Below are 274,488 nucleotides of genomic sequence, written 5' to 3' on the forward strand. Positions count from 1 at the left end.
TCCGCTCCTTCAAAGGGTGAAAGACTCTTCAGTGCAACCTCCAAGGGAAGGAGATGCCACTGGAAAGGAATCCTTTACTCTGAGATAAACGGAAGCGGGAAGAAGTCAAATCACGCAGGCTGGCAGGATTAAAAGGGGAGAGGGGAGAGAAAGAAATAGCAGAGTTAAAGGCCACCTTTGTGCTTTTTGGAGTGTTTCTCACACCCTGGCCATACTCTTCAAAATGTTCCCTTCAAGTCCACAAACAAAGCCACAAAAATCAAGAAGAAAGACTGCAGCAGAAGCTGGCTGATAGAGCACGAGAGTGGAAGTGACCCGCATGGGAAAGTGCTACCTTACTGCTCTCATGGCTCTGCTGTCTGCTCTCAGAGCGAGTTTCTGCTGCTGCTGCTTTGGAAAGACACAAAAACCAGAAGGAGAAAGCATCGTGTGTGTCCCCCCTCCCACCTCCTCCGCTCTGATGGGTCAGTACAGGTGGCAACTTCCCTGGGACACTATCCAATAAGCTTCAATAATACTGCGGTTGGAAGAGAGGAAAAGGGTCTGAAACACTCGGCCTGAAAGGGAAAGGGAGGCACAGATTTAGAAAAAGATGCTCGTTTTGTCTTTTTTTTTTTTTTCCATACAAAAATAGACCAAAGTCTCATCAGCGATTAAGAAAATTGGCTGCCTTGGTAGAAAGTTATAAAAGTCAAAGACAGGTCTTGATCTTCCCAGCCCTGGGATGTGGAGGTTAACGCAGGCACTGGCCCGCGCACGCTGGGGAGGCCACAGCAAGACACTTCTACCCGCTGCTTCCAGACACACAAGCGGAGAAGACGAAAAAGGGGCTATGATTTACACAGCAGGGATCCACCCTGCACAAGGCTATGGGGCAGAGCCCGGGGGCTGATCCCCTCCTCCTGACACAACCACCTCAAGAGAGCAACACACCGGAGATGACAAAAGCAGGAACAAACAACGAGAGCTCTGGGTACTTGGTGTATTTAACGTGGTGCCATGTGGAGCAGACAGCTTGCATATGAACAGTCGCAGGTGCCAGAGCAGGAGGTCACCTAGCAGCATTCCAGTTCCTCACCATTTGAAGGACAATTTACTGTAACCCAGTGGACCTGGGTAATTACACTTCATGCCAAACTTTAATCCATGAAAACTACTGATTCTTAACTTTTGGGAGCTTCGGTCACTTTAGGTCAGTTTTCCCTTAAGTGTCAAACGCTGGCTTCAAATAAGCAGAGGGTTTTTTTTTTATGTGTTTTCTGTTTTGTCATTTGTTACATTCCAACATTCAGAGAGGCTAAAACCCAACAGGCTCATGCCAGGCACTGGGTTTGCAACCCAGCTCCGACGTAGCCAGGGCAGCTTCAGCATCATCGCAAGTCATCCCCAACTTCTTCAACCAGGAGGAATTAACGCTCTGAAAGGAATCTAGTTGTACAAAAGGGAACGGATCATCCGGGTGACTTTTATTTTGCCCTCCCCAGTCCAGATCAGCGCCAGCTAAAACTGCTGCTGGTCATACTCTGCTATCAGTTTCTTAATATGAGCCAGTTTGTTGTGGAGGTATTCGCAGCGGTTCTTCTCTTGGCTGTAATTGGGGTTAGTCTGTAAAGAGAAATGAAAACGCGGTGATGGGTGGCAGTTCTTCCCAACTCAGTGACGCCCATGCTGACCCAAGGCCACCAGACCTCAGAGCATCAATAGCTGACCAAGGACTGAAGCTTTTCTAGCTGGCGGAGTAGATGCCTATTTAAAATGAACCCACTCTGGCCAAACAAGGCAAAGAACAAAATCCCTTCTCATGAGTACCCATCTCCAGGAGCCTCCTCAAAGGGCTCAGCCTGACCTGGGCACATTTCAGCTTCCAGGAGGTATCACCTGCCCAAGCTGTGCAAGCCTGGGAGCTTTACAACAAAGATGGACTTGCAACACACAGGGAACCTCTTCAAAATCCCTTGGGAAAACAGGGCTCTGTATCCATAGACCGTAAAGAAAACAAACCACCTCTGGTGTATGGATGCTTTAGATACAGATACAGAGATGGGAAGTATTCTGCATGCCATGGCTCACTGGGGGCTACGGACCCAAGTGCTTCCTCAGCTCATTCCCCATATAGCAGCAGATCCCAAGGCTTGGAGGACCCTGTTGAATGCTGTTATCACTCAGCCTGTGCATTCTGAAATACAGGCAGTTCTTTCACTTGATGGGATAAAGGCACTAATTTAACACATTCATTCTTGTGCTGGCACGCCACTAACAAGGCTGAATGCTTCCCAGGATCCCAGAGCAGTCCCAGCTCCCCCCAGACCCTTTCTGATCCAGGAAAAGACCACTTTTGGGACAGGCTCAAGCTGAACAAAGATCTGCTAGAATGGCTTCAGAACTGGGATTTGCACTTGGCAAGTGCCCATCTCTTTCAGTCACACCAGAGGCACCACCCAAAAGCCTGTTATTTTTTGTGGCTGTTTTTCCTTACCTTTTTAATTTTCCGATATTCCTGTAAAATTTGATCATGGATGGTCTAAAAAGGAAAAGAGAGCTGATTACATTCCAGAGGCCTGCACCCCACTGCAGTTGGTGCCATTTCCTGATGGCTCAAAGTCCATGTTTCCTTTAAATAATGACCCAAATCTACTCCCTCCCATGAGATCCAATACCTCGATGACTCCATAACTATACTGGTACTGACACCATGAGCACTGGAAGGATCAGGCCCCATTCCCCAGCCATGGGAACTACCTGCAACAGGCACCTGGACCGCAGAGTAACTGCCATTGCCTCCAAAACTCCAGACTCCTTTTTCCCCAAGACAGAAAGATAACTCAGTGAGGAGTCACTGAACTTCTCAGAGAGGGGGAAGGACGTTGGAGGGAGGAAAAGGGGTTTAGCACAATAGGTGCTCTGTAAAAATCTGTTTATTATACTCAGTGAGACTTAACTTTCTCAAGATAATGAATAGCTACAGCTCTTTCAAAATCAGCCTGACAAGTCAAATAATGCTCCATTATTAAGATCAAAGATTCCAGCGCAACAGATGACCCCGTGCTAACTCCCCTTCCAGCCCCGATATGCTACCATATGTGCAAGTATGAGTTTTCTGGCTGGGATACACTAATAGCTTCCAGCAGCTTTTGGCTAAAGACACCAATTGTCTCACTGAGGCCTTTCCTTGTCAACAAGTACCATGATGTGTGCTCCAGCCTGAAACCGAAAGAACACAGAGCTGTTTTAAGAACAGTCCTCAGAGCTGTCAGCTGTGTGCACGTTCTGCAGCCACCAACCCAGCCCCAAGAGCCCCATGTCCAGAGCGACTGCACCGAGTGGCAGCGTTGCCACTTGCAGAAGTGGCTTTTCATTGCTGTTTCTACCTTATATTCCTCAGTGCCCTGCAGGAGCTGCTTCAGCTTGGCATCCAGCTGCGTAAAGCGCCGTGTTATCCTCTCTATCCGGGCGTGCAAGTCTCTGTACTCGCTGTACTCTGCATTGAAATCGTTCTTGTAGCTCTGACGCTGCTCCGAGGAGGAAATGGCTGCGTATTTTCTGCAGGGAGAATAAGGGAGTTGTTGGCTTAGGAAAGCTGCTCTCACAGTGTGAACACTGCAATGCCCAGCCCAGGTTCAGTCCAGCAGGTGACTGCATTGGAAAACAAAATACAACCTCTTCAACTTGCATTACAGGAGTGAGAAGGTAACCATGAGGATTATTGCCTTGACTTCTGTGCAGAACAAGACAGTGTTTGCTCCCAAAATCTCTTATCTATACCAGATAAGTGTGGAATATGCAGGTACAGCAAAGCCTGCGAGCAGCTGAGGGTGTAGGAGGACATTCAGATAGCACTGCTACAGCTTTCCTAACTCCCGCTGTCCTGCAGAACATGGAGTTCTGCATCTGTGCCAGCCATTGGAACAGCAGGAATATGATGCTTCCACTGTTAAGAGTCTTTAAAGGAACACAAAAAGCATTCAGCTATCATTGCAAAATGCTCACAGGAAGATTACGTGGCAAGCACAGGACAAGCAGCCACGCTGAATGGACTGACTGTATCTCCTCTACCTTCTGAAGATACCCAACGTGAAGTGAACACAAGAGCTCTTGTTTAACAGATGCGCCTCTGAGGCCCTTTGAAAGTTCTTCAGCGCAACAAAAAGCCATTAAACCTGGAAGGCTGCAGAAGGCCCAGCAGCCAGTCCTCTCTGATGGTAAAACTCAGCTTTTTCTATGTGATGACTCCAATGTGCCACCTCCCTGCCTGCAGCACTGCCAGCTCAGTGCATGAACACCTACAAGCTAACTTGGTATCAAGCTGGGATTTAGGCTGAACATGCCCAGCTCTCTCAGCCTGGCTCCATCTCTGCGTCCTTCTTGTGCTGGGGGCCCCAGAGCTGACCGCAGCACTGCATGGAAGCACATGAACACACGTGCCTCCATGATCAAGACAGCAGCAACAGCTCTTATCATTTAAGAAGCTGACCCTCAGACTAGTCAGATGGTGCCAAAAGGTGAGACAACAGACCCTACAGGAGGCCATAAACCTCACGCTATTCCTTTGGAGGTGGACTGAGGAGCTGTAATATCCCTCTAAGGGAGGGATCTGCACATCTGTTGCAAGAAAATACCAAGAGCCGCCCACAGTCTTCTGAATGGCATTGGAAATGTCCCCTCCAAGTGGCTCTTTGACCAGCAAACAGTTGTGCAACCACCCAGGAACCCCATCTCTCCTCCAGTCAGCTCCAGTGACTGTGCCTGCAGAGCAGAGGGGATGGAGGCCTCCTCTACTTCCTTCTCCTCCATCTCTTCCCTGAGTGATGGCATTAAAACCCCAGGCTGAGAGGTACCCAAGGGAATATCAGCCACAGCTTCACCTCCTCACTGCCGGAGCTTTGCCTGTAACAGGGTTGGGTTTATGCAGGTTTCTGAGCTCCAGCACGAGTGTATTGTTTAATTAACCTCAAGGGGATCTGATTAAGAAGAGGTGAAATAACTCCCATCCCAACCCACAGGTTGTAACCTCGCCGTGAAGAGGATTTCACTGCTTTACGGAGATGATCTTGGCTCTGAACAGGGGAGGAATGAGCCAACCTCTCAAAATCCTGTCTCACTCTGTCTTCCAGAACATGAAAGCAGATCATTTCCTCCCAAAGTTCCCACCTGGAACATGGAGATGTTTAATCCTTCCAAACCCCTTCAAGGCACAGGATGTTTCTTGAAGTACTTTAACAACCAGTTTATGGGAAGATAACCCTGAGCTCCACGAGGAGGTAAAGACCAGATCTGAGATCAAGTGTAGTCTAAGGAGCTACCTGCAAAGCTGCCGTTACTCATTTTCTTTAAATGAGTAACCCCATAGATAGGTTCTCTTGATAGAACCTGAAAGTTCTATCAAGAAACAATGAAGTCGAACACAAATCCCCAGTATTGTGATTTTTAGCTTGAACCACGATCCCAAAGTGATGGAATGACTGATAAATATACTTACAATAAATAATCTGGCATTTCTGAAGTTGATGTTGGTACACTAGAATTATTGCATGTTCCATTTAAACCTGGTGGGGAAAAAAGAAGAAAACTTGTTTATAGACAGCGTTACACTTCAAAACTCTGCACAGGTCAACTTCCCATTCAGAACCTCAGCGGCAATACACAGTTTAGCACAAGCCAAGTGCCTAAACCCTGTGTGCACGGTGAGAGAAGTGACCCCATCACTGCTGAAGTGCACCACAGGTTTATGAGCAGAACAGAGCCGAGCAAGGTGCAGGGACTTCTCTCCTGATTCCACACTATGTAGATCCCTACGACTAACCTACAGGCTCAGGCTCCTACTCATAATGCTCCAGACTTCCATAGGGTACAACAGAGAGGTTCCTAAGGCAGGCAGCTTTTTCCCCACCTGCCCTGTAGGCAAATCCAAGCGCTCTCTGCTCTCTGAAGCTGAAGAAACATGAATCAAGCAAAGCTTAAGTGAATGGACCAAAGACGTCAGGAGGAACAGGATTCTGAACGTGAGCCTAAACTCAGCCCCATCCCTCAACACAATCCAGACACTGGATTATTAGCCTGGAGGAAGAAAGGAGTTGAATACAAGTTTGAAAAGTGCTATTTCTCACCAACTGTGTGTTAAAGTCCTAAGCAGCAAATCCATGAGTAGGCAAGCACAGTAAGAGTCAAGTGGAGAAGGCTGCAAAGGACTGAACTCAAGTGCTTTGCAGAGGGGTGTTTCTTCTTTCCAAGTCTGTTACTTAGAGTAAGCAGAGCCTTGACTGCTCCATCTCCCCAGATGCACAGGAAAGGGAGGTGTGAGCCCCATGCCTCATGCATCCCTGCACTCACCTACGCTCCCACTGTACAGTCATTACTCAGAGGAACTGTAGGGAGCATGAAGCACCCCAGGAATAAAGCCAGGCAAGTAAAAGCAACAGCCTGATTCTAGCTCTTTAAAAGCTGTTTTCCCCCTGAATTTCCATGGAAAGGCTTTCCTGAAGAGAGCGGAAGAATGGCAGAACACCCAGCATCATTCTAAACGCCCCAGCCTCAAATGCCTACTGCAGCCAACTCTGCTTTCGTCCTTACCTGACCATCAGTGTGAAAGATGCAGACGTGGGCAAGAAGAGCCAGAATGCGGAGAAGGAAGAGCCGGACCGCGAGGAAGGAAGAGCCGGACCGCGGGGAAGGGAGATCGTGGAGGAGAAGGGGACAATAAGGAGGTTTAAAAGGTTTATTTTGCCTGTGAGTGCCACCTACTGACTGCTGAAAGGAGCCTGAAGGTCCCTCCAGAGCCTCCTGAACAAACCTCCCAAGGGAAACTCCGCTTCCCTGCAGCCCCTGGACCAGGGGGGCTTGGAGAAGGCACCAGCCCTTGGCTGCAGAGCAAAGGAGCAGGGTTAGGCCCGTGTTATCGGCATGAAGTAAGGCGCAGAAGGAAGAGATCCCAGCCGAGACGCGAGCTGGCTGTGCGAGGTCCAAGCAGCCACTCACTGACCACATCCTGTTTATGCTCGCTCCCAAATCCAGCTCAGATTTGTTACCTCCCATCCATCAGGGTGCAGCAGGCACAAACCCCAACTTGCACTCATGAGCAAAGGGCTGTCAAGCAGAAAAGGTGGGAGAGGGTCAGCAACTTCCCAAAGGATTCAGGGTATTGTGGTGTAAAGGAACGCTGACAAAGATACCCATCTACAGGGGGAAGGTGTGTGTGTATTTCCACCACCACTCCAGACACGAGGTACATGGAGAAGAAGACACTAACCCTAATGTCCCACGAAGCTGTCTCCCTTCCCAGGAATTCGACAGATCAGTTTCCATGTCAAGATACTTGCCTCTGTGAGCCAAAACGGGCCCATTTCCATGCACCAAGCACAAAGAGGAACTTCAAAAGCAGTAACGGGGGAAAGGGAAACAAGATGGATGCAAAGACATTTAACATCAGATGGGGACTACAGGGAACTGCTCTGGGAGTCTATCAAAGCCCAGTGAAACAGCAGGAAACATGAAAGCAGCAGGCAAGGTGATGGACTGCATTGGCCAGTGTGCATTCTCTGCTCTAAGACTCTGCAGAAGTGACTTAGAGATAGGCTGGTTTGTGAGAAAACATTTTCATTGCATCTCAGTGGGCAGGAGATTCACTATTGTGGTAGTGCTCAAAGGGAGAGATCAGAGTAATAATGGGCTACAGCAAGGAAGTGCTTTTAGGCTGGAAGAGCTGGTTGTGTCCTGCTTTAACAACACCTATTCCAGCACTCAGCTGTCACTTCTGCTGTATCCAACATTCAACGCTTTCATGACTCACGTTTCATCACCGAGTTCAAAATCAATACAAGAATCATCACAGCACCAAAGGCAAGCCATAAGGAATCAGGCAACCAACACATCCCGATGCCTGCCTTTCATCCCAGATATTTGTACAGCTTTTAATTTAACCAGGGGAAACACGACACGCTCTGAGGCAGCTCCAAACAGCACGGAAGGTTAGACAGGAAAAACCTGATATCCCCTTTCGAGAGGAAGCACGTTTGTCAGGCTGCAGGTAGGGGCAGTGATGGTGTTTCACTCACACACTGCCAGCAGGCACACAACCTCTTCCCTCAAACAGATCCCGAGCACAGATCACACAGAGCTGATCCCACCCTTCTCTCGGCACAGGGAGTACAGGAGCACCCCTGGGAGCGCACGTACCTGTGACCTGCTCCTGGGGAACACTACCTAAGTCAGCGTTTTTAATTACTTCACAGTTCTGCTTCTCCTCTTTGCATTTCTCTTCGGTTTTCTTCTCCTTCCTCTCCTTCTCCTTATCTTTGTGCTTTTTGGATTTCTTCTTGGTTTTTACATACGAGCTGCAGTTGTGTTTGCTGGTCTGGGCACAGTCTGTTGGCAGGGGGTGAGTCAGTCTGTCAGCCGGCTCCGGGTTCTCACAGTCTCTGCCGTTGTGAGCCAGGTCATTGCTGACATCCGAAAGGGGATCGTGAGGCCTGGGCAGCTCCAGCACCGGGAGGCTGGAGCTGGAGCTCACGGCCTCCGGGAGCGCCGGCGGCAGCGCAGGGGCAGGCGCATCCTTCCCGTTGGAGGAGCTCAGCTTCCCGTTGAACGTGGGTTGAGTCCTGTGAGCTAAATGCGAGATCCTGGGCTTTTTGTTGGCCAGGGGGTCGATGAACTCCAGAGGCTGGGATCGTTTCTGGGGAAGAAAAAGGGAAAAGGAAATCATTCTGAGGTCCCGAGGCCAGGCTCTGGGCGCTGTCACCACTAGGTGGTAGTGCGCAACCAGAGAACCAAGGAGCATCCGCAGAGCAAGAGCTGTGCCATCAGGAACGCTGCCAGCGAGTGTCCCAGCTCGGAGCCTGGGCCTGCGGACAGGCTCCAGCACCACCAGGTCCTCCAGAAGCTGATGCATCCCAAGCCCCTTCCTGAAAAGCTACTCTGGAGCCCGTGGCTTGCTGGAAGAGCTTATAGACCGCCCCAATCACATCAGCAATTACTGATCTCCTGCACCAGTCACGCACAGGACGTGCAACCCAGCCTGTTCTAGCATCCGATTTCACATCCAGCCCTTTAGAAGTAACCCCTGTCCTTCACTCATCCTTCTGCTCATGGCACGACACTCAAAGCCTCTCCAAGTCCCTGCGCAGGAAGGATGTGCTCAGACCTCTGGAGCAGGGAGGGATTCACAAGTCCTTCATTTTATTCCCAACTGATCTTACCAGCTCCGTGCTCAGTTTTACCCAGGAATAGCACTTCTTCCTCTTCTCAAGGAAGAGGCACTGCCCAGAAGAGGGAAGAGCATCAACTGGTAAGTTCTCAGGATTTAAGGCAACAAAAGGGCATCTGCAGCAGTTTCAGAAGCCAACGTGACCCAAAGTACCCCCTTTTTAAAGCAGAAGCAGAGAGAGCAGCAGATCCCAACTGTCCCCATCTGCCCCACCTGGACATTCATAAGGCAGGGCTTGGAGAAGCTCCATGTGCCAATACCTTTGCTCACAGACTGCGGCTTGGCCTCGGGAAGCTGCGCTGTGGCAGAACCCATCCATCCATCAGCAGGAAGAGCTCAATGCAGAGCCAGAGCTACAGATACTGGGCTCAGGCCAGCCAGAGCCAGCCAAAAATTACCTTGGAGAGGCATCAGTGCAGTGGTGGGTGCCTGCAGGAACTCTGGGCAGAGCTTATTTAGTGCCCAGAGGAAAACAAGCGATAGCTTGGTTATTTCTTTTGGCTCTTGTATTGTTTTCTTGGTGTCTCAGGCAGGACTGCGAGGGGTTTGCAAATGGAAAGTTTGTCCCGTCACAGAGGTGCAGCTGGATCATGGAGTGGTTTGGGTTGGAAGGGACCCTGAAGCTCCTCCAGCTCCAACCCCTGCCATGGGCAGGGACCCCTTCCACTGGAGCAGCTTGCTCCAAGCCCCTGTGTCCAACCTGGCCTTGAGCACTGCCAGGGATGGGGCAGCCACAGCTTCTCTGGGCACCCTGTGCCAGCGCCTCAGCACCCTCACAGGGAAGAGCAACTGGATGGAACACGGCTGCTCTCGCAGGGAGCCACCAACCTGCTCCTTTCCCCCATTCCTGTTGCTCTTTGCTCCCCGGGGTCTCAGGCCACGCTCGGCAGCAGGAATCCTTCCCACCCGTCACAGTGATTACACAGAGGAGCTGCTCACGCTGCCACAGGGTTCAAGGGGCAGGGACAGCGCGTCCAACCGGCTCTGCAACATCCCCAGCTGCCTCCCCAGCACAACAGTGTCCATCTCCCAAAGGAGGGGCCAGCCCCCTGACTGCAGCTCTAAGAGCTGCCATCTCCTACTCTCCTGTCCCTAAATCCAGCAAACACCAGCTTCACCAACCTCACCCCTTTGGGTATGAGGTGGAACATGCATTGATACCTGCTCTGCTCCCTCACAACTACCAGCCCAATCTTTGCTTTGCCTCCCTTCCGTAGCTGAACTTTCCCAAAATGTTTCACATTCCCGACTACCAAATCCCAATCCTCTGCTGGGACTGCAGCCATCAGCAGACACCCCCTTCCCTGAACAGGAACTACAGCTATGGAGTATCACAGCTCTATGATGGGAATGCTTATAATAAGAAGCTGTGGTTTGCAGCCTGACACGAGCTGTGTTAAAAGCACTGCTGGAAACACTTCTCTTCCATGGGCCCCTGTTTCACTGGCCTCTGCTAGACACAAACCAAGCAATCACCTAAAGGCTCAACAGGGTCATCTCAGGAGACCACAACCTTGGTCCTTTGTGCCTTTCAAACCATGGCCAGCCAGAAGCAAGAGGCTTTTTCAACCTCTTTTTGTCAGAATCAGGTTAAGAGAAGCCCCAGACCAGCCTCTTCCCAGCACTGCTGCTTTCCAAGCTAACCCCAACGAAGGGGATCCTTCTTTATCCACAGCGAACATGGCCACAGCAGAGCAGGAGAAGATTTGGAATTAGGTACCTGGCAAACGAGTTGCACAGTTCTTGTTCTCAATAGACAGCGGCCTCCCTCTTGCTGCCAGAAAGCACATAATTTCTTTACCTGCTAATATTCTTTGCCACTAATCCTCAGCGCGTCTGTCCAGACAAGCAGGCATTACACATTCCATTGGCAGCAGGAGAATAAATACTCAACTTGTCTGGGCTGACCCACAGCAGAGAAGGGAAGCTGGCGTTTCACAATGCTAGCAAGCAATGCCTGTGCTAAGAGACAGCAAGAAGAGTGGGGCCAGGCCCTGCTTCACACCCAAGCAAACGCAGCTCCTTCGCAGTTCATCATCCCGGAAAAACCCTCAAAAGGCCCTTTTCCCAGCTCCGCGCACTGGCATCTGCACAAGTCAAGGAGCAGAGCAACGTGCCCCTGATCTGCCACAGCAATTAGGTTGCAAAAGGTCAAGGTTTTTAATAACTCAACCGTGTTTGGGAGCTGCTTATTACTGCTTCGTTCCAGTCAGTTATTAGTAATGAGGAAAACACAAGCTCCTTCTCCCAGGAAACTCCAAGAGGGATGTAGGCGCTGTGACAAAAACTCAGCCCTTAAAACTAAAGCTAGGACGCCCTGTGAGAGATCCTCCCCATAGGCTGAACCACATCCAGAGGAGAAACAGATGCTGAGGAAACCCAGAATTAGGCTCTAACTTAATAAACCAGAACTGAACCCCAACCACCTCTTGACCCAAGTGCCTCCAGCAGCAGGTGATTACAGGGTGCAGCTCAGCCTGGACCTAAGGCCAGCAGCCAGCCCCATAGAGAGCAGATGGGGCCGGTTGCTTGCTCTGTGCTAAGCAGCCCCAGCAACCCTTGCAGAGGGATGACCCACCTGAGGAGGAGAGCTGGAGTTCACGTTGTCCTTGGGGGGGCTCAGGGAAGGTGCTTCTCCTTGAAAACCGCTACTGTTCTGGGGCTGACAGAGTTTCCTGAAAAACACAATTCCAGGCTCTTCACATCCCCTGCCTGACAAAGCCAGCAGATGGTATTTGGAGTCTTCCTCCAGAGCAAAGAGCCTTTTTGTGGGCTCAGATCCTGACTGCTGGAAGATGCCATGAACACAGCTCATTCAGGCACTTATAGCTTCGATCTCGGGCAAAATCTAGGAAGGAGGAACCACTACAGGAAAATACCCATCAACACCGCAGGGAATTGCTTGTCTCCCTCTTGCCTTTCTCTGACTTTTGTAACTGGATGGAGGCAACACCTTGGGCTGTGTTGTGGCAGGGAGGGAAGAGGCAGGTTGAGCTATTGGACACACGAGGGGATTCCTTACCGAGGAATGGAACTTGGTTTCTGACAGTTTTACCTCTTTGCTCTTGAGCTGGTGATGGACTGTATCAGAACAAATGAACTACAGCCTTAGCAAAACAATCCACAGAGAGATTACTGAAACCGGGCACCAACCCCGGTTAAAACTGACTTCACAAGGCCATGGAGAAAGCAAGCACAGTGGAAAGGGACCAAAAGTCCTGCTCAGGTGTTGAGGAGGAAGTTCTTTCACTCATTAGCACCACTAAACCAAGCACTTGACAGGAACAGCAGCCCTCTTTTAGAAGCAAGCCCCTGTGGCTCCGGGAGAAGCAGGATTTTAACAGGAACACTGTTCTGGTATTGGTCCACTGGGATTTACATTTAGGGCTTCATAATAACACTCTTTAAGTTGCACCGTGCAAAACAGTGCTACTCTGGGCTGCATTTGCAATACTGACCAAACAACAGAAACCTCTCGTAGCAAAAAAGGTATAATGAGAGTCACTGTGACCATAGAGCCCCAGACCAGACGTGATTTCCTTGAGCTTGAACCTTCAGCCGTACTGCAGCAACGCTCCCATGGCTGCAGTGTCACCACTGCTCTGCCTTCGGTTGCTTGGTTTCATTTCATTTGGAACAGCCTCAACAGCTAGGGATCAACTCAAGGGAAGTCCTTGGAGAGTGCGAAAACAGGAAGGGAAGCAGTGATATCCCATGAACACCGCAATGAAAGTGGCTTTGGGGATGTCGTTTGACCAGACTGAGCAACCTTGTCACATCTCCCAGCACGTTAATGATGGGGGATTTAAAGAGAAGCGAATCAAGACGATTCCCTTCAATCCAGCAGCTCTGCTAACAGCCCAGAACCGCTTCACAACGACACTGAGAGGCTGGAGAGCAGACAGCACCAGCAGAAACTGAGCCAGTTTACCAAGAGCACCGTGAGATACGGGTTTAACATTGGCAGATGTGCTGATTGCTGCAGCCGTTGAACCAGCAAGCAGCAAGTGGACCTGAAAACCAAGAGGCCATTTAACAATTGGCTGGATCCAGGCAACCGCGGCCGCCTCCGCCAGCTACGTAAAGGCTGTGTCTGGGGCTTGTGCCCTTTTCTCTGTGTGTTTTTGATCCCGTCTTCAGCCCTACATGTTTTTTCCATTCTGGAGCCTCATTACCTGCACTGCCTGTGCGGGGCTTTGTTTGCACAGTTGAATACATCCTTTCCAAGGGCTATTTTTAGACCTGCGCATAACTGAATGCCACAATTCTAGAAAAGAAGCAGTAAACATCGCTTCTGACAGGGAGAAATTCGCTTTGGTGGAAGCCATAAGGACTGCATGGCACTTGGATGCTTCCTTTTCATTCTAATTCAACATCCAGGCCATGAAATGAGTCTGATTTCTCTTCAGCACACCAAAGCGCTTTAAGTGCAAGTTTCTGTTGGTTTAACAAAGTCTCATCTCCAAGACAATTGTGCTTTAAAATCATGGAAGCTGTTCAAACAGAGCATGCTCTACTTCAGCTTCACCAAAAGTCCAATCAAATGAGTCTCAAAACCAAGTCAAGTCTCTATCTGCATGACAAAATCTGTACCAAGTCAGTACAACCACACTACAAACCCAGAGAAGGAAACGGAACCACTCAGAGCAGTGTTCTCCTTTAGAAAGCTGGGAGATCTGCTCTTTCCCTGCTGCCTGCCAGCCAAAAGCTTCCAAGCTTGCAGGCTTCCCTTAAGGAAAAGTATCTGTAGAGGAAAAAAATCATCACTTAATACACAAATCTATCAACTCACTCTGGTAAAGGCTACTTTCACGAAGGAATGTGAGAACAGGCTTGGACAGAGAGGATTAGGCTGTATGGGCAGCAGGACACTCAGCATGTGTTTGGGGATGTTGTCTCTATAGAGCCACCCCTTGCTTTCTCATGCATCCCTTCCTTCAACCAAGTGTTGACTCCTGCCTGCTGACTGGGACACTAACAGCATGTGCAACACAAGAAACAGGCAGCAAACCAACCAACACTCCAGTAACACAACAGGAATGAAGCAGCAAAGTCTCCAAAGCAAATGGCTCAAGGAGCACAAGGCCATCCCTTGGAAAAGAGCAGCTGAGGATGGGGGACGTGGCTGCAACGTCTCTCTCCTTGCCTTAGCACCCGTGGCAGTCTGCACAGGAAGCCATGTACAAGAAGATGTGGAAAAAGGAATGGAGAGTTTCAATGGAGAGCTGAGCTGGACACATTTGCCTCAATTCATTTATCCCCAGGATTTTAAGGCACTCCTAACTTGAACTGTGATCTCTTTTGTTCCCCCATCCATGTTTTCCCCCTAGTTTTCAGTATCGTGATTGAAAGGCAACCTAGGATGAGCTGAAGAGTGCATTCACTCTGAGAGTCAAGTTAAGACAACTTCTGTAGCTGCCTGCATGACAAAGAGATTTCCCTGATGTTAAACCAAGTCAAACACTCGACTTACCATTGCTCTGACTTCAGTCACCCCGATTATAGCAACTGACCTGGCCCAGAACTTTCAAGCTCCAGATGCCATTACAGAGAAGATGGAATAATTACCGAACAAGTATCCTCTTCAGCAACTGCTGATCTCCTTCAGAGTAGCCAGGCCAGTCCTTCTGCACTTCCTTGTATACACAGTCTTTCAGTGTGAAAGTGCTGTCCTTGGCACTCAAATTTGCCACCTGAAACAAAAGGAAGGTGAAAAACGAAGCCTGTGAGGGTTTCATTTTCTCACTTGTTCTAACAAAGAGACCAAGGGTGCAGCAACGCTGCAGCAGCTCGCAGTGGCAGAGAACAAGGAGAGGTTTGATACTGCATTTGCTCATTATTTAGATGACTTTATCAAATTGTGCCTGGGAATTGCCCTTGTTTACTGGGAAACAAGCCCTACCTCCACAGATTATTCAGCTTGGATAGCCTGGAACAGTCCAACAGCAGTTTATGGAAATACCTGGAAACAACCCCTCCTGGGAACAGGCAGTCCACTTCTCAGCCCTGCCGATAACCCGGCTGCAGCGGTCCATTAGCTGATGCAGGAACTCTTGTGGCAACAGCTTAGTTAACAATTGCCAGAGATAATCTCTCCTGAGCAAGCAGCAAAACGGAGCCAGAAAGGGACTTTCTCAAGCAGCAGTGAAGCCAATGCCTTGTCAAAACAGTGCCCTGGGAGCCTGCAGATCCCACCGTGCAGTTCAGTGCACTGGGATCAGCTGCTGGGTTCCACAGAGGAGAACCTAGCTAAGGTACTGCAGGGCAAGAGCAAAACCTGGGATTACCAGCTTGGAAGGCAGGGTTTTACACTGCACCCAAACCCCGCGCTGCACCAGCAGCTTCCTGACACTGTCCAGTTCTGTCACTTGGAGTTTCCCTGCAAAGCCCTGCGTGGTGCCTGCATGGATTGGAAACACTGCTGGAAGCAGCAGAACGGTATTAGAATGGAAACTACTTGTTAAGAGTTATCCCACTTGGATCAGTCTTTCCACAGCTTGACTGAGAATTTAACTTCTTGCTGCTGGCTGCACGGCTGATAAATACAGCATCAGCACAAAGCAAAAGCCCCAGCGAAGCTTCCACAGTCTCAGGGAGCACTGCAGGTGCAGGGCACAGCCTTACATCGGTGTTTCTAAAGGGGTAGGGAGGTGCCAAATGCTGTGTCTGGAGCTGGGCTATCAACTGGGAAACCTGCATTCCAAGCTCCCTGCTTCAGCCGCCCCGCTTGACAACGTGAAACTGGAAGGTGCTGTGCAGCTGGGGAAGGATCAGTGCTCTCCTTCACTCGCCCCATCCAGGTGGTTGTGCTAAGGAATCTCTATTATCCGTGCAGCAGGAAGACAGAGAAAAACAAGGGAAGGAGTGAAAAGCCTTGAATTAACCAAAGATGCTATTAATTCTGCTTTTGCTTTAGGGAGGCTATGACCCAATATTCAAACTCCACCAACTGCAAAGCAGAAAGCTGCAGAACTCACACAGCAAAGGCCTCCTGATAAGCGAAAAATAGAAAGCACTTATCAGTTTACATGACAAACACTTTGTTTTTCCTTTCAGTTCTGTCAGCCTTCCAAAACCCCGAGCCAAAATCCAAGCAGCACTGGAGCTGTGTTTTAGATATCCCAAACATGCCCAAGAGACAGCAGCAAAGCCGGGATCTTTTGCAAAAGCTCCCTGGGAATCGCTCTGGTTCCTGCTGCTGCTGGGCAAGGCCCGGAGCTGGAAACTCCTCACATTTTCTCTGCACAGAGGCTGAGGGCTGCTACCTCCTTGTTTTGCTGCTGTGGGACTGTGCAAGCTCCACCCCAGGCTTCCCAAAAATAGAAACCTTGCAAAATGAGGCAAAAAGGCCAGCAGGAACACAGAGTCCTCTGAGAGATGCAGGAGCACAACGAAACCCACACCTCGACGTATTTAGACATGCAGCTTTAATGCAGCCTGTAATTTTTAGCTTATCTGTGCCTGCTGGCGGATGGGAGCCCTGGTAGCACTGAAAGGAGATTAAGTTTATGAGCACCACATTTACAGCCAGATCAGCACTGAGCCCAACAAGCTGGACTGCAGGCGCTGCCGAGCACGCTGCCATGTGCCAGAGCATCACTGAAGGGTCATTATCAGAAACAGCAGTTCCAGTCCCAAAGCTATTTATAGCATTCAAAAGGGTGCTCAGGAGAACGCCAGCGCTGCTGGGTGAACAACAGGGGAAGGTGCAAGTTGTGCCAGCCAGAACTCCATTTTCAACATGAGCTGCCCCGTGCCCTTGGGCACACTGCTTTCCTTTCAGACAGGAAAGGAGGTAAAAACCATCCAGCACAGAAGAGGGCAGCTGCAGCACTGAAATAAATCCCCACGATGTGCTTTGCACTGCAAGAGCATTAAAGGTATTTACTGCAATTCCTAAAATGGCACCTTCAACATGACTCAAAGTGTTAAGAACTGATTCAACTTGGAGACAGCTTTCACACTTGACATACAAATAATATGCTTTGCAAGAAGCTGCATGATCTTCACACCTAACCAGTTGCACTTCTAAGCAGGAAAGGCCTGAACAATCCAAAGAACATGTAAAGCTTTGTGGAGAGCGATGTGGTTTTTCCTTCCCAGAGGAAACACTATGTGATTGAGACAGAACTTGTTCCTTTATGTCCATGTTAATCAAAATATATAGACCCAAACAGCTTGCAGACCGTCTGTTAGGCCATTCTCACCATGACCAACCCCAAGCGCTCCTCTTAAGCAACTGATCTGGTGCACTGACATCATACAGCTTAGTTGCAGACACCTAAACCAAGGTGTACACATGAGTACTGTACACACAACTCATGTTAGCTTCTGCTGGTCACAGCCTGCAGAGGAACACCTGCCTGCAGCTCTGAGACACGCAGGTTACAGTCAGACTGACACAGAAGGTACCACTGTTCGGAGAAGACGTTTCCCTCTACCTAAACGGTTGCCTTCAGAGTACGAACCTGTTGCAGAAGGTTGTCCAGCAAATCCTTGTCCTGCTGAGAAAGTCCATCCTTCTGCAATCTGAGAATAAGTTCAGGTTTCTTATAAGGCTTTAGTGCCAGTAAGTGCACAACCCTATCTTTGAAGGGTCTCTGAGAAATGGCACTATTGCCTCTCTTTATTGCACTGGCAAGGTTGACTGGCGTTGGGCGCTTCCTGGAGGGAACAGCATCGGAAGCTCCTGGTGCAGGTTTACGCACCTGAACCTTTTTGCCTAAAATGAGATGAGAATAGTGAAGTGCAGCAGTCACCTTGCAAAGGCCAGTGGTCTGTCAACACGTATAGGGAGTTCGTTACACCACCTGCAGTGCCAGAAGATGACAACCAAGGACAAACACAACCAGCACACTCCATCCGCTCCGATACGCTGCCGCAACAAGCATCCCCTGAGTTTCATGGTTCACAACAAGCTTGTAACAAGTAAACAGCAGCACCAAGCTCTGCAAACCTGAGTATTACTGGCCACAAGCTTACATAAAGCTCTCTTTGTCTGCCAGCTTTTCATTTATCCCAAGTGCAAGTATCCCCATGCTTAATCGAACCATTTTTTCCCTCCCAATGAGATGAAAATTCTGCATTATTATGTAGACGAGTGGAAATCTGGAGTGGAAAGAGCAGAGCTGGTGATGGAGCAGGCTCCCTGCTGCTGAGCTCAGCACAAACGCCACTCCAGCAGATGTTTCTGCTTTTAGAACAATAGGAACTTTATGGGGCTGGGTCCACCTCCCTTCCCCCTGCCAAACACAGCCCCATGAATGGGGTCTAACACTGACACATTCAGCGTTAGCCTATTCATTAGTGTGCTGTCTGGTCTAATAGAATAACCCCTTCTACACTGTAGTAACAACTGCTTTGCCCTCTGATACATTCACATACACGTGAGAACATAAAGATGTCTCAAGAGTTCATCCCAAGCCCTCAGAGGCAGCTTCCTCAACTCTCTCCCAGATGTGGTTCTTGGTTTCTGCCAGCATCCTACAAGAATTCATTTTCCCCCATTCCTATTGAAAACCAGCTTAACCTAAAGCCCTTCACCCAAGTCCCACATCACTTGGGAAAACACAAATCAAAGGGGTTTACTATTCTGAACACAGAAACAGGTCTCAAAGCCAGGTTCCTGCTATCAAAGGTACAACAAGCAGATTAATGAAGAAAGTGTGTAAGTTCCAAGGTCTAAACCAGGGACACGCCATCAATAACCACTTTGGATCAAGCAAGTGACCTTCACTGGGGCAAACACCCAGCATTCACTGCTGGAATTTGGGAGGTTTAGGAGCACGGCAGCTCTCCACTGCTAGGAAGCAGTTTTCAACTGAGTCATCTGAAGATACTGGTGATTGTGTGCAGTGTTTGTTTTACTGAACTGCAGGTTGCACAACTGAGTCCCATTTCCTGCTCCCTGTTACGCACCACACTGATGCAAGTGAGCACGACCCACCGGCGGCGGGGCTGAGCTAGCACAGAGGGAGAACAACAACAGTTCACACGTTAAACATCCCTGAATTCAGAGATCAAGTGGACTTCACCGCCAGAACTGGGCCAAGATTCGTCAGCTTTGCTCTGGCCAGGTCCTGAACAGCAAAAACACACTGGGACATTTCCACTCAAGGAGAGAGCCAAAATGTGCAATGAGAGGAAAAGAGAAAACTCAGTTAAGCCAGAACGTGAAATCTTAACCTATTTATACATGTGCATATAGACAGATGTACACACATGCACCTAGTGTGTGTATGAGCACACACATCCCCTGCAGGCATATCAGCTACCTGCTTACATATATAGAGATATATGTAGATATATAGAGATATATATTCACCCGTGTTAGCTCCCATCTACACTGTTCTGTTATCTCCAGGTTTCAACGTTTCATATAAGTCCTTCCACACCTGAGCTGCCTGAAATGACCCCACCGAGGTCTCGGGTGCTGAGCTCCGTGTCCTGGCAGTGTGAGGGCCCAGCCTGCAGGGGAACCAGCCCCTGGGGCTGGCACTGGCACACCAGGTACGTGCGCTTCCCAGCACTGTCCTTGCCCAGGGCTCTTCCTTCTTGGAGCAGTGCTCGCCTCCTGGCTGGAACACTGACATCTGCTCTGTGCAGCATGCACTCCACTCCACTGCTTTGTACATGGCAGTGCCTCCATCTCAGAGCAGGAGATGGCTTAGCAAGAGTATTTCTACATCAGAAGTTCTGCTCTATCTCTCCGGGAAGCAATTTGCGTTGAGAATCTTCTCCCCCACGAGCCCAACAACTCCATCCACTTACAGTAATGTTCTCAGAGAGAAAGCTAAACAAAATCATCTTCTGGTCTACAGGAAATCGATGCATTTCCTTCCTGATTACTATCTGATTTCTCAGCTTTGAGCACTTGGCTGATAAAACAATGAGTCAGGGTCAGCTCTACATTTTGCAACTCACTGTTCTCATCACAGACGTGCTCTGAGAGACTGGCTACAGATCCCATGGGCCACAGGAGAAACAGCTGGCTCAGAACACACCACCCTGAAATTCTGCTTCCTGCTTAGTATTTATGCCCTAAGTATTTGAGAAGACTGAGGTTAAGCAGGGACCTGAGCTCAAGCTTAGGTCTGCGCAGGCTCCTTCTGGAACCCACCGATACTTGCTACAGTTTTATTCCCTCCCCATACATGCTCCTGTTGTTGTCACACGAAGATGGTTTGTTTAAGGCTGCAGTGAGCAGCACTGCTTTAATCTGTTTTTTAACACAAGGGCACTACATCTACATCCTTGATGTTGCATCCTACGGCTTCAAGTGCAGACACAGCCCCGATGTGAGACAACAGCAGCGTTGCAGCTGACTTTTCTAGGAGCACAGATGCTGCTGGTGGATCAGCAGCATGTTCTCAGCATCAGATAGGACAGATAAGAAACAACACCAGAGAACAACATGAATGCATGCAGGCAACCCTCAGAGGCCACACAAACACCACCACACACGCTCCAGGGTGAAGATGGAAGCCACGGAAGTCACAATCCAAGCAGAAGGGCACCCTAATAAATCACTTCCCATTAGGAGCTACTGAAGACTTCCATGGTCACGCAAAGGTCAGCATTTGACTTCAGAAGCTGGTGAGGACACCCCAAGCCCAGGTGCTGCTTACCTACGTATCTGCCCCCAGGTTTGATGACTATAGCGCTCCGGCTGCGAGTCTCCTCTTCTGCCTGTGCCATGCTTTGCCTTGCCTTCTGGTAGGAATCGTCAGTAGCACACACAGTGATTTTATCCTGTATGCTTCCAAGGCAATCCAAATGGATATTGCCATTGCTGTAAAAGAAAGGCAACGGAAAAGATACTCCCAACGCTGCAAATGGGAACATCTTTGCCGCTGGTCAATAACGGAGGTTGCGTTATCTAAGTACAGGAGAGGGCAGAAAGAAGCTGAGAAGTGAACAGACTCTTCTGTGAGTGCCTCCTTACCCAAAATACACAGAAACACATTAAAAAGACAGAACAGTTATTCAGTTTGGCTCAGGTCTGATGGGGAAAAGATTCTACAGGAAAGAAGGTAAACCCAAGGCTGGGTTTTCTCTTAATGTCCCACTCACCTAGATACATACTGCTGGATGCAGTCAAAGCTCCCCTGTGGGCTGTCCTTGCCAATATTGGAGAGATAGAATGTGAAGGTCCGCACTTCCGTAGGGCGATCTGGCCTCGGGATCGTGATGTGCTGTTTGGAAGGAGAGAAATACCGGTCACTTGGGCAGCCCACACCACCACACATCCAACTGTCCTGCTGTCACTGTGCTTTTAGCCATTTGGCAACACACTATGAGCGTGGGGACCGCTGCACCGAGCAAGAAGCTATAAGATTCAACTTTGCATAACCCTATGCCCATAAAAGATACGGTAAGGGGTAGACAGATGTAGAGAACAGCTAAAGAGATGCTCTGTCTGTACGAGAACAGAGACCCAAGCTGGCAGCTTGCTGCTTTTCAAAGTGGAGCCCACAATAACCTTGTTCTAAGAATCTGACCCAAATCTATCGATTCAGGCTCAAAACAGACTCGCTACCAGTGCTTATATTCGATTTCAAGCACTTGAGGCTTGCTCCTTTCGAATGAGTGATGCAGCACACACCAGGTCACCAGGTAACATGCTCGTTCTTTCGGAAGAGATTCGAATTCCATAACGAGAGCTCCTGGCTCCCAGCAGAGTGTGCCACTGCTGCTGCATTCAATCGGTCATCAAGCAGTAAGTGTGCTCCACAGACACTGCGCTGCTGCTCATTCCTCGTTCCAAAGGGAAGCAAACTGTTTCCCTCTGCACTCGAGAGAGCCAACAGCAACCTCAGCAGCCGAGCTATCACATCAATATTTGATAATGAAGATGGCTTCCAGAAAACGAGGCAGAAAGAACATCAGCTTCAACCTATTTTAGGCTCCGCTCTACCACACACATTTATATTTACCCAGATGGCCACATATATGCACAAAATACATACGCCTAGCAAACCAACCCGTGGCATCCCCGTATGACTGTGCTCCATAAAGGAAGACTACTGGTGCAGAAGGGCTTCTAGGTGGTTTCCTTATGCCCTCAGCTGCCTGCAGCAGCCTGAAAGCCGAGAGCATCCGTGCCACTTTGCTAAACCACAGGGATGCTTTCAGAAACGTCAAGAAGCGCTTGTGTGACCTGCGCTGAGCTGAGCCCTTTTCCACGTCCCCTCCCTGCAGACCAGCCTCAAACCAGACTTCCCATGGAGACAGGAGCAGAAATTATCCCCCACGCAGGCCCAAAATACTCGGAGCAGATTTGGTGGCGATCAGGGAAGGACTCGGAGCCCTGTTATCAACGCGGCCAAACGCGCGCCACAGCCTTGAGCCCTTAATCTGTCCCTGCACCCTCCGCCCCCACCCAGCCACAACAAGCAAGATGCTCTTGTGCCTCAGGGAACATGCAGCAGGGCAGAGGGATGTGAAGAGCAGATTGTGGGGGTTTCACAGCCAGCACCGTTCACCCAGTGGTTAACTGAGAAGGTGAATTCATCCTGCTTCGAGGGAGTTGTGATCACACCATGGGTTTGCCAAATAAAACCTGGAGGATGTAACCAAATCATGTATTCACATAAAGTAACTGCCCTCTAGCTCCTGATTTACTGCTCTGAAAAGCAGCTGCTCCCAGCGCCCCGACGTAGGCATTTCTGTGGAGTTTCTGCAGCTTCTTCAAGGGATGTAAAATAAGACAGAAGTGAGAGCGTCACAGAATGGTTTGGGTTGGAAGGGACCTTGAAGCTCATCCAGCTCCAACCCCTGCCACGGGCAGGGGCACCTTCCACTGGAGCAGCTTGCTCCAAGCCCCTGTGTCCAACCTGGCCTTGAGCACTGCCAGGGATGGGGCAGCCACAGCTTCTCTGGGCACCCTGTGCCAGCGCCTCAGCACCCTCACAGGGAAGAGCTTCTGCCTCAGAGCTCATCCCCAGCTCCCCTCCGTCAGCCACGTCAGTGTTAACGCTGCTCGCTGCAGTACTGGAAAGCCTCGTGTGTGCAAACTGGCCGTTATCTAGGAATTATTTTTAGCTGAAACAGAAGGTTTCTCAAGCCACCAAAGCAGCATGGTAACTGCTTTGAGGGAGCCCTAATTCTGGTGCTGAGTATTACACCAGTAACCATAGACACTTAAAAATAGCTCCGTACAGATGTGACTTCTGGTTTTCTTCTTTCAAGCAATATTCATCTGTGTACAGCTCATTCTGAATGGCAATTTCCCCTTCCTCTATCCATACCAGCACACGTTCACCCCAAGAAACAGGGGAAAACGTCAGATTTTCCAACCACGTCACGTTAAGGCGTTTTGTTCCCAACTCCTACTTAAGAGCTGCATGAACATACATGTATTTGGCACCTGAAGGGTTTTTTAGCCCCAGTTCAGTTCTTTCTCTTCTCTCTCCATCTCAGCTCCCCCCTCCCAATAAGCACCTGCAAATCTGACCCAACCCGAGCTCGAATTCAGCACGTGCTTTACTGAAACACGAGCACCTTCAGCCTTTCTTGCATGGCTACAAGCACCATCTACCACCACTGGTAACGCTTTGGTGCCCCAACTCTTACGCTCTCATTTGCATGCACGTTGAGATGAGCCAAATGCTCCAGACTGCATTCAACTGAACAGAACGATCCAAGAAAACCCAGCTCACGATGACAAACGAACAAGCAGGTGCTGCTCTTAAGGCCTATCCAGTGAGTCCCACTTGAGCAGCTCAAAGCAGAGCAACACTTTGCTAATTACAACCCCATTCCTACTGTTGACATGGTGATTGTTGCACAGATTATTGTGCTCAACAGAAGCCATCAATGAGACCAGCAATGCTGTGAAGAAATGATCCCAAGGCACAGCTCATTCACCATCCCCAGCTCAGAAACTCCTGCCAGCCTCCATCCAGACCAGGATCCATGCAGGAGACCAGGATCCAAGCAATGAAACAGCTTTGTTCTGGGGGTAGGGCCACCAACATGCTCCTCTGGCCAAGCTGCCAACTCCCTGACCTGCTGTTTTGCTCCCAAGCAATTCCCTTCCCTAGTTAATTGAGTATTAAGCCGTGTCTTCGAAGCTGAGAGCATCCTCGACGGCGTTCCTCAAACACTAGGAACAGGTAAAAAAAGACATGGACACAGTAATTTAAAGGCTTCTAGAGAATTAAATTAAGCAGGAGTTTGTTTTAAACTCTTATTTTATGTCCTGCCTCCCCTAATCATCAAGTACTTTAAGTTTTCCCTTCTTGCAAGGGGCGTATTTACACAGAATAGTCCCACTATTCAAATCTCCTATCACTGGCCACTGCTTGAAGTCACACGCTGCCATTTGTGCTACACACAAAACCTATCACTCCCCAGAATTAATGGGAAATATCCATAGCAATATTGCTTAGGAAGCAAAGCAGGAAGGCAACAAATTGGGGAATTAAGGCAGAGTGGAAGAAAGTGTATTCCAAAAACATGCAGCTAAACAAATGTCTTTTAATGTCATCATCTGCATCCGAGACCTTGCTAGATCCCTGACATTACCGTTCCGGTCCCATTGCTGGGGACTCACTGGAGAGCATGTAAAGCCCCAGTGCTAATTCCTCAAAGCAGGGCACAATCCTGACCGATGCGAGCACCACACTTCCACCCAGATGGTTTTGAGCTGCAGCTTCTTGTTATACCCAGTAAAAATAACACTAAAAGGACAAAGATCTCTTTCTGTCTGCCCCTGTTGAGCTGGAGCTCACTTTCCTCAAAGCTCTACCTTTGCCCTTTACTCAAAAGTGCAATTAATGAAAGAGCTGAGAATGAGGCAAGCAGAGGTCAGCTTGAGCTGCCAGCATCCTCCTTCACCCCTGATGCTCTGTAAATGGTACATGGGATGTAACCACGCTGCTTCCCCCTGGACTGGAACCACCAGTGACCAGAACACGCTTCTCTGCCAGTGAAGGGCTCAAATACAATTCAGTGCATTCAATAGTTTTGGATTTTGAGTTTGTTTTTTTTTTTTTGATAACGTAACTGCATCATTTCAAAATGTTTTTCATTCTTCTACTGAGGACCGGCATCATTTTAAACAGGGTTTCTTTGGGTTAACCTGAAACCCCTGGATCTGAGTGCTGGGTGAACCCCACTGCCCGGGGCACGCTGGGGCTGAGGCATGGCAGAGTTTTAAGCTGTTCTGATTCATTCTCCTACGTTTCCTTCCAGGAGGAAGATTAAGCAAGAGAAGAGGCATTTCTCAAACTGAAGCAGTCTGACAGGAAGAGTTGGATGCAGATCCTCACAAGGTGCTCTACAAAGGGAAAGGGAAGCATTTGCAGCCTTCGCAGCTCCTTCATTACATGCAGAGCTGTTTGCTCATCTAATAACAACAAATCACCCGGCCTTAAAGGTTTCCCTTGTCACTCGCTTCTCATTTTGCCCAAGTGCACTTGCAGATTTTAATCTCAGCTTTCCTGCTGAGCTCTCTGGGAAGTTTCATTGTCAACAAAGTAAAAGAAACCTGGAAATTGCTCCTTGCTTTATTTCCCAGGACAGGAAAGTTTGGATTTTTTTTCTTAACTTACGATAACAATCATGTCTTTCCTGCAAGGTTTTGTTAGAATGCAAAGTACTATTAGTGAGACCAATACCCCAAGGTAAAATATGGGCAAGGACAAATGTGCTAGACTTTAGTGCTTACTTAATTCAAGCCTTCTTGAAAGGTTTATTGCACCACTATAATAAATTCAGGAGTTATTTACAGCTGAGTTCAGATTCTTTAGAACAAAACAATCCCCTTCTTTACCCCAGACTGGTTTGGGTTGAAGGGAGCTTAAAGCTCATCCAGTTCCAACCACTGCCATGGGCAGGGACACCTTCCACTGGAGCAGCTCCAAGCCCCTGTGTCCAACCTGGCCTTGAGCACTGCCAGGGATGGGGCAGCCGCAGCTTCCCTGGGCACCCTGTGCCAGCGCCTCAGCACCCTCCCAGGGAAGAGCTTCCGCCCAAGAGCTCATCTCAGTCTCCCCTCGGGCAGGTTAAAGCCGTTCCCCTTGGCCTGTCCCTACAGGCCCTTGTCCAAAGCCCCTCTCCAGGTTTCTCATGCAGAGCACTAAAGGTAGACATGCACCTTTTGTAGCTACAAGGTGTATAAATGACACTTTAAAGTTCACTAAGGAGTTGCGTTACTTTACCAGTTAAATCTGTGTTGTCAGTGACTGGCATGACACTTTCAAGTATAAATAATCTTGGCACAGAAGTTAGAGAAGTAAAACTCCTCAATATACAATACTTGTGGTACTCACAGACATGGCACAGGTGGTTAGATGTATGTATTGCATAAAGCTTCACTCAGAGCAGCCTCCATGCACTGCTGACAGTAACTGGTACCCATGAAGTCTTGCACTAGGAGGCATGGCCTTTCCTCTGCACAATGCGGTCTCCATGGATTGCTGCACCCACCACAGTGCTGCCACCAGCAAACTCTCCTTGTTCTTACCCAACAGCATGGCCTTATAGAACCAGAATTCCACCAGCAGCAATGCAGGTGCTGCTGCTGTGATGGATGTAGCAAGGCGAGAAAACATCTTTGTATCTCCCCCTTTTAGAACGCAGAGCATCGCTCTGTGAACAAGGCCAGCACAGACACACAGAACACACACCTAACTTGGATTAATGGTGAAGAACTTTCCAAGGCAACCCACACATGAACTTACCCCTTGGCTTCCTTGAAACTGGATGACTGGTTTTGATGTCACAGCATCCTATAAAAACAAGTGGAAAAAAAAAAAGAAGACATTACCTTAGAGAAAGTTAAAGCTCCAACATCCACTGCCAAAACCCACTCACTGCAGTTGTCACCTGTGCTTTTTACTTGCCTGTTTTTAATGGAAAAAGCTTTGGGGAAGTATATCCCAAGCAAAAAACATGCCAAGAAATGCTGAAACAGTGATTTGGACCTAGAAAAAAGGATAAACCTGTAGCATCCCCAATGGTCCCTCCTGTCAGCTCTGAGATGACACCTAATGGGCAGCACCAAGGTCCCCCTGCCCCACCTTTCCGGCAGGGAGCAGCTCAGCTGTGTAAGCTACGAGTTAAACAGGGGATATTTGAGGGGAAATCTGTTCCAGCTGTAGGGCCCAGGAGCCTTTCAGCATGTTTTTTTCCAGCAGAAAGCTGGCAGCCCATTGGAAAAGCAAACTGCAGCTTCACTGCAAAATCCTGCTGCTCCCTTGCCCATTTCAACCCGCGGCCTCTCCCTGCATCCTCACAGACCCCTGCAAGCTCCAAACCCCCTTGAATCCACTAAGCTTTTACTTCTTGTATTCCAGGTGGATTGTGGCTGTGTTGGTTTTACTTCCTAAAGTCACACAAACCATTCCAAGGCACGTTAAGAGACACCCTCCTGCAGCACAAGGAAATGCTCCACAGGGGGGGAAAACTGTGCGTGGATCCCACTGGGAAGCCTCCCAAAGGGCCAGAAGAATTGATGAGTAGGTTGAAAAGTCATTGAGAAGTGACCCTGTTGCCACATCTACAGGAGAGGCTTTTCAATAGGGAAAAACACCAAGAAGGGCTGAGGAGACAAAGTCCATTGTGCTTTTCCTATCATATATCCTGACATGAGAAAGCATCACACCGCCTCCTGTGGGATTACAGAAACACATTTGGCAGCCCAAGAGTTAACGGCTTGCAAGCCCACTGAGTTTATCATCTCTCATAAAATCCCTTTCAAATGCTTTCAGCCCAGGAGTGAAGGATCTAAGCCACGACACGCTGACATGAACAAAGAAAGAAATACATTCCCTAGCAGGAAAACATCCGTGGAGCCCAGATGAGTAAGCTCATACCGAGACACGGGCTTCAGAGCCTTTTCAGAGCCCATCCAATGCGATTTAACAGCTCTGCCTCACCCCCTAAATAGTTACTAGATATTTATGGCAGTGAGTAAAGCAAGAATATGCTTGAAGCTGACAGCACCCGCTCTGTGTTGTACAGCGAGTTTTATAGACCCGAAACAACCTTTATAAAGAAACAATAAACAACATCTTGCTCTTCGTACAGAGATGCCTGGATTCCTGGAGTGCCACGACACCGCATACCACAGCATGCTGCTCATAGCCAGCGCTGCGCTCACGGTGTCAGCGTGTACTGCACAGCACGGCCAGCAATCCGCATGAACATCCCGGAGCAAACAGGCATTTGAAACATTGAAAGAATGGGGATTTGGAAGAGGAAAACTCCACGGGGATCTTGTCCAGCTCATTACAGATCCGGCAGGTTCTGCAGTTCCAGCTGGGAAATGACTTCAGCGCAATAAGAGGGTAACACGGAGCACAGCAAGTGGGGTAGCGAGGTGGTAACAGTGCACAAGTACTGCTACACACATCAGGACAGGCTTTAGCCACAGAACCCACCAATTCCCTGATCACAGACAGAACGGCTCGAAGGTAAATGTGCAACCTCCAATGTGAATTCAGTGGCAAACTTGAGCTTTATTTCCTTGAACCTCCAAAATATTCCTAGGCTCCTGAGCTACCAGTGCTTGGGGACTGCTGGGATTGGTGACCTGCTCCATAGGAACATCCCCACTCCTGCCACACTCTACAGAAGGGATCCCAGGGAAGAGCTGGATGCTGGAGAGTTGTTGCACTGTCTGAGCTTCCACTTTTAGGGAGAGAAAAGGAAAGCTCTTGGCTCCTCAGCAACACCACCTGTATCTGCACAAGCATCGCTTCCCTTCTGCTCATGCCCCACGCCTTGGCTACAAGTTGTTTGCGAATGCTGATGGAAGAGGAAACATGCAACACCCAAACCCAATTCAGGAGGTGATTTGCTGAACAAGGGCTCAGTGCACCTTTGGTAAATCAAGGCTGATGCTGAAACCTCACCTCCGTGTTCAACTAAGGCAGATCTGAGCAGCGGGGCCACCTGCACAGCCCCACCATCCTCCAGCTAACACATCCCAGCTCTGTTCCTCCACGAGACTCTCTGTATTGAAGAGCAGCTGCTGGGAGCAGCTGAGGATAAAGACAAACCGAACAGTTCAAGTGCTCTGAACGAGCTGCTGGCCATGGAGCAGGTACCAGATGTTCACCTCTGTGCTTAACACACTCATCCATCACAGTGACAGCGATGCTGGAGAGGTCCAAGCAGCACGGGACCGGAGACACGCCACTGCCATGCAGGAATAAGGAACTCCTCAATGCTGTGCATACCAGGAGCAAGCAAAGCCCCTCTGAACACACCTGAGACACACAGGTTATCCCTGCTGTGTGCTCACTACCACTTCCTGATGCAGGACTGAGGGGCTGGCAAATCACTGCCATGACTTTGCCACCTCCTGCAGTGGATCTGTAAGAAAAGAGCATCAAAGCTTCCTCCCACCTCACTGCAAGAGAACATGAACAGACCGGGGAGTCCTCCCTGCAGTACCACTGCCCCAAAGCTCCATAGGAGTAACTTCCAAAGGAACATCCAAGCCACAGATGTGGGGCTGCACGCGTGTGAGATCTACCTAAAAATCAATTGCCAGCTTCAGCATCTCCACCTGACCCTCAGAAGGGGCCTGAACAGATTCTGGTTATGTCCAGTGATAACCCAGCACACTTCTCCATAAAACTTCATTCATGTGCTCTCTGGAAGGAGCATTTCCCTGCTTCTGTGCCCAGTTCAATGCCTGCCCCAGCTCCTGCTGGATTCTTTGGGCACACAAGCCTTCACACAAAGCTCTGGGATGCCAACGGGAATCAAAGCCCACAGACCCAGCCCCAGACACCGTAACATTACTGCAGAAGTCATGAGATCAAACCAAAAAGCCACTCATCCCCAGAGCTCCCACAAACCCATTTGGCTTTTATTAGCATGGCGTTACGCTCATCAGCCTGGAGCTTCCCGTGCTAGAGGAGAGCTTGTAACCCTTGCTATGGGCTCCGAGAGGTGGTGGCAATGCCCAAACAGCTCCTCACGCTGAAATCCTCCACATCTGGCACATGGAAGCTTGAGTAAAGAGTAGGAGGAACATGAAAGCGTCGACAAAACACCCAAGAATTGAAAGGATTTTGTTAGTTTTACATTATTGGGTATGAGCAAAGCTGACCTGAGGTTTTAAAAACCTATAGTGGAAAAGCTGGATGGGATCCCCCTGCAGCGGAGCAGGAATGCCATTTGAAATCCTGAGGTCAAGTAAGCAGTTGGAAACCTCCCCATTTCTTCAGGGAAACACAGAGCATTCAGGAAAATGTTGTTTCGAGAAGCCCTGTTCTGCATTTACTGGAATTTATACTGGAGGCAGTGTCCTATGGAAAATATTTGCCTCTACATAGGCTTTGCCTGGGGTTTTGACTGGTGTATTTGCCTGTTTTCTTGACTGTTAAAGAGTCACAAACGTGGAGCAGAGCACATGAAAGCTTCCCCTTATTTCTGTGGGAACAAGGGAATGATTTCCAGAATGTAACATTTAAAATTAGCAGCAAGAATTCCAATAAATAGACACAGAAACCACCAAATCCTGCTGCCATTCCCCCCCACCCCCGGCACGAGCAGGGCACTTAGGACACTCACGTGCAATCCCAGCTGGGTAAAGCTGCTGCACCTCAGAAGGTACATACGAAACCGAGGACAAACAGAACTCATTTCAAATCCATACATCTCAGACTTGCCCAAACTCAGAGTTCCTCTTTAAGGCTTTGGTTATGACTGGTTCATGTTTCTGGTGCCCACGCAGCAGGGTCCAAATGTAGGCAAACTCCCTCCCCTGCTTCCCTCAGCTTCTCAGCACAACTGAGTAAAGGCTGACAAGGAAAGGGTTAGATCCCAGTCCGGGAGGATACTTGGTTTGAGCAGACCTGGCTACAGACCTGAACAGAGCTTCGGGGTTTCATTTCCCCTTACATGTTCATTTTAAATACACCACCTACACCCTGCAAAGCCCAACAGAGCAAACCCAAAGCAAGTATATCCAGTGCGTCGTTGTGACAGACTCGCAAGAGACACCTCTGAGTCCCAAAGTTCATTAGTAGCAAGATACATAAACCCCAGGGGAAAGAAATGCCTTTGAATATAGCCACAACTTCCAGGGCCTGCGTGTGAAGCTTCCTGGCAGTCACTAGCCAAAGCTGGCCCAGGAGAGAAGCACCGCGCATTAGGTAGAGCCAAAAGACTTCTCCCAAGACATTCCACTATGTCAGGGCTTGCATTTGTCTCCCACCAGAAACACAGCAGTAAGAAGCCTCCTGCACATTCTTTTTAGTGTCACATCTATTACTTATGGAATCAAACCACCGTCTCCCTGCAACACAACTTCCATCTGCAACTGAAGGCCTCTCAGCGAGCTCATTTGACGCTGAGGACACAGACTGAGATGGAGCGAGCCTGCTGGGACCCGACAATTACAGTTTTGCCATTCAAACACAACATTCTCGCGGAGCGAGCCTTGGAAAGGCCACGTAAATCCACAGCTACTGAAGCCAAAGATGAGTTTTTGACTCAAGAGAGGTGCCAGCAGCCACAGGCACAACGGGCAGGAAGGTTTGCTCCTCAGCTGACATCACCCCGGTTGCGACTACCATGAGCAAAGAACAAAACCCCCTCTTTCTGGACCCACCACTCTTGTACCCCATTTCCCCTCCTCAGCATCGAAAACAAGCATTTATGTGGTGCAGAAGCACAAATCATTCTTTAGAAGGTGCTTTTGATGAAGGTTTAGGAGCTGGAGACTTCCCAGTGACTCTGGGAACTGGCTTATCACTTTCCTAATACACATTAATGGCTGCAGATTGTCACTGCAGCATTAAAGCACCTACAACTCCCAGGCAGAACACAGAGCAAGCAGCAATAAAATGCTCAAGAGCTCTTAATGTCAGCCAGAAAGGCCAAGCTGTGCGCTTGAAAGTGTTTAATTGCTAAGCTGCAAAATACACATTGGCTTCCCTGGCGCTAACTGCATCACAGGAAGCGCCTACTCCAGCACAAATGCAGCTTCCTCAGTTCACCTTTCCAAGCTCAAAACGCAGCAATTCCTGATAAAACAGGAAAGAAGCACTACTAAAAACGTCAGCTAACCCCCCCCCCAAACGCTCCTGCCATTACTGAAAGTGTGGCTGAGTTACAGGAGTTCAGCATTCACAGGAAGCAGTGTGAGGGCAGCATCACAACACAGCGTCCGAGCATCAAAGACACTGTCCCACTTGAGACACCCGGGGAGGAAACAGAGAGTAAGACACACGAGTAAGAAATGAAACAACCCCCCCCAAAACACAATTGTAGAATAATCAGAACGCTTTGTGCCTGCGATGTAGAGCAGAACCTCGGCCCCAGCACGGCCAATAGCTTGTATCAGCAAAGCAGAAAGCAATTAAAGTCCCCTGTCATCAAGATGCCACCCCACAGGCCCGAGAGCTGAGCTGGCCATGGAGGCTGCTCTCTCATGCATGCCTGGATCTCCTGAGCTCAAATGAGCCTCCTGAGTAAAACCCAATGCATTTATCAACCGGTTTCTTCGCTGTAGGATTCAGTTGGAAACTTAAACTGCAAGAACCGAGCCCCAGGCAGCAACACAGGGCAAGGAGAAACCCTTCCTGCCCAGCCGTGTGGGACACAGGCCAGGGAGCTTTCTGTAAAGAACTAGGGGAAGGGAGAGAGAAACAGCACCTATGAGAGCAAACTGGCTCCCCAGTACTTAGGGGAGCAGAGGCTGACCTGAGGGCTGGGCACAAACCACCCAGCTCCTCAAACCCATCCTTCTCCTTCCCTTGTCCCAGGTGCGAAGCTCCCTGGTGGGCCTCACCTTCGAAACCCTCCACAGCACCGAACAATCCATGCAGAGCTCACCCCCATCGTGTCTGCCATCAAGGGCAGCTGAAGCTTTATGCTCCAGCCCAGTGAAATCTGCTGGTTTCATCTTGGTAACACCAAGTCCAACTTTCCAGCCGTGCTTCAAAGGACTCTTTGCTTCCCAGTGCAGAACTAAAGGATGGGGGTTTGCTGATCCTGGCTTTGCAAAAAGAAACCTTTACACCTCCACAACGCAGGTACCTCTGACACAAACCGCGCTGCTCACATCCCCCCAGCACCAGACCACCCGTCCCGTGAAGGTGGCTTTGGGGAGGGAGCTCCAACTCGCTGCATAGGCTGAAAACTCCCAGGACAAACCACACGCTGCGCCCATCATCAGGCCGAGGTGTTTGGCCAGCACAAGGCACAGTAGTTTTCCACTGGGAAGGGAAGCCACGCAGATGCCTTTTAGGCAAAACCTTTCAGGAAGAAAATTAAAAGGAGGCTCAATTCCTTGGAGGAATAATTAAGGTATTGTCACTTGGTACAGAGTCGCTGTAGAGCAAGAGACCTTGTTTAGCCATAGGAGAACGTGGCTAGAGCAGAGCAGCACCAATTCCTCCCCAGGAGCAGGAACCACCAAATGACTTCTTGCAATCCCTGTATTTCCATGGCAATACAAATACAGTAATGGAGTAACTCCCTCTCCCGAGCACCAAGATGGATACAGAATTGATCTGTAATAAGTATGAACACACACACACACACACACACGATCAGAAACGGCCACAAAAGATGTTGCAAGGATGCAGTGGTCTGTCCCCAGAGAAAATAGAACCTTTGCTTTTGCAGACAACAAACCTGGGACTTCACAGGACATGGAAGAGTTATATCTACCTGTCTGCAGAGAAGGGCTCGCCTGTTAGGGGACAGGTTACTGCAGAGAGAGACACTGCAAGAGAACAAGCTCTGGGGATGGATACAGCCGTAGTCTAGTTCATTTTAAGAGCCATACACTTCTAAACACAGAGTGGTTTGGGTTGGAAGGGAGCTTAAAGCTCATCCAGCCCCAACCTCTGCCACAGGCAGGGACCCCTTCCACTGGAGCAGCTTGCTCCAAGCCCCTGTGTCCAACCTGGCCTTGAGCACTGCCAGGGATGGGGCACTGAGGACTCTCTTTTCCAATGGCCTGCTGGTGACTGAATCCCATCTCTGCTACTTCCAGGACTCCCAGCTCAGGTCGATGTGATCGGTACCAGGTGGCTGCAGGTCTCCACCTGGGCAGAGCTGGAACCAGCACAAATCCACACCACAACGGGAGGTGATTTGTAGCCTGGGGTCAAAGGGAGCGTGTATTGTGAGTAACAGGAGAAGAGAAAGGGGGGTCTGTGGCATCATGGCCCCTGGCTCCCAATTAATCCACCACAGTTACACATCTTCAGCACTGATGCAGAAGCCTCATTTGGGAATCCAGGTTCGGAGCCTCTGAGCACGTTTCCCAACGGAACAGCACTCCTTTCTTATGCTGTGTTTTTCATCTCTGCTTTTCCAGGGAGCTGAGAGAGACCCACTCATTAAATCCAGCAAGAGAAGCAGTAACCAGAAAGTCTCAGCTCTTTGTGCCTGACACCAGACTGCAATGAGCGCTTAAAGGATGATTATGTGCAGTTTGATCCCATCAATTTCCCTATTACCAAGACAGGGCTACTCAGTGGGGTTTGTGTCAGGAAATAACTCCCATGACTTCCAAAGGCTTGGGAAGGAAAGGCTTTTTTTGGAGAAAAAAACCCCCTTCACATCCCCATGCAGCTTTCAGTATCCAGTACAAGTGTTCATAGTCTGGTCATCAATTAGGAAGCATTAGCAGCTCAGAAACCACTGTGCCCATTGTCAGTGCAGTAACACAGGAGGTTTCCTTCCCTCCTCAGCGTTTTGACACAATTCTCTCATCTCTCTGAAGTTTCATTTGGTGTTCCTGGAGTTCCCAAAAGGCTGTTCCAGACCCTCACTGAAACCCAGAGCCAGCAGCCCTCACACCTACTGAGTTCCACCAGTCAGCATTGCATGCCTGAAACAAAAGTGCCCACTCAGACACCCTTACCTTTATCTCAGGCTCTTGTCCTGCTCTCCCCAAGGCAGCGTTCACGTCCCTCTTCCCCACAGGCATGCCGGGAAGCAGCACAATTGCACACAAACAGCTATTTTTACCACCTTTTTCCTGAAGGGATTTTTGCTTCTGGAACTCAGACTAAAAGCAATGGAAGGTAAATCCGGGAAGGCATAAACCAAGCTGAAACCCCAGTTCCCAAAGCACTCGTACAAAGATAATGCTGTGCTGGCAAATTCGGGGCAACACATCGAAGCACAGAGCTTAGAAGTAAGTTCCTTTGTTTTGCTACTTACAAGGAATTGTCTGGAGGGGGAAGTTAAATGTTGGGTATCTTTTAGCAATGCTAAATCTTGTCCCAGAGACTGGAAGCTGAAGAGAGGGCAGGAAAAAGGAAGGTAAATATTGGGATTTCTAAAGTGCACATGGATCTGCTTGGAAGCCCTGTTTGCAACAAGAAACTCCTCCAGAGACAGGTCCTGTTCTTCCTCAGGACTGGAAATCCCAAAAAGTGGAATAATTCAATATTCTCTTAAGAAAAGGCTCCAGCATCTGCAGCATTTACATTACCAGCAACGGAGAGAGCCCCTGGCCTGGCAATCCCATCAAACATCCCTGCTGCAAGCCCCCGGGCAGTCACCTCCTGCATGCAGCACTGCTTGGTTCTGGGCAGAATTTACTGCAGCTCTTGGGAAACCGGGAAAGGGCGGAGGAAAAAAGCCCAAACCAAAACCCAACTGTCCGAAGGCAACGGAATCCTCCAAACCTCCCAAGTCTGGGAAGGGTGAACGGCAGCTCCGGTTCTCCCTAAAGGCCTTCCTCAAACAGTTTTAGGAGCCAAGAGTCCTGAAGGGGCTTTAGGTTTTCTCAGATGAATGCTTTAAAGGCCATTCCTCCAGCAGATCCCTTGAATGAAGGCTTCGGTGCTTCCTCTGAAAGAAGAGGGAACTTCCAACTACCCAGCACCTCGGTCCCGGACCCTTCCCACCCTCAATGGGCTCCCATTTGAGCCATGGGTACAGCTGTACAGACTGGCCTCAATAAGCTTCACTGAATTTAAGTCCCATTAATGCCAGAATGCCCAAGTTCTCCATTATTGCTCAGCAGCTCAAAGAAATGAAGAATCATAGAATAGAATCATAGAACAGTTTGGGTTGGAAAGGACCTCAAGATCATCCAGTTCCAACCCCCCTGCCATGGGCAGGGACACCTCACACTAAACCATACCACCCAAGGCTTCGTCCAACCTGGCCTTGAACACCACCAGGGATGGAGCACTCACAACCTCCCTGGGCAACCCATTCCAGTGCCTCACCACCCTAACAGGAAAGAACTTCCTCCTTATATCCAATCTAAACTTCCCCTGTTTCAGTTTGAACCCGTTACCCCTTGTCCTGTCACTACAGTCCCTGACAAAGAGTCCCTCCCCAGCATCCCTATAGGCCCCCTTCAGGTACTGGAAGCTGCTCTGAGGTCTCCACACAGCTTCTCCTCTCCAGGCTGAACAGCCCCAACTTCCTCAGCCTGTCTGAGAAGGCTTCTCTGAAGTTACACCAGCCGGGTTCACTGAGCACACTGCCTCAAACATCAAGCAACAGCCTTACCATGATGCTGAATGGGTACAGCCAGCCAGAACTCAGTCAGAGAGCATGTGTGCGATGGCTTCCAGCACCCACTTGCCTGTATTCACCACCCATCTGAGCGTTCCCAGGTCTTTGTTAAGCCATCTTTCCTTCACCCATCAGGTTAAGGAGGAGGGAGAAGTTGGTCAATCACAGCTAGAACTTGCCTGTGCCCAGGCTGACCGCAAATGCACACTGAGAGCTTGTGGGGAAAACCTCTCCCTTTGACATCTTGGGCATCATGTGTAACAAACAGACAGTTCACCTCTTCACACCCATCGAGGTAACGTTGCTTTTACAGCCAAGATCTTATTCCCAGCTCTACGTCAGGCTGCTCATGCAGAGCAAGAGGAGACATTTCATGTGTTCAATTCAAGCCAGCAAGAGCGGGTTACAACTTATAAAACAGGAATAGGGAACTATCAGAAGCTGACAGTTGTTTCTGACCTAGTTTTAACTGGAGAACAGTCAAAGAGCCGAAAAGACCGAGGCGAGGCTGAAGGTGCTGAAATTCCAGTACTGGAGCTTGAAGTGCTAGGGAACAGGATGAGAGGAGAAGCCCTCAGACACTCAAATGACTGACGGTTCAAGAGCTTCAGTCCAATGTCAAGTGACCCCTTGGGGAGGAGGGAGGCAAGGGTTTAAGCAAGACAGTGATGAAGTAACGGGCCTTGCAGGCCCTCCTCAGCATCACGCTGAATGATGGCTATGGGGCAGAGAGAGGCTGGGAGGGGGGGAACGACGTTGTGAAGCGCAGGAAGAAATCATTTCAAACGTGCATTTTGGAAGTATTTTAGTGGCTTTTCATCCAGGAACATGCACGTGCTGTCAAACAGCAGAGAATTCAAACCCCATTACAGGTGAGCAAGAAGAGCTCTAACTCTGCTGCTCCAACGTCCCTCCACACACTGGCTTTAAGCCTCACTAAGCAGCAGCATGTTGCTGGCCTGACATGTCACTTTTAAATGCCCTTTGTACCCAGAGCTGCGTTTCCAGGCTGTTAGGAACAAGGGGGGGAGCTGGTTTCCATGATGCCAAGACGGACGTTCTGCCTGTTTGCATTTTAGCTCCAAAACCCCACCTGTCAGTACAAGAAGCCATAAAGCCCCTGAGCAGCGCTGTGAAGGGCAGCTCTGACGGCATCAGCACTGTTGGCCATTCTGAGTGCGGCACTTATCAGCCAGGGTAAACAGGAGGGACTATCAGTTAATGAACAACACAACCCCGAGGCTGGACTGGAAAGAGCACTCTCCCCACTGCAATCTTGTCATGAAAATACAGCAGTTCTGACCCAGCGCATCTGCCTACCAAAGTCTAATTCATTTTAGGGCATATCAAGACACCAAGGCTGATTCACTTGCTTATGTGCTCATAAAATGGCTTAAAGGAGCTGAAGCATCACTGCGATCCTTATCTTCCACACAGCTTTACTACTTTCCTTGCAAGAGGAAAAAAGCCAAACCATATAGAGCAGCAATTTGGAGATGAGATTGAGGAACCCGTTCAACCATCTCGGAGCACGCACACTGCTGAGCGCAGGAAAACAAGCCCGGACCAGTTCTCTCCTTGTGCCCAACTCTATCCTATTGTCACTTGCAGGGAAGCGTAATTACTGGGCTATCACAGTTCTACTTAAGGCGATCTTCACATGTTCCTCAGGGAGCCAGAGCCAGCCCTGCTGGAGGAAGTGACCACAAAGCAAAGGCAGCAGAGCCTGGATCCTAAAGGAATCCCAGAGAAATCCGACCACCCCATCCCCCCCCACCAGACAGATCAGCCTCAAAAGCCAAAGCAAGATGCTCAGACACGGCTTCTTTTGGCCTTCAAGCAAAGGCTGGAGCTCCAGACCAGGACTCTGGGTACACAACCCAACAGGGACACCAATGAAGCTTCCTATCAATATCATGGGGGGTGAGTGATAAAGTCACCACAAACACCAGGGTTTTTCTATTCCCAAGGGAAGATGGGCAAAACAAATCCAGCTGAAGGCATGGAGCAAGACAAGCCCATTGCATTCTCTACCCTCACGTGTTCCATACCCTCTGCAGACATCTCTGCGACCGTTCCAGCCCCAGCAAATCCCACACATGAAAATCACAAACGTGCCAGTAAGAACAGCAAAGCCATGAAGAGATCCTGGCCCCAGCGCTGTGCAAAGGCTCCCCAGCCCCATGGATTCCATCCATGGGGACAGAGAATCTCTCTTGCCTGACAGGGTGAGTGGTGGCGTTAACCCAACTCCTACATGCAAAAGCAGTGGTGTGGCCACTGAGCCGGCTCTGAATTGTCTCACCAGAGGTTTTGGTCTAAATATAACAATCCTGCAAGTTCTCATTAGCTGAAAGGTTTTGCTTCCTTAACTGAGCCCATCTGAGGCTAGAATAAAAGTGTGCTGCTTCTGCCATCAGCAGCCATAAAATTTAGTCTTAATGACAAGTAAAAGGTCTTTATATGGAGTTAAATGGCCTTAATTGTAAGAGGGAGCTAAAACGCGCACATACGTTAGCTGCATCCCCAGAGCAGACTGCAGAGATCCAGCAGGAAGGTCATGGAAACACCTTGCACTGCAACACCAAACCTTCCACGTAAGGAATCTGGCTTTGCTTCATGTTAAGAAACCCGAAAAGAAAGTGTCCTAGCCTGTAACGCAGTGACCACCACCGTACCATTGTAATGCATTAAAGACAAAGTCCTTAACTGAATCACAAATGATTTCAGAATCAGGCCTCTCGAAAGCTGCTGGCCAGGGGTTTGAATCCCACCACGTTCCCCGTCAATGTGCGCATTTCAAACCCATCCAAGATCTATTTCTAACGATTAACCAAAAAGCCGTTCCTTAGCAGAGCTGTGCTTCAGGATTCTCCCTCAGCACGGGGCTGCTCCTCCACTCCAGCCTGGCAGAACTGGTTTATCACAATGCTCTTGCTCGGCTGCATCGCTGGCCTTTGGAAAACCACTCTTTCTTTCTGGAGTACAGACAAGGGTCGGCAGCCATCCCTTCTGCGTGCCAGACCATCTCCAAGGTGCACAGAACCCCAGAGCCACCCTCACCTCTTCGGTGGCGACAGGGAAGATGGGCCCCACTGAGGCACTTCAGGTCTTAAAGCAGGAAAAGCAAAGAGGAGAAGCACCAGCAGCTTCCCTACCTGAGCATGAAGAGCATAAGTCCACTGGTAACTAAAGGCTCTTTGAATTACTGACTAGAACAAAGAGGAGGAAGCAGAGCCACGGACAGGACCACCACACTCCCATCCAACCCAGCTGCCCTGCGTGCACCAAAAGCACCTCTGAACAGGAACCGGGCAGCAGAGCTCCTACGCGCTTCTTAGGAGACTATTTATGGGAGCAGAAGTTGTTAATTCTGTGAGGAGCAGCAGCAGAGGTCATGGTTGGGGCTTCAGCCCTGGAAGCACCCACAGGTGCCACCAGCATTTGCAGAAACCTATTTTAATGACGTAGGAAGGCTGGGTTCAGAGCAAAGGCCTGTTCAGCATCACACACACAGGGAGAGACCCTGCGAGAGAGGCTGCTCCACTCTCTGACCTGCTCCAACCTCTTCCCAGCTCCAGTCATTTTACAGCAGTTTCATTCTGAATCACAAGTTGACGCCTCGGTTCCGGGCCCGTGTTAAAGCCCCACGAGTCAGGGAGTTACTGAGTTGCTGGGACCTAATGAGGCCACACACCTCGGGCAGTGCCAGACGCGCAGGGAGCAGCTTCAAAGGCCCAGCAGAGCTCACGCTCTCCCTGTGAGCAAGGGCTGCTCCCTCCCCAGCCTGCTGCAGGGAAGGTGAGCCCAGCAGGAGCCGACCCACTCCCTTCCATGGCTCCCAAGGCACCATTTCCGCTTGCCCAAGCTCAGGCTGGGTGGAAAATCTGCTTCCTCACTCCTCCGCCCATGCCTGGCTCGGAACCCTGGATCCAAAAGGAATGGAAGAACTTACTCTCAGCTCCCTGCAGAGGTGAAGCCACGGCTCTAGCAACAGCATCACCTCCAGCACCAGGGAGGAACGGGAGCAGAGGGCTGATGCGCAGGCAGGGATGCACGGAGAAGTTGGAACTGCAGCTTTGGCTCTTTGCACACCAAGATCTCTTGCTATTCTGATGCACTTAAACCTTTTAAATTTCATGGCTTTGCAAGTTAATGATGAGTTGGAAGCATTATTTCCTTTCACCAATTTATCTGCAGTACACTTTGCTATAGAGCAGGAGCTTTGTTCCCAGCACCAAGAGTCTCGGCTCAGGTTTAGACACTATTTTCTGCACAAGCCAGTGCTTCCTCTGGCAGTTAATGCTACTGAAGCCTGTCCTACCTGCTGGTCACCGGAAGATTAACGTCATCTGGGTTCGTGTCATTATCAGCTTCCCTGAGCATCCCAGAGAAACTCAGACTTAGCAAACACAGCCCAAGCCTCCTGCTCACTGTAAATACAGCCACATCCACAGTGCCGAGGACCTGCGAGGGCAAGAAAGCTGCTGGCTGAAGTGAAGCGCAGCAGTTGCAGTCAATTAAATACCCAACAAATGCTCCTGCTTTGTGGATTATCAAGCTCTTTATTTCTAAAAGGTGTGCCTAGTCATTGCTGCTGGCCCTGACTGCCCATATCCAGACATCTTCCCAGCAGATGCTTCTCACTGCAAGAACCAGGGAGAGATTTATCTCCAGCCATCAGTGGTTTGTGTTTGCTTTCGTCTGCTCATCACCAAATGGCAGAACCCTGCTCATCCACACACAGATTCTCTCAGAAGAGAGCAAAATGGTGGCAAAGGAGCTTAAAAACCCTCCCAAATTCTTCCCTTGGTCCCTTCTTTTTCAGGGACTGGGAAAGACAGAAACAGCCTATTTGATTTTCTCATAGAAACCCGGAGCCAAAACCAACTGAAATCAGCGCTGGAGCTGGAAAGGTACAACAAAACTCACACAAACATCAAGTCTAGACACTGAAATGTGGAAATATGATTCAAATAACCACAACTGGCACATAATGTATCGATTGCAGCCCATCACGGAACAGGCCCTCAGTGGGTAAGAATAAAGAAAAAAGATTAAATTAGCGTCTTCCACCTCGGTTATAGAAAATATGGATCCTTTGGGCATAGTGATATGGATTCTTCCATCCTGATGGGCTTCTAAGTAACGCATTCGCTCTTGCTAAATAATGACAATTAGCACAAGCTCTCCTGACAGCACTGGTGCTGCAGGACAGAGCTGCCTGGGCCTCAGGTGCTGCTCTTATCAAAGCAAGGCCTATCAGCTCAACGACGCAGGTCACCGAATGGCCGAGCCAAGTAGTCAAGAGGATGTTTGTACTGATGAAATCTAAATACGACAAAGGTTTAGCAGCTCCCTGCCTTCAGGAAGCATCACTTGCTACACCCCACCACACATGGACGTGAACCTAAAGCAGAAAGTTTGTGTCTGCCATGAAAGCCCAGCAGCATGGTCTAGACTGGGCTCAAGCCTTTGCTCACAGTCCTACACACAGACTGCCCCTCGGGACACTGTCTCCAGCCTTCTCCCTGTGATTGTCCTGCTTTCCTGCCCAGGCCATGCCCAGAGCCGCCCAGGATGCTCGCAGGTTCTGCATGGAAGAAGGAAGAGGAACTGGTGGTGGAGGCTGGCCTGAAGAGACTGAGAATGGGGTAGAAGATCCTGGTTTTCCATGACAGCCCTGGGCTAAAGCAATCTCTCCTGCATAACCAAAGCCAAGCAAAGTCCTGCTGCACAGAGGGAGCGCAGAGGGTTAACCGCCATGAGGCTGTACCAGATCAGGGAAGCCTCAAGGCGGGTGGAGGTGGGCAGCTAAGTCAAGCCCTGCTCACAAGCAGTGACCTCTTTCTGAGTTGAGCAAATGCTTGTTTCTTTAAATTGAAGGGGCACAAGTCCAAGGTAAAGAAAGGAGAGACCCAGCGCTCAGAGAAGTGTTTTTTCTGGGCTGCCTTTTCACTGCAGCAAAGGACTGGAGTTTAGAAACCTGCTCTCCCAGCGCAGCAGTGAGAGACACCCTGGAAACAGCTGCTCAGGGGGTCAGCAGGCTCCTTGCTTTATAAATTATTGGGAATACCCCCCTAACAAAACAGCCCATAGCCCCCAGTCAAAAGGCAAGAGTGGGCTACCCCGGTGTGCAAAAGTTGCCTTATGTGCATGGGATGTTTCCAAGCAACACATGAGCTACTATAGAAAACTCTTATCAGCAAATTCAAGCTCCTTTCTTGGATAATGCATCTAGGTCAAGCTAAGGCATGTTGAACGCAGAACCTGGTTTTGGTGCTGTCTCCTCCGTATCCACCCTGTATAAAATATTAGCATCGTTTAGGTTATCAGGCTTTCCTTTATTATTAGCATGAAGCTCACTCCAGATAATGGCTCCTCCAGACACAGCATTAACCTTAATTATTCAGAGGTAACTTGATCTCAACCTTCCTGACATTACACTGCTGAGCTGAGGACCACTTTTCCCCCCTCAACTTCTCTCTTTCCCCCAAATCAAGCCAGTGTGTTAACAGGACTGTGCTCACAGATGAGGGTATCTGGTCCAGGATCCCAGACACACGGTGTCTCTTCAACATCTACCTAAACCCGTGCAGCCACTCCATCCATTCAAATGCATTCTCTTGTGCATTAGCAGCAAAACCACTAAGTCAGCCAAAACGTATTCTTCTCCCATGGATTAGCTGGCACAAATCAGCACGGGAGTGACGCATGCAGTCTGTCCCTTCCCGTTTTCAACATGCACAAACCCCAGGGATTTGGAGACACTGCACAAGTTCATGCTTACAAGTTGCAGGCAGAGCCGAGTTCCAGTCGTTTGAGATGTGTAAATTGCTGAGGAGATAACACCTTGGATTCCTAACCTCAAATGCTTTTTCAAACAGACCTTCCCCTCCCTCCCCGGTGATAAAGGCTCTTCTGCTGTCCCAACAGTCGGCACCATGCAAGGGAACTATTTCAACAGCCACCATCCCTCTGCCAAGCAGCGCGATGACAAAACCCAACTGAACAGGCCAGAGCACTTCAGACAGGCTCAGGAGAAAACCTGCTGCTGGAGGATCAGCCAGGGGCTCCTCGCTGGGAGCTGCTGCCTCATGGCGAGGAGGGACCAGGGCAGCACAGGCTGCCCAGGGAAGAGGTCACCGGGAGAGAGGCCGCTCGGAGGGGATGCGCCTGCACCCTGTGCTGGGTCGGATATGCTGCAGACAGCGGCAAACCCCAGCATTGTAACAGCTTGCCTTGCTCCCTTCGCTGCTGTTGCAGTGGAATAAGAAACCAACTCTAGAAGAGGCTGAAAAAGGAGGAGCAAGGGTTTAGTCTTGCTGGGAAGGAATACAATCACCGGGATCCAGCTGCTGGAGCCCCTGATAGGAGTGCCAGAACACTCCACTTGCCTATCTTTAACAAAACACCACAACCTCGCCTCAAAAAGAACCTGAAGGGTTAATGTGCAGCCTCGCTGCCCCAGCACTGCGCCAGAGCAGGAGTTCTTCACAGCCAAACTCAACTCCTCCAATTAATGCTGCCTACAATTTGCTGATAAGCTGCAGATCAGGTTTGAAGAACAGCACCGAGGATTCTGTCAGAAGCTTCCTATGTTCCCTTGGCACAGCACCCATTAGAACTACTTCTCCAGCCTGCTACCACCAGTATAAAAGAGCAGAATGGGTTTCTAATTTGCCACCGAATCCCATAGCAACTGTACGTCACTTCAGCTGGAAATTACAGACAATTCCTTCCCGTGCAATTTGAAAACTAGAGAGATGAATCTATAATTTGAGCAGATCCAAATGGTACAGGGCTGAGAGAAAAAGCTACCCTAAATAATTAAAAGGAAACTGCCACAGGCCAAAACATTCCTCATGCACGATGTTAAACCGTCCCTTTGTCCCCTTCCTTCACATGGGAGGTGCCACATTCAGGTCAACATTAAGACCATTTAGCAGGAGTTTAGCAGTTCAGTGTGTTCTGCATATCCTGTCCCATTTCTGCTGATGGGGAGGAGAAGTACGTGTACAAAGAGCTTCCTCTCCAGCAGCCTCCTCTGATTCATGCAGTCATGTCACCGACTCATGTTCCCGATGTCGTAATAGCTTCAATTTTGACGGACTACAGCATCAGTGAATTAATGGGACAGGAAAAAACAGGTTACAGGAAAGGAGGAATGATGCAAAAAGCTTGAAGATAATTCAATGAGTTTTGATTCGAAAGCCGGATTGTTCTTCTCCTCCTGACACCTGCAAGCAGCTTTCAATTCCCAAGTCAGCATGAATGTGCATTACCCTAAAGACCCTGCAATGACAGCAGGAGCCTTCATTTTGTGTTTTGTGCTTTAAACACAGCAAGATGAAGGCAACCTGCGTTAAAAGCCAAGTCTGAAAAAGTTCTTTCAATAATCGTGACTACCAGGGGCCACTTTAACCCCAGCCCTTGAGAAATCCCTTCCGACAGGGTTGGTTTGAGCACAGAGAGCATGGGGAAGATGACTTGTGAAGCCGCATCTATCAGAGCACGGTTCCAAAACGCAGTCGGGTAGCGGAGCACAGGGGCAATGTGCTTCGGTTATCTCAGCTTAGCCCCCAATAAATATTTGTGCATCTACCAAAGTTCACCAGCGAATCAACCCAGTGGCTTCAGTTCAAAACACCTTGCGGAGCAGGGGCAGAGGAGTAGAACGGGCACAGGAGGCCCTGTTCATCATGCACTGACCAAAGCAGGGATGCTACAACCCCCTTCACATCCTCTTAAAATCATGGGGCTGCCATGAAGCCAAGACTAGGGCTGCTGGGCTGAGCCTGGCCTCCATCAGCTCTTCTTAAGTCAACACATAAGCTCCAGGTACCATAGAGAGGTGTGCAACTGCAGGCACGCTGTTCTCACACGACACTCCCCATGCTCTCACTGCATTGCTCCTCATGCCATAGAGAGCTCAAATATACCTGTGGAAGTTGGGAAATTCCCGGCTAAGGGCTCCAGGAACAGCCCTAAAGCTGCTCACATGCCATCAGCACCTACAGTGTGAGCAGATGCACCTGCGGCCAAGTGACACCTGGGGCTGCCATGCAGCGCTCAAATGCTGGGGTAAGGTCTCTGCTTGGCCAGAGTGGGAAAAGCAAAGGATGAATGGCACGGATAGGGGATTTAGGTGAGGATGGAAACACCATCTCGTCATCAGGCATGGAAGACAGGGTCCAGGATAAAGAATGGAAGAGGAAAACAAGGCAGGGGCATGAGGAGATCCTTTGTACCTCACCACAGACGGCAGCAAAGCCGGAAGCCTCTTGCCCCCAAGGTGAAGCCATGCCCTGCTTTTTCTGGGGGGGTGGGAAGGCCTGTACACACCCCCAAAGGGAACGCAGAAAACTCCAAGCTAACATCAAATTACGTTCCTCGGAGACGCAGGAGCTGTTGTGGGCTAAAACATTGGCCTGGCTGCAGTTCACCAGGGGACTGACCTGGGACACGCTCTCCCCTGCTCAGCCCTCAGCTGCGGGGCTCAGCACTCGGTTTCACAACTGCGTGGAAGCAGTTTCAGGGGTAGCAAGTTTCACAAGGAGCAGAGCAGGCGACATCTTAAGGTGTCCTCCATGGAGCCAGTGAGCTACTGGAGAAAGAAATCCTCTCAAGGAGTCAGCAGCCCTGTGACCTGAACCTCTTCAGTGGCAGAACCATGATCTCTACGCTACAGGCAAGCAGCTTGCTGAAACACAGAGCTGGGCATCAGTATACAGACCCATGACTGTTTCCCCCACCAGGCCATGGACAATTCAGCCAGAGACTCAAGCAGGAGGGACTCAAGACAGCAAAGATCTGGCTGTCCAGAGGCCTGCTGCACACATGGCCCAGCTCCACACCAGGAACACGACTGCCCTGGCACCAGGGACACTCAAACCAAGTGGCAGCTCGCCCGGCCGGGTGATCACTTTTGGATTGTGTAATCCCCAGACATGATTCTGAGCCCAAGAACAAACTCAAGCAACCGAAGACATTACCCTCCTGTCCTGGCAAAGAGACAGAGCCTTGTCGCAGGAATCGCTGTGCTGCCCTGGTGCCTAAAACAGGTCAGACTGCACATGTTGGGCTGCAGGTAACACAAACAGCAGTATTGGATTCCAGGCCATTATACACATTACACAACCCTGCCGTCAGTTCTACCACACTGAAAACCAAAGCGAGCACAAGAAGCCTTAGCAAATTTTTTCCATTTACCTACTGCAGCCCAGAATTACCCCAGAGCCTGGACAAACACCCGCTCCCAAGGTGAGCTGGAAAGTCACTCCTTGGCATGGCGCGCTTCAGAGCGAGCAGAGACCTTCAACACGCTGCAGAAACTGTTTATAGAACAAATGCAGAATGAGCATATGTGTTTAATAGCCCACTAATTGTTGCGTTATTCACTGTACAAACAAGCGAGCTCCTCTGCCCTTATCCCTTCCTGCCCAGTTAATCACCAGTAGCCTTTGACTACTTCTCTTTTGGGTGGCGGTGAAGGAAGCAAAGTTCATTAGTGGCCGGTGGCCACCAAACAATCCCCACACCAGACTTCATTTAGCAAATAAACACCACTATTCATGTGTGACACAGACCGGGAATAACTTCCCAAAGTATGGAACGCAGCTGCCTGCAGTCTTCCTATTCTCCCTCCCTCCAAGGAAAACGCTTCCGAACGTACAGGAAAGCATTTACGATGCTAGGTTTTCCCTTTTTCAGAGGAGAAAAAAGCCAATAACCCCGTCTTCTCCATGACACCTCTTGCTGTTGATTTCTCCTAATGCTGATAAACACTCATTAAAACCCATGGGGATAAACCCTGGTCCAGTAATTCCCTTCGTCCTCACACCGAGATTGCCCAATTGGGGGATGTGATGTAACCACCAGCCGACATTAAAAATAGTGTTGTGACAACATATGGGTTATCCTACAGAAGCTGCAGGCAGGACACTCCTAATGGCAAACGGGTTCAGGTTCCAGCTCCCCGGCAAGGTGAGGGCCAGACGCGCTTCCTCGCAGGAGGAAAGAGGAATCCATGGGGAATGGCCACAGAAAGGGGAGTTTTATCCCCCCCCCAGCCAGCACCAGAGGCCGAGTGCTGCCATTATTCCCTATTTACACGGCTAAGACGCACTTGGGCCCATGGTGAGGAAAAGAGAACCCGGGGCTCTCAAATGCAGCCCCACGGAGGGCACTGGCCGATGGGGGGGGGGGGCACAACCGGGTGCTGCAGGGAGAGGGACCCCCCAAGGCCGGAGGCCAGCACCGGGGAACACGGCCCCGGGGTCAGATCGCATCCCCCCCACCCCGGAACCCACGTCACGGTCACCGAGGACACAGAACCCCCCCCGACGTGACCCCCCCCCTCAATCCACTTACCGGGGACTGAGGCAGCTGCCAGCCACCACCGGGGGGGACACCGAGAGCCCGGCCCCCACCCTGGGGGGGGGGGGGGTGTGGGGGGCACGGTGCGGTCCCTCCATCGGTTACCACGGGGGGACCACCGACACCTCCCGGTCCCCTCAGGCACTTACCGGAGGATCATGACGCCTCCTCGGTCACCTACCGGGGGGGGGGGCACAGAGGCCTCTCAAACACCAACGGGGGTGGGGGGAGGCCCCGGGGCCCCCCCCACGCACCCTCAATGGGATCGCCCCCAACCCCCCCGGTCCCTCACAGTGAAGCGGGGCCGGGAGCCCCTCACCAGGGAGGGCCTCACACTGAGCCCCCCCCCCCCATTTCCCCGGTCCCCCTCCGGGGTCCACCCCCCACAGCGACAGCCCCGGCCCCCCCCGCCTCGCCTCACCCCGCTCCCCAACGACGCCGGTGCCAACCCCAGCGGTGCCGCCCGTTGTAGGGCTCCGGCCGGGGCCTCGTGGCCGCCGCTCGCCGGCCGCGGGGCCGTGCCCGCCGCCCCCGTCCCGTACCTTGCAGGCCTGGTAGCTCTCGAAGGCGCGCAGGGCGCTCTCCGTGAGCTTGACGTGGAAGACGGAGACGCGGGTGCCGCGGCCGAGGCGGCCGCAGGACAGCCCGTACCCGCGCTCCGCCTGCAGCGCCGCCATCTTGGGACCGTCTCCCCCTCCGCGCCTGGGCCGCCGGGGCCTCCCGCCGAGGCCACGCCCCTCTCATGCATCATTCATGAGCCGCCGGCCCTGCTGCCACGCCCACCGGGGGAGCCTGTTGCTGGGGCGAGGAGGTGGGCAACGGGCGCTCCTATTGGCAGAGCTACGCCGGGCGTTGCACCGGATTGGGAGATGGGAAGAAGGGGCGGGGATATGCAAATTCATCCGCGGTGCATGGAGGGAAGGGTGGTCTCCGGTACCCCCGGCGCAGCCCCGGTCACAGCCTCCGGGGTCCGGGCGCAGGCAGGGCCCATAGGGCCCGGGTTTCCCCCCCCCCCCGCCCCGGTGCTCAGCGGGTCCCTCCAGAGCCGAGCACCGCCCCCGGGCACCGAGCATCCCGTGCCGCAGCGCCCGCTGCAGCCACACGTGTGTACGGGGAGAGCCAACAGGAGCATCCCTGTCCCTTGGCAAGGACGAGGCGCAGGCATGAAGGAGCTGTCCTTTATTTGGGAAGTTCACAGTCGGTCTGGGGTGGGAGGAAAGTGCTACAACCCCCGGGGCAGAGCTGAGCCCCAGGGCTGGAGAGAGCCGCAGGGAAAAGAGGGACCCCAAAGAGCTTGGACCCACATGAACCAGCCCCGGAGAGCATCCGGCGCTCCCCCTGCATCCCGCCCGCCGCAGTGTTCTTTGGCTTCCTTTGGACATTGCACGCTCTGGGGAAGTGCTGAGCAGGGGAGCGGGTGCCGGTGCAGGGCCGAGCCGCCGGCAGCACCCCAGGACATGGGGAATGTCACTGCATGTGCCCCACAGCGCATCCGCACCGCTTCCCTTCCTGCAGAGACCACCGTGCCCCTTCGTACCCATGTGCTTTCCTTCTACGTGCCTCCCCCTGCCCATCTCGCCGTGCCGGCAGCACCGTGGCACCCATGGGGGCTCATTTGTCTGGGGACAGCCACGGTTGTACCGGTGCGCAGGAGCTCCTGCTCCCTCCAACACCCTTGGGGCTGGGGGCTAACCCCCCATTGCCAGGCAGGGGCTCGGGGGGGCTGTGCCCTGCCTGCGGCTCCATCCCCACAGCTGCGCCACCGGGCGGGATACGGGGGGACGTCGGGAGGGGGGATTCGGCACCTCCGGCAGAGAAAGCATCGTATTCCTGCGAGTCCATGGGAAGGGGTCGGCGAGGCCCCGGCAGGGGAGAGGCAGATCCCGGTGCAGGTCCTGTGCTGCGGGGCCACCCCGTTGCCATCCTTAGTTCCTCGCTGCAATGACCACAGACAAGGCCACGCCGCCGAGCGCGATGGCGGTTGCACCGAAGAGCCACTTCCAGGGGATGGACTGAGGAGGAGACACGGGCGCTGTGAGGGGACGGCAGCGCTTCCACCCTGCACAGCCGCTGGGAGCAAGTGGGACCCCTCTGCTGGGATCACTGGGATCCGACTTTCATAGAGCGCAGGACCCCAGATCAGTGTCAGCACTGCAGTGACCCCCAGGGACCTTGGGGACACCCACATGTCCCCTGTGCCACCCCCCAGCCCTTACCCAGCGCAGTTTGTCTCTGCACTTCCCGGGGGCTCCGGCGGTGCTGGGATTCCCGAGCATCTTCCTGTACATCTCGGTCTCCACGTTCCTCTGGTCCACGTGCTTCTTCACCAGCTTCGAGAGCTCGGCGTGGATGGTCTGGGGAGGAGAGCGTGGAGCTGCGGGGATGGGGACCACAGGGCCACCACCAACGGGCCCCACCACCCCGCGGGCAGCTTTGTGGAACAGCTCAGAAGCAGCCAACGAGGGGGGGCTGATGGCCTGATCCTGCCCCACTGCCCTGCACTGACGGGCTGGGCATCCTGTGGGGCTGAGCATCCTGTGGGGCTGAGCGCCCTTGTGTCCTTTGGGCCACCTGAGCCATTCCCTGCCCAGCAGCAGGGAGCAAAGCCCAGGGTTGATGCCAGACACCGGGAAAAGGATTTTACCCTGTAATCGAGACAGGGAAGTGTCCGCCTTGGGGGCACAGACGTGCCCCAGTGCTCCCACTTCTCTGTCTGGAAGCAGGCTGGGAAAGTGGGCAGCAAGATTGCAGCAAGACCCGGAGCACGCCGGTACCTGCCGGGCTGTGCCGACAGCTGCGCCTGCAGGGAGGGCTGCAGGAGCAACCCCTGCGTCCCGCACAGCGCAGGACGTGCTGCGGAGCCAAGCGCGGCACCACCACCACCGGCCCTGCCCTGAGCCCACGGTGGCAGAACGGCCACCGCCGAGCCCAGCACCGCGGCCGTGCTGTGCCCTCTGCTGGGGACACCACGCTCCGGGCGGCTCCCGGTGCCCCACAAGGGCTCCAGCCCAGGCGGGCACCTCCCTGCTCCAAGGGGTCAGGAGAAGGGAGAAGGCTCAGGGGGGACCTGATGGCTCCCTACAAGTGCCTGACAGGAGGATGGAGCCAGGAGGGGCTGGGCTCTGCTCCCAAGGAACAAGGGATGGGACGAGAGGAACCGGCCTCAAGCTGCACCAGGGCAGGTTTAGATGGAGCTGAGGAACAATTCCTGCCCCAGAGGGTGCTCAGGCATTGGAACAGGCTGCCCAGGGCAGGGCTGCAGGCACCGGCCCTGCGAGTGCTCACGCGCCGTGGAGACGAGGCCCCAGTACCATGGGGCAGTGATGGGGAACGGCTGGACTGGATGAGCTTGAAGGTCATTTCCAGCCTGGTTGATGCTGTGATTCTAAGCTGTGCTGGTTCACAACAGCCGGGAGGTGCCGATGGCTCCAGAGAACCAGGCGGAGCCGGGCGGTTTTGGGGTGTTTTCACCCCGGTAGCCGTGGCCCTGACTCACCGGTGCGTGTTTAACGCTGACCGGCAGCCGAGAGGCCCCTCGTCTGCTGCGCCTGTGGTTCCAGTCACGTCACTACCGGGCAGCCGGATTTTTCCACCCCTCTCCAATTAAAACACTTTGTTGGGATGGGCTGGAGAGCGGCCGCCCTGGCCGCAACGTGCAGGGATGCACTGGGAATGCTGCTCCCAGTGCTGCCAGCTCCCTCGGCACCCTGCTCATCCGAACCCTGCTGGGAAGGCAAAGGGCTCGCGATCCTGCCCCATGGTGCTGTGAGACCGTGAGCTCTGTGCGTGCTGTGGGACCACCAAGACCCACTTTCACAGCGTCCCATCCCGCATCGGATCAACGACACAAACCACGATGTTCCGGGTCCAAAGAAGTGGATAAACCACCAGACACGGTTGGGGTCGGAGCCCATCGGAGCACCCAGGCTGGGGCCATTTCCTGGCGCTGGCTTTTCCTTTGTGCCAAGGATCCTGTCCTGCAGCTGATCATTAACCCACAGGAAATTCCTGACCCTGGCCGGGCGCTGGCGCGAGGTCCAGGCTGCTCCCACCACGCAGTGAATCACCCCGGGGCTGCTGAGCCAGTCTGCGGGGACTCGGCTCTGCTCCACCTCCCGCAGCCACAGCACGAGCCAATGGAACCACCCGGCAAAGCCGGAGCAGCCAGGACCATGCACACATGGATTCCTGGAGCAGGGATGGGCTGGCAGCGAGTCCTGCCAGCAGGGACCAAAGAGCAAAGAGGGAGCTCGCAATACAGAGATAAGGGAGCCACCAGCCCAGCCAAGCTCAGGCATTGCACCATGTGGTTCATCACCCCGTGGCTGGGGGCTATTTCCAGCTTCCTTTCTTGGAGAGAGCTGGGAACAGCTACGGGGGCTGCAGCTTTCCATGGGGACACCGAGGTTTGCAGGGACACGGACAAGAAGAGAGCATCCCAGCCATGCAGCTCAGCAGGATCACCAGCAGCACGCCACAGCAGCCTACCTTGTTTGAAGGCTCCAGCTTCAACGCCGCCTTCAAGATGGAAATGGCCTCTCTGAACTCTCCCTGCTGAGCCAGGACCTGGAAAGCAGGATACGGCTTGAGCAGGGCGGGTGACGTCTGTCCCTTGGTCCTGCTCCCCATCACGCCATGGAGAAAGGCTGGCCACACACCCGGCCTCACCTTGCCCTTGCGGAACAGAGCCTTGATGTTCCCTGGCTGGTGCTCCAGGACGAGGTTACAGGACTTGAGAGCTGCCTCGTAATGGTCCAATTTCAGCTGCGAAGCCGCCAGGTTGTTGAGGCATTTCACCTTCACGTCCAGCAGCTCAGCCTCCTCGCCTGGGCTGAAGTCCACTGCAAAGACCGCAGGGGCAGGTTACAGCGGGAAGGGAGCCAGGGCACCCTTTGCCGGAGCAGGCGGGTACCTTTCGAGCTGGAGCTGATGATCTTGAGGGCGATGTCGTAGGAGTTGACGGCCAGCACGTAGTCTGCCTGCTGGTAGAAGAAGTTGCCGCGCTCCCGCTTGCGGTTGGCCAGCTCCACCTTCTCCTTCCCACTGAGCAGCTCCAGGTCTGGGGCATCCCGAGCCTCCAGCAGCTCCACCTCCAGGGTGAGGGCTGCGTTGGGTGGGATGTCAGGGCTCCTGTGCAGAGGAGGACACAAACCCATGGTACCGCTGCCACCACTGCCAGTGCCACAGGGGCTGTGCCATGGAGATTTAGCACCACAGATCAGGAATCAGAGCTCCCTGGGACGGGGCATGATGCAAATTGCTCCCCCCGGGCAGGACCCGCTGCTGTCCCCTGCATGCGGCACACGAGCGGGGTCTCCCTGCCCACAGAACCTGTGCCGTGGTGGCCGGACTGGCACTGGGAGAGCAGGGAACAGCTTCCAGAGCCCTGCTTGGGGCCATCCTGCTCCACCAGGTGCCCTCCCCGCTCACCTGCCCTGAGCGCCATAGCAGTACTTTGCATCTGACTCGATCAAAGCCGTCTCTCCCATTTCCAGGAGCTGCACACACAGGTCCAGAGCCTGAAGGGAAAAACATCACGGGGAGGGGATGACAGCAAAGGCAAAAGGGCCGCTTCCAACCCACAAATGAGGATGCCCGGTCCCCAAACCCCCCCACCCCGTGCCCCCCACACACGGACGGAGCCCTGACCTGCACGACGTCGCAGTCGCCCAGTGTGAAGGTGAGGGCAGGGTTCTCCTCCACCACGCTGCCGTCCTCCAGCGCGGCCTTCAGGCGCACGGTCACGTCCTGGCCCTTGCGGGGCCGCGTGTGTCCCCCCCGGCCCGGCACCAGCGTCTTCTTCTTAAGCAGCCCGCTCCCTGCGACGGGAGAACCGGACCCGCGTCACCCGCGGCGGGGACGGGGGAGCCCGGCCCCCAGCGCCCTGCTCAGCCCCGGTCCGGTGCTCACCCAGCACATCCAGCCAGGCCGGGGGGGCCTCGGCCGCTTCCCTCCCGCCCCGCTCCTCGGCCGGCGGGGCCGGGGGCCGGGACACGTCCTCCAGCGGCGGCATCTCGCTCAGGTCCTCCTCCTCCTCCTCCTCCTCCTCTTCCAGCACCTCGAAGTCCTCCGCCGTGTCCAGCGCCGGTTCGGGGCCGTTGTCGCCGTTGCCGTTGTCGCCGTTGCCGTTGCCCGCCCGGCCCGGGGAACCGCTCCTCGGTTCCTGCCCGCTCGAAGCCATCGCCGCGGAGCAACCTGGAGCGGGGAAGAGCGGACGCGGCTCGGGCCTGCGCCTACCGGAACCGGGGGCGGGGGGAGAGGGGGGAAGAGTCCGGTAACCACGGGAAAAGGGGGGGAGGGGGTTTCCCCGCCGCCACGCGCCCCCCCGCGGGGACCCCACGTCACCGTCACGCGCCGGGACTCCCCCCGGCAACGGCCGCCGCCGCCGCGCGCCCACCTCGGCCCCGCGAACCCGCCGGCCCCGCCCCGCGGCTCCGATTGGTCCCGCCCCGCCCACCGCGCTGACGCCATTGGCTGGTGAGAACGTTCGTCAGCCAAGAGCTGGGCGGGGCTCGGCGCCTCCTTAAAGGGGCCGCTGCGGGGCGGTGCCGCGTGAGCGGGGCGGGGGGGGGGGTCCTGGCACCGGGGGGGGGGTGCGGGGGGCTCCCCGCGATGGCGCGGGGGGGAGGTCCCGGCCCCGTCCCTCCGCCACCCGCCACCACTTCCGGCTCTGCGCCGTGACGCAGGGGCACGCTGGCGCCGCGGGGTTGCGCTCGACGTGACCCGGTACCCGGAAGCGAGGTGCGGCCGCCGGTGCCGCCGCCGTTCCCGTCATGTGAAGCAGCGGGACCGGCTCCCCCAGGTGCGCGGACACCGGAGCGCTCGGGGCCCCCGGGACCCCGGGGCCGGGGGTGGACGGGGGGGCAGGCAGGGGACCCCGGTACCGGTGGTGGGTGCGCGTGGGGCGCTTCGAGACCGGGCACGGCGGTAGCGAAGGGGGGTAGGTCCGGTACCGGGGGCATGGCAGGGTGCAGGGGGCCCGGTTACCGGAGTCTCCGTTCGCTGGTGCTGAGCCGCCCCCTGCAGTCCCGCAGGAGCGATGGAGCCCACGGCCTCGCAGGTGTTCTGCGGGCGGGTGCTGGGCATGGTCAACGCCGAGGACGTCAACGCCATCATCCTGGCCCAGAAGAACATGTGAGTCCCGGGGGAAGCGGCACCGGCACCGGGAGCCTCCCGGGGTCCGTGCCGAGCTCCGTCCGCTTCCCCCGCGCAGGCTGGATCGGTTTGAGAAGACCAACGAGATGCTGCTCAACTTCAACAACCTCTCCAGCGTCCGCATGCAGCAGATGAGCGAGCGCTTCCTCCACCACACCAAGACGCTGGTGGAGATGAAGAAGGATCTGGACGGCATCTTCCGGAGGATCCGGTGGGCAGCGGGGACGGGAGCGGTGCTGCGGGTCTGGGTGGGCTGCGAGGGGTGGAAGGGAGAACGTGGAATGGTCTCGGAGGTAAAAACAGCGAGGGGCAAACGTGCGGCCCAGCTGCTGGAGCTTCGGGGTCCCTCAGCCCCGCTCCAGCCGGGATGCGCTGTGCTCCCTTGGGAGGGACCTGGCACTTGGAGCACCCCACGTGCTGGGATGGGGTGGTGGGGAGGGAGCCCCAGGAACCTCCAGGGCTCGGTTGTGATGTCTGTGAGCAGCTCCTCTGCAGCCTCACCTCACCCTCCTCTCCCCAGGACGCTGAAGGGGAAGCTGGCGAAGCAGTACCCAGAGGCCTTCAGCAGTGAGTGAATCCTCTCAGCGCGGGTTCCCCTTTGGTTTTCATCCCGTGCCGGAATCCCATTCCTTAAGGATGCATCGGGTGGTTTGTGGGGGTTGGGAGAAGCCGCCGAGACACCCACTTGTGCTAAAAGTCATCTTGATTGTAAGAAAGGCGTTTGGGACGCGTTCCAAATGGCCGCTAACTGATGCGGCATCACTTTATGTATCGGTTACATGGGCAGCCAACACCTTAGAACTGAGCCAATTGTCCTGCTGGGGCAGCAGAACCAGCGCCTGCGCCTTCCCTTGCAGACATCCACGAGTCTCCCATCCTGGAGGACGACGACGACTTTGACCCCATCCCGAAGAGCACCACGACCACCATCGCTACCTCGGAGCAGAGCACGGAGTCCTGCGACACCAGCCCCGACGTCATCTCCCCCACCACGAGCCAGGATTTTGAGGATTTATCCCAAGGCCAGTACGATTTACGGGCCGTGAACGGACAGAGTCTCACAGACGAGGACACAGCCGATGGCCTGGACTAGGCGGCGGGTCCCCGCGGAACTTTCTGCGCTGTGTTCATAGCCGGGGCTCTCTTCGTTGGCAAGAGGGACGCGAAGGCGGGTGCTGGACGGGGTCCCCGGCCCCGAGCCCTCCGCCGCGGTGTGGCCCCGCTCCTCGCGGGGCAGAGCAGTAAAACGTGGCTTCCAACCGCCTCTCGTCTCGTCTGTGCGCTCCGGAGCGCGCTGGGGGCGGGTGGGCTCCGTCGGGGGGGGGGGGGGGGAACCTCGGCCCCGGTGCTGCCGGGAGGCGCGGGGCGGGTCCCGGTGCCGTGGCACGCAGCGGCCGGCAGGGGGCGGTCGGCGCCACCGGGGCGCGGGGCGGGGCGGGGCGGGGCTGTGACGCGGCCCCGCGCGCATTCCGGTTCCGGTCGCCCCTTTTCTCAGCAGCGAGGCCGCGGGTGCGCGCGGGCGGCAACCGGGGAAGGAGGCCGGGAGCGGGGGGGGGCGGGGCCCGGTTGGCGGAGGGGGGGGGGGGGTGGGGTGTTAGGAGGGGGGGGTCCAGCTCGGGGGGGGGGGGGGGGGAGGGGCACCGGTGGTGACGCCGCGGGCGCTCCCCGCAGGAGCCGCCGGTGCCACGATGCAGATCTTCGTGAAGACGCTGACGGGTAAAACCATCACCCTGGAGGTGGAGCCCAACGACACCATCGAGAACGTGAAGGCCAAGATCCAGGACAAGGAAGGTACCGGAGGAACGGGCGGCGGGGGGGGGGGGGGGCAACCCCCGTGTGTTTTCCGGTCCGCCCCGATCTCACCCGCACCGCGTCTGCCCCGCAGGGATCCCCCCGGACCAGCAGCGCCTCATCTTCGCGGGGAAGCAGCTGGAGGACGGCCGGACCCTCGCTGACTACAACATCCAGAAAGGTGCCCCCGGGCCGCCCTTGGCTTCGGTGGGGGGGGGGGGGGTAACGTTTGGCTCCTCCGTGACCGCTCCGTTTCCTTCCAGAGTCCACCCTCCACCTCGTGCTGCGCCTGCGGGGGGGCATCATCGAGCCCTCCCTGCGCCAGCTCGCCCAGAAGTACAACTGCGACAAGATGATCTGCCGCAAGTACGGCCCCGTCTGTGTCTGTCTGTGTGCGTGTCCCCCACCCTGCGGCCCCCAGCGCCGCCGCGGGGGCTCTGCTCACCCGTTCTCCCCTCTCCGTAGGTGCTACGCCCGCCTGCACCCCCGCGCCGTCAACTGCCGCAAGAAGAAGTGCGGGCACACCAACAACCTGCGCCCCAAGAAGAAGGTCAAGTAGAGCGGGCGCCGCTCTGCCCGCGCCCTGCCAATAAAGAGCTCAGCCCCGCCGCGGCCCCGCCTGGTTTTTGCTCAAATCCGCGTGGTTTTTAATGGAAATAAACGGGGGATGCGGAGGGAGGGGGGGGGGGAGCTGGGGAGAGGCGCGGTACCGGTCGCTGCCTGCAGGGGGCGATGGAGCCGCGCTCCGCCCTCCGCCGGGCCTGCGCCGTGCGGCCGGGGCCGGGCCATGGTGAGCGGGGCCCGGGGCCGCAAGGCGCGTCCCGGGTGGGGGGGGGGATCCCGGGGCCGGTCCGCGGGCAGGGAAGGGCCGGGGGGGGGCGTTGGGATGCGCGGGGTACGGGCAGGGGCGGTGTGGTCGGGTTCCGGCGCCGGTTCGGTCCGTGCGCACGTGGCCGGGAGCAGCTCCCGGTGCCGGTACCGGACTGAGCTCAGGCGCTGCCGCCGGGGTCCCCTAAGGCCGACTCTGGGGGGGACGGGACGGGACGTGCTCGGTCAGCACCGGTGAGGCCGCGGGCACGTACCGGTGGCTCCGTCGTCCCCCGCCGCCACCATCCCCATCTCTCCGCAGACGGGCGAGCCCGTGCAGGCGCTGCTGCGGCGGCTGCGGGCGCTGCAGGGCGAGCGGGCCGAGGCGTACCGGCTGCTGGAGCAGTGAGTACCGCGGCGGGAGCCCCGGCACCCAACCGGAGCCCCCCGCTTCCGGCTTCGTGCAGAGGCCGCCGGGGCGGAGCTGCTGAGCCCCGGCTGCGGGGGATGCCGGTGTTGGGCGCCTGTATCCCATTGCAGCATCGGGGCACGGGGGGACCGACGGGACACGGGCTGGGCTGGGAAGGGGAGAGGATCCTATCACACACCGAAAGGGGCGGCCGGGTCTGTCCTGGGTGAGGGGTGGAGCTGCCTGGTCAGGGGGACCAAGGGCTGCCAAAGCTGGGCAGGAGAGACCTTAGAGCAGCTCCAGGGGCTGCAGGAAACCTGGAGAGGGGCTTGGGACAAGGGCCTGCAGGGACAGGCCAAGGGGAATGGCTTGAACCTGCCCGAGGGGAGACTGAGCTGAGCTCTTAGGCAGAAGCTCTTCCCTGTGAGGGTGCTGAGGCGCTGGCACAGGGTGCCCAGAGAAGCTGTGGCTGCCCCATCCCTGGCAGTGCTCAAGGCCAGGTTGGACACAGGGGCTTGGAGCAAGCTGCTCCAGTGGAAGGGGTCCCTGCCCGTGCTTGGAGCTGGATGAACTTCAAGGTCCCTTCCAACCCCAACCATTCCCTGATTCTATGACATGAAAACCCTCCTGGCGCTGCCTGGCGCAGGGAGCTCGGCGCCAGGATGTGGACCATGGGGTGTTGCCATCCTGCTGTGGGGTGGTGACGGTGCCTCCCCTCTCCCCGCGCAGGGGCCACCGCGCGTACCTGAGCAGTGCCCCGCACTATGACTTCCCGCGCTACCGGCAGCTGGTGCACGAGATCACGGTGGCCTTCAGCAGCATCTCCCGCGAGGTGCTGAGCATCGCCGGGCGCCTGCGGGACGAGCTCGCCCGCCCCGACCTGGCCCAGCACCTGGCCCGGCTGCAGGAGCGGGAGCAGGAGAAGCTGCAGCTGGTGAGTGAGGGGCCGGGGTGAGGGGGGGGCATTGATACCGGGGCTGCTTTGCGGGGGTCCCAGCTCCCGCTGTGTCCCCGTGCAGACAGCACAGCTCCAGCTGGCCCAGCAGCAGGCCCAGGACCAGCCGCACGTGGATGCCCATCAGCAGGAGGTGCAGGAGCTCAAGCACAAGTAGGTGGTGGCCCCGCTGCCGGCTTCCTTCTCCCCCCATTTCGGGATGGCAGCGTTCCCCATGGGGATAGGAGCCCCCTCCCCACATTTCCTCTCCCTCGGACCCAGGGGGGCCCAGATGGTGCCTTCAGCCGCGCTCGGGGCCGCAGCCCCGGGGAGGGTTTGGCGATGCTGCGCGGTCCCCTCGGCCTCCCCGGGCTGAGTGTTTCATAAACAGCGCGGGGAAAGCGAGGCGGCCCACATAATACGCTCCATATGGGCTTTATTTATAGTTTCCATCCGCTCTCGTAGGCTAATTAAAACCATTGAGGCAATCAGCGAAATTCTCCAGGACCTCAAGTACGATTCGGAAGAAGTCGAGTGATGGATGTCCCCGTGGGAACGGCTGGAGGGGCCGGGCGGTGGAACGGGGGCCCCGCGCGCCATTCCCGGCCCCCGGCGCAGCCACCCGGGCACCCACAGCACCCAGCGAGGTGGGCACCTTCCCCTCGGCCCCTTTTCGTGAGCACAGGCTGGAAGGGGTGAAGAACGCCCCCGTCTCTCCAGGAGGAGTGGGGTCCCCCTAAGTCCTGAGCATCCCTCAGCAGAGGGGTCCAGCGCGGGGCTGGTTCCGCTTCCCAGCTGCACCAGGGCTTTTTGCCCAAGGAAAACCACAACGTGCAGTGCCAAGGGGCTGCCTTGCTTTGATCCCCATGGAGATGGGCGCTGCCTTCACTGCCAGCTGGAGCCCCAGGGGCAGCAGCCCCCCAAAAGCACCTCCTGAATCAGCTGCACCCCCAGCCCCGGCACAGCTCCAGTGCCCCAGTAGCGCTCTTTCTATGGTCATCCGAAATAAACCTGCCCCATGGAGCTGGCCTGAGTTGTGTGGGCTAACGGGCCTCTCTGTGTCCCCCTGTGCCACCCCCTCCGGCTTGCCTTGGTCCCTGGGGATGGGGTGACAACGGACACGGGTCCCCTTTGGCTGCCGCTGCATCCCCATCCCTGCGCTGCTGCCGCTGACGCAGACCCTGGTGGGGTTTCAGAGGTTTATTGGCATTAAGCTTAAATCTGTTCCTAATTGACTGAAATGGAACCAAAATAAGGCTGGTTTGAATCAAAATTGGAGCAGGCACTGGGCAAACCCCAGCAGCCTCAACCCAGCCCACGTGGCTCCCCAGGGACGGACCCCCCCCATGCGCTCGCACGTGGGTCCCTGGGGAGAAAAGAGCCCAAATCACTTCCCAGGGCTGGGGGGGGAGCTGCACCGAGGGTGGGGGGCACCCAGGACGCCCCCCCTGCCCCTTTCATCCCAGAGGCTGCTCCGGCTGGCGGGTAAGGAGCAAAGCCTCCGTGCCCCCCCCGGCCGGGCAGGGCTGCGGGGTCCCCTCGCTGCGGGGTGCGGGGGGCACCGGACCCGCAGCACGTGAGGAGGGGCTGCCGGGGCTGGCCCAGCCCGGGCCCCCCCCTTGACCCCATCCCGGGGCCGCGCTTCGCCCCGGCCGCCTTCCTGCTCCGCGCCGGCGGGGCCGGGGGGGCCGCGGGTGGCCCCGGGCGGGCTCCGGGCGCCCCGTGTGGTCCTGCCGGCGCTCGGGCCCCCGCGGGCTACAGCTTACCGCCGGGAAGCACCTGCGGACACGAGCAGAGCCCCGCGTAGCCGCTGGGTCCGGGCCGCCCCCCCAGGACCCCCCCAACCCGTGCCCACCCAGGCCGGGGATAGAAGTGCGAAAGGCTCCTTACCTACCTGGTTGCGTGCTTTGTGCGATTTCTGCAGCCACACGCGCCACTGGTCGTAGAGCTTGATGCCGAGGTTGGAGCAGCCGTACGCGTGCTTCTTCACCCACCCGAAGAACTGCTTCAGCTCCCGCCGCAGCGTCGTGTTCTGCTCCCCTCCTTTGGGGTCGCAGCCCCCGGCCGCTCGCTCTGCGGGGACAAGGGGGGCGGTGGCACCGGGTAGCCCCCCCGTTGCCACCGCGCTGCGAGAGGTGCCCGTGAGAGGAAACCCAGGGGGGTTTTGGCTCCCAGCTGAGGAAACCGAACTCCAAATTGGCTCTTTTGCAAGAAATCCAGGTGCTGCGCGTGGAGCGGGGAAGGGACCCCCCTGTATGTCCCGTGTGTGCCAGGGATGGGGAGCACGGCGCTGCCGGCATCTCCTGCCCTGCAAAGGATGGCAGCGGCACTCACCGCTGCGCGGGGTGGAGGCGGCCGTGGGGTTGCTCCAGTCGCTCCAGATGCCGGCTTTCTTGGAGCCGTAGATGCCGAAGGGATTACAGCGAACCTGGACGAAGTAGACGGTGCCGGGGCGGAGGCCGGCCAAGCGGCACGAGGTCTGGTTGCCCACGTCATCCACCACCTAGAGAGGGAGGAGATGGCAGCGTGGTCCCGCATCCCGCACCGTGCCCCGCCACCGATGCCGAACCCACCTTCCACTCCGAGCTGTCCTCCACCCGGTACTGGATCTGGTACTTGGCTTGGAAGAGGAAATCCTTGAGTGCCGGCGGGGAGCTCCAGCGCACGCTGAGCTGGTCCTCCAGGTCGCCCACCCGGCTGACGTGCACGTCCGGCGGCGGGTCGGTGGTGACTGCGGGGACAGGGTTAAGGAGCCGCAGATGGGAGGAAGCAGCTTAACTCAATTAGGAGCAATTCTGCTCACACATCACCCATTTCCTGCTGCCCCCCCATCCCAGCGCATGAACCCGCTGCCACTTCCCACTGGTGAACACCACGACGTTGCCATCGCTCACCCACGTCGAGGATGTCCAACATGACGACGTCAGAGACGGCCACCCCCAGCCGGTTGGATGCCTCCACCCAGATCTCGTAGGGCGTGAAGAGGGCCAGGTCCTTGGGGATGTGGCAGGAGTAGGGCCCGGCAGTGTGGTACTCCTGGCACGTGTTGTCTCGGCCGTACCACCTGTGGGCAGGCGCTGGGTGCTGGTACCGGCACCGCTGGGTGCCGTGGTCCAGCTGAGGATGCTCACCCATCCCCGCAGCGCACGGATGCTCCCAGTTGGGACCGTGGCCATGCAGCACCATGGGCATGTGTCCTCACCCTCCTCCTTCCCGGCACACTGCTCACGGCAGCCAAAACCCAGGGAAACTCAGACTCACAACATCAACCACATTGGAAAAGACCTTTAAGATCAAGTCCAACCTCGACTGCCAAGTCCACCATAAACATCGCACCAGGCACCAGCACCCAAAGGCATCGGGCTCCCCATTCCCTACCAGCTTTTCAGTCCCACTATAACGAATAACAGGGATAGGGCGGGCAGCCCACCTGAGCTTGTACTTGAGGGTGTAGTTGGTGTGCAAGAAGGTCTCCCCTTCCGTCCCTGGTGCCCACTTGCAGGTGAGGTCCTTCATGTTTTTGGACCAGCAAGTGATGTTGACCGGTTTTTCTGGGGGTACTGGGAGAGAAAAAAGAAACCAGTAAGGAACAGAGGGGGATGAAAAGGTGCAGCAGTGAAATGCAGCTCGTGGTCCCCTCCGACCCCGGCCTGGGGGCTGCAGACGGGGTTGCCGGAGGGGTTCAGGCTCCTGCTCTGGAGCTGTTTTCTTGCAGCAGCCCAAAGCCCCGATCCAAGCCGTGTTCCCAGTTCTGCCTCTGTGTTCCTAGGACGTGGCATCGTCCTTAAAATAGCCCGAGATAAAAATCTTATGATTATTGATTCGGACAAGAGTAATTTTGCCGCGGCTTTGCCAAAACAGCCTCCCTGCGGCACGCGGGGCTGGGGCACCGGGCACAAACCACGGGGAGGTTAACGCAGAGCAACCGCAAGCAGGCATCGCAAGCGCACGGCGCGTTTTGGCAAAGCCCATGGGGTTAATCCCGGCGCGGATCCTTCCCAACCGGGAGCCGTGGCTCTCCCCCACTGCATCAGCGCAGCCCGGCCGGCTGTGGCACGGGGACGGGACCCGGTGCGTGCGCCCGCGCCGACGTACGTCCAACGTAAAGGCAGGAGCCGGCCAAGATGCCGCCGTCTCTGCTGTGACAAACCAGGTTGTCCCCCGACTGCTGCTTGGAGCCGTTGAGGCGGGCGAGGGCCACACTGAGCGTGGTGGGGCCGAGCGCGGCGTAGGAGGCGGCGGGCAGGCGCCGGCCGTTCAGCGTCCAGTACAGGTCCTCGGCTTTCAGGTGAAAGTCCGGGCTGACCGTGCACGTGGCGACCAGCGAGGAGCCGATCAGCAGCGTGGGGTCCTGGGGGGAAATCACTGCGGGGTCTGCAGCCAGAGACACAAAGGAGGGGGGGGCAGAAAGCGTCAGAGGGATGGAATAGTGTATCCATAGCGTCGACATGGAGTGGGGTGGGGTGGGATGCTCATCCAGGTCCAACCACCTTCCGCTAGAGCAGGTTGGTCCAAGCCCCTGTGTCCAGCCTGGCCCTGGACACTGCCAGGGATGGGGCATATGTACATTATATCCATTTAAATAATACATGGTGTATCTATATCTATTTAAATATATTTTATAGCTCTTTAAATATATGCTCTATTTTTAGCTATTTAAATGCATTTTGTAACTACTTAAATACGTTTTATAGCTACTTAAATACATTTTTTACCATTTAAATACAGTTTATATCTATTTTAGATCCATTTAAATACATTTAATATCAATTTAAATACTTTTATATACATTCTGTGTATTTGAATACATTTTGTATCTAAGTACTTTTTGTATCATTTATATCCATTTAAATATATTTTATGTCCATTTAAATATATTTTATATTCATTTGCACTTATTTTACATATATTTAAATATATTGATATCAATTCTCGTGTATTTTCTATTGATTTAAATATATTCTCTATCGATTTTATCTCCATTTAAGCACATTTTACATCTATATCTATCGAAATGCTTCTTTTCTATGCACTCAGGTTTGTATTTGTCCTGTCCCAGCCCCACACAGCAGGGGCCGGAGCTCAGCCGCGCTCTCGCCGCAAGCTCGAGGGCTCCTCGAAGGATCCAGGGGGATTCAGGCTGGGAAGCGCCTTTGGGAATGTGGAGCACGAGGCTGGGGGGGCCTCGGCCACGCCGGGGCTCCCGGGGCTGGGCTGTGGCCTTGCGAACGCTTCCTGACAAAAGGATTTCCAGAGCAGCTCTGGGGAGGGGTTGGGGCGTTTTGTTCCCCCTTTTCCAACGGCACCGACCGGCAGCTCCCCACAGAGCCCAGCACCGACCCGGCCGCAGCCGCGTGCACCGGGCTCTGCCAAACCCATCGCTTGCGCCTCAACGCATCCCTGTGCGCCAATGGGCCCCCCAAGGGGGGTCCATGCTGGGGACACCCCTGTGATGGCAAAGCCTCCCCCCCCCACTGCTGCTTTACTTTGCCACCCCTTTGCCACCAGGCTTCAAAGAGCAGGCCCCCCCCAAGCCCACCCCGGGATCTCCCGCGTCCATCAGCCTTATCGGCTCCATCCGCACGCGCCAGGCTAATATCCCAAATTACCTCCCGGAAAGTGCCGCGACCTCCTCTCCCCTCCGACCTCCGGGGCCCCGATCGGCTTTCAGCGCCCGCCCGGCTCCCACCTCGGCACAATTAATGCTCCAGATCCTCATTTCCCCGGGGATGCACCCGCGGGTCCTGCCGGCGCCCCGGGGATGCCGCTGCGGTGGGTGTGAAAGCATCTGGGACGCGGTGCTGATGGGAGCCCCGGGGTTACATCCGCGGGTGATGGCAAGAATCCACGGTGATGGCACGGATCCATCCCCCCCCGCTCCCAAAGCAAACCCTTCCCGGGGGGATTCAGCCCCTGGATCACCCCCTCTTCCAACGAGGCCTCCAAAACACGCAGCCCCAGCCCTGCCAGAGCCCACCCAGCACCAGCTCCTCCATTAGCCGAGAGCACCGAGCCGGGGCTGCTCCAGCTCTGCCGATTGCACACCCGGCGCTCGGGCCCTAATTCTCCTAAATCTTAATCTAAACAGCCCCAGAAACACACACGAGCGCCGTAAACCAGACACGTTTCCCGTCCTCCGTGCAGGACCCTGCGGAGAAGCCGATTTCATCCCAATTTCTCTATTTCCCCCCTTGATTTTCGTTCTCTCCTCCGAGCGGGAGCCTCCGGAGGAGCCAATTTTTGCCTTTTTCCCCCCTTTTCTTCCCCCCCCTTGCATTTTTCCCCCCAGCCACAGCCCCAACATGTGTTTTAAAAGGGAAAAGTGTGAAATTTTCCGAGCGGAGAGGAAAGGGCCGGAGAGACACAGGCGGGCTGTGGAATGTGCGAGTCGCAGGGAAAATACCTGCTCGGGGGTTTTATGGCTTTCCTATTGCACAAAAAAAAATGCTGATCAGGTGCTAAGTAATGCTATAAAGTAAAACCACATTTCCGAGGTGTCGGGAACGTTTATGCTCTTTCTTCCGAAGGGCCGGATTTCATTTGAGTTTGATACCGGGGTCTTAAGGAGTTGGGAGAGAAAAGGCAAAACCCCTCCGATAAGTGTCAGAGCTCACGCGGTTCAAAAGAGCTTTATGGAGGCGTGCAGGGGGTTAGGGGAAAAATAGGGATAATTGCCCCGAAGGACAAAAGGAAACGTGGGCAGCCCCGAATCCCGCGCGAAAAGCCAATTCGAACAAGTACATACATCCATCGAGAGCCCTTCGATAGCTCAAGCGAGGAGGCTCGCGGGCACTTGGGAACGCTTTATCCCTCTTTCCCACTCTCTTTCCCCCTTTCCCTTCTCCCGCTGCTGTTCGTGGTGCCCATCCCGCAGCTCGAGGAGGGGTTTAGAGAAAGCCCCGGCATTCCAGCGAGCGCGGCCGCGCCGAGCCGAGGGGAAGCGTTCGCTCTCTAAAAGGAGATTTGGCTTCGCCGGCCCCCAGCGCCGCACGTCGAGGGGCCGTGGGGTGAGGGCTCGTCCCGGCCGGCAGCACCGGACCCCGATGGGGGTGAAAACGGGGGTCCCGGGTGGCTGCGAGCGGCACCCCCACACCAGGGCGAGGTGAGAGGAGCGGGGTCAGCGCCAGCGGGGGTCCAGGCACAGCCCCACGTTGTCCCGGGTGGGATCAACCCCTGTGGCCACCAGGAAGGCACCGGGATGGGCACCGCTCCGCGCCAAAACCCGCCCGGATTTGGGAGCTGCCGATAATGGCTCCTAAAGGGATTTTTGGAGCCTTTTTCCTCCCTTCTCCCACACTTGTGCAATTCTTGCCCCAATTAACGCTCTTTGAGGCTTCCCCATGAGCGCCGTGCATGGCTCAGGGGCTGGGGGACCGGTGGCGGTGCGGCCGGAGCTGCCGAGCGGTGGCTTTCCTCGGCGGGACCCGTTTGTGCGTCGGAGCGAACATCCATCGCCTTGAGAAATTCCCATCATAGGGAGGAAGCCAAACTTCCTGCTGCGGGGAACGGGCTCTCGCCTCGCTCGGGCCGGAGGGGAAGCAAACGAGGCGACGGGTGGGACGGTGGCTAATTGGGGTTTAGGGCTCTACAGGGACGGGGGGGGGGGCCTCCCGGGGCTTTGTGCCCCCCACCATGGCAAGGGGGGGACCCCGATCCCCGCGGGGCTGAGGCTGCCCACAGGTGGCACCTCCTGGACCTGCCACTGCTGGGAGGGACCCCCAATGGGCACCAATGAGGAGCCCCCCAGGGGGGGTGGTTTTGGGGGGGGTGTTGGGGGATTCATTGTTCTCCATGGGGGAGGGAGCTCCCTATTGTTCTGGGAGGGGAAAAGGGGATTCATTGTTCTCTGGGCCGGGGGGGGCACGGCTCTCCCGAGGGAAAAGGGGGTCCCCGTTGTTCTCAGCAGCAGGGGGGGCTCAGAGGCTCTGGGGAGGAGAAAGGGGGATCACGGCTCCCGAGGGTGTGAGGAGGGGGCTCGCTATTGTTCTCCGGCCGGAGGAGGACGGGGGTTTCCATTGTCCTGGGTGGGGAATGGAGCCGCATTGTTCTCCGGGAGGGGGGGGCTGCAGGGCGAGGGGGGGGACAGGGAGAGACAGACCCTTCCCGGGGGCAGGGTCCCTCTTCTCCATGGGGACAGGGGTCCCGGCTGCTCCTGGAGGCCAGGGGGGTCCCCGCTGCTGCCAGGGATGGGGGGGGAGCAAGAAAGGCTCCTCTATTGTTCTCTGCGGGGAGGGGGGGGGGTCCCGGCTGGGCTGCGGGGCCGGGCAGAGCGGGGGGTCCCGGCTGCCTTCAGGGGGGTCCCGGGGGGGTCCCGGCTGCCGTCCATGGGGGGGGGTCCCCGTTATCGGCCACGGGAGGCGAAGCGCAGCCCCGAGGTGCGCCCGGCGATGCCCCCCCCCCCCCGCCCGCAGCTCCCGGGGCCCCTCCGCACCCCGCGGTCTGGAGGGGGGCACAGGGCACGGGCCGGCCCCGCGCTGACCGGGGGAGCCTCGGGGGGATCCGCTCCTCGCCCGCCCCGGCCCCGACGGGACCCCCCGGGACTCGCTCGCCCCGCTCCCACCTTGCGGGAGCCGCCCGGTGCTCCCGGTACTCACAGGCGAGCGGGTCTGCGCGGAGGAGGCGAGGGCAGAGCAGGAGCAGGACCGGGAGCAGCGGTAACGGCGGCATGGCCGGCTCCGGTGCCCGTCGGTGCCCGGGGCTGCGGAGCGCACCGGCGCGTCCGGGGAAGTCCCGAGCAAGTCTGAGCAACCCCCGGTTACCCAAGCCCCAACTGCCGCCCTGGCCCCGCCCCGCCCGGCCCGGGCCCGCCCCCGGGGGGGCAGAAAGGCACCGGCCCCGGGGCTCCGCCGGCCCGCTCCGGTACCGGCCCCGGTGCCCACCCCCGGCGCCCGCCCGGCGCTGCCCCGCGGTGCTGCCCCCCGGGTCCCGCTGCCCCGAGCCCCGCCGTAGGTGAGGAGGAGCCGCCCCGGGGCCGGTGACTCACACGTGGCCCCCACGGACCCTCCCGTGCCCCAGGGGTCGGGCCCCTGGGGCTTCTCCCATGGAAAGTGCGTTCAGGAGACCGGAGCCCTCCTGTTGCCTATTCAGGGGTGAAAACGGGAATTGCTTCCCGAAAATCCCAACGTTTTCCATGGAAGCATCACCTCTGGTGCCCCCCCCCCCCCCCCAGAAAAAAGCACCAAAAAATGGGCCAAACGCCCCACGTGGCTCCAGCACCAGGCTCGGGGCTGGCTTTGTCCCCGGGGGTCTCGCACAGCCCGGTGGTGGCTGTGCCGCTGGCACCACAGCGAAGGTGTCCCCTCGGGCACCGCTCCCCATCCCGAGGCCTCTCCCCGTCCCCCCGCCCGGGACTCGGTGGCAACCGGAGCTTTGCAGCCCCCCGGGTGAGTGGCAGAGCCCTGGGTCTTGGTGCTCTCAAGGCCACTTGTCCCCACGCATGGGCTGTCCTCAGCTGGGGGTCCCTGCGGTCCCCTGAGCTGGGGGGTGCGGGATGCGGTGCCCTGAGAGCCCCCCGTGCTGGGGGGCGCTGGGTCATGCTCCCCCCCAACACAGAGGGGACGTGCAGGGACGTGGTGGCCCTGACCCTGAGGTTGGCCCAGGGATGGGAACCCCGAGGCTGTGGGACCGCAGCCATGGCTGAGGTTTGTGGGGGGCTCTGGGGGCATCTCCGGTCCTTGGGGCCATTGTCCGGGGGCTTTCGCTGTCCCTTCGCTCCCTGCCCCAGCTCTGCACCCTGCACCCGTGGCTGCGAGAACAGGGACCTCGCTCCGTGCAGGGGGCAGAGAGCGGGGAACACGGGGGTCACCCAAATGGGTGGCACCACGGCTCAGCCCCTGCCCCATTGCGCCAGGGGGTGCTGAGCCCCGCAGCCATGCGGGGACACGGGGGTTGTTGGGACGGCAGGGATTAGGAAGCGGAGCACAAGGAGCGGGGGGGGGGCAGGCAGAACAATGCCTTTTCCCATCGTCCTGTTTTTTGGAAGCTTCTGAAGCGTTTCTGTTGAAATTTCCCAAAAACGTCAGGCTCCGGAGCCACCCAGCCTGAGAGGCGGCAGCGGCCGCAGCCCGGAGGCTGAATCACGGCAGCCCCGGGGGCCGAGGCCGCCCGCGGTCCCGACCCACCGCCCGCGGCCCCTCGGGAAGCCACCCCGGGCCGGGAGCCAGCCCTGGATGCTGCCCACCTGCGCTGCCTTCGCCGCTGCACCCGCCTGCCTGCTCCTGCCCCCAGCCGAGCCCCTCCGCTTCCACCCGGAGCCAAGGGTAAAGTGGGAAGCAGGGAAACATCGGGCAAAGGAGCAAACATCCAGCGAAGGAACATCGGGAGGTGGCTTGGGGCTGTGCTGGAGGCTCAGGGGGGAGATGGGCGGACAGCGGGGTTGGGAGGAGAGGGAAGCATCGGTCCCCGCTGGTGTCACCCGGGACACGGCTCGAGGGTGTCGCCCTCCCCGTCTCACAGCAGCATCAGGACCCGAAGCTGTGGGACGGGGACAGGACGGGGGGGACAGACCCAGCCCTGCCCTGCCCGAGGTCCCCAGACGCGGGGGTCGGGAGCCGGCCCCACGGCAGCGCCGGGAGCAGCCGGGGATGACGGAGCCGCGCTCCGGCTCTGAGTCAGCGCCCGGGGCAGCGGCAGATGCGGTCAGCGCTGCCCTTTGACAGTGACCTTTAACGGGCTGCTCCTGCTGCCCACCAGCCCGCAGGCACCGGCTGGGGCAGGATCCGGCCCCCACTGACCCTCAGGCCGTGCTGGCGGCGTCAGTGCGAGGGTCCCCTGGGGCTGCCGTGGTCCGGCTGCCCCCTCGGCGTGGCTCCGTTCCCAGGGCCTTTGCCCCGTCGCAGGGCAGGATCCGGCTGCGGGGCCAAGCTCCCAAACAGCCGTGAGCTCCCCGCAATGCCCAGCTGGGATCTGACCCTCCCCGGACAGATCCAGGCCCCCGGGGTGGCCCTGCTGACATCCCCAGACCTGGGCTGAGCATCCTCATTCTGGCTTCCCACCAGCCACCACCTCCCTGCCGGCCCTCCATCGAGTGTCACTGCGGCTGGGCCCAGCACATCTACCCTGAATTAATCCAATCACTTGATTTCCCAGGCAGAGCTCACTCCAGAAAGTCCTTGGACAGAGACAGCATCTGGCTCAAGGGCCAGGGCGTAAAAAACAAACAGCAAAACCCCCCCAAACCCCAGAAAAAGCAGGAGAAGAGGCGCAGCGGAGCTGCCTCTGACTGCCTGCATCCTTTTAAAGTGACCTGGGGGAAAAATAAAGAGGCTAGAAATGCAAAGAATCCAGCAGTCAGAGTTTGCTTTATATTCCTCTCAGTCACATTTCCACATCCATGGGTAATTTATAACCCGCTTAACCCCTTCCCTGCCACCCCCCATAGCACAACCCTTGCGCTCAAGAGCATCCTCGCTGCGGGCGGCCGCACCTTCCTGCCTCTGTTTGCTTTGGGAGGCACAGAAAGGCCCGGGACGGGGTTTGCTGATTTCTAGAAGGGGGCAAAAATGTGGCTGATGTCGAGGGGGTGCTTGAGCACGAGGGATGGGCTCTGCGGGGCCGGGACACGGCGGGACCGGGGTGGGGGAGCTTCATGGAAGGCTCCGGGAAGGAAAATGCGGGTCAGCAGCGATACCCGCGGAGGGACCGAGAGGGGAGGAGGCAGCGCAGCAAACGTTTGCCCAGGGAGGGTGACGGCTGGGGAAGGGCTCTGCCGGGCCAGGGCGAGAGGATGGAGCGGGGCCGGCGCCCGGCGCGGCGCGGGCAGGTGCGGCAGGAGCGGTGCGCAGCGGCGGCGCGGTGCTCGCCACGCTCCGTCCGCTGGGATCCGGTCCTGGCCGGGGGTCAGGGCTCCGGCTCTAACCCCCCCCCCCCCCGGCCAATGGAACCTCACCTGCGGCCGCGCCGTGCCGTGATTTACGGTGACAGCCCCCAATCTACCCCATTTACTTGGCCATTAGTCACCGGTGCCGGACACGAGGCCGAGGGGCTGGCCGGGCTCCAGGAGGGGAAGGGGGGAGCGGGGGGACCTGGCAGCCCCGCCAGCCCGGCCCGAGCACATTTTCTCCCGGCCCTGGTTTGATTAACAAGATGAATAAGCTGGCGGAGCGCAGCGGGGCGAGGAGAGGCCCCACTCCCTGCTCCCGGGGGGGGGGACACTGGGCTGTGCTCCCCCAGCCACCCCCGAGGGGATCCGGCCACCCGCACCCCTCTGCCCCTGCCCCGGGGTGCGGAGCCCCCCCTCAATCCTGAGCTGGGCCCGGGACACCCCCCCCTTCTCCACGCCGGGGTCCTGCCATGTGTTCCCCATTAGGGCTGGAGGTTAGCGAAGCCCCCAGCCCTCCTCCTCCTCCTCCCCCCGGGCCCGCTTTGGGGTGCTGCCATAAATAAGGCTCATGGGCAGGGCAGCGGTGAGCGGGGCCAAGCCTGCGCCTTTTATGTCTCGTAAACCCTGGGAAATCAAAGCTGTAAATCTGGGGTGTCAGGGAGGGCCCAGCGCCCCGGCTGGGGGGGCCCCGCGGGGCGAGGGTGAGGAGGGTGAGGGTGCGATGCACGAAGGCAACTCGGGGAGGCCCCCAGGGCCATGGAGGGTGGCAAGGCTGGGGGCAACGCTGCCTGGGGACAAGCCCCCTTGTGCCCTCCTGCGGTCCGCTCCCTGGGGGGCCTGCCCTGTGTGCCACCAGTGCCAACGCGACCCTGGTCCCCCCAGACCCCCTGTTCTCCCCAGTCCTTTCCCTCTGTGCTGCCGGTGTCTGTCCTGTTGCTCCCCCCATCTCTCTGCACCCCAGGCCTGCTGTGCCCCTCTGATCCCTGTGTGTCCCCTGCTTCCCTCGGCGTCCTTCACAGCCCCCGGTCCCGCTGCGCCTTCTGGTCCCCGGTTCTCCTGCACCCCGCAGCGCTCGAGCACTCCCCGCTCCACAGCTCCTCCTGCATCCCGGGGTCCCTCAGCATCGCCGGTGCCTGCGCGTCCCCCGGTGCCCCTGCACCCCCATCCTTCCGCCCCTCTCCAGCACCGACCGCCCGTCGCGGCCCAGGTGTCGGTGCCGGTGCCGGTACCGGCGGAGCTGCGCAGGCTGCGGCTGCTCCCCCGCCCCCGGCTCCCCCCGCCGCCCCCTCCCGGCGCACGGCGCGTCACGGCGGGGCCGGTGGCGGCGATGGGTGCGCTCCGCTCCGCGCCCGCCATGGCCGCCCGCAGCCCCCGGGCCCTGCTCGCCCTCGGCCTGGCCCTGGCCGCCGCCGCCGCCGCCACCGACCCGTTCTCGCCCCAGCTGGGAGACACCGCCGGGTGCCGCGGGCAGTGCGGCCGCAGCCTCCCGCGCAGGGCCGCCGCCGTGAGTCACCGGGCACGGGGGTACCGGGGGTGCCGCGAACAGCGGGGGGGAGCTGGGAGCAGCGGGGGGCACCGGGAGCATGGGGGGTACCGGAAGCATCAGCAGCATCGGGAGTACCAGGAGCAGCAGCGGCACCGGGGGCGCCCAGGGGTACCAGGAGCGTCAGGGGCACCAAGAAGGGGGGGACGGACCGGGAGCACCGGGGCACATGGGGGGAGCAGGAGCACCCACCCTGTACCGGCATCGCCACCGTCACACGGCCCCACAGCGGCCACCGCCACGGCAGCACCGTGGAGGCATCACGGGAGCCCCGGTTTTCAGCACAGCTTTGGGGGGGTCCGCGGTGGTTTCACACCCCCCCCCCAGCTTTGGGGTGCACCCCGGGCTCAGCCGTGCGGGGCCTGAGTGCCCTCAGAGGCTGCCCCGGGGTGGGGGCGTCACCCCGCGGGGACAGGCGCGGTGCTGGCAGGGGGTGGGCACGCTCCGGGCAGCGGCAGCGGGGGTCGGGATGGAGCCGAGCGCTCGCTGCTGGGCACGGAGCATCCCAGAAAGGCCCGGATCGGGGCTACCGGGGCCGTGACACGCCGGGGGCCGGGTGGTGGCACCCGCAGCCCCGGGCTGGATCTAGGCCAGTGCCTTGGCAGGAGCGCACCCGGCCCCATTCCCGGGGGGGGCTGAGTTGTTTTCCCCCATCTGGGCTGGAGCTGCCTCTTGTGCCAGCGCCGGCGCTGCCCACGCTCCCACAGCACGGACACCCCAAACGTGCACCCGTGGAGGTGCAGTGACCCCCCCATGTAACCCCCACTGTGTTCCCAGCACCACCTCAATGCAGCTCCCCCCCCCCCTCCCCAAGCCCATGCTGAGGCCCAGCCAGTGCCAAGCACCCCAACTGAGAAGGGGGGACCTGCCACATCCTCAGTGGGGCCGCAGACCTCACAGTGGGTGCAAACCGTGGGGTGAAGGCAGCTCTCCCCCTCACCCCCCCACCCCGGGTGCCATCCCCCCACGTTTGGGGTGCCAGGCCCCGCCGTGGTCCTGCGGGAGGGTGGCACTGCCTTATGCCCCCAAACTGGGTGTGTGGGGGCCGCGGGGGGGGGGGGGGGGGGTCCGGCGCAGCCACGGGGCTGAGCTTGGTGCCAGCTCCACGCTGTCCTCCTCCTCCTCGCTGCAGGATGCTGTTCTCAACGCCTGTTACCGGGGCTGCCGGCTGTTCTCCATCTGTCACTTCGTGGATGCGAGCGCCGAGCTGAACACAACCAGAGCCGAGTGTGAGGCAGGTGAGGAGCCGGTGCCTGTGCGGCCTCCGCGCCCCAACTCCCTCCTTTGGGGTCCCCCACATTCCGCTTCCCACTCTCCTGAGCATCCTGCCCTGCGCTGTGCCCCAGGGCCGCATCCAGGCCCTGCTGCAAACCAAGCCGGGGGCACATTTACACCCAGAGTGTGAACTGGGACGGGCTGGGGAGTGCTGGGGTGCTGGGCTCATCCTGATCCCCCCTCCTGCCTTGCAGCATGCACTGAGGCCTACAGCAGCGCAGAGGAGCAGTTTGGCTGTGTGACCGGGTGCCGCAAGCAGCTGCCCGAGGTGGAGAGCAGGAAGGAGAAGGTGAGGGCAGGGGAGATGGGGACCTCCCATTCACCCCCTTAACCCACCCATCCTGTCCCTGGTGCCACCAAGCCCTGTCCTTGCATCTGGCTTCTTCCCGAAAGGGTCTGAAGGCAGGAGGTGGCAGGGGCTGGATGTAAGAGTCCACATATGCAGCCCAACCATCGTCCAGCCATCCATTATCCATCCATTCATCCATCATCCATCTACCCATCCATCCATCATCCATCCATCCACCCAACCATCCATCCATCCTCCATCCATCTATCCATTCATCCATCTATTATCCATCCATCCATCCATCCATCATCCATCCATCCTCCATCCATCCATCCATCCATTATCCATCCATCCATTCATCCATCCATTCATCCATCCATTCATCCATCCATCCTCCCATCCACCCATCATCCATCCATCCACTCATCCATCCATCATCCATCATCCATCATCCATCCATCCATTCATCCATCCATCCATCCATCATCCATCTATCCACCCAACCATCCATTCATCCATCCACCCAACCATCCATCCATCATCCATGCATCCATCCATCCATGCATTCATCTATCCATCCATCCATCCATCATCCATGCATCCATCCATCCATGCATCCATCCATCCTCCCATCCACCATCCATCCATTCATCCATCATCTATCCATCCATCCATCCATCCATCCATCCATCCATTATCCATCATCCATCCATCCATCCATCCATCCATCTGCCCATCCACCCATCCATCATCCATCATCCATCCATCCATCCATCCATCCATCCATTATCCATCATCCATCCATCCATCCATCCATCCATCTGCCCATCCACCCATCCATCATCCATCCACCCATCCGTCCATCATCTATCCACCCATCCATCCATCCATCCACCCACACATCCATCATCCATCCATCCATCTGTCCATCATCCATCTATCCATCATCCATCCATCCATCCGTCCATCCATCTGCCCATCCACCCATCCATCATCCATCCACCTATCCGTCCATCATCCATCCATCCATCCATCATCCATCTATCCATTATCCATCCATCCATCCACCCATCCATCATCCATCCGTCCATCCATCCTCCATCCATCCATCCATCCATCCATCCATCCATCCATCCATCCATCCATCCATCCATCCTCCATCCATCCATTCATCCATCATCCATCCATCATTCATCATCCACCCATCCATCCGTCCATTATCCATCCACCCATCCATCCATCCACCATCCACCCATCCAAACATCTGAATTCCCAGGGGCAGAGGTTCTGACCGGTGACTGTGGCAGATCCCCAGTTTCGCTGTTACCCTTCGCAGCCGTTGGCAACACTTTTCCCTCCTACATTTCATCGATTCGGCTTTTGCCCTATTGATGGAATCAGTCCCTGGCCCAGGGAGGAGGCTTCGGCTTTGTGCCCGTGCAGATGAAGATCAATTTGTGCTGGAGAAAGCTGCAGCTCCTTTGAGAAACCCCTTTGCAGCCTGGTTTTGAGACCTTCCCAGTGTCTGACCCCATTTCCCAGCCCCTCCGAGGTTGGGATGAGCACTGAGGGGCCGCCAGCTGACGGAGAGGCCTGGGCCACCCCTTCACCCACCCCGAAGCATTTTTCCTCCGGGTTCCCATCCAAGCAGCAAAGCAGATTTAAGCATAATAATTAGATACAGAATCTGACCTATTTATTTCCTGTTTGCTGCCTTGACCGTGCAAGGGGCTGTCGGAAAATGTTCGGAGCCAGTGGCAGGGAGCAGCCAAGCGGATTCCAGCGGGGATGCTTTAAAAATAACAAACTGCCGCGACGGCCAAGAATCCAGGGCACCGAGAGGCTGCCAGGAGAGGAACGCCCGCGGCCGCTCCGCTGCTCCTGCCTCTTGTTTAAAGAGCTGGTGCATGCACAGGGCTGGGGGTGGCCGTGGGGACCACAGCCCCGGGGCCGGTGCCCCTCCTGGGGTTGGAGCGCACGTCCTGCACATCCCACATCGCCTGTGCTGAGCCCCAGCTCTAAGCAGCCAGGCCACATCATTGGGGCGGGTGTTGGCACTGTGGTGGGTGATGGTTGGCACCGTGGTGGGTGATGAGGGGATGGTGGGGACTCGATGCCCCTGCTCCTCTGCAGAGCCTGGAGCTGAAGGTGCCGGCGTTCTCCATGTTCGATTTGGTCTCCACCTTCTGCAACGACATCGTCAGCTCTGCCCAGAGCTTCATCTCCTCCACTTGGACCTTCTACCTGCAGGCAGACGATGGCAAAGTCGTGGTGTTCCAGGTGGGGGTGTCCCCGTGTTCCCTCTCTGATGGCTGTGAGAGGGGTGGGGACCCCCGTGCTCATGGCTTTCTCCCTCTTTCCCTGCTCTCCCACCAGTCCCAGCCTGAGATGGAATATCCAGTCCTTGCGGTGCCGGAGATCCAGCCAGCGCAGCCAGGACCAGGAGCTGTTCCCCATGTCCCTCAGCCCCACACAGGTTTGGGGGGGATTTCGAAGCTGGTTTGGGGGTCAGGATCTTCCAATCCCTTCTGTCTCTCATCCCATTTCTCCAGAGCTGAACAAATCACCCCCTTCCCAGGTCTGGTTACATTCCCATGCCCATGCAGTGGGGTGAGCCTGGACGTGGGACCCGCTCCAAGAAGCTGCTAGGATCCTCTGTGGGCAGAGGGTTCCCGGGGGGAGAGGGGACCACTGGCACCCCTGCATCACACCATGGGGAGCAGGGCAGGGTGCCCACGGTGGCTGCCGGGCTCAGCATCGCCTCTGCCCCGCCAGGCCCCCGGGTGAAGGGGGAGAAGCCCCCAGTGAAGGAGCCAAGGGGCAAAGCCAAGGGGCAGCACCCGGAGCAGCCGGCGCCGGAGCACGACTTCCTGGGCTGCATGTCCAAGTAAGTGCTGCGGGGCTGTGCGGGGCTGTGCTGCGACAGGGCCCCCCCCCGCCCCAATTCCCACCCTGAGCCCTGCCATAAACTGGTCTCTTCTCTTTGGCGGGGGGTGGTGGGGTGCTACAGGCGCTCGGGCCTTCCTCGCTGGATCCTGGCTGCCTGCCTCTTCCTCTCCATCATGGTGATGCTGTGGCTGAGCTGTGCCAGTCTGGTGACTGCCCCCGAGCAGCATGTCAAGACACAGGTATATGGGGCGAGGGGTGCTCAGCACAGCTGGGGGGACCCTATGGGGGTCCCCAACACCCCAGGTCTCCCATCATGGCTGGGTGAGCCTTGTGGGGCTGAGATGCGGCCATACAGAGTGTGTGGTCCCCAGCCATCGTGCCGGGCTCACTGGCACGTCCATGCTGTGTGGCACTTCTCCAACCAGCCCCATGGTGTCTCGGGGCTGCTCCGGGGCTGCACAATCCCCTCTTCCTCTCTTCCAGCCTCTGAGCATCAATGGGGACAAGGAGTACCTGGAGGACCTGGATGGCCCCAGCGCCTTCCCCCTGCCGCCTGTCATCGCCGTCGCCCTCTGCCCCGAACACGGTGGTGAGGACGCGGGGCCGCTGCCCCTCAAAGTCGACCTGGACAAGACCATCGTGTAGCGCTCCCACCCCTTCCCATCCCCTCTGTCATCATCCCCATGGCATCATCCCAGGTCCTGCTCCGCTGCCCCATGTCCCAGCTCCTGGAGGAGCATCTCTGGCTCTGGCACGGGGAGAACCTGGCTCGGTCCCACTCTCGTCCCCAGGGATGGCCGCTGGGAGCCAGGCGGTGGCTTTGCCTGCTCCATAGACGTGCTGTTTGCTGGGATCCTGGTTTCCAGCACTCGGGAGCCAAGAGCGGAGCTGCCAGAGCGGGGAGGCCGGGGGAGCCCGTTCTCGTGGCGGGGAGGTCCGACCCCTCCCGACCGGAGCCCCCCGGGCCCCGCGGCCCCCGGGCACGGGTCCAGCGCTGGGCAGGAGGGAGCCGGCTGCGGTGGGGGATGGAGAGCGTCTGCAGTGCTCTGGGCTTTGGCTCCGCACATCCCCGGCCTCCCACCTTGGGCTGAGCCTCCAAGGCGCCGTCTCCGAGCCCTGGGAGCTCCCTTCCGCCGGCCGGAGCCGATTGCCTCGGGGAGCCGAAACGTGGCGAATGGATTTGGCGTTGGCAGCCGGCGAGGGGAGCGGATCCCACTGCCTCCGTGCCCACGCGAGGACCCAGCCGGCCCCTTCCTGGCGCTGCGGAGGGGCCCTGCGGTGCCTCCTTCCCCTCCCTGCTCCGTGATGTCTTCGGGGCGCCGGGTCCCAGGGCCCATGGGTTGATGGTGGGACCGAGCAGGGGACCAGGCGGCGCTTCCCTGCCTCGCGCTGCTCGGGCAGGAGGTGGGAGCCGCTGGGATGCCTCTGCCTGGGCTCCCCATCCCTGCTTGGTGCAGAGCTGTAGCTGATGGCAGGACCTAGCAGCAGCCGGCCTCCAGGAACCCAGGCTCACAGCCCTGGAAGCAAAGGCCCATCCCTAGGGTCTCCCAGCCAAGTGTGAGCCAGGGCATCTCCCCACCATTCTCCATCACTTGACTTTGTGCGTCTCTTCACAGCTTGATCTGCACTGGCATGTGGTCCACTGGCCCCTGGCGCCCTGTGCCCGGCGGTGGCGGTCCCTGACATCCCCACATCACCTAACACATCTGTACAGATTAACTTATTGTGCCCCCCTCCCTGGGTTTTTAGGCTCTTCCCATGTGCTGGCTGCTCCCCGTGGTCTCGGGGGGCTGTGGTGTGGTGTGGCAGGGGGCTCTTGTACCCATCCCACCACTGCTGTGCTGCTCCGTGTCACTTATGCCCGTGCGACATATCTGGGTTTGGGGAGCGGGGCTGGGGGGTGAGGGGGGTCTCGTGTCTGTTTTGGGGTACACTTCTCGTTGTCACTTGGCTCAGTGTAAAGCTCATGGATTCTGCGGTGTTGTACGGGCCACGGCGGCTCTCCCCATCCCTGGGGTGCAACCACTTGGGGCCGTGGGCTTCCCAAAGGCAAACCCAGCCTCAGGCTGGGCAGCGTGGGCAGAGGGGGAATAAAAGGTTTGTACCAGACCTGGATGAGTTGGTGGCTTCACTGGTGCCCATCACCAGCAGGTTCGAGCCCTTGTGTGCGTCTGTTCCCAGCTTATGTCCCAAAGCTGAGCCAAGATGAAACCTCCGGCAAACTGGAGAGAAATCTCCTGCTTGGGCTGTTTTGCACGGACACGGAATTATGGACATGGAGCGATGGACATGGAGCGATGGACATGGAACGATGGGCATGGAACAATGGACACTGAGTGATGGACATGGAGCAACGATGTGGAGCAATGGACATGGAACAATGGACAGGGAGCAATGGATATGGAGCAACGGATGTGGTGCGATGAACATGGAATGATGGATATGGAGCGATGGCCATGGAGTGATGGCCATGGAGTGATGGCCATGGAGTGATGGACATGGAGCAATGGACGTGGAGCGATGGACATGGAGTGATGGACATGGAGTGATGGACATGAAGTGATGCTCCTCTGTGCTGCAGGGCTGGCAGGTCCCCTGCATCAAGAGAGCCAGCCTCAGGTGTATAAGGGGATGCTGTGCTCCGTGGGGAGCTGGTGTGGGGTGGGTGTGCTTGGTGAACACGGACCTCCGCTGCGAGGAGGAGGAGGAGGAGGATGCTGACCACAGTGGGGATGATGCTCTCAGGCACGCACAGAGAGAAGGGCTGGGGGACGAGGGCTTTTCCTTTTCCCATTGACATCACCCACCAGAGACATCCCAGCGCCCGTTCCCAGGAGGAAAACCACAGCCGGGGCCGTGCACACGTGGAGTTCGTGTGAGCCTGGCGAGGGCCGGGGCACGCTCCCCCGCGCTCCCACCTTTCCCCCGCACGTGGAGCGGGTTTGTCCTGGCGCGGCTCCCGCGTCCATGCCGCAGTGGAGCTCTCCCCATGCCAAGCACGACACAAAAGCTCACGCAAGGGCCTCCAGGCTCGTTTTTAGCACTTCAGTAGCTCAGCAGGGTCCCGTCCTCGAGCCAGCAGCAGCACGGGGGCCCCGAGGAGCTGGGGCTGGGAGCTGGCCTCGGCTGCTTGTTTAAGCTGGGATGCGGAGCCGGGAATGAGGAGGTGCTGCCCGACCCCCGCGGGGCTGCGGATGGATGCTGGGGTGCTTGTTACGAGTCACAGCCAAAGAAAGAGCTCCAAAGAGCTGCCAGAGCACGGCCCCTTCTATCCCTGCATCGGAATTTAGGCAATGCCGAGGGGATGCTGAGCTCTGTGTCTGGGATCAGCTCCCACAACGGAGGGGACAGGGAAGGGGTTTGCAGTTCGCTGCCTGCCCTGCCCATGTGGAGGATGCTCCGGTGCTGGAGGCAGCGTGTGCCATGGCCACGCTGCAGGGATGCTGGGGTGTGGGGGTTGCACAGGGTCCTCAGAGGTTGCAGGGTGCCTCAGGCTGCCAGGGGTGCCTCAGGGTGCCAGGGTGGGCAGAGGGGGGTCGGGGGCTGACAGGACAAGAGGGAAGGGCTGAGAGATGGGAGCCTAGTGCTGAGCAGCCTTTGGGGTAGGGACAAACTGGTGATGCAGGGGCAAGAGTCCCCGGGCCACAGCCAAGCCCGGGTGCCCCGGATGGCGTGTCAGGAGGTGTCTTTCTCCAGCACCTTCCACACGTAGCACAAGGTATGGGTGCTGAGCCCCATCGTGGGCTGGGTGAGGGTGCTGACAGCCCCAGACACCCTGCAGTGATGGAGCAGTGGTTGAGTGCAAGCAGGAGCAGACAGGGGTGAGACCCCCCCACAGGGCTCGCTCTGCATCCCCAGCCAGGGGCTGGTGGAAAACACAGGATGGGTGCAGACAGCTGGAGACCCGGCTCCGAGCACGTCCCCTCCTGGGGTGGGATCCATGGACGAGCTCCTCGCCTTTAAGCTGGAGTCAGATTCCTCGCTGCTGGCTCGGGGTGCAGGAACCATGCCTGGGAGCAGGTGAGGAGGGACCCCACTCTAACGAGAAGGAGACGCATGAAATCAGCTGGTTCCACTCCCCGCAGCAGGCAGCCGGGGTTTCCATCCAACGCCTTCTTCCTTCTCGCTCCCCCTTTCTCTCGCAGGAGAAGCAGGATTCATGGTGTGTGGCCTCATCAGTCATGGGCGAGCCAGCCCACGGCAGAATCGCACCCTCCAGCCCATGGCAACCATGAGCCCCCAGTGGGTCACATCCTTGCAGTGAGCACCCTTGTGCCCAGCCACAGCAACCACAGCTGGTTGGGGTTGGCAGCCCCCCCGGCCGCTCTCTCTGTGGCTGCTTTGGGCTGTTCTCACCTCCAGAACATGCCCCTTCCTTTCTACCCCCCAGCAAGTCTCCGCTGCTGGGCTCTGTCCTGGCTCCACCGTCCAGAGGAGCTGGGCCATGCAGTGAATACATTCCCACATGGATTTCCCTCTCCTCTTGCCATCTGCTCCCAGTGGTGTTGTTCACCCTATTTCTCATCACCTCACCCGTGCTGAGGAGGACTTGAGGAGCACTCACAGCTCCTTGTCACTGCTGGGTGTCCAGAGCCCTGTGCTGTGTCCCAGTGGGATGTCTCTGCTTGGAAAAAGCATGGGCCATGGGTGCTGCACAAGGCAGAAAGCCCAGGACTGGGGCAGCAGGGTGGGGAAGGGCTCTGAGAAGTCCCTGCCTTGCACATACGCATGTGCCAAACCCCAACTTCATGGCTTGTGACTGATTCTCCCAGTTCAGAGTGGACGCGGTGTTGGTTCATTTGGGTCTGCACCTATTGCTCCCCTTCCTGCTCACATCCCAGGGAGATGCTGCTGGACACAAAGCAGCCAGCGGGAGGTTCCTTATTCTTGCTTCATGTTGGAGGAATGAGGGTCTTTCATGAGAAAGCACAATCAGGGTGAAACAGCAGCTCTGGGCCGTGCCAGAGCAGAGCTTTTGAAGATGATGGAGAAAGAGCCAGGGCTCCTCTCTCAGCTGGGGAAGGATGTTTTCGAGCTGCTCCAGCTGCCTCTCGCTGCCCCTGGCCAGGATCCTGCTTGCACATGGCTGCAATCCGGCGCTGTCCTGACCGACACAGAGCTGTAAACTCAGCTTTAATTCCAGTGGTTGTCAGTCTCCATGCAGGGATGGAGTGAGGGTGAGGATGCAGGTGAGGATGGAGGAGAGGATGCAGGGGTTCAAAGAGAGCTCTGGCAGTGCCGCTGCCTTGCAGCATCTTCCTGACCCTGCGCATGGGAGCTGAGCCCTTGCCCTTATCAGTGTTCCTTCAAACCTTCCCTGGCACCACCCTGGAGCGGGCAGCAAGGCTCTCATGGCCTTCAAAGATGGAAACCTTGTGGAGCTGCCAAAACCAGGCAGCCAGGCTGGCAAGGGAGCCCCGAACTGCAGGCACCTGGGACAAACACACCCATGGGTGTCCTCTCCCCATCCTCCTGCCTATGACCCACCCCAAAGACTCGGAGCCATGGGTGATTCAACAGCAACAAACCCAAACGAAAAACAATCTCCTCGTGCTAATGGGATTGGTTCTGTCCCTACCACGCACATTCCAGCCCGGCTCGAGGGACCGCTCGGGGGGAAGAGGGGGAATAATGAAGCCAAATTATTCTGCGTCTCCAAATGTCAGAGTTCAGCGCGGTGCCGCTGGCGGGGCCTGGCGCAGCTGCTGTGCCGTGGCCATGCCGTGTGGAAGCCAAGCACCCTCTCGGCAGCCGGCGCGGACGCCTGCGCGCATCCAGCCCGCCGCCAAGTGACATGCATTTTCCATTCCCTGGGCTTCATTACTTCTTGGAACGCAGACCTCGCTCGCCGGGCCATGAGGGGCTTCGCTTCCCTCCGTGTTTATTTTCGCTGCCGTGTGTTCTTCTGCCAGGTGAGGAGCGCAGCCAAGCTGGTCAGGGGAAGCAGGGATGTATGGTTGCGGTTTGGCTGGGTGGATGGGAATCGGGCTCCCTCAAGTGCTGCGGTGGTGGTGCGGCGCAGCCCCTGCTCACCTCTCCAGGCGCCAGAGCTGTGCCGTTGCCTTCTTGGGGCCGACACATGTGGGTAACGCTGCAGCACGTGCGGAGGGGCTCCGCTGGACCTCGCCGTGGTGAGTGGATGGAGCACAGGGCTCATGGAGGAAGGTGCTCAGATGCTCCCGAGCAGCCCTCACGTTGCTCCTCCTGCTCGCCCTCAGTGCAGGGCGCAGGAATAGCCACGTTACCAGCGCAGGCGTGCGCACACGTGTGTGTTATCTGTCAGCATCACTGCTCCATGGGGAGGGAAACGCTGGCCAAAGAGCCAAGTTGTCTCCATCCCAGCAGGAAGGGGATGCTGCTCAGCCGGTATGTTGTGCCAGACCCTCTGCAGCAGGAGACTGGGGACCTGCAGGGCTGGTCTGCACCCCAGGATGGGTGGGAGACCTCATCCTCCTTGGGTACCACCACAGAGCTGGGGTCTCACGTTCCCTGAGGCTGGTGGTGGTGTCTCATGGAGTTGCCTGTGATGGTGGCAACTGGTAGAGATGGTGCTTGAGGGGAGAAGGAAAGGCTCCGACATTCACCAGCCTCCCAGAAGACACTAATGCCTCAGGGAGCTAAAACATTTCCAAAGCTGAACACAACCGTGGGGAGATGCAGGCAGGGGATCCTGATGGAGTAAAACAAAGGGGAGAAGGAGCAGCTCACACAAGGCCCCGGCTCAGCAGAGCACGCAGACGCACCCGGCCCGCATGCTCAACCCCTCCATGGGCTCACACACTGGCTGGGATTACACAGGGATTAGCAGGGAGCAGCCCAGCAGAAATGAGAGGGGATAACACCAGGCAGAAGCAGGGGCACCGAGAAAGCCCACAGCACCTCCAGAACGCGTGATGGGTGGGAGATGGGGCAGCGTTCCTCACTGATGCTGTGCAGGGAGCAAGAGGCAGGTCACTCCTCCCTAACAACAGCATATAATGAATGGAGAGGCTTTGTGCTGGGGGAAATCTAGCAAGAACTGGGGAAAAATCCCCTCGTCGGCTGTCCACCTCTTCCTCCTCACTCAAACCGCGTGGACCCACAGTGCTGTGAGGAATTCCTGCTCCTGAGGATGGATCGTGAAGGTTGGAGGAAAAGGCAGCGCTGCCAGCTCATGATTTTGTCATTAGTCTCACAGTGTTGGACGCAGATTTTAAAGCCCCAGCTGTGGGAGCCGCGGGATATGCGAGAGCTTAGCTTGCAGTGAAAGGTACATTGCTAGTTCTCGTGGTTTTCTTTTAGGGGGGAGAAGGTGAAAATATGACTCAAATACATCCTGATGGCTTAAAATGAAGACCAGAAAGAATGCAAATAGTTCGGAGTTTACTATTATTTTGGTTTTTTAACCCAGTAAATTAGATTGGATTGTAGGGGCAGCCCATAGCTCTCCACAGTAGGAATACCAGGACTGCCTCGATATGCTGTGTGTGGGATGAATGTATTAAAGTTGTGTGAGTTGCTCAGATGCTGTGCTAACACTGGTTGTAAAAATCACCTTAGATATAAGGCAGGCTTCTTGGGGAAGGGGCTAAGAGCACTCAACAAATAATGAACAGAAATAAAACCAAATATCAAATGGCTCATAAAATCAAATAATAATGGTAACTAAAAAGTTCCTGGATTTGCTGCCAGAGATAAAATCCCATCAGCGGTATGAAATAACAAGAAATACCCCCTTTTGGTTCTTTCCCCACATGACACAAGTCAGCACGCCTGGTCACCAGAGTAGTTATGGAATACATCTTCCTTCCAGCATCTTATAAATGCATTTTTCATGCTTTGAGAGACCTTCTGGGGTTCAATTTAACTGGGATCTGGGGAACATGTGAAAGGCATTTACAGCATGCAGCACAGCCTGGTTTTTCCTGCAGGGGAAGCAGAGGTGTAACGTTCACAGCTCCCATCACCGACCCACCTGGGATGGAGAGGTCGGCAGCGAGTGGGCAGCGGGGCCGGGGTAGCTGTCAGCAGGGCTGCTTTATGGCTGTGCACTTATTGAGCTGAAATGGATGCACTTAAAATATCTGTGTGGACCTAAAAATAATAAAGGGAAAGCATTTATTTTAAACCTTTTTAAGAGCGGGGTGTGCTGCGAGGCCAAAGCAGCCCCAGGAGAAAGCAGAAGGTATCAAATGAAGCAGAGCCAGTGTCTGAGGAAGCAGGATGAGCGCGAGGCGCTGGTAAAGGAGGAGCAGGAGCCTCCAAACACCAGTAAAAGGCACGGTGCAACCGGTGAGGTGCTGGGAGGACTGGGGTGGGAGCCGCGCCGGCAGCAGGAAGGGCACGGTGCTGAAACGCCGATGACTTACAGCATCAGGGCTCATCTGCTGCCTCTCCCGCGTGTCCTCCTGGTCTCCCCGCGCCTCGGCGTGCTGACATCTCCTCTTCTGTGTAGGTCAGGTCTAAAATAACAGGGCCCCGAGGTCCTGGCTGGGGTCTCCATGCGCTGCAGCAATACAAATAGCAAATTAATAAGTCCTTGCTTCCCTTTCTCCCAAAGGTTTTATGAGGCTTAATTAATGAATGTCTGTGAAACGCATTTGGAGCTGGGAATGAAATGTGCTGTGGAAATGCCAAATATTTTTAATGCTCCAGCAGATTTAGAAGGTTTAAATAAGAAAAATACACAGCTTTGCCTCTGAAACAGATTGCTCTCCTTGAAGCAGAGGGCTCCAGAACATGAAGTTTTCATCAGGCTGACTTGAAAGAGTATTTTCACGGCTTTCCAAGCGCGTTTATTCTCATGTACGAACTCCCCCTTCGCCTCATACAGATGTGGACACGGAGGCATGGGAAATCAAAGACATTTCGCCCCGGTCATTGGCAGAGCGATGAGCAATTTCCTGATTCCTGGATGCCCTCTGGACCATCCGCTCTCCAGATGCGTGCCAGCTTTCGGAATTACACGGGCCCCGCGACGCTTGGCCTCGTCTGCGCCAGGCGCTTTGGGAGCGCCGCTGATGCCGACCATGTGTGGGGACGTGGGGTGGCGAAGGCAGCTTTGGCACCGCGGCGGCACAGCCGGAGCGCTGGGCTCTGCCGTGACAGGACTGCACCCTCTGGAGGGTACTGCTGCTCCTGCACGGCGCACTCCCCGCAGTAAAACCCGGTGCGGAACGGGCCGGTTGGAGGTTCCGTGCCCGCAGCCCAGGGCTGGTTGCACACACCATGGTCCCTGCGGCAGGCTTCAAGGAGTCCCACACGAGGTCCCGAGGGAACGGGTGCGATACGGCCATGGGCCGGGCTGGATAACGCCAGCTGGGAGGCTCTGCCGTGGGGAGGCCCGTGGAAGGTCACGCAGCAGTGACACCCCAGAGCTCCTCAGCCATGGGGGGCCGGCAGGCACCCCCAAGTCCCATCAGCCGTGGGGAGGGGACCCCCTCAGCGGCCCCAAGGCCATCGGGTGGTGACAGACCCCCGGGACCCCGCAGTCGTGAGGGGGGTGACGGACCGCCGGGCCCCCCCAGCCATGGGGTGATGACAGAAACCCCCCGAGTCCCTTCAGCCGTGGTGAGGCGACAGCCACGGGAGCCCTCAGCTGAGGGATGGGGCCAGACCCCCAGACCCCCCCAGCCATGGGGCAGCAAAGACCCCTCTGGGCCCCCCCCAGGCAGGAGGGGTGCCGGACCCGCAGCCCCCGTGCCTGCGGGGCAGCGGCAGCCGCGGGGCGGTGACAGGCCGCGGTGGCGGCGGGGCGGCGCCAGGCCCGGCGGGCGCGGAGCGGAGCCGCTCATCCCCGGTGCCGGTGCCGGTGCCGGTGCCGGGCCCCGCCGCGGGCCCCTCTCGCCCCTGCGCCTTTAACGCGGCGGCTCCCGCCGCCTGCAGCCCGGGGCCCGGCGGCGGCGGCGCAGCGAACATGGCGGAGTCCGGCGGGGCCGAGTTCGCCGCGGAGCCGCCGAGCAGGTGAGCGCGGCCCGGGCGCGGCCTGTGCCGGGGGTCCGAGCGCCGGGCGGCGGCGGGGCGGGGCCGGGTGGGCCCGGGGCGGCCGCGGAGCTTCTCCGCCTTCCTCCGGCGCCCACAGGCGCCGCTGGGTTCGGTTGTGCGGCCTTCGTCGGAGCCGAGGCCGCTCGCCGGGGGTCGTGCGGGGCGGGGAGCCGGGGGGGGTGCCCTGGGGGCGGCTCGGCGGCTGAGGGCCTCTGAGGGAGGCATGGAACAACGGCAGGGGTTGGGCTGAAGGGACCCTAAAGCTCCTCCAGCCCCAAGCCCTGCCACGGGCAGGGACCCCTTCGGCTGGAGCAGCTCCAAGCCCCTGTGTCCAACCCGGCCTTGAGCACTGCCAGGGATGGGGCAGGCACAGGACTGTGACAGTGAATAACAGCGCGTCCCCTGGGGGAGGACATGAGGAGGAAGGCTGAGGTTTGAGGGGGTTACTGTGAGCTGCACAGACCCCACCTGCGCTGGGTTTGTACATTAACAGAAACACGGTGCTTTTGGTGGTTTGGACCCATTCTGTTACACGCCGGCCCCTCGCCATCAGTCCCCTCCCTGGGTGCCTGGGTTTGGTTCCTGGAGGGCCCTTTGGGTACCCGGGCGGGTACTGTAGGTGGTACCTGTTGGCAGCGCAGGTTCTGTTCCAGGGCTGTCCTCATGCAGGAGTTCCTGTGCCGGGCAGCGTTCAGTGGTGTTGTCTGCGCCGGGATGCTGTGCTATCAACCTGGCCCTGCACTTCAGAGCATCGTTTAGCCCCGGTTTAACTCTGTGTTTGCTCCTGGGTGTCACGCTGTGGAGAGAGAAGCTCTTACAATCATTGTTGAGCACCGGGGAAGCCTGTCTGAGTTCTCACCTTCTCCATGTGTATATATATATTTATATATACATTTTATTTCCTTTTTCCTAATGACCTCCTGTGTAAACTGTATGCTGTTGCCTGGGGCGTTTCATTTTATCTCTCTGCAGCTCCTTTCCTCCCTGCTCAGCACAGGAGCAGCAGCACAGGAACAACAGTACTCCTTTCACACGGGCGCAGGGCCGCTCGCTCCGGAGCTCCTCGGCGCTGGGTGTGTAGCACTGAGAAATGGAAGTAATTTGTTTGGGGGCTGTGATAAATCACCCGGCGTGGAGCTGCAGCAGCTCTGCTCCCCAAGCTGCAGCTCCATTGCCTTCCCTATCACTGCGTGTTTGTTTTCTTTGTTAGTTTTAAAGTAAAGCTCGCTGCAGTTTGGATGCTGCTGCTTGCTGGTTGTTAGCCTGTTGTAAAGGATGGATGTCTTGGGGACAAACCTGATGGTGGATGTTGGAGACGCTGTATCGGCTGCGTAGGGCAAGAGGGGAATTGCAAGGGTCAGCAGTGATTCCTTGTTAGGTGCTTCCACTTGTGGCTTTTTTGCACTTAGCGAGTGTTTGCTCTCTATGGCAAAAGGACAAAGTCCTCTCCTGCTGTTACACACATGCCATTTTCAGTGGTGCACTCAGACAGCACGGGCTGAATTTCCATCTTTGGAATTGCTACTGCGTGGCTGATGCTGGTTCCTGTGCGTGTGCTGCCTTCCAGAGCCGGGACAGCCTGCCGGGCATCCCGCGCTCTCCTGTGATAAGGAGTGCAAGAGGGTATGCTCCAAAGGCCCTTGACACACTGCTGGCATGAGATAAGGCCATTGCTGTGTGCTGGAAAGCAAACAGCCTAAATCTTCTCATTTGAAGTAAACTTGCCTTCCCTCCCGTCCCCCTTTTTTTCCTTTATGGACAGAACTTCCTGAGTTGCAAATGGGTTTCATGTTTTACTCCCAGCTCTCCATATCATGGAGAGGGAGAGTTTCAGGCTGCAGAATTCACTGTGTAGTACAGTGCTGCTCCTGGAGACAGGCTTTGAGATTGGTGAGTGGGTACAGAGGAAACGGGCAGGTCCATGGGTGTCCCCAGTGAGGAAAGCCCTCAGTGCTTTAGGCAAGGTGTGTGAGCTCTGCTGCGGTGCTGGTGAGGAGCGTTGTACAAAGCAGGGTGGCAGAGATCTAGGAAAACCATCTCAGGTGCTGGAGAGGATGATACCGTGCCGGCCTCTAAGCAGGAATTAATCGGGGTTGTCCAGACAAGCTGCTGAGGAGAGCTGCACGTCTCCAGTAATCCCTTGAAGATAGGCAGGAAGGCAGCCAGGGCGTGTAAACACATTTCAGAACCTCTCTAATGCTGTTACACACTGGTGTGTTGGGTGAAAGCAGTCCCAACTGTCAAACCCAGGATGAATGGTCGAGGGAGACCTGCAGGTCTGCCTTATCCAGAAGTACGTATGTCTGGGTTCGCAGCAAGGGAAAGTTGAGCTGAACTCCCTGACCTTATTCCTTCCAAAGCAAGCAGTGGGAGAGCAGCAATGTACAGGAGGATGGAGTAAAACCATTGGGGGAAGATAATGATAAGGGCTGTGAGTCTGCCTTGCTTTTGTGCTCCTGTGATCTTGCGTAGCTTCACTCTTCAATTAGAGTTCTTCTTTTCTTCCTTCTGAAACCGCTCGGAATTCAGTGTTGTGCAGTTTCTACGTTTCATCCTCTGCCACATGGCAATTTTAAACCAGATTTAGTTGTTGGAGCTGGTAGACGTGGTGTAGATGTTTACGCTGTAAAAATAACTTCTGAGCTGGAGGTTTCATTTAGACCAGAAGTAAATGGTGATTCTTTAAAGGCCTTACCTCCAAGTGTTGTGTAGTGTTCACTGCTTTGGAAGGAAGAGCCCTGCATCACGGAGTGATGGCTCAGGTGTCTTTTCCAGTTTCTCATTTATGTGGAAGAGAAGTGCTGAACTTGCACAGAAATCACTGCCCTTAAGGAAAGCTTTTGCTGCACTTCTGGGGGTCTTGGTTAATTCTGTTCAGGTGAGGTGACACAGAGCTGCTGCAGAACTGAACTGCCCAAGGAGCTGGGAACCATAACGATGCTGCAAGCCTGTTGGAAGGGAAGTGCAGAGGATTTAGGTAAGGGCTAAAACCAGCTGTGGTGGTGAGGTGGTTTCATCCTGGAGCTGAATTGGAGCTGGTGTTCTGATGCCAAGTGCTGGGCAGCTGCTTGCATCTGCTAGAAAACACAGTTCCTTTAGTCTGCAGTGATGGCATAGTGGTGTTGTCTTGTTTCTGCTGTTTCATCACTTCATGTTGTTTGTGCTTGACATCCCTCGCTGCTCCGAGGCACCAATCTGGAGGGTGGAGGTGCAGGGAGAGGAGAGGCGTGTGCAGTGCGCTGCACGCTGGAGTACCTACTCTGCATGTAACTACTCCTGTCGTTTTTATTGCGACACTGCCCAGGCGATGCAGGCTGGTGCCACAGACACAGGCTGGGACAAACGCTGCGCCGAACACCTCGTACTCTGACTGCGAAGTTGTTCCAAGGTGCGGAGCGAAGGGTATGGTGGTCTGGGACAAGGTCCCAGTGGGATTTGCTTGGTGGGGGGAACTCTGCTGTGCTAGAAGCTGCTGGCAGGGCAGGAATGGGCCATCCCAAGCGGGAACGTGTCACAGTGGCAAGGCAGATCCTGATGGATTTGTGGGTGAAAGTGGTGGTGGCTGTGCCATGGATCAGCTTTGTTTCTGAAGGTGAAAACGTGATCGTGGAGCGAGGTGGAGGGAAGCGCAGGGTGGTACCTGGAAGGCTAGCAGCGCTTGGGGCTGGCCCCAGTGTCACTTGGGGTGGCCTTGGTGGCTCTGCTGTGCTTCCCGGCACCACTAGGTGCCTCTCGGCCTTTGCTCAGCGGCTCTGCCACGGGTGCTGCTGCGGGAGCACCCGCGGAGCCACTGCTTCGGCTGGGAAATGATGGTTCTGCTTTTTACACACGCTGCTTCGGGCCAGCGCCACCGTAACTGCCCTCTTCCCAGAGCCGGGGTTGGCGGGTGGCACTGTAAGGTGGGAGACACGTGAAGCTGCTGAAGGCAGCGCTGCCAGAAGGAGTATCCCGTGTGTAAAGAGCTTGTACTGTGGATACACAGGGAAATTTTACGTGGTGTAAAATCCACCGGCCTTTCAGGAGTCCTTTGTGGCTGGGAGCAGCACCGGGCAGCTGAACTCACTGCTGTGATGCTCCCTGTGGCTGCCACAGTCATTTGTATGCTCAGAGTGATCTTTCTATCTGCTCAGTTTGTTCCTGCCACAGCGGCTTTAGGTTTAGGGCTGACAAGAACATAACCACAGTAAGTTTGAGGGGTGGGTAGCATCTTCCCCTTCACAGTCATTGTAAAGACTGAGGCTGTGGCAGGGCAGGGTGTTGTTAGTGATGGGTGATGTGTGTTGCCTGCTCCACTCTGCTGTTGGAGGAGGTTTGGGGCAGGACTGAGAGTGCACCAGGAAAACCCCTGTACAGGACAAGATCCTCTGTGGTAGCTCTGGGTGTGAATAGAGAGAAATGGCAGCTCCTGGTAAAGGATGTGCTCAGCCTGAAGCTTCGTGCCCCTCCAAAACCCTAATGCTGGTAGCAGTGTGCACATTGGGGCTCACAGAGCTTCTTCAGAGCTGCTGAATGAAAAGGACCAAACTGCTCTTCCCCTTGTCCTGGCACTGGCACCACGATGGCTCTGGCTCTCCAATAGGAACATTGTTAAGAATCCTAGAATCATAGGGTAGTTAGGGTTGGAAAGGATCTTAATCCTCTGCCATGCTTTTTCCCTTTCCCCCACCCCAATCTGCCCCAGGTACAGCATGTACTGACCAGTCCCACACGTGAAACTCCATGAGGTAGCACAGAGCTTAATGTGTGCAGATATTTCACCTTCCACGTTTTTGCTGCTCCAGTGCTCTGTTTGACAAGGCCAGCTTCTGACACACATCCAGCTTCATTAGCGCTTTTAGCAGAAACCAAATTCCTACCTCCTTTGGCTTGCAAACAACCTCCCATTGAAGGCTGGGAGCAGAATGTGTTTGTGTGTGTGTCTGCTGAGCCCTGTGTGAGTCCAGTTCAGAGAAAGGAAAACAGGGATTTGGAAATGTGTCTGGGACTTCTGTGGGGACCACAAAGTAATATTTAAAGAAAAACTCAATTGAAAAGCCTCTTGCTTCACCTTGCTCTCTTACCTTTGGTTACAGGGTTGCCTTGGTGCCAGCTTGGGAGAAGTAGGAGGCAGATAAGCAAATAGCGGGATTAGTAGGACCTGGTTCAGAAAGCACTTAAACCCGAAGCATTAAGGTACCTCCTGGCTTCTGTGAAATGTGGCTTTCATTGCTGGTTCACTAAGGCAAGGCTGAATCAGGCAGTGGAGGGTGTGGGAGCCCTGTGGTGCCCAGTCCCATCCCAGTCCATCTTCTGAGACTCCAGTTCCTTCTTTGTGAGAGGGAGAGACCTGTAATAGAGATACAAAGGATTGGTTTGTTGGGCATGTAACTCTCCTGCAGTTTTGAGACTCAAAGTGTTAAAGACAAAAGCGGAGACTTCTGAAACTTCACTATTCCGCTTCAGGCGTTTTACAGACCACTTTTTCCTCCACAAAGTGTTGCTCTTTCTAAAACTCAGACCCATTTATAATCTCTTTATTTGAGCACTCCAAATTGCTTTAGTCACTTTTAGGTAGAGATATTAGTCTCAGGCTTTTTACTTGTATTTATTGCCTTGGATGAAAGAGAGGGTGTCAAGAGAGGAAAATGAGAGGAGGCAGAGGAGAGAAAAAGGAGAAATTAAGGGAAGGAGGTGGAAAAGGGAACAAAGAACTCGATTACATCGTTTTGCTCACATGTCTTCCCTCAGGGTGATGATGTTTCTCTGGAAAACATCCCCTTCACTCCATGTGTTAATATTTAATTAGCTGCTCAGCATTAAGGGCTTATTGTTGGTGCTAATTTGGATGGGGAAGCGATGGTAGATGTTTCTGAGGGGGTGCTGGTGCCAGTCGTGCTGCTGGGCTGTAAGTAGGTTATGAGGGCAGGTATTTTAAGTCTCACTGCCTGGCAGCATCTGCTCTTCCTTGCACCCAGACTTCAAGGAAACCTCCTAAAGGGGTGCAAAGGCCACAGGACCGTGTCCGGAGCTCCTGGGAAGAGGTTGTGAAGCAGCAGATCTGCAGGAAAGAGCTTGGCCTTTTCCAACTCCCGTAATGTTCGTTAGTGTGAGGTGCTGGGAACTCATTTTCATCATTTGGGCATGTGATATAAAGCCTCAGGATCTGAAATATTATAGTAACCATGGCTACCAGTGACTTATCTGAGGGAGTTTGACTTTTGTTTTGATTTTAAGTGTCTTGATTGTAGTTTAAAAATCAGAATCTGAACGTGTTTTTTACTTAGGCATGAAACTAAAGGCACTAAATGATTTGCATTATTAAAATATCTATAATGCTACCGTTCAAAAGTTCTTAAAGAAGGCCCTTAATATTCATACCCTATGTGCTAAATAAAGTTACTCTTCAGCTTTATGTTAGTTCTGCAGCTCTCACCATAGGAAATCTCCTGCAGGCTAGAGCGCTCCGGAGGTGCCTTGCTGGCTGTTTTGCAATCCCAAATCCTTTGTTTCTCCCCAGAAAAGCTGTGGCTCTCCGTGCTCCGTGCATGTGAACACACACATGCTGCTGCTTTTCCTCCCTCCTCTTCTGCACCCCAGCCATGCCCCGTGGGGTCCTACCTTTAGAGCCTGTGTTTACTGCAGAGGCTGCTGCTGGAAGTTTGCCCTCTTGGAAACCCTGCCAGCCCCTGAGCCTCTCCTGTGTGAGAAATCACCAAGCACCACCTGTCTGGAGAGTGGGAACACGTGGCTGGATGCTGGCAGGGATGCTGAGCTGGGATGGAGAGCCAGCCCCGCTAGCACTGACCCATCCCTCCCTCCAAGGAGGACCACGTTATACCAGGAGGAAGAGGACAGGCAGTTGTCTAGCAAAGGATTCAATCACTGAAAGGTTCTCATCTGGCCTGGTGTAATTCTCTCCATTTGTGCTTGTGCAGTAGTTGCAAACATGCTGAAATAATGCAAACATGCTTGGTAAGCCTTTAATTCCAGCTTTGATGTTTTTAATCATCAGGACAGATTTGGTAAAAATGATTCATTAGCTTGAAACGCATCTGGGATGACACGTGATGTTGTGGGGGATCCAGGAGGCAGAGGCAGGGGACAGTTGTTCTTTGGGATGTTACTTTGTGCCTCATCTGAACTGATTCTTGTAGTATGGCCCTTCAACACCTCTCAGCCCATCAGCTTTAGAGGCCTCTTGGGCACTCAGCCCTGCCTTCAGGTGCCTCCTTTCTGCATCTGTTTCTGGTCAGAACTCAAGCAGCCCTGGCTCAGAACATGCCAGCTAAGGATGTGGTCAGCGTGCTCGGGGCAGGGATGAGCACATGCCCAAGCTGCTGCAACAGGTGAGCAGCAGAAGGAGAATTTACTGGCCTTGTTTGCCTCCCCTGCCTGCTGTCTGCCACTCCTTTAACCCTTGCTTTAACATTTGCACAAGCCTGCAGTGTGTGTATGGATTTGGGTTGGTTTTCCTCAAGCTGAGGTCACATACACCGTGCTGAATGAACTCTTACCCTGCAGTGACTGGAGAGGATTGAAAGCAATCTGGCTTCAGAGCAGCAGCTTGGAGACAAATCCCCAATCCCATTACTTGATTCCTGGTAGTCCCTTTTTGAAAATCAGGTAACAGTGATGCTACCAGTCTTTGAAGCTGCTACCCAAAACACATCACTCTTTGGAATCCATATGTCTGTTGAATTCCAGCTGCCCTCACCATTCGCATGATGGATGCAGTGAATATAAAGACACCTTTCACTGCTACAGTGATTTCTATGTGGAAAGTGGGATTTCTGTTCCTGTAAAGTCACCTTTATACCAACATGTTCATGTTAGAGGCCCTGATCATGTAAACATTTTCAGATCCCCTTCCCCTCTGAATCCTATGGGATGTGCAGTGGAAATGCAGCTTGATGTGAATGATTTTTATGCTTTACACTTTTCGAAGGGTAGATTTGCCTGGATGCAGGCAGACACACTGGACCCTGCTCCAAGCTGTTGTGCTCAGTCCCTGCCAAAGGATGCTCCAGCCACAGAAAACACCACACAGCTCCGTCGCGGGGGAGGGGCTCCTCTCAGTGCTGTCCTTTTGAGGACAAAGACTGATTCCCAAGGAAAATTCCAGAAGCTCTCCATCAGAAAGGGAAGGAGTGGAATAAACACTTTGCCACTGTTGTGCGATGGAAGGCTTTTATCTTGAAGGCATGTTCTGAACTGCTGAGGAGCCCATGCGACTCTTCCCAAAGTTTGTCTGCTGGAACAGATTGTTAAGCAACAAGTACACACCATATCCAGATCCCGACTGAGATAGGGACAGCCACACAAAGGCGCTTTCACATGTTCAAGGCTTCCCTTTGTGCTTTATTTCTGTTAAATCTCTGACATCCAACTGCTGCTGCTCTTCTTCCTCCCTTCCCAAAGGAGCAGGAAGCGAAGCCATGCAGCAGAGTGCATGTACCCTGTGGCACAGAGCCCATCCGGAGCCAAGCCTGCTTTTATCACAAGCCCCTTTATACCAACCACACTCCACACAGCGCTTGCTGCTGGTTTCTCACCTCTCCTTCTCCCACATTGTTTTTTGCAAAGTTTCCTCCTTGATTTCTCAAACTTTGTGTGGATTTTATTTGCCTTTTGTGTTTCTTCTAAAAATTCTTCTTGTTTTCCAGCCTGAAGACTGGACATTATTAATGCTTTGCTTCTTGGGCTTCCCCCCCCGGAGGATTCTGTAATCCTTGGATCCTTTTATTTTATACCTGTAAACAGACAAAGGAACTAGTGCAGGGAGTTTTTCTGGGGTAGCTATTCACAATTACCTATTGAAATGAATCACACATGCAAACATGTTTATTCCAGCACAGAAATATCCACCCGGCCACATTTAGTCCTCCATCTATTTTAAACTTACACTATGGTTCTTAACAATGCTTGTAAAACTTAATGGGAAAAAGCTAAACAGAGGACTACTTGTTCAGGTCAAGTTGTCTGAAGAGGAACCTGCGCTGGGAGGGTTGTGGGTCTGGTGGAAGCAATCCTGTATGGGTAAAGCTTTGCGTTGGGAACAGGAATATTTCAAATGGGTATGAAAAAAGTGCTGAAGAAGATTCCCATGAGAAAGATCCTGTGGGAGATGAAGTCTAATGCAGTTACGGTGAACTGAGGAGTCACCATCTCCAGGTGAGCTCCGGAGCTGCCTGTGTCCAGCATGCAGCAGAACGGGTTTGCTCAGTGAATGATGCTGTGCTCAGAGGCAAGATCTTTTCCATGCTCAGGCTCTGTGTTTCCTCCTCTCACTCCAGCGAATCAAAGCCATTGTTCCAGTGAGGAGAGTAAAATGAGTTTGACGTGATGAATATTCATGTGCTCGCTCCTTCCAATCCCTTTCCTCATTCGCCATGGAAGAGCTGGAGTGGATAGTCACTTCTTGGCTCGCGGAGTCATGGATAAAGGTCTTGTCAGCAACTGACTTTTTGCTAATCCTTTTCATTATAGGAAGGATGTTACAGCTGGGCTCCAGTTTCTGAACTAAGACTTGTTAGTATGCTTTGACTTGAAGGCAGGAGTTTCAGATCTGTGCTACAAGAAGCACAGTGTCTGGTACCAGGCATCCCAGTATGAATTTTGAGGCACGTCCTCAAGCCTGAGTTTTGAAACAGGCTGCAGAGATTCACTATCTGCATCCTGCAGCATCCCAGAGAGCTCTGGAGCTGCTCACACAAAGTGCCTGCCCTCTGGGTGCTCTGATGAACATCACAGATTTCCCCTAACCCGCCTCTTCTTAAAGCTTGCAGGAAATGACAATCCGATAAGTTGGGCAAGCGGCAAGTCCTGTCCATTGTTCCTTATTGTTTGAGGATTGTTTACATCCCCTTTTTTGTTATCCCATCTCCCTGACTCTTCTCTGACCTCGCCTACTTGTGTTGTCCATTGTGTGTGGCTTTTGTTGTTGTTTAGGTGGTGAACCTTTAGGGACAGTTGGTAGCACATGATGGGATCATACAGCCCCGAGCACGCCGGGACCCAGGCTCTGCGCTATTTTGTTTGGCTTTGTTTGTATATTCTACTGATAATAATAATAGTAATAATAATACTACCCTTTAAGTGCAGCACTCTCTCACTGTGGACTTGGGATCAAGTAATGCAGCTTTCCAGATTCGGAATGATCTGTTTGGGATTATTTATGTCATGCTTCCATAACATATTTCCTAAAATGCAGCAAGCAAATAGCAGGATGTATCCAAAACCATCAACCCCATTCTGAATACCGCTGCTTGTGTGTGTTTTCTTCCTCGGATCTTGAGCCTGAAAAGTAGTTCAGAGTTGGACCAAATTTGCCAATGAATTTAGGATTTCATGCTTCTGTGGGTGTGAATAGGCCCTGCTTGGTGGGATGCCTGTTTTGGGCAGGGCAGGTTGCCCCATTGTTCCCTTGCTTGGGAAATCTGCAGCATAACTGTTGTTATTTTCAGAGGAGCACAGAACATCCAACAGATCTCTTCCACTTGTGCGGAGATGCTGCTGACATTCACCTCCGAAGGCAGCCTTCTCACTGACAAGTGCATCTGAGGCCGAGTGGATCCAAGAATGATGCTCTGCCTTGGGGAACATGTGCAAGAGGCTTTGGGAAAACCAAGGAAATATTTACTCTGGGAGGGGACTGTTTACAATGCAGTTCAAACAGCTGACGTTATTTAGAGCAGCCAGTGCTATGTAATACTTTGCTTTTGCTCTTCTCATGAGGGTCCAGCATAAGGCCAGAACCCAGTAGGGCCAACAGGGCTGTCCTTGGACAGCACAGAGTATCCAACAGCTGCAGGCAGGAGAGGTGCTGAGAAGAATAAGCAACTGTGACTCAGTCTGGTGGTTGAAGTCAGGGCCAGGGTGGGCTCTGGGGTAGTTGTAGAGTGGGGACACCGATGTCGGTTGGAGGTTTTGGCCTCGCTGGCTGGTGTCTGGATGGTCTCTGAAGGCCACATATGCTGCAGCATGATGGGTTGTCACTGATGGGAAAGGGTAATGTAAAAATCTGGAAGTCTCTTTTGTGCTGGGAGAAGAGAATACAACTGAGGTACTGATGTCATGATGTTCTGTGTGGCTGTTGAGCTGGGAATTTGTGTTCAAACTGCTTCACGTTACAGAGCTTCCCCAGCATGCTTTGTAGGTATACCACATATTGTTTTAATTTAAAACCAGCCTGTCTCTCTTGTTCTGTTTTTAGCATGGCTGACAAGAACAGCACCCTGAAATGCACGTTCTCTGCTCCTGGCCACAGCACCACTCTACTGCAGGGACTGGCCTCACTCCGAGCTCAGGCTCAGCTGCTTGATGTCATCCTCACTATAAATAATGAAGTGTTTCAGGTTCATAAAGTTGTCTTGGCTGCCTGCAGTGACTATTTCAGGTGAGAATCTGACAGGAAAGCAGGCATTTCTACCTTTCCCATTGGTTTTCTGTTTCCCCATCCTCCCCCACCCTAACCCTTCCCACCACACCCCAAAATCACCCCCATGCACAACCTTTTGGGGGTCTGCTTTGCCCCACAGAGGTGGTGGGATTACCTGCAGGCACATGGAGCCAGTTCCTCTGCATGCAGAGGAGGTGTGTTCGGCTGCAGCTGCTGGGCCAAGATGCAAGTTCAAGCCCGGGTCCTGAACCCTCCTGGTAGGTGCTGCTGAAGAAAGGAGCGTTTGCCTTGGAGCTACCTGAGGTGATTTCCAAGAGGGCTCTGAAATGAGTCATCTCATTGAATGATGGTGCCTGCTGTAAATACTCTTCTGTTGTCTTTAAATACCACTGACCTGTCCACAGTGATTACTGTTCACAGGCTGAAGAGTGTGAAACGTTTTGGGTGTGCGTTCTCCAGAGCCCCAGGAGATAGAGGAGAGTTGTCCCATCCTGTGTGGGTAGAAAACTGAAGCACAGAGATGAGTGTTCTCAGCAATTAATGCAGAGTGAGACAATGGCAGAGCAGGAACTTTGGTCTTAAGCAAAAAATACGTATTCATCCATCTTGCATCTGTAAAGCTCTTTTGTAATGGTTCTTTGGCATGGAATGACTTCTCTGTTGAATTAAGGACCTTTCCTGGCAGCACCAGGAGCAGTGTCAAGCGAGGGGCATGCTGGAGGCAAAGGGTATTCGGGAAGGTTCAGCAGACTGCTTGACCTGAGGGTTGTTTGAGACTGCAGGTCATAGCAGGTACGGGTGGAGAAGGGCTGTTCAATGGGGTTTGCAGTCCCTCACCATGTAGGTTCCTTCCTGACCTGAGCAGAAAGTGTGTGCTGAGCAGGTAACCACAAGCAAGGGACTTCAGTGTCCCTTGGTGTATTTCATGCATCCCTTGGTCCGCTTCTTCAGCTGCTCTGATGATGTCTGTCTCCTGTACACACATATTTTCTAGGCTGTTCCCTTCTCTCTCCCTTTGGTAACATAAACCCTCTAAGCTTATCACTCTCCCTACTAGGCATGCAATTAACCATGGAGCTGATCTCCCACCAAATGCTAATAGCACTATTTGTATTCATAAATGCTGTATGCAGTGCCACTGCTAGTGTGTTTTCCCTGTCAAAATGTAATTGCTGAGTAGGTTTCTTGTTATAACTTCTGTGGTGCTAAGGAAGGTTGTCCTGGGGAACAATGGCAGAATAATCTAGCTTTTGAAAATACTCTAGTTCTATGCAGAGAGGGAGGGGAGGAAAAGAGTGAAATTGAGGCCTTTATATAATAATCAGCATTTTAGAACCGTAACGCTTCTTAAAGGAATTGCATTCCACTTTGTCTTCATCGTGGCAACAATAATGCTTCTCCTTCTGCATGCTCAGCTCTGTGTAGCTAATGCACGAGCACACATGTGTCTGCACACCCCTTGAGGCGAGGGATCAGGGCAGCGTGCTGTTCTGGGACATGGGATACACAGAGGGATTTAGCAGAACGCTCTCATCTGCTGTATGGACAAATAATTGTGAACAGGATTCCTGGTCACCCGGTTACGGAGAGCTGATTTCATATGCAGGTATTTCCTCATTTAGGTCATTTAGGATTTCTTGGGTTTATGCTGGACGGCGGCAGGTTTGGACAGGAAACTTGGAACTCCTGTCTTGTGACAGTGTTCCCAAGATATTCCTTTATTCCTGTATCGTTGCAGAAGGGCAGGGTCCGTTCAGCATTTTTTCTGCCTAACTTGCACCTTAGAGTCACCACAGCTTCCTAAAGCAGCAATAACGACACTGCCCTTCAGAATGGATTTACCTTTCTGATGGAAGAGAGTGGGTTATCCATGGAAAACCCAGTTCCAAATGTGCAGGCAGCTGCCAGCAATTCAGAAGGTCTTTGTGTGACAGCCTGCAGCCTTGCTGTGGTGTGTACACGATGGCAGTGGCTGCTGCAGCTCCCTGGAGCCGGTCTTCCAGCAGCCTGCTTTAACTTCGGCTTCCCCCAGAACTGCTCTGCTACTGCTTGTCCAATGCTACCCAGAGCACAACCATTGCCCCCGAGCTACCCATCTGTAACAAAACCTGCTGAAATTGAATGTCACTGTATTAAATCCCAATGTGCAGTTGTGTCCCCATCACGCCCGCAGGCCCCGGTGCTGGGAAACGCAGCACTGCTCCAGCAGCGTGGTTTATGAGATGTCTGCGTCAGGCCCTGGCGTGGTATGTGCTTCCTGTGGAATTTAGAAGCCTCCCAAGGAGGTGATCTCGGGCCTAATCTCTGCGTGGCCTGGTCAACTGATGTGCTTGCAGCTGTGCTCGAACAGAATCTTGTTTTTCTGCTTGTTTTCTAATTGCCTGCTAGCCCCCTGCCGTCGTGCTGCAACATGACAGAGGATTCTGAAGTGGCTGCTACTCCTATTTCCCTGTTTACTTAACGTGCTGGGGTTGAACCCTGGAGGGGAGGTTCTCTTGTGATTACCATTAGATGTGTTGCATCTGCAATAGCTGGATTTCATAGCCAGCCTAGGATAGAACAGGCTAAGTGATGGCAGTGCCGCAGGCAAGCTCAGAAGGGTCACTGACCTCCTAAACACAGGTTATTCCTTCTTTGTGCTCACACTTCCTGAACACTGGAACTCTTTAGGGTCTGGTTACCAACCTCTGCTGGTGCAGATCCCATGGTCTCCTTTGGTTGTTGAGTATCATGGATTCCTTGCTGTCCAGAATATTGCACTCCTTGCTCTGGTAGCTCTACCCACTTCTTGAAGCTTTGTCATGTGGTCCACTCTTAATTATGCTGCCACAGGATTGAAAACTGTAACTTTCTGATAGCTGAATATTACTTCTCAGTGCAGTGTTTATGCAAGCTTTATGTAAGAAACTGCATACTCTTAATTCCTCCTGCCTTTTAGCGATTTAGCCTTGATTTATTCCCCTCCCTCCCCATCCTCCCTGAGGGAATCAGTATGGTTTAAAAGAATAAAATACAATTCTGAAGTGATGCATCATTTTACCTGTATTTAAAAGGGGGTGAAATCTTTGTGTTCTTGACCCCCAGGGCAATGTTTGCAGGCGGGATGAGAGAAGCCAGCCAAGATGTGATTGAACTGAAAGGTCTATCTGCAAAAGGACTGAAGCACATTATAGACTTTGCGTACAGCGCCGAAGTGACTCTTGATCTTGACTGCATTCAGGATGTGCTGGGAGCTGCTGTCTTCCTCCAGATGGTGCCTGTCGTGGAGCTCTGCGAAGAATTCCTGAAGTCTGCCATGAGCGTAGAAACATGTCTCAATATTGGGCAGATGGCCACCACCTTCAGCCTCGCATCCTTGAAGGAATCAGTAGATGCATTCACTTTCAGGCATTTCCTCCAGATCTCTGAGGAAGAGGATTTCCTCCACCTGCCCCTGGAGCGCCTTGTTTTCTTCTTGCAGAGCAATAAGCTGAAAAGCTGCAGTGAAATAGATCTCTTCCGTGCCGCTGTCCGGTGGCTGCAGTATGACCCAACCCGCCGTGCCAACGCCAGCCAGGTCCTCTGCCACATCCGCTTCCCGCTGATGAAGTCCTCGGAGCTGGTAGACAGCGTCCAGACCTTGGACATCATGGTGGAAGATGTCTTGTGCCGGCAGTATCTGCTGGAGGCGTTCAACTACCAAATCCTGCCCTTCCGGCAGCATGAGATGCAGTCCCCTCGCACCACCATCCGCTCGGATGTCCTGTCCCTCATCACCTTCGGTGGCACTCCCTACACCGATAATGACCGCACTGTGAGCTGCAAGGTCTACTACCTGCCGGATGCCAGCGTGCGGCAGTTCAAGGAGCTGACGGAGATGGAGGTGGGCAGCAGCCACTCCTGTGTAGCCGTGCTCGACAACTTCGTCTACATTGTTGGAGGGCAACACCTGCAGTACCGCAGCGGGGAGGGAGCTGTGGACATCTGCTACCGCTACGATCCGCACCTGAACCAGTGGCTGCGCATCCAGGCCATGCAGGAGAGCAGGATCCAGTTCCAGCTCAACGTCCTGCACGGCATGGTGTACGCAACCGGTGGGAGGAACCGCTCGGGGAGCCTGGCCTCTGTGGAGAAGTACTGCCCCCAAAATAATGAGTGGACCTACGTGTGCTCCCTGAAACGCAGGACGTGGGGGCACGCGGGAGCCACGGTAGGAGGCAAGTTGTACATCTCAGGTGGGTATGGCATCTCGGTGGAAGACAAGAAAGCCCTGCACTGCTACGACCCCACCGTGGATCAGTGGGAATTTAAAACCCCGATGAATGAGCCCAGAGTTCTGCATGCCATGGTCAGTGCAAATAGCAGGATTTATGCTTTGGGAGGCCGCATGGACCATGTTGACCGTTGTTTTGATGTTTTGGCTGTGGAATATTATGTGCCTGAAACAGACCAATGGACCACGGTGAGCCCGATGCGCGCGGGGCAGTCGGAAGCAGGCTGTTGTTTACTAGAAAAAAAGATTTATATTGTAGGAGGGTACAACTGGCATCTGAACAATGTCACCAGCATTGTGCAGGTGTATAACACTGAAACTGATGAATGGGAAAGGGACCTACATTTCCCAGAGTCTTTTGCTGGGATAGCATGTGCTCCCGTTATCCTGCCGCAGGGAATGACCCAGAGATAACTCCGTGCGACGGCGTCAGCCCGTGAAATCGCCTTGTGTTGCATGTGATCAGATGCTGTGGTGTTCCTTTGTTGTTTGCAAATGGTATTGTGCATTTTGTGGGTGAGGGAAGGAGAAAAATAGCTTGTGTTCCCTCCTCCATAAAGTCCCTCCTCCTCTTCTGTAGTGTTCTGGCAAGCGTGTTCCATCAGAAGCACTTGTCAGCTAGTTAGACTTAACAGATGTTACAGCTGGAAAAAGCTTTTCTCTTCCTTTTTTTTTTTTTTCTGGTTGGATGGGGGGTGCATTTTGCCAACTTTTCATATTTGTAACAATATTCCACATTGCAAACCATGGCCAGCTCAGGGGGCACTGGGGACGGGGGGATGTTCAACAGAGTTCAGGTGTGATTTTTGTATTAATAGCTCCAAACATGGATGTTGCTTCTTTGTTTTTTTTAGCAAACAAACAAACCAAAAGCTGTAAACCACACTGACCTCCAGAAGCAATAACGGGACAGTGGGAGCTCCAGGAGCTCAGGTGCTTGGATCAGGAAAGCAGATTCTTGCTTTTCAAAGGTGACTTTTTGGGTTTCTTTCCCCTTTTCAAAGAGGAATACTTAGCCCTGCACACCTCTGGTCTCCGTTGGTTCTTCACTGGTTGGATCACACTGCAATTCCAGATCCCTTCCTCACCCCCTCCAGACAGCAACATGATCCTCTAGTCCAGAAGTTCTCCCTTACCTGGGGCATTCAGCGTTTGCCACACTAAAGCCATGTCAATAGCTGGATTATGTACAAATGAGCAGGATTCTTTTCCTTATGAGTGCCAAGAATTTGGCTGCCCTGGCAATAAGAGCTGCAGCTGCTCAGCTGGGCTGAGCCCAGGGAGCACCCAGAGGCTCTGGTTTGGGTCCTGCTGCCTTTGCCTTGCCACCAGTACGTATTCATCCAAACTCCTTTTGTACAGGAAAAGGGGTGGGTGCTACTTCTTCAGAAGCTTGAAGGTTTTCTCCCTTGACTTGTCAATAAGCTACTCGGCATCGTAATGTGATGGAAGTCAAAGTGGAATGGGGTTTGTTGTTGTTGTTGCCAGTGGGTATTTTAAATGAAGAGATTAATTTGAAGATGACTGTCATTTTTGTGACATCTGTGTTTGCTGCACAGAGTTCGGTTCCTTCCTGAACTTTCCTCCAAGCCATTTTTTCTAATTCATTTGACCAATTAATAAATGGAAGGTTTCTCCTTTTCGAGGTTTTCTGTTCCAAGGGCTGTGTTTGTACCCGGACAAGTCTGATTTCGATGTATGCAGCCTTCTTTTTAGACAAACTTGCATTCTGCTGTTGAATAAATACTGTGCTGTAACCCTTTAGAGACAATTATGTAACGTCTGTTTTGCTTGAGCAGGCCTGTGTAAAGCATGAGCTCCATACCTCAGATTCACACAAAGACATTTAATAATGAAATCAAAGCACCTTTGGCTATGGTGCGGGGAGGAGACATCCTCTCTCGGTTTAGAGTCTAAATTTAGGAGAAAACAATGCAGTTTCATCTGCTCCTATCTGTCTGCTGGTTTGCGATAATAAATCCATGGAAGGTGCTCGTTGTTGTGTGCTGGAGGCTGTGCTCCAGCTCTCAGGCAGTTAATTCACTCCATTCTCTGTTCGTTCGGTCTGGCGCAGAAGCGAGAAACGCTGTACAACAGCCTTGGCAGATCAAGCAAGTTTTGAAGGGATGACATGTAACTCGATACAAGCCTCAAAGTTACAAAATAATGCATTTTCCTTTGTTTTAATGCTTCCATGTGTTTATTAAAAGGGTATTTTCTTAAGGTAGTAACAAATGGGACGTTACGCGCTTTCCTGTTTGTCAAATATGATTAATCCTCTTCTGAGTGTGTCATTCCTTCATCATTGCCTTCCTGAAATCCTTGAGTATTCTTCTCTATTTCATTTAATTTTTCTTATCAGAAGGATTCCTGTGGCAGCTGTTGATGCTTTGGGGGTTCTCTCACAGAATGGGCAGCTCAAGTGCTCATGAGCCACATCAGAACCGGAGAACCCCGCAGTGACCGGAGGGGGCATCTCTTCACAAGGAAGCTGCTTCTGAGGTACGTGTGTGTGTGTGTCGGGGGGTAAAGAGGGGAAAAGGAAATGTCCTTGAGAACGACGAGGCAGTGTGTTTGGGCTCAATGTTAAGGTCAGCCTTGCAAAACAAAACCTAACCTTTGTATCATTCCTTTCGGAATGGTGGCTCTGGAGATGGGAGGATTCCCAAAGCTGTTCTGGAACTGTACTGAATAAACAGACCGTCACCTGCTGTGCAGCAAACCAGCCTGGAACGAGCATTCCCAGTCCCTGGCACTGCGGAGCAGGAGCTGGGAAAGGCTTCCAGATTCTTTCACCGTTGTGGCAGAGCACTGCCGCTCACCACCTCTCCCTGCTACTGGAATGTTCTTTTTATAGCAATATAAATAATTATTTTTCATAATGTTAGCTGGAAATATTCTAGCTGTTCTAAATTTAGCAGAGACTGACTAAAATACTCGTGGCAGTGTGTATCATCCCCATTGATAATAAAGTTTGTTTTGCCCTCTGAGGTACGTGGCTCTGGGCTGGTCTGTGCAGAACCTCTCTGTTAGCTGGAGAGTAACTGGGTTTGATTCTTTAGCTTTATGGCAAGAGGGGTTTCACATAAATACCTCCAGCTCCTTGGCTGGGTTGGAGAGAACCCTTCAGAGGATGCCCCACATGACAAGGGGACAGGGCTTCTCTCTTCAGAGTGAGCAAAGGCAGATAAATGTCTGATTGCACTCGGAGTCAGTCAGTAGTCTCAGGACAGCAATAAACGTTATTGGGGTAAACCTGATTTGGTACATTCTAAAATACCCTTGAACAGATGGGGAGCAGTAAAAGCCCAGCATCACTAGTTCTAGGTATGTGCAGAGTATGCATGTCCCATTAGGGACTCCTGTCATGGCCAGGATAATAGCTTCTGTCTTCTCTGATGTTTTATGGGCCTGAAATTGTACTTAAAACTATAAAGCAAGCAAGCACTGGAGCTTTTGGCAGGGTGCAGACTAGCCGGAGATTGGGAATGTCTGCATCCTATTAATGGTGTCATTGACCCTCTTCCAGAGGGTCTGTCGGCTCGGCAGTCCGACTGTCATTCCTCCCTATCCTTAGAACCGTGCTAATTCCCACAGACGTGTCCTCGCACTCGCACCGGGGTCTGGGAAGTTGAACAGCAGCAGAAAATCCCTTTGATTTACAGGGAATGCAGGCGCTGCCTCCAGCTCCTTGTGCCCTGGTGTTGCTGGAAAGTGACGCTGTGCAGGAGAAGTGCTCGGGACCTCTTGCAAGCCACATCAAACCTTGTCAGACGTTTCCACTTCCATGGCTGTGATAAGGTCTTTAGTTGCCGAAACTCCGCAAACTTTTGGGCCATTTATCATGCTGGGCTTATTGAAGCCAGACTGCTGTCAGAAGAAATAAAACATGTTCCCCAGTGCAATTCTAATTATGATTTTTAGCCAGTTGTGTAATGTGCAGAACTTTATTTACAATAAATCTTCCAGTTGCTCGCATAAATGAATGAGATTTCATCGCTTGTGACTCGAGCACCAGGAAAAGTGAATGTGGCTGAATAAATCCAGAGTTTGTCCTGGGTGTGTTGGCATGTCAGGTCAGCCCTGCCTTGTGCAGAGGGCTCAGCTATCTTGAGTTTCACCTGGGAGCATCTATATATCACACAGACATCTCTCCCTTGCAGTTAGTTTTTTACAGAGACAGCTTAGATTCTCCTCTGCATTTTAATGGTGAGTAGGCACAGGAGCATCCCACAGACTCCTGAACTTTTGTTTCTCTTTCCAAACTGAGCTCCAGTAACACAACTTTGGCACTTTTCAGTTGCATATTTCAACTTTAGGTAGAGTTTCACAGAGGAGTTTTAGAATTCATTTGTGGGGCAGGTACAATTTCATCTGCTCCAACACTGAATGTTCCATAAAGTGAACACAGAATGTGCTTTCTGCTTGGAAACAGCTGCTGGTTCAGCTGCACAACCTGAAATCAGCCTCTTGATTGTGAGACAAAGGGTAAAGCTGGAGCAGGGAGCAAGGGGCGGGGGGGCTGCAGGAGGGCAGCACCAGAGCAGTGTCTGCAGTTTGCAATGGAAAACAGAAAAGTTGCTCAAGGAAAAGCTTTATAAAGGAGGTTTTATAAAGGAAATCAAAGGTTCTGGGCTGGGTCCCGAGGGCGCTGCTGTTGCTGTTTCACACCCAGGCCCCTGTCACACAATTAGCTAGAAACTGGTTTATGGCTTCTGATAAAACAACCTCTTTCCTGGCTGTTTGTGCAGGCCCCCAGCCAGTCTGTGCCTGGCTCCGCTACTCGGGGGCTGCAGCCTTCCTCTGCAGCCACTGAAGCCACGCTGCGTTAACACTGCAGGACCCCGAGCAGGATTTACCTTTTTAGCTGAGGTGGATAGTTTGGATGTGTATCTTCCATTCATAGTGCTTTGAAAATGCACTACAAAGTGTGGTACATCTGCTTGCTGATGTTTGTAATCAGATGTGTCTCAAAGTTTGCTTTAACTACATCCTTCTCTCCCCCCAATGTGGCCTGGGGTTATGTATAAACATGTGATCCTCTTTCAGATGCAGTTTTACTCTTTGGTAGTATCAATACGTGCATTAAGTATTAGTGCCTTAAGGACAGTGGTTTACAACTGGATTTAGAAGGAATGTATGAATTTCCCCGAAGTTTGGAAGAGGAGAGCTTGCCCTGCAGTGCAGTTAGCATGTCTGGACTCAATTTTGCATATTTTGGGGTTCTCAGATGGTGAAAGCTTATGCCAAAAGAGTCTACTTGCTATTTCTTAGGAAAATTGGGGCACGTATCATGGAAGGGGGTCAGGTTTGGTCCTTGGATGTGGAGAGATTCTCTCCACATGCAAGCCCATGGGCTGAGCAGGCTGGGGCAGCCATCCCATACTGCTTCCAGCAGCCTTCCTCTGCTTTGTGTGGGGCTGCACAGAGGAGGAGGGAGGAGGGATCCTCTCCTTCCCACTCCTGTTGGTAGCATTAACCTAGAAATGTGTCCATGAACAACCAGTACAGCCCCCTCCATCCCAGGCCAGATGCTCAGCTGTTTTTCAGCTGGTTTGTTTGACTGTATGTTGGGTTTTCAGGTAACAATGACTGTACCTGCAACCCCTCCCCGAATTCTCCTTCACCCTTAGAGTTTTCTTATTACCTTTGGTATGAAAATTGAGCCTTTAACTTGCAAGTAGACAACTGTCCTAAGGCATGGAAATAGTAGAGGGTTGGTTTTGCACTGGGATGTGAAGAGGAGGAGTAGTCAGGTGGTTGACTCTGGGAAGCCTCCTAGGAAAACCACACAGAATTCTCCTTCACCCTTAGAGCCTTCTTTTTTTTTTTTTTAACTACTTTCAGCATGAAAATCTGCTGCTTTGTGTTTCTGGAATAGGAGGAGAGAACAGGACAAGGCCTGGGCGTTGTGCCATTTCACACCAGGTATTGTTGCCTTCCCTGTAGCTGTTTGTTATACATGAGCATTAAGGAAATGTCTACAAACCCGTCTGGATGGGGTTTGTATGGATGTAAATCTGTTCCTTGTGACCCTTCCAGCACATCTCTGAAGCTGAACCACGAGATCTTGAAAGAAAACTTTTTCCTCCTACTTTATGTATAGAATGTCACCAAATTCTCTGCAGTTGGATTCGACAGGCGGCTGTGGAAGGAAACATCCTGCTCTCAGCCGTGCTTCTCTGTCTGCTCTACAATTTGATTTGCAATGGTGTAATCTCTTAGTAGTAAAAACTCTTTCGCAGCTTCCTGCTTGTTTCACTGAAGCACACGATTCCTCCTGGTGCCTCCCTTTTAGTGCAGACTCTGAATGTACCCATGTAGAACACTTTGCCTGCCTTCCAAGTGCTATCTTTGGAAAGACATAAAGTGCCTACTGCCTCAGCAGCTCACCACATCACCTCAGGATCATGGGAATACTTCTTGCATTAGTGTGGCGTGAAGCCGAGCTCAATTCTGGGAAAAAAGATCAGTAACAGAATCCTCCGTGTGGCTGCCAAAGCATTTCAGAGCACCGAGAGATGTGACTTGTAGAAATGAGAGTGGTATCTTTGAGCAGTCAATGTTGGTTTGCTTGCTGTAAGTTTAGGTTTTACAGGGGATGGTAAAGAAGCTAAACTGGAAGGATGACAAAGGAATGTTGGTAACACAGAGCAGAACCAAGCCATGCATGTGGCTGCCACTTGGTTTGCTTGGACTGCTCATCAGATTCAATGAGTAGTGTAGAGAAAGTAATTCAGGTGTTTTTATCTGCCCTCTAGAAACACGGACAGCTTAAAGTAAAGAAATGGTCACAAATCCCAAGTGAAACAAGAGCAGTTTCTCCTACTGAAAGTACAATTCAGAGCTCAGTTCAGAAGCGTGTTGGAAGTAGGGACTCTGTGGGCTTCACACAGGATATTCTTCTCTGAGGATAATGGGAACGTCAACAGGAACAACAGTTTGAAGTGAGAGATCAAAACCTTTGTGTCTGTAGGCAAAAAGAAGTTGGCTTCTTTGTGGATGAGGGCACAGTCTCCTGCTGTCTGCTGCTGTGTAAATTGTTCAACCTCACACCTTCCTCTGAAGCCTCCAAGGGAGAATACGGAAGTAGCTGGATCTCATCTGCCAGAGCAATTCCGAAGGACATGGAGGATAACAAACAAGCACTGAGTAAACACCAGCTCCTCCCTGCAAGCCGCTTGCTCTGGGTGCAGGTTGCTCAGTAAGGAGTTGTTTGTAACAAAAGCAGATGTGAACACAACAGCCCGGTCCTCCAACGCCTCTTTGTTTGCTTCTGAGCAAAGCTCCGGTTCTCAGTTACAAGAAATTTCTTCATAACGTGTCTGGAAGGCTGGAGGAGACAGAACTGCTGTCTCAGGGGACCCCATCGCAGCTTTCTAGTGAGATCAAGTTGTTCTCACATGGCCCCATATGTGCTCAAGGTGAAGACGGCAAGAGACATAAATAATAGTTAAGGGTATGAGCTCATCATTCTGTCAGATGCATGGCATATCTCCTTCAGTGGAGGAAGGAGGAAACCTGGCACCCGCCTGAAATGTCTCCTTGCCAATGCCTTAATGCAGTCAAGATTTACATTGTCTGCTGGGTCATGCACTTAGCAGCCACTCAGATCCACCCACAGCCCAAAACGTGGAGCTGAGAGTGGGTGAGAAATTCCAGAAGCAACTCTGCGAACACAAATGTTGTATTGAAGAGAAGTTTGTTACGCAAACGGCTTTCAAATGGGAGAGCTTAAGAACAGGAGCGGGGCCAGGTTGCATGCTGGAATTCCATCTGATAACGCTGCACAGGCAAAACAATAAGAAAAGGGAGTCTTCTTAAGGGAGGAAGTCGTCACCCCCACCCCCACCCCCATGGCCATCTGCGTTCCTTTCCTGCAAACCGGGAGCCATCGGGAGATTTCACCCTTTTCAATCTCCAAGAGATCCAAGAGGGGAAAGTTTATCAAGTTTCATCTTAGGCACTTCACCATTTGGTGCTAGACAAGAGGCAGAGTGGCAGCTGGGTCTCTAGATGTTTGCTATTACCACCTATGGTATTCAGGATAACCCAACAAATTATTTATAATCATCTCACTTCTCGAGCAAACCCAATGTGGATAATGGGTATCTTAGTGCTAAATCTTTGAGATTTATATGCTCTTAGTGTGACATGCCAACTCTGCAGGTCATGCGCTGTTCATGTACACAGCTCGAGGGTATTTAACTGAATATGCATTCCAGTTGTTTATTCCCAGTGGAAAATGCAAGAAGTGGTTAGACTAACATCTGTCAGGAATGACAGAGGAAGGGCTGAGCCTGCCAGGGCCTGGATGAGCTTTCAGGCCCAGCTCTGCTTTGTGCGATGGTATCTCATACCACATTATAAACTTGGAAGTGCAAGTTGGCAACGAGAATTTAGGGTAGGACATGACTTTGTGGCTAATGCTAACCCTGACCGTTGAAGCGAGTCTCACCCATCCATCTCCAACAGCCTTGCAGTGGCAGATAATTATCATCTCTTATTTTACGGGGGCAGGAAATACTTCTAAATGCCTGGTAAACTGAGAGAACCAAGGCCCTGGAGTGATCAGTGATGGAATTGAGCATAGAGCATCATTTCTTTGCTCTCGCCATGACAGGGTTTGGTTACTGGAGTGAACACTGCTCAGGGCCAGAGCAATGCACCAAAACCCAGAGCGTCCACTTGATTGACTGGTGCTTTGTAAAAAGGAAAGTGTAAAAGGCACCGTGTGGGTGTTGGGAAACAGGATTTAGTACTGCCTAATGCGTGTGTCCTGCACATCACAGTGCTCTGCACCCACCTGATGTTAGCACAGCTGGAATCAATGGCTTAGCAGCCTAAGCCTGTGTTCCAACCTGGTGGTCCCCCTTGGAACTGCTGCTCCCCTCGCAGCAGGGATGTGCGTGCATCGGAACGTGGCTCCGGTTTGTTCTGGTAGCTTAGAACACAGCCGCAGGCTCAGCTTCTGCTTCGCTGGACAACACACCTGAGCAGCAGGGAAACAGGAGGGTGCCCAGCCCCTGAACCTTTCCCAGGAATCAGGACTTGATGTGGGATCTTGGTACCAGATTTCTGCTGTGCAGGTATGAGCTTTGCTTGTCTTGCAGGAGGAATGCCCCATCCCTGGCAGTGCTCGAGGCCAGGCTGGACACAGGGGCTTGGAGCAAGCTGCTACAGTGGAAGGGGTCTCTGCCTGTGGCAGGGGTTGGACCCCTTCCACTGGAGCAGCTTGCTCCAAGCCCCTGTGTCCAACCTGGCCTTGAGCACTGCCAGGGATGGGGCAGCCACAGCTTCTCTGGGCACCCTGTGCCAGCGCCTCAGCACCCTCACAGGGAAGAGCTTCTGCCTAAGAGCTCAGCTCAGTCTCCCCTCGGGCAGGTTCAAGCCATTCCCCTTGGCCTGTCCCTACAGGCCCTTGTCCCAAGCCCCTCTCCAGGTTTCCTGCAGCCCCTTCAGGCACTGGAGCTGCTCTCAGGTCTCCCCCTTAAGGAGCCTTCTCCAGCCCAGCTCTCCCAGGTTGTCCCCACGGCAGAGCGGCTCCAGCCCCGCCTCAAGGGGACACCAGAGCCCAGTGGGGGCGGCAGCGAGACCCGGCAGCCGCCATCGCCTCAGCGCTCCCGCCCGGTGCCGCGCATGCGCCCGCGCGCCCCCTCACCGCCCCCCCGCCTCCCTTACGCGCACGCGCGCTGCGGTCCCTCCCGGCGGGGCCGCGCGCGGCGCATGCGCGTCGCCCGCCTTCTTCCCCCCCCCTCCGGCGCGGGGAGGGGGATGCGGACGGGGGAAGATGGCGGCCTCGAACAACCCGCGGAAATTCAGCGAGAAGATCGCGCTGCACAACCAGAAGCAGGCGGAGGAGACGGCGGCCTTCGAGGAGGTCATGAAGGACCTCAGCCTGACCCGCGCGCACCGGGTGAGGACGGCGCCGCGCGCCGCCGCCCGCCCGCGCGCCCCCGCCGCGGCGGCTCCGGAGGGGTGGGGGGGAGGGGCGGCGCCCCCCGCGGCTCCCCTCAGCCCGGGGGCAGCGGCGGCGGGCGGGGCGGCGGGCAGCGCCCCCTGCCGGGGGCGGGCGGTGCCCTCGGTGCGGGCCCCCCCCCCCGGTCCCCCGTTACCCCCCCCCATCTGTTTCCCGGGTACCGGGCCCCGGCCCGGAGCATCCTCCGGAGAGCGGCACCTGCCGCCGGGCGGGCGCGGCGGGGCCGGGCCTGGCTGCACGGGGAGGGGGAGTCCCCCGTGCTCCCGGCGGAGGGGGCTCTGCCCCGTGGCAGGGTCGGGGCAGCTCCGTCATGGCTCCGCTGGAGCGGGCCCGGCTGGGCGGGGGCTCCTGCGGGGCGGGGGGGACAGCTCCGGCCTGGGGTGGGTCCGAGGAGGGTTCTGGTCCCTTCGCCGGGATCTAAGGGAGGTCGCGGTTCCTTCATCAGGCTCTGAGGGGGGGTCCCCCGTTCCTCAGGACAGGCTCTGAGGGGGGGGTCTCGGTTCCTTACCCGTATCTAAGAGGGGGTTTCCCGGTTCTTCACCCCAGGGCAGGCCCAGATTGGGGCGGGGGGGGTCCCATCCTTGCTCCTGCTTCCCTCCGGGCCCTGCAGAGCATCCCTGCATGTGCAGGCAGGTGAAGCCCTGGTTCCCTTGCTGTGGAGCACCCATGGGAGTGCAGAGCCTGGGTGGGAGCTGCTGGGCCCGGTGTCATTAATGTTGTTCCTCTTACACTCCAGTTGTCGTAGGTGCAAATTGCTGCACTTCCAAACCCTCCTTGGCTTGTGATGCCTCTGCAAAGCCCATCAGCAGAAATTACCTGCATAACAAATGTGCTTTCCAAACATCAGATGCCTCTTCTGGTGTAGACGTAGGGATGTCAGAGCTTTTCTGCATGGTTTTTGTCTCACTTGCTTGTGTCAACGTTTCGGGTTTTCTTTTAACTGTTTAAAGGAAAATTTCTGATCTTGTTTGTGCCTGAACCTTCGCAGGAATGGGAGAACAGGAGAACGTACCCTTGGATTTGCAGGAACGTGTTTCCTCTTATTCCTTCATGTCAGGATAGGGGGAATCCTTGTTTGGAATTGGTGCTGCTGCTGATCAGATGTCAAAGAAAGGCCACGGTGCTTCTGTCAGCTCCTGCTTGGGAAGGCGCGAGGTCAAAGCTTTGTTGGTGATGTCTTTTAGAGGATGCTGGTGGAGTTCTTGATGGAGTTAGTTGAGAGAAGAGCGAGGATGCTTTAGGGGTGTTTGCAGTCGATGGAGCCTTCTTGGTTCTTGCACCTCTGCCTGAGTAGCTCAGTACCCAAGATTTTATCTTCTGGTGGTTGGTCTTTGCAGCCACTCAAGAGCTGAGTGTTCTGGAGAGTCTGCAGTTGCAGGTTAACTCTTAGGTTTAGCATTCACCTTCCACAAGATAAGTCCGAATCCTGATTCAGTTCCTCCTGAATCTGAGGGTTCCTGACCCTGGTTTTGCAGGTGGAAACCCATCTTATTTTCAAGAACCTGGTACTGAGGAAAGGACCCAAGATGAATAAATTTTCTGAGGATTCTGGGTACTGAAGTGATGGAAACACTGACCAAATAGCTGAATAAAATGTCTTCTTTGTAGACTTTTTCTACTAAATTCCATGATTTCATCTGTGTTTAAAATGCAGCATAAAAGCAAAAAGGGGTTAAGCACAACTTTGCCGTTTGCTCTCATTTCATTTGGCAAAACACACTTTGCTGCTGTCACTGTGCAAATGCGTTACTCAGTTTGTGGAAGCAGCCCAGAATTTCGGTTGCCTTTTCATTATTAGTAATTGTCTTTTTTGCAATGTTTGCAGTGTTACCATCCTGGCTGCTTTAGTGTTTGGGGCTGGTCATAGCAGAGCAGGGAACTGCTGTTCCACACGTGCTGTTTCTGAGGTTCCTTTCTGGCTTGGTCATCTTCTGCCTATTCCTGCTGGTTGCTCCAGCTGAGATTTTGAAGTTAATGATGCCTGTTTCTTGCCCAGGACAAACTAGAGCATGATGTCGACTCCTCCTTTCTCTATTGCCCTCACCATTCACTTGAATAAAAGAGAATTCCTTTGAAAAATGAATCCCTTTGGTTTCAGGAGCATTCCCCTGTTCTTGGGAACAGCCAGGTCCTGGTTGGAGCTGGCACATTGCAGAACGCGTGTTGGGTTTGCTGGCAGACACAGACCTTGGGGAGAGTCGTGGCAGTGGGTGGGTGGCCGATAGAAGCTCTGGAGCTGCTTAATTGTCTTGTGAGTGGGACCTTCGTGTTTATAATCCAGAGATTTCTGCGAGTCCCATAGTAACAAAGTGGGTGAGAAGAGGGGGAGGCTTTTTTTTCCTGTGTGACATTGACTCCTTTATTCTGCTGCTGGTTCTGCTGCTTTTTTTATGTGAGACATGGAATTTCAGAACTGCACTGGTTTCTCAAGGAGGGGCTGTTTACCAGGGCCTGCCCTCCATTTCTGCTGAAACACAGCCCAGTGGTACTTGCTGTGTTGAATTCACTGTGCAAGGCTGTTGCTGCCCTTGCAAATTAGAATTAACCAGACATTAACATGCAGGTTACCACAGGTAGTGCTGAGCTGTTCGATGTATGGCTCTTCAGATGATGGAGAATGTAAGATTATTAAATAAAATTTGGGTGCATCTATGACGTGCGTTTTAAAGGTGGTTCTCATTCAGCTGAAGATACTCTCAGGATTCCACAATTGGGTTTTTTTTGTAATCTATGTTGTTAAAACCCCTTAGTTTTGAGGGATTCCAGCTGGAGCTGTGTTTGAGCTTGCAGTCTTACTTTAAGACCCCCCCTGAAACCCCCTAACTCCCCAAAAGCCCCACGTGGAGAGCTTGTGCTGGTGTGGATGTTACTGGTGTGAAAATGGGGGAGAAAAACCAGGTTAATGGTGATGTTGGGAAACATTCAACAAAATCCCAGCACCTCCAGACAGGCTTTTCCTGCAGGCAGAGTGGGTTTTGCATGCAGGCCACTTGCAGAAGGTGTCTTGGTGAGCTGCTGCTAACATCACATCTCCGCAGTCTCTAGTGATGACCTCAGGGACACAAACCCGATTCTCTGTGTCCCCAAGTATGCAATTCAGTGCTTTATCAGCCTGTGTGCTGGTGCTGTGACAGGGTTTACTTGTGCATTTGTAGGTGTTATCAGAAGCTGTGTGTGCCTGTGCTGCTTCTGCGAGTTGGTCAAAACCACACGGAGTAAAATGTTGGTGGCTTTATTTTAAACCTGAATATTTTGAACCCAAAGCTCCTGGTTTAGTTTAATTTCTTCAAGCAGGATGTATTGTAATGGTGTAGCTATCCATAGGTGGCCATTTGACTGAAGGGGAATGAAATAAATATCAAGTAAAAACCCCATAGTTTGTGTCTAAAACATGTCCACATGCACACACATCCCTGTAGCTGGATTGTACTTTCATATGAGACTGTCACTCATGTACTTGCTCCTACTGGCTGTGGAGGAGATCAGAATGTCTTTGTACATGGTTTGCTGTAGACAGTATGCAAACCAGCATGTAAAAGCTTAGTTAAAGCAGGAATGCTAATCTGTGGGTTTAGAACTGAGAAGCACTAATGATGATGGCGCAGTGTCGCAATGTTTCCTAATGTCTTCAGCATGTTTTTATTCAATAATTTGATAGAAAAGAAATTCCTAACTACATAATAGTATTTGGAATGTCTGAAAGATATTAAAGAAATGCATCACAATCAGGACTGAGCCCTCCAAGCACGGAGATGAATCCCTTCAGCTGCAAGTAGTTTAGTGCAAGGTAATGGTATCATGAGGTTCCCTCAAAACAGCAGTGTTGATTTTTCAAGCCCTAGACGGTGTTTTTCTTCTTTGTTACTTTCCCGGATCCAGGGTTTGGACCCTGAATTTGCACATTTACAAGAAAGAAGTGGCTTAGGCTTCCTCTGTGATCTCCCTCTCATTTCCCTGCTGGAGCAGGGCATGGAACCAAGTGTGTAGGGTTCTATGTGGCCAGATGTGCTCCCCACGTCGCAGCAGCTGTGTCACCAGCTGTGGGCATCCTCAGACACAGGCTGGGCGAGCGAATGCATGGGCCCTACTGACAGAATGCTGCAGTGTGGCGAGTTCTTTGAAAGAATCCTTGTAACTCGGGGGAGTGAGGTGCGGAGGTGAGGTCCCCGCAGGGGCACAAAGAGTCTCTGTTCTTGTGCAACCCTGCACTGCCCTGAGCTGCTCTGAGCTGTCCAAGGTAAACAGCAAGCGGCTCCTGATGTGCCCTGCTGGGGAGCTCGCGCTCCGGCCCAGTGGGAGCTTTCTCCTGGTGAACCCAGGCAGGGTTTGTTGTGCTTTTTTAAAGGAGACCGTGACTTTTAAAATGATTATTCCATCATTACGCTGCGTTAAGCTGCTTGCTTCAGCTCCCAAAGTCTCTTTTCTGTGCAGTGGCCAAGTCTGCCTGTGTTTATGCTGCAGCAAAGCTGGGGAGGATCTGTAGGCACGAGAAACTACGATTGTACAACCGCTGCGGGGTGAATGTATGGAACCAGTGTGTTGCATTTCAGTTTTCTTTGGCTTCAGTGGTGGAGAGCATTCGCAGTGATTTGCATTTATAGGAGCTACTCATTTAGTAAGAGAATAATAAGGTTACGTACAGTCAGCGCTTCCAACTCTTCGAGGGGGATGTGGGGGTTTCCCTGCAAAGCCATTCTTTGAATAGCTGAGCTTGGCCTGTAGTTAAGATCCTGGAAACTTGTAGGTCTGGATAGTGATTTTCTTGGTCTTGTATTTACAAATGGAAGTGTGTAATTTTGATGATAACTTTGGGTTAGAGTTGCAGATACAGGAGCTGCAGACCTTCAGTGGAAGTTACAGACATGGCAAAAGCATCAGTGAGCAGGAGTTCATGCTGTGTTAGTCTGAATTATGTGCTGGCAGCAGCAGCGGGGCAGAGGTGAGTGAGTGTTCTCTGCCTCAGTAAAGCATCAGGCCGCAGAATGCTGCAACAGGAGTTGTTCCTTTAAGCAGTTTTCAAGAATATGTTGTACTGAAAAATTATTTTAGTAGCAATGTGGCCAAGGCACAGACTTTCTTCAGCAACTGTTAAATGCAGCGGAAAAGAGCTGTTTGACACAGCGCAAAAAAAGGAGGGGGGGAAACCCCGAAGCCCTTAACGTGGTTGTGTAAGGGCTGGTGTTGAAAACCAGTTTTTAACTGTAGCTCTGTTTCTCAATCAGATGACTCCTTGAATTATTTTTTATCATGTAAACTGCATTTCAGTTTTTTATGCATCTTGGGTTACCTGTGCTGATGGGGGACCAACGTGCATTTTAATCTGCTGTTCATCAAACCTCTCCTTCTAGCACTAACCATTTGGTTTGGATTTTATAATCAATTTATGAGTGCTGGTGATTTTAGTTAAAATGCATTTGCTGAACCTTATCAAGATCAAGCTGGGGCAGCAGCATCAGGCCTGTTTAAGCTCGTGGAAGCTTTGACTCCTGTGGTTGCCCAGCACCATGTTGGTGTGAGTTCCAGCACAGTGGGTTGCATCAGGAGTTGACCAGGCGAAATCAAACTGGTGGGCTTGGGGTTTTTTGAGGCGAGCTTTAGCCCAGGCAGTTTCCTGCTCTGACTAGATGCATAAGTTGTTCTGTGAGAAATTATTGTTTCTAGACACTTCCATTGTAGTGGTAATAAAATCCTAATTTGGCAAAAAAGTAGACATCATCTCAGAGATGATCAATAGGGATTTAAACAGAATGTCTTAAAGGCTGAATATCTGTCTCTGATTTCTATTACCTCTCTCTAATTGCAAAGGAGTGTTTTCTTGGGCTGTGTTACAGCAGCTTTGTCACTCTCCCCGTCAGCATTGATCTGTCTCTAATGGTATGTTCCATGCTGGCATCAATACTTTTGTACCTAATGCAGGATCTGAAGCTCAGGTAGACTTCAGGGCACTCTTCAGCAAATGTCATACTGGATCTTAAAAAGACGAACAGAAAAAAAGGCTTTTCTTTTTTAAAATACTAATTCTGGTTGTGATGGCTGGAATTTTACCCCAGTGTTCTTGTAGATGTGTAGAGTAGCTGTTGCTGTGGCGTCGAGGGTATATGGTAGCTGACGGGGTTGGAGTAAGTGGGTGAAAAGAAGGAAACTGTCAAAATGTGGTAGATTTTTTTGTGAGCATAAGCTTTCAGCAGTGTTCATGTTGTGTCAGTGACCTCAGTGCTGCTTCCCTGTCTCCTTTTGGTCTGAATTACTGGCATTTTGGTAAAAAAGTGTGTTTTCAGAAGCTTTGGGGCTAACCAGACTTGGGAGTCTGTTAACTCATTGGCTATGGTTGGTGTATGTGATAGTGTGTAGAAGTTAGTATTGAGAATGTGGGTTGGATTTGTTGTAGCTGTTTTGTGTAGTGTGTTCAGTGCTGTGCAAGTGATGTTCAGGAGGAAGATCCCTGTCAGCATCTCCAGTGGCATTTTTGGAGCCAGCTGAGCGTTGCAAAGCGCGTGTTTGTCAACCAGGGATGTTTCGAATGAGCTCACTGGTACTTTATAAATTACAAAGTTGTAACAGAGTGTTGAGAAGAGTCTTGTTTTGCAGATTATTTCTTGGGAACTGAAAATGCTTCCCCTTGAAGCAGAACAAGCATTTGTAATAAACCAGCAACAGCACACACCCACAGAAAATGGGTCTTAAATAATAAAGTAGAGGAGAATGAACTGATGCATTCTGGCGTTCGGCTTCAGTAATGATTCTACAGCACTTCATGATCCTTGTCTAAGAGTTTGTGTGGTACAGGCAGGTTTGCCCAAGGTGGATTTTACTCTCCTGCCTGCTTGGTCTATCATTTTTCTTGACTACTGGGAAAAATATCCTCTGTGATATCTCTGTTGGGCTGCTCACTTGTGGTTTTTAGCATGTTTACTGATCACTGCGTAGTAGTAAGATGTGTAAATGGCAGACTGCAGTTCTGTTAGATGAGTTTTCAATTAATTTTGATACCCAGCAATTACTGTTTATGTTGGTATTACTTTCCTTGGACAACCAAGGTCTCAAAGAGAAGGGAATTTGAGCTGGTTTTCCAAAAGATAATTATTTTCAGGCACATGCTGATAGTTCTGAAGTCAGAAAGCATATCAGTTGTTTTTTGACCTTTCTGCGCACTAATGCCTCTTCAGACTTGTTGTAGAAGCAGCATCTGGTAGTGGTGTGAAGCTGTGCAGCAGATTTCTCTAGCTCCAGAGTCCTTAGGTGGTGTTTTGACATCCAAAAACTGGATTAAGGAAAAAAACCCTCAGTTTTGGAAGGAAAAGACAGTGATTGTTTCATACAGCGATTGTTTCATGCGCTGGCTTCTCACCTTTCTTCTCCTTACAAAGTCTTGATGTAGATCCTATTCATGGCATCTGTTCAGCAGCCACTAATTGTTGGAGTGGTGTAACTGGGTTCCTTCTTGTTCCTTCTGTACATGCAATGGGTGAGGATTGTTCTTGTTGCAGTCTTTTAATTACAATTCCACAAGCCCCTGTTCATCTCTGCCACCTCGGTGGCATTGCTCCACTAGTGAGGGAAGAGCAAGAGTACTATCGCCAATATTGCAGAGGTTTCCACCAGCCTGCTCGGATTCACGTCTTATTGACCTTCTCTTTGTAATTAGATTTGTCTCCTGTGCAGTAAAACAATCACCTTGTAGCAGCATTTTGCATTCGAAGAATTTGGACTCTAATGGCAGATACTTTTAATACCCAGAGAATTGTCTGATGCCTCATTTTAAGAGCTGCAAACATTTTCTTGAGCTGTAACAGGGGGGTTTAAGGATGAGCTGCAGCTGGAGGAATTGGAGGGAAGAACACGCTGCAAAGGCCACGGTGGTTCAGGGGGCTGCTGAAGTGGTATCTCGGTATCACAGACTGAAGGTCAGTGGAGTGATTTTCTCTGGTGTGAACCAACAGGAGCCTCAGCAGTGGGTAATTCACCTTTTCTTCTGTAGCACCAGGCTTTGAAGTGATGCTGCTGTGCTGGTGGGTGCTGTCAGGGCAGAGCTGGGCGCTGCTGCACCCCAAAGGGTGCAGACGTGCCCCGCTCTGCTCCTTATTTCCCAAACTTGTGGGGTTACATAACTGAATTTCCATTCTTTAGCTAAAAATACAAAAATGGAGCATAAAAGCTATTTTTATCCTACTTAATGAGGGCATCTCTGCTTTTATTTCATCTTTTCAGAGGCATTTCAATAGGAGGAATTGGGATGGTTGAGGAACTTTTTTTTGTAGAGTGGACGTAAAGATATGTTGGGCTGCTCAGAATGAGTATGTTCTTTAAAAGTGTACTGTTAGCTAATAATGATCATGACAATAAAGAGATTTTGAGAGTGTTGTGCTAGATTTAAACATAGCAAAAAGAATTCTTTGCCTTTTAGATAGCAAATAGTCAATGAGCTTCAAGTGCTCAGTCCTCTCTGGTGTGTTATATTGAATTATCAGCCACATCCAGGCCTTACTCTTTTTGGAAACCCTTCCAGGGCAGCAGGGTGGCATTTTCAGAGCTGACACGAGATCTGGTTTGTTTTTCAAAGCAGTGCAAATCAGGTTTGGTTCATATTGGAGCTTAGCTTGGCTCTCTGCCCAGTGATAGAGCACAACTCCGAAGAATAGTCACTATTTTAAGTCTGTAGTTGTGCTGTATCCTGTTTTTACTTGCTACTCAGTTGTGACTGTTAAGTTTTAAACACTAAACCTTTGTTCACCAGAAATAGCAAAGTGTTTTTAAGCACAAGTGACAGCCTGGGTATTAAATGGTATTACTTATTGTTATGACTTTATTTATTCAAGTTCTTCCACGTGTGTTCTTACTGATTCTTTGCCCACAAACCCCAAAACAGCAAATAGTTAATTTTTTGAGGAAAGTTAAATGCAGTTAATGCCTAAAGAAATTCTGCTGGTGCAAACCAGAAATCAAGAGTTAACAAATAATACCAATTGCAGAGTTAAATGCTGCTGCTTGCTTCCCTCTCCCTCCCTCTTTCACACAAGTTAAACTTTCTGGTTTGTTCTCTCTGGGTTCACAAGAAAAGGGTTTGTGATTTGAGTGCGGTGTGGACTTGGGGGGGGTTAGGAATAATAAGTGTACGTTGGGGGGTGAGAGCTCTTCACTTTCACATGAATTCTAGAGGACACCTGGGGGATTGGTCCGAGGCCGTGTGGAGTTTTTATAACCCTGTTTCCTCACGGTTTTATAGCTGAGGCAATCTGGGGAGTTGGTTGCAGCTCCTGAAGGAGAATCTAATGGTGCCTTGGAATTTGTAGATGACTCATAACAGGACAAAACAATCCAGTTAAGTGATTTGAGGTCTTAAATAATCTCAACAGGAAGGTGAAGAAAACATGAACTCATGAGTAATAATTGGCTCTCTTGGAGTGCTAAAAGTGCAGTGATCACTAGTGGGCAGGGATTCACATGATTCCCCTTGAAGCTTTGCTGATCAATATATAATATCTCAGCTCTTATGAATGAAATGTGTTTGCCTGGACTATAATGGTTTTAGCAAAGCTCTATTACAAGTTGGGAGTTTATTTGAAGTTGGTTTCTAGTAGTGACACTTTGCGCCTCAGCTCCATGGGCTCAGCTTTTTGGCTTTGCTTTTTCTCCTGTTCTCTGCCCTGGTCACCAAGGTGGGTTTTTGATGAGGAAGAACCCATCATAATGGCTGCACCTTGAAATAGGGGCAGTACTTTGCTTTGTGAACAAGCTAGCTGCAAAAATATGGTGGTTTTAGATAGTCCCAAAACTGAACTGCTAGGAATACCTTCCTCAGGTGGCTAGCATTGGCATAGAACTGCAGATCCTCATTTCCTTTTTCATTTTCAAAGCACATAATCATTCAGGACTGCCTTAAGTTTGAAGAGGTTTCTATGCAGCTTCAAGGGACCTGCGCCAGTGTTTGGTAGTGTGCACCCTTTGAGATCTCATGGTTGTACCAGTAAGCAACTGGGACTGCAGCACGTGTGTGATGCTGTCAGATAACCTTTAAGCTTAATGAGGTTTATAAAACCTCAAGTTAGCTATAGTGTTGTCCCCTTTCCTCTGACGAGCAGTTTTCATTACTCTGATGATGAGAACCCCTTCTTCTGATTGCCAGTTTGTTTCTTCATGGCGTCTGGAGAGAGCTCCTGTTTCATTTCAAGCTCTGGCTCCATGAAATGGTCGGGGAGGATTCTGCTTCCCTTTCCCTCCCTGCAGATCCTGGTACTCAGTTCCTGTGAGCAGAGACAGGCTGGTTCTGGTCCTTGAATGTACCACCTCCCGATTTGTTAGCAATTTCCGAAGTCTTTGAGAAAATTTGGGCATTTTAGTGCATGGGGAAACCCCTCAGACCTTGAGCTGTATATTGGGTAGGGGACTGTAGCTGTCCACTGGTCAAAGTCAAGTGCAGTGCTGGCCTTGTGTGTGCAGCTCTGCTTTGAGTCAAGAGTTGGTTGTGAAGTGTTTCAGTGTGGCAGAGACAAAGCTGTTGCTCTTCTGTGGCTGCTAAATTCCGACAGAGTCCAACAGATTCCTTCCCTAAGAGAAAAAAAAACCAGCAAAAATGCATTTTTTTCTTCTCTTTCCTGAAATCTCTGTTTTTAATGGCTATGTTTGGCCACGCTGCAGAGTCTGTGTCCTGACACATCCATGTGATAATGGAACAAATACTTGAAAGTGACTTAAATGACAGTTATGGTGATGGAAGAGTAAACAATGATGTAGCAGTTCTAAGAGCAGGGGTTCAAATCCAGTTCATACCATATGGCTGGAGTTTCTCGTGGTAATTCTCACTTAGTTTGTAGTAGACGCTTGGCTTCCTGTCCTGGCCTGGGAGGATGCTCCCTGCAGTACCTATTGTGCGAGGGTGCTGATAGCATGAGAAGGCCAAATGTGATTGGCAGAGGCAACAAGGGAAACTTCTGCTCTGCTTGTCCACGCTTCTCTGTTTCCAGCCAGTGCTAAAAACTTCACTTTTATGAAAATAAAAACATCCGAAAGTTAAAAAACCCCCCAACAACCCATTGCAAAACATTTTGTTACAGAGCTGCTGATGGAATGCTTGCAGTCCCAAGTGACCCAGACGGAGCAGCTGCTATCACTGCGGATTATACCTTTCCTCTAAACTTCAGACTTCATTTCCTTTAGCAGTCTTCCTGGAGGAACAGCTGTGCATTTGGATCCACTGCTGCTGTTGGATCAGTATTTGAAACTGCAGGAAATAAGTTACTTGAGAAATCTGTCTTGATGGAGTTTCTTCCTGATTGTGACAGCCCGAATGAGAGAAATGTAAGGGATTCTCTTCTCTTTTCCTTTGATAAATGAGTCTGTGCAGTCTGTCTCCATTAGGCAGGAAGAGTTGTGAAGCAGCTAACTAAGCTCCTTCTACTCCAGCATTACTCCCTGAGCTGTGTTTGCGTCGTCGTTGCCATGAGGGGTTGATCACACAGAAATAAAAGCGCAGTGTCACTTGCTTTGCAGAAGGCATGTTTGAATGTGTTCTGGTTTGGAGAGGAACACACGTTTGGAAAACAGGTTTGGGAGTTCCCTTTTCATATCTGCGGTGTAGATTAACTTTGAGGGGCCATAGAGTGCATCCCTCAGTGTAATTCCAGCTAGTTTCCAGCTCTGTGGTCAAGCCTTTTCCTAGAGAATCAGTGTCTTCTATCAAAGAAGCTATACCTTTTCCTTTATGTTAGGCAGAGTAGCTTTAGGTGCTCTGAAAGACATGGGTTGACATTGCCAGGTTTATATCGCTGTCTTACCAGGACATTCTTTGGGTTGAAGAAGAGGAATGTCTGTCACATGCACACTGCAGGTGCTCAGATGGGAGGGCAGGTGTTGATGTCATTGTAATTCATTGGAAAATGAAAGATAAAGGCTACAATTGCAAATAGACACCCATCTCTTCTTCAGGCACCTATTCAGAGAGTGCTGGCTCTTGGGAGGCTGTGGAATGTCTGGATTTAACCATGTGTCTGGATTTAACCATGTGTTGCTCTGGGCTTTGGGGTGCACCAGTCAAACTCTGGTTTGCTGGTAGGATAATGAAACCCCCGGGGAAGTGCTCCACACCTCGCTCTGTGAGGGATCTGAGCCCTTCAAAACCACTGGAATCTTTACAGTGTTGTGATGAAGCCTCATTTTATAGAAGGATCACTAAGATGCAAGCAGGAAAAAAGAAGTGAATGCTTTGAACGTCCAGTTTGTGGTTGTGGGGTGAGCAAGTTAAGAGAAACCAAGCTAACCTCCAGAGATGTTTTTCTGCAAGCTCAGCTGCTTCAACCAGAGTTCTTTCAGGTCATAAGAGGCCTGGTTCAAGGAGAGGGGCAAGGCTGTAGCTTGTCCCTGGGGAAGAGGAGGCAGGCAAAGCCTTGGGCCCATTCTGCATGGTGCGATCTGCTCAGTTGTGTTACAAAACTGCATCCTGCATTGCTCATGGAACTCTGCTAATAATTTTCTGTGTCTTCTCATTACTGATATTAATTTTAGGATCTTGGCTTTAATGAGTTTGTTTCTGGGTCTGGTGATGGAGAGAGGGACTGGCACCTGAATACCTGCTATAATTAACCAAATGGTGGCTCACATTTAGGTTTTCTTTTCCTTGGCGTACCAGGATTCTCTTCTTACTGATCTGTGAATCCTTTCTCATTTAGTGAGAGAAATCTAGACAGCTTTCATGGACGGTGGGTTTAGTAAATGAGCAGTTATTTTGATGTAGATGATGTTAGGAAGTGGCTGAGTAGCAACCTCAAGAGTTTTCAATTCAAACTCTAATCCACTGTTGGGTATTAACAGAAGAGGGTTCGTGTGAGGGGAAGGGAGGAGTCAAACTCTTTGGTGGTCAAAGCAGTTATTTAATGGCTGGGTAGTTTTTGGCAACTTGGACACAAATATAAAGAGCTCTTTACATGTAATAGTGGATGGTAATAAGGAGAGTTTTAGCTGGCAGCTCTGTTGCCGCTAAATCTAAATGCAATAACTGTGAATCATTAAACTGATGTTAACTTATCTTTCTTTTTAAGTCTCTATTTGCTTTACTTATCAACATGAGGATTGTGAATGGGAAGAAATCTCCCTTTGAAGAAAACACTTCCACAGGGATTCTGCTGAGTAACTGACTTGTCTCAGGGTTTGTTTGACGTGGTGTTTAATATCACACTGGAGAAACAAGCCAGATGAGTGGTTTGGGAGCATCCCAGCCTCCTGCTTGCTCAGGAAAGCAGCAGAGTGGATGCTTGACCTGGAAAGTTTCTCTCTCGCTGCCCTACCTGCGTAACTTAGGAAGTCCGGTTCTGAGGATAAAAGGGCACCTGGTCCCTACTGTCTGTCTTTGGCTTTACTGTAGAGGCCAAAAATAGTGATATCAGTGCCTTTTCAGAGACCTTGCTACCAGGAGTTGGGTGGTGAGTTCATTCTTAGCGGGAGATCAGAAAATAGCAGCGACGTGTTCCTGAGGGTGCCGGATGAATCCCACTCAGTTTAAGACCTCTGGACAGCTGTCTGTCCTTTCCTGTGGCGGGTCCTGCCTCTGGGTGCTTCAGGAGAAAGGCTTCCTGAGAAACTTCAGACGTGACCAACGGGAGGCTTTGAACTGATTTGAACCAACAGGATTTAACTAATGCAGCCTCTAAAACTTCCAGTTAATCCTTTAAACAGAATTTAATTTGCAATTAAGCTTTAATACTGCATTTTTCATTTTAATCTACACTTGTTTTTGTGCTGAGCGGCCTGAGCATGCAGGAGAGAGCTTTCTGAAGTGCAAAGCTACAATTCATAAGAAAGCTTGAGATGAAAACTGCAAGCGGCAGCAGAGCTCTTATCGTGAAATCTTACTTCCTGTATTCATCAGATCTCTCGGGGGTTTTTATCAAACGGACACTCCACCCTTTTATTACAGTTATGGGAATCAAATCCTTATGTATTAAAAAAGGGCACTTTGACAGAAAGGATTCTGGGGGCTGGGGGCTGAATTCCGGTGTCGGGTTTGCCTTTGGCAGTGAAGCGCTGTCCAGAAGTTTGTAATTGCCCTGGATTTTTTTGGGGAAGAATTTAGAGAAGTTGAAATGTTGGATTTTAATAAATGCTTCCTTTGATTCCCATCTGCATGCTCTGGACACTTAGGAAGTCTGTAGGAAAGCTGGATGTCCTTTTAGGGCCATGTTTCTCTCCTTTAGTATTACTGTTTTTAATTGTATAACTTGAATCTCTCCATACAAACACAACTTTATCCAGCAAACTTTAACCCAATCCAAACAGAACAGTTCAGGTAGTTCATACAAGTGCTTGTGTTAGATCTGATAGTGTTGATTCTCACCAGCTGTGTGCCCAGTTCCCTTCACCACAGTAAGGTGCTGTCGTGTTACTCCGCTGTGAGCTGAGGTTAGGATGTAATTGCTTGCAAAATTCCTGATTGCTACATGGGAAGGTGATGAGTCCCTTCCTGCTGCTGTGAAGATGCTGCTGCTGTTTGCAGATTGTTGCTCCTGCACTTTTGCAGAGATCTGTTGGTTTTAGTGTCACTCTAAATCTGGTGAACTGACGGTGTGTCAACCTTTCAATAGGGGAACGTTTCCAGCTCTTCCAGACAACTGCTTGTGCAGAACTATATGGCTTTTAATGCTTACATTGGACTTCAGCTTAAGATCGTCTTGTTTTTCTTTAAGTAGCAGAAGAGACGTGCTGGTGGAAGGGAAATTACCGATTCAGTTAGGATCTGTCATTTGGGAAACACGTCTTCTGAACAAGAATGCCAAGCAGGAACAAAATGGTTTAACAAGCGAAAGCTTTTCCTTTGCCAAAAACTTTCTCAGGAAAGACCTGGGATATTTAACAGTATTTTCAGCTGTCAAGGAGCTGTTATCTTGGCCACATAATACATAAGTGGAGAAGCTGTAATGTGGAGTCACTAAGTTCTCGTGGTTCAAGAAATTAACGTATCTGCTGAGCACTAAGTAATTCATTATCATACTGCACTATCTGAATTCGTATAGAAAGCGAGTTGCCACTAATTGAATGTAAGCCCAGGAGATGAAGCTGGAGTTGTCATGAGAGTTGTTAACGTTTGAAGAGTAATCTGAATTTTTCTATTAAGAAAAGGCTTCTTCCTTTTTATTTCTTCTAAAACAAAACCCCACAATCCCCCTCTTCAAACCCAACCCCAAGCCCCAGATTGTGCAATGTACTTCATGTACCTCACAAGGTACAGGAAGAAGCAGAAGTGTTCATTTTAGTCAACAACCAATGTCTCTTCTCATTTTCAGTGCTGCTTTTCTTTGTGCATAGGTCCCCTTAGTAAGCCTCGAGACTCCTGAGTTACCTTAAAGCATGACAGTGGAATTTGCAGGTTGTTTTTTGCTGATCCTCCGCATTGAAAAACATGAGCTGATTTTCCTTGGAGTGACGGTAATAACATCACAGTATTTCCAAATGCTTTCTGACCAGCTACAGAGGTGGAGATGTGAGGCGCTTCCAAGCTGGGCTGCTCTGCTTGCACTTGATCTTCACAGATTGCAAGTGGCAGTTGTTGATGGTCTCCAATAAACTGTGTAGTCTGGGGGCCACTCAGTGTTCAAAGGCTGAAGAGAGGAGCAAATACAGATCTGCATGCTGGTGTCATGATACATGAGAGCAATAACAAGCAATCAGTTTTGTTCTTTTTGGCACAGGTCTCCAGAAGTGTTTATCGAAGGTAATGTTCCTAAAATTGATGATAGAGCGAAGGCACTCAGTGAGCCCGGTTCTGAGAAGTGCTGTAGTTCTCAATCTCGTGTGTTTCCTCATTCCCATGGTTTAACTGCAGTGGAAAGACAAATGGTTGTGACCTCCCTTGTTACATTATGCTTCGAGGTAGGTATAGGCTGGGGAAGGCCAAAGCATTAAAAAACCGTAAAGCAACACCCCCTCCCGGGTGCCTTATAGTTGGTTCTTTAAAAGAACCCAACACCTGTTGAAATAGTTACTTCAAGGTTTGGCACAAATCCCAAGCAAGCCTTTTTTTAACAACAAAACCATATGTACAGGCCAGGCGAAAAGCACAGCTAGTTCTGATGTTGTGCTTTTGGGGATCTGCAGCTCGGAGTTCGAGGGGCTGTGACTCACGCAGTGACACCAGCAAGGAGCGTTTCCCTCGTCCCATCTATTGCTGGGTTGTGATTGCGTGTCAAAAGGTGGCACAAGCAAAGCGGGGGGGGCATTCCTGCTTTCCAGGTGGAATCTCTGAAGCGTTTCGTACAGCACACTGTGAATGGTTTCTGTCTTTGGGCTGAGGGGATTTATCTGCCCTTTTGTTAAGACAAAACCCCATGAGCCACTTTGTGAGTGGGCCCTTGCCCAAATAGCTGAGGCTCCTGAACGCGCCCCTTCCACTGAGAGGTGTCATCTCCAAGAGTTGTGTTGTGAGTTTTGGCTTAATTCAGTCCCTCAGCTGTGTGTATATTTGGAAATTGGTGGCTTCCAGGGGAGATTCTGTGAATTAACGGTATTTGAGTTGCTTTCCTAGGGATAGCTTTTAAAGAATACTCAGGGTGATCTTGTTTTCTCCTCCTCTCTTCAAGGACTGTCTTAATCCTAAGTGTTGGCATGATCTAGACAAACCAGTCCCTTTTCTCTGTGCTGTCTCGGTGCTATCAGTGTGCAGTGTGGTATCTTCACTGTCAGCACTGCTCAGCATCTCTGCCTGTGTAAGTGCTGGCTTATCAGAGGACTCATTGTCAACACGGAAAGCACCAGCTCTTCCTTCCCTTCGCTACAAACATCTTCACTCAACCTCAGGGCCTTTGTGGTAAAGCTGTAGAGGCAGGGCCACTCCTTTCCATCCTGCCATTTCCTTTGCTTGAAGAAAGTGTAAAGAAAAGAACCCCCAGCTATGTAAATAGACACCCATTTGGGGTATCCTGCTTTTTCTAGTGCTTTTCCCAACTTTGCTCTTCAAAATCCTGGCATTGTGAGGGAAAGGCTTCGCGTTGACTTGAATGAAACTAAAGCAGATTTGTTGATGTACACACAACAGTACCTTAGCAACCAACCTGCATCTAGTCCAAGATCTGAACATTTAGTCTTTAAACAATTCTTTGCTACCAATCTAGGAATGTTCTTGCATTTCAGAGTGCAAAAACAGCCAGTTGATATCTAGTGAGGAACAACATACATTATAAAATACGTACTCCTCCACAGTGGGAGGAGAGGGCCTTATGTAAGCTCGTTTCTTTGCTACTTTAAGTGTAGTCTCTTGAGTCCTTGGAAAAATGCATCCTTGGGAGCAGGGCTGTTGGGTTCAGATGGTTGCAAGTTCTGCTTTATCAGTGTAAACCAGGGCTTTGGTGCCAGTGTGGAGTTAAATCTAGATGTGATGAGTGAGAACAACAGACCTGAATGAGAAATGGGTTTAAATATTGATGCTACTAAACTAAAAAACAGAGAGAGGCCACTGATAATAGATGAATCAAAACCTGCAGCTCACTAAAGAGTTGTTGAGCAGTGCAGCCTTCCGAAAGAAGTGACAAGGAAAATAAGTTGACACTTGAGTAGAAACAGCAGCTCTCTCTTGCATACCTTGGACACCAGCAACGTGTACAACTATGGGATCGCTTACTGGAATATTCTAGTAGCGAGGTGCATTCAGCACTGAAGGGTGATCCCTGGCACTAACTGAACCTTTGCAGAGTGTCACGTTTAGTTTCCTGTACACCTGGTCAGTAAGGAATTCTTCACTGATTTTCTTCGATTGGTTGGGTTGTCTTTGAAATCCTGTGTCTCTGCCCTTCCTCCAGGGCTTTTCCTGGTGCAAGAAGCCAGAACTCTTACTTAATGGTGGAAAGCTACAACTTGCTGTAACATCTCCATCACCTGGATTGCTAGAAGGTTGAGCATTTCATTGAACAGTATCCCCAATACCCTAAATGAAGATGACTTTGATTTGTGTCTCACACACATCAGCGGCTGGTTCACTTTGATGTTAGAGCCACGATCAGACTGAGATGGGTTCTTACGCCCTGGCTTTCAGGAGGGCAGGTGACACAGAACCGTGTGGTTTCCCGTGGTGGTTATTTGTTGGAAATGAAATATGATTGCTGACTATGAAGTTGCTTTATCTCCCATCTCTTCACACTATCACACAAGACCTGAGGTGGCAGTTTGCCAGCTGGGCTTTGCAGAGGAGGTTGACGTTCACTCGCTGAAGCTGAGTTCATGCTGTTTATAGATGGTGTCCGTTCTCGGTGGTAACGGACATGCTGTCGAGTTGAGTCACTTAAACCAGCTGAAATATAAATGAGTTCCCCTTACATTTTCCTTCTCTTCTTTTAGTTACAGCTGCAGAAAACCCAATATTTGCAACTGGGACAGAGTCGTGGCCAGTACTATGGTGGGTCACTGCCAAATGTGAATCAGATTGGGAACAGTGCCATGGATCTCCCCTTCCAGGTGAGTTGCTTTCTTTGTGTAGGGTGTTTCTTTGTGTTGGTTAATGCTGTGTCTGGATCTATTTTTGCCTCACCTAGGAGATAGAAGCAAATAATGCCAGGTGATGTGGGAAACACAGTGGGGGTGCGGAAGAAGGTACCCCCCCAGGTGGGGTGCATGTTCCATGGAAGCGATGCATGGATTTTGGGAGAGGAGAACGGGAATGGGACACAGACTGGTATCAGAATAGTCCGTTTTCTTTGGGCTGGCTGAAAAGTAGAAGTAGGGAAGGAAGTACTGGCTTTACTTTCCCCTGCTGTTGTGACTCCAGAGGTAATGCACCACAGAGAGAAAGTCAGTGTTTCCTGTGAATGCTTTGCTGTTAGTAAGCATGTTTGGACAAAAGATAATGTACAGGGGTTAGGATTAGGTGATGGATGCTTTTGGGACTCCTGATTTCTATAGTCATTTGATTTCGGGTACTCGGAATAATTAAAGTTCCTGCATTAGTTCTCTTTTTTTGAGTAGTAACATTTACATTTTCCCTCATAAGGATGTGGCAGGAATAAAATGTTGCAGTTTGTGGGTTTCTGCTGAAGACTGTATTAATAAATACAGAGAAATAGATGACATCCTCTAGCTGCCTTTTGAAATCCATGTAGGCAGCTGAATTGGTGGAGGTTAAAAGCTGGAGTCTTGTGCAGGAGGAAAACCAAATGGCTATTTTAATCTGGTTGCCTTCAGGGAACACAGTGCTGGGTTTGTAATGTCACGGAGTCCTGGGTCTGACTCCGTGAGGGGCTGAGCTCTTCAAGGTTTTGTCTTTGGTTTCTTGGCAAGAAGGTTCATGGTTCCTGTTCTTTTCAAGCAACAGCATTTCAGTATTCCTGTGCTTGATGGCCGTTAATGGCAGTTATTCCATAGATTCCGTTAGCCCTGGAACTAACAGGGTGAATATTTAAAGATTTATGAAGTGACTGAAGGACAAGACAGAAACAACTTGTCCTTAAACTCCAGGGTTTGCACATCCCCCAGAAAATACCCAGAGGTGATCCTGTTACAGATAACAATGATGACAAGTGAAAACATGAACCCATGTATGTGAATCAGGGCCGAATCTGGCCAGGTTTTTCAGTTTCAAGCTGAAATAGGATGAAATTGCCCGCAGATACATGTTGGAGCAGGGGAAGCCTGTCTGGTTGCCTCTGGTGGAGTGTTAGTGTCTGAGAATGTTGGTTCTTTGCATTTGCAGCACAACGGAGCTGTGGCAGAAGCCTTTGGAGCAGTTCCTGTCTCTTTGGTAAACAAGCACTTAGGTTTGTGCAGATACGTATCTGGGACTGGAGTGCTTTTGCCCAGGCAGATACGTATTGGAGCACCCGTTACACTTTGCTATGCACAGTATTTATTTGATTCACCCTCCCAGCTCCAAAGGAGGCCTGGTCTGTCACATAAATACAGGTTTTGCCGTGCATCCCAGTTTGGAACATGCATAAGAAGCTCTGTACAGATTCCCTGGACTTGCTGTGGTCTGTCATGTGGTTACTTCTGGTGTATGGGGGATTCATTTGATGCAGACGGTGGTTTATTTGCACTGTCTTGGCCTGTGATTTAAGCAATCTCCAAGCATGTGCTCTTAGCCTGCATGCTGAGCTCCATTGGGAAAGGCAGAATGATGACCCAATGCTGCTTGTCACCAGGAGGCACTGAGATGTGAACTGGCAGCAGGTACCACTCCCCTCCTACCCCCTCAGCCACCTCACTCATTTTTACCTTGGAAGTAAATGTCTTGATAAATCTTAAAGGGACACTGTTGCTTTAGAGCTTTTTCCTTCCTGTCTGTCTTTTTCTCTTATTTTTCAGTGTTTTGTGGAGTTTTAGTTCTGATCTCAAATCCTTGAATGTCTCTTAGGGGCGCAACGCAGGTCAAATTCTTAATTTTCCGAATGAAGACTCTGAGCATCCAAATCCATGCTCAGATCTGCTCTGCTTTCAAAATCACAGCTTTTTACTCTGATGAAATACCAGGTGCCCTGTGGGGATGGGGATTGCAGTGAAGGTGTATTCCCTGGTCTCTGCTCCAGAGGAGGTTTCCTGGGATGGTCGCTGGAGGTGATTGCCATTGTCTCAAGTGTTTGTTCTTTTCTGATTTCCATAAACAAGTCAGGGATTCACTTGGGATCTTTGTTCCTGGGAAGCCAGAGAACAGCATCACCCCCAAATTCCTTGCTCTGGAAGTTGTTGCCCAGTGATGGGGCTTTGTCCATGTTTACTTGTGCCTGTGTTGCACTCACATTGAATTTTTGTTGTGGCTTTAATACAGAAATGGTACCAAAAAAGGCGAAAACTTAAGTGCTTGCATTCAGCTCTTTGTCTGTACACTCACATGCATTGGCTTTCTTTGAAATTCCAGGTGAGCTCTGCATTCTGTATGCTCCAGACTGGCTTCTCCCTTTTTAGCAACACTGTGGTTGAGACCACTGGCAGAGGAAATTGCTTTTCCTGTTGACCTTCCAAGCACGCATGTGTTTGCAGATTTTGCTGCCTTTTGGGGTAGAATTGATGCAACAACAGGACAAGGAAGAGTTTGAGACCTTTTGTTGTTGCTTTGGAGCTACAAATACACCCAGTTCTCTGTGGTGCCAGTTAGGTAGAACCAGATTGTTGTTCAGTGTTTGCAGCAGAGGTTAAACCAAGATGTTCTAATTTAAATGACTTAAAATTGAGGTGCTGTGACTTGAGGTTTCTAAGTCAGCAGACAAGGAAGTCAGACTTGCTAAGGAACTGGAGCAAAACACCATGATCTTAATGGCTGAGAGAACAGTAAAAAGTCACTGTGCTCCCTTCCTAGCCCCATGTTGACTTAAGCAATATTCTGCTGCATATAAAGTGTTGGCCCTGAAACGAGCAAATAAACACCGCGGCCTCTTTGCATCCGTTGGTATTAACCCAGGCTGTGTGTGCCTAGAGGGAGAGGAGACTAATATTTGCTGACTAGAGAAGAGTTTTAAATAGTAGAAGGACTTTAGAAAGTTCTTACAAACCAAACATTGAGAAAGAACTGTGAAACTTGTTAGAAATCCTCAGTGAAACAGCCCAAACCGGACACTTGGGAGAGAAGAAAAGCAGCAGAGACAAAAGCTTGACATGGGAGCCAGATGGTTCTGTGGCTTGGCAGACAGGACAGTGCATTTGCCACGTGCAGCACCTGAATGGAGGAGGAAAATTTGGATTTCCAAACAGATGGTGTTGAGGGACTCAGCAAAGCTGTTCACATTGGCAAGCACTGGAAGGCTGTGGAGCCTTTTTTCCCCAAGAGACCCATATATTGCTGTTGGAGTGGGACCATTTGGTACTTCCTTTCCTGCCCCACAGGTATTCACTGGGAAGGGCTTTTGAAAACACAGGAGTTTTTCAGTTTTGCCTGGGAATTCATCTTCCCTGTCCCTCCTCTGCCGTCCTCATGCTCTGCATTCACTTACTGACAAGTGAATGCTCTCCAGATAATGGTAGTGACAGGGCTCAAAGTGGAATCGACCCACCCAGGTGCAGCCTGAGCAAGATGAAAATCACTTACTGGATGCTCCAACTTTTTCTAGACAGAGGAGGAAGGAAACTGCTTTTCTTTTAATTCTATCAGTGTCCCCTTAAAATAATCACACTGAGAGGAGGGGTGAAAGGAGGCTCTGAGAGAACGTGGCGTGTTCTGGTGAACGTTAGGCTCACTGTGCATCTCCTTCCTGCATCTCCTGCCCTTGTAGTTGAAGCTCTGGTTGTCAGCATGTTCCTTCTGGATGCATGCTGCATGCTGCACCGAGGGAATGGACCCAGCAGTTGTCAGGAGGCTCCTGCCACGCTCACAGTGGTATTGCAGAGCTACAAAGGCTGGAGAGCAGCGCTGATGTATGCCAGGGCAGGTCTAGCATGGTCTGCCTCCACTTGTCTCTGATCTCTGTCTGGAAGAGATAGCCTTAGTAATTGCTTTCCATGGCTATTATGAAAGTGATAGTGAAGGAAACATGTACATGGTTACACTTGCCCGTATCTTTTTTGAGTTTCATTCCTTAGAATAACACAGCCTTGCATACAAATGACTGGGGGCTGGGCAGACTGCTCCTGCGTGTGGTTTTCTGCTTCTAATTTCATTTGTGTCTCTCAGACTCCTTTTCAGTCCTCGGGGCTGGACACAAGCAGAACAACTCGGCACCACGGGCTGGTGGACAGAGTGTATCGTGACAGAAACCGCCTCGGCTCCCCGCATCGCCGCCCGCTCTCCGTGGATAAACATGGAAGACAAATATCCTTTGGCTCAGGAGCTGGCAGGGACACCCGCCCTTTCCACAACATCACTTCCCAGTTCTTACGGTTCCCTTCTTCCTCCCTCCTCACCTGTCAGCAGAGTTGCTTCCCATCTCAGTTAATATCACCTGCTTTTGCTGAACTGTGACCTAGTCTATAAATACATACTACTCTGCGAAGTAAGCATTTACCTTTCTCAGTTTCCCCAGCTCTAAGTGGAGATACACCCAAAGCTGAGAGGGACTGAGATCCTTGGGGTGATGGTGACAGCCAACATGGCTTCACTAAGGGCAAATTGTGCCTGACAAATTTAGTGGCCTTCTACAACAGGGTTACAAGGTTTTGACAAGGGCCTGTAGGGACAGGACAAGGGGGAATGGCTTTAATCTGCCAGAAGAGAGACTGAGATGAGATCTTAGGCAGAAGTTCTTCCCTGTGAGGGTGCTGATGCGCTGGCACAGGTTGACCTGTGGCTCAGACATTGCAGCAATCCAGATAATGCTTTGAGGGTCCTTTTAAAGTCAGGTTGCTCCCCATAAGGAGACTGCTTGCCTTTCCCTTGGGAGCGCAGTGGTTCGGACAGGGTCATTTGAATTACTCCTTAGGAAAAGATCTCAAATAGGCTTCCTCCTTGAGTGAGCAAGTGCTGTTCTTCCCTTAACTGCTGGAGTCACGTGGACAGCTGTCCGTATGGCACTGTGTATCTGTCACCTCCCTCAGACACAAGCTGGAGAAGGTTGGTAGCACAATTGTCTGTGTTCTCTGATCCCACAACACTTTCACGTCCAACAGAAGCCTTGGTTGCTCCCCACAGCATTTTGCCATCTGAATTTGCCTTCCTGAATTTCAAATTTGTTTTTTTTTTTTCTTCTATTATGCCTAATGTTTTAGATGCCCTGCCTTTCAAATTAAAGTGTTTCAGCTAATGGCATCTTTGCAAGGCAAATCTTGCTGGGTGTTCTAGGGCATACCCCAAAACTGAGCTGTCAAAGACCTGGGTGTTTCTCCCTGTGCAGAAGCTGGGTTAGTCTGCCCTTGCAAGCATTTGAGTTTGAGTCATTTCCCCTCCCTGTGAAACAGGGATGTTTTCTTTTCAAAGACTGGTATAACCAAAGTATTTCTAAGCAGTTTTCAGCTTCAAAATTGCATTATTTGATCGTGCATTATCTTAACAAAGCTTATCAAATAATTCTGTAGTGACAGCCACCACTTTATCCTGTGGTGGATAATCTCCATCCCATTGTTGAAGCAATTGCTCTTCAAACCTGAATGAATTTGTTCTGTGAATTGATGGTTTCATGGGGAAATTGTGCTTGGTGTGTGCCATGTATAGAGTAAGGGTTTTTTAATGCAGAGTGTTCAGGTTTTCCTGAGTTGGTTACATTCATCTGAATTGAAGCTTCCTTTTCTCCAGAGACAATAAAAATACATTTTTCTGGCCTTCTTTCCAGGACAAATTCCGATTCTGCCTTGCACCAGAGCACTATGACTCCAGCTCAGCAAGAGTCCTTCACAGGAGGGTCACAGGACATACAGCAGAAGAGAGGTAAACAGAAGAAATAGCTGCAGTTTGCAGAGCATTGTACTTCAGATTGCATGCACATGTGTTGCTGTTCACCTGTTTCTGTCAAGACACACGTATGTGTTACGCCTTCTAGATTCAGATACACAAGAACTGGAGGAAAGAGCCACATTTACTCTTTTGGGTACTGAGATCCAGAAAGGATCATGCAAAGCTAAGGCAGAACATTTTCCTGAACCCTGTATTCTGTGACTCCCAAGACCTTACCCCGTGGGGATAAGTAATGTGAGCTGTGGGCCCCCGGTGGTGAGGCTGCTGTCGGCGGTACTAGAGGTTTGCAGTTTGGAGTAACTTCTTGACAAAATGTAGAGGTCACAGGCGTTTCGTCGTCAGGGGTAAATATCATGAAGTAGCAAGACTTCACCTGGTTGTTATTCTGGGATTGTGATCAGTGAATGCACCCTCAGAGGGAATGCTTGCAGCCAGTCCTCTGATTGCGGAGTTAGGAGTTGGAGCAGCGCAACCCTCTAGCAGTAACAATTCGGGTGCCCTCTGCTGGCCCTTGTTCCTGCTGTCAGCTCAAGAAGAACATGAAAAGCTCTCAAATCTGCCCAGAGAAATTTAATCCTTAAACAATCACCCAGAGCTGGGTGAACACCCAACACTCAGGTGCGTATGAGCTGTACTGCAGCTCTTCCGTGTGCTTCCAGCGCTGTAAAACTTTAAATAGTGATCACCTTAAGCAGTCTTGTGTAAATACAGATTTAGAGTCATCACTCTTAAAGGCTTCTGGTGATGCATCTTTCTGACTGGGCTTTCTTTTGCTGGTTGTGTGTCACCTTGCTATTAGCATGATGAAACAGTTGCTTGCTCTGAACAAACCCGTGTTCTGTGAATATGGAGAAGGAGCAGCTTTATAGCATTTCTCTATCCTAGGGAAGATGGTCCAGATTTTTCTCAATTGGAATTTGTCCTTTTGGCCACCCATAAAACATCAGGTGTACATCACTTGGCAAAATGCAAAAGACAGGAAAAACTAGGTCCCAAGATACACTCTTCCATTTAGAGACTAAACTGGAGGGCAACATTTTTGAAGTGTTACTTGCTTTGTTGTATTTTGAAGCCTGTGATGTCTCCTTACTGGTTAAATACAACTTTAGTCTCTTCTGGTGTTCATATTTTCAGTTCTGATCTCCCAACAGTGCCACTCTTTCACATTCAGTGCTAATAAGTTACTTCAGAGTTCTCAAACGGTTAAAACTTCCAACCTGAACATTTCTTACTGAGAAGCTTAATATGCTACAATCCCTGTTGGTCTTATTTTTTAGTTTTATTACTGACTGTCCCTGGAATGGAGGAGACCCCCTCTGAGGCAGACAAAACTCTCTCTAAGCAAGGATGGGACACTAAAAAGGTAGGACTCTCCCATGCCAAAGTGTACCCATTTTGTTTTCTAACCGTATTTAGTTCAATGAATGCTCTAAATATTGTCAACCAAAACAAAGTATTTACAGAAATTAGAGATTAAATGCTGTATTTAGAAATAAGTCACTAAACATTAGCTCAGAAAGGCACTTTTTGTGTGTGTGTGTGTGTGTGTGTGTGTGTGTGTGTGTGTGTGCATGTTTGATGATACCAGGAGAAGCTCTACATTTGAGCCTTGTTGGGCCAGTAAAGCAGAAAAGGTGACAAGTCTCTTCCAAGAGTATCACAGAGCTCTTGTGTAGAAATGTATTAAACTTCCTAATTAGTGTATGTCCTAAGCATTGATTTCCAGCAGGATCTTTGCCTTTAAACATGTCTTCCTTCTATTTTAGACTGGGTCATCGAGACCTAAATCATGTGAAGTTCCAGGAATCAAGTAAGTTTTGAGCAATTTCTTTTTTCTAAAGAGCATTGAAGTCTCTAAGGAAGGATGTTGTATATGGAATGTCCTCCTGGTTCTGAGCTTTCTGAAAAGCCCTTAGATGGTGTAAGCGCAATAGACGCAAGACAAGCCAGAACCTCTATGAGTGACCCCTTGGATCCTAAATCTCTGGCTATGCGCTACAATAGATAGTACAACAAATAGTACAATATACAGTTTGTATATGGCACCTTCCTTTTTCAAAACAGACTGTACAAGATTTGTCCAGGCTCACTTGTAATCATAGACCTGTTTTCTTTTTCTCTCTCCCTTATTTAGCATCTTTCCATCAGCTGACCAGGAAAACACTACAACACTGATTCCTGCTACGCATAACACAGGTGGCTCCCTGCCAGACCTGACAAACATCCATTTCCCTTCCCCTCTCCCAACACCGTTAGATCCTGAGGAATCCACATTCCCAGCCCTGAGTAGCTCCAATAGCACCGGAAATCTTGCTGCCAATCTGACTCACTTGGGCATCAGCACGGCCAGTCAGGGTAAGAGCGGAACTCTGGGGCACTTCTGCACATTGTCCGTAATCATAGAGTTGTGGATTGCTTTGGGCTGGAGAGGACCTGAAAGCTCATCCAGCTCCAACCCCTGCCATGGGCCGGGACCCCTTCCACTGGAGCAGCTTGCTCCAAGCCCCTGTGTCCAACCTGGCCTTGAGCACTGCCAGGGATGGGGCAGCCACAGCTTCTCTGGGCACCCTGTGCCAGCGCCTCAGCACCCTCCCAGGGAAGAGCTTCTGCCCAAGAGTTCATCTCAGTCTCCCCTCTGGCAGGTTCAAGCCATTCCCCTTGTCTTGTCCCTACATCCATTGTCCAAAGTCCCTCTCCAGGTTTCTTGTGGCCCCTTTAGGCACTGGGAGCTGCTCTAAGGTTAGTGCAAAAGCTGTATTTTGATTATGTGACTTACAAATTGTCTTTGATTTTTCTCATGTTCTTGGTGCCCAAGTCTGCTTTTTTGTTTGGGTTTTGTCCATTTTATGTGTAAGACTTGGAGGAGAGACTAGAACCCAAAGCAGCCTCTGGTGTAATTCACTGTCCTTAACCCCAGCAGCCTTCATCTTATGGCGGTATCTTGAGTAGACCTTTTGTTTTCATCCCCGTGTGAGGATTCTTTTAGAGAGAGAGCATTGCTGGCTTCAGTTGACTCCAGTTTCCTGTCTGAGCAATCAGGAGTAACGTGGAGCCTTCACAAGGTGTGCTAGTTTTTGTAAGCTTGACTGCTTAAGTTTGGAAAAGACCCTGAATATTCAAGCTGCATAATACAGGGGGGCTTTAGGAAGTAATGCCAAGTGCACCCCTTAACCTCTCACAGCTCTCAATGAGGAACCTCTGTGTTAAAACTGAAATCTGTCAAGTTCAGCCTGATCTCCTGATCATTTCAGGACTTCACATGCAAATAGCCGCCACTGGGGATTGTGATTTCTTAAAGGATTGCACTGGATCTTGAGGGCTGTGGATTGTTATTGTCAGTGGCAGTTGCATCATTCCTAGATTAGAAATGAGGCGTTGTATCCAAAAATACAAGTGGATTTCCTGTGTTAGGCAGGATTCCCTTACCCACTTATAAACCCTCTCATATGTTGGGAAGAGGAAATAATTCTCATCAGGTTCTGACTGAGCAGTTGTACTTGAGCATGAAGCAAGAGGATGGTTTAACCATTTGAGTACGGAGCCAGGCAGCAGCTCTAAGCATCACTTACCAAGTGTTCTGGACTCAAAAGAGACACTCGGGCAGAGCTATAGTGTGTGTAAAAAGAAACAAGCTACTTGCATGGAGTCAGGCCAGGCTGGGTTGCTGAATGTTTTGCCATGCCCATAATTAGCAGAGTTTGCCACATCTATCAAAGACATAACAAATGAAAAAGCTCCACTCATTGATGATTTTCCTGTGCCTCTTTGGAGACCATCCCATAGTTTAATCATTGGCATAGTCAGTGTTTGGGGCTTTTAAAACTGATTTTTTTCAAACCATCCTCACCTCTCTTATTTCCACCTCTTTAGCAGAGATCACAAAGGCTTTGGGACCTTCTGCAGGAGCTGGGTGCGTTGCCCAGACCTGCCCCAGGAGGAGTTGGGGAACCAAACTCCTGTGAGGTTACCCAGACCTTTGGGAACACGTTTGTGCCTTTGAGCTTGTCAGTTCACTCCCATGTTCCGTGAGGCCAGGTTGGGTTTGGAAACATGGCAGGGAGGCAGCCTGCCGGATCCGTGCCGCTCGAGCCAGTTTGCCTGCTTGGCAGCCCAGGCTTCCTGGCTCCCTGGCAGCCTGCCTGGCAGCCCAGAACATTTGCCAAGTGCCTGGGAGCTCACAGGCTCTTGCGAATTCCTGCTTCCTGGCAGCTCCAGAGGAGCAGCTCACTCGCTAGGTTGGCCTGAAATCCCTTTCCAGGGTGTCTCAGTTCCTTCAGGGTGAGGCAGAAAAGGGGGGAGGTTTCAAAACTTGCACGTTTTGGTCTGGAAGTTAAACATTACACCACTTGAGTTGTTGATCCCTACCTCCTGCCAGGTCGTGGCTCTTTGGGGTGTGAAGGATATTTCCTGCCTTCCTGTGCACTGAGGATGGAGTACTTCCTGTGTAACCAGTTTTTCTGCTGCTTTTTCCATTAAATAGGTGTTTGCTTTTAGAATCTCTCAAGTGCCCTCTGATTAGTCTTGTTATGTGATCTGTTACCTTCTTCCTGAAGCTGGAGCCCTTACAAATAGAGCAGAGGATGCTTTTCCTGGGATCAGTGCCTGCAGCCTGAGAGGCGTGGGAGAGCAATCCCGATGGATTCTGTAAACCACTGAAGCTGCTCTGTCTATGGCCATTTCAAGCCAGTGTCTGTGCATGAACCTGAACAACAGTGACTGGTTTGGGTCCAGGGTAAACCATGGGGATCTTCCTCTCATCCCGATGCTCTTCAGCCTGACAGAATCAATAGCAATGAGCTAATGTGTTCCAGCCCGACTGGCCGAGGCGCATCCAGCACTTTGCATTAAGCTGTTGTCTACTCAGGCCGTTCACTCCTCATCGGTTTGGGATTACCTCCACGCAGGTGTCAATAAACCATTGCTCTGTTCCTGTTCCTTCCTGGCAGGAATGTCACCGCCGGCTCCGGCCCCGCAGCACCGCCCGGCAGCTGTCAGCCCCCTCTCCCTGAGTGCCGATTCCCGGCGGCCGCAGTCGCAGCAGATGTCTCCTACACTGTCCCCTCTGTCACCCATTACTCAGGTAGGAACTTACTTGGAGAATTCCATGTTTCCAAGCACAGGTTGTGTTACTGTACCAAGGGGGAAGCTGGCTCTAAGGCTGGAACTTCCTGCCTCTTGTTCTGTTGTTTTCTTCTGTGTTCATTAATTCGGAACATTATAAAGGGGGAGGTTTGGAGAGGGGACAGATTTTACTTTTGCTTTCAAGAATTGTGGCAAAAAACATCTCTTGGGACACTTTAATGTGACTGTCCCAAAGTTAGTGGTGAGATTTTGAAAGACATTTCTCTAATTCATGAGTGAAGCTCAAATGGCTTTTGAAACTGATTTCCTGAGTGTGACTCTGTGACTGATGGGATTATCAGTTTCTGACCTGCACATTCAGATGGGCTTTGATCCTGGTTGAATTTGTTTATTGTGCACTGGAGGTGATCTGAAGGCTTTTGAAACATGTTCTGGACTGTTTCTGAACCTTTAGGTAACATTTTTTAAATGCAAGATGAGATTGATTTGGTGCATTTCTCTTAGAGTGAAAGTTGGTGCGCATGAAAGTGAAAGGGAATTATGTGTCAGCATGGATGACTTTGATTCTTCTTTTCAAGGCCGTGGCTATGGATGCGTTGTCTCTGGAGCAGCAGCTTCCCCCATATCCATTTTTTACCCAGACAACTTCCCAGCAACAGCAGCAGACGCAGGTGGCAAGTACCCTGCCTCAGAACACTCCTTTAATGCAGACCTCTGGCTTACAGCGAGGAGCACAGCTCCCTCCGCTCTCTGTCACGGTACCTTCTACCATCCCACAGTCACCTCCGGGTAGCCAGACCCAGCCATCCATGGGAATAGACATCAACTCGGTAAGCTTGGCTGCGTCCCAGAACACTTCATCCAACACAGCTTTCATGTGGAAAACCCAACAGTGTACAGCCTAGAGCCAGAGATCTGGCTGGGCAGGCCCTTCCATAACTGTCCTTTGTGGCAGACAATGAAGTAGACTTAGAATGGGTTTGGTTGAATCCACATTTTAACGTTTTACAGAAAGAAACTTGGGTTTAATGTGTGCTTAAGGTGGCCAGATGTTCATAAAATGGTGTCCATGTTTGATTAGACCAGATTAAATAGATCAGCATTGGTTTCATACCTTCCTGCTGCTGCCTTGATACATTCCATGGTGTTAAACGTAATGTGCCACCAGCACCTTGTAGGCTCCACAATGTGCAGTAGGCTGAAGGAGGTAGAGCTAAGAGTAAAGAAAGCTAAATGTTAACAAGCATTTTTCCAGAGTTGGGGAGAACCAGGTATTTTCTCTGTTTTCTATGTTTAGAACTTTAATTTTTAGGAATTTTAGAGCATACATTATTATCCAAAACTTGGATATGTGCCTGCCTTCAGATGCTCAGGAGAACTGGAGTGTGTACCTGGGGATTTACGGACACATTTCTTGCTTGTTTTAACCCGGTCTGTTACGGAATGTTCCATCTCAGCACCTGCAAATCCAAACTGCAGAGACCAGGGGAGCAAGGGAAGGGTTTCACAGTTTGTTCTCTGCTCATTCCACCCCACTAGGTAGGATCTCAGTGGTCTGACCTGTTGTGTCCTCCTGCCAGTGTCATAGTGACAGTAACTGGCTTGAGGATGAGTAGAAATCATTGGTTGTTGATCTAGCACTTGATCGGGATTTCATTTGTGGCTGAGTGCTGATAAGTGGTTCTTGAATGAAGCTACTTCCCTTTCAGGACTGAAAGGGGAAGAGGGAAGGACAAATCCAGCAGTGGAAAGGATACCAGCCTGCTCAGAATGTGCCCCAGTGCTTTGATTCTAATACTCACTTAGCTAGAGATGATTCTGATTTTCGTTCTTTGCTTTCTGTGTTGCTTTCCTCATCCTAAACTTCTCTATGGCCTTAACTTTTAAGGTGCTGTGCTTTTATTTCCAAACAACTGAAATAATTTGTAAATAAGCTGAAGTTTGAAGCTAGTTTATCCAGAAAGCCATTGGAGCTGTGCTATGGTCTCGCTGACAACTTCAGTGCAGTTTTTGTGGAGTGATATTGAAGTTCCTTTTGGTGTAGTTTGGTTACTCACTGCTTTAAGTGTGTGAGTAGCAACATGTAGCGGAAAGGGTTAGATGTATTTTCGTGCGCTTCACAGAATTGGTGTCAGGAAGCATCAGTAGCACAGTGTTCTCGTGGCTAAAGTACTCCTTTGCTTACAGCTACTGGATTGTAGGTTCTCCTTAATCATCTGGTAATTTCTGAAGGAGGTATGATGAGAAGAGCTGCACTTACTCTTTAATTACTGCAACTTCCTATTTAAATGCCATGAAGATGATTAATTTGTTCAAACCTGGGTTCTTTATGACCCCAAAAAAAAGGTAAATCCTTGCAAATGTGTTCTCAGAATGACAGGGAACAACATAAATGTCACTCATACAAAGCTGCAGAACAGAGTGTAGATTCTCAGACAATGTCTGCTCCGTGTCCTGGGGTAAAAGGCAGCTTTGAGGATTCCAGTCTGCATGGATGTAACTTTCATTTTGATGAGGGTCTTTGAGAGCAGGCAGAGGAATAGGAGAAGGGCTTCCCAAGATCTAAGCACAGGTCAGGGATGTGTGGTTATGGCAGATTGAACTGGAGAATAAATGGCAGGATATTTGAGTTACTCCCAGCTTTCAGGGCGTCTTTTCCTGAATTTCCTTAAATTGGCTGCCCAAATTGGGATTTTTTAAAAATTAAGGATAACTGAGGCCGGGGAGGAAATACTCCATCAGTTCTGCTCATGCAGCAGCACTCCCTGCTCCAGCCAGGCCCTGCCACGCTGATACCCTGCCTCTGCATCGCTCACAGTAATCCTGTCTTCACACATAGCCAAGAACTCCTCCAGAGGATGGTTTCTCCCAGCTTCCTCGAGCTCTATACACCAAAAGTTGTTAATTTTCCAAGCTTCCATCAATCCCATGGTCTTTAATTCTGTGTTGTTCTGTAGGCTTCACTCCAGCAGTACCGCAGTAATGCTGGATCCCCAGCCAACCAGTCTCCCACCTCTCCTGTCTCCAATCAAGGCTTCTCTCCTGGCAGCTCCCCTCAAGTAAGGGACTCTGTGCTTCCACAGGCCTTGCTTCTTGTGTTTGTTTGAGTTGAGTCTCTCCATTACTGACCCATAGTTGTCTCACTGTACCTGTGTGTGCCTCATGCATTACCAGTGTCTCATCTTGTTTGCAGTTTCATTCAGTTCAGAGTTTTTCAATAGCTGGTGAATTGCCTTTTGATTGATCAAAGCTACGATTTGAACACTTTAACTTGGTTCTTTCTCTGGGGTGCACCATGGACAGAGCCTCCAGGTAGAGCCCTTCAGTCAGCAGTACCAGGTAGAACTGGTGGACAAGGCAAGGGGGGAGAGAGAGGGAAATATAAGTGCTTCCTGCAGCAGGGAAACTCCTGTGGCTGAGTATCCCCTGTGTGGCCAAATGTGTTTCCATCAAGACCTTTTTTTTTTACGTGGGAACATACACTCACAAAGAAACCACTGGAGAAAATGCTTTTAAAATTAGCAGCTGTGTGTTGTGCCTTGCAAGGACTGGGTTCTGAACACGCTCTCTTGCATGCTGGCTGGTTTTTCCCCCTCTGAAAGTATATTCTTCTACATCCATGAGTCCTATATGCAAGTCGTAGCTTGGGGTGTCTGGAAGGGGAATTTTTACCTGCCAGCAGCAAGGCAGTTGAGCAAGTCTTCGGGGATGCCCCAGTGTGAGGAAGTGAGGGTATTTCAGCACAGAAATAAGCTTGTGCTGCTCCAGGAGCTCCATAAGGCTGCCCTTTTCCTAGATCCCACCTGTAGAAAGAAGGTGGAGGAAGTTCTGCCAGAGCATCACAACAGAGTCTGGAAATACGTTTTCTGTTCCATTATTTAACATTTAAGGCTGCAAGGAGGATCCTGTCCAAATAAGTGCTGCCCCTTCATGGTTCCAAAGCAGAAGCTTTGTCTCTCCTTGCCATTAGCCAGAGACAGGTCACTGGTAAGCTCAGCAGCAGAGCCAAGTGCCAGGACAGTCTGGATTTTCTTAACCCCTGCTGAATTGCTTCTTAACTTTTCTCTCTTCTGCTGCTTCTGTGAGTTCTGCTGTTCTGGGTGTGCCCCAGAGGAAACAAGCAAACTTGCTCCTCAAGGCTGTCCCATAGAGCAGAGCTGTTGCCCCTCCTGCTTCAGGTTCTCAGGCAGTGCCCCCACTGTTGATTTTTGTGTTGATTTTCTTCCCCCCTTGGCTTCTCAATAAAATGCTCTTGGTTTTGTTCACAGACTTGTTGCCACTGGTCAGGCCAGAGCGCAGCCAGCACTCCCCAGTGGAGCATGCAGTGACTCTAGTTCATCCTGTCAGCTCCTGCTTAGGAGCTGTTTCCAGCAGGGCATGGTAGCTCTTAGTGAAAGGAAGAGGGTTTATCAATACCACTTACTTTAGTATTGGCCTTTTCAAAACAACCACACAATCCTTCATGTTTGCTAAATTAAAAGTGATGCCTCCATCAATGACCCACGAGCTGCCTCTGGTGGTTGTTGCAAAAATGAAGCTTGGAGAGAAGCGATGGGGGAACTAAAAAACCAGTTCTGGAGAGCAGTTTGGGTTGGTTGAGGTGGTGGGGGCAGCCCCCAGACAGCAGGATCCATCAGCTGTAGGGTGATCTGTAGAGCAAAGGCAGAGTGGTTCCAGCCACAGAACATGCCTACTGAGGAGCAGCGTGGCCCTGGCTGACGAGAGTGGATTGAAGGAGTTGTGACCAGGTGGGCATCCCCCACTCGCTCCTCTGCCTGGATTAACTCTAGGTGAAACCATTCTGAGCCTGTCAGTAACATGAGTGACACGCTCTGAAAACAGCAACCTGTAGTTTGGTTTTCTTCTCCTCTCTGGTTCATTCACCACAAGTGAATTTCCCATTTCTCCACATCTCCAGATGGATTGGCTTGTATCCCCCATGTGTGTGTATTCTCCAGGGCCTCCCTGTTCAAACATGGATTGAAAAGCTCTGCTCGTAGCTCCCAGCTCTGTGTTTGCATGGCTTTCCATTGACAGTGCCTTGTTTATTGCTACGTTGCTCCTCTCTAACACCTAGCAGACTGTTCCAATTAGCTGGAATCTGCTTTGTTTAGTAGGATGGCTGCATACTGGATATTATGGTATGTATTTTTAGATTAATAGAGGGTTTGCGATTTGGGGTTTGTTTCTTTCCCTTGCAGTCACCACATCATTAACCCAAGAAGATGTACTGTTGACAAAACAGACCTCACCCAGCGTGTCTGGAGGAGCTGGTGGTAGCAAGATGTTTTTCACAGGGTTGTCGATAAATTATTCCGGGACTCCGAAGTGTTGAAGTAATGACATTTCCAGTTGATTTCCTCTGGGAGGTTTAGTGCTTGCAGATGTAATACCCGGTGTACTTCAGAGCTGGGGAGTGAACCAGAGCTTGAGTGTTTTGGTAGGAGTTGCTAACGTGGACTTGCACAAAGAGATTTTGGTCTCCTGTTTATTATTTTTTTGGACTTTTTAGTTTGGGAATGGTGCTCAGTGGAGTGCAGGGAGAAAGAAAACCCCTTGATCCTCTTTGCAGCTCCTGACCAGAATTGTATTTCTAGTGCTGGTTCAAACTGGCTTTGGTTCATGTCGAGTACATGACATCCCAAAGCACACACTGATTAGGAATTCGTTATAAAGCAAGACACAGCTCTGGAGCCACATCTGCCACGTGAGATAGGGCTGGTTTTCCCGTGACAGAGTTCAGCTTGGCTCATCCTCATCTTGAGGTTGCCCCAGGCTCTGACTCCATTTTCTTTGGAAGGCAGGAGCACATGTAGCAGATGTAGAGTTTGAACAGCTGGTCACAGCAAGGGAACTGTGGCTGCCCCATCTCTGGCAGTGTTCAAGGCCAGGCTGGACACAGGGGCTTGGAGAACCCTGCTCTAATGGAAGGTGTCCTTGCCCGTGGCAGGGGTTGGAGCTGGAGGAGCCTTGAGGTTCTTTCCAACACAAAGCACTCTGTGGTTCAGTGTGGTTCTTTGTTTTGTTAATGTAAGTAGTGCTTTGCGTTTTCTCTTATGAGGTCCAACGTGGCTCTTGCTTGTGAAGTTCGTAACTTCCTGGTAGCCCTGTCTCACACAAGGGATAGAGCAGCCACCACAGCTTTGAGGACCAGGCGGTAAACTGGAAGACTGGTCCCAGTTAGAATCATTTTCCATTTTTACCTGCTTCTAAGGAGGGCATGGAGGGGGCTGTAAAGCTGCAAAGACACCGTCGTTCTGTGCTCACAGCTGTGACAGATCACAAATGCACAGGAAAGGCAATCAAAAGCTTATTTTTGTCCATAAAACCCTATTCTTGGCTTTAACCAGTCATAAGGATGAGCTGGCTTCACGCAGTTAAACCATTTCTTACTGAGAAGCTGTCAATGAGCTCTGATGGAGACTTGGAAGCAGTTTGCTGCTGTTTCTGTCTTTGCCAATGGCTAACTAGGAACCGCAGCACCATGGAGGTCTCCAGGGCTCACGCTTCCCCTCTTCTGGTGGGTTGGTTTGCTTTGAAAGAAGGTTTTGTTGCTCCTTTCCTGAGTCACAACAAGGTTGTGAACAACTCGGGGGGGGGGGATTATTCCATCTTCTTCCTTGCATGCAATCTGCAAATCTGCTGCACTGAGACAAGCTGCCGATGGAGGAGGGAGGAGGTTTCAGGTGGGATGTTGGCTCAAATTTACATGTCCACTGTTGTGGGCATTGTCCAGTGGGGTTTTGGGTAGCTTTGGCTGTGTTCCGCTTTAACTGTGGTGGCTGGTCTGGCTGTTCTGATATTTCCTAGGCTTTTGCTTAATTTCCTAGGCTGCTTAGATTTTTAAGGAGAAAGTTTGGAGCCTTTCTCTTCCCATGTAGATAAAGCAGCTGGAAGATGCTGTGTAAGGGGCTGATTTTATTTTTTCAAGTTAGATACAAACTCTCCATGCAAATGGTCTTTTTTAGACACCACCTTTTATAGATGCTCTTTGTCAGTAAGCTCTAAGTAAGAAGGGCTCTCTTTGTGATTGGGGCCTACAAGGATGCTGGAGAGGGACCTTCGTCAGGGACTGTAGTGATAGGACAAGGGGTGGGTGGGTTCAAACTGAAACAGGGGAAGTTCAGGATAGATGTAAGAAGCTCTTCCCTGTGAGGGTGCTGAGGCGCTGGCACAGGGTGCCCAGAGAAGCTGTGGCTGCCCCATCCCTGGCAGTGTTCAAGGCCAGGTTGGACACAGGGGCTTGGAGCAAGCTGCTCTAGTGGAAGGGGTCCCTGCCTGTGGTGCTGGATGAGCTTTAAGGTCCCTTCCAACCCAGATCAGGCTGGGATTCTATGATGGAGAATAGCTGATAGATGGAATAACTGAGAGATGCTCATAGTGCTAGAGGGGACAGTCAAATTAGCAATGCTGAGGAATTCTTCCCAAGATCCCCGCCTTCCCTCTGCTGACAACATCCTTCACTGGGCTTTCTCCTTCACTCCTCTTACTGCAGCTGGAGTGCAGTGACTTTAAAGTGACCGGTCAGGTTTGGCACGTTGCCTCCTTGGTGAAGCTGTGAGCATGAGGCTGCTGAAGAGGCAGCGAGCTGGGGAGCAGCTTGGCTTCACACTGTGTTCCGACATGCACTTGAATTCTATGTGGGGTTTGTCTTGCACCCAAAAAGCCAGAAATTCCCACAAAAGCTGACGTTGGAGTGATGTTTTTAATTCCTCGTGTTGGCGCACTCGTCTGTTTCCATAAATCCAAAGTTTTCTGTGTTCTGTGTCCTCCGTGAGGAAGTTTGTTTGGTTTCCTTGACTGTATCTTTGTGCTTTACCAAGCGTGACACGGAAGGGTTTGCCTGTCAGAGGGCACCTCTGGCTGTTCCAGGGCTGCTGGGCAGTGGTGGTTACAACACAGGGTGCTGCTGACTGACTTGGAGCAGAACCGGTCGGACGGCTCGAGCCACGCCGTGGGGACGCCTGTTTGTGAGAGTTTTGCACCATAAAGACTCTGTTTTGTTTTCAGCATTCTTCCATTCTGGGGAGTGTATTTGGTGACTCCTATTATGATCAGCAGATGACAGCTAGGCAGGCTAATGCCCTATCCCACCAGGTGAGCAAATTCATCTCGGATTTTCAGCTATATTTCGGCCACTTTCAGCTTAAAATATAGATCAACTTCTGATTCTTTTCTGTGAGATCCCATTTTGGCCATAGAGTTTTACTTCGCTTCCTTTCAGTTTGCAATACTCAGGGATTTCTTTCCTTCTGTTGCGTTCTTTTCCTCCCCACACTCTTTCCTCCCCCTCGTCCCTCTTCACCATCATAGCAGATGTTTTTTAAGGGTTTTCTGCCGAGTTTATTGGATTAAAAATAATGAAAATAAACCTGAAAAAAAGCCATGTTTTTGGCCATAGTTGCATTTGGGAAGGATTCACTTGTAGGTGGTAACAATATTTACTCCTGAATTTGGCAAACAGCCCGTGCCTGGTGCCAAAACCGGGCACGTAGCCTAATGCCTTCAGTCATTTGGTTGACCAGTGCCTTGATTCATTCAACTCTGAAACCCACTAGCAGGAAGAAATAAGTTGGCCTCTGAGAGGCAGCACTTGATGGGCAGATACCTGAGTTAGAAGCATGAATTCTGGGGTTTTTCCTTTGTTTTCAAGCTACCTTTTCTTTTGTTCTTCTGATATCAAAAGCAACAGTTTTGGTTTTGCATCTACCCTCTCCTCATTCCCCTGCACTCTGAATTTGGCAGTAAACTACTCTGGAAAGTTCAGTGACAATAGACCATATTTTGATGAAGGAAACCTAAAGATGAATTTGTTTGCCTGCCTCTTTCAATGTTCCTTCCCTTTCTTGAGCTTTGTATGTTGCTTTGTTGTATTTCTTGCTGGTTACAAGTAATAATTCCCTTGTGCCTTGGTCTTCAGCTTGAACAGTTTAATATGATCGAAAACGCCATTAGTTCCAACAGCCTGTACAGCCCCTGCTCCACCCTCAACTACTCCCAAGCAGCTATGATGGGGCTCACCGGCAGCCACGGCAGCCTGCAGGACTCGCAGCAGCTCAATTACTCCAGCCATGGAAACATCCCCAACATCATTCTTACAGGCAAGGAAATCACAGCCTTACTGACATCCAAACCACGCAGTGCCGGTGCTTCTCTTCTTGCTTCAAGCCAAGAAAGCAAAAGGGTGTTGGTGCCTTCGAAGGTTATTTCACCTTGTGTTACCAGTCTGCCTATCCCCCGAGTGCCAGGTGGCTCATGTTTGATCCCTGCAGTCAGGGCTTGTTGTCCTACAGACATTCCCTGCCTCTGAATTTACTGGCTCCTCCACCACAGTGAGGGAGAAGCTGGGAAAGCCAAACTTCTCCCTGTGCTGCTCCGGCCGCGCGCCAGCGGAGGGTTTGTCAGTAGCACATATGGGAGCGGATCTGGTCACCGTTGGACGTTTGGAAACAGTTTCTGCACAGCCCACTGAGAAATCGGCACTGCAGCCCAGATTGCAGCCTCTTGCTGATTAGAATCGTGTCAATTAAGGTTGTTCCTCTTAAACCTCAGGGGGAGGAAAGAGACTCAAGTGACACCGTGTTGTGGCCCCCAGATATATGTACAGGGATTTGGCTTTGTGTTAAGTAGTTACAGGGGTTCTGAGCTGCTCTGACCAATCTGTACTTCGTCTGGCTGGCAGTGAGGAGAGCTGTTTCTGGTCTTAAATGCAGCCTTAAGTTTGATAAATTGCTCCAGAATTGCTGCAAGCTGCTTTATGACTCCTCTGCCTGGCCAGTGTGTATTTGCTAAGTCCTACTAACACCTTTCTCTTCCTCTTCCCTGCAGTGACAGGAGAATCCCCTCCCAGCTTATCAAAAGAACTGACCAGCTCGTTGGCAGGAGTGGGAGACGTCAGCTTTGACACGGATTCCCAGTTCCCTCTGGATGAACTCAAAATTGACCCTTTAACCTTGGATGGACTGCACATGCTGAACGACCCAGACATGGTCCTCACCGACCCCGCCACAGAGGACACGTTCAGGATGGACCGGCTGTGAAGCGCGGACACCAGGAGCGTGGGAATGACGCTTGTTCCTGGAGCCCAGCCGAACTGGAGAGGCCAGCGGGTCAGTCGTGTGGGAACAGGAGCTGCTGAGAGCAGCAGCTCTGTCCTGTACACCGTGTACAATGAGTAAAGCTTGTCGTTCTAAGCTTGCAGCGCTGCAGACCCCTACTCCCTGTCGCGCCGTATTTCACCCCTTACCCGCTCATTGCTGTGAATGAGTAAGGAGTTTCCATCAGCAGTTTCCTCTCCAGAGCCCCCCCCTCCTTTCCCCCACCGAAGCTCCAGCGTTATGTTGTCCATTTATCCTTTGCACTAGAAAAGGGGCAGTTGGGGGCAGGCGAGGAAGGCTCAGAGCCAAGGGTAAAGCGATTCCTTCTGACGTACCAAGCTGTTGGGAGGGGGAGAAGTGCCGCTGTGTGCCCCCTCCCTCTCCCCACACTGATCCTGTGCTGCCACCCTCTGCGAGGGGCCGGGGGAGCTGTGGGGGGGTTTGGCTCCGCTTTGTGCCACCCACTTGCTTGAGTGAAACGCTTCTCCCCTCGTGGCCAGGGCGCCCGCGGGTGCAGGTTGGTCCCTGGCTGTCACCCTCCTCCTCTCCTCATGCCCCGAGCAGGAACGAGCCCGGCAGCCCCACGGCCGTTTGCCACTCAGCAGGCAACTGTCAACACTATTTTCAAAGCTTTTTTTGTTTTTGATATATATGTAATATATATATTTATATATATGTATGCATATATAAGGAGCATTTCTGAGCACACACAAAAGTACTATAATTCATTACTTGATTAGCATGAAGGAAGGATCAGAACATTTTAAAGCAGCTAAAAGAATCTAGGAGACTAACTTGCAGAGCATGTTCCTAATGTTACTTTGTGAGAGATTCCTGGGCAACAGGAAGGGCATTTCTGTAGCGATGCCTGGCTCAAATCACGACTATTTCTTACGGTTTATTTTTTATTCTTATTCATTACTTATTCTGTTACCATTATTTATGATCTTTTTGTTTTGTTTTATTTAAGTATTTGGATATTAGGAAAGTAGCTAAACTACATACAGCCAACTGAAGCACTCTACAGCATCCTTGTACAGTCCATCTTTTTGTGTTTTTATTCCAGAAATATATTATATATATTATATATATAGGTATTTTTAACTAACTGGAATTTTAAACAGGTGTTGAGCAGAAGTAAGGGAGCCTACGGCAAGTCTGGATGTTTTCCTTTTGTATAGTCCAAACAGGGTGGCAGGAACCTCGCTATTCCTTCTCTCACCCTGGGGAAGAGCTGGCTTGCTCCGCAGTGCTGTGTCCTCAAGCAGGTGGAGAGTCTGTTGAGCTCATAACAGATTATTTCTATTAGTCCTTGTTCATCCTCTGGGCTGCAGCGTCATGACAGAGTAAAAACCCCAACCCCAACCCACCCCTGGATGCTGCAGCAGGGTGGGGGGGAGTGAATTGATGGCGAGTCCCAGGTCTTGTTCCCAATTGGAAAAACACCTTTAAAGACTCATGAGGGGTCCAATGGACTCAACGCTGATTGCCAGGGGCCTGTGAAAGCATTGGCTTGGTTACACTGTGACTTGTGCAGTGCCAGAATCTGTAGGCACAGGGCCCTCCTCTTGACAGAAGTGAGGGATTAGTGTCGCTTTGAGTCTAACAAAGTAAAGCTCACATGGCATCTCACACCCTGCCCATGAGGTGAGGGGATGCGTGCTAGAGCACGGCACTCCTGCACGGGAGGGGGCCAACACCCTCAGCAATTTGGGTTACACACACCCCAAAGAGAAGGGCCGGAGCAGTTTCCCTCTCCACACGAGCTGTGGGTTGTTACTTCCCCCCTGGCACAGGAGTTCCGTACCTGCTCGGGGTCTGGATTTCCTTTTTGGTCCAAAGCCGTGTCCGTTCTTTCTTGTAAGCAAGACCCATCCCCTCCCTGCAGCAATCCCACCCGTCCCCTTCCTCGCCAGCTGGGGTCTCCTCGCTGTTGGCAGTGAGCAGTGGTGAAGGTCTGCGGAGGAGCTGGGCTGCTCCTAATGAGTTGTATTGGGTTTCTGTGTGCTTCCAGAAAGGGGTGGGACGCTGTCCTGAGCGCCAGGCAAAGGCTCTGAGCAGAGGCGCTGTCAGGGTCTAACCTGGGTGCGGGTTTGCTCATGTCCGTGCCATCAGTTGACCATTTGCACTAAAAAAAGATGGTTTTATTTCCTCTCCAGCTCTTTCCTTACGTGTGTCTCTTCTGTTCCTTCCCACCCGACTGGAAGGTTTTCCTGCATCCCTGTTGGAAATGTTCGGGGTTGTTATGTCAGGATTTAAGCCCGGTAGTACATGTTAACTCCTGGTGTCTGCTTATTTCAGATTGCTAATGCTTTCTTAATTTAAGGAGGAGAAACAAAAAGGTAGCTTTGAACAGGAGGATCCCCTAAAAGACCGGGATAACTGGGGCACGGGTGGCTCGGAGTCCTCGGCTGTGGAACAGCCGAAAGTGCAGCGTGAGTTGGATCCGCTTCCCGCAGTTCCCGTCGCTCCTCGGCAGCGTTCCCGCGTCGCGCTCGCGTTCCAATGACTCTCCTGCATGGAACTTCTCGTTCGTGATCTGTTTGTGTTTTTATTTTGAAACCCAGAGTCACTTCAGAATGAAGCATCCGAGTAGGAGACGAGATTCCTCACTGGAGACTTTTACAGGGAGCTGTTGCTAAACGCTACCTTCTCATTGGTTTGTAAACTACGCGTGTACATAAGAGACCTTGTTTATTAGACTTGTAAGTAGACATTTAAAATGGCCTTAATTTAAAAACTAACACGTCTGGATGCAACTGTTGAAATTAGGGACCATCGGGTTGAGAGAAATCCAGGTTTTGTTCCTGCCGCGCGGGGCGAAGGGCGCTGGGAGCGGGACGGGCTGAGCCATGGGAAGTGTGCTCCATGCACCTCGGAGCAGGCACAGGCTGCTCCTAGGACCAACCCTTTGAGAACCGGCGCAGTTACTTCACCACCTCTTGGGTTTTGCCTCCCCAAAAGCCGGGTTCCAGACGGCGTTGGGGAGGAGCTGCACTTGGAGAGGAGATTTTTCTCTCCCTCTCCCATTCAAATGTCGATTTTTCAATGTGTGCACACACAAGGCTGGTTTGGAAGCAGACCCGGTCTATGAGGCTGTGGCACCTGGTGGCTCTGGAAGCGTGGAGCGGATCCAAGTGCTTTTGGAACAAGTAATCCGATTTGGAAAACTCAATAGCTCTGGGTCTGTTTTCATTGTGCAGGTGGAGCTGTGGGGAGCGGCTGCCCCTTCCCGTGCCGGGACAGAGGAAAGCAGAAACAGAAAGATCACTTAGCAAAAAAGAAATAGATATATATATAAAAAGGAGTAGTATTTATAACTTCTTGAGTTAAGTGATGTTGAAGCTGTCTGGTGTCTCAAAGGGTTACTGCCCAAACTTACCTGCTGAGTGAACCCTGCCCCCTCCCAACACGTGTTTTTATAGCTATAGATAGAAATATATATTACAAAGCTCCCAAGCTAGACTGTTGCATTTGCCAATACAATGGGGAAATAACAGGAATAAACCTTCAGTGCATCAAATACTGTGATTCCCAAGCGGAAAGCTGAGCTTGTGCTGCTTGCAGGGGGCTCTGCCCTTGCACATACGGTTGTGCCGCGCTTGGCGCCGGCTCGCTATGGCTCCTGCATGGCAGCGAGCGCCGGCCCTGCAGCCCCTGCACACAGAGGTGGGGGTTTCCTTTTCAAGAGGGGAAAGGCTTTCCAGAAAGAAGGAATTGTTCATTCTTTGTACATTTTCTGACCTGATTTTCAACTGAATTGGTTTTTGTTTCTTTAAATAAAATGAAGTGTGCCTGAGGCCCGGGGGTGCAGCCAGAACGGTGCTCGTGGGTGACCCTGCAGCTAGGGAAGGAGCTGCCCTCCGAGTTTGCCTAAAATCAGCATCCCAAAACTTAGAGAATCCTTTAAACTTCCCTCAAAACCAAGCTCTGGACTGTGCTTGTTGGTTATAAGCTTGGATTTCTGTAGAAACACCTCTCGAGGCCGGAGGTCCATCCTGGTATGAGCCCGACACTGCCCCTGGGAACCCCCTCTGTGCATGAAGGAAGCGGGATGCTCCCGTCCTGTCGGGATTTCGGGATTCCAACAGCGTTTATTCCTCTGCCAAGCGGCCCCCCCGTCACTGTGATGGCAATGTGAAAGCGCAGGTAGCGTTTGTTCTGTGTCCTTTGTAAAAAAAAAAAAACCCACAAAAGCCCTTTGAAAAAAAAAAGACAGAATCAATTTGTAGTTGTTCCTGTTCTTTGTATTTTTCGTTGCATCTTCTTTCTACGGCGCAGTGTAGGCATGGATTGCATGTCGGTTTTCTATGCGGGCACCATGACATTCTAACTGTGTATTATAAATCATTTTTACCTTTTTAAACAGAATCATTGTGTGGAATTTCTATACTGCAAACCAAAACACTACATTACGTACTCATTTGTGTTATTTATTTTACGGGGTGGGGGGCGGGGGGTGGTTTGACTGTGGTGTTATCTCGCCTTATGTGGGCTTGACCAATTTTATCAAAATAAAGGCCTAAAGGGGTAAAATAACGTTGGCTGTTTTCTTCAGTGGCTTGCCTGCCTTGTAGGAAGCATCAAGGGAAGCAGCTCCATAGCGCAGAGGATGTGTACAGCGAGGAAGGGCAGCTCTGTGGTGGAGCAGCTCCACGTAGCAAGGGGTGAGGAGCGATTGGAGGCTCAGGTGACTGAAGCGATGCTGGTAACTGCGTAGCAAGGCTGGAGACCTGCGTCTGAGCCTCCCCACCCCTCCCTCCGTGCCCTGAGTTCTGGAGACCACGGAGGGGTCGTCCCTTGGCCCAGCCCCGCAGGGCTCTTCTCACAGGATCCAAGCTCAAACTCTTCCATGGTTCTGTGGCGCTGACGTTGCCTGAGCTGGGCAGTGCTCGTGTTCGTAGGTGCCACTGCTCCGGAGCTGCGCCAGGCCTTCGGTTCTGTCTGAGCACAGGTAACGAGAGCAAAGACAGCAGAGCAAGAGCAGGGGCCTGCCCCCGTTCTCTTTGCAGATACCAGCGAGGCAGGGACGTGGCCCCAGCCTGGGGCTCCCGGTTGTCCCCAGTGGTTTGCATCCCTGGAGCAGCCACTGCTCCGTTTTGAAGGCGTTTTTGGGAGTGGGGGGGGTGAGGTGCTTTGGACATCAGCGTGCTCTGAGGGTCCAGCTGGAGGAGGTGACGCCGTTGTGGTGGCAGCTTTTTCCCTGCTCATTCTGACCCTGGCTGTCTCCTCCAAACCAGCTTTGACCTCTTGCTTCAAGGTTCTCTCGCCTTGCAACTGAATGGGAGGCCGGGGAATGCCTGAACAGCGTTTGGTTTGCTTTGTCTTGGTTCTTTTCACTTTGTGTATTGCCCTTACGTAGTGACAGGAGCATGGAGCACCCGCTGTGCGTCGAGTATCTGCTGTGCATTACCTGCCTGCTGGGGGCTCGCGGCGCTTGGTGTCGGTGTTTGCTGCGCACGAGGGTCTTGTTCTGTTGATTGTGCCCCAGTTCACTCCTTGGTCCAGCTTTAGGGCGATGCGGTTTGGGACAGAGCCCCCATGCAAGAGACACGTCCTTCGTTTCTTCAGCCTTTGCAGTGTTTCCCTGCGGTGGCCGCTGGTGTGCGCAGGCAGGAGCGATGATCTAATGGCAGTAGTTGTGGGAGCCCTGCGGGTCACGTTTTCCTGCCGTCCTCTCTCCAGGTTTTAGGAAGCTGGGATCCACAGGCACACGTTAACGTGGCTTGTTCTGCAGCGTGCCCGTGTTGGTGTTCAAGCTGTTGCTGGTTCCAGCCTCAGTTGCTTGGGCTCAAAAGCACAAGCAGGAAGCTGAGCCGCTGCTCTGCTCGATGGGGGCAGGAGTCACCCCGTTCCTGTCAGCCTGACAGCTCTGTGTGCAGGAGGGACGGCGTTTGGACCTGCAGTAAGGGTTCCTCCTCATGTAATAACGACGGCAGCTTTGGGGTTAGTCCGGGCCTGAGCTTGAGCTTTGCTTCACCTGCAGCAGGAACCCTGGGCTGCCTTTGGAGGCAGAAACCTCCCAGGGGGGACTCGATCCAGGTTAGCGCAGGGCACGTGCACGGATGCACCCCAGCTCTCATTGGAGTGGCACGTCCGTGGTCCCGCGGCTTTTGTCGGTCTGAAAGCCGCGGGGTTTTGGTGTGCGTTGGCTCAGGTCTTTGTTTCAGTGGCTGCCGGAGGGGTCAGGTGAAGCCGTGCTGGGACCAGCGGCGGTTGAACAGTTTCTGTCTCCATCCTGCTTCTGCTTGATGTTGTCTGAACCCCGGGAGCTTGGGGGGGCTCTGATCTCACCCTGATCTCACCTCCTGCCTTCCGTAGACTTTAGGGAATCCTTCAGTGAATCCATTGGGATAACCAGAGCCGAGGATGCAGCAGCCGCCCTCAGCCCTCCCCACTCTTGGAATTCTCATTGCTCCAGTGGAAGCTGGATTTGAGCCTCGTACGAACACTGCACAGGGGGAGGAGGAGGCAGAGCCGCTGTACTGGGTGCCTGCGCTGCAGAAGTCTTGGGGGTGGGAGGCCGTGGAGGCTGCCGTGGCTCTGATCCTGAACGGAGCCCGCTGCGATCCCGCTTCTTCACCGCGACCGGGTCACCGGGAGGGGAGCGGTGGCCGAGGTTCGGCCGGCGGAAGGGGTCTGCGCTTGCGAGGGCCGGGTGAGCCCTGCGCGCGCGGGGCAGGGCCTGGGCACGGCGATGGTCGGGGCTGGGTCCCTCCAAGAGCGGTGTCCGGGGAGGCAGCTCCGGGCAATGGCTCTGCCCCGGGGTGTTTGCAGCGCTGCGAGGGGGGGGCTCGGTCCAGCCGTTTGCTGCCGGTGGTGAAGGGTCCCTGTTGGTGCGTCCCCCCCGGGGCCGTGTTTCTGCGCTGGGAGCAGCGGCGCTTTCTGTGTTCCCGTCTGGAATTTTACAGGCTTAAACTTGCAGCGACGGAGTTGAGCCCGGGTGCGCAAAGGGCGATCTGAATGCCTCGGGGTCTGTGCCGTGTGTTGGGACGAGTGAGCGGTGCCCCAGTGGCCTCGCTTGTGAGCAGTGGCTCAAGCCCCCGGATTGAGCTTGGCTCAGTTTGGGGTTTCGAAGACGCGAAATGCAGGGAGGACAAACGGCGGAGCTTCTGGCCTGGCGCAGTTGGTGAATGTGAAAGTTAGACGGTAACGTTGTGGGGCGAGATCACGGGGGCACCGCTCTTGCTTGAGCCAACCCCCTGCATCCCCAGCATCCCCGAATATTCCTGGCATGAGCAGCGGCACAGGCGGAAGAGAACCGAGTGAACAGAGGTAGCGGCGGGTGTGGGGTCAGCAGCACCCAGCGCAGGGATGCGGACGTGGTGCTTCAGTGAGCTCTTAACTGGGGAGGAGACCCCGAGGTTTTGTTCTGGGGGGGGATTGGACCCTGTAGATGCTCCTGACGGTGCCGGAGCCCCGGTGTGAAGGATCCCCTGGCGCAGTGGGAATTAAACGTGTCCGTGCTCACAGAGGGCGAGTTTGAGGTTCCTGAAGCCCCGCGGAGCTGCTCTGGCCGCTCCTCTCCCAGCCTGGCAGCTAAAACCCAGCCTCGTGCGGTGCCTGGAGCTCGGCAGCACCGGTTGATGCGTTTCAGAGCAGGACAAATGCTGAGCGCTTCCTGTGCCCAGGAGCTGCGGGTTCCCTCACTGATAGATGCAATCCTGAGCTGCGGCCGTTGTCCCTGCGGCAGGAACGTTCTGTTTCTTGTGTTTTTCTCTGGGTGAAGTGGAAACTGGAGTTGGCTTTAAGTGTTTGCAACCCGAGACCTGATGTGAAAAAGCAGCTCGCCTCAATGTACATTCTTCTCCATCCTTTTTTTTTGTGTGAAGGCTTTCGTCTTTGTATCTTTGCATTATTTGTAAATGAAATGTAATAAAAGTTCAACTGGTTTTGTCTCTGGCTGCTCAGCTTTTTCTTAGCTTCCTTTGTGGGGTGGTTGCTCTGTGGCGGTCCTCAGGGTGGAAGTGGTGATGTCGCGGTGCTCGTGTTTCTAAGGGAAGGGTGGAATTGAGTGCTGGGGGTCCCCTGGCTTCGGCAGTGCTGAAACCCAGCTCTGTGTGAGGAAACTGCAGCCGCTTGGAAGGATGCAGGGGCTGTGACAAGTCTCGAGCTTGGAACTGTCACCAGGAGCATCCCAAGTGCCTGGGGTGGTGACGGTCTCAGCTTCACTGAGGTCTCGGCCCTGGGCTGCTGCGTAGCGTTAGGGCTGTGTGGGGTGAGGAGAGTGTGAGGTGCAGGAGGTTTGAGTGTGTGAGTGCTCAGCCTGGCCCGGGCCGCTTGTCCCAGACGTGGGCTTTACCTGGGTGTAGCGTTCACCGCAGGAGCGCCTGCCTTGGGCGGCTCATGGGGCTGAGCAGCGGTGCCATGACCAGGGCAGGACGTTACAAAGGCGGCTGGGTCAGAAGGACCCGGTCCCTCCACGTGGGCAGCGGCTGCATCGCTCTCGAGTGGAGTGAATCTGCTTCGGAGCCCGGTTTGTGCTTGTCTTTGGGAAGGTTCCTCTGCACTGAGGGACGGGGGTGCTGGAGAACCTGCGCTTTGCGTGAAGCGCAACTGGAGCGAGTGCGCGGGACGCTGCTGGGACCAGTGAGGGGTTGTTCATTCCTGCGCCTGGCTTGGAACCATCTCTGGCCAGATCCACTGGGGAATCAGCTTCTTACAAGCTCGTGCAATGCCCCTTCCGATCCGAGAGCCCTTTTGAGGAGATGGAAGGCGTGTTCACACCCTGCCTCTTTGGGAACGTGTAACGGGAGCAGCATGGCCACTGCACAGGATGGGTACTTCGGCCTTGCTCTAGAGTGGAACTTGTACCGAGCTTGCAGAACTGCGCTGCTGAGTGTCCCCCAGGAACTAGGAGCAAGTGTCAGTGTAACTAACGTGAACCCCTTACCTGATGTGCTTTTACTGGCTCTTGAGGCAGCCTGGAATGCTGCTGCTGCTTACCCAGGAGATGCTGGGGATGACCCTAGTGCAGGACTGAAGCCTTCCCTGGTCAGCAGCTCGGCAAACCCCGCGTCTGCTCCCCAGCTCAACCGAGCACCCATGGCACCAACGGCTGCAGCACTCCCTGGTCCCTGGCTGTCCGGCCGTGGGAGTCCCGGCCTGGTGCCGTAAGAGAGATCCCACCTAAAGCTTTCATTTAAAGCTAACCCCCCCCCACAAGGCCCAGGCAGGGCAGTCGGAGCAGAGGGAGGGTCTCGCAGCAGAGCATGGCCCCGTGCATGTGTGCTAACAAGTGATAACCCAGCTGCTGAGGGTCTCTTACACATCGGGGTTAGAACAGTTCCAGAGGAGGAAAAAGCAACACGCACGTGACAAAGAAGTCTAGTATTTATTATCCAACGTTCCAAGTATTTATTATCCAACATTCCAAGTATTTATGATCCAACATTCCAGAACAAAGACACTCTCCTTAAAGTGCTTTTTTTTCATGTTTTGTGAGCAACTTGTACACGGGCTGCTCCCTGTGTCCTTTTCAGACTAGGGCTGGGTTTGCTTGGGAAGGAAAGCAAACATTCACACTCGAGAGCCTTTGAGTAGGGAAAATATCCCTGGGAATCATCCACACGAGACTGACTCAATTCCAGCTACAGCAAGCAGCTTCTCAGCACATCCGCGGTGCGTAGAGAGCTCGTGTTTAGAGCAGCTCGGGCTCTGTTCACACTCGCTGTCTACACCGTGGCCGTGCCAGCAGGGTTTGGAGCGTGTAAGCCAGCTGCTGTGGTGGGAGAGCTGCTGGGTGATGCCGCAGTGGTACGTTACTTACAGTTCCTCATAGGGGCTACAGGAGCAATAGTGGGGCAGCTGAGCAGGGGCTGAAAGCAAGGCTGGCTGGACACATCGTGACATCAGGGCTTAGTCTTGCTGAACTCGGAACGTTTCATAGTCTTCTGGGATGGTGTCTGAGGAGGAGGAGATTGACGCAAATACAGATTAGAAGTAGAACCAAGAGTGAAAAATAGACTCAGGTGCTGTGGGCCCTCCCGCTGCAGGCTTCGGGAGGGGTTATCCCAGAGCAAACGAGTGTCCTGAAAGTAAAACGGCAGCAATCCCTGTATTTGCTCTTTGAAACTCACCGTTGCAGCGGTAACGCAGGTTGGACCAAATGATATTCTCCTGGGAGAAGCAGAAGACTCCCAGGCGGCCTCCTCGCATGGTTGTGTCAAGGACAACTCCAGTGTCTGCTACTACTTCAGGTCCTTCATAGAAACGAGCTCTAGGAGAGAACAAGCACGTGTAGGGCACGAACATGAGACTGAGGCACCCACACAGAGACTGTTCCTCAAGCAGAGGCTCTCTCCTCTTTCCCTCTGCACTGCACTGGAGATGCTGCTTCTGTGTGTTAAAGTGCTCCCCAGGCGTGCAGAGGCAGTTGTAAACCCCCACCTGATGTATCCGACCTGGGGCCGGTGCTGCAGGAACCAGCGGTAGGAGGTCTTGTCCTTCCAGCCGGAGTTGCGAGGGTCCTTCCAAAGCAGCTTGACCTGGTCTGTGGTGTCTCCCGTGTGCCACAGGGAATTGCGGAGGTACTCCCCTGGGCCTGTTTTAGACTTCACTGCCTGAGACCGAGAAGAGACTGGTAGGAGGTGGGGATAAAGGACTGACTGACTGGAGCTGCGTGTGTCCAAGCAGCACGGCTAAGAAAAAGGCCACAAACCCACCAGCAAATTGTCTCTCAGTGGCTGCTTTACCTTCAGTTGAATTCCAGGTTCTGCTACTGCGCGGAAGGGGTTTGCCTGCCAGTATGTCTGTTCCATCTGCTTCCACATGACCACATAAAAGCTGGAACTGTCCTGGTAGCCAAATATGAAACCAGCATAATCGTCATCTGTGGCAGTGTTGACATGGAATGTGCCCTCAAAATCCACTCCATTGAACGCCGTGTAACCTGGAATTGGTTAAAAAAACAAAGATTCTGTGTTCTAAAACTAAACGGAGATCCATTTGATTCCAGATCTGGATGGGAGAGGTGGATTTTCCTAAGCGGAAGCTTCTGCTACTGCAGGAAGTATCTCCCCCGGAGGTGGATGGAGCATTAGGTACTTGTAAAGCTGCACTAGGAGCAGGCAGTTACTGAGCGGTAACTTCCCTGCTCAGGACAAAAGGAAGAGCCTCACCTACGGCCAGGCCGGGATCACTGTTCATGGTCTGGACAATTTCCATGCCCTGAAAAAGAGGAATGTTGACTCATGAGAACAGTTTCAAATGTGCCAGCTTCACCCTGGTTCAGTGCTCAGAGGAAGGATACCCTGGGGGTGAGGCTCCAGGATTAGGATGTGAAGCCTGCAGAGTCTTATGAGCAAAACTGCACCCACTTTGGTACAGGCCTGCCCGTCCCCCCCCCCACCCCCCGCAGCCTGTTCTGGAGCAGTGCCTACCTGGTTGAGGACAATCCAGTTGGGGTCAATCTGTGCATCGCCCTCAGGGTCCAACACAACTGTCTGGAAAGCCCTGAAGTCCGTTAGGGTCACCTCTGCGTTCTCTGGGCACACGTCAATCCTGTCAATCACCATGTCTCTGTCAAAGTCATCTTCACAGAGGTTTCCCACACCATCACCTGAGAGCACGAGAGAAGGAAAGGAGTAACAAGCGTTCACTAATTCTCCTACCCTTACACCTGAGTTTTACTCCAATCGCTGTTGGATAGTGCAGTTTACGGTAGCCATGTGCAAGGTTAAGAGGTGTTCAGAGCACTGCTACACTTTAAGTCAGTTGCAAAGAAACCCCGAGGCTTCTCTTGCTTGCAGGGATGCTGTGAGCAGAAGACACCTCAAATTGTTGTCATGGCTGGAAGAGAACTTGTGCCAGATATGACCCCGATGTCAGGGGTTTGGGAGATCTGAAAATGACATAGGACTATCCCAGGTCAGTACTGAGAAGATCTTAATTCCTGGCTATCTCTAGAGACCAAACTGGTAGGCATTAGCCACCAGGAACTGAAGGGCCCAAGCAGAGCTTAGGTGCATCCATTTCCCCTTACCATCCGAGTCTTCTTGGCCAGGGTTAGGGACAAGCCGACAGTTGTCAGGGCCTGGAGGTTTCTCATCTGGAATCCCGTCATCATCATCATCATCATCACATTCATCTCCCAGCCCATCATTGTCTGTGTCCACCTGGGAGCTGTTGGGCACTGATGGGCAGTTATCCCGGGAGTCTTGGTGGCCATCCCCATCGCTGGTGGAGGAAATCACAGGTAAAGCTCATCCATTTTAAAAGCAGCAGGTAACACCTTTCTAGGAGCTGGGGTCCTCAATAAGAACAGCACAAGTTGGGGAGTTTTGCCTCTTAGCTACACTAACAACAGAGCAGAAATATCCCTGCTGGAGTGTCCGAACAGGTCTGGGGCTGGTAGGTAATGACGAGCAGGCCAGCACAGGCCATGCTTCCACTGACATATTCTTTTGAGGTGTGAAGAGAACTCCACCTCCCTTAACCTCTTTTTCTCAGGTAAGGCCAAGCCAGGCTGACAGGGAGTTGTCTTTTTCTCCCTCCATCCCCAAGGTTTCATGCAACCCCAGTATAATCTTTGCAGCAAGCTCTCACCTGTCCTGGTTGGTGTCGCAGACATCTCCCACCAGATCATGGTCGGTATCTTTCTAGTAAAATAAAGCAGTAATAAGTGACACTTTCCATAGATCAAGAGGTAATCAAGGCAATAAAGAGTCCAAAGAGAGGGGTCAGCTCAGTGCCATGGCTGTTCTGATTGAAAACACAGCTGACAACAGTGGGAGAGTTCCTGCTGCAGGATTTCCATGTGGCCCTGATGGATTCAAGCAGTGCTGTTTCTAACCCCAGATGAACAGGGTAGGAAGAGAGGAGGCCAGAGTGCAGCGGTTCCTCTCTGACTTCCCCTTCCCCACACCAGGACGTTTGACCTCGAGGGGCTGCACTTTTGTACTGTGGGATTTGCAAGTGATGCTTGGTGAGCTCCCAGGTTTGTGCACCTCAGGCAGGTGACGCCAGCACCGTCACAGGACTGCAGAATGGGGACTACCGCCTTACCTGGTCTGGGTTACTGACTGTGGGGCAGCTGTCACACATGTCTCCTACTCCATCGCCATCGGCATCTTTCTGATCAGGGTTAGGAACTCTTTTACAGTTGTCCATGGGGTTCTTGATCCCTGTAAAACAAGCAGAGTGGACCCATCAAGGCAAGAGGCCTGTTAGGCTCTATGCAGCAAGATCTCTTTTGGATGTAAGAGATGGCAAAAATTGAGGACAGCTGAAGTCGTGTAATAAGGCAACTGTTTTACACAATTTCAATTACATGCTCGCAGCTTTGGAGGTTGAAGAGATCAGCAGCAACTGATCTTAAAACACTGCAGGCTGCATCATGCTTGATGTCTGAGCATGCTGCTGCATGTGAACCTGAGAGGAAATGTCCCAAACTGTGCTCCTTAGAGGAAGCTAAAGAACTGAAGAATTTGGCTCCAAACCAGCATCACATCTGTACAGGAGTGAGGGGCCAAGAGGATGAAGTTGAAGCTGTCTGTGGTCCCCTAAACCATGTGGTCCCCTAAACCATGACAGAGGCTTTCCCTCTAAAGCACGTATCTGTGTAACTGGAAAATAAGTCAAGGTGAATCTTGGCCATTTGACCTGGAAGGTTTAGACAGGGCCTTTTCAAGGACAGGAACAATCTAATTGCAACCTGAATGACTTCACTTCCCGTTTCTCTGCATCTACCTACTACAGCAGCAAAGCATGCCAGCAGGATGCAGCCAGACCCAAATAGTGCTAGATGCAGAAATACTCTGTAAATAAGAATGTGTGCCTCAGGCCAGGGCAGTTGTGATTTCCGGCTTTTGAAAGCAGGCTTTGTGCAAATACAGCAGCATCAGTGCACACACTGCTTCTGAAGTCATTTAATGTTTTTTCACCCCAGAAGACAGCCCTGATACATACTGCCTTGAGCTGGTAGCTGCCAACAACCTGGCTATTCCCGCACGTCTTCCTACATCTAAATTACATCACCAAGTAGTGTCCTTGTCTGGCCTGAGATCTTCTTTCTTGCCTAAACCTTGCTTTGATTATGCACGGTAAGAGTGCTAATAAAAAGTTGTTAGCACCATCCTGATGAGAGATAGTCAAACCCTGTGAGAGCTGAACTGTGAAGGATGTTGGCTTGACTTGGCAGCTAAAAAACTGAGCTGTGCTTCGTCCTACCAGAAGTTAGTTCTGCTCCTGTAGATCTCAAGCCTCTGAAAGCTGGCACTTGCCCTGAGCCTCTCTAGCTGTGTGCTGTACCTCCCTGAGGATGCTCTCCTGCTGCTCTTACCATCTCCATCCATGTCATCGTCACACTCATCTCCCTTCCCATCACCATCAATGTCCTTCTGATCGTTGTTCTTCACTTGGCGACAGTTGTCACAGGCGTCACCGAAGTTGTCCTTGTCCATGTTGCGCTGGTCTGCGTTGCGCGTGTACACGCAGTTGTCCTGTGGGAGACAGGGATGGGCTGCAGGGGAATGTGTGGCTCTGAGCATGCTACTGAGGAGTCACACAGACACCTGGCCAAGCGAGAGAGAGAGAGAAGTGAAGCCAATTGCTATGCAAGACCTTTGGGTACATTTAGGTGCAGAGCCTAAGCATTAGAATTCAAACCTCAGCATTTAATATCCCATCTCCATCGGCATCATCATCACAAGCATCTCCAATTCCATCCCTGTCAGCATCCTCTTGGCCGGAGTTGGGGACAGTCATGCAGTTATCCTGCAAGGAAAGCAACACAGGGCTTGTTAGGAATCTGAGTTCTGAAGGATGAGCAGGGTCTCACATCAGAAGGGCCCAGTTCTGGTCAGGTATTCCTCTGGTGTCCTGCTATCAGCTACATGAGACAACTGCATTGTACCTTGCGGCACTTTTTGTCTGAGCAGCGTTGCTTCTCATCAGGGACTCCATCAATGTCTGTGTCCTTCCCGCACACGTAGCCGTTCCCTGCCCACCCCACGAGGCACTGGAAGACAGCACATGAACAAAATGAGGCTGGCAGTGAGTCCCCTGATGGCCATATGCCTCCGAAATGGAAGGCTTCACGTGAGAACCAGCAGGAAACATTGCAAACCAAGGTACACAGTGCTCTACGGAAAAATATTGTCTGGAATAAGCATTTATGCTGTAAACAGCATTTTACATAGCTCAGATACAAGCTCTCAGCTTGTTCTTGAGATTACAAAGACAGATGCAGCAGCATCTTGGCTCCTGCAGGTTGCTGCATGGTGCTTCTCCCTGCTCAGCTGTGTGTAATGCTCCATGACTGACAAATCTGTAGCACTTCAGGCAAAAACCAAAGCCCAGACACACAAGAGCGGACCTGAGGTGCCAGGACCTGTCCAGGTCTCCAGGGAGCACTGGAAGCGACACTGCAGCAGCTCAGGTGCTAAAGGAGAGCAGGTCGCTGCCGGGAAGGCTCTCCAGGAGAGGGCAGTGGCAGACCCAGCAGAGCAAGCACAGTGCAAGGGAAGGCGAAATGAGCAGGCGCTGCTCGCAGGGAGGTTTGAATCTCACCGCGCAGGAGAGGGACCCGTCGCGCTCCACGATGCATTCTGCTTTCTCGTGGCACGGGCTGATCTCTCCATTAGGGCAGCGTCTCACTGACTGGCTCTTGCAGCCACTCACTTGGTCCCCAACAAAGCCAGGTTTACAAGCCCCGCACTTGTAGGATCCCTGCAAGGAAGAGCAATAGGGAGTTAACAACCACATGAGTCCTGGCAAGCCTTTGCTTCCTCAGCAGCTGATTTCCACAGCTAACAGAGGCCCCAGAGCTTGGGGAAGAGACCCAAACGAGGCTTGCGGTAGTACTGACCCGTGTGTTGATGCAGATGGAGTTGGGGACACAGTTTCTGGCAGCGCCTGTCTCACATTCATTGATGTCAGTACAAACCTGCCCAGGAAGAACAAAATAGACATTCACTTCACTCCTGAGCAGACCCCCATCAGATTACAGAATTAGCGCATCACTAGATGCAGAAGCAAAGCCCCTGACACACTTCACTAGGACCCACAGCTCAAAATTTTCCTTCAAACTGGAGGCTGATCCCAGCAATATTCCTGACCCCAGGCAAGCTGCTCACCCTCTACAGCCACCAGAGATTTCAGCCTGGCAAAACAGCTTAGCTCTGAGCTGAGCTGGCAGAGTATCTCCTTACTGTAAAAGGATAGAAGCAGGTCAATGGAACAAGGTCAAAGGCTGCATCCTGTAACCAGCTAGAAGCTCTCTAAATAACACAAGCCACATGCCGTTCCTGCTTATAAACCATAAGGTTTTGTTGTTATTTTTACTTTAGCCTGTCTATGGCTGTTGGGGAAGCAGAGAGGGAGTAGCTGCATGAGCTCTTTGTGTCCTAGCATGAAGGATGCCCTGGGGTGGCTTCACAGCCCCAGAGGTGTCACAGACATAACATTATGTCCAGCATAGATTGAGCAGAAGTAAAGTATTAGAGTGGAGGTTGCTTCACTGCTGATGTGCCAGGACATCCTTGGCTAGTCTCTCCTCTCACTGCATCAGCCTTTCCACCAACACAATGCAGTCACCTTGCATGTCCCTCCCATTTCTTTGAAGGCTCCAAGACTTTTGAATGACAGTTACAGAGGGGAAAGAGTTAATGGCATCAGAGGGAGACAGAAACGTTTGTGGACCTTACCTGTTTGTTGGCTCTCGCATAGGCCAGTCCAACCCCTTCAACCATCTGCCCAGTGAAGCCAGGAGGGCAGGGATCACAGCGGAAGCCAGGGCTGGTGTTAATGCACTGGACCTTTGGGAAGCAGGGGTTTGCATTGCACTGCAAACAAGAGAGGTGGTGCAGAGCTGTGAGGCAGGCCCACAGCTCTCCCTCAGAGCCAGCTGTGAAGCCAGCTCTCAAAACAGGCCTTGCTGGCTGAGAGCCACCTATTGTACTTTTCTTTTTAAAGAATAAACCAAAAATGCATAGAAGTTCCTGGCTTTCCTTGCAAGTGGAAAATGCAGCTTCCCCAGCTCTGTTGTTCCCCCCAAGTTCCAGTAATGTGCAGACAAGTAAAACAAATCAACTTTCAGGACTAATTCTTCTTCGGTGACATCAATTGCCCAGGCAAAGGGCTGGCTTCACTTCACACTTTCCTTCCTGGCAGTCTCTGAATCCAGAGAACTGGATCATTCCTTACGCTGGTTTTGACAGACAAGAACAGTTGTTTGTTTACTAGCCTGGGAAGCAATTGTCTTCCAGAATTGCTATTAATGCTTCATTTTCTCCAACACTTTGTTATTTTCACTGAATTCTTGTGCTCTGTACTGGCAGACACATTAACAGAGTGGTTCCCACGGTTTTGTGACCGACAGATTGTCATCACTCTCATTGACCCTTTTCAGCAGGTTTTAAATCGAAACACTATAAAGGTGATATAGTTTTGCAAGACACTTGCAGTTGCTTGGTGGCCTAATCAGAGAGCGTAGGACTGGGATTTGGGAACCACACAGCTAAGGAATCTTATGTACACACAAAATTAACGGTTGAGTGAAGCTCTGCACAGACATGGAGGGAAAATTTGACGGAATGCCACACTTCCTAGAAAAAACAAACAGTATCTGCCCAGCAAGGGTTGATTTAAAGGCAGAACTACAGCATTAAAAGTAGTGTGGTAAGATTTATTGTAGAAAGGACTATTTGGGAAGTGTTTGATTCTATTCCACACATAATAAATCTTATCTCTAACAACTCATCAGCCATTAGCTCAAAAGATCGTAAGACCAAAAGGGACTGTTCTGGGCTTCCAAACTCACCCTCCTGTGTGGTACAAACCAAAAGATTTATTTTGTTGGAGCCTATGTATCTTTTAGAAAGAAATCCCTAGCTGGATATAAACCCACCATGGAACAGAGCTCAAGGGAGGGTGAGATACAGACTTCCTTCCCACGAACTGATGTTTCTGCTGAACTGCAGCTCCGAGGGGATTTGCAAGACTTTTCTTTATAAACCACAAACCAAACCTGCAACACTCCAAGCCAAGTGAGTCAGGTTTATACCCTCCAGCCTGTCCCATTTGGGGTTTTTACCTCATTGATGTCTGTGCAGTGGGTGCCATTGCCTGAATAACCCGGGGGACAGGGTCCGCAGCGGAAGCCGGTGCCGGTCTCGGTGCAGGCCACGCCAGGGAAGCAGGAGTTTGGAAGGCATCTGTTAAACTGTGTCACGGTGATGACAGGGCCTGTGGCCTCTGTGTGCATGCCTGGAGGACAAGAGGAATGTTAGAACAAAGCTGTCACCGCCAGGGACTAGCATCAGGTGGTCTCACTGTCTCAGAAGGGATCAGTGTGCTTCACACACAGGACATTTCCTCACATCCTTTCTGAGGTCGAGCAGTTGTAGCTGTTTTGTAAATGGAAACAACTGAAGCCAGAAGCAGCAGTTTGACAAATTCCTGAGTCAGAGCAGACAAAAAATAAATAAGAAACCCCAGAAGCCTTAGCTCCAGTCCAAATCTCTTGCTGCTGGTGTAATGCCCTTGCTCTAGGCTGCATCAAAAGGAGCATGACCAGCAGGTTAAAGGAGGTGATCCTGCCCCTCTACTCTGCTCTCGTGAGACCTCACTTGGAGTATTATATACAGTCCTGTGTCCTCAACATAAAAAGGACATGGAACTGTTGGAACAAGTCCAGAGGAGGCCATGAGGATGATCAGGGGACTGCAGCACCTCCCGTAGGAAGGTGGGCTGAGAAAGTTGGGGCTGTTCAGCCTGGAGAAGAGAAAGCTGCGTGGAGACCTCGGAGCAGCCTTCCAGTGTCTGAAGGGGGCCTATAAGGATGCTGGGGAGGGACTCTTCATTAGGGACTGTAGTGACAGGACAAGGGGTAATGGGTTAAAACTTAAACAGGGGAAGTTTAGATTGGATATAAGGAGGAAGTTCTTTACTGTGAGGGTGGTGAGGCACTGGAATGGGTTGCCCAAGGAAGTTGTGAATGCTCCATCCCTGGTGGTGTTCAAGGCCAGGTTGGACAGAGCCTCGGGTGCCATGGTTTAGTGTGAGGTGTCCCTGCCCATGGCAGGGGGTTGGAACTGGATGATCTTATGGTCCTTTCCAACCCTAACTATTCTATGATTCCATGATTCCACAGAGATCAGTCCTCTCCTTGGTTCCTTCATAACTACTCCTCACTGGTGCTATGGACTCAGGCACCTGCCTAAAGCAGAATCCACACAGGCTTAATTCTGAGAAGCACTGTGGAGGGCTGTCAGGCAAAGTCTCTGCTGTAGAAGCAGGCATGTTAAACAGGTCAGCTTGGTCTGTAGCAGGAAAATACTCGCATCAGGCTCAATAAGGCTTTGTGCCATAATGTTATGTATAACATGCTACCTGTTGTCTCCACAAGGCAAGAAACCTCCCTTCATTCTGGCAGATGGGAAATCAATCTGTTATTCAGCCATTCATCAGTTCTGGCCTGGAATACAGCAATATGGTCCATCTAAGCATGGCGTACTGTGCTTGATGGGTAGGAAATTCTACCCCATATAAATGCTCCTGCAGTCCTATTCTGAAGCACTGTGAGCAAATCCAGCCTGTGCCACACTGCTCACACCAGCTTCCCTTAAAGCTTGAGGCCAAATGCCAGGTTTTTGTTTCTGTCCTCATGACCTGCCCCACAGCACTAGGGAAGTTGCAGAATCAGTCTGTATGGGACACAGAACTCCACTGAAGGCCAGTTCAGGACTGTGAATAAGCTTTCCAGAATTGTCACAAGTCTCCCACAGCCACTACTCCAAGTCGTAGCGGGACACTTTTTGCTCCCACTTTCTCCAGCTTAAAAGCCTAACGTGAAAAACCTGAAACAAAACAGAACAAAAGCCAACACTCTACCACTGCCAGCAGCAAAATCTTCACTAAACCCAAGGCTTCCTCTCTTCATGTTTCTTTTTCTGAGCAATAATGAGAAGCACACGACTGATGGGAGTCACGTTGTTCAATGCATGATTAAAATAGGCTCAAATTTAACAGTAAGGAGTGCAGGAGAAGAACACATATAAAACAGACTAGCAAGTGCGGAAGGCAGAAATCAAGTAACAGAGAAAGTTCAGGACAGTTTTATGAGCAAATTATTAAAACAATTGCTGTGGATGAATGCAGTTCTGTACTGCAGGCCCCAGGAGCTTTGGCTAATCTCTATTCCAGCAGAAGGACAGTCTCTCCAAATGCAGACATGGTTACTGCTGCACCCTTTGAGTGTACTGGCAGGTAACAGCACCTCCAAGAACCACGCTTTCTGCAAGCTAGATATACTGGAAGTAAGTTCCAGTTTAGAAATAAAACCCTACAACATTTACTGGGGAGCAGAGGACAAGATTTATATGGGTAAAAACATGACCCTGTTTCCTGAACTCTGTGTAAACAATCTCTTTGCTTGGATGGTGGCAGCATTAGGATGGAAGGAATAGCAAAGCAGTACCTCTTGGGGGTGATGTTCTCTTCCACTTGCAGCTCAGGAGTAGCCAGCTGTATCCCACAGGATACCCAGTGTGCATTCCCAGGCAATTCGAACATGGGCCATGGGTTAGGTTATGAGGAGATGTGGTTGGGCAGCTTTCTGCACCAGCATGTAGCTACCCTGAGAAGTCCAGTGTGGTGTGTCACAAAGCCACCAATAAAGCTGATTTCAGAAACAGTGCACGTAAGCAAATGCTGGGGGGTTGCTGGAAGGATTCAGCTTTTTAAGGCTACTTCTGCTCAGGAAAGGGGTAAATAGCTTCAGCTGCCATGGAACATGAGAGCAGCATGGAACACTGGTCCATGTGTGTAGAATGTTGTGGGGGGAAAAAAGCATCACTAATACTGAGTGTTACCCTGTGACACTCAGGTAATTGTGAAACAAGCCATTTCCTTTGGGGACACAGTCACAGGTAGCTTTTTAGTACTTGTTTGCACACAAGGGTATGAAGGACTGATGAGATAGTTGAACATAGGACTCAGCTCACTAACTCACCACAGGCATCACACTCCATGACTGTATTCTTCAGGAATGTTATCTCCTTAATCTAGAAGAAAACAAGAACCATCACTTAGCCAAAGGGTGAGTTTTGCTCCCACACAAACTTGTAAACCCCACTGCCAAACCCAGGGTGTCTCTGAGACTGCACAGCTACTGACAAAGTAACTCTGGGTACCCAAAGTCTACGTTGCAGACTTTCTGGAACCTGAGGTGGCTTGTGCTCCCTGCTGCAAGTCACTCCCTGCTGCAGTGTTTCTCCAGGCTAACTCAGTAATACAATTCTATCACAGATGCAGGAGACACTTGACTTGAATACACACAAACAAGTGTCACAGAGAAAGAGAAATCTACTTTATTTGGGTCTTCTACTGTAAAAGATGCTGAACTAGAGTCCAAGAGAGGTCTGCTTGACCTGCAGCCCAGACTGTGTAAGGAAAGCTCAGAGGGAGGCTCCCATGAGCCATCTTTGCAGATATCTGAATAATCTCTGACATTGCTTTTGCCATTCTTTGTCCCTAATGCCCTTGCCCTGAGGATGTTTACAATCTGTTCATGAAAGCTCCTCCCTCCAGACTTCCTCACCTGGGTTAAGGAGAGGCAGAAGTAAGCATGTCAGTCCCAAGCCCATGTTTATAGATGCTCCAGCATCTCAGAGAGCAATCCCAGCAGATTTCTCTCCTGCAAAGCCTGACTGTCTGCAACTGATGCTCAGGACCAACCTTTCACACCCTGTGGACATCGTTTCACTCTGACAAAAGCCCATGTCTCTGCCAGCTCCCAGGTGTAAGAGCAAGTTTCATCCTACGCTAGATGCTCTCTTCCCTTCAACACAGCCTGGGGTCCTGTATGTTGAATAGTTAATGCACAGAGAGATCTAACCCAAATCAGAGAGAGATCTAACCCAGAACATCTCCCATTAGAAGAGGGTGACAGAGCAGAGTGGAGGATTCGGAGCACTACTAATGAGTATCAGTGGCTCCTTTGTGCCAAAAATACTTCAGCCTTTGACTCAGGAAGAGTAGATCTGACCTTTCACTGTCAGGCCTCTGCCATCCTTATTGCCAACACCCCAAAATGCTGAATCAAGGAAAAGTAAGCTATAGAAAATCCTTGCACAGATTAAGCAATGATGAACTGCCCCCTTGGCTCTCCAGTTGTATTCGCAAGTTTTGCTTATGAAGTTTTCTTGAAAGCACTGTTGAGAAAAGCCATGGATGAAAAAAAACCCAAGTAGGTGGCAGAGTGAGAGAAAGAACAAACAGAAAACCTGTATGGTGAGGCAGGGCTGAGCTGGAAGGGAACACTGGAAATCGTTGCTCGAGGCTGCCAGGAACCATGTCTGACCTGGTTCCTAGTAAACACTGGCTATTTATGCAGCAGCCTGAGATGTGAGGGGAGCTCGACGCAACAGATGGTTTTGCAGATCAGAGGCCGCCCAGTTTGCACTGGCACAGGGACCTGTCTGCCATTCCAGTCCTCTGGCAGGCAGAGGCTGCTGCCCTCAGCTCCCACAGTGGGGAAAGGGAGAATGGAACCTTTTTCCACGCTTAAAAGGGAGTTGACCAGGCAAACCACCATCTCCTAGCTAAAATGGGAAAAGATCTAAGCACCCAAGAAGTTCCAAAATCCCTAAGAAACTACCAGAGCCAGAAAAGCTTAGGATTAAAACAACAAGAGGAAAGAGTGAATACAGCGCTTGTTCAGACTCCATATGACTTCCCTTTCCAGGACCCTAATAGATGGCTGAAAGGTCTCTTCCATCTTCCAAGTTTGGACTCTCTAACTGATTTCATGAGCCCACAAAACCAAGGAAAAAGTGACTTGTTTTTCCAGTTAAATACATACCCACTGTGTGTGCATGGCTTTGGCGTTTTTTTTTTGAGTTCTTTCTGTTCTCAGCAGACAAGGTTCTAAGCAGCAGAATTTGGAATTCACATGAATCCACTTTATCTCAGAGTTACTGATCTGACTGTGAGACCACCTCTTGATTCTGGTTTGCAGTACAATAATTCTATTCCTCGTTTCACTTCAGACAAGAAGCAGCCCCCCCAGCTGCAGAAGTCAGCACATAAGGCAGAGGATTCAGAGATCTCTCTGAATATGAGGGATCGGGTCCTTTTCTCACCTACCTGCTGTTTCAGCAAGTCTCGAACTTCCATTAGCACACGGTTAGTTTCTCTCATCTCTTCCAGCATTTCTGGCCCAACTTCACCTCCTAAAAATACCAAAGTGGTTGCGAAAAACACAGAAGAGCCATTAGCAACCCAAATCAATGGTATTATTAACTTCAGCTTAAGATACAAGATATTATTAAGATATGAGGAGATACAGACTCCTCCATACCAGTCTCTGGCCGTTCCTAATTAGAAGCTTGTTGGAATTAACAGAGACCTGCACACAGGGTAGTTTGCTCTGGATGGGGCAGACAGTGATAATCAGCCATTCCTGGCAGGTAGGAAACAGCTACCCCTCAGCAAACAGCTTGGCCTGGCAGCCTGGCAGTTGTGGTAGCTGCTTATCTGGCACGGGCTCTGCAGTTCACACATAGAAAGGCTTTCCTGCCAAAAGCAGCAGATTAATAATTCAGTGCTGTGGAAGCTGCTATGAAGGGCACCACTGAAGTAAGGCTCTTTGCTGAGTCTATCCCAAACGTGCTGCCAAGCACTGAACGTGAAAAACCAGCACGTCAGCCCTTGCCTCTCCTGTTCTCAAGGGACAGACTTTTCCTTGCTAGAGACAGGCTCTTTTTGGGTAGCGGCAGTTTCAAATTGCTCAGTAGTGGGTTTGGGACATGGAGGATCCATCTGCTCATCCAACACTGCAAAATCCTGTTTAAGCTATGCTGAACAGGATACAAATAATTTTACAAGGTCATTTAGGGCAGATTAACATGACTTTTCTCTCCCATCTGCTAGATTCTACACTTGTCCTTTGAGACATGCTCAGTATCTGGTCCATACTCTTCGCTTAAGAGGAATGAATAGAAGCAGCTCATTGCTTCTAAAACTATGTCAGTTTTAAGAAAACTTGAACCATTTGAAACCAAGTGGACACAAAGCTCAACTCTGCTATTCCCTGTCTCTGACGAGAAATCACAACCTCATTTTGGCTTTTCTAGATGAACCAATCCTGTAACAGAAGTCACACCTTGCCTAAGCAAACCGTTAAGAAGAGACAAAGAGCATCATCTTCCACTGCACGTTCAGGGGAAAATCAGCTGGATTTGGGAGCTGCCTCCTTCAGCATGAGGAGTTTGCCAGTGCCACAGGCAGGGTGTGAGCCCGTGCTTAGCACAACTCTGGCATTCTCTGTGACAAACAAGGCTGGAAGCTTCACGGGTCTACCCCACAAAGAACCGAGGATTCTGTGAGTATTCGCAACCTCTCCAGTACATTTTGTTTTGGGAACTAAATTGAAAGTACCGCAAATGTGATGCTCTAAGACAGAAGGACTAAATTCAAGTCATGTTTCTGATTTTATTGAAAACAAGGAGCTTGCACATGATTTCTAACTCCAGAGGTTTTGAATAAGCTCTGCAGGAAGCCTGCAGGCAGCTGCCGTTATTCCTGGGCAGAATTTTCCATCCCTTGTATTAAGATGTAATTTTAAAGAAAAGTTTGGGTTTTTTTAATGTCCAAATTCACAATAATGATTCAACTGCCCAGGAGCAAATCCCAAAGGAAATCTAGGCACTTGCAGACATTCCCATTGCTATGCGTCCTTCTCCATGGACTCATCCTGTCTCCACAAGCACACATCTGTATCTCTGGTACACAGCCTGAGTCTGCCAGATCTCCCATATCCTCTTTGAGCTGAGCATCCCCCTATTGTAATGAACTACATTCCTGGAAGTCAGGGCTTCTCTGAGCTCTGCGTGCACAAGCAGAGAGGATATCTAAGGATCCTGCTATAGGACATTCTGTATGACCTGATTTTTAACTCAAATCACATGTAAAATGCAGATTTATAGAAAGTGCCTTTTTTAGGTCATTCCAAAACACACCAAAATTTCCAGCTGCCCTTGAATAAATGTTTTTCTTAAAAACCAACTTCCCTGCTCTGGAGGTGAACGGGGCAAAAATCAGAGACTGAACATTTACACAGTTCAGCTTCAAGTTTCATACAAAACCCCTAAACATTGTTTTCAGGCTTCAGTGGATGCAGTTGAATGTTACCTTCTTCCTCATTCCCTTCTGCAAAACATACTTTTCATGGGAGTCTAGAAAACATACGAGTCCAGAAAATACAGAAATCATGAAAATGACTTACCAGCCCTTCGCTGCTGACATGATGAAAAAGGGCAGGAGATGCATAGGAGGAAAACGAAGGCTAGAGCTGAGATCATCTCTGAATCTCCAGGCAGTGTGGATCTATGGGCTTCTCTTGCAAGGAATTTTAACCTGCAGGTTTGCCTCTGCTCCCCATTAGTGTCTGTGGTTTGCTATTTATGAAGTTGCATTCCTTCCTCTGAAGTTCTTATTCTGTGATGCTGGACGAGGGGTGGACGTCATTCCTGGCTGGCAGTGCACAGGGAATGTTACAGGAGTAAACAATATGAGAAACTCATCAGCCCAGGAGCTTGAGGGTTTTTTTTTTTCAGCCCAGCTTGCACCAAAATAGGTCAGAAAATTCCAGAATTAAATGGATTCTTTTTGGATCGGGGTTTTTTATTTCTTCTTCATGGACACAGGATAGACAGATGATTCATAGCTGCATCGCTCACAGACTTTCCTCCTAAAACTACTCTCAAGATCACAACAGCTATGAGACATCTGGACTTCACTATAGCTTCAGAAAAGGCTCTTTTAACTCCCAAAAAACAGTTTCACGACCCACACTTGGGATAGGACTATTGAGTCATCTTCCAACTCCAAAGAGGAGCTATCACATCCTATTTTGGAGAGGGACTGGGCAAATGTACTAGCCCTGGAAAGCTGATGTTCTTATTGCCCCCACCTAAAGGAAGGATGCAATGCAGAAGTGATGGTATGAAAGGAAGGTAGACTTTGCTGTTTCATGTCAGTAAGCAAGGAGCCTTAATCCAGCATTTTCCACCAGAGGACACAGAGCAGACTGAGAAATCCATCTACAGCAGCCACAGAAAATCTGCCCCCAAAAAATCTTAAAGCTACTACCTCAAGGAAATCACACGTTAAAACTGTGACCTGTAGAAAAGGTTGGTCTGAAAAGCAGTGAAATTCCTGATCACACATTCCCACTGCTTGACTGTGAGATCTGTCAGTACACTGATCACACAACACCCCTGGGGACACAGTCAGGAAAGCCCCAGGAAACAGTAGCTCAGTCTCTCAAGTGCTACAGCAGCAGGATCATGGCTATTTACATACAGATTTGTTTTCTCAGTTTGACCTCAGACCTCCCATGTTCAGGAAAAACTTGCCAACCCTGAAGCTGTGCACAGTTGATGAAGGTAACTGGGAGCAGCCCTGCAGGCACTGGGGGTGTGGATGGTCACTAAAGTAAGCAAATAAATGTTATTAGGTTTGTATTACAGGAATGCTGCGGCTGACACATTTTACATCTCTTGCACCAAGCCAGTTTATACTGAAAATAAAGCTGATTTGCATGTGTTGCCTTGATGGCACTGGTATGATTCGGCTTGTCTGGCACATGTGCCATCTCATGTCACACACAACAAGTGACTTTCTGCTGTCAACCCACAGGTAAATTGGCTTTGAGGGTTTGATACCGGTGGGGAGCTGAAGTGGCTCAGCGGGAACTCCAATCTATGGGGTTTTCCAGGTTTTAGCATTTCTGGGTGCTTCTGGACAAATTCAAACCATGGCAATTGATTATTAAAGATAAAATCTACTCATTTTCCCATGGATGTTCTGGGAATTATTTACAGGGTTTTTTTATAGCAGCAAGTGGGGAGTGAATGAAAATGCCCCATCACACATCCTACAGAGAAAGTCTCTCCCCTGAAATGCTGTTAGTCGCTATCTGTCCAGCTCATGTCTGAGGATGCTGCTGTCCAGAGGTGAGAGGCATCAGCCTCTGCAGGCTGCTCACTCCAGGACCCTGCTAGATGCCAAGCAGTGAAGCCTGTTAGGAGCTGTTATGGCAGTGGAGAGTTTTAAGGGAAAAACACATTATTTCAACAGAAGCCTGATGGGTCATTAATAGAGGCAGTTCTAGCCAACTATTCAGAAAAAAATCTGTTTTTTTTCGACTGGGGAGAAGTCATAAAACTCCAGAAAGAAAGAGATGTAACTCACATGGAATGAAGAGTGGACAAGGGTCACTTGTGAGATCATCTCGGAAGGAGCTGACGTCAGATTTGCTTTGTATGGAGAAATAAATGTGTATGTAGAACGATAAGACAATCAAAGTCCTGGTACTACAAAAACAAATGAAAAAGGAACTATTCAGTACAAGGCAAATAAAATAGGTATGAGCAGCAATGACATTTTCTGCTATCTATGCAAAATATTACCCAGTGATAGCAGGACATCAAACCAAACAAAGCCACATGGAAAAACCCTTTGAAGTAATTTCTGAGAGTGTGTGACACTGGCCTGTAAGGCAGTGTGACCCCAGCCAGCAAAGGATCCAGGAAGGGATCTAGCAAGTGATCCAGGAAGATCTCTTGAAGACTATCAGGAAAAGTCCTGCTTCCTCTGTACAGAGCTCCATGTTCTTCTGAACACTTTCAGCTGCTCAGAACATGCCCTTTTATAATACTAAACATGGTGATCATGTTACATGTAAAATTCACTGTATTTTCTAATATGTCTATCATTTGACATCCGGATTAACTTATCAAAACCATATTATAGAGATGTTAGATAATTTTCTTGAGTTTTACTATGGACTGAAGAAACTCAAATAATTGGCAATATAAGGAAGAAATCTTCCAAGCTCCTGGAGTCACTGCAAAGGACAAAAGAAACAGAATGACCCCCTCTCTTGTGAAAAGCACCTTGTGTGGACAAGCTGCAAGTCACCAAAGTATTTGGAATATTCAGGGCTACCAGCAGCGGACCTGGATCTCTTCACAGGGAAGAGAAAAAGAGAACTTGGACAATGTGGACATCCTGCAAGGACATTCCTACCTCTGTTATCCTCTGCAAGAGAGTCACTAATAATGAAGTTATTGGCAAGGCTGGAGACCATACCGACCTGGCTCACAAGGAGCACATGTTACTTGTAAGTAACTCTGTAGTTAGCTGGGGTGTTCCAGCCCAAACGGAAAACTGTGAGTATGTACTTAGAAGATGCGCTTAGTGAGTATGTACTTAGAAGAGTAAAGTCAGGCATGTTCCATGCTGAGGAATGACCTTCATTGCCCTCAGCAACAATTAGTGTAGAACAGCACAGTGACACAACAGTGCTTGATGTTGCTCACTTGTGCACAGCATATTAAATCTGCATTAAGCCAACTTTAAATATATGAACAAGTAAGCTGTCTGCATACTAAGGCAGTGATCAATACGTCTTGGCATTCTTCTAGAAACCCAAAGCCATTTCTCTTCAGTCTGCAACAGCTTCTGGGATCATTTCTATTCATTGACAGTAGCAAAATAACTACAAATAAATGTAATTTGTTTCTCCAGAGCTTCCTTGAGCTGAGCAAGACATGGTGTCTCCACAGGCTGAGGTCATTCCTACCTTTATTTTCCTTGGACTCATTTTATACCTTTCTGTATTCAGATCTGAGGGCTAGAAATCCTTGTAAATCACCACTTTGACACAGCTTAAACACGTAGTAGCAGATCAGAAAGTGTTTGGTAGTGGCTTGGTTATTTCTGGGTGCTGTTTCTGTTTAAAAAAAGACATTCAAAAGGAACTGATGTATTTGAATTTCTTATTATCTGATGGGGAAACAGCTTTCAGGTTTGTCTATAACTTCTTAAGCATTACTGATTAAAAAAGAAGTGAGCAGCCGACAGTGTTTGTTTGGGCATCAGTGTGGAAGCGCTTTAGAACTGCATGGTGCCAAGGTTAGTTACACCTTTTTTTCCTGACTGGAGTTGACATCACAAATGAAAGCACACAAACAAACAACAAAAAGAAAAGCTCATCCTAGTTTAAAGTTTAAATATTTTCCATCTCTGTGTTTTTAACTAATCTTTGCCAAGCAGAGGACAAAAGTCAGAAGGAAAAAGTTATTTTTCAGTCTTGTAAGGTCAAGTGCTAAAAATAAGTGAAAAACATCTACACCCTCCTCAATGGTATGCTGAGTAGTTTACAGTGTTTCTTATATATTTATGGTCATAAGAAACCAAATTATACAAAAGATGGTTTCAAGAAGCATCTCCTCCTTTTGCTCCCAATACGGAATCAATAGTACCAATGCACTCCTCACAAAGACATCTCTACCCTCTTCTAAAACACTTCCAGTGACAGAGACTCCACAATCACCCCAGGCAGCCTTCCAATGCTCTATATCCCCACTGTGAAAATGTTTCCAAGGATATTATTTAAGCCCATTGCTTCTTATCTTATTCCCCATGGACTCAAAGAGCAGATTAGTCCCTTCTTTGAACGAGCACTAGATATTTGAAAACTTGCATTTCAATTCCATACTTGTGCAAAAGAGCCTGGTTATGTCTGCAGCAATACGAAAGGTGGAGATGAAAAATGATCATAGTCATTGCACACTTGAAGTCTCAACTGAATCTTCATCAGTCAGTATTTTTGTTAACTGTCACCATGCATAAACTATCCATGACTCAGAAGATGCATTGCCTGTTGTGTGAACTGCTGGATTACAACTGGAGTTGGACCAACCCGACACATTTCACCCCGAGTAGATCAGTGAGAAGCCCAAATACATCAGCAGCATTATTTTGAATGCTATTGTCTAACATTTACAAACTCCAAAGATACACACGGTGAGGACAGGCACTGAAGTGTGAGGCCCAGCTTCAGCCTCCTCCTACCTTTCTATTATATGCTTCCAGATGAAACAAAAAACTACTTTTAAAAGTTTGCAAAACATGATTTTATGGCTTGATTATGTACAAATACTTATTCATCCGTTGCTAAAACACGACCTCAACAAACAGGATTCCTAAAGGATCTGCTTAGAGCTACTTGCAGTCCTGAAGCAGCGAAGTTTAGATACTAACTAAATAACATAAAGAACAGCACCAATGTTTTATGGAAGCAGGTTCATTATTTGGCATGGACACCAAGGGCAACGAAGATGTTACACACAAAACCCAGCAGCCCAAAACAGGTAAGAACACCCCTGTTCACTTCAGTCATTGCAAGATGGAATAATCCATTCCAGGTTGTGGTTTCTTACATGTTTGAAGAGTTACGGCTTGCTGCAGTCTGGTTTATGTCTCTAACTTTGAATTCCTCAGGAAAGCAAGAACTGGAGGGCGTGGAAGACCTTTTATCAGTGCTTCTAATGGCGTTTTCATTTAGTCAATGGCAAACTGCAGTGACAGAGAATGGAGCCGGCAAAACAAACGGAATGGCTCCATTGTGCATTATGCTAAATTGATTCTCAGTGTTCCCTGTCCTGCAGATGGCATTTAACTCATGTCAGCAAAGCCATTTATATGAGCTAAAAAAATGCCACACAACTCACTGTGGCAATAGGCAGAGTGACAACACTGGGCCATGGCCATGCTGTCACACCAAGAGGCACGTTGTAACAAGGACATCTCCTGGGAGGAAGCTGCTCTCTCCACCACAGCAAGTGGGGCCTTCCTGGAAAGAAGATGAGAGTCTCAGAAGGGTGAACTTTCCTGCTCACTCCTCTACCACTATTAGGAATGTGATGACTTTCATATTTACCACGTGTGAGAAGTTGGCTTTTGAGTGAACATCAGTTTTCACCCTGAACATTTTCTTAGAGCTTTGAACAGAGCAGAACACAAACACCATCATGTTAATATACAAAAATAGCTGCAAAATGGTTTCTCAAAAAAGGCCTGGAGCTGCCTTCCAGACTCTGGGGGAGGAATCCTACAGAAAGGCAGAGGAGCCGAGAACACATTCAAACTCTTCGTTTCATTCTGAGCTCCTAACCCTCAACCAAAAAGTAATGAGAACCAGTGCAAGCTGAGTAGGGCTTTTCCAACATTATTGCTGTTGAACAGCCAACACAACAAATTTAATAAGCAGGAGACATTTGTAACAAACACATCACAAGGAATTGCCACCTGATGCCTTTACTAACTCCTTCGGCTTTCTTCTTTCTTTCGTGTAATTTAGTGACTACTGGGGCAGGGGAAAAGAAAGGTGCAAGTCTGAAAATGTCTGTGTATCACCAGGACAGATTCTCTGCGCCTCTGGACCTGTCCTAGGGAGCTCTCAGTAAGAATCAGAAGCAGCTCCTCACCCACAAGGTTTTTGTTTCTTGGTCTTTCCAATGAGACTCCCAACAAGATAAACCACTTGGAGAAGCCATGAGAGAGCTGAATGGTCTCACTTGTCATTGCCACACTACTCCTGAGGAAGAAAGAATCCTCTCCACAGACGTGGAACTGAGTCATTCAGAAGCTCAGCAGCTTCCGCTCGGTCACACCGTGCAAGCAAATTGAACCTGGAAGCCCAAAGCGCCTGCCAGCACTGTAATAACTAAACCATCTTGCTTCTCTGAAGAAGGGGAACCTACCCTGACAGACACTGGCAGGGAAAAGCACATGCATATTCATCTAAACTAAGTGATACTACATATTGTCTGGGCAGCCTTACCACCACTGCAAGGATCTTCCTGGAAGTGCCATATCCTGCCCACGCTGGCTGAGAGAACAGCACACGATGTTGTGGGAACTCTTGAGGAGCACCAGCAAGAAAAGCTGGACTTTTACAAGAGAAGAAATTATCCAACAACTATAGTCCTGCAACAAAGTAAGTGCACAGTAAGAACATCACAGTTCAGCTTCACTACAGATGTGAAAGGAACAGCAAGAGATGAGGCCAGTTAACACGCTGGTGACAAAGCCACAATATAGGTCTAAGGTCTCTCCAGAGACAGGGCTACAAGATCACCCTGAACTGTCCTTCATTTCAAATACAGTCCAGAACTTCCCAGTGGCTTCCTCAGTTTTGACAAGCTGATTTGTATCTCTAGAAAGGTCGCAGCACTGTCAAATGTTCCACACTCCCAGGTCCCACATGGATAATCCCACCCCTTCCAAGATCCCTGAGACCTTGTGTCAACATGATCCTGTCTGAGGAGAACTAAGACACCTGGAACTAAAATGCTTTTTACATGAGGGCAGGAGGCCAAGCAAAGGGCCCACAACTGTATCAGACCTCAGCCAGTTTTGCTTTACCTCTCACATAAGCCTGCAAAGACAAACTGTGACAGATTGGAAGGCCAAGGGGCTGAAAAACAGTGGCACACTGGGATGAAGAAGGGCTCTCCCATCCTCCCATTCCTCCCCAGCAGCTCGCTGTAATGAGCCTTACAGATGGGGTGGTCAATGCTGCCAGAGCTTCTTCTCCCCACCGCCACCCTGCTCAGCACTGTTCCCCAGCATATGTTGTAATCACACCCCCAGAGGGTTGTTAAAACCCTACAGGAAACAGCTCACATTTTTTCCTTTACTATTCATGCCATTTTCTGTTCTGGGCAATAAAGAGTTCTAACACTGGATTAAGCAAATTTGCAACAATAGGCTTCTATTGCTCCAGCAGCCAGCAGGAGCTCAGACTTGTCGGGAGACCTGGGAATAATTAACTGAATTGTACTGGAAAAAAGGAGAAGACTGGAGGCTGTTTTGACCAACAGAGCTGCAAGCTGGTGTGATGGTTAAGCCATCATGTCTTGCTGGGAATTATTGTTGGGAGTATCATTAATGCTCAGAGTATGCAGGTTTTGTCAGTACAACTGCTTTGGCCGTGGTCTCCCTTTTTGGTTTTTGCTACTAAAAGACACCTCCCAGCGCCATAATGACAATAACACAGTTTTCCTGATTGCTCAGGATGCACTAAGTCACTTCCCAAGACTCTTCAGGACTGCAAACCTTACAAACTAACGTTTTTCTAAGCAGACTGATTTTTCTTTTCCCCTAAATGATGTATATAATTCATCTCTGTGGTCAAACCTTCTTATTGAGTAATCCAGGGGTCTTCAGCAAGAGTGTAAACAGGAATTGTGTCATTGCAGAAGGGACTGGAAGTGCTCAATGCTCTGAGATCACACATGTAGGTGGGCAGACAGTACTTTTTAATAGCCTAGGGACTCTCTTAGGGAGCATTGACTGGGTTTTGAGTGTGTACCAAGAGTTTTTAATTCAAAGGAAACATTTGGCATTGACCCCTTCGGAGGTAGAACACTGAACCCAGGGGAGCCTGGAGATGTGCTTGGATCCTGCTGGAGCTGTCTGCACCCGATTAGTTCAGTAGCTACACATAAATGCACACACTGTATATGAATAATACTATTTCTGTATCATATATACAAGCATTACATAGATGAGTGTTTGCTGGCCTCAAATTACTGCCTTCTAGCCACAAGTTGGCACATGGCATCAGTCTTCTGACAGACAGCTTCAGAAAAAAAAAAGATCATTTCCATCGTTCCTTTCAGCAAGGAAGATCCCAGGGAACCTGACAATCTCTTCATACCTAATACCACCAGAACATAGACACCTCTGGGACAGAGAGCACAGCCAAATACATAACAGAGTGCAGAACAGCAGGAAAAAAGGGAAACATTTGGCTTGGGACTCCAGAGAAAACCTTGCTTTGTGTAGAGCAAGCCAAGGAATGGTTAGCAGCCATTCACAGGAGACAGATCTGCTCTTGCTATGGTCACAGCCCAAAGATCCACAGAGAAAACATGAACCTCACAGTTTACTCTGCTCAGAAGTATGAAGCGGTAAGCTACCTTTCCCAACAAGCTGGATCAGTAGTTTTAATCACCATGTTCTGACAGACCACAAAGCTGCCCTTTCTGTGGCCATCTCAGGGGAACATGAAGCAATTTTCCATGCCAGATGTTATATTAAGCAAACCTGTTCAGGTCTCCTGGATCCATGCAGCAAAAAGCTGTAGCTTTTTAGTAAGTGTTGATTCAAGATTAATGATAGTTCTCCTGACACTTCCTCTCTCACCGACTGCAACAGGGGCTGGTTCTTTTCTTCCCATTTGCTCTTTTTCACACAACTGCTCCATAGCAATTACCCCTCCTGCTTACATTTAAAAAAGAAAACACACCAGAAACCAGAAGGAAGATCTCTGGTGTGATTTAACAGCTGGAAAGAAGCAAAACCAGCATCAAGCAATCAGGTCTTCTCAGGACACCAGTGATCAAAAGACCACTGTTGAGGTACTCTGTAGAAATGTACTTTGCAGTCAGCTGCTTGCAGGAGCCATAAAGCTTTTCAGTGGTAAAAATGAGAGTTAACTTGTAAGAAGAGGAAGAGGATAGATCACTCTGTATTAATCCCCCCTTCATATCTTCCCCAGCTATGGGGATGCTGAAAGCATTAGGTCAGAAGTCTGGCCATTGCTTTCTCCAAACTAAACTCTTCAAAATACCCAGTGAGAAAGAGAAAGGAGGAAAAGAAGTAAGTCACTATATGCAACACTCCTATGCCTCACACACTTTAGTTTTGGTTATGAGTACTTTAACACTTGCATACAAGGGACACGGAGGGGAAAGCCTTTAGGAATTACAATGAAAATTCTTCAAGTGTAGGTGCTTTCTTTAACTGCTGTGGAATCAGGATGACTGGGAGACTCACTGAGGGCACAAAGAACAGAGGGATATAGGAAGGACCAGCAGCCTGTCAAAGCTGTTCTCTAAAGTGGTCTTATTATCCACTTGTAAAAAGAGAATCTTGAATATGAAAAAAGAAAATGGGGTTATTATCACAGCAGAGCCTTAGTATGCCACAGAAATCCTTCTTCCTCTCATGATGGTGGCAGAGCAGAACATTGTCTCGATCTTGATTGCTTATACCCCACTTCAACCAATTAAGAACTTTGGTTAGATTTTAAGCAAACAAGAACGAATCCTCTTCTTGGAAACTGTCCTTTAAGCCTTCATTAATTGTTCTCAAAACCTTGACCACAAAAGGATGCCAGTTCCTCAGGCCTGTGCAGAGAACGGTAAACTCAGTACCTTGTAGACAGAGCCCATTGTAGCACAAGGCAGTGTATCCTTCACAGTGCTGTCCCCCTTCACTGCCTGCCTGAGGTGCTGCACAGGCTTTTCTGTCAGACAATTATGGCTGTCAGAGGAATGAAGAGACAAAGATGTTTGCAGGGCCCACGCTCTGGGGGTGGGAAGGACAGGTATCGTCCTCAGAAGCAGCAGCACTTTGTCTCTCTCAAAAAAGAGATCTCATCCAATATGAAGATGACTTGTCAAACAGAAATAACAGCACAGAGCCCGGCAGCTGAGCCCTCACTCACATCTGGTTAAGTAACAAGTGAAATACTCAGCTATTCTCCTGCAGAAGGATCTCCCCACTTGGGTGCAAAGCACACAGCTATGACTCAAAAACGTCACCCAAGCTTCCATAAACAATCCATAAACTTCCAAAAACGTTATCCATAGCTTCCACAATGCTAAAGAGAACTATGCTGCCTCATCCTGACTACCAGGAAGTTACAAAGCAGTGCAAGTCAAAAGAACCAATTCAAGAGGCCCATGAGCCTTAAGGTAAACAGTTGCATTTGTGAAACTGCTTGTTTCACCAGCCTCAAGGATTATGGAAGCAAAGGAGCCATGTGCTTTCCCTGCTGCTCACGCTGTCAGCCTGTCTCACCATACATCTCTTTTCACAGAACGTTTTCTTTCCCTAAGCCTCGAGACATTCTGGATTATTGGCTTCATCCAAAAATTGGGCTTCTTTATACAGCATTTAGAAACTCAGAGGAAAATTCGACATCATGCAGACTCTGAGCTGTTGGGTTTTTCACCTCTAGAGATGGAAACATGGCACGTACAGGCTGAGGAGCCGGGGGAAGCTCTCCAACAAGATCCAGTCTGGAGACTGGTCCAAACCTCTGGAGTTTTCAAGAGAATATCGGACCAGAAATCTCACAGGAATGAGCTGGCTCTGGAGAATTCTGGCAATTCCTTCTCCTGACCCCACCCAAAGCTGAAAAACAGTCACAAAAGCAAATCTTTTCCACACAGTTTTTCAGTATCTCGGTCTGTGTAAAGATTCAGTCAGTCCCTGCTTCATCTAAACAGCTCTTCCCATCCGAAGCTTGCAAGGACACGTATCAGCTGAACTGTGACAGTCACAGCATTACTTTGATTTTAAATCCACATGGAAACTTGAAGTTTGATCCTCTGTGTTTCTGCAATGCTTCCTTCACTAAAGGCCAATTACTCTTGGCTAGCACAGAGGCAGTTTCTTCCATTAACCTTTCCTCAAGCCAAAGCACTCTGGGTGTAAGCAACACTGAGCTCCTGAGACAATGACTGCCAGAGAAATACCTATCATGACAGTGGAATCCAAGAGCTCTCCCTGAGCAGCTGCCTTGTCTCTCCTTGACATCTTTTCAGTCTTTAAATGCTTCCTGCACAAGCCATTCCACCCTTCAACACTTCTTCCAGGAAAGCACACACAATTCCAGGAACCCCACGCCTCAGGTGAATAAATAGCAATGACAAAAGCAACTTTCTACTGGCAAGGCAGGAGCCAATGTTGAAACCTTGAGCCTCTATACACAGATGCAGTAAAGGCTTTCACGAAGGCCAATATTTCCCAAGGAAATCAAATATCAATGCATGGTTTGGACAGAAGATCTTCTGGAAAGAGTAATGAATGTGTCTAACCCTGTACACTCAGCAAAATCTGATCTCACAGCCTGAGATCATTTGCTGGCTTCAAGTCACATCTGGGAGTTACTCCTACCACAGTGGGAAGAGAAGTTGTTTCTAGGGATATCCAAGTTCCACTTCTAAATCTCCCTATAAACCAGGAACTTTTGCCATTTAGAACTGCAGGTGCCCCCACCCTTCTTTTCTGTTGTTTTGGGGTTTTTTCCCAGATGAGGTTTGTGGTGGCCTCTAGTGGGATATGGAACAAATAGTATAAAAGGGGAAAAAGGAGCATGGCACGTGCAGCCTCCCACCAAGCTGACCAGGCCTTTGGCTGTTCATCGCTGAATTCAGTGGGAGTTTGTTTTAAACTACCCATACCTGCCAGGAAAGGGCTGATCTCCATACCCTGAGCCACCAATCCAGACCACTTGCAGCACCAGGATGGGCCATCCTCTAAAGAAAAAACCTCCAACAGTACAGCTTTTAAATGCCATTTTTGATGTTTCCTGATGTTGATCAAGCCCCCAAAAAATAATCTCCCTTGTCTTGTTTCAGCCCTTCCGCTTCCTCAGTCAAGGAGGTGGATACAGGTTGTAACTGGATTTTTTTTTGAGCCCCAAGAGAAGAGCTCAGGATCAGGCTGGGATCATAGCAACCATTCCAAGCTGTTCCAGTGCTCCAGTTAGCACAAGATCTTCTGACTTCAAGACACATGGATTGACTGTGAGTGAATATAGTACTTATTACAGTTCTAATACCTTCCTCCCCTCCATTCCCTAGTAAGACCTCATGCTCACAAAAAACATTGGGTTATTTATCCTGTCACTCCTCAGGATTATTCTAATATGGCTTTTCCATCATGACCTTGCATGCTTTGGGCTTTTCACAGCTCTTTATTGCACTGTGCAATTCCGCCTGCTGTAGAAGTTCTTCTGCACCTTGGCCAGTGGCCCTGCGTTGCTCTTGATCCAAAGGAGTTCATTACCCAGTGTTCAATGTTGCTTTTTTGTTTAAATGACATCATTACTAAAGTGCTATTTTGAATTATTGCTCTCCAGACCTTCTTCACATCCTTTCGCAATCACCTCTTCCAGCAAAGTCACATACTAATCTGCTGCCAGGGTGGTGGTCTCATCTGTTAGTATCTTGTCTGAGACTGAAATGCCACTTACTTGCTTCTCATTAGAACTTTGCTCTGTCTTCACACTCGAGCTGAAAAAAAAAGGCCATAGGATCTAGTTTAACATTTCATTTTCTTAATAACATTTGCTAACAGCTACATAAAAAATGCCTGTGTTCTGAGTTTCCTCTAAATGACATAAGCCTCATGGATTTCTGGGCCAGAACTGAAATGCTGTTTGAAAACTTCTGTTTGATCATAAATCAAGCCTAATAATTTCCTTTTTAGTAAAACCAGCCCCAGTTCAGAGTTTCCAGCCTCCATGATGGGTCCATAGTGTTGCCATGAGTCTTGCTCAGGGGCCAGGAATTCACAGAGACTCCACTTTCATCACAGCACCTGTAGCAGCTTCTGCAACGTGACTCTCCAATGGCACCACTTGATAACTGCTGGTCTGCATGACTCCAGAGGGAACAGCCTGGAACGACTCCTTATCCCTCCATCTCTTCATAGCTCTTCCAGCACCCCTCCATTTATTTACTGGCTGTCACACTGGCTGCCTTCCCCAGTGGGAACTCTGCCTCCTCACACAGTGCAAGGAAAGCCAAAAGCAAAGGCTCGCTGGGCAGTTAATTTGGGAGTACTGCTGAAAGCCTGGTAGATAGGACCCAGAGAAGGTCCTGAGGCGTTACCATGTTGCCTTGGTAGCTGCTGCTACGAAGGGAGGTCAGTAGGTCCTAAATAATCCAGTCTGAGGAAGTCTCAGTAACCAGCACTACCAGGCTAGGGTGGGAGAATCACTCCACCTCTGCCCTGGCTTTGCAGCTGAGGAGCAGGCAATGAAACCATACAGTGACCGGGAAATCAATAACCCTTAGCAAAAGAACTCCATGAAGCACTCCTTAACAACAACTCGATAGTGGGAAACTTCATTTTATGCAAGCAGGGGCAAATCCACTGTATTTTAAGCCCACAGTGTTTAGGAAGTAGGTATAATCAACAGAAACCTCCACTCTCAGGAGTACACTGTCCAGATCTTTTCATATGCCATTTGATGAAACTCCACCAGTGGCGTGGGTACCTTTCCAAGGAACTCCTGACTTCTGGGAAGGCATTACAAAGCTGTTCTGTAACCATTGATGACCTGCACTCAGTACTGGCTTGGTTCCTCTTCAAATCCACAACATTCTGCAAAGAAAACATTCTTTCCACTTCAAGCAAGCTTCTCCATCCTGAAACCAGTCTGGTTCAGGCACCCAAGCTCTTCCTGCCCTGCACTCACCCCAGACATCAGAAATAGAGACTTTCTAAGGGAAGGGCTTCCATGACAGCAAAATAACTGCAACACCTAATACATCTGGTCTCCTTAATTCTAGACCTGGTTTTTCTTCAGGCAAGAAATAAAGGAGAAGCAACTGTTAATATTACTAACCTTACCTATAGCTGCCACTATGAAAGTGCTTACACTTACTGTTTTCTGAACCTTTGATATCTGCAATGAAAGGAGAAGGCCTCGCTGGCAAATGCTGTATTTCACATCAAAAGGACCTGAGATACCCATGAAAAAGCCAGAGGGAATAATTCTTGAGAGCTGGAGACCTGAAAATCAAATGGTTCGTGGTCCAGGACAAGGACCTTCATGGATGCAGGTGTTTAGCCCAACAGGAGTCTGAACCACTCCTTCAAGTCATGTAGCCACATTATATGGCTGAACACACATTCTTACATGTGTGTTTAGATACCCCCCAGCAAAACCCAAAGGGCAATACACCTTATTATGGGATGGCTTGTATTATTCCTTTTTTTAAACAAGTGCCAAACAGACCTCTCCCACAGCAGGAACAAAGAATTACTTGGAAGGATTCACTTTCTATGTAGAGTATGCAAGTATGTTATTCACTTAAAGAAAAAGCAAAGAAAAAGGCAGGGTGGGACTCCAAAAACACTGGTTTTCAAGCGATTTGCTCTCTTAAGATACTCTTTATGAAAACAACCTCCTATTTAACCCTGTGCGTGCCACCTTCCCCCAAGGTTAAAAACATGTATGTAAAGCAGGAATGCTTTGAGAAGAAAGCAAGCTTCTACCACATCAGAAGTTGTGTTGCTAAAACTTTAAAGTATTTATAAATTTAAATGAGCCTCCAGGGACAACCTGAAAGCTCACCACTCTCCTATTTTCCCCACTAAACCAAGGGGAGGAACTCCACTCCATGAGATCCAAACACACATCAAACCCTTTGTGAAGCACTGGATTTTACATTACACTGAAATAACCTCAGTGCTTCTCCATCTGCCCAGAAGAACTGCCAGAAATTAAAACAAAGGAACATGTACACTCTTTGTAGTCAATCAAGGGCTTCAATAGCTGGTTTTACACTCAGATACAATGACATCTGTTTTGAAGAAGCCCAGTTTAAAGAAACTTTGATGCCCCTTTAGAAACTGAGGATTTTTAACAAGTCTGCTCCTTACAGAACTCCTACCCAAAACAGATTTAATAGGTAACAGATACTCTTAAATATGTTCTTGAATGTATCCATCAATTCCAGCAATTTTATTTCTTGGAGTTTAGAAACCATGCCTTTTTGTTAGCACAGTTTGCTTTTAACTTCTGTGGCCAGTTAAAGAGATCACTTCACATAGCACTTTTGCAACCAGAAACCTTCAGAAAGCCAGAAGCTTTGTTCATAAAAAGACTTTTCCCCTAGATGAGTTCCTTGAATTGAGTCTGTGCTAACGTGGCATTGTTTAGGATGAACACACACTTCAGCTATTTTCAAGGAGTGGGTGTTAGAAAGGATTTTAATACATTTTGGAAGGAAGGATTTCAAATTTAATACTTAAATAAAGTAGTTTTAATTAGTATTTTAATATTAAATTACCTTTTCACAGTTTATTAGCCTTTTAGTATCCACTTAACTTAGACAGTGAAAGAAAACTGGTTTATAGCACAGAGTTTATAGGTAGTTTCATTTACTGGCTTTCATCTCTTATCAGTTTATGTCACTCATCACCATAATATCTAAGTACCTTCTTCATTCAGGATCACTGAAGAAATGTCAAGATCTTTTCCTCCTTTTCCTTCACTGTTTTAAGTTCCCAATCCATGCCTTGTTTCAGTAATACTTTTTATAGCCACAACTGAACCTGCAGGGAAGGCAGTTGAAACAGAAGTATTACACAATTTGAAGGATAAAAGCATTGAGATTCCCATGATAATGAGCAACAGCCCTTTGCTGTGAATTTTCTATACTACATTACTCACACTTCTGAAGTTAAAGCTGGGCTGCATTCACTGCCACGCACACACTTCTGCACCTTGGAGAAATCCTTACTTTTTTCTGATATGCCTTTTTTTTTGTGAAAATATTCTGTGTATTAAACTGGGCTTTCAAAAATGACCATTCAATCTAATAGCACTCACCAAGAGCTTCGAATGCAGTTCAAATACCCGGCACAGAAATGTGGTAAGACTGAAGTCCATAGTTATTTCAAAAGAAGGCATTTTTCCCATCTTACTCACAATAGCACTTCTCCCAGTATTATTGTTTGGATCCCAAACAGCAGCATGCCCAAGTAGCAATGCCTCTGTCTCACCAGGGCTGGAAACAAAGCTTTACTGACATTAGGGATTAATCAACTGCATATCCTTAAACACACATGCTGCATTACTTCCAATCTAGTGCATATCGAGACCATGTTTTTTAATTCCGCAAGGGCCCAATAAACCCTTCAATGTTTACTTAAGGGGATTTCATGGTGTTTTTGTTTCATGGAGGCATTTAGATGAGCTCTGATCTCACTACATCTGCATCATCAGCCATTCATTTGTGAAAACTAAACACACAAAACTAGCTCCATACCCCTCTCCTGCACATGCCTGCTGAATGCTGCAAGGTTTGTTGGTTCAGCCTTAGAGATGGAACCAGAATACAGCCAGCCCAACCTCTCTCTGTCCCAGCGCTACTACACATATTAAAATAGGAAAACGCTGAGGGAAGGTACAAAGTTCTGGGAAAAGCGCCATTACAACCATTAATGCTTATTATCACATTTTATAATGTCTATACAGCTTTTTAAGGATTCTATGGGATGAAGGAAGCTACAGACACGTTATGATCCCAGAAGATCTTCCTAAACAAAAGGAAAACACATGTTCCTGTGAACCTGCGTAAAGCCGCTCTGTTGGCATCCTTTCCCAGCTCTACATTAGCTTTCCCTCTATGTCCCTCTTGTGGTAACTGGGAAGAACTGTACCAGCTGCAGTGGAGTAATTCCTGCAACGGTTTCTGCTTTGTCGCTGTGGTTTTGGTGCATTAGTTTTTATTAAAAAAAAAAAAAAAAAAAGTCTTTTTTTTTTTTATATTGTCAGTGTAGAGGGGGAGAGTTTTCCTTTAAAGCAAAACCAAACAACAACAGGTATTTTTTGGTCTTCCATTGGCTAGTCCTCAGGTGAGGTACAATTGTATGGAATTTTCACTTTAAGATTTGTTTCAGGGAAGAGGTGAAAGGAAAACCAGAGAGAGACAGGAAATGAAGAATTTAAAAGCACCATGAACTAAGCTGACCCTCCAACAAAAGAAGAAATAGAGATGTGAAGTGACAGCAGATAAGAAAGTGACCTGCACAGTAACTGCATTGTTTTGTGCTATAGTAACACACTGCTAATCATAGCACTCCTAATCACAGCACTCCTAGACAAACACATCACCATAGAATGTGCGAGGAGTGGGTATTCCTTAAGCATTCTTGTCAAGAACATTTCATCTCTGTTTCATTCTCATTTTCTCCTAACCTGAATTCTTTTATCCCAGGATAAAAAATACATTTTCTTCCCCTTATCCAACACTGCCATTTGAAGTAGCAGCTTTGCAAAGACTCCTCACAGTGGGTGTGATTGGCTCGGAACCCCCCACGTCATGATGACACTTCCCAGCACTATCTCCATGGCTTGGAGTTTTCACAGACCAATCAGTTCATTCCCTTCTGTAAGAGCTTGTTTTCAGCCCTCTCCTGTGCAGTCCTGAGTGGAGGATGCTATCGAATCCCAGTGCAGTGTGCCTTGGAATTGAAATGAGTTTCAAGGATAGTTCTCTGGCAAAAGCAATTATTTTGAGTCAGGACTGGGTTATTTCTATCAACACCTAAACTGCTGTATGCACCAGTTTTACATTGACAACCCTCAAGAACCTTTATCATCACCTCTTCAAGATAATCACCTGAAACTTCTTAGTTCTCAAGCAAGCAGAAAGCATCATTTTTTAAAATGAAATTCACCCACATTTGTTCTCTTGGATAGCTTCTTACAACTAAGCCTGTCCTGCAAATCTAGCATCTAATTATGCATAAAAATGGTAAAGCAGCAACAGAATGTGTTCCAGTTTCCTGAAGTGTTACCTTTTTAAATTTCATATTGGCTGCACAGCAGTAGAGCCCAATGAGTCAGAGCAGAGTGTGATCTCTGCAGCAGCCCAGCCTGAAGAGAGAAAACCTTCACGAAACACGGCTTACACAAAAAATACTGTCATGGGGCTTTCTAATGTAGCCTGCATATGTGCCTCCATGTTTAGCCTCAAAAGCCCCAAAGTGGTCGACAGAACTTCCAGCATGCAGTGAACTACAATTAAGCAATAATATAATGAAATTCAAATGTACCCTCCTTTTGTATTGATATAAAGACTATTTGCAGTCTCCAGTTAAAACACAAAGGCCACAACTAATCGCTGTGTCTATCCCTCATCAAAGCAGATCAAAACCAACTGCAGGATTCCCACATGGACCCCCTCCTCCTGCTTTTGCCCACCTCATGTGGGGGGATCCCTTGCAGCCCTCCAGCTTCAGCACCTCAGACAGCAGCACCACCATGTCCCCAGCGCAGCCACGGGGCCTCAGGACCTCAAACTCCCCTCCTGACAGCAGAGTGAAGAACGGATCTGCAGTTCTCAGCAAATTTTCCAAGCAGCCTCTCTTTAAAAGCATTGGTATTTTCTGGATTATGCAGGGGACAGGGAAAGAAACCCAGCAGCACATCAAAACCTTGATCAGTTTCCAGGGCTTTTGAGGATTCTGTAGACCAGCCAAATGCTGCAAGCACGTTGTGTTTATTAATAAATAAGTGTTCATACCAAGCAGCCTACCTGGCTTTAGAACTGTCTTCTTCAATTCCGCTTTCATTCTCAAGTAGGATTTCATATTTTCTCAGTTATGCTCTTCTCTGAACTACAAAGCAGTTAATTTCCAGTTTGCTTAAAGCAAACCAGTTTAGTTCATCCATGGATGCTTTCCAGCCAAACTTTCGGAGGGTTTTAATTCAGCTGCTTTAGGAATCAAACTGCCTTGTAACACTGATGAACTTATGCATTGGTATACACCAAGTTATCATGATGTCACCATGTTACACTGGAGCTGATGTGACAGTCCTAACTCAACAAATTTCCATTGTGCTTTTGATTTTAGCGGCTTTTTGGATTAACCTACTTTAATCTGAAGCCTGAATTAGGATACATTTATGATAAACTACTGGTACAGCCTATTCTTCCTCGAGGCTTAAAGCTAAAGATTAATTCAGACAGTCTGTATGCAGAAGTGATGATTCCTGTGTTCTCTTTACTTGTTCTTTCCTCTCCTGTGTTTGGTGCACAGAATTCCTAAAACAAGGATGCTTTTCAATCTTCATCTAGATCTTTTCAGCCCAACAGCTGCAAATCTGGCACATGCTGTTTCAGATAGAGGCTTTATCCTACACCAAAGGCAAGAATAAAATTGTTACTTATAAAAGAAGACACATATTTGCATCTTATAGTTGAAGGCTTCAGTAGGGAAGAAGGACTGAATATTGAGCCTTTCATATCAGTGTTTTTCAAACACACACAAGTTATCTTTAAAGACATTTGCTTCGTGCTGATAAAAGGATGATGAAACGAGGGCACCCAAACCAAACACTTTGTGTATATCTGGACAGGGACATGTGCTGCTCACCTTCTCTGCCCTGACCTCAGAGGACTCCTGTGGCCAACTCCACTACCCTCACCTCACAGCGACTCAGCTTTCTGATTACCACACTGTTGTATCAGGTATTACAGATATAATAGGTATTGCAGCTAGAGCAGGTATTAGTATAACACTAGATCCTCCTTAATCACCACATCTGCCTCAAAACATTTCCAGCCCGTGGATAGCTCCCTTACCCAGAGTATGTCACTGTTAGCCCAGACACTTAAACACTGATTTCAAACAGGAACACGATGCAGGCACGCCACAAACCCAGCGGGCACAGGGGGATAAAGAGCCCCATGCTGTCTCCTGAGGTAACCACCACCATGCCTCCCCTCACACGGACCTGGTACCACCACAGGGCTCCCGCCAGCACCACAGCAGCGGCAGGCCCATCCACCACCACCACCACCATCACCATCACCATCACCACCATCATCACCACCATCACCATAGCCCTCCATGGCCCCACACGAGGCTCCCACCACCCCATCTCCTCCCCTCGCCCCCCACTACCACACGCTACCGCTACTCCTTGCAGCCGCCCCCTCGGGGCCGAGCCCCCCTCTCAGCCGCCTGTGCCCCCGCGGCCCACCCTCCCTCCCCTCCTCGAGCACCCATTGGCTGTCAGAGCCGTCCATCATAGGCAGGCCCCGCCCCCTTCCAGGGGTGAGGGGGGGGCTGAGTGGGTGGGCGCGGGACAGGATCCCCCCCCCTCCCGCCCGCGGCGCGAGCCCCTTCGCGCCTTTTCCGCCGGAGCTCCTCCCCTTTCGCCTGCCCTCCCCAGGTGTGTGCGTGTTACGTCACCCCCCCACGCGCACGGGGCGTGCTGGCGTCGCCGCCGTCGTCCTCCGTGCGCTCCGCGTCACCGCTCCTGGCCTGGCGCGCGGCGGCGGCAGCGGCCGGACCGTCCCGCTCGCAGCGCCTCGGGGCTCGCTCCTCCCCCGGCGCCCGCCCGCCCGCCGCTTCGGCCGCTTCTCTCCGCCGTTGGCTCCGGTCGCGAGGGGCCGCCCGAGCCGGGGCGAGGGGGGGGTTGGTGTGCGGCGGCGGCGGGCTCGTTGTTGGCCGGCTCTCGCGGCCTGGTGCGCGCAGCGGATCCTGCCGCTCGCGTAGCGCGGCGCCCGGGCTCCCTGAGGTGAGGCTCGGGCGAAGAGAGGGGGGGGGCGGGCGGGTGGGGAAGAGCCACTTCTCCTCACCGCCGCCGCCGCCGCCATGAGCGTGGAGGCGTATGGCCCCAGCTCGCAGACCCTCACCTTTCTGGACACCGAGGAGGCCGAGCTGCTCGGCGCCGACACGCAGGGATCCGAGTTCGAGTTCACCGACTTCACTCTCCCCAGCCAGACCCAGACCCCGCCCGGGCCCGGGCAGGCTGGGCCGGGACAGGGCCAAGGCCCCCCCGGAGCGGGGCAGGGACCGCCGGTTCCGATCGAAGCGCAGGTGAGCCCGGGACTGGGGGTGTGTCGCGGGGGGGGTGAGGGAGGGGGTCAGGGCGGCTCCGCCACCGGGCGTGTTGGGGGGGAGTCCGGAAGGGGAGGGCGGGCCCGGCCGTGGGGCCGGCGAGGGGAAGCCCTGGGCGGGTTGCGGGGTTGGGCGCTCTGCCCCCGGCCGTGCCGGACGGGGAAGTGGAAGCCGCGTGTGGCTGTGAGCTTGCCCCGCCGGAGGCTGGCGGCCCGCTGCCGGCACAGCGCGGCCGGGAACGGGCCTGGCCACGGGAGTGCGGGGACAGCGCCCTGAGGCAACCGGTTGTACGCTGGTAAAGCCGGCGGAGTCCGTGGCTGTGTCGTGACAGTTGTGCTGCTCTTCGATGTGATGTTGAAGTTAGAAACGCTTCGGGATGTTGCTTCCGATTCTTTTGCTCTGTAAAACAAGCACAGCGATAGGTAGCATTTGATTACCAAATGTTGGGTGCTGAGGAAATTCAGCTTTATTTCCTTTAGTTTCTTTATTTCTGTGACTAAAAGCAAAATGTGCTTTTTAGTATTACTGCTATTTTTATCGTGCTTTGCCACCTTTGCTGCTGCATGGTTGCTGGGCTGGTCTGTTTGGGTTTACTTGGGAGTGACAGTTGATACTGTCTTGAGGTTTAAATTCAGAGGTCTGGCTCCTCATAGCATAAAAAGAGGTGGGTTTTGTTTTTTTTTAATATACCCCGTTGGTATTTGCTACATACATGTATTTAACAATTCACAAAAGTAAAAGTTGTATATGCTGCACATGGAGACTATACCTGTCACTGCTGCATCGTGACTGTAGTAAAAACCAAAACCCTGAAGAATTCCTTCATGTTTTTTAAAAAGTTGAACTCTTTTCCGTTTAAAGACCATGGACTGTTTTAAGGTTTTTTGCATCTTTGTGTGGTCCTGTTATTAACAATTAAATGCACCTTATCCACATTTTAAAGGGTGAGTTGAAATGCTTTAGATAAGTTTTGAATCCTGAACCAAACACAGTTTGGGCAGGCTCGATTTCCCATTTCCTTGCACAAGCTGATGTATCAGGGTCTGTGAAAAATCCAGTTGTGGATAGAGAAGTGAGCAAATGGCAGAATCCAGCGTGTGCAGGTGCTGAGAGCCTGCAGGTGGTATTATCCCATCCTGGCTATGTTGGATTTATCCCAGGCTGAATTGAAGGACTCTCTTGTACTCAGCACACAGCCTGGGCGTAGCTGCTGTGCCGTGACTTGCTCCGAGTTAGCGTGTGCCTGAGACAGACTCAGTGATGGGGATCCCATGGACTGTTTAATTTCTGTTTACTCACAGCTTTTGCATTTGGCTTTGGTAGGCTTCATCCAGTTTGAGCACTGGGATATCAGGATTACTTAATAGCAGTAGTAAAACCTTGCCTGTGTACAGTTAGGCTACACATCAATTGATTAAAAAGGCAGTTTTAATTAAATCCTTTTTTTTTTTTTAAGCTTTAATGAGTTGTGATCATTCCAGATCTCACAATAGACAACATGTGGCCAGAAGAAGAAGAAAAACCACCCTAAAATAAGCCTCATAAGCTAGAAGACCAGACAAGAGGATTAATTTGTCCTTTTGCCTAAACATGTTTGAAAAAGCTTTGAAGTAAAAAGGGGGGAAAAAAGTAGCTGGAGAGTACATTCAGGTACTGGTGTGTTTGTACCCATCCAGCCTGGCAAGAAGGGGCTTATTTATTACATTTTTAAAGCTGAGTGTGTTTGTGATACTTCCACAAACTTTTGTGGTCAGCCTGATCCCCGTTTTGACTAGAAATGTAAGTTTTGGGGAGGGTTGGGAGAGAACTATTGCAAGCAGATCTCTGAAGTGAGAGAAGTGTAATATCCTCCTGAGCTGAAGCACAGCAAACCCCAGCTCCCTGGAGCTGTTCAGACTTGTACCTTGCAACGGTCTCAGGAGTGATAAGATCAGAAATTAAGTGTTTTTTAAAGATTCTGGGGGAAATCCTGCTGCCTTCAACAAATAATTTAAACTTGTTACAGGTTTTGGCAGGGGACGTGCTAAATGATAACTTCTAAGGCCTTAAAATTGATCACATTCATGTATTGTCACTGATTATAAGTAAAGCTGCTTGAGTAAATAATGTGTATTTAAAGCTGGTGAACATTGGAGGGATGTACTTTTACTCTGCTGTTTCATACTCTGGTATCATTTTAGTGTCCTAGAGTTTAAAAAGATGAGCAATTCAGAGCACCTGATTTCTTGAATAAAGTGATTAATTCAGACAGTCTGTAAGAGCTTCCATTCCCAATGTACATTTAACTAATAGTTTAAGAGGATGTTGTTACAATTGATTAGTGTCTGACTGACAAGAGTGAGCAGTCGGGAGCACAGAACCATGTCCACTGTGTTCTCTTCAGGAAACTTAATCTCCATTGTTTACATATGATTAAAATCAAACCTGAGAATTGATTTTTCTGAATATTTTAAGACCAATTCTGATTTCTGCCTAATGTTTTTCACTCTTCCAGGTAAACACTTAGGGATGATGCTCAGAAGTAGTCATATACTCAGTGGGTCAGTGCTGAGCAAGACGCATGGTGTTGATGTGTTAGTTAAGCTGTTGCAGCAGTGGTTGAAGGAGGCTGGGGCAGCTATTAGAGTTGTGGTCTAGACTACGGGGGCTGGATTTAACTTCCAGTTCTAACAAAGACTTTTTGTCTTGGCAAAATAACCTTCTCGCTGTTGCTCAGGTCCCATCTGGAAATACAACTTACTCCTCACTGTTTTGGAGGTGCTGTGGGAATGACTGTTCTGCATAGTAGCCACTTCCTTATTTTGAAAGGGAAAGCAAACAGTATAAGAGATTATAATAAGGTACAGTAAATAGTCTCTAGCTTTAATATAAAGAATCTACAAATAACAAATAGGTGGGTTATTTGTGCAAGTCCAGAAGTGTGTATTTTTTTTTCCTCAAGCATGAGAAGGAAATGACCTGAATTGGGACAGTGTGACAGGGTGCCCTGCTGTGACTGTGCCATGTCGAAGGGCATTGCAGTCCTGGAGCAGGAGTATTCTTCTAGCAAAATACCTACTTAACTGCAGTAAGTTTTCTTGTTCCAGCTTGAATGCACCACTTTAGAGCAGATGTAGCTGTGTTCACCTGGGGATGAGCTCCTGATGCAGGTGGGCTGTGTTAGTCAGAAGCACCAGGAGAAGCTGAGAGGGTTGTATTCTGTTACTACTGATTTAGGGCCTCGCTTACACATGGTTGAAGGAAGCCACTACATAGTCTGGTTTACTGTTCTGTTACTCAGTTCTCTGGGCCTTTACTGTTGTCCCTTGACCAGTATTTTAGAGGCCAAAAAGGGAGCAATGGAGGGAGCAGTACCTTGGTGATGGTTTCAGAGCACCTCGGTGTTCCTCACATTACTGTAGCTGTTGAACTTGCTGTGCTGGAAGTTTCAGTCGACACTTTTAAAATAAATAAGACACCCCCCTCAGCTTGTACAACAGTTGATGGTGCCAGATTGTTAATGACATGCATATAGGCTAACATCACAGTAGGTTCAGAAGAATAGTTACTCACTTCCTCATTGTCTGCCTGCCAAGGCTGAGTATTTCCACAGTCACAGGTGACATCATTCTGCCTAACTTAGGAAGGATTGGCGCTCCCTGAGGTGTAACTAACACAGTCACCTGGTGCAGAAGTACACAAATAACTTGCAGTTGTAGGTTTTTGAGTTTCTGCCTAAAAAACTTTGCAATTTTATTACTGCTCAGCAATCCATTTTTTTCTGAGCACCCAAAAAAAATTTGTTAAAGCTATCAGCTGCTGTGTATAATAATTATATATGTGTGTGTTATGGCCTGATAGAGGTACACCTGTGAATGCTTGGTGTTTGTGCCTCCAAGACGTTCAGATTAACTTAAGACTTTGGAATTCCACCTATTCCATGTTCAGTTAGTAAGTTATCTTCATACTTTGTAAAATGGCACTATCTGTTTAAAATGGATTTGTATCTTCAAACATCTGTGGAAGTGCTGTTACACAGCAAGCTGGTTGGGTTTGGGTTCATCATACTCATGGCTTATTACATGCTGCGGCAGTTCCTTTTTCCCTCTGCTGCTTTTGCACACTCTGAGCACACTCTGTGCTGATGGTTCCTCTTAGCTGATTCTTCCTATTAAAAGCCAGTACTTGGAGGTAATATCCATAGAAAGTCAAACCATTTAGATTGTGTTTTATAAATGCAACTCATTTCATTTGGAGATAATGAAACAAAGCTGCTGTCATTGAGTCCAGGTCTTACTGCTGAGGGCAAATGTGAAGTGGCTTCCACTTATTTTAATTTTAACTCTTGCAAGTGGCTGTTAAATTTTAATGTGCAGTACTGACACTGGCTGGCATGGAACCTGAATGAGGCTCTCAGAGAAGTATGCTTCTTTGGATTTGCTGCTGAGTTCTGGTTTTAAAATGCTACAGCAACTATTTTTATCAAATTTATTTTAATAAAGATTTAGCATTCTCCTTACTGGGGGCAGCTTTCTCATCTCTTGCAGAGAATTAACTTACAGATACCAGATAAATTGCATTAAATGTCTAAGTGCAAGAGAGTTATTAAATACTGTATCAGTAGACAAAGGCCTTGAGTGATTCTTATGCTCCCATTTATTAGATAGTTAAACTTTCAGAAATAAATCTCATCCTAACCCAGTACCTCTAAAAACATTGAGGAGGGGTTTAATACAGTAGAGAAACTACCTCAGAGCACTCCTCTTGAATGCTTTGTCAGCATTATGTTAACCATTGCAGGCATTCTGGTGGTCCTTTTTCCACTCAAAATTAACATGGATTGTGGGACACTTCCCTCTTCAGGTTTTAGTAAGAATCTAAGGATCAAGTGACTGAATGAACACATTTTTTTTTGGGAGGGAGGCCCAGGGGGCAATGGTATGCCCAGATCTACTCTGTGATATTCCCACTTCTTGATGCTCCTTTCTGGTGGTGAGCACTCTCTGCTCAGAATTGCCAAAGTGCAGTTATTTTTAACAGGAGAGGTGCTTGGTGTGTAAAACCTGCTGACACAGCACCAAATGGTGCAGAACTTCATGGTTCTGGCAGTGTATCCTCAGTGGAAAGAGCACCTGGTTTGTATGTGCTGCATTAGCTCCTCGATCTCTGAAGCATGGTGCCCTGAAACTGGAGCTGCATTACAGGGTTTGCACTTCTGCAGTTTAGGAAATTGTGTCATATATAAACCAAACTGATAGTTATGCAATTTTGTGAAATTAGGTGTATATGAGAACAAGCTTCTTGATTTCTTGCGCTCTGTTGTCCAAGTGTCATGAAGTTGTGCTTCTGATATCTTGGAGGTGGGAACAAAATTGATCAGTGGATAGACAACAGCAGAAATAGGTGAGGAATGTCCTATTCAATAAAGATCCTGGTTTCAGATGGATTTCTGGAATAAAATGCAGGATGAAAAAATCCCAACTTTTGATACTGCTGGAATTGTTTAAATGGAATTTGGTGTGTTGCGTAAGATGCAAAAATGTCAGTGCAGAAGAGCAATATCCTTTGTTAACTTTTTTTTACTTACCAGTTGGAGTTTAAATAGTCCTGTAAAATAGGAACTAGTGAAGCGGATACTGATGCTATAACTGGGATGTGTTTCAGCTCCTTTCAGCACTTTCCTTTTGAGATTTGCCAAATGAAACCCAAATTTTTGCTGTGAGGAGTGGGGATTATTGTCCTTGCCTTCATGTTGTGGACTGTATTTTGGTTGTATAACTTAAGCACTGACCTTGTATTTCAGGTAAATGGACCTGATGGCATTCTCCAGAATGGAGCTGTGGATGATAATGTGGCTAAAACCAGCCAGCTTCTGGCAGAGTTGAATTTTGAAGAAGATGAAGAAGATACTTATTACACAAAGGACCTTCCTGTGCACGCTTGCAGGTAAGACCTGAGGTTTGCCCCAGGCTTGTTATTTCCAGAAGGCAGCAGCACTTTGTGGCAGTGAAAGGTGTATGCTTAGAGGATTTTGGGTTTTGAGAGCAACTTCTTTGAGACAGCCATGTAGTGGTAGGAGAATGGTGCCCTCTGGTGAGCTCTTTTGGATACTTAGGGCTGCCTTGTCCAGCAGGTTTTGGGCTTCCCTTGAGGAATAAGTAGAAAGTTAAGCCAACCTAAGGATGGCAATGATGGGAAGTGTTGAAATACCTGTGACTCAGAACAGAAGTTTAGCTTGTGTCTGATGCTTTTAGCAACACTTGTGTTACCTAATTTTCCCTTCCCTGTGATTTTGGACAATGCCACACAGTTTAAATGTTGTGTTTGAGTTTTCCTATAAGCAAGTACTCAATCACTCCCTGTTTTTTCACTTGTAATTCCAGTTACTGTGGCATCCATGACCCTGCTTGTGTGGTTTACTGCAACACCAGCAAAAAGTGGTTCTGTAACGGGCGTGGAAATACATCTGGCAGGTAAATAACAATTACAGTCTTGCTTCCAGAGTGGGTTTGTTCTGAAGTGATGTGGTGGCTGTGACTTAGGTTTTAGTGATAATCAGAGTCTGGTGACTTCAGTTTGAACCTCCAGCTGCCTTTGTAGCTTGCTGCTGTTACCATCTTAGACCTCAGTCTCATCTGAATCACTTTTGTGAAGTGAGCTTGATACTGCTTCCCTCATCGTGTCTTCCTGTGAAGCACCTCTTGATCTGTGGAGCTTTGGGAGCCTTCTTTCAATTACCAGGACCATAAAAGAAAGTTTTACATGTTTCCTATTCTTTCATACTCTGTACCTTAAAGCATTCATGCACTGAGAAACCACTGAAACTGTGTTAGTATCTGTGCTTGTATCTTACAAATGTCTGCCACAGTATAAATTGATTTTTGTTTGTGTCTTTTAATAATTTAGCTGGTATATTAAGTTAGGAGTAAATATGATTTTCCTATTGAATGAGTACAAATATATGTCCTCTTTGATTTCAGCCACATTGTTAATCATCTTGTGAGAGCGAAGTGCAAGGAGGTGACTCTCCATAAGGATGGGCCTCTAGGAGAGACCGTCTTGGAATGTTACAACTGTGGATGTCGTAATGTGTTTCTCCTGGGCTTTATTCCAGCTAAGGCAGACTCTGTAGTGGTTTTGCTGTGCAGGTGAGAGAATGCCTTTGTTAGCATGTTTGTGGCAAGTTTGTTCCATAAGCTGTTTTCTAAATGGTGATGCTTGGTTTTATGTTGTACCAAAATATATTTTATGCTCTAATTTGACACCATTTTTTCCTTCAGATGGGTGGTATACAAGTAGATAATCACTTAAGGAGCATTCTGTTATGCTGGGCAATTGTCTTGGTTCCAGAGAAAAGTATTTACCTGAAGTGAAGCAGTCCTTAATGGAAGAAAGGTGGTTTTCCCCTTTTCTAAAACTGTGGTTTTTCAGACTTGGAAGAGTAACAGATCAGTTCAGGAAAAGACTCTGGAGCCCTACTGGAGCAGTGACTCTATTACACAATATGTTCTTTCTGTCAGCTCATAGAATCATTTGAAGACAACAGTAAATTGGAAATTGTTCTCTGATAGGTTCTATCAGAAATCATTATTTTATTTTTCTGTATTTTAATTAAATGCTGTCACCATGTATTTGACAATAGAAGGTGCATTTCTACGGAATGAGTTCTTCTATTTGTCTAAACAACAGATGGGAAGTATTCCCAAGTGTTTTCTGATATATTATGTATGTGCGTGATGTTAATGGACTGTAACACTTCCAAAGGTGAGTGTCTCATTTTATACTTTAGATGTTACAATTTTCAGTTCTAGAAACACTCAACACTGTTTAAAATCCTGAGCCTTCCCAGTGCTGAAACAGCAGAAAAAGGAACCAAAAGATGAATTGTCCCAGCAGGTTATAGGGTGGGATTGTTTTCTCCTTTTGACCGAGATATTTGAGTTGTTTCAGGAGCATGATAAACCTAGTAACAGACTTTTTCTTACACTTGTCTAATTTAACAATTTTTCCAATGTTTTGGTTGTGCAGGCAGCCATGTGCCAGCCAGAGCAGTTTAAAGGATATTAACTGGGACAGTTCACAGTGGCAGCCTCTTATCCAAGATCGTTGTTTCCTTTCATGGCTGGTGAAGATTCCATCTGAACAGGAGCAGCTGAGAGCCCGTCAGATTACAGCTCAGCAAATTAACAAACTGGAAGAACTTTGGAAGGTATGTGCTGCTTTTCAAATACTCATTATATTTTACCAAGTGCTAACTTTTTGTTTTTATGAAGGAAGGACAAGATTATTTTAGCAACTGTATAAGGCAGGGAACATGCTTAAATCACATGAGGTTTAAATGCTGCAGGTTTGACAAACAGTGCAACTGGGAATTGATGAAAGCATTCAGGAAACTCTTTATCAAAGTAGAAGAGTTTTGTCTTTGGGTTCTTCAGCTCTGTTCAAGTTGCACTGTCAGGCAGTCTGAAAAAAACAACTTTCCTTCCCCATATCAAGTCTTTCACTTGCTTTTGCTTTATGTGGTGACTAGCTGAGTAGGGAACTCTTCATTCATGCTTAGTATTCAGCTGTTGTTTTCTGAGAGGTTTTCCTGTATGTTCTTTAAAGCATAATAAAACTGACTGGATGTGAGTATGACATACAATGTCTGGGTGTAGTGTTAACACCATGACATGCTTATACCTTGATATAACTTCCTGTAGTAGTAGAACACAGTGTTATCAGTCATGTTGCACAGTGAATACTTGACACTTGTTTATACTTAAAACTTTGAAATAAACTGCTTGGGCCTCAAATTCTAGGAAAATCCATCTGCAACCCTTGAGGATTTGGAAAAGCCTGGTGTTGATGAAGAACCACAGCATGTCCTGCTTAGATATGAAGATGCTTATCAATACCAAAATATCTTTGGTCCTCTGGTCAAGCTTGAGGCAGACTATGACAAGAAACTCAAGGAGTCTCAGGTAATACACTTGAAATATGCCTATTTGAGGGGGCTTCTGACCAATTCTCTGGTGTCAAGTGTATGCTTGTTGTTAACAGCATAGAAATAGATGTGAAATTCAAGTGAAATAGATGTCTTTATTACAATACTATTACATCACAGTAACTATAGTAGTAATAGTAATGTCTGATAGCAGGGAGAGGAAAGGAGAAAATTCTCAAACTGAGGCTTTAAAAAAACAGCTTGAAACACTTGGAAATTTCTATATTTTGTGTTGAAAATTTCATCTTTCCAAGAGCCATATTTTATTGTAAAACTGCAACTTGGCCACCTTATGTTATCCTAACCTGCTGTTACCTTTGTCAGAGCTTCCAGTCACACCTGAACTGTGTGCAAGCACTTCATGAAGGTTTTAAAAGGTGGGGGGGGAGAGAATAATGCAGGTGCTGATTAGGACTTTGTTCTCATTAACTAAGTAGCTCCTGTTGAGCAGAGTTGTCTTCTGCAGATGGTGTGATCTCAGGCCATAGGAATAAATATCAATATTTGTCTCTGCTGTGACACTGGAAGAGCAAGTTTTCATTTCTCCACTGTTTTGAAGTAGAGGACAGTGAGGATTGTACGAGTTAGCAGCTTTTTAAGAACCTAATGAATGTCTTTTCTTTACTATTAGACCCAAGATAACATCACAGTCAGATGGGACCTGGGCTTGAACAAGAAAAGAATTGCCTATTTCACTTTGCCAAAGACTGATTCGGGTAATGACGCTTTGATTGTATGTTTTGTTTGGGTTGTTTTATGCCTGGTTGAATAATATTAGTGTTCAGAGAACTCTTCTGGTCCGGCCTGGGATATAAGATAGTATTGTGTTGGTTTTGATTTGGGAGGTGGTTGTTTGGTGAATATTTGAGAACATTTTTCCTTCCTTTGTAGATATGCGTCTTATGCAAGGAGATGAGATCTGTCTGAGGTATAAAGGAGACCTGGCCCCTTTGTGGAAAGGAATTGGTCATGTTATCAAAGTTCCTGATAGTATCCTTTACTTCATGAGCCTTCGGAAAGGCTTAGTGGAAGGTTGAATCCATTCTCTGAGAAATCAGTAAACGTGTCCAAAAGTAATTTTGAGCTAATTTTTAATTTGTCACGGGGGGGGTGTGCTAAAATAATACCAAAATTGGGAAAAATACAACAGAGAAGTTTGCTGCAGATTACTACTTAACGAGGTTCTACAGATTATGGTGATGAGATAGCCATTGAGCTGAGGAGCAGCGTGGGAGCGCCTGTGGAAGTCACTCATAACTTCCAAGTGGATTTTGTATGGAAGTCAACTTCATTTGACAGGTATTGAGAAAGGACTTCAGAACTGAGCACATAATGGGTGCAGTTGGTGTGTGTGTATTTTCCTTTACCTTCAGAGGGAATCCTTGAACAGGAAAAGTTGTATTGTTTGATGAGGCTAGGAGTCAGGAATCTGAGTGTGCCCAGTGTATCGAGTCTGTACATGTGATATCTAGCTTATAGAGCAACAGGTCTGACTTTCAGGAGAAACTGCTTTAACCTGAATGCCACCAAACTGTCAGTTTTTTCTCATTTTCGAAGGCATGCTTAAGATATGTTGCAAATACATCCAGGGTGGCGGGGGGGTGGAATTTACCTTGTGTTCAGTAATACCTGGGATGTAAAAAGAACTGTCTTCAGCTTCCTGAATACTGCTCCATCATGAAATGCTCTCTGATTTTAATTGGCATTCCTAGACTTTGAATTGCTTTAACTAGCTGAAATTTCAAGGCATTTGAGTTGGCTGTTGGGTCAGTAGACTCCAGAGATGTCTGTACTGCATTTTGTAAGATAGGAGCTGGTTTGTAATCCTGAGGTACACCAAATACAATTTTTCATCAAATCATAGACCTAAAATTACTGTCTGATGTTTTGCTACAGATTTTTCTGGTTATAATACTTTAGTATGAGGAGAAAACCTGTGTTCTCACAAGTCTTCATTTCTATCTCTAAATTCTGTTAGTAAGTCTTCCACATTGCTTTTTTCCCAAGGTATATTTTGCATCTGCTGTCTGATTAACCTTTGTGTAGGACATTTGTGGATAGTTGTAATTGAGGTCATACTGATTCTGGGGTGTTTTCTGTCCTTCCTTTATTTCAGAATGCAGAGTGCTTTAAAAACATTCGCTGTGGATGAGACCTCAGTGTCTGGGTACATCTATCACAAGCTATTAGGTCATGAGGTGGAAGATGTAATTATTAAATGCCAGTTGCCAAAGCGCTTTACAGCACAAGGACTTCCTGATCTCAACCATTCTCAGGTAACCTCATCTTTTTACTATACACAGAAGAGAAAGGATTTATGAATAGAGCTTGAACATCTTTGTAACTTCCTGTGCATTGAATACTGAATAGGTTTATGCTGTGAAGACTGTCCTGCAGCGTCCTCTGAGCCTTATTCAGGGTCCTCCTGGTACCGGAAAGACAGTGACATCAGCCACAATTGTCTATCATCTGGCTAGACAGGGCAACGGGTAAGAACTGTTCTCACTGAATCCTGTATGTATGAGGTTATTTTATTAATGATCAAAGAAATAGCTTAATTTTAAAATAAAAATAATTTGTATCACTGAACTAGAAAGGCTTTTTACAAGTATATTTTTTCTGGGAAGACTTGTGCTTATTTCAGAAAACATTCTTCCCCAGTGTATTTTTTGAAAACCTCTGTTGGAGCACAGTATTTTATTGCAAGTCTAATAGAAACAAATTTACAGCTCATTGAGACTTTTTGCTTCATATTTTCCCAAGGCCTGTGTTAGTCTGTGCTCCGAGTAACATCGCTGTGGATCAGTTGACTGAGAAGATCCATCAAACTGGACTGAAAGTGGTTCGTCTGTGTGCCAAAAGTCGTGAGGCAATTGACTCTCCTGTCTCCTTCTTGGCATTGCATAACCAGATCAGGAACATGGATAGGTAAGAAATGGTTGAAAGGAGCAGGGGAACAAAAAAAACCCAACTGAAGTGTTGTGATGGACACCACTGATGAACTGTGTCATGGTGACAACGTGTATCTGCTTGGTGATAACTTCTTTGCTCTATACTTGTGTCCTGTTTAGTTTTATGCATGAGTTCCACTGGAATCCTACGAAGTTGTTTATTAGGCCATAAAGCAAAATTCCTTTTTTGCAGCATGCCAGAACTTCAGAAACTGCAGCAGCTTAAAGATGAAACTGGAGAACTGTCATCTGCTGATGAGAAACGCTACCGGGCACTGAAACGAACAGCAGAGCGGGAGTTACTTATGGTAAGGTGCATTGGTTCTAGTAGCTTAAATAATTGCCTTCGTCCACTGGAGGCTTGGCTGCAATTTGGTGGTGGAGATGAGAGTACAGCTTAACTTTGGGAGATTGTTGGAACGATGTTGGATACTCCTCCATGTAGAAATACTGGCTGTTGATACCCTACTTGATTAATCTTAGTTGTATTTCTGTCTCAGAACGCAGATGTGATTTGTTGCACATGTGTGGGAGCTGGTGACCCAAGGCTTGCAAAGATGCAGTTCCGCTCCATTCTGATCGATGAAAGCACACAGGCCACTGAGCCAGAGTGCATGGTGCCAGTGGTGCTGGGAGCAAAGCAGGTAGGAGCTGTTGGACTTGATTAAAGAAAATCTCATTAAATTTTATGAATAGAGGAAGTAGCAGCAAGCAGCAACATTCACACTGTGGGCATACAAAAAAATAAAATCCTTTTGTGGAAGATGCTTCCATACTACAAGTAGAAGCATCTTTGTCTTAGTCCTCTTGGTTTTCCGTTTCCATGCATAATCTTTGCTTAGAACATGTTGGTACTATTGGAACAACCATAGAATTATAGAATAGTTAGGGTTGGAAAGGACCTTAAGATCATCCAGTTCCAACTCCTCTGCCATGGGCAGGGACACCCCACACTAAACCATGTTACCTGAGGCTCTGTCCAACCTGGCCTTGAACACCACCAGGGATGGCGCATTCACAACTTCCTTGGGCAACCCATTCCAGTGCTTCACCATCCTCACAGTAAAGAACTTCCTCCTTATATCAAATCTAAACATCCCCAGTTTAAGTTTTAACCCATTACCCCTTGCCCTGTCACTACAGTCCCTAATGAAGAGTCCCTCCCCAGCATCTCTATAGCCCCCCTTCAGATACTGGAAGGCTGCTCTGAGGTCTCCATGCAGCCTTCTCTTCTCCAGGCTGAACAGCCCCAGCTTTCTCAGCCTGTCTTCATACAGAAGGTGCTGCAGCCCCTGATCATCCTCATGGCCTCCTCTGGACTTGTTCCAACAGTTCGTGTCGTTTTTATGTCAAGGACACCAGAACTGTACACAGTGCTGCAAGCAAGGTCTCACAAGAGCAGAGGGGCAGGACCACCTCCTTTAACCTGCTGGTCATGCTCCTTTTGATGCAGCCCAGGATACAGTTGGTTTTGGGGCTGTGAGCGCACACTGAAGTCGGCTCATGTTCAGGTTCTCATCAAACGACACCTCCAAGTCCTTCTCTGCAGGGCTGCTCTGGATCTCTTCTCTGCCCAGCCTGTAGCTGTGCCTGGGATTGCTCCGACCCAGGTGCAGGACCTTGCACTTGGCATGGTTAAACTTCATAAGGTTGGCATCAAGCCCACCTCACAAGTGTGTCAAGGTCCCTCTGGATGATATCCCTTCCCTCCAGCGTGTCAACCGAACCACACAGCTTGGTGTCATCGACAAACTTGTTGGGGGCTCACTCAATCCCACTGTCCATGTCAGCAGCAAAGATGTTGAACAAGATCGGTCCCAGCACTGATCCCTGAGGGACATTGCTCGTTACTGGTCTCCAATTGGGCATTGAGCCATTGACCACAACTCTTGGCATGCAGCCATCCAGCCAGTTCTTTACCTACCCACTGAGTGGTCCATCTGTCAAATTGATGTCTCTCCAATTTAGAGACTAGGACATGTCATGCGGGACAATATCAGACGCTAGAGACTGAATAAGATTTTACTTGAAGATGACGAGCCGAAAAGCTAGTTGACACTAAAGATTTATAAATGTGAGATTAGCTCTGAAGCTTATTGCAAGTCAGACTAGTTAGTTCCTAATATATTTTATAGCAGGATATTGCTGTTGTTTCTAGGTACTGGGCAAGTTTCAGAAAATAGAAACTTACAGGTCTACCAACTTCCTTTTCCACAGCTTATTCTTGTGGGTGACCACTGCCAGCTTGGTCCTGTTGTGATGTGTAAGAAAGCTGCCAAGGCTGGGCTGTCTCAGAGCCTCTTTGAGAGGCTGGTGGTGCTGGGGATCCGGCCGATCCGCCTGCAGGTCCAGTACCGCATGCATCCTGCACTTAGTGCTTTCCCATCCAACATCTTCTATGAGGGTTCACTCCAGAATGGTGTCACTGCAGGTAAGTAAGAACAGTAGTCCTTCAAATTCCTTTCCGTTCCTTAAAGAATCCTTCCTTTCATCCTTCATCTAGATGAGTGTTTTAATACATTCATTTAACGAGACTTGCCACTGCACTTATTTGGAATCTTTAAGGTGCTTTGATATGAAAGTAACATATGTTCTTGCTAGTAAAACAGTGCTAAAAATTGTTTTACTTTCTTCGTGTTCTTCAGCGGACCGTGTGAAGAAAGGGTTCGATTTCCAGTGGCCACAGCCAGATAAACCAATGTTTTTCTATGTTACACAAGGACAGGAAGAAATTGCCAGCTCGGGCACCTCTTACTTAAACAGGTAAAGAAAATTCAGCACCGAGATATAAGCTTACTTAAAAATATATCATCCCAGTGCATCTCATATTGTAAGGGAGATTGTTAGCTGAATGTGTTACTAAACTTATCGCATCCCTTGGAGACGGTCACAAGTACTGAAATCAAGAGAAAGATCAGTATGTGGTTCCCACTGCAGACCAAATATCTAAGAATTTCTTTATCTAGAATTTCTGCAACAAAATTCATAGTATTCCTTATTTTCCATGACTTGGGGTGGCCTTGCCCTGAATAAAGGCATTAACAGCTAACTAAAGGCTTGTGATTTCCAAGAAGAGTTACTGTTTCTATGAAGATGGTATTCAAATGAGCCAGCCCACAGCTGTCAAATGTATCATGTGTTCGGTACACTGTTCAGTGCTGTTTATCCTTATGCTCTGCAGTAGTTCTTCTAAATGAATAAAATGTTATTAGCTATTAACAGCTGTTGATGAAGTTGTTGATGTGCTTTGTATAATCCAAGCTGCTAGCAAGGATGGTGCAGGCTGAGCTGCATCCTGCAGCTGGTTTGCCCTAAACTCTCTTCCCAGTAAATGAAGAGAAAAAGGCATTTCCAGTGGGAGCAGTTCAGATATTAAGTGGGTTGGAATTGTTCTGTGGAGGTGTGCTTTCTTTCACTGGCAGCATAAGGAGCATGGGACAATTAAGTGCCTAATGTGTGGAATGAATTTGGGCCAGCAAGTAAACTGTCTGCAGTTGCAGCAGGAAATGCTGATCAAGTTGCATTTTGAGGCCAGAATTCCAGTAGCTCCTGAAGCAGAGTCTTTAATTTTGGGGTGTGTAAGGGATGAGAATTTAATTATCTTTTGTCTATTCTGGTTTTTTTTGGTGGGGTTTTTTTGTTTGGTTTTTTTTCTGTACATCCCAACTTTTTTTTTTTTTTAAAGTGAGCTTAAAACACTTGCTCCTTTTGGTCACATGCATTTGCTCATGTGCCTGGAAGGAAAACCAGACCAAATAATGAAATATATCTGCTGGGTTATTTTTAATCTGTTTGATGAGCAGCATGTGCAAGACTGAATGCAGCCACCCAGATTGTGCACAAACACACACCACAGCAGTTGGCTGACATGGGGATTGGCCTTAAAAGCATTATATATATAAAACTTTGAAGATAAAGCAAGTGAAGTATCTGTGTTCACAGCAGACAGGGAACGTTTTTAATGATCTCACTCATGAAAGTACATGTGTACATTGAACTCTACTAAGAAGTTCCATCTTGGAATGGTGGCCAGGAAGTCTGGTTGTGTTGGTGAGAAGGTGGATTTATATGTTAAGGAGAAATTTGTGTCATTCTGAGGCTTTTTTTTTTTTTTTTTTTTTTTGAGATGGTCCTTTTGCCCATATTCCTCTGGCTGAGAACATCTGTGCGTGGCCTAAGTCAAGAGCTGATAGTGGTGAATGTTCCTGCAGAGCTGAAGCTGGATTAATCAGAGTGCTCAAGCAGCACAGAATGGTCTTTTTCTTGGAGCAGCTTTGCTGGCAAAGGCCAGCTCAGCATTTGTGTTCAAAGTTTTTCAGACCCATTAGCTTGCAAGAAGTTCAACCTAATGCCTTGATTCTCCTCAGATAAACAAATCTCTTTTTTTCCAGGACGGAAGCTGCCAATGTGGAGAAGATAACTACAAAGCTATTGAAAGCTGGTGCCAAACCAGATCAGATTGGCATTATAACACCTTACGAAGGGCAGCGATCCTATCTGGTGCAGTACATGCAGTTCAGTGGCTCCTTGCATACAAAACTCTACCAGGTACAGAGTGCTTGTGCACATGGGAACACTTGGATTCAGAGAAGCTAGAAAAGTCAGATATTGTGAAACTTCATAATATTTTCATTTGCAGTCTGGCTTCTTAGGCATCAGTCTGTTTATTCTTCAGCAATTTGGGGGGTTTAGTGATCGTGGTTGAAATAGACTGGGGGGAAAGTTTAGGAGGTATCAAATGCCAATAAATGTCAGGGGCGCAGTTGGCCACATAAAGGAGAGTGCGTTGTTACGGACTCTGAAAGGAATGCTCAGTGAGTCCATCCTCTGAGGACTCCTTGAGGCACAGAAAGGAGAGGTCATTAGTGCTTCAGCTGTGGAAAAGCTTCAGTCAGCTTGTGCCTTAAATAAAAGCATCATGCCAGGAGACATGAAGCACCATAAATTCTGATGGATGTACTATTTATTTGCTTGGGAACACATCCTCCCATCAGTGGAAATCGTCTACCAAACATTCAAATTTGTTGCTACAAACAAGGATGTTGTATGTTTAATATAGTCTGTTTTGCAATAGTGAGGACTTGGTCAGTGTTTTCATTGATGGAAAATTTGGTGGAAATACTTTTACTTCTGCCAGGAATGACCTGTCCCTCTGATTCCGGATTCTCAGAGGCTGAGAGCAGCAGTGCTAATTTGGACCTGTTCTACTACGAGGTTTTGGAATAGTCAGAAGTCTTTTTGGCAAAATAGCTAGTAAAGGGATGCTTTCCATAGTGGAAATGCCAGGTTTGGGGAAATGTGAGAACCATAAAGCAGTGAACATAAAAGTAATTTGTCCTAAACTGAGACTGTCTGTTCTCCTTTAGGGAAACTATTTCGTGAGCAGTGGAATTACCAAATCATTTGTCATTACAAAAATAACATTTTCATTAACTGATGGGGACTGCGTGGCCAAGGCAGGTTGTAATGCCTGTTGGTAGCAGAGCTGTTTTGTACTGTGCTTCTGTGATTTACATGTTTTCTTCTGTTTCAGGAAGTGGAAATTGCAAGTGTGGATGCCTTCCAGGGACGAGAAAAGGACTTTATTATCCTTTCTTGTGTGAGGGCCAATGAACACCAAGGGATAGGGTTTCTGAATGACCCCCGGCGTCTTAATGTAGCTCTTACAAGAGCAAGGTAAAGTAAAATTGGGCAAACTCTAATCTATTCTAGAGACCTACTTCAGTCTGCTAAAGCACTGGTACAGACCCACGAACAGATGGTCTGTGTTTTGTGGGTTGTGGGCCCTTTCCCCACCTGGTTTAAGGGAGCCTTGAGTGATTTCCACATTCCCTACAACTTCCAAAAGCAATTTCAACCTAATGAACATTTCCACTTGGCTTCAGTAGTTTGTAGAAGCTGCCATGTTGCTCCCCTTTGTACCCTTCATCTGCTGCTTTACCCTTTCCGGCAACCATTTCTTATCATTTTGCTTCTCTCAATCAGTTTGATTACTGAGAAAGGGTAGTTTGGAATCAACACTGTTGGTTGGCTTCCTTGGGTTCTGCAGGCTTTCCAGCCAATCCAGGGTGGTGGTTGGTTGTGCGCACTGGTGTGTTTGGCAAACCTGCGTAAGGAAGCTTGTGATACTGAGCAATTGGCTGCAGCAGTCTCCTTTCAGGTGTTTTGTCACGCTACAGAAATCATCTGCAGTAAACAAAACAATTGCATCAGGGTTTGTTATACCTACCATGGGCTGCTGTTGGGTGCCCTGATGTGCTGTGGAAGAGGTGGACTTTGAGGCTGTTCTGACATTTAGTCATTGCTTTAGTTTTAGGAAGATGGCTTTAGTTTTAGTCAAAGTTAATTTTACCTTCTCTGTCTGCTGTTGCTACAGGTATGGAGTAATTATTGTTGGGAACCCAAAAGCTCTGTCTAAACAACCACTCTGGAATCACCTGCTGAATTACTACAAGGAGCAGAAGGTGCTGGTGGAGGGACCACTGAACAACCTCCGGGAAAGCCTTATGCAGTTCAGCAAGCCCCGGAAGCTCGTCAACACCATCAACCCAGTAAGTCTCACATGGTTGTGGCATGAAATAATTGGGATTTGATTAATTATAAATGGATGGAATAAACAGTTATCCCCATAGCCTGACACCCCGTAACTTCCCGTTTTTGTTCCCTGGCTAATGCAGTGTGACACAAGTTGCTGCTTCAGCTGTTTGTAAGTTAAGTAGAAAATCCTTTTTGGTGCTTTTTTATAGCTATTTACTGCAAAATTTTATCAGGGGGTAAATTCTGAGGTGAATGAAGCATAAAAGAACTGGTTTGTGTAGAAACGGCAAGCTCATGAGGCATGTTTACTTACACCATTGTACTTAATCCTCAACCTACAAGTTTTATACTTAGTCCTTTAGCATAAGTAGATTTAGGGGAGGGGGCAGCTCAGCAGCCATCACAGGATGGTGGCAGGAATAGAGCAAGGGAAGAACTATCGTCAGAACCTGAAAATAGCCTGAAAATTCATCAAATGTTTCACAGTGTGAGATGGGCTGTAGAATCTTTTCTTTTTCTTGTCATGATGTAGTTGAAATGATAGTTGGATGCTTTCCACGTAGAACAATTACTTTACTCAGCACTTATAAAGTATGCGTGATCCATGGTGTTTTACTGGATTTTTTTACCCAAAATAGCTTATACTGAAGTTGCAGTGCAAAGGTTTCTGTGCAAAGGCTTTGTCTAACTCCTCTAATGCTTCCAGGGTGCCCGTTTCATGACTACTGCCATGTATGATGCACGAGAGGCTATTATTCCAGGATCTGTCTATGACCGGAGCAGTCAAGGTAAAGGAAGCTATCAAAATTAGTATCTTCATAGGTTTTAATTTTTCCTCCCAACAAGCCCATAGGGGCTGGTATTTGGCAAACTTCAAACTTCTAAATGGTTGAAGAGCCACTACAGAAAAATGAGGAATTTAAGAACTGAACATTATATGCCTGGATTTTGCTCTCTGTATATAGGAGCTCTGGTGTCTGCAGAGCAAATGAAAAATGAGGGGAAAGGGAGTGTGTGTGTGTATTTTGGGAGTCATAGAATCATAGAATAGTTAGGGTTGGAAAGGACCTTAAGATCATCTAGTTCCAACCCCCCTGCCATGGGCAGGGACACCTCCCACAGCCTTAGCTGGTGCTGTAAAAGAGTAACTGTGTAGAAATGAGCATGTTACATGAGTATCTGAAATTAAATGTGGAGTAAATGATGAATGGGGAGCACTGGTGGTCCCCGGCAGGGGTAGGTTTGTCCTTTCAAATTCTGCTCCCAAGTTCTCGATTCCTGTCAAAAGCAGGAATATGAATTGCTTTTGAAATGCCTGGCATCACTGTGGCTTTCCCTCCCCTCCCCAGGCCGCCCATCCAACATGTACTTCCAGACCCACGACCAGATCGGGATGATCAGTGCCGGCCCCAGCCACGTCACTGCCATGAACATTCCCATCCCCTTCAACCTGGTGATGCCACCGATGCCGCCGCCGGGGTACTTTGGCCAAGCAAACGGACCAGCCGCAGGTACGGGCTGAGAGGAGCTGGGACAAACCCCATGGGGTAGCTCTGAAGTCAGAGAATGGTTTTTGCTCCTCCTGTGAGAGGAGATGCACTTCTGTTAGTTGTATGGAGAACAAACACAGCAGCACTGCAGCCTCAGTGAGTGTCCCTTTGCTTTGTCTGTGCTGGTGGTTCCAGTACCTGAAGGGGCCTACAGGAAATCTGGAGAGAGACTTCTGACAAGGGCAAAAGTCAAGGGGGAATGGCTTTAACCTGCTAGGGGGGAGACTGAGATGAGCTCTTAGACAGAAGCTCTTCCCTGTGAGGGTGCTGAGGCGCTGGCACAGGGTGCTCAGAGAAGCTGTGAGTTGCCCCATCCCTGGCAGTGTTCAAGGCCAGGTTGGACACAGGGCCTTGGAGCAAGCTGCTGTAGTGGAAAGGGTCCCTGCCCATGACAGGGGTTGGAATTGGATGAGCTTTAAGGTCCTTCCCAATCTGAACCATTCCATTACTTCTCTGCACCACTACATTGAGTACGTACAAAATGTTGCCTCTTGTGAGCAATCAAGTCTTCAGAGAAACAGTTAATTCTCATGTTTGCGTGTCTAAGGCTTCTCACTGCTGGTTGGGATTAACGCTTTTCCAGGACGTGGGGCACCAAAAGGGAAGACTGGTCGTGGTGGGCGCCAGAAAAATCGTTTTGGGATTCCTGGAACTAGTCAGTCAAACCTTCCAAATAGTCAAGCGAGCCAAGATGTGGTTTCCCAGCCCTTCTCCCAGGGTCCACTGACGCAGGGGTATATCTCCATGAGTCAGCCATCACAGATGAGTCAGCCTGGGCTCTCCCAACCCGAATTATCACAGGTAAGTAGGATTTGATGGACACTGGGGTTTATGTTGATGATTCCTGTGCATGCGCATCCTTGTTTCCTAGCACTAAGGAAAATGGAAATTGAAACTATTTTCAAGAACTCATGCTCCTCCCTTTGGTGAACTTCACATACACTTGGGCATAAAGTGCAATGCTGCATGTCTAGACTTTAGCTCAAGCCTTAACTTTGCCCCACTTGCCTGTTCAGCCTCTGGCTATTGCAGAACCCTTTGTATTTATGGGAATTCTGCAGCAGAAAAAGAGTAGATTTAAAAAAATCCCAATGCAACCAAAAAAATCCCCCCCCCCAGCCCCAAAGCTCTGGGCCACTGGGTCCTCTGCTTGCTGAGGGAGCACTTGGGCTGGGTGAGGAGGTAGAGGTTTAACACATGCTTTCATTTTCAGGACAGTTACCTTGGTGATGAGTTTAAATCTCAGATTGACGTGGCGCTGTCACAGGACTCTACTTACCAGGGTGAACGTGCATATCAACATGGTGGAGTGACGGGACTGTCACAGTATTAGAGTGTAAGGCACCCGAGGATCATTCCTCTGCTTCTTCCTCCCTGTTAAAGTTCATTAACGCAGTGTTTGTCTTAGTGACGTCCCTAATGCAGCTTTTGCTTTTTTGCTTTCAGGTTGAGGAAGAAGAGCTAAGCTTGTGTGGAGCTTAGTTCATCAGCATTTTATTCTGGGTAATAAAAAAAATAAAATAAAATGGATACCTGTTTTCCACTGCTAAAACTGAAGCACCACTGTGTGAGAGCAACAGGAGAAAGAAACCAACCAACGGAGAGGAGAGAGAGAAAGGAGCGCGCGAGAGAGCCCACTGCTAAGCTCACTGAGACCAGGAGCCTGACCGGAGAGGAGAGAGCGCACTGAAGGACTGGCTGGCGCCTCACTGGGAAGCAACTCCCCTGAAATGAGTGGTCAGCCGAGTCCCTGCTCCCCCAGTCAACAAGCTCAAGAGAAGGGCCTTAAGCAGGTTTCACTTCATTCCATACTTCTCTTTGCGAGCAGGGCATTACTTTTCAGAGCAGATGGGGAGAGGAAAACCCTCATCTCAGAGTTGTTCTCGTTTTAAAGGGGTACTATTTTAGCAGTAACTGTTTACATTTTAGAAGCAGAGTATCTGAGAGAGAAAGAGAGAGAGTTCCTGACTCAGTGACAGCAAGCCAAGCAGAATCCAGCGGAACATGGCTGATGCTCAACTCTGAGATGCAGGTTTTGTTGTCCAACACTGGCTCTGAAATCCTTAGTGTCATCGTGTCGCCCACATTCTGAACGGGTCTTTCGTGACAAGGTGGTTTTAAAGAGATCCTTTCAAAGGAGCACTGAATTTTTAGAAGTTTGTCTCTGAATTCTTAGTGGTGGACCTGGGGAGATGCTTGTTCTGAGAAGCTTACAAAAAGTTTAAACCAAAACTAAATTAGAGCACCAACCTTGAGAACTTTTCAGTGTGATTTAAAGTTGCAGCAATCAGCCTCTTCTTCCTACATTGGATAGCAGTTAGAGTGACAGGAGCCTGCGCGCTCAAGCGGGAGGAGGGTTTCAAAGTTTTCTGTATGCTTCAATTGGCAACTGTCTGGACTCTACTCTGTGAAAAACAGCCTTTCTGTAAGATGATTTTTGCGCTTGAAAGGGGATGGGTTCCTGTGCCCTTCGGCCTGGAGGAAAAGATGCTAACGGGCCTGCTTGACTCGCTCCCTCAGACCTGGGGAAGAGGTAGTGGAACCTGGGGATTATATTGGTTTTGAAGTAAAGACTCTACAATGTTAATGAAGCAGGTTGGGAAAATGGACAAAGCGGGTGGCTGTTGGAAGGTGGCCTCTGAGAGCTGGGTGGCATTAGAGATACTGGGTCAGGCTTTTTGTGGGGCTTCTTTGGTGCGGAATGCAGGTCGCTGACAGGTTCAGGTGTGAGAACCAAACCCGGAGCCGTGGCCATGGCTGTGCCATCGACGCTGGCTTGAGGAGTAGCTGGAAGTCAGAACTGAAAACAGCACTTAAGAGAAGCCATCCAATTTCAGAGTTGTACCCATGTCTTAAACAAGTCCTATGGGAACACTGGGAGCATTTTAGTTCTGTCTAAACCTTTTTAAAAACAGGGCAGAAAATTGACAATAACCCCCAGCCCCATTTTTATCCAGTCCCCAAATGAGCCGAGCCTCTACCTCCCAATTGGCAACCAACAGTAGTGTGGGATTCACTAACCTGGGTGTTTTTAAAGTCTAAGTTAGCTTTATACTCAAAGGGCTCCGAGTGTTTCTAGTCTTTTTTTGGGGGGGGGGGGGGGGGCGGGGAGGGGGAACTCAGAATACCTCTCATCTGAATGTACTTAAATGACGTAAAAACCCACTTTTTGTAGCTGGGGGGAAGCCCTTTCATCACTGTCCTTTCTGTAGATCGTTGACCTGCTTTCATAACCTGTATTTGCTGTAGTTTTTCAGGAGTGTCTCTCCCCAGTGCAGACCTGGTGTAGCATCCCCACAACCCGTGAGTAGCGAGCACATAACCATGGAGCAGGTGTTCAGGGGGGGTTTTGTTCAGTCCTGCAGCGAGAACTGCAAAAGAAACTTTTCAGAAGTGAAACCCATTCTTTTCTCATCAAAAGCCTCCAGAGTTTAGACTCAACGTGAGCCCGGAGCCAGAGGCCACCTTCCTCCTGTGAGATGGACTCTTTTATTTATTAACATTGCCGAAGGGCTTTTTAATTTTCTTCCTCTGTAGGCTGCGTAGCTGCGTAGACGTTTCTGATAGGTTGAAGCTGTACCCTCTGTGCAATGCAATCCATTGAGTACCGTCCCCCTTCCTCTCCCCTCACCCCCTTTATTTCACTGACAGGAATGCTTGCCTCTGCTTTGTGCTGGTTTTTCCTTTGTAGCAGTTACTCTGAGTTTTATAAATCCAGACATCAGTGCTAGCACGGTGTTAACTCTTTTGATTTTGTCTCAGTTTGTTTTAAACCTGTTTGTCATCAATAAAAATATTAATAAACAGCTCTTGCATTCGAGGTGGCCCCTAACTCTCAATGATGAAATCATGCAACGTTCATTAAAACTTAGTCTGATTGTATAAACCTCAAGTTTATTACTCGTTTTTAACACAGACTAGTACAAAAGTGGGGATGTGCAGAGCAAACATGGGTAAGCAACAAACTGTGACCACTCCTGTTAAATGCCCTCCCACCTCCCCTCCTCTGGCTCAAGGGGGGCTCCTGTGAGCCCTAGGGTGGTCTATGACTGTGTGAGGTGCAGGGGCAGCCACAGGTGTTACCAAAGGCTGAGGCTGGTTCCAGAGGTGACCAGTCCCGCCTGGAACATCTCCCTCCTCCAGTGCACATGGGAATGGCTTTTACCCAGGCCTGGGAGCAGCTTCAGTGTCTGGGCTTCGCCCTGTGTGTGAGCTTAGTGCAGCTACTCCAGGCCATCTCCATGTCTGGTTACTGTAACCCACCTCCTTATGTCTCGGATGGAGATGGACAGTTGCCATCCATCAGGTTGTAGAACCAGGTAAGGAGATGGCATTATTATGTGTTAAGTAAGCTGAGGCCTTCAGGCAGTCTGCCGCAGCACAGGTACAATACTTACTAACAGGTTTTCTTAATCTTGCACATTCTAAAAGTGAAAGAAAGGGCTCCTGCTTCCCTTTGCCTTGGTCAAGTCCTACTCTAAGCCCTTAAACCATTTGAGTGCTTGAAATGGGCTTCAGCATCACTCTTGTTCAGCCACTGGAGTAAAGCAGAGTGGAGCTCTGGTCCTTTCTGCCACTCAGAAACAGTGGGGCATGAAAACATGGGTAAGCTACACAGCTACAGTCCTGGAGCTACTCCTGGTTTGGGCTTCTGCTCCTCATGCCAGGGTGGTGACAGAAACCCCCTCGCAGGGGACAGCACCCCCCTTCCTCAGCAGCCCCGACAGTGGTTAAACCTGTAGTGCCTCCCCGCGGGGAAGGGAATACTGCAGCAGAGCAGGGAGGCAACACACGAACAAACTAACCAGGAGCTGGGCTCTGGGCTCAGGTTCACATCTAAAGACAATGAATTCAAGTCTAACGTAGATTCTGCTTCTGTTCCCCCCAGGCACCAAATGAAAACTGGAACCACATATAAACTACAGTGGGGCCTGACAGAGCAGGGCTGCCCTGGGTTGATGCTTGGCTGCTCTCAGGCTCCAGCCCCCAGCACAGGGATGCACCCACCCCCCGGTCTCATCACTCTTCACACAACGTGAGGTAAACCCGGACTCGCAGCAGGCTGGGAGGGAGCAGTTCCCCCCCTACACCTCAGCTCTGCACCAGAGCATCACCTCCCACTGCTTCAACCCCATCCTCAGCCAAGCCTGGGGCTCCCATGGCCACCCCAGTTACCCCAGCAAGGGAACCTGGTGCTCCCCACTCCAGGCTCTGCCCTGCAGGAAGGGATTCAGTCACCTGGAGCTGCAGCTCCTGCAGTGACAACATTCCCTCTTCCTGCAGCAGGGCTGGAGCTGCTGCATCCCCTCCCCAGGGGCAGCACCAGCAGCAGTTCACTAAAAACAGTAATTTCTGTTTGCACAGATCTACAGTATTCGGCCAAAAAGCCGGAAAGCAGCAGCCCTGCGGCTGCGCACTCCTCGCTGGCACCAGCAGCAGCTCAGCCCAAGCACGAGCGGTCTGGGATTCCTGGCCTGATGCTGCCATCACCCGTGGAGAACAGGGTATGGAACCAGCACCAGAGCTGATCATAACCCCGCAGGAGGTGCGGTGGAGCTGCACCAGCTCCTACTAAATCACACCTCCAGCACCTACCCCTTAGTGCCAGACCCCCCCCAAACTGCGCATGGAGAAGGGCACCTCCAGTGGGAGGTTGCATCAACGGAAGGGCTGCACCAATGGGAAACTCCCTCAATACCAGCACAGGGGGGATTTAACACACTTGGATTTATTCCAACACCCATCCACAGCTCCAGCTGGGCCTGCAGCACACATGCCACTATCTGCAGCCGCATTCATCCACCACCATGTCCTCATAGTGCCTCAGCACCACGTTGTCACTGTTATCGTAGTAGAGGATGGAGATGGGGGAGAGCCTAACAGGGACACAGCAGGGCTGGGGGGTCCCCTCGGGGTCCAGTGAGTGCACCATGGTCTGCAGGATGGCGTGGTTGGTGCTGTTGAGCTCGGCGGTCAGCGGGAAGGGGCACTCGCCCAGGCAGTAGTTGGCCAGGTAGCCCTGGGGAGCAATGATCCAGTTCTCCCAGCCGACGTCACTGAAGCTGATGTAGAGCCGCCGGGGCTTGCAGAGGCTGCTGGGGGTGATGGGGGGGGACTGAGCACTCCTCCTCCTCCTGGAAGCTCTGCACTGCTGCTGGCTGAGGGTCACCACCAGGAGGGACGTGTCCAGGAAGGAGTTGATGCTGGTGCAGCCACCGCTCCCCAGGTCCGCGGCACCATCGCCACCGCTCCCCGCGATCTCCAGGATCAAGCCCAGGTTCCTGCTGTGCGTTCTCCAGTCCCTCGCCACCCCACTCAGGTCAAACACAAGGGACTTGTGGAGCTGCTCAAAGGAACGCTCCACCAGCAGCTTCTGGCCGTGCTCGGGGGCCGGTGTCCCCCGCAGAGGCAGCCAGGAGCTGCGGTAGAGCCTCAGGTCCAAGCCCTGCCGCTGGCTGGGGCTAGGGTAGGAGTTGTGGCTGAATTTGATCTCCAGCTGAGCCATGGTCAAGCGCTCACCCTCCTCCAGCACGGAGAGGTTAAAGTACAGGCGCTTCTGCAGGCACAGCAGCCCTGGGGGTTGCCCGTGGTGAATGAAGTGGCCTGACAAAGAAGGAGAAAGAGATGGGGGGGAGGTTCAACCCTGCTCCACTGAGCAGGAGCAGCTCCAGTTGGAGCTCTTGGCTGCACAGTGAGAAGAAGATGGGGCTGACAGGAGTGGGCAGCCAAACACGTTGGCTGGAGGTGATGAAGCTGCAGGAAGAGCTGGCAGCCCCATGGCACGGCCTTCAGAAAGGGCTGGAGGCACCAACGCCGGCCTGGGCTGCAGCACCAGGATGCTACAGAGCCATTCGAGCACCACTTCTGGATGCTACTTAACATCTTGGTGCACGTTGTTCCCAGTCTCTAACTTCCCCAGGCCGGGGGTGGGGGGGGGTGGTGGTGTTTGGGATGGAGGGGACAGGAGAGCAAACAGCAGCAAACTTTAGGAGCTGGGAACCTGCCTGGTTTAGCCAGCCCGAGCTTTTCACTGGAAAACTGGAAGCACAAGAGGAGAGACCCAGAGGACAACTGGGTAAAGGGGAAGAGCACAGAGGGGCCTCAGGAAGACAAACAGGAGGAGGGACTGAGCCAAATGGCCACAACCTGTCCCTGCCCCATGCTGGGTGCTGCTGCACCCACATCCCAGCGGATGGAGGAGCTGCGTCACCACCATGAGCCCCATGGGCCAGGTCAGCTGGGATGAAACCAGCACCACTGGGTGGTGGCTCCAGGACAGAGCCTCGCACAGTTCCACACCCTCATCCATGGACCATTTCTAGCTGTAAATCATCACCTGCAGCATCCAAAGGGCCCAGAGCTGAGACCTCAGTGCCTGGGCACTGCCCTGTCCTCCCCCAGCCTCTCCTCTGTGCACCCAAGAGACAGCCAAGGAAGGATGGAAGCCAAGACCTCAGCCCAGAGAAGAGCTTCCGAAAGACAGGACCCAAACCAGGGCGTTTCTGTACCTTGGTCAGCGAAGACACGGACGATGTTGCCGGGGACATTAAACTCCTCCACCCTGCAGGCAGCTCCCGGGTCGTTGCTGGTGGAAGGCAGCGTTTTCCTGCTCTGGAAGATCCGCCACAGCACCGGGGGCACAGGAGCGTGGGTTTTGGGGCTGGGTTTGGTGCTCAAACCCAGGGACTTTAACAGCAAACTTTCCTGCAGCCGTAACTGGGAGCCCAGCGCCGCGCCGAGGAGAGCCCAGGCCAGGCCGGCCCGAAAGCCGGGGAGAAGCCACATTGCTGCACTCCTTCCTGCAGACAAAGGGCAGCTGGGGCTGGGGACTTGAAGCCAGGCGGTGTCGAGGGCCCGATTGAAGCCTTTGATCCGGTGAGTGCTCAATTAGCACGAGGGATTCCCGGGATTGGGCAGAGGGTGGGAGCATCCCTCCAGGCTCCCGCAGATCTCTTAACCCTTTGAGGCTGCTCCTCCCGCAGAGCTCCTGCAATCTCCTTTATCTCCACACCAGCCGGGTCCAACAAAAGTCCTTGATGACGGGGAAGGGGCTGCTCTTCCCCACACATCCCACCCAGATCCAGACACGGAGCCGGTCTCCTGCTCCCGCACTGTTTTCTCAATCACAGCATCCAACTCTTCTCTCTTAAGGCCATCAACTTCCAGCACCCTTCAACTCTTCCTTCAGCTCCCTGCCCACAAGCACAGCCCCAGGGCGGCACAAGAAGCCATCAGCACCCACCATCAGCACCCATCCCCAGCCGGGTCCCTGCCCCTTTCTCCCGGTGCCAGCAGGGCTGCAGGCAGCAAGCCCGCTGTCACACATGGAGTTTCCAGCTGAACGCTGAAGCCGGTGCTATCAAGTCCCGTTTCTCCACACGGGAGATGAGGCATCACCTGGGACCTCGGTTCCCTTCGTTTCCTCCTTCCTGCAAATCCCACTTGAAAGCCAAGGAACAAAAGCAGAGACGGCGGCGGGTGAGGAGGGCCGGATCCCAGGGCCCGGGCCAGGCTCCATCAGCACAAGTCACCTTTTGCTCTCTTGTTTCCCAAGGAGCTCTCCCCAGGGCTCACAGGAGCCTGGAGCTGACTCAACGCAGCGCCCAAACACGGAACAAAACCACAAGGAACTGGGATTAACGTCCTGAATCCCCCCCCTCGTGCTGGGAGGGAGCTGCACATCCCAGCACAGACACAGGAGCAGCCCTGGCCCTGCAAGGGGAGAGCGATGGGGCTGCCCAGCACAGACACGGCCTCGGGACAAGGCTCCGGCCAGCCCTGCCTGGAAAACCAACGGGAGGAGCAGGAACTGTTTGTTCTTTACGGGAGCAAGCAGATACTGATGGGTGGGGGCCTGGAGACCCCTCAGCACGGGACCCTGCAGGACTGGGGCTGGCTTTTTTAGCAACTCTAAGGTCTACGTTGGCTTTATAAGCAAACTCAAGCTCCTGGCCCTCATCTGACAGGCCAGGAGGCTGCACTAACGCCCCAGGGCTGGGTTTCCAGGCAGACTGACTCATGGAAGCTGTGCTGCGCCTCCGGGCAGATGTGGGCAGCTCTGCATTAGCGACCCCTCCTGAGGAGGAAGGCTCAGAGGTGCCCCACATCACCCCTAGTCCCTGCTCAGCAGCTAGAGAAGAGCTGGCTCCAGGCTCCCCTGCCCTGGGATGGTGCTGCCCATGCGGGAGAGGACCTTTCCCTTCCCCAGCGCGATGCTGGGGCAGAGGAGCCTTCAGGGGCTGCTGAGGAAGGGCTGGTGGGAGGGGGCAACAGTAAAGACAGGGAATATCACAAAGGGACTGAGAACAGCCAAGGGATGGAGCGACAGAAGAAACACCAGGGGACCTAAAGCCAGCTCCAAATCCTACCTGGACCAGCAAAGCCACCAGCCTCAGCTGAACCAGCACGGGCTGGCTACAGAAAGCACACGGGCATCAGGAGAAGCCTGGGCACAGCCAAGCCCCAGGAGGGGCCTGATCCTGTCAGAGGTGCCTCTTCCCCGGCTCCGGGCAGGGGGTGAAGGGGTTGGCAGGGATGAAGCTCTCCTCGTGCTGGGATTGAGTCCTGGGTCAGCCCCAGCTCCGGCCGCGTGCCCCTCACAACCGCTTGTCCTTCACGAGTCCATTCTTGAGGTGCATCCTGCTGAGAGCAGAGGGGCCGTGAGCACCGACCTGATCCCCTCCCGCCACACAGCACTGCTGAGGTCAGTCCTGCCCCCCCCGCCTGCCACACATCACTGCTGAGCTCAGACCTGCCCCCCCTCCTGCCACACATCAGTGCTGAGGCCAGACCTGCCCCCCCCATCACTGCTGAGCTCAGACCTGCCCCCCCCATCAGTGCTGAGCTCAGACCTGCCCTGCCAGGCTCTGCCCACCACATGAAGCAGAGACGCTGCTCAGAGCCGGCAGCCTCAAGCACAGAGCCAGCCCTACACAGCGAGCAGGGGAAGGGCTGGGTGAGTATCCATGGGACAGAGAGACGGACAGACACCCCACAGGGCCTGGCATGGAGACGGAGCCCTTCCTGACACCTGCAGCACTGTTCCGTACTCTGTGTCAAGAGATCTTCTGTCTTCACGCTCAGCAATGAAACCCCTGACAGCAGCTCCAGGGTCCTGGGTCTCTGCCAGCATCCCCTCCCCAGCCCACAGCTGCTGTTCATGTGCCACCCCCTGCCACATACCCTTCTTTCAGAGCATTGGGCAGTTGGAGTCCAGCCTCCCTCTTCTTGGCCGCTGTGGGTTTCTTGCTGTCCTCCACATCGTACTCCCGCACGTCGTTCACCTCTTGCATCTGCCCCATCAGCACCTTGGCCACAAACAGGACGATGTACTGCGGGGGAGAGACACCGTCAGCCACGAACACCAAGGCTCAGAGCTCTTCCTCCCAGCCTGCTCACTCCCATTTGCTAAGTGGGACCTTGCTCTGCTCTCCTTGAGCCCAAGAAGGGCCAGGCAAGATCGCTCTGGGATGGCCAAAGCCATTGCTTTGCAGAAGCAGCGCTCCTGCAACTGCCCTTAACCTGTGTCATTCCCACAGGATGATGAACTCGGATGTACCCTGCTGTGCCCAGGGTTGTGCTGGATGCCATGAGACCTCCAAGTCCACCCCTTCTGCACACCCCCCCCCACCACCACCCAGGCTTCAGGGGGCACCGGAGCATTTACACCACATCAAGTTCCAGCCTAGCAGCGATAACTGCCGTTATCACCCCCTCCCCATGGATCACACTCGGAATTCCAGCACGGAGCAGCCCCCCAGGCACTGACCTGAGTTTCCCTCCTCCCCCCCCTGCAGTCCCCTGAGCTGCTCCCAAGACAGGCAGCGGGCGCCATGCAGGAGCAGCAGAGGAGGGAGAAGCCAGTGCAGGGGCTGCTGAGCTCCCCCCACTCACCAGAAACCAGTAGATGTTCATCAGAGTGAGGACAAGGAGCAGAGCATTGAAGAAGAAGTAGAAGGGGATATTAGGGACCAACTGGAGGCTGGAGTAGCAAGTGGCGTAGAGCACCTTGAGGGGGAACCAGTAGAGACGGAACCAGAACCTGCCAGGGCAGAGGGAGCAGGGTGGGTTCCACATCCCGCAGGGATCCCAAGAGAGGGGAGAGACCCAGCACAGCATCCCCAGCACAACCTCCTGCCCGCAGGCAGCCCTCACCCCTCCCCTTGCACCCACAGTCCCTGCTCTTGGCATCTGCCTTGGCTTTCCAGGTCTGGCTCCAGACAGGGCTCCACAGAGACCCTGTGGAAGGGCAGCTTCTGAAGGGAGAATACAGTTTCCGTGGGCAGAGAAGGTTTGGCATCAGAGGCTGGGTGGAGGCAGAGCTTTGCCAGGGTAAAGGCAGGTCCGAGCCGCAAATCATCTCAACTGGAGCGGGAAGGTTTTCTTAGCCCTGTGCATCCCCAGCGGATCACTGCAAACCTCTGCTGCTCTCCTTGCCTCAAACCTTGCTGCCACCCCTCAAAGAGGGAGGAGGGAGACAAAGGAGGAGACAACGTGCCGTTACCCCTCTCTGTTCTTCACCCTTTTTCCCCTCCCGCCTTGCCCCAGGAGGAAGAGCAAGGCTGGAACCCGGGACAGCCCCAAGCCCTGTGTCCTCCCTGCAGAAGTGTTTCTTACTGCTCACACCAAGCCAGGGGGAAAATGGCAACAGCTCCTGCTCCCCTGGGGTCATTTGTCACGCTGCAAGCCAGATTTCACAGGCACTTCGGTGGTGACAGACGGCAAAGTGACTACAGAAGGATTCCAAGCCCAGCATGGGGTCAGGCTCTGCAGGAACCTCATCCCAAGCATCCTTAGGGCTGGTTTCCATGCACGCAAACCCAGCCCTGTGCCCCGAGGCACCGGCGGGACTGTAAAAGCTGGGGAGGAGGGTGGGGAGCGGGATGAGCCAAACTCACCAGCTGATGGTGAAGGTGAGGCAGCCGATGTTGGAGAGGACATCGTTGAGGCGATGGTAGACACCCCCCCGGTGCTTGAAGTAGACATTGAGCTTGGTGAACTCCAGCTGGATATCATTGACGTCGTGCAGGAAGAGCACGAGGATGCCCACGTTGTGGTACCTGCAGGAAAAAAGAGGAGCAGGGAGATGCATGGGGCAATGGGTTCATGTTAGCACCCAGCACCCACAGTCCAGCGCACTGGGAGAAGATGGAGTCCCTGAACAACCTGGACAGCCGGACCTGGCAGGGCACAGCACAGCAATGTGCTGCACTGGGCAAGGGCTCCCAGGCGCTGCGGTGTGTGCAGGCAGCGGAAGGAGGGAGGGCAGAGCCGAACAAGAGCCCATGGGATGCAGGTGGGCACCGGCAGCCACAGCTTCTGCTGGCCCAGGGGCAGGGCCACAGCCAGGGCCTCACCTGAAGGCGTAGGAGCAGGCTATGAGGGTCAGCGCGACCACGTGGTGGAGAAGCATCACCACCGAGTCCTTGCGCCACGTGTCCATGTAGGCGGTGGCGTAGATGGAGTGCCCGTAGAAGCTGCACTGCATCAGGTAGGCGATGGCGATGTCCGTGGGCACGTCCATGCCCTTCTGCCAGCCTAGGGTGGGACAGAGGCACCCCAGTGAGCGCAGAGCCTCTGCCCACAGCAGAGACAGGCCCCAGGCAGCCCCAGCACTTCACTGCACTCAGGGCCCCTCTCGGGTCATCCCAGATGCAAAGGAGGCGAAGGCTGGAAGGGAACCCAGGAATCCTGGCTCCCAAACACTGCTTTGGCATCAGACCCACTCCCAGTCCTAGACCTAAGAGAGAAGCCCTGGAATTGTTCAAGGCCAGGTTGAAGGAGGCTTGTGGAAGGTGTCCCTGCCCGTGGCAGGGGGTTGGAACTGGGTGACCTCTGAGGTCTCTTCCAACCCAAAGCAGTCTGGGATTCAATGATTTACTTCTCTCCTGCTTTAGCTACTGGGTCCCCTTCCCCTGACACATCCCAGCCCCTGCCATAGCCACTAGGTGACTCTCTCTCTAACGAAATGAACAGGCAGAGCCTGCTGTGCCCTATGATACCCACAGCATCATAGGAAAGGCAATTTAGGGGTTTGCTCTTCTCTTTTGCTCACCCCAACTCCCATTCCCTTGGTCAACCCAGACATCCTATGAACCTGGACATCTTAATCCATCCCCACTTCTCCCAGGCTCTTACTGTACCATAAAAGACAGATGGTGGGTCATAGAAGAAGGGGTACTCAGTGAAGAAGAGCAGGTAGATGCCATACGACCAGGATATCGTGTAGAAAAGCAGCTTCCAGGCACTCTCTGGCATCTTGGCAGCATCTTTCGGCCGCAAGTTGCACCACTCCCCAAAGGGCTGCAAGGAGAGGACAGAAGCATCCTCACACAGGGCAAAGAGACAGGAACAAGGAGGTCAAAGAGGCTCTGGACAGAGGCTGAAGATCCTTCCACCCAGCCTCGGCTGGAAGCCCTGCAGGGAAGGCAGGAGCCGGGGTCCCAGGGCCCGGGCACAGCTCCGCGCCCTCGCTCCAGGAGCGGCGCTGGCCAGGGCCGGCTCCGCAGAACACGGGAACTCGGAACATCAAAATCCAGCCCAGGGAGACCCAGAGGAGGAACCCGGCGCTGCCCCGTGCGTCCGGGCCCCGCAGCGCTGCCCCCGGAGCAGAGCCCTTCAGCTGAGGAAGCAAAGACTTTGCAGAGCCCTCGCACACCACACGCTGCTCCCAGCACGGGCAGGCAGCGGGGCAGGGGGCAGCGGGGCAGGTGATGGGTGAGACCAGGCTGGGGCACCAGGCGCTCTGGGCTCACTCGTGTTCCCAAGCAGCTTTTTGTGCTGACCAGCACGGACAGAAGGGCCTGCAGGGACAGGCCAAGGGGAACGGCTTGAACCTGCCCGAGGGGAGACTGAGATGAGCTCTTAGGCAGAAGCTCTTCCCTGGGAGGGTGCTGAGGCGCTGGCACAGGGTGCCCAGAGAAGCTGTGGCTGCCCCATCCCTGGCAGTGCTCAAGGCCAGGTTGGACACAGGGGCTTGGAGCAAGCTGCTCCAGTGGAAGGGGTCCCTGCCTGTGGCAGGGGTTGGAGCTGGAGGAGCTTTCAGGTCCCTTCAACCCGACCCCCTCCGGGACTCCTGGACACGCTGGTGTCCCCCCGTGCTTGGCAGCTCCCCTCCCAGCCGTCAGGGCTGGAAACAGGAGGAAACCTTCCCAAACACGGGCACAGCGCGGGCCGGGAGGCCGCGCAGCTCCCGCTTGCTCTGCTCATCGGAACAAGAGCTCCTCAGCCCGTGCTCCAGGGCTGCAGCAGAGCGGGGCCGCCAGGCCAGGGGCAGCTTGGAAATGAGAGCAAAAGCAAAGCCCCAGCATTGAGGAGCCTCGGCTCCACAGGGGTGACCTGGAGCGGCTCCGTCCTGCACCTCAACCCGTGTGCCGGGGAGCGAGCGATGCTGGAGCCTGCCCTCAGCGCCGGGCCCCCCCGTGGCAGCTGAGCAGCACCAGGCACCGTTCCTGCTCCTCATCACACGCGTGTCAGAGCCGCGTCAGCCGCGGCCGCAGCCAGCTCGGGCTCCAGGGGGAACCAGCGCTGCCTGAAATGCAGATAACGCCCGAGAGAGAGACCAGATCCGCTCCAGATGACAACGAAACGCCTGCAAACCCTCTGTACCCTGCCCCAGGTCAGCACCTCCCGGCTCCTGGATGCTCAAAGGCTATATTAAGGCCCCAGCTGTCCCCAGGCAGCGGCTGCTCTGGCTTTTAGCCCCTCTCCACATCAGATTGTCAAAGGACTCCACTCCAAGCATTATCCCAGCCTCAGAGTGCTTTGTTCTGAGCTCTGAATTTCCCAGCACGGGTCAGCCCTGGAAGCAGCAGCCCCACAAAGCTCTGCCAAGTCGTCCCCTCCAGCCCTGGCCTCCCACATGCACCTCGCAGTCCCAGCATGGCCATCCTCCTTGAGACCAGGGGCACGCTGCTCCTTCCAACAGGAGCCACAGGAGGAAAAAGAGGAGGAAGCTTGAAGGGGGAATGAATAATGCAGAGCCAGAAAGCCCTGAGCCCAGAAAGCATGAATTATTTGTGTCTCCATATAGCAGAGCACAGGAGCAGCTCACGTATGGGGACAGCTCACCGTGCCACACAGCAAGCTGCAGAGCCCTTGCCCTCCTCAGCTGGGCTCAATTTAGGATGCTGAGCTCAGCCTCAAATCCCTGCTGCAGCTTTGCTGCCCATCACCAGCCAAGTCATGTCCCTGCTTCTCTGCACCTCAGCTCCTTACCTGCAAAGGGGGAAGAACATCACTTGTTCCCACCCTGGGTGGGCAGAGACAAGGATCATCACCCACGGGGCAGGCACATACCACCCGCATGAACAGCCCCACTGCAGGCATGGCAGCAGCTCCCAGGCTGGAGCAAAAGCAAAACCTAGGGAAGGGTGATCCTGCTCCAGCTTGTGATGGCTGATGCTCAAGAGATGCTTTAACCCTGATGGTTAATGACAAGCCCTGGAGAGACCCTCCTCTTCCTCCCTTCAACAGCCATGGGGCATCTGAGGCTGTTCCCTGAGCACTGTGGAAATGGGACTTAGCTCTAGAGCAGACACAGAGAAGGAACTGAAGAGAACCAGCATCACACAGGGGTTGGGGGCACAAAGTAATGTCCCTGGTGAGCCCCCACCAAAACCTGGACCACTCGCACAGGGAAGCACAAGCCAAGGAGAGGCCCAGACCAGCCCACGCCATGCAGGAGGTGGGAGATGTGCAAGGTGGGAGATGTCCTCCCATCACCCGGCTGCTGTTGCCACGGCAACGGAGCAGCGATGCCTGTTGCTAGGGGTGACGGGTGCTGCGGCAGGAGCAGCGGATCTGGCTCCGGCTGAAAGAGCCCAAGGCTCTTGGCAAGCAATGCGCAGGGCTTTGCTGGAAGGGCATCCCGCTCTTCCGCCCTCCTCCTCCTCCCTGTCACCCCCACGCAAACCTTCACAGGCAGCTTCTGATTCACCTGCACAATTGCCCACGCTGGGGGATGTGCCTGTTCCCCCACAGCATCACCACACAGGCAGAGGAGAGGAGCGAAGCAGTGGGTGAGAGCACACCGGGAGCAGTTTGGAGCTGCAAAGAGAAACCGAATGGAAGCTGTCGCTGCCCACAGCTCTGCTGAGTGTCAGAAAAAGAACAACTCCTTGCAGCAAACAGCAAACTCCTTTCCTCTCCCTTTTCACAGCCTCCAGCACGAGAGGAAAGCAGCCGGCGCCCTCACATCGACACCCAGCCACAGCAGCAGCGACCTGGCAGGGATGGGTTATGAACGGAGGCTGGGCACAGGGGCACTGGTACCCCCCAGCCTGCCCCCATCGCTGCTGCCACCCCCCCAGCCCAGGGACCAGCGCCCGGCCAAGTCCCAGCCGAGCTGCGTCTGGCTCCCGGGCACAACGCGTTCCCCAGAGGAACACAAAGGAATGGCTGGCACGGAGCACCCTCAGCCGGGAGCTGGCAGCTTGACATCGGCTTTTACTCAATGCAGATGATACTGATGAGCAAGCAGAGCTCCAATTCAAACCCTGGCAGCAGCCAACAGCTCCTGCCCCCTTCCAGGGCAGCGGCTCAGCTCCCCACAGCACGGCCTGGGGCTGCTCCAAGCTGCAATGGGGCTTTTCCACCCCAACGGGCTCTGTCCCCTCCGCACCCAGCCTGGACTGGCTGCCACCCCCCACCACAGCAGGGATGGGGCACAGGACCTATAGAAGGGAAGAGGCAAGAAAACATCAGTGCTCTGTAAAGGGGAAGACAATCCTTGCCTGCAGGAAACCCAGAGAGGGGCTTTGGGCAAGGGCCTGCAGGGACAGGCCAAGGGGAATGGCTTGAACCTGCCCGAGGGGGGACTGAGCTGAGCTCTTGGGCAGAAGCTCTTCCCTGTGAGGGTGCTGAGGCGCTGGCACAGGGTGCCCAGGGAAGCTGTGGCTGCCCCATCCCTGGCAGTGCTCAAGGCCAGGTTGGACACAGGGGCTTGGAGCAAGCTGCTCCAGTGGAAGGGGTCCCTGCCCGTGGCAGGGGCTTAGAACTGGAGGAGCTTTAAGGTCCCTTCCAACAAACCAGGCTGGGATTCCATGACAAATGAGTCTCCTGGAGTCTGCAGACCCAAGCCCACCATGAGAGGGGAATGCACTGAGCACCGCAGGGATTGCTCCAGCACCATGCACTGAGCCGCTCGATGCCTCAGCTTCCCTGCCTGCACAGTGGTGAAGGCACCAGGACGCTGCGTTAGATAACCATGAAGCAGGAGGAGCTGTGACAGTAGCAGCAGGGCAGCAGCTGCCATTCCTTGCTCAGCCCCTCTGCAAGCAGTGCGATTTGGCCCCCAGAGGGAAAAGCCGCAGCGCGGCTGAAGAACCTCCTCACGCCCCACTGCTGACACGGGGAACGCAGCCCCCGCTCCCAGCAGCTTCACCCCACGGGGTGAAGAAAGGACCCATTGTTGTGGCTTCCCCCCTTCGGTGTCCAGGGGTTGTGCTTCCAGCAGGCGGAGCACAGCGGGATGAGCCATGGCAGCAGCACCCAGGCTCCGTCGGGTCCTTTGCTCGGAGCAGAGCAGCGCTGGGCGGCCGGTGTGGGGGCAGTGATACTTCCCCCCTCAAGCCATGCATCCAGTGCTGGGGCTCGGAAGAACCAGTCTGGACAATCCCATCGGGTGGAGGAAAGTTGCATAAAGCTCTGACAGGGATAATGGGGACCGTGGCTTTCCAGCTTCCACGTCCTTCCGGGGCAGTGCTGTATCGCTCGCATGGAAACCCTGCTTTGCACAGCATAGTTTTCCATTTACACAACACTCTTCCTTGCAGAGGACGCTGCAATGTCCTACAGATCCTGACCCCACTAAGAGAGCAAGCTCGCTGGCGTGTGCCCCAAAATGGGGAACATTTACCCACCGCAGAGAAAAGGCAGAGAGCCGGTAAGGATGGAGGCGATGCCTGACCACCACCACCAGGTTCAGAGGTTGCTGTTTATGGAATCCCAGCCCGGTTTGGGTTGAAGGGACCTTAAAGCTCCTCCAGCTCCAACCCCTGCCACGGGCAGGGACCCCTTCCACTGGAGCAGCTTGCTCCAAGCCCCTGTGTCCAACCTGGCCTTGAGCACTGCCAGGGATGGGGCAGCCACAGCTTCTCTGGGCACCCTGTGCCAGCGCCTCAGCACCCTCCCAGGGAAGAGCTTCTGCCTAAGAGCTCCTCTCAGTCTCCCCTCGGGCAGGTTAAAGCCGTTCCCCTTGCCCAAAGCCCTCAAATAACATTTTATAGAGTGGATTTTTCTCACTTATGGATTCTGGGGACCTCAGCTTCAAGCACCAAAGATAACTCAGGGGAGTTTAGGGCTGCAAGTGTCTGCCCAGCCTTGCCACAGCTATTCCAGCTCACCGGTTCAAGTCCACTGCACCCCTCAGGACCTGCCTGCGAGGGCAGGCTGCGGCACGGCAAGCTGAGCTCCAGGCGCTCCACCAAGCCTTTCCCAAGCGGAGCTGCCTGCTCCCATTCCAGCGGCGCTTGGCTTGGGCACTGCCAGGCTCAGCTGCCTCCAGGGGGTTTCATTAACAGAGATGCTCAGGTTGCTGCTTTCTAATCAGGCTCCCCAGAGCCTGCAGCAGCAGTTTCCACACAGGGTCACACCAAGGACAGCGGTGCTCAGGGGCAACAGGCCAAAATCCATCTTTGCTCTAAGGATGGTAGGAAAACCACCTCTAACACGGGCCCCAGCTGCTGCAACCAGCCCACACTTCCAAATCCGAACCAAACCTTCCCTCAGGCACGACCCAACCGGGAGACCTCCTGTGACAAAGATGGTGCGGGTTCAGTGCTGCTGTGGTGCTAGAAGAGAGCAAGGAGCCTACCTCCCCTTCTGATCCCACTGATCAGAATGGGGCCACGCAGACAACACAGGAAGAGGAACGCGCCTTTAACGCACCCGTTCCTCAGCAGAGCGGTCATGGCCAAAGCTAAGTGAGGTGCAATTTAAGTGCAGAGCATCAAGGGCTTGTGGTGAGAGTCACTTCCTCCTCAGATGCAGGGAACGAGAGTCCCCGCGGTGAGGTTCATTATTTATAGCTGACGTGCAGGAAGGCAGCTCCACGCTCTGAGGGCACTTTGGTAACCGGGAGGGCTTCAGTTCTTGCAGGGAACATGAAGAGGTTCAAGGTGAGGACAGATGCTCTCCGAGCCTGCACTGGGAAGTGATGCCCTGTGCAGGGGAGAGGCTTCCTCCCGGGGTTAAACTGGTCTTTCTTCTCCCTGACTTTCCTCTGGAATGACCTCATTCTACTCCTGCCATACAGGGACCATAAATACAACACAACTGGGGCCTCCAACACAAGAGAGTTGTGAGTGAGTTCAAGGGCTGGAGCAGCTCTGCTCTGGAGCCAGGCTGAGAGAGCTGGGCTGGGGCAGCCTGGAGAAGAGAAGGCTCCTGAAGGGGAGACCTGAGAGCAGCTCCAGTGCCTAAAGGGGCTGCAGGAAACCTGGAGAGGGGCTTGGGACAAGGGCCTGTAGGGACAGGCCAAGGGGAATGGCTTGAACCTGCCCGAGGGGAGACTGAGCTGAGCTCTTAGGCAGAAGCTCTTCCCTGGGAGGGTGCTGAGGCGCTGGCACAGGGTGCCCAGGGAAGCTGTGGCTGCCCCATCCCTGGCAGTGCTCAAGGCCAGGTTGGACACAGGGGCTTGGAGCAAGCTGCTCCAGTGGAAGGGGTCCCCATGGCAGGGGTTGGAGCTGGAGGAGCTTTAAGGTCCCTTCCAACCCAAACCATTCCATGATGCAAATGATTTCCTAAACACTGCCAGAGTGTTTAGAAACAAGCCACGATCAGCACCTTTTCCCAGAGCAACTCCAGCAGAAACAACAGAGAAAAACTTGGGATATACACACATATATATATAGAGAGAGAGCCTCGTCCCTCCCTGCTGCTCCCTTGCCACCTATCTGCTGGCAGAAAACCCATGCTGTGGCAGTTCCCTCCGCAGCACATCCCTGCGACACACGCAGATGCTGATGAAGCCACAAGAAACCAGCTCAAATCCTCCCCCCTTCTGCAGTTACAAGTGACCCATTTCTCCGAGGGAACAACGGCTCAGCACTGGGACAAGCTGCCAAGTGTCCTCGGGGAGCACTGAGCGGGCTCCACACCACCAAGAGCTTCTCTTCCCCTTCTCTGACCACCACTCGCTCTGTAAAGGTGAGCCTGGCACAAGGAACTGGAGCACAAAGGAAATTACCTCCAGGGAAGCAGCTCGCTCGGGGACAGGGCCTGTCCCGTGGAGCCGCAGGGAATCACGCTGGATGCATGCAGACGAGGCCCTCAGAGCCACGGTTTAGCGGTGGCCTTTGCAGTCCTGGGGTAATGGTTGGACCTGATGATCTCAAAGGCCTTTTCCAACCGGGCTGATTCTGTGATTCCATGCTCAAGGCCTTGGGCCACCATCGTCACAGACAGGTGAGAGAAGGGATCCCCAACAGCAATCCCCTGACCCAAAACACCGCATCTCCCCTGCTTCTGCCCCTCGAGTCCTATCAGGGCCAGGATAATCGTGGAGCAAAGCACCCCGCATCTCTCCAGGAAAGCAGCCTAGAGGAGATCGGCTCAGCTGGGACTGAGCCATCAGAGAGGGGAGGTCTCTGCTCACGACAAACGCTTTTCACGGAGCGAAATTAAACAGAGCCGTTCCCCGCTCTGGGGCACATCCTGCTCCCCCTGCCCCTCACACAGCCCCGCCGTAGCCCGGCGGGGGCCGCGGCCGGCAGAGCCGTGCGGGGGCTCCCGTCGCGGCACCCCCGCGCTCGCAGGAAGGTCAGCCCGGCGCTGCACCGCAGCCCTCCAGCCCCTCGCCGCGCTCGTCACCGCTGCACCGGGGACGGGCATTTTCCCTGCAGCCCACGGCCGAGGCGCAGGAACGCGGGAGGGAGGCAGCGGCAGCCCCGGAGCCGGGCACACAGCGCGGAGGGGAGGGGGGGGCTCCGCAGCGGGATGCGGCCGCGGAGGAAGGGGGAGCCTCCCCCCCCCATCCCATCCCGGCCCATCCCATCCCGCAGCCCCGGTGCCCCCCGCACCCGCGCTGCCCGGGACTGACCCCAAAGAGGCTCCGTGCGGCGGCGCGGCGCAGCGCGGTCCAGCCCAGCGCTCCGAGCGCGCACAGGAGCACCTCGCCCCAGCGCAGCTGCGCGCTCTCGGCCCAGGTCCGCAGCGCCAGCTCCCAGCCGCAGTCGGCGCAGCCCCGCGCGGCCGCCGCCAGGCTGCGGTAGCCCCGCCGCAGGAGCAGCCCGTACCCGGGCATGGGCTCGGGGGCCCGCATGGCGCTCCCGCGGCCGCGCTGCCCGCCGGCTCCGCGCACGCTCGGCGGGGCGGGACGGGGACGGGGCCGGGGCCGGGGCTCCCCCCGCCCCGCGCCGTTACCGGGCTCTAAGAGCCGCCCCTTCGGGCTGCGCTCCCCGCAGCCGGAGCTCATTAGCGGCCCGTTAATGAGCACGGGGCGGGGCAGCGGCTCATCAGAGCCCGTTAATGAGCACGGACGCTCGCGGAACGGCGGAATGAAGTTCCGCTGCCCGGCGGCACCGCCGCAGGACGGGGCCGGGACGAGAGGCTGCAGTCGCTCCAGCAGCGAGAACCCCAGACGAGCACCAGTAGTTCAGTGCGGAGGCATGGCAGGTGATGACAGACCTGGGGAAGCAGCTCTGCTGCCAAGGGGCACCCTTCGGGCAGCCACAGAGGCTGGAAGTTCCCCGCAGTGCACAACGCAGAGCTCCTGCAGTCCCCAATAGCCAAACCCCCGACTAAATCTTCACCCGTAAATGAGATGCAAAGAGAAACGTTTCTCCAGCTCTCTTTTTTCCCTGCCTCTCTGCAAAAGCCTGCAACCAGCAGCAGATTCGTCCCTTCCTCACACAGCAACTGGGAGCTCCCACCCCTACAACAGCTCTACTTGGGCATCTGCTGCAGCTGCAGAGGCTCTGGAATCGTGAGATGCACCTGAAAGCTGCAAACACCCCCTCCCAAAAGGTCCCCCGCTGCAAGACTTGTTCCAGTGCCTCCTGCAGCAGGCAGGCAGCTCCCACCCCAGCCTGCTGCTGCTTCAGAGAAGGGGAATTTTACTGTGGATGTGTTCAAAGTGATCCATCCAGCCCCACAGACAGCCTGACACTGGGCTCAGTGGAAGAAACCCGAGTTTAAGATGAAGAGTCTCCTAAAATACCAGCACTTGAATTGGCTCCTGGCAAGGCACAGCAGGACCTGGAGCAGCTCAGCAGGGTTTGGTTTCAGCTGTGTCCATCTGCCCCAGAACCATCAGCTAAATTGCAGCTGGGGGATCCATACTACAAGAGATGGAGAATAACCAGCAGCAGCACAGGCCCCCCGACGACCTGTGACATGAACCAGCTTGATAGGGAGAGAAAAAGACAAAATAGAAACGAGCTTCATCTCGCTGACAGCCATTCCTCTGACCACAGCCATTGTGCCCTTGAGTTCCCTGGAACCTCTCGAATTGGGCAGCAGTGAGAAAACACCAACTCCTTCCTCTCAGGGGCCTGAACACCATGTTCCCCTCCTGCCAGGAACAGCGCTGGCTCCTGCTGCCCCTTGCTTTTATTGTTTATGTTTTTAAGTCAATTTATCATGGCCCATCAAGTAGATAATGGCTGCCCCGGACACAGAAGCCCCTTTCACAGCTCCCTCAGACAGCTCCACAAAGGAAACATTCATCCAGGCCCAGAGCAGGAATAACCCCTCACTGAAAATAGCTGCTGGCTAAACCCGCCGAGGAGAGACAATGAGCCCTTTCAGAGCAAGCAGGCGAGGTGGGCACAAAGGAAACGTCGTCAGCCACATTCAGAGTGTAGCACAAACCCCTCTTCTCCCCCTCCCCAAAGGCGACCCAAATGGTAATTCCGAAGATAATTCAAACATCAGAGGTCAGGAGGTCCCAGCTGAGGGTTCTGCTCAGACTCTGTGCTCTGCATCGTGGCTACAGCAGCACTGTCCTGTGAACAGCAGGCAGGAGCCACAGCACACGCAGTCACATTACCTTCCACAACCACCACACCTGCAAAAGTGAGCAGTGACCTCCATGTGTACCGCAGGAGGTAGCTCCCTGGCTCCACATACGAGCTGCTGCATTTTACCAATGTAAGATTAAGGCTGAGCCTGTTACAATGGGATTTAGCTTTATTCTGGGGAAGGTTTTTGTCTCACCAGCAGTAACCCCAGCAGCAGAGTGTGCTTCTGCCAGTGGAAAAGTTAAAGGAGGAGTCATCAGTCAGCCTGGAAGATCCGTAATTCAGGATGCATCCATGTACTGAATGCAGGTGTTTAAAATTAACCTTCATACTCTTCCCACATCAGTCCAGATGACAGGGCTCCATCCTAGGGTGGAATTACTTGAATTCCAGAAATTAAGGACCCAAAAAAGGCTTTATTAGGAATGTTTAAGGTACAGTGTTGCACACTCTTGATTTGCACTGCAGTTTAAACAGAGTTCAGGACTCAGGTAAACCAGAGCACAGGCTTTGCAGCTACCAAATTCAAGTAGCTACGTGTTATATACAGGTTTAACAGCATCTCACTGGACTGCGAGACCCTCCCCACATGGAGAGAAGCCAGACAACTTGCAGAGAGCATTTTTCTGTGTTACCAGGGAGTTTTTTTGCACATCAACCCCAGTTCCCAAGGTACCAGAGAGCAGGTCTGCAGCCTCCTTCCCCTCTCCTCAGGCGCTGGGGGCGTACTGCACGGCCAGGCGGTCAAAGTCGTTCTCCTTCAAACCAGAAACAGGAATAGAATGAACAAACCTTGAACTTTACTGGAGGAGCTGAAGAGATCATCACTAGCACAGCTCACTAAGGCAACAGGAATTCTAAGCAGCAAGATCACCTGTCTCAGTTCTCAATTGTTTTCAATTTGTTCCATTTTCCCTTAATCCCTCTTTCTCCCTCCCCAGAAGCATGTTTCCTCTATTTAAGCACAAAATCTCATGTAACAAGATTAAGAACCCATATGCCAGAGAAATTCTTTCAAGATATGACCATTTGGCTCCTTTGTTTAACATCTGGCTTGTGGCTCCCAACATCTCCCACAAGGGCTAGGAAATTTGCTGTGGTAAGTGATGTGCCAGAGAAAGAGCAGTGACCCTCCCCCTGCAGTCAGGTTTGCTGGTAAAGAATCCACTCGCCCCATCAGAGACTGGTATGAGGCATGATAAATTCCATTTTATATTAGAGAGGAACTTGTACCTTTGCCTGATACTCCTTTATGAATGGATGATTCTTATGTGCATCTTTCAGCTGTGACAAATAGCGATTCGTAACCTGATGGGATGAGAGAAGTTTCAATATTAACAGGAGGAGAAGCCAAGAGTTTCAAACATCGCATTTCAATGTGGTAATTTACATTGAGTCCAGACCCGATTTCCTCAGTGTCCCAAACATTAGCAACCCCAGTTAAAACCAGTAAGAACTGGGCATACCCTGTGTTTAAAAATTAGACCTTAAATAGTGTGTTCAAGAGAACAGTCAGTGAGGACTGAACTTGGAATTCAAGCCATTTCTTTTCCACCCAGGTCTTCCTCTCAAGTCCATCCGTCTGTCTGCAGCATCTGTATTTCCACAAACACTTTATGGAAGATGAGAACTCCCCACCCCCCAGAACTGTTCTGCTTTGTTAATGCTGATCCTGATGAGAACTGCAAGCCCAAGCAAAGTTACAAGCCCTCAGAACACACCCTGCCCACAGCAGCACGAGCAGGTTGATTGTATCTGCTTGGTGAGTACAGTAAAACAGGCCTCACCTCTGGGGGTTTGCCCAAGTGCTGTGACAGGACCACGAAGTTGATCAGGGTCTCAGGATGGCCACTGTCCTGCAAACAAGAGCAACCATCTGGTCCGTTTACCTCCACAGCAACAAACGGTACCAACCAGCAGAGTTCTGCAAGAACCAGTTGTGCCCAACCTACAGCTCACTTCACTGGAAAAGGCAGAGTAGAAGCAAAGGCTGGTATCAAGAGCAACCACCGTAGCCATATCTATCAATGTGTTGCAATGTTCATGAAGTTTAACAGTGAAGGTCATGCTGCTTAACTCTGTGCCTCCCAGAGAGCAAATCTGCCTGGCAAAACCAGAAGTACCTTGTCCAGTGCCTCCTGAAGCACTCCCTCTGCATCGTCCCACTTGCCCTGGGCCATGTAGCAGGCTGCTTGCCCGTTAAGCAGCAGGAGGGTGGAGGAGCATTTGTCTGCCATCTCTTGGAAGATGTAATAAGCATCTTGTAACTTCTCACCACCCTGTGAAGGGAGGAGACAAACACCCTCGGTTTCACTCCATGTTGCTAAGAAGCCTGTTTGCTCTAGCCATGGCTGAAGGACCAGGCACAAAGTTCATTCCTAGGGTTACAAAGCACAGGCATGGAGAGTGTCAGAACCAATGCTGCCAGCAGCTGGCATTCAGGTGAGCTCCTGTACCACAACACATCACTGCAGAACACAGATGAAAGAAATGCAAAAATATGGAATATTAAGAACTATTTAAAGGATCAAAAGATCCAAGCTTCCATTCAAACAGAAAAAAACAACCACTTCAGAAGAACCACTTCAGGTGTTGGATGGATTCATGGGATTAGATTATGAATGAGATTTTTATAATTAAACACAGGTGTGGGTACCTGGCTTTCCAAAAAAGCTTCAGGCAGGTCCTACAGGCAGAGGTGTCCACCAGTTAGAGGTGGGATCACTTGAGGAAACCAAGACCTTAAGGAAAATCAGCTATGCACTATGGCAAGGCAGGGGGTCTGCATGACAGATTCCCTAACAAATCCAAGTGAACACTAGAAGGAAACCTGAATGGTACAGCAGGTTGGGTCCTGCTTAACCTTGGACTTCACTGAACTTGTGGAGACTAATTTTCAATCACTCCATTATCTGGGCTGTGGTTGGCTTTGTCTGATTCACAAACATTCTTAAAGACAGTCTGCTCTAAGCAAAGAATAACACTTCTTTCTTGGAATTTAATTGCAAGGTCTGGATGCTGGTACTGCTGCACTTGCCATTTTATATTATAATGCTTTGTGAATTATTTAAGTGTGGTTTAGCCCTTCCCTGTATGAGCTGAAGGCCAAGGAGCGCAGCTGAAAGACTGGCAATCAACCCAGGCACTTTGTGAAGCCAGCTGCCAGTATTTTCTGTGTACTCGAAGGAAGGGGAAAACCAACCAACCAACCCAGCAAACCCACTGCATGCTCTTCTGAAAGTATGATGTGCAAAGAGCAAGCAGGAGCAAGCTGTGGAGTGATGTTTCTCCATGTTGAAGGCTAAGGATCCCCATTTCAGACACTCACGATGGCCAGGTTCACCCAGGCAGTTGCCAGCTGAGTCAGCGTGGCATCCTCATCTTGCTCCTGCATCTTTTTAAGTTCCTTGCTGCAGAAGGAAAAGTGGGAGTCACACAAGGCAAAAAAAAGGCTGTGCTTTTTTCTCTCAGCTCTTCAATATAATGCCATAAACACCTCTTAATATTTCACTGAAGCAATCCATGAAAGACTTCCCTGTTTTACTTCCTTACGGGAAGCCAGAAACCCAGGACTTGAGATTCAAACCACATTCTGCTGAAGGGAGGATTAAACCTGGGGGTCCCTCTCTTCCTTCAGCTGTATCCAGCTCTATTACCTCTTTTGCAGCACATCCACATCTACACACAAGTTGTTCTCGCCATGGCAGGGGTTAAAATGCTGTGCCCTGGGGGAGGCTGGGTGCTGAAAATTCCCTTATCACAGCCCACCCCAGCACCATTAAGAAGCAACCAGACACAAACTTACCGAGCCAGATCAAGCCTGTCAAGCTTCAGAAGAATCTGTATCATCATGGCCATGCTGCAAGGAATAAAAGCAAAGTGATTTTCACAGCTGCAGGCTTTAGCTCTCCCAGTACCCTAGGACAAACCACCCTGCTGTGGGGCACCAGCTCGGGGAGCAGGGCAGCTGGCTCCATGCTCCCTCGCTGCACTGACACAATGCTCAGCTCAGCAATTCGGAACACCCTTGAATCAATAAAGCAGGTTCTTAAGTTTCACAAGGGAGCAATAGACTTGATACGGGAGGACAAGCACCAAATCACTTCCTACTCCAAAAGGCAAACCTCAAAGGAGCTTCTCAATGGTTTCAAGGCTTTTTAGAGAAGCCAGACCTCAGCCATTCATGGGGCACCTCTTCCAAGCCACGAGAGAGGCTCCGTGATGCCAGCTGAGTTCCACTTACCACTCCAGGCTCTCCCCTTGGTGCAGAGTGCGCAGAGCCGCGTCCGGGTTCTTGTCATGGAAATAGATGGAAGCAGCCATCAGCAAGAAGGTGGTATTGGCCACATCAACGCTTTTGGCCATTTTCTTGTCCAAATCAGCAACAATTGCATCCCTACAAAGAGCAATGGTGAGAATTTGGGCGTATCTCATCACTAAGCACCCTGACAACTCTGAACTGGAGACTGACTGGAAAACCTCCTAAAAACCCCAATAAAGACCACACTTCTACAAGAAACTTCCCCATGGAAGCAGATTCCTCGTAGGACAGTGCTCGAGGTCCAACTTCTTATCAGTCTTACCTTTGACTCTCATTTGAAAGATACTCTGCAAACATCCTCACTGCCTGGAGCTCAGGACTAGCATTGGCTTTAATCTCATCCAGGACAACACCGTATTTCCTCTGTGAAAGGCAACAAAGACAAAGCTGTGACTGTGAGAGTGCAGGGCAGAGCTGTTAACTTAAAACCTCAGTGAGAGCAACCAGGAACTGCCAGTTTCTGCTTTACAGCTCACACCAGGCTCTATGACCGCAGCCGAATTCCACAGCCCTGACCCCCCAAGGAGGCCGCCCGGGGTCACGCTGAGCCTGCACACATCGCAGTGCAGTCACGGCTGTCCCAGTGTCAGGGAACGTGTTACTTCCAGCGCTGAAGGAAGGATTGCTCCCAGGCTGGAACTGAGCTCGGGTTCACAAGCTGCAGCCAGGTTATCCCGAGGGAAACGCAGCGTTCCCAGCCTCACCTGGGCAATGTAGGCCCGGAACAAGAACACATCCCTCTCTGCTTCCTTCTCCGGGCTGGACGGCTGAAGGGACGACAGGAGACAAGAAACGCCCTCAGCGACCTGCACGGCCATAACCGGACCCCACAGGAGCCCCCCCCCCACCGGGGCACCGCAGGAGCACCGAGCACAGCCAGGGACGAGAAGCTCTCGAGGTCAGCGCCTTCGCCCGCCGCGGCGGCCGGTGCAGGTGCAGGGACAGGGACAGGCACCGCCTCACCCGCACCTTGACGCGCTGCGCCTCGTTGATGGCGGCCTGGTAGGCCCCGATGTAGAAGCTGTTCCTCACGTCGAAGAGCTCGTCCCCATCGCCGCCCGAGCCCGCGGCCGCCATTGCCCCCTCAGACACGTCTCCGGAAGCAGCTGCGCGCCGCGAAGGCTGCCGGGAGCCGCGGTCTCCATGGCAATCCCCGCGCCAGCCAATGGCCGCTCCAGGACGCCAGACGTAAACCAGAGCGCCGGAAGCGTTTGCTGAGTAAGGTGGGCTTAGTGGGACGAGCAGCCAACGAGCGGCGGGCGTGCGCGGTGACGCAGGGCGGAGCGCCGGTGGCCGCGGTGGCATGGCGGAGTTCCGTGCGCTGGGGCTGGCGCCGTGGCTGGCGGAGCAGGCGCGGCGGGTGGGGCTGGCGCGGCCCACGGCCGTGCAGGCCGCCTGCATCCCGGCCGCGCTGCAGGGTGAGCCCCGGCCCGGCCCGGCCCGACCCGCGCCCGCCGCCGCCAGCGCCGCCCCCTCAGCGCCTCCTTCCTGCGCTCCCCGCAGGCCGCGACTGCCTGGGCTGCGCCAAGACCGGCAGCGGCAAGACAGCGGCGTTCGTGCTGCCCGTGCTGCAGGCGCTCTCCGAGGACCCCTACGGCATCTTCTGCCTCGTGCTGACCCCCACCAGGTACGTGCGGCACGCGGGACCCGGGCCCGGACCCGGACCCGGGCCCGGCCACAGGCCCCCGCCTCACCGCGCTCCTCCCCGGCAGGGAGCTGGCGAACCAGATCGCCGAGCAGTTCCGCGTCCTGGGGAAGCCGCTCGGCCTGAAGGACTGCGTGGTGGTGGGCGGCCTGGGTGAGTGCTGCCGCGCTGCCCCTCCGGCCTCGGTGTGGGCCGGTCGGTAACGAGCAGGGGCCTCCGGAGCTTCCCCGTCCGCGCGTGCTGAGGAGCTGTGGTCCCGCACCCGGGGCTGCGGGGGCTGGGGGGGATGAGGAGGGAGAAGTTCTCCAGCTTTACAGAGGGAATCGTAGAATCATGGAATGGGTTGGGTTGGAAAGGACCTCAAGATCATCCAGTTCCAACCCCCCTGCCATGGGCAGGGACACCTCTCACTAAACCATCCCACCCAAGGCTTCATCCAACCTGGCCTTGAACACCGCCAGGGATGGAGCACTCACAACCTCCCTGGGCAACCCATTCCAGTGCCTCACCACCCTCACAGTAAAGAACTTCCTCCTTATATCCAATCTAAACTTCCCCTGTTTCAGTTTGAACCCGTTACCCCTTGTCCTGTCACTACAGTCCCTGATGAAGAGTCCCTCCCCAGCATCCCTATAGGCCCCCTTCAGGTACTGGAAGGCTGCTCTGAGGTCTCCACGCAGCCTTCTCTTCTCCAGGCTGAACAGCCCCAACTTCCTCAGCCTGTCTTCATATGGGAGGTGCTGCAGCCCCTGATCATCCTCATGGCCTCCTCTGGACTCATTCCAACAGTTCCATGTCCTTTTTATGTTGAGGACACCAGAACTGCACACAATGCTCCAAGCAGGAGCACATGTTCCATGGCCCCCTCTGTGGATCTTGCAGACATGGTGGCACAAGCACTGGAGCTCTCCCGCAAGCCCCACGTTGTCATCGCTACGCCTGGCAGGCTGGCAGATCACCTCCGCAGCTCCAACACCTTCAGCCTTAAAAAGCTCAAGTTCTTGGTAAGGTTCTTTTCCAGCTGGGTTTTTGTGCTTTTCAGACTCTTCCCTTCTCAGCTGTAGGTGTGCATGAGTTCCGGGGTTTTGGCTCTGCCTAGATTATGGATGAAGCTGACCGGCTGCTGGAGCAGGGCTGTGCCGACTTCACTGCGGACCTGGAGGTGATTCTGGAGGCTGTTCCAGCGCGCAGACAGACCTTGCTGTTCAGTGCCACGCTGACCGACACGCTGAAGGAGCTGAAGAGCCTGGCTGCCAACAGACCCTTCTTCTGGGAGGCTGTGTCCGAGTCAGTGCTCACCCTCGCTACACAGAGCCCTGTTTCCTCTCTGGTTTCTTGTCTCCTCACTGTCCCTCATGGTCCATCTTCACTTGCACAATCGCTGCTGGTGCTTCCCCTCCAGGGTGCGGACAGTGGAGGAGCTGGACCAGCGGTACTTGCTGGTACCTGAGGCGGTGAAGGACGCGTATCTTGTCCACTTAGTCCAGACCTTCCAGGACGAGCACGAGGACTGGTCCATCATTATCTTTACTAAAACCTGCAAGTGAGTGGCCTTGTTCTTTGTGAGCTTTTGTAACATAGACATTTCTACTTGAGATTCCAAGCCTGTGCTGTGTTGGGTGTTAGGCTGGGCTGGTGCTTGGCTCCGTAGTGTGTTTGGTAGAGAAACACCTTTTCCTTTGAGCAGTTTGGGGCTGAAGGGCCACCCAAAACAAGTAGCATGCCAGGAGGTCAAGGTGCTTTACCTCTCTGTATCTTCTTTTCCTCCTGCTGATGGATGGGGCAAATAGCTCTGTCTGCATCCCAGTGCTGCTGCTCCCTTCCTTCGGGTGGTTCAGGTGACTGGGATGGAGCCCTGGTGCTGGTGACATTCCCCTGAGTGCAAGGGGAAACCAGTCCCACTGCCTGGGGTGAGCGGGTGCGGAGTGGGGATCCTGTGCCCTGTCTCTGTCACAGTGCTGCAGCATCCAGCTGTGGTGGTAACTTGTATGAGGGCTTCTGAAGGAGCCCAGCTCTGTCCTGCTCCAGCAGCTCCACGTTTCCCTGGGGCATTCTGACTCGTTTATTGGTTTTTCCTTCAAGGGACTGCCAGGTCCTGAACATGATGCTCAGGAAATACAACTTTCCTTCTGTAGCTCTGCATTCCATGATGAAACAGGTGGGTGATGGACAGACCTGGGAGAGGGATGTTCGAGTCCTCCTGGGTCACAGTGTCCCCCATACAGGCTTTTCTCTTGACAGCGGCAGCGATTTGCAGCTTTAGCAAAGTTCAAGTCCAGCATCTTCAAGATTCTCATTGCCACTGACGTTGCTGCCAGGTAAGGGAAAACCACGCTCTCTGTTGCCAGAGGTCTTAAGCCTGCTTTTGAAGTGCCAGAACTGCTGTGGAGATTTGGCTGGGGTTAGCAAGTGGAGAGCTTTATAATCCCCCACTTGGGTAGGACGGGTTGTAGAACATCTCTGAGCTGTGTTTTGGAGCCCACTCATGTGCAGTGTAACTCTGATCCTGGCTTGTTTTGCTGCAGTGAGGGGTTGTGTTCTAGCAGGAGAACGATTTCTGTGATCTCTGGGTCAAGGAGGGAGCAGTGGCCTATGAGGTGATGCTGTGTTCTGTGACTGTCGGAGAGCTGCAGGAGGAGTTTGTCCTGGAATCAGCCAGTGAAGATGACATCCATGAGATTATGGGGCTTGGGGAGAAAGCAGAGGACAGGAACTCAAACTGCTTGTATTAAAACAGCATTTCCTCGCTTCTGTTCTCCTCCCCTGTGCTGCAGAGGTTTGGACATTCCTGCAGTCCAGGTTGTCATCAACCACAACACTCCCGGCCTGCCCAAGATCTACATTCACCGTGTTGGCCGGACAGCGCGTGCGGGTGAGCAGGGGAAGCTGAGTGCCCTTTGCTGCCTGAAACTGGGATCCCAGAGCTGCTCTGAGCCCTGGCTCAGCATCCTGCCTTAAGGCTGCAGTGCTGCCTGGTGGCTGCTCTGCGCTGGTGGTGAGCTGAATTTGCAGAGCAAACAGAGACCCTTCCGAGTGCCCCATGAGCAGACTGCGGCAGGGCAGACTCATGGGGGTGACGCAATTTGGCATGGGTTAGGCGTCATCTCCCTCTGCTCAGCAACATTCACGTCTCGCTGTGTTTTCACCATGCAGGCCGGAAAGGAATGGCCATCACACTGGTGACACAGTACGACATCCATCTCGTGCATGCTATTGAGGAAGAAATCAGTAAGTAGAGCACCATTAACGCTCCTAAAATGTGGGATCGTGTGTGTTCCTTTGTGCTCATGGTGCTTGCAGTGCTGATTTCATCTGCGAAGAATGATCCAGAGCATCAGTGTGAAAACGGTTTCTCTTCCCTGTGTGGCTAAGGCTTGGAAAAGAGCAGGAGCATCAGCAGAGCATCAGCTTCGATTCTGCTCTTGAGTGCATCAGGCATGACTGAGTTTGTCTTCCTGCTATTCCTAGTGGAGGAAAACCAGTGGTTGGGCTCTCTGTAACCTTGTTATTGAAGCAGCCAGCTTCTTCCTTACTCCCTTGCTACTGCGAGTGCTGATGTGGACAAAAAGAACCTGTGCTTTGCATAGCTTCAGGCCTCATAGGTTTTGAGGAAGGAGACCGAATAAGTGCAGCACCTTGTGCTATGGGGAATTGTAGGCAGAGGGGAGGATTTGATCTTTGTTGTAAGGCTGAAGAGGTGATCACAGTGTGTGTCAACAATCCCACCTCTGATCAGTGCAACTGAGTGGGGTTTTGACCAGTTGAGAGTCTGCTCCTGGATTTTGTACCCAACCCTGGTCTGTGAATGTCTCACCCTGGTTCAGAGCTGAAGCTGCAGGAGTTCTCTGTGGAGGAGAAGTTTGTGCTCGACATCCTCACCCAAGTGAACGTCACCAGGAGGGAATGTGAAATAGTAAGTGTGCAAATGTGAAGCCCCTGTGTTCAGAGGACTGGAGAGCTTGGGCAGCCGGGAGGTTCATCACAGCCTAACGGGTGGCTCTGGCTGTGCAGCTTTGCTCTTGAGCACATAACTAAGAGTTGCTGGTCCTTCTTCTAGTGGAAGCACTTGGCTGTGTGCACGTGGGGGGTTGTTTTAGTGATTTCCCCCAAGTTTGGTCTATTGTTGCACATTCTTGCAGCATTTTTGTGCTGCTGAGTGTTGAGGCTGGTGCTCCAGGGGCTGCCAGATGTGTGCACACCAGCAAGGTGCTGCTCACCCTGTACAGCTCCATGGGAGGCCTGGTGCTTGGTTTCTGATTGCCTTCCTGTGTTTGTGCTTTGACAGGAACTGGAGGGAATGGATTTTGATGAGAAGAAGGAGATAAATAAGCGGAAACAAATGATCCTTGAGGGGAAGGTGAGAGTTGCTACTGTACAAACTGCTGTGATCAGTAGCTGGGATGCTGCTATCGATGGCAGTTCCTCCCTCGCTGCTGCGCTGTCTCTGCCTCACTCCCTTCAGGGTGGTGAAGCTTTATCTCAAAAGGTGACTGATACTAAGAAGTGCACTGGAGTCGTGTCTGACTTGTGCGGCCTGCTTGGTCGTGGGCTCCTAGGAGAGGCAAAGGGGCTGCCACTGACCCTGGGCATGTCACTGTGTCCTGGTATTTGCCATTGCAGGATCCAGATCTGGAGGCCAAAAGGAAGGCAGAGCTAGCCAAGATCAAGAAGAAGAATAAGCAGTGCCGTGAGAAGGTGCAGCAGGTCCTGCAGAAGAGGAAGCAGCTGCAGCTGAAGAGGAAACTGCAGAAGAAGATGGAGCGGCGGAACAGGCACGTGAAGGAAGAGGAAGAACAGCCCTCAGCCTGAGTTGCGTGGCTCAGACTGCCCTGATGTTGCTGCTGCTTTGGGAATGCTGGGACCTAATGTGTTTTAATGTGGACACTTCTGACCTGACGTTGTTGGGAAGGTGGGAGAGGGGAGAAGAGAAGCCTCCATAAAGCAGCTTGTTGGTTTCCCTTCCTGCACAAGGCCTCCCTCCAGGCTGGTTCTGTCTCCTGGAGGAGTGTCTGTCAAGAGCAGGTTTCCTTCCTCCACCAGAGGTGAGGCCAGACCTGAGCTCTTGGTGACGTGAAGGGAAATAAAGCTCCTCTGTCTCTTCCCCCTCCATTCAGTCCCTGCTCTTTCCCTTCCCAGGGCTGGTGCTTGCCGCTCACAGCGTTTGTATCAACAGATTCTCCCCTGAGCCAGTATCTAAAAATACTGCGCCAAAATGAGCTCAGCCCCCGCCTGTGCCACAGCCCAGAGTTTTCCAAGAGGGAAATTCCTGGAACATAGGGAGAGGTCGGACTGTGGGGCTGTGCCTGGGGTCTTCTTGGGCTAATTCTGCTCTATATTGCAGTGACCAGCTTGCTCCAAGCCCCTGTGTCCAACCTGGCCTTGAGCACTGCCAGGGATGGGGCAGCCACAGCTTCTCTGGGCACCCTGTGCCAGCGCCTCAGCACCCTCACAGGGAAGAGCTTCTGCCTAAGAGCTCAGCTCAGTCTCCCCTCGGGCAGGTTCAAGCCATTCCCCTTGGCCTGTCCCTACAGGCCCTTGTCCCAAGCCCCTCTCCAGATTCCCTGCAGCCCCTTCAGGCACTGGAGCTGCTCTAAGGTCTCCCCTTAAGGAGCCCTCTCTCCAGGCTGCCCCAGCCCAGCTCTTTCAGCCTGGCTCCCTCCCACAGAGCATCTTTGAGGCCCTTTTTCTGCTCTGCTCTGTAGGTTTCCCTGTGTCATTTGCATCATGTTTGGAACATGAGCTGGATTGGGCTGGAGGGGGCAGAGCTCTCCTAAGGAACGGCTGTGATTCCTTAAGGAGACAGAACTTGCAGTCTCAGAGCAGCTCAGACCAACCCTGTTCTGATGTCAGGTTTGATCCTTGGTGCCTTCTTTAACGTTTAAGAGCTTCCTCTGACTTGAGACTGAGGATCTGCTATTTCTGGCTCTGGCTTACAGAAATAGTTCTATGCTCAGCGCCCAAATAAATACAAGTGAGCGGCTGGGTGACTTTCCCGAACACAGAGGGGAGCTGTGGGACCTCAGGGGAGGGCAACAGCCCTGGCGTGGGCAGCCAGCGTGGAGATAACACGGGGTTTATGGCGAGAGATGAGCTGGGGAAGGACTGAGCTTCCTGAGGGTGCTGCATCCTTCAGTCCCTTCATGCAACCTGAGCGCAGCTCCTTTCGTGGAGCGTGCAGTCCCTTTGCCTGAGCGCAGTGAGGACTTGCAGAGGAAAGCTGGTGCTTCCCTGGGGCAGCTCCTGCAGCCAGGCACTGCAGGGTCTCCTGGTGCCTTCAGGCCATGCAGGGAGTGGTGCTGGGGCCCATCTAGGCATGGGCAGCAGGCAGGATGGAGGTGGTGCTGCGGGGGTTCCTTTGTCCTGCTGGGTGCCCGCTGCGAAGGAGCAGCTCTCTCCTGGAGCACAGAGCAAATAGGTTTGTGTCAGGCTGATGCGCTGTGAATACCAAAGGCTGCCACAGCCTCGTGCACGCTGAAGTGAGGGGCGAGCCTGGCAGCTGCAGGTTAACAAAGACCCTCCCTGGTCCAGGCTGCTCCTGCCTTCCTGCACAGGGCATCCATTGTTGCCCTCCCTCTTGCAGACACCCCTTCACCGGCTGGCTGGAGCCTTTGCTTCATCCCGTGGGGGTTTCTCTGTCTCCTTCCACGAGTGACACAGGGGCTTTGATCAAGGCTCTTGTCTTGAAGCTGTTAACACCTATCTGGGAGCAGCCTTCTCCGGGAGGGAGGGATGGGTGCTGGGAAGAGCTTTGTGTGGTGCTGCTGAGCCAATTCTGCCTTCAGAGAAGCAGTCCTGGGTGTGGCCAAGTAGAAGAAGAGGCTGCTGCGGGAGCTGGCAAAATGCCTCAAATTCCCAGATTAGGAATTCCCATCTTTCCCAGGGCGAAAGCCACTGGGGACGTTTCTGTACCTGCCCGCAGCACTGCCCCCAGGATATTGCACTGTGGGGTTGCCGGGCATCCTCACAAACCCCTGGGATCTTCTGGGAATGGAGGGATTCCCTTCCCGTCACAGCTGGCCTCGGAGCTGTGAACTCCCCCTCCCGCCTGTGGCTCTGCCGGTGCCCCGAGCAGGCACCGGGTCCAGGGCTCTCGTCCAGGGTCCAGGGCTCTCCCCCCAGCTCCTGGCACCTGCTTTGCTGAACCTTCACCTTCCCAAAGCTCTTCCCTGCTGATGGAACTGCTTGGCTGCGGCGCACCCTCACGTAGGGCTTGGCTGCAGCTGCCCGGGCTTGTGTCTTCGCTCTGGGAATGACATCCCTGACACTTAACTCCCGGATCCTCCCTGCCAGCAGCAGGACCGAGGGAAGGAATACCTGGGTTCCTTCTGTGTGCTACGGAAAGCTCCCTACAGCAGCTCTGTCTCCTGGGACCCCATCCTGCAGGACTCGCTTTGGATTCCTGTCACCTCTGGGAGGGAGAGCGGTTGTGAGGAGCAGCAGCCTCTGCTCTGCCCTGGCAAAGGGAAGCTGTAAGCGCAGCACCAGCCCCTTGCAGTGGCTCATCCCCATCCCTTCCCCTCTGCGCAGCCCTTTCCGTTATCATTCTTGTATTCCCAAGGCCAAACATCCAGGCTGTGCTGCTCCCACACTGACACCACCGGGGTGGTGGCACTCGTGCCACCAATCTCTAGGCTCAGGCACTGTTTTCATATACTCTAACAAGGTCTGGACATCAATATCTCTGTATGCCTGTAAGGTTGCAGTGAAATGTGAGCTGCGAGCTGCCTGCTGGGATCTGAAACCCTGTTAGCCCAGCACCAGCTGAAACAGAAGGCAGAGCCCTTGCACAGCATCCTGCCTTGTTGTGCTAGCCGGTCCTGGGGCGAGGAGCTGCCCTGCTCTCTCCGGAGCGGTGTCACGCGTGCACAGGCTGCAGGGTGGGCTACATGGGACATGGGTGACAATTCACCTCTGGGGTAGCCTGCACAAGCCCCAGTGAACCATAAAGGTGCCACGTGCGCTGGAGTAGCTGGTGCTGCAGACCACGGACCTCCTTCCTCCCTGCACAGCACGGGGACAGAGGTGATGCCATGGGGACAGAGGTGGCGGCAGCCTCCGGCCCTTTCCACCTGCCAACTTCCCACCACTGCAGCTGACAGCAGCATCCGAGGAAATGGAATTCGGTCCCTTGGATTCTCCCTTCCCAGGCTGATGCTCAACAGAGCTCAGGGAGCGGGGCGGGGGAAGCAAATGGTGTGAGCTGATGAGTGTGCAAGTGTCACCCCTTTGGATCACTTGTTGGGGGAGCTGCCACCTCTCTTGTGTCTGGAATGTCGCTTCCTCTTAACACAAGGGTCTCATTTCCAGGATTATTCCAGCTGCTGCTTGCTTGGTAGGGCCGAGGGAGCTGCCGGAGGAGGCAGGACCTGGTGCAGAGGTGATGAGTGCTGGAGCTCCTGTTGTTTTCCCCCAGAGCAGAAGCTGCCATTACACACCACACTCTGCTAAGGATGATCCTCAGGAATCACTCCAGGAAAGGGACCTGCGAACCTCGCTGGGATGGGGGGCTTTACGCTGTGCTCATGGGCATTTCCCAAAGCACAGGGCTAACTGCCTTCAGTGGCGCTCAGTGCGTGCATGGGGCTCCTGCTCCCAGCCTGGGCTGCCGGGCGGAACCAGCCCATTTCTGCACTCGAAACAACCCCTCCCCTGCGCAGTTGATGCTGCAGCCAGGCACGGGGGCTCACGAGGGGTTTAGGTCCCCTCCTTCTCACTAATGGTGCTATTTAATTACTAATCCCCCGCCAGCTGCATCCTTTGGAGGTTGAAAACCCAAGTGCTTGGTTGCTTTCCCTCTTAGCAAGAGGGTGTCCTCACAAAAGCACACATAGCAGAGACATTCTGTTAAGTAACTGATGTGAAGCACCCAGCACACGTTACCAGGGGCTCTGCAGTGGCTGCTGGAGAAGAGAAGGATTTTTGCCTCTTGGTTAAAACCCACTCAGCACTTAAGGCATTCACCAGCCTGGCCTGTGCTAACCTCTTCCTGCCTGGCTCTCCAGGCACTTGTAGATGGGAGTAATTGGAGTGTAACAGTCCTCCAGGGAGGGTAATTATGGGCTTTATGGAGGAGGAGGAGGAAGCAGAGCGTGGCGGGGTGAGGAGGCTGCAGTGAGCTGTGGCAGAGGCAGTGGTGGGGGTCTGCATTCCCATCCGGGCTCTATTGGCATCTGTCAGATGGCGTTTGCATTGGACACATCCTTTTTCTGAGGCTCTGTTATTGGCGCGTCCTGCAATAGCAGAGCTTTGTTTCCTCTTGCTGAGCTGGTCAGAAGGACCTTGTCTTGGGTCTGGGGCCGGAGCAGATCATCTCACCTTGCTGCTGTTCCTTGGAATGTGGCACAAAGGGGAAGGTTGCAAGATTTCTTGCTTTGTTCATCCTGCTCTCACGTGTGAGCCATTTCCCCATGTTCTCTTTATTAATGTTCTGTCTGGGCTTCCATGAATAATTAAGATCCTAATTTGCCACAAGAATCAGGTCTCTCAAGGCACCTGCAATCGGTGTTTCTCCTCCAGCAAGGAAGCTGCTGCTATTTGGTTGCTGACAATAACTGTTACTGTGAGACTGAAGCAAACTGCAGCCTTGCCACTCAGTGCTGGCTTCTGCGACACAGGATTTTCTCCTTTTGAAGCAAGAGAAGCACAAACGGGGAAGGAGGGGGCTGGGAAGCGCACGGTGGGGATGTGTTGGAGTGCTACTGTGCTGGAACACAACTGAAGCCTTTTTGAAAGGCTCACTGGAGTGGGGCAGATGGAATTAGCGCTTTGCTGCAGCAAGATCTCATTGCTAACTGCAGGTTTAGGGCAGTTGTGGAAATAGCTGGTGATGAATTGGTTTTCATTAGTTTAGATGAGGGGAAGACTGCAATGGGAAGTGCCTCCCACGCCATCCATCACACTGCCTGGCCATGCCTAAGGAAGAGACTTTGCACAAATGCTCAGCACAGGACAGATCTCATCAAAAAGCCACTTTTCAGCTTATTCTGGCAAGGGAAAGAATCGCACTTAGGCCCTGTGGGGAAGAGTATGAAGGAGAATTGCCTCTGTTTCTGGTTCCTGACAATGGAAGCGCAAAGGAGCACAGCCAGGACCATGATGAGCTGATGCCAATGCAGGCAAAGCACCATTGGCCTCACGGTACAGAGAGAGCAGAGAACAGCCCTGAGCACCCTGGCAGGGCCAGGCCAGCTCCAGTGGCAAAGTCCCCTGGGCTGGCAGCACCTTGGTGTGCACTGAATGGGCAGCTCAGCACCTTCAGTGCATGGGCTTTGCTCCTGCAGTGCTGATGGCACAAGAGACACCTGCACTTCAGGTGCCTGGGTGCAATACTCCCCCCCGCCCCAGACAGAACCCCCCCCCTTTCCAGGGGGTTACACCTTGGGATAGCAAGAGGAGGCTCTAGAGCAGGATCTGGCCCAACCCCTGTCTCAGCACTCGGACACCCTCATCCCGGTCTGAGCTCAGCACCACTCTCAATGCTGGTTTTACCATCATGAGAGAGACCAGGGCGGGGGGGGGGGCGGGGGTTAGGACCACAGGACCCATCCCACAGGCCCCCTCTGTGCACACACCCCTGGGTTTCCTGTGCTTTTCCATGGCCTTGTTGGTTGGTCTGGTTTTCCACGGCATCTTTTAAATGGAGTCTGACACGAGGAGGTTGAACACTGTGAACCAAGGAGCGCTTCCCGCAGGATGGCAGCGGAAGATCAGCTCCGGATTCCTTCTCTGTGCGCCTTGTTGCATGCCCTGCAGACCTTCCTATGCTGCACCTCAACTCAGTTGACTTTGCTGGAGGTGGAGTTCTCCAGCGATGTCAGGCTGTGCTTTGAGGACAAGAAGAGGTGTAAATGGCATAAGAGCAGTTTGTGTCTGCCTCTCCCCCGTTCCCTGGGAGTCCTGCTGGGATATGCAGCAGCTTGACTCAGGCTCTGCCTCCCACTGCTTGGGAATGGTCTGGGATGGCCTCAGGAGAGCTGACTCAGCCAGGCGTGGTCAGCCCCACCTCTGAGCCATCACCACAGGCACTGGCCAGGCTGCTATGGAATGGTCACTGCCAGCACTGGGGATCCATACCCAGCTCCAGCCTGTGGGGCACAGCCACAGGAGAGGAGCGTGAGAGGGCAGGAAGCAGAGAACATGAGGAACTTCTGCTCAGCTTCCTTTCCCCCACGCTCCCAAATCCCACCCTCTCCTCCTTCCATAGCCCAGGGACCAAGGAAACCAAACACACCTTTCTTGGAGCTGATCTCTATTTCAAAAGAAGGCTGCTCCTGTAGGAATAGAATAGGAACACCGGCATGGGGAGGTAAACAAGTCCCTGGAGTCTTTTGCCACCCAGTTACTTCCTTCCCTTCTTAAATACCCTGAAACAACCATCACTACAGGAGCTCCAGCCCATGCATTGCGAACACTTCATGCAAACAAAAATCATTCAAATTAAGGGGAAACCAACAAAAAAAGCCCAATCCCAAACGAGAAAAGCCTTTCCCTGGCTGTGCAGGCCTGGAAACCTCGCTGTTTCCTCATCACCCCTGGGAAAGGGAAGGGCTTTGCCTGGACATAATCCAGCACACCACGGCAGCGGATTCCCAAGGTGCCAGACCCAAATCCTGCCCTGACTTGCAGGCAGTGCGGGGGAGCTCTGGGTTCCTCTCCTGGTCACCAGGTGAGTGCAAGGAGCGGCAGGCCCTGAGCTCTGCTGAGGTTCAGTGGAGGGTGCTGGGGAGAGGCAGCACTGGCAGCAGCACCTGCCAGTCCCAGAGTTCCTGTAGGCATTCCCAGGATTACTCTGCCTTTGCCTAACTTACAGCAGCAAAGAGGGCAAAAAACCCAACAACAGAATCCAAACCCATCAGGACTCCTGGGAGGTTACCGACTGCTCCTGCACAGACACTGCTGCATCATTCAGCACAGCGCTAACATGCTCCTGGGGAACTGAGGGGGGGCACAGCAGGTGCCATGGGGGGCACAACTCTTTCTTGCTCAATTCCTATGACCAGAATGTCTGTGGCAACTCACACACTTCCCACAGGCCCCTCAGGGCACTGGATCCAGCATGCTCCAAACACCTCCTGGTCTCCTTCCATGTGGCCAAGTGTGGCAAGCTGGCACCCTGACCCTTCATAGGGAGCACTGGGGCTGACATGGAGCAGGGACCCCGACCCTTCACAGGGAGCACTGGGGCTGACATGGGGCAGGGACGCCGACCCTTCACAGGGAGCACAGGGGCTGACCCTGGGGACTGAACCCCAATGAAAAAGAAGGAAAAAAAAGAGAAGCCCAGAGCAACTGTGACTTGCTCCATTTAATTTCAATTGAGTGCAGCCCTCAGAGGCCGGGACTGATGCCAACAGAGCAGTTTGTTGGCCATCCCCTCAGGCATGTCCCATTTCTCAAATGCCTCTTTCCCATCCAAGCCTCTGCTCTTCTCAGCTGAAAGTTTTAACAAGTCATTAAATCCCACTGTGGTGAACTAATAAGAGCTTTAAACCCTGCAGTTCCTTCTCCTCTGGAGGATGCGACTGAACAGTGGAAAAGGACACACAGTCAGGCAAGGACCCTTCTCTAAAGTGGGGCCACTGCTACCTCTGGAAGTGTTACTGGATCCTGTTGAAAAGACATGATGTAGTTAGGGCTGGGGAAGAGGAAAAAGGAGCAGCTCTTGCTCTCGGTGTGCTAGAAGTGCTGCTCCCTGCCCGGGTGGGAAACAGGCAGCTTGTTTGCAAAAGGCAAGTGGTTTCCTAAAAACCAAACTACTGAAAACCTGCCCTGGCTGCTCAGCCTCTTCCCCCAGAACCCTCCCAACTGGGGGAGACACAGTGCCACAGCAGGGGCTGGGAGGGCAGCTCGGAGACAGCCGCTCCCTCTGGACCGTGCCACAGCCATGGCAGGGTCCAGAGAGGTCTGGCTGTGACTTGTCGATGCTCCCTGAAGAGGATTCAGGAGCTCAGGTGCTCTCTGCCCTCTGTCTGGGTGTTCCGTGGGCAGTCAGTGGCTGGGGCTGGTCTCCACAGTGTGCAGGCAGCTGCTGGTGCGTTGGCTTGTCCTGCCCAACAGACCTCGATGTTCTGTGACTGTTCCAGCTCAGGTTCCCCTCCTCTGGAGGCATCTCCTCTGAGGGAGCTGCTGCTCAATTGCTCTCTACCAGCTTGGCCAGTCCCTGCCGGATCTCACTGAGCTCAAATATCTTCACATCCATGATCTCTGCCACCTTGGTGACCTCGTTCTGGATCTTTTCCCTCTCGGCCAGGGTCTCGGCCAGGGTCTGCTCAGCCAGGTGAAGGCGCTGCTCCAGCTCTGCGTTGCGGGTCTCCAGCTCCTGCCCGGGGACACGAGTGCAGTGAGGGGGCTGCCCTGGTGCTGATACACGCTGCCCACACACCACCCCCCTTATCTGCACCAAACAGCCATGCTGCCGCCCCAGCACCAGGCTTCCCACACCCAGAAGCCTGGGGTCCCACCAGTTCTTTCACCAAGAGATCTCCTGTCCTGGGCCACAGCGCTAGGCAGGCACATGCATGCAAGCACGTGTTCCCCAAACCCAGGCACATGCTCGCAGTCGGCAAAGCAGATCTCACATGCCTGTCATCTCCAGGGCTGATGGCATTTGATGTCTGGAGACACTATTCTGCCATGAAAACCAGTGCCTGTGTAAGCGGCTGGGCCTCGCAGCTGATCCCCTTGGTCAGTAGCTGAGAGGTGAACACAGGCAAGCACTGTCCCCAGAGACCACACAACAGATCGGGCTTCCATCTGTGTCCTTGCCCTGAGGTGCAGAGCAGCTTGCATCCCTCCTGCCAGCCAGACTGTGCCAGAGCTCTGCTCCCCAGCCATCCCTGGCCATCCAGCAAGCTAAGCAGGACTTCAGAGAGATGGAGGGTCACAGGACATCACAGATTCTGCTCCAGTCCCATGATGGGGACTACTGCAAGAGCTAAAAGGAGAGTAGGTGAAGGCTGGGCTTGCTATTGCCTGCTCATGGTGCCCCATGTCATAAGTCTGAGGGACAAAGAGAGGGTGGAAGAAGGCAGAGACACTGGCAAGGACCCAGTCCCAGCATCCAGAGGCAGACCATAGGCACAGCAGCTCTACAGCATTCACTCTTTGGCTCAGCAGAGATGGGGACAGATCACTCTGCCATGAGTGCAGAGGTGTCCCAGATCTGCCATCCCTACCTGCAGCTTCTGCAGTGTCTCCTCACGCTCGCCCTCTGTTTCCCATCGGCCACACTTCTGGCTTTTTAGCATCTGGATCTCCTAAAACACAAGGCAGAGCTGTCAGATCCACCCGAATCCCAGTGGGGAGAGCTCCCAGCACTTACCCCAGCCAAGTCCCTTCCCTCCCTCCCCTCTCATTCAAGCTGTAATGACAAACAGGGTGCTGGTGACTGATGGGCCTCCCAGCTTCAGGCTTTTCTCTGCTTTGTGGGGCATTACCTCATCTTTAGCCTTGATCAGTAGTTCCAGCTCCTCCAGGGTTTGGCTCAGCTCTTCCTTGTTGTTCTCACTGGAGGAATCCTGAGTGCCCTGTGACTCCAGTTCTGCTACCTACATGGAAGCAGGCACAGGGGAAGCATGCTCAGAGATACAGGAATGTCCTGACACCTCCTCACCCTCAGTCACCCTCTGTCACGGTTTGGCTTCCTTGCAAACCCAACCAGGTTACAATACAGCAGCAGCTCCCACCCTGCGGAGGAAAAACTTCTGCTCTGCCCGGATCACACAGAGAAACCCTCTATGGCAAAGCCCAGTCTAGAGACCCTGCTTTCTTCTGCAGCTTTGCACTTCCAGCAACATTCAGCTGGTTGACATCAAGCACATGAGCCTACAGCCCAAAGTGATGGCTACACCATTTACATCCCTGGGCAGAGCTTGCCAAGGCAAAGGAGTTGCTGCAGCTCAACCCCCAGCAGAGCTTGAAGGAAGGATTTGCCCCATTCCTGAAAAATTCAGCCCAGCGGCTGGGATGATTCATGTTTGAAATGCACACCAAGGGTTCTGCTGCACCTCAGGCAGGCCCCTGCTGCAGAGCAGAACGTTTGTTGTGTGCAGCTCTTCCACTGTGTGACTCCAACACTGAGAACCACCAGTGGGCACAGTGAATCCTGGAGGATGACTGTTTCCTGGGGGCTGGCCACACAACAGCCATGGAGTGGAAACAGCTCTCAAAACCCCAACTGTTCTAAAATCCTTTCCCAAGTTCTCCACAGTTTTCCCCAACAAACCCAGCCGTGTGACTGTCACTCCTCTGCCCAGATGCACACAGGCCTCCTCAGTTGATCTGGGACCTCTCTGACATTATGTAGGCCAAAAGATCCTATTATTCCAACCAAACAAGGGCTTGTTTGTACTGCACCACCCGAGTTTCATGATGATGCAGCTTGGATGTGAGCTAATTATAGCAGACAGAGGAACCTTCATCCTTCCTGTCAAAAGCCAGAAGATTGTGCTGATGCCCAGCTAAGGGGGGCATGGACCTCACTCAGTATTGCTGGCAGCTGGGAACCAACCCCTGGAAATGGGAAGGAAAGCTGCTCTGCTTTGACTTTGTGCCCTGGTTTACTCCTTCTAATCATGGGGATCCAGCACAATCCCAACTTGCTCTGCAGAAAACAGGAGCTCTTGTGAGAAGCTCCCTAGTTACGTGGCCTTATTCCTTGACACGTTTTCCCTGTCAGGCTCATGCAGCATCCCGGATTTCCATCCCGTCTCCTGCTGACACCCATGGAAACTGAAGAGAATGGGGTCAAGGGCACCATCTGGCTCTGGGAAGGGGCTTCCTCTGGCCTGCTCTGCGAAGCCCCTACGGTGCTCACCCGCTGCCGCAGCGTTTCCGTCTCCTCCTGGTAAGCAGCCAATTGCTTCTTCCACTGGTCCACATTGGCGTTGGCTTCATGGAGAGCAGCCACGAGCTTGTTGTTGTTGTCCTGGAGGCTAAAGAACTCGGCCTCCCACTGGACCTCACTCACAGAACTGTGTGAGAGAACAGGGCAAGTGTTCAGGAGAGCATAGGAGAGTCCCAACATGAAGGGTTCTTCCCCCTGTGCTCACGTGCACCGAAACAAAGCTCCTGGAAGTGCAGGGCAGCTTCTGGCTCCTCCAGAGTTCTCTATTCAGTTTTCACACCACCTCCCGAATGTAAATGCTTCTTCCAGCCCTGAATCTGCATCTCTTTACCCCTGGATAATATTTGTATTTGAGGCCCTCTGTGCTGGCTGGAAACTGCAGAATCTGCACTGTGAGATTAAGAGGGGAAGGGGGGTATGGCTACTATAAAGGAGCTTCATAATGCGGGACTGTGAATCTGGGATTTAAATCCTTGTCATATTTGAGTTTGCTCTGACTAAAGCCCTCCCAGCCCAGGCTCAGGAGAAGGTAGCAAAGAACACTTGCTTTTGATTTAAAAATACTCTAAGTGTTCAGCTGGGAGCTAAAGGGGAGCCACAGGGCAGAATCCAGCCAGAGTCTCTGAACAAAGAGCGGAAGCAGCGGAGACTTTGCTGGTATCATCAGGGGAATTAACACAAATGTAGCCCTGGGCCAGTTGGAAAAGCGTAAGCATCTTCTGGTTATCACAAACTACTGATCTGATCTAACTGGCATCAACTCAGCCCTGCTGTGGGCTCAAAGCATTCTTCCCACACTGCCTGAACAGCGAATTTCACCTCCACCTGGAATACCTTCCTACTGGAGAAGAGGGGAAACTGGTACAGCGGAGGGTTAGAGCAACAGCGGACACAGGGCATTACTCAGCTACCTGAAGTAGCAGCATTGGTTCAAAAGCATTTGGGATGATAGGGACATGCACCAAATCCTGCCTCACCCTTCAGAGAGCATCTTCTTCAGCCGCTCCTTCTCTGTTGTTACCTCCACATCAGCACTTTGGCTTCGGAATAGTTTATCTTCTCCTGGCCCATTGGAGCTGATGATGGGGCTAGGAAGTACCTGGGGATGAAGAAGAGTGGTTACCACACAGCAGTGAGACCCACAAGGTCTCTGCAAACTCACTCTCAGCCCAGGTTCACAGGGCTAGTTCTGAGCCCCTGCACTCCTGTGAGGAGCACTGGCTTTCAGTCCTAATTGCCAGGCAGTGTTGTGCTTGTCTACATGACAAGGGGTGGCAAAGATCCTCAGGTATGGCTCAGCACCAGTGGGCACAGCAACAGCACAGCAACGTGGGCACTCTCTTGGATAGGGAGGTCAGTACCCTGCTCCTCCAGCAGCTGCCCTGCTGCCGTGTTCTCCCTTTCCCTGTGTCCATGCCACGCCGGGGCAGTGACCCCAGTGCACAGATGCGCTGAGCAGGAGGGCTCACAGCCTGCAGGCACCAGCTCTTCCTCCTCCCAACCTGAGTGACTGCATTCGCTGGCTCTCAGCTTCCCCCTGGCAATGCCAGGGTGTCACCGGCTGGAACCCAGCTCCGTGGGCCCTGCACACACTGGAGCTGCTCAAGTGCCTGTCCCAGGGCTTTGCTAAATTCTTAAGAGGATTTCCTTGCTGGTTCTCAGAGCAGTGGAAAGACTTAAACTAAACACAGAGCTGCCAGACCTGGGTTCAGTCAAGCCCAGCTTCTGGACCTTGGGTTAAGACCCCAGGTGCCATTGGGAATGTGTGCCTCAGGCTCAAGGGAAGGAAACTGCTATTGCTCAGGTGACTGTGGCACCCATTTTCCAAAGGTGCGGGAGAAGAAACTCGGTCTCTGCACCAAAGTGTCTCATTTATGGCTCCAGATTCCTGCATACATCAGAGCTAGCAGAGACAAACAACTGACAGCACAGCAGAGATGAACATGCAGAAGCCAAAGCAGACTTCATAGCCTCCAGCCCCTCCAGAAGACCCTTCCTACATGATCCCCTCTCACAGCAGGGAAGCAGCTTGGCACTGACAGGGCAAACAGAGCTATAAAAAGACTCTCTGAGCAATGAGTCTCTGGGCTCCTAAGCAGGGAGCTGTGAGCCCAAGCTGCTACTGGAGTTCATAGGTAGCCCTCAAATGCCTGTGGTAGGGACAGGCACCTGCTTTGGAGTTGGCTGACACCTATAAATAGAGCCAGACATGGCTATGATGTATTAAACACCAGCTTCATGAAGCCTTCCAGTGACTGAGATGGGAGACCTGCAAAACACAGCCCTGCCTCACCTTTACACAAGGTGGGGAAACTGAGGCAGGGAAGGGGCAGAAATTTCTTTTTCTTGTGTGTTGAAGATGCTGCACACTGTTTTGTTGCTTACATTATCCACAGTGACACAGTCTGTGCTGCGGATGCTAAATGGGATGGGGATTGGCCTAAAAGCTACTAGAGGACAGAAGAGAGCTTCTATCCTGGGATTTGCCCAGCTCTAAAAATCTAAAGCCTGAGTAAACTAGTGCAGATGCAGAAAAGGAGGAAGCCCTGATTTAATTTCAGGAGACAGATATGCTCTCTGCTCACTTGCAAACAGAAACACAATCAATTATTCAAGGATGAAATTCAGATTTGAAGCTGTACTAATGCACAGAATGGGAATCAGTGGGACAGCTGGAGAAGGGGTGAGGGGCCGATTTATGTACAGGCTGGAGAAAGCAGGAACTGCAGGACAGGATCTGCATGATCCCATGGCAAGGGACACTACACGTGCCACTGGCTCAGCATGCTGGCCACTGAGACATGAGACAGGCTGAATGGGAAGAGTGAGGTGAAGGTTACCTTCACCCTCCGACCTCCTCATCCCTTCTGCTGCAAGTTGCCATTGCAGCACAGGGGAGATGAACATGTCCTGTTGTGGCACCTGATGAGCTCTGCTGGTGTGAACAGTTAAAGAGGGAGTATCTCTGCTCCCAGCCTCCACCTCCTGGCCAGGGGAGCTGGGAGATGACTGCAGCTGGCCAGAGATCTGCATCAGGACTCTGACCAGACTCTTTTACCTAACTCTGATTGTACCACAAATGCTCTACTCTACTCCATTTGCCACCTATTAGGATGGGGCTTTGAGTTACAGGAGCCAAAAGCTGGGAATATTTTCCTCATTTTTGCCCCCCACATGACATTTCCAGTCTCTGCAGAGCCACCACCTCCACTTCCCCCTCCCTTCCCTGCAGGCCAAGGTACTGTTCACACTCCCTCCTCCTCCTCTGCTGCCACTCCATCTGTATTCAACCCAGAGAACACAATGTCCTCCAACCTACAGCTCCTCTCCTACTGCCAGAAGTGCTGGGAAATGCAGAATCACCTCTGGAGGGAACTATTTGGGAGTTGCTTCAACATGGGAAAAAGCAGTACAGAGCTCTCCACAGCCTATCCTCTCCCTCCATCCCACTGCTGCTGTTGGTTTAGCTACACAGGGAGAAAGGTAACAAGTGCAAGAGTAATGCATGTGAAAACCATCTGTGACGGGCTTAAGCTTTCTGGCTTGGTCTCCTGGGGAAAAGAAACTGGAATGAGTGGCTGTCAGACAGCAGTGCTACCTTAAGGGAGAGTTCCCAAGAGGAGTGCGATTCCTGCTCTCACAGCACATCTTCTTCACAGTGGAAACAGAAAGAGAAGCCTGGCCAGCACTCAGTCACCAGCTCTAAGAAATCACTTTATCTTTCCATGGATCCCCATGGGCAGCCCCATCTCCCATCAGAGACACTTGGAGGAGAACCCCCTGCAGTCCCAGAAGAATGGATGGAAGTGCCACATGTCTTCCTTTCTATGATCTTCAAGCAGGCAACATGCACTCCTGTGTGCCACTTGCCTGTTACTGTCACCCTGAGCCCTGGGAGAGCCAGCAGCTCAAGATCAAAGAATAAAGGAGAAAGAACCACAAGACCCACCAAAGCAGAAACTCCCAGCCAGCACAGCAGGAACCCCCCTACCCCAGCATGGCCTCAGTAGACATCAAATGGTTTCCACAGTTTAACTACCAAAGACGGAGGGGGGTGAACCTTCCCAGGAGCTCCATTTAAGCACTCATTTGTTAATGTGCTTCATGAGCTCCAGCAGTGACCTCAGGGCCACAGGTGCCATCCAAGTGTGAAGCTCCACCCTCAGTGTATGGCAACGAAGCTCTCAGAAAGGGGTGGAAGGCAGAAGTTACTAGAGGACAGGAGCACAGTGGCCGTTTCCCCTGGCTGCCATCACTCAGCACTCATTACCTGGTGAGATGTGATGTTCAGGGCAGGGTTGGTCAGCTCTGTTTTATCCTGGGATTTCTCCCTCGCCAAACGAGCTGCTTCCTTCACTTCCTGGAACTTCTCTGCAAACTAGAGGGGAGCAGAAGAGTCACTCCAGTGCTCCGCCAACATGTGGAACTCACCAGAACTGAGGCCTGGGTCCTCCTCCCTTTGCAGCTCCATCCAACATGCTTTTACATTTCTCTTCAACTAACAATACAATTCAGTGAATAGCCCCTTCCTGGCCATGGTTCTGGCACTCAGTGGGCTTAGCTAAACAGCAGCAACAGAAATTGAGCCTCAAATCCTAATTTGGTTCATGATGTTCAAAAGCACTTTGCAAATTTTACTTTAAAGCTCTTCCCACTGTGCTAAAAGCTGATGGGAGGTGCAAAGATGCTAGGAACAGCATTACATCAGGTTCCTAAAGTCTGCTCTCCAGAGGCTTATCTCCCCTTCAGGGTTTCAGGGACATTCCCCTGCTGGCATCAGCTTCCTGCAGCACCTGCAGCATTACCTGGGAGAGATGCTGCTCGGAAGCAAAGCCCAACCCGTACACGGTGTTGGCTCGGCTGTCTGCCCACTGCCCAAATTTCTGGGATGTCTTCGTGAAAGTCATGTTGGGGGTGATGGTGCTGTTGATGATTGCCTGGAGAGAGAAGCAACAATGAGAGTCAGAGAAAACTCCAGCCTGCTGTGCTGAGGTGGTGGGGTGGCACTGATCACTGTCATCCCTGTGTGCTCTAGGAACTACGGGGAGAAAGTTCTGGCTTTTAATCTGTAAAACAGTAGTTTGGGCTTTTGGTGACCAGAAGTCTTTCTAGTCTGGCTATGTGACATGGACAAACCTCAGCCATCTCATCTAGAGAAAGGAAAAACAAGTCTCAGTGTCATCACCTTCCTCCGTTGCTGGGAAAGAAGATAAGAGGCAGGGAGTCCCTGGGGACTCAAGGACTCGCTAATGTTCTCCATCTGCATGGCAAATAAAACAAAAGGTTTCCACAGCAGTCAGGACTGGCTGTTACCGAACACTGCTGGTTAGGGCAGCACCAAAATAAGTTGTCTGGGAAGATTGCTGAGACTGCCATTGCAGGTCTGCAGGAGGAAGTCAGGAAAATGCCTGTCAAGACCAGTTTATGGAGAGTTACTCGTGTTCTGTGGAAGTGACTGCACAGATGACTCCTGAAGTGCCCTCAACCTCAGTCTACCATTTTATTGTTTTTGAAGGAGTTGGGTTTAGCACAGGATAAAGGGGCTTGGGAAAAGCTTGTGCTTCACACATGCCAGGGGTGAGAAGAGACTGGAGTTGGGAGAGACAACACCAGACCCATCAGCACAGATTCCAGTGTCTAGCACTAAATACACTTGAGCATGGCAGCAGTGTTTAACCTTCCATTCCCTGCAATGGAGATCCTCAAGGGCCTGCGCTGAGAACTGACCAACTTGACACCACAACATGACCAGAACAGGCTGGAGAAGAGCCTGCTGTGATGCTGTGTGGTGCTGCCCCCACCTTGGTGCCCCCCACGCTGATGATCCGGTACACGTTGCGGGTGGCATCATAGAAGTAGGAGACAGTGAGAGCGTGTTTGCTGGCGGGGATCCAGTTCCGTTTAGTGGCAGGGTCAATCTGGAAGACGTGGGCCCTGGTGCTGAAGATTGGCTGCTCTCTGCAAGAGAAACGAACAGGGCTGTCAGGGCACAGGGAGCTGAGCAACAGGGAAAGAGCATTGACTTCCTGGCACTGGAGCTGAATGAAGCACCACCAGCAGCACTTCTGCTCCCTGCCTTCTCTGAGGCAGTGGGTGCCAGGCAGGGCAGCCCCCAAGGACACAGCATCTTGCCCCCAGCAGCCTTTCACTGAGCCTCTGTGCAGGGAGCAGCAGATACCCCCCAGTCTGGGCTGGTATCATCTGGTGTCTCCCTGTCAGGAGAGTCACGACCCAAGTTCTCCAGCATTCCTGTGAGTTGCTTTTCCAAGATCTCTGGGCTTCTCTGTGCTCTCCCCAGGAGCTCTCCACATCCTGGGCACCCTTCCAAAGCCCAGTTTAGAAGCTGGGGGACTGCTGGTTGATGCCCCTGCAAAGTAAAACCCAATGGCTGTTTATGCCCCCATTTGACCACCACTCAGACAGCACAATGACAGCACCTTTCACTGCACGAGTGACCTTGGGCTATGAAGATACCCTTGGCACAATAACAAAGCTACCAAGGGTGTTTACCTATAGGTACAGGTTTTTACCTTCCTCTAGAGATTCTCTATCCTCCTCTGCAGTCTTCAGCCATTTCCAAAGGCCAAAAGCCTGGTTATTTCAGCAGTAACAGGTTATGGCCTCAGGTTAGTAGACCATATATGCATGTTCACCCAAGGATAGGCAAGAAACTTGGCAGCAGAAGCACAAATAGGACTCACAACCTCATGTTTGCGGTATACCTGACAGCCCTTCACAACACAGCCAGTGTGGCAGAGTCATGCTTAAGGGTTACAGTCTTTTATGCTCACCCTGAAGCTTTCTTGCACCATCCCTCAGCACCTTAGCGGGCAGTTCATGGCAACTGCACCAGGTACAGGATTCTCTGGCTGCTGTATTATTAGTACTTCATATCTCCAAGCTGGCACTAGAGGGAAATGGGATGGGATGGAGGGATGGAGGGATGGAGGGATGGGTCTAGGATGTGAGCACAAGCAGGGCTTTCCCCTCAGCACAGCTCTTCCTCCCTTGACTCATGCTTGGGAAGCGCATCCTGCAGCAAGAGGTCACGCTGCAGGGTTCAAAGCAAGTCACTTCACAATGAACGAAAGGAAACACTTCACCACACAATGTGCAGCTGCTGCAGGAAAGCTCTGAACCAAGCACTGCCTGGGCTCTGTAAGCAGTAAGATCTGAGCTGAACTAAGGAGTTGAACCTGAGGCATCAGGATGTAACTCGAGCATTTCAGGAGCAGGAAGGAATGTTCCCATGACACAACATCAGGTGCACTGGGATCTGTGCTTGGCTTTGGTTAAACCCAAGGCAGTGGCCATTACCCAAACCCAGTGAAATGTGATGTGACTGGGAACACCCCCCATGGCAGCTGCACACAGGGCACAGGCACAGCCCTGCTCTGTGCAAGCTCCCCAGATCCACACACTTGTATTTCCTGCCTGTTCCAAGTCCTCACAGCTGCCATGAGCAGCCTTTCCTGTCAATCCACAGACAAATGTACCTGGTGCTCTCTGAACACATCCCAAAGCTTAGGAAGGAAATCAAATCCTCCCTGCTAGCTCCCAGTTTCACGCCTTGGTTCCCAGGTTACAGCCCTGACTCAGATCTCCTGCGACTGCAGGAGGGTCTAAACCAGCCTCTCTTCACAGCTTCCCTGCTTGGTTTTATTCAGCCACCATCTGGTTTTGGAATGAGATTCCTGTTTTCCAGGCTCCAGTGACAGACATGAAATTTCACATGCATCACAACTTACCCTTTGAGACACAGCAGCTATGGAGCAGGGAAAAACTAATGCTTCTGCACCATAACCCCCAAATCCCGGCTAGTGTTGGAGAGAACAGAGGAAGGACATTACCTAGTTGGAGACATTTGTTAGGAAGGGTAAGACTAGAGGCCAATGGAGTCAGGATGTGTCTCCTCCGGCAGCTTCCTCCTCAGGTCTCCTAGCTGGAGTGAGGCTCCCTCTTGGTTTTGCCTCCACTGGGATTCCTTTCAGCTGTTATTCACCACACAGAGCACAGGGTATTCAACCAGGCAGCATTCAGGGGCTCCCTTTGGCCCAAGCTTGTAGTTTGCACTGATTTCTCATCGCTGAACAAGTTTTCTTCCCTGTCCTGGGGGATAAGCGGGTGAGCTGTGCAACTGGAGTAAATCCCCTTGGCAGCAGGCACTGGCTGTTGGGAGAGGGCCACAGAGGAGCCTGGAAGGCTCTCGTGTTTCCAGTCATGCACACGTGATGCGGCTGCATGATGGAAACCCCTCCTCAGAGATCAGCCCTCGCCCGCACGGAGCTATTCCTGTGCTCAGCCTGCACCCAGCGCCAGTGGAAACCCTCCTGCTGACTAGAGCTGTTTCCAGACCAGGTGATGTCCCACACAGCCCCCTCCATGCACCCTGAGCTCTGACACTCCTGACATCAGCCTCCTCTGCCCACAGCGATGGGGTCTGCAGCCACACAGGGGATCCCCACCAGGTCTGCTCCCTGCCCTGTGCTCCACAGAGCCAGGCATGATCCCAGACTCCAGCACTGATGAACCCCTGTGGCTGCCCTGTGCTGTCTCCCCATGACATGCAAGAGCTGTGCCATCATTTGCTTTGTAAATGAGGCTCTGCAGTAAATGGTCCCCACCCTGCTCTCTCCCATGTCAGCTGAGACTGGGTGTCTCAAAAAGAAGTGTAAGAAAGTGAATGTGCACGATGAAAGATGCCTGTAGAAGACACAGAGCCCAGATCTCCAGCCTCTTTGGCAGGTATGCCTCCAAGCACGTCAGCTGAGAGTAACTGAATACCTGGAAACCCCCACTGCCTTCCCACTGATGAGATGACCCCCAGCCAGGAGAGGCTCAGGAGGCCACCCACCACAAAAGCCAGCGTTACTTTCCTTCTGAGCACCTGGAGTGGAAAGCAAACTGCCACTGGAAGCCCTGTCGGAGAGAAGAAAAGCCTTCACGGGGCTAGTTTATGCTGTTTCCACTCCCATGAAGCCGACTTGGCTGCCCTCCTGCCATCACACAGCCCCTGGGCATGCATGTTCTTTTCCTGGTCTCAGGAACACCAAGGGATGCCCCTCTGATGGTGCTGATGGGAAAGGTGTTCTGCTTCTTGTGCCTTCACATTACCACTGTGCCTCGACACTCCTCACACCTCTGTTTGTCCCTTACGGTGTTCCCAGGAGCAACACCACTTCCCACTGGCTGTGCCAGGTCCATCCCTTCCCGTTACAAACACACAAGCCTCGCAGGCTCTCCCACGGGCCTGCTGCCAGCTCCACCAGATGTGCTGTGCTCCCAGGAGAGAGCAAACCGGTGCTCCCAGAGCCAGGGCTTAGCAGCAGCTTCACCTGCCTGTGCCAGGGAGGGAATCCCGCAGCCGCCTCCCTCCGAGGGAAGCAGAACACGCAGAACCTCCTGAAATGATCGCTCCTGTTTCCCTTCTCCTCACTGCAGCTGGAATTGCTGCTGCCAGCCTGCCTGTCCCTCCTAATGGTGATTGCTTTACGTGGCCTCCTCACAGCTACTGGAGCCGCCGGCCAGCCTGGCCCCAGGACACGGCTTTCTAGGAAGCAGTGGCTGAAGCTCTGCAGGTAATGCCCAGGAGAGCTTCCTGCTCTGCTTGGGAACACCACAGAGGTGTTGATGTTCCTTTTGCAGTGCTTGTGCAGGGGGGAAAAAGTCTTTCTTTGTTTTAAATCCATCAAATGGTACAAACTGTATCCAACAAGTACAAGAATGTCATTGTGGAGGACACTGGCCAGCCTGGAAACCTGCCTTTCAGTGCTCACTTGTCTGACAAGGTTAAAGCAAAGCTGTAAGACAAAAGCTCTCCTGTGTTGTGCTGGAGCACAACAAAAACCAGAGAGAAAGAGCAGGGAGCAATGCAAGGCCTGCAGATCCAGAGGCACATCTCCAAGAAGTCACTCGTGGTTATTAAATGGAAGATGCCTCCTCCACCAGCAGGGGCTGACAGAACCCAAGAGTGGCTCAGCAAGGGGGGACGCAGTCAGGACCGCAGGGCACTGCTGGCCATGCAGGGAAAGCTCAGGTACTGCCAGCCAGGGCAAAGATGCATGAGCAGAGCCACGGCTGAGCTTGTTTCAGGCCAAGCTGCTGACCTCTTGTTCCCAAAACCACTACAAAGCATATGAAAATAGCCCTGAAAGGGCCCAGGGCTCAGACTGTTGTGTTCCGTCTCCCTTTCCCCCTGTGTTGTGAGTGTATATGCTGGATACACCACACATCCCTAAATGCTGCCTCTTCTTGTCCTGCTCCCAGCTGGGAGTCCCCATGACCATACCGACATCGTAGCAAAAAGGGCACGTGTAAATAAAGCCACTCACATCCCCCAGGGCTGCCCTTGGCAGAGAACTGAGAAAAACCAAAGCAAATAACTGAAAGGACAAAGATCTGGCTGAGAGACAGATGCGTTCAGCAAGTGCCTGCTGGCAACTGGAAAGGATCCAGGTCCCATTGCTGCCAGCATCTGCTCCAGCCCAAGAGGGAAAGGCAACATTCAATATCCCACGGCCTGCTGATGGCTTAAAAATGACCTGTCCCCAGTGAATGTTCCTATGCAGGCTGCCAGCTACCAGAACCAAGCAGCTAAAACTGAAAAGCAGAGATGGTCTAACCAGTCTAATGTGTTCTCCAAGGCAGCAAGGCACCTGGCTGCAGGATGCTGCCTGAGTAAAGGCCCAAATGTCTCCTCTTGTGGCTTTTCCTGACAGAGAAGCTGGGAGGTCACAGGGTGCTCGGGGAGGACACATGAATATAGGGTATGGATCAGTCATTTCCCATTTGCTCTCTCTGAAGTCTCTGCTCAGTGGTCATTAAGACAGCATTTAAAACTGCATGCTGGTCTCAGTTCCATCTTGGTTCTTGTATTGTTTCCCTCTCTACAGCATCCAAATGGATTTCCTAATAAATAGCTGTTTATTTCCCCCTTACCAGGAAAGCAAATCATTGTTTGTCCTCTTAATGAATGGTTTCAGCAGAGTAGCAAGGAACTGAGCAGTCCAAAAGGACTGAGTTCACCAAGGCTGGAGGAGGGACCCCGTCAGGTTAGGACACACTGAGACCCTGCCAAGACCCTGGAGGAGAAGCATACCCTGCAAGCACTGCCCTGTGCCAAGGAGCTACAGATGGCATCAATTCAGCCCTGCACCAGCACCACATTTTACCTGGCAGGGGAACAGCAGGCATAAAAGTGCCAAGGTCTGGAGAAGACCAAACCCAGCACTGCCCCCTCTGTGCTGTGTAATCTGAACACATATGTCACTGGAGGCATGGACTGTCCTCAAGTGCCCTGTTGGGATGTGGGCTCTGCCCTCCTGTTCACAGGCACATAGGCCTCTTCCCAAGTGGGATCTTCTAAATGAACCCACTGCTGCTCATGCAACGGGGAGAATGCAGCAGGAAGGGAGAGGAGCCACCACCCAGAGAGGGTCTGCACATCTCCTGTTTAGGAGACAGCACCAGGATTGTCCCATGACACA

The 274,488-nt window shown here is 51.6% G+C and overlaps 15 protein-coding genes and 1 long non-coding RNA gene across 41 annotated transcripts in view; 7 read left to right on the plus strand and 9 right to left on the minus strand.

The window, feature by feature from the left end:
- Positions 1 to 968: 968 nt before the first annotated feature.
- Positions 969 to 48,757, minus strand: ELL (elongation factor for RNA polymerase II). Its single transcript, XM_065699799.1, has 12 exons — positions 48,580 to 48,757; positions 26,884 to 26,931; positions 21,269 to 21,390; positions 20,824 to 20,987; positions 17,665 to 17,918; positions 14,765 to 14,889; positions 11,775 to 11,871; positions 8,170 to 8,665; positions 5,477 to 5,543; positions 3,369 to 3,540; positions 2,477 to 2,521; positions 969 to 1,605 (listed from the first exon to the last, which is right to left on the minus strand). The coding sequence occupies exons 1-12, from the start codon at positions 48,712 to 48,714 to the stop codon at positions 1,501 to 1,503; spliced, it is 1,830 nt and encodes a 609-aa protein (XP_065555871.1). The 5' UTR covers positions 48,715 to 48,757; the 3' UTR covers positions 969 to 1,500.
- Positions 48,758 to 49,201: 444 nt separating this feature from the next.
- FKBP8 (FKBP prolyl isomerase 8) lies at positions 49,202 to 56,483 on the minus strand. Its single transcript, XM_065699839.1, has 10 exons — positions 55,064 to 56,483; positions 54,435 to 54,839; positions 53,948 to 54,232; positions 53,687 to 53,856; positions 53,468 to 53,556; positions 52,950 to 53,167; positions 52,706 to 52,878; positions 52,526 to 52,603; positions 50,254 to 50,391; positions 49,202 to 50,049 (listed from the first exon to the last, which is right to left on the minus strand). The coding sequence occupies exons 1-10, from the start codon at positions 55,386 to 55,388 to the stop codon at positions 49,963 to 49,965; spliced, it is 1,968 nt and encodes a 655-aa protein (XP_065555911.1). The 5' UTR covers positions 55,389 to 56,483; the 3' UTR covers positions 49,202 to 49,962.
- A 114-nt stretch (positions 56,484 to 56,597) lies between these two features.
- On the plus strand, positions 56,598 to 57,592 carry UBA52 (ubiquitin A-52 residue ribosomal protein fusion product 1). 2 transcript variants are annotated; one of them, XM_065699836.1, is made up of 5 exons: positions 56,598 to 56,701; positions 56,864 to 56,983; positions 57,078 to 57,164; positions 57,247 to 57,375; positions 57,449 to 57,592. In XM_065699836.1, exons 2-5 carry the CDS (start codon positions 56,881 to 56,883, stop codon positions 57,574 to 57,576), a joined length of 447 nt encoding a protein of 148 aa, XP_065555908.1. In that variant the 5' UTR covers positions 56,598 to 56,701; positions 56,864 to 56,880; the 3' UTR covers positions 57,577 to 57,592. The 2 variants fall into 2 exon arrangements, with proteins under 2 accessions (XP_065555908.1, XP_065555909.1); XM_065699837.1 differs by having other exon boundaries at positions 56,600 to 56,701; positions 57,247 to 57,349.
- A 139-nt stretch (positions 57,593 to 57,731) lies between these two features.
- REX1BD (required for excision 1-B domain containing) lies at positions 57,732 to 60,166 on the plus strand. Its single transcript, XM_065699835.1, has 5 exons — positions 57,732 to 57,773; positions 58,113 to 58,195; positions 58,929 to 59,133; positions 59,219 to 59,307; positions 59,599 to 60,166. The coding sequence occupies exons 1-5, from the start codon at positions 57,771 to 57,773 to the stop codon at positions 59,669 to 59,671; spliced, it is 453 nt and encodes a 150-aa protein (XP_065555907.1). The 5' UTR covers positions 57,732 to 57,770; the 3' UTR covers positions 59,672 to 60,166.
- Positions 59,570 to 67,860, minus strand: CRLF1 (cytokine receptor like factor 1). 6 transcript variants are annotated; one of them, XM_065699828.1, is made up of 8 exons: positions 67,728 to 67,860; positions 63,229 to 63,507; positions 62,564 to 62,693; positions 62,028 to 62,197; positions 61,707 to 61,864; positions 61,468 to 61,636; positions 61,028 to 61,206; positions 59,570 to 60,314 (listed from the first exon to the last, which is right to left on the minus strand). In XM_065699828.1, exons 1-8 carry the CDS (start codon positions 67,798 to 67,800, stop codon positions 60,177 to 60,179), a joined length of 1,296 nt encoding a protein of 431 aa, XP_065555900.1. In that variant the 5' UTR covers positions 67,801 to 67,860; the 3' UTR covers positions 59,570 to 60,176. The 6 variants fall into 6 exon arrangements, with proteins under 6 accessions (XP_065555900.1, XP_065555896.1, XP_065555897.1 ...); XM_065699830.1 differs by lacking the exon at positions 59,570 to 60,314 and adding an exon at positions 60,557 to 60,912 and having other exon boundaries at positions 61,017 to 61,206; XM_065699824.1 differs by lacking the exon at positions 67,728 to 67,860 and having other exon boundaries at positions 63,229 to 63,834.
- A 4,424-nt stretch (positions 67,861 to 72,284) lies between these two features.
- Positions 72,285 to 78,829, plus strand: TMEM59L (transmembrane protein 59 like). 2 transcript variants are annotated; one of them, XM_065699833.1, is made up of 8 exons: positions 72,285 to 72,458; positions 73,630 to 73,735; positions 73,967 to 74,061; positions 76,195 to 76,341; positions 76,438 to 76,537; positions 76,837 to 76,948; positions 77,048 to 77,189; positions 77,434 to 78,829. In XM_065699833.1, exons 1-8 carry the CDS (start codon positions 72,309 to 72,311, stop codon positions 77,593 to 77,595), a joined length of 1,014 nt encoding a protein of 337 aa, XP_065555905.1. In that variant the 5' UTR covers positions 72,285 to 72,308; the 3' UTR covers positions 77,596 to 78,829. The 2 variants fall into 2 exon arrangements, with proteins under 2 accessions (XP_065555905.1, XP_065555906.1); XM_065699834.1 differs by having other exon boundaries at positions 77,072 to 77,189.
- Positions 78,830 to 84,223: 5,394 nt separating this feature from the next.
- LOC136024473 (uncharacterized) lies at positions 84,224 to 87,676 on the minus strand. Its single transcript, XR_010616835.1, has 3 exons — positions 87,540 to 87,676; positions 85,299 to 85,435; positions 84,224 to 85,023 (listed from the first exon to the last, which is right to left on the minus strand). It is a non-coding gene; the product is annotated as an uncharacterized LOC136024473 (long non-coding RNA).
- Positions 86,732 to 106,460, plus strand: KLHL26 (kelch like family member 26). 10 transcript variants are annotated; one of them, XR_010616834.1, is made up of 6 exons: positions 86,848 to 86,892; positions 87,567 to 87,986; positions 98,105 to 98,287; positions 101,375 to 102,731; positions 104,905 to 105,044; positions 106,208 to 106,460. XR_010616834.1 is itself a non-coding variant. In XM_065699817.1 (5 exons), the coding sequence occupies exons 2-5, from the start codon at positions 87,826 to 87,828 to the stop codon at positions 104,926 to 104,928; spliced, it is 1,725 nt and encodes a 574-aa protein (XP_065555889.1). In that variant the 5' UTR covers positions 86,848 to 86,892; positions 87,567 to 87,825; the 3' UTR covers positions 104,929 to 105,532. The 10 variants fall into 10 exon arrangements, 9 of the variants coding, with proteins under 9 accessions (XP_065555886.1, XP_065555892.1, XP_065555889.1 ...); XM_065699817.1 differs by lacking the exon at positions 106,208 to 106,460 and having other exon boundaries at positions 104,905 to 105,532; XM_065699816.1 differs by lacking the exons at positions 104,905 to 105,044; positions 106,208 to 106,460 and adding an exon at positions 103,397 to 104,313.
- Positions 106,461 to 112,281: 5,821 nt separating this feature from the next.
- On the plus strand, positions 112,282 to 156,351 carry CRTC1 (CREB regulated transcription coactivator 1). 2 transcript variants are annotated; one of them, XM_065699823.1, is made up of 14 exons: positions 112,282 to 112,458; positions 130,834 to 130,950; positions 135,089 to 135,226; positions 135,903 to 135,964; positions 136,680 to 136,774; positions 138,079 to 138,164; positions 138,568 to 138,611; positions 138,936 to 139,156; positions 141,748 to 141,881; positions 142,462 to 142,713; positions 144,841 to 144,942; positions 149,894 to 149,980; positions 150,804 to 150,984; positions 151,712 to 156,351. In XM_065699823.1, exons 1-14 carry the CDS (start codon positions 112,333 to 112,335, stop codon positions 151,921 to 151,923), a joined length of 1,857 nt encoding a protein of 618 aa, XP_065555895.1. In that variant the 5' UTR covers positions 112,282 to 112,332; the 3' UTR covers positions 151,924 to 156,351. The 2 variants fall into 2 exon arrangements, with proteins under 2 accessions (XP_065555895.1, XP_065555894.1); XM_065699822.1 differs by lacking the exon at positions 144,841 to 144,942 and having other exon boundaries at positions 112,283 to 112,458.
- A 4,985-nt stretch (positions 156,352 to 161,336) lies between these two features.
- On the minus strand, positions 161,337 to 198,256 carry COMP (cartilage oligomeric matrix protein). Of its 8 annotated transcripts, none has more exons than XM_065699803.1 (23): positions 198,024 to 198,256; positions 192,808 to 192,924; positions 189,830 to 189,869; positions 179,179 to 179,300; positions 177,209 to 177,456; positions 175,069 to 175,154; positions 172,934 to 172,985; positions 170,015 to 170,187; positions 168,627 to 168,764; positions 167,789 to 167,866; positions 167,491 to 167,649; positions 166,835 to 166,939; positions 166,588 to 166,695; positions 166,262 to 166,421; positions 164,986 to 165,104; positions 164,527 to 164,579; positions 163,964 to 164,157; positions 163,362 to 163,540; positions 163,101 to 163,149; positions 162,675 to 162,871; positions 162,370 to 162,542; positions 162,060 to 162,199; positions 161,337 to 161,885 (listed from the first exon to the last, which is right to left on the minus strand). In XM_065699803.1, exons 5-23 carry the CDS (start codon positions 177,282 to 177,284, stop codon positions 161,839 to 161,841), a joined length of 2,286 nt encoding a protein of 761 aa, XP_065555875.1. In that variant the 5' UTR covers positions 177,285 to 177,456; positions 179,179 to 179,300; positions 189,830 to 189,869; positions 192,808 to 192,924; positions 198,024 to 198,256; the 3' UTR covers positions 161,337 to 161,838. The 8 variants fall into 8 exon arrangements, with proteins under 8 accessions (XP_065555875.1, XP_065555876.1, XP_065555879.1 ...); XM_065699804.1 differs by lacking the exons at positions 189,830 to 189,869; positions 198,024 to 198,256 and adding exons at positions 195,581 to 195,765; positions 195,915 to 196,495; XM_065699807.1 differs by lacking the exon at positions 189,830 to 189,869 and having other exon boundaries at positions 177,209 to 177,452.
- UPF1 (UPF1 RNA helicase and ATPase) lies at positions 197,635 to 221,081 on the plus strand. 2 transcript variants are annotated; one of them, XM_065699800.1, is made up of 24 exons: positions 197,635 to 198,207; positions 204,011 to 204,153; positions 204,591 to 204,680; positions 205,188 to 205,355; positions 206,236 to 206,416; positions 207,009 to 207,170; positions 207,825 to 207,909; positions 208,085 to 208,183; positions 208,375 to 208,492; positions 209,310 to 209,469; positions 209,564 to 209,682; positions 209,957 to 210,121; positions 210,338 to 210,452; positions 210,645 to 210,788; positions 212,362 to 212,575; positions 212,790 to 212,907; positions 214,536 to 214,692; positions 215,678 to 215,820; positions 216,521 to 216,695; positions 217,388 to 217,469; positions 218,031 to 218,192; positions 218,815 to 219,032; positions 219,445 to 219,567; positions 219,678 to 221,081. In XM_065699800.1, exons 1-23 carry the CDS (start codon positions 197,983 to 197,985, stop codon positions 219,562 to 219,564), a joined length of 3,363 nt encoding a protein of 1,120 aa, XP_065555872.1. In that variant the 5' UTR covers positions 197,635 to 197,982; the 3' UTR covers positions 219,565 to 219,567; positions 219,678 to 221,081. The 2 variants fall into 2 exon arrangements, with proteins under 2 accessions (XP_065555872.1, XP_065555873.1); XM_065699801.1 differs by having other exon boundaries at positions 197,636 to 198,207; positions 208,384 to 208,492.
- Positions 221,082 to 222,103: 1,022 nt separating this feature from the next.
- On the minus strand, positions 222,104 to 226,864 carry GDF1 (growth differentiation factor 1). The gene is made up of 2 exons (XM_065699831.1): positions 225,740 to 226,864; positions 222,104 to 224,834 (listed from the first exon to the last, which is right to left on the minus strand). The coding sequence occupies exons 1-2, from the start codon at positions 226,014 to 226,016 to the stop codon at positions 224,011 to 224,013; spliced, it is 1,101 nt and encodes a 366-aa protein (XP_065555903.1). The 5' UTR covers positions 226,017 to 226,864; the 3' UTR covers positions 222,104 to 224,010.
- Positions 226,865 to 227,574: 710 nt separating this feature from the next.
- Positions 227,575 to 239,545, minus strand: CERS1 (ceramide synthase 1). The gene is made up of 7 exons (XM_065699832.1): positions 239,272 to 239,545; positions 231,374 to 231,533; positions 230,588 to 230,768; positions 230,129 to 230,290; positions 229,125 to 229,272; positions 228,414 to 228,562; positions 227,575 to 227,870 (listed from the first exon to the last, which is right to left on the minus strand). Exons 1-7 carry the CDS (start codon positions 239,491 to 239,493, stop codon positions 227,828 to 227,830), a joined length of 1,065 nt encoding a protein of 354 aa, XP_065555904.1. The 5' UTR covers positions 239,494 to 239,545; the 3' UTR covers positions 227,575 to 227,827.
- Positions 239,546 to 241,588: 2,043 nt separating this feature from the next.
- COPE (COPI coat complex subunit epsilon) lies at positions 241,589 to 246,642 on the minus strand. Its single transcript, XM_065699838.1, has 10 exons — positions 246,483 to 246,642; positions 246,218 to 246,280; positions 245,776 to 245,876; positions 245,436 to 245,588; positions 244,998 to 245,051; positions 244,521 to 244,602; positions 243,316 to 243,471; positions 242,980 to 243,048; positions 242,426 to 242,500; positions 241,589 to 241,950 (listed from the first exon to the last, which is right to left on the minus strand). Exons 1-10 carry the CDS (start codon positions 246,588 to 246,590, stop codon positions 241,903 to 241,905), a joined length of 909 nt encoding a protein of 302 aa, XP_065555910.1. The 5' UTR covers positions 246,591 to 246,642; the 3' UTR covers positions 241,589 to 241,902.
- Positions 246,643 to 246,791: 149 nt separating this feature from the next.
- On the plus strand, positions 246,792 to 252,267 carry DDX49 (DEAD-box helicase 49). Its single transcript, XM_065699971.1, has 13 exons — positions 246,792 to 246,931; positions 247,017 to 247,140; positions 247,226 to 247,311; positions 248,041 to 248,162; positions 248,258 to 248,445; positions 248,561 to 248,701; positions 249,241 to 249,316; positions 249,400 to 249,476; positions 249,933 to 250,030; positions 250,312 to 250,386; positions 250,983 to 251,071; positions 251,444 to 251,515; positions 251,779 to 252,267. Exons 1-13 carry the CDS (start codon positions 246,817 to 246,819, stop codon positions 251,965 to 251,967), a joined length of 1,452 nt encoding a protein of 483 aa, XP_065556043.1. The 5' UTR covers positions 246,792 to 246,816; the 3' UTR covers positions 251,968 to 252,267.
- Positions 252,268 to 259,444: 7,177 nt separating this feature from the next.
- Positions 259,445 to 274,488, minus strand: part of HOMER3 (homer scaffold protein 3) — a 20,702-nt gene continuing 5,658 nt past the window's right edge. Inside the window, exons 2-9 of the mRNA XM_065699970.1 lie at positions 268,804 to 268,960; positions 267,808 to 267,939; positions 267,273 to 267,380; positions 263,980 to 264,101; positions 262,973 to 263,129; positions 261,594 to 261,704; positions 261,333 to 261,413; positions 259,445 to 260,476 (exon numbers count right to left, since the gene is read on the minus strand). Coding sequence (XP_065556042.1) covers positions 260,288 to 260,476; positions 261,333 to 261,413; positions 261,594 to 261,704; positions 262,973 to 263,129; positions 263,980 to 264,101; positions 267,273 to 267,380; positions 267,808 to 267,939; positions 268,804 to 268,960 — 1,057 coding nt within the window. The 3' untranslated portion in view covers positions 259,445 to 260,287. The remainder of the gene's footprint in view (positions 260,477 to 261,332; positions 261,414 to 261,593; positions 261,705 to 262,972; positions 263,130 to 263,979; positions 264,102 to 267,272; positions 267,381 to 267,807; positions 267,940 to 268,803; positions 268,961 to 274,488) is intronic.

The sequence above is a fragment of the Lathamus discolor genome, chromosome 21 (assembly GCF_037157495.1).
Source record: "Lathamus discolor isolate bLatDis1 chromosome 21, bLatDis1.hap1, whole genome shotgun sequence".
Classification (NCBI taxonomy): Eukaryota; Metazoa; Chordata; class Aves; order Psittaciformes; family Psittacidae; genus Lathamus; species Lathamus discolor.

What these genes read in the sequence shown, in the direction of transcription:
- ELL (XM_065699799.1), bottom strand. Translation starts at nt 48,714, where the DNA reads ATGGCGGCGCTGCAGGCGGAGCGCGGGTACGGGCTGTCCTGCGGCCGC. An exon ending in AGAGCTACCAGGCCTGCAAG is followed by an intron (nt 26,932 to 48,579) that starts GTACGGGACGGG and finishes TTGTTTTTATAG; the next exon opens with GATGCTGTGACATCAAAACC. An exon ending in AGTTTCAAGGAAGCCAAGGG is followed by an intron (nt 21,391 to 26,883) that starts GTAAGTTCATGT and finishes CCTTCCAAACAG; the next exon opens with CACATCACGATCCCGAGGCC.
- FKBP8 (XM_065699839.1), bottom strand. Translation starts at nt 55,388, where the DNA reads ATGCCGTCCAGATCCTTCTTCATCTCCACCAGCGTCTTGGTGTGGTGG. An exon ending in GCTCCATCGCTCCTGCGGGA is followed by an intron (nt 54,840 to 55,063) that starts CTGCAGGGGGCG and finishes GTGTCCGCGCAC; the next exon opens with CTGGGGGAGCCGGTCCCGCT. An exon ending in GCGACTGCGACGTCGTGCAG is followed by an intron (nt 53,557 to 53,686) that starts GTCAGGGCTCCG and finishes TTTTCCCTTCAG; the next exon opens with GCTCTGGACCTGTGTGTGCA.
- UBA52 (XM_065699836.1), top strand. Translation starts at nt 56,881, where the DNA reads ATGCAGATCTTCGTGAAGACGCTGACGGGTAAAACCATCACCCTGGAG. An exon ending in CAAGATCCAGGACAAGGAAG is followed by an intron (nt 56,984 to 57,077) that starts GTACCGGAGGAA and finishes TCTGCCCCGCAG; the next exon opens with GGATCCCCCCGGACCAGCAG. An exon ending in TGACTACAACATCCAGAAAG is followed by an intron (nt 57,165 to 57,246) that starts GTGCCCCCGGGC and finishes GTTTCCTTCCAG; the next exon opens with AGTCCACCCTCCACCTCGTG.
- REX1BD (XM_065699835.1), top strand. An exon ending in AGCAGGAGAAGCTGCAGCTG is followed by an intron (nt 59,134 to 59,218) that starts GTGAGTGAGGGG and finishes GTCCCCGTGCAG; the next exon opens with ACAGCACAGCTCCAGCTGGC. An exon ending in GTGCAGGAGCTCAAGCACAA is followed by an intron (nt 59,308 to 59,598) that starts GTAGGTGGTGGC and finishes CCGCTCTCGTAG; the next exon opens with GCTAATTAAAACCATTGAGG.
- CRLF1 (XM_065699830.1), bottom strand. Translation starts at nt 67,800, where the DNA reads ATGCCGCCGTTACCGCTGCTCCCGGTCCTGCTCCTGCTCTGCCCTCGC. An exon ending in CTCCTGCCTTTACGTTGGAC is followed by an intron (nt 62,694 to 63,228) that starts GTACGTCGGCGC and finishes TTTCTCTCCCAG; the next exon opens with TACCCCCAGAAAAACCGGTC. An exon ending in CGCCTCCACCCCGCGCAGCG is followed by an intron (nt 61,207 to 61,467) that starts GTGAGTGCCGCT and finishes TTGTCCCCGCAG; the next exon opens with AGCGAGCGGCCGGGGGCTGC.
- TMEM59L (XM_065699833.1), top strand. Translation starts at nt 72,309, where the DNA reads ATGGCCGCCCGCAGCCCCCGGGCCCTGCTCGCCCTCGGCCTGGCCCTG. An exon ending in GCAAAGTCGTGGTGTTCCAG is followed by an intron (nt 76,342 to 76,437) that starts GTGGGGGTGTCC and finishes CTCTCCCACCAG; the next exon opens with TCCCAGCCTGAGATGGAATA. An exon ending in TTCCTGGGCTGCATGTCCAA is followed by an intron (nt 76,949 to 77,047) that starts GTAAGTGCTGCG and finishes CTCTTCTCTTTG; the next exon opens with GCGGGGGGTGGTGGGGTGCT.
- KLHL26 (XM_065699812.1), top strand. Translation starts at nt 87,826, where the DNA reads ATGACCTCCTGTGTAAACTGTATGCTGTTGCCTGGGGCGTTTCATTTT. An exon ending in CCGGAGCTCCTCGGCGCTGG is followed by an intron (nt 87,987 to 98,104) that starts GTGTGTAGCACT and finishes TTCTGTTTTTAG; the next exon opens with CATGGCTGACAAGAACAGCA. An exon ending in GCCTGCAGTGACTATTTCAG is followed by an intron (nt 98,288 to 101,374) that starts GTGAGAATCTGA and finishes CTTGACCCCCAG; the next exon opens with GGCAATGTTTGCAGGCGGGA.
- CRTC1 (XM_065699823.1), top strand. Translation starts at nt 112,333, where the DNA reads ATGGCGGCCTCGAACAACCCGCGGAAATTCAGCGAGAAGATCGCGCTG. An exon ending in GCCTGACCCGCGCGCACCGG is followed by an intron (nt 112,459 to 130,833) that starts GTGAGGACGGCG and finishes CTCTTCTTTTAG; the next exon opens with TTACAGCTGCAGAAAACCCA. An exon ending in TGGATAAACATGGAAGACAA is followed by an intron (nt 135,227 to 135,902) that starts ATATCCTTTGGC and finishes TGCTGGAGTCAC; the next exon opens with GTGGACAGCTGTCCGTATGG.
- COMP (XM_065699811.1), bottom strand. Translation starts at nt 177,284, where the DNA reads ATGATCTCAGCTCTAGCCTTCGTTTTCCTCCTATGCATCTCCTGCCCT. An exon ending in ATGGGATATTAAATGCTGAG is followed by an intron (nt 166,422 to 166,587) that starts GTTTGAATTCTA and finishes TGTCTCCCACAG; the next exon opens with GACAACTGCGTGTACACGCG. An exon ending in TGGCCAAGAAGACTCGGATG is followed by an intron (nt 163,541 to 163,963) that starts GTAAGGGGAAAT and finishes TCGTGCTCTCAG; the next exon opens with GTGATGGTGTGGGAAACCTC.
- UPF1 (XM_065699800.1), top strand. Translation starts at nt 197,983, where the DNA reads ATGAGCGTGGAGGCGTATGGCCCCAGCTCGCAGACCCTCACCTTTCTG. An exon ending in CTGGCTAGACAGGGCAACGG is followed by an intron (nt 209,683 to 209,956) that starts GTAAGAACTGTT and finishes TATTTTCCCAAG; the next exon opens with GCCTGTGTTAGTCTGTGCTC. An exon ending in CCAGAATGGTGTCACTGCAG is followed by an intron (nt 212,576 to 212,789) that starts GTAAGTAAGAAC and finishes CGTGTTCTTCAG; the next exon opens with CGGACCGTGTGAAGAAAGGG.
- GDF1 (XM_065699831.1), bottom strand. Translation starts at nt 226,016, where the DNA reads ATGTGGCTTCTCCCCGGCTTTCGGGCCGGCCTGGCCTGGGCTCTCCTC. An exon ending in CCGTGTCTTCGCTGACCAAG is followed by an intron (nt 224,835 to 225,739) that starts GTACAGAAACGC and finishes CTTCTTTGTCAG; the next exon opens with GCCACTTCATTCACCACGGG.
- CERS1 (XM_065699832.1), bottom strand. Translation starts at nt 239,493, where the DNA reads ATGCGGGCCCCCGAGCCCATGCCCGGGTACGGGCTGCTCCTGCGGCGG. An exon ending in CTCACCTTCACCATCAGCTG is followed by an intron (nt 229,273 to 230,128) that starts GTGAGTTTGGCT and finishes CTGCCCTGGCAG; the next exon opens with GTTCTGGTTCCGTCTCTACT. An exon ending in CCCAATGCTCTGAAAGAAGG is followed by an intron (nt 227,871 to 228,413) that starts GTATGTGGCAGG and finishes TGCTCTCAGCAG; the next exon opens with GATGCACCTCAAGAATGGAC.
- COPE (XM_065699838.1), bottom strand. Translation starts at nt 246,590, where the DNA reads ATGGCGGCCGCGGGCTCGGGCGGCGATGGGGACGAGCTCTTCGACGTG. An exon ending in CAAGGGGAGAGCCTGGAGTG is followed by an intron (nt 245,052 to 245,435) that starts GTAAGTGGAACT and finishes TATTCCTTGCAG; the next exon opens with CATGGCCATGATGATACAGA. An exon ending in ACTTGGGCAAACCCCCAGAG is followed by an intron (nt 242,501 to 242,979) that starts GTGAGGCCTGTT and finishes TCATCCCATCAG; the next exon opens with GTTACGAATCGCTATTTGTC.
- DDX49 (XM_065699971.1), top strand. Translation starts at nt 246,817, where the DNA reads ATGGCGGAGTTCCGTGCGCTGGGGCTGGCGCCGTGGCTGGCGGAGCAG. An exon ending in ATCTTTACTAAAACCTGCAA is followed by an intron (nt 248,702 to 249,240) that starts GTGAGTGGCCTT and finishes TTTTCCTTCAAG; the next exon opens with GGACTGCCAGGTCCTGAACA. An exon ending in TGGCCGGACAGCGCGTGCGG is followed by an intron (nt 250,031 to 250,311) that starts GTGAGCAGGGGA and finishes TTCACCATGCAG; the next exon opens with GCCGGAAAGGAATGGCCATC.